This window comes from Periplaneta americana, chromosome 11 (genome assembly GCF_040183065.1).
Source record: "Periplaneta americana isolate PAMFEO1 chromosome 11, P.americana_PAMFEO1_priV1, whole genome shotgun sequence".
NCBI lineage: Eukaryota > Metazoa > Arthropoda > Insecta > Blattodea > Blattidae > Periplaneta > Periplaneta americana.
This window is the reverse complement of record NC_091127.1, coordinates 149,994,393-150,282,750: the sequence shown is the minus strand read 5'-3', so window position 1 is coordinate 150,282,750 and position 288,358 is coordinate 149,994,393. Positions and strand designations below refer to the sequence as shown.

General features: G+C 34.8%; 3 protein-coding genes across 7 annotated transcripts; 1 reads left to right on the top strand and 2 right to left on the bottom strand.

The window, feature by feature from the left end:
- Positions 1-64,654: 64,654 nt before the first annotated feature.
- On the top strand, positions 64,655-255,090 carry Rbcn-3A (rabconnectin-3 alpha). Of its 4 annotated transcripts, none has more exons than XM_069840224.1 (57): positions 64,655-65,195; positions 74,936-75,133; positions 78,865-79,024; positions 82,881-83,096; positions 83,315-83,462; positions 85,011-85,196; positions 103,332-103,525; positions 106,658-106,776; positions 108,427-108,523; positions 108,610-108,715; positions 110,482-110,643; positions 111,997-112,346; positions 114,463-114,833; positions 118,482-118,627; positions 118,843-118,987; positions 121,480-121,629; positions 125,061-125,325; positions 127,047-127,213; positions 131,165-131,310; positions 133,877-133,983; positions 136,662-136,811; positions 137,271-137,498; positions 137,991-138,151; positions 141,715-141,851; positions 141,939-142,081; positions 147,553-147,656; positions 147,739-147,838; positions 150,093-150,270; positions 150,473-150,588; positions 154,375-154,697; positions 159,066-159,267; positions 170,139-170,413; positions 173,603-173,866; positions 174,100-174,207; positions 175,861-176,053; positions 176,339-176,502; positions 176,800-176,953; positions 179,029-179,127; positions 197,482-197,676; positions 200,859-201,086; positions 202,982-203,149; positions 205,305-205,537; positions 206,221-206,396; positions 207,791-207,933; positions 208,826-209,076; positions 211,189-211,407; positions 212,714-212,975; positions 214,250-214,448; positions 216,599-216,854; positions 218,355-218,479; positions 219,800-219,959; positions 232,011-232,094; positions 237,624-237,684; positions 241,784-241,992; positions 246,750-246,894; positions 249,412-249,629; positions 254,677-255,090. In XM_069840224.1, exons 1-57 carry the CDS (start codon positions 65,109-65,111, stop codon positions 254,875-254,877), a joined length of 10,152 nt encoding a protein of 3,383 aa, XP_069696325.1. In that variant the 5' UTR covers positions 64,655-65,108; the 3' UTR covers positions 254,878-255,090. The 4 variants fall into 4 exon arrangements, with proteins under 4 accessions (XP_069696325.1, XP_069696328.1, XP_069696326.1 ...); XM_069840226.1 differs by having other exon boundaries at positions 64,962-65,195; positions 103,452-103,525; XM_069840227.1 differs by lacking the exon at positions 202,982-203,149.
- On the bottom strand, positions 181,045-183,102 carry LOC138709453 (glutamate receptor ionotropic, delta-2-like). Its single transcript, XM_069840228.1, has one exon. The coding sequence runs from the start codon at positions 182,981-182,983 to the stop codon at positions 181,172-181,174; it is 1,812 nt and encodes a 603-aa protein (XP_069696329.1). The 5' UTR covers positions 182,984-183,102; the 3' UTR covers positions 181,045-181,171.
- A 4,453-nt stretch (positions 255,091-259,543) lies between the features above and the next one.
- ninaG (neither inactivation nor afterpotential protein G) lies at positions 259,544-286,884 on the bottom strand. 2 transcript variants are annotated; one of them, XM_069840222.1, is made up of 11 exons: positions 286,785-286,884; positions 284,785-284,922; positions 281,497-281,699; positions 279,361-279,651; positions 275,366-275,599; positions 273,519-273,695; positions 269,278-269,428; positions 265,347-265,471; positions 262,672-262,855; positions 261,625-261,853; positions 259,544-259,788 (listed from the first exon to the last, which is right to left on the bottom strand). In XM_069840222.1, the coding sequence occupies exons 1-11, from the start codon at positions 286,819-286,821 to the stop codon at positions 259,662-259,664; spliced, it is 1,896 nt and encodes a 631-aa protein (XP_069696323.1). In that variant the 5' UTR covers positions 286,822-286,884; the 3' UTR covers positions 259,544-259,661. The 2 variants fall into 2 exon arrangements, with proteins under 2 accessions (XP_069696323.1, XP_069696324.1); XM_069840223.1 differs by having other exon boundaries at positions 284,785-284,907; positions 286,785-286,834.
- Between the last annotated feature and the right edge of the window lie 1,474 nt (positions 286,885-288,358).

Sequence of the window (288,358 nt, the reverse complement as noted above, 5' to 3'; positions counted from 1 at the left end):
AGCCGTTATAGCTGGTATTCGCAACCGGATTTCGCTACCTATCGTAGCTTCCCAAGTGCTGGGTGGGCACCGGTCCCATACACTGGCCGAAATTTCATGAGAAAATTTCTTCCCCCACGAGGACTCGAACCAGCGCGCATTCCGTAACGCGAGTCCTAGGCAGGATGCCTTAGACCGCGACGCCACGGCGCGGGACAGTTTGACTAGTGACAAGGAAAAAAAGTGGCAGGTATCAAACTGTCAGATTTGTATGTTTCCTAACACAGAAACAAACGACAAGAAACAAGTGACAAGCAAATTATGAATGAATTTTTTTTAGTCTGATTTGATTATAACTTTCAGGTTATGTCGACAAGTCCAAGACATATGGTTAAACGTAGTAATTCCATGAGAAATGAAATTGTAGTCAAGAAATGTAGCGAAATGATTCGGAAGAGGAAATTGTGATAGGCCTATAAAATCCTAAAAGGAAACGAATATACAAAAATAATAGTAATAATAATTGTTTAATGGAAAATGCACATAAATGTAATGATACATTCAGATTAAGTTAAAAAAAATAACAACGTAAGCGAAGGTGAATGTAGACGAAACAGTAGTGGAATTAATTCGAAATTTTCTCGGGCTTCCAGCCAGGTCATAAGTTGGTGATCCACCGACGTTTCGAGGATGTTCATCTTCCTCATCTTCAGGGTTAAATGAGGAAGATGAACATCCTCGAAACGTCGGTGGATCACCAACTTATGACCTGGCTGGAAGCCCGAGAAAATTTCGAATTATCACGTCGCCAGGAAAGCTTCAGTAGTAGTGGAATTGATGCTTTGTCACCCAACAGAACAACAGACCTGTTATAGGTGTTTCTTCTTTTGTTATGCTCATGAAGATGCGCCAAAAATAATATCCTGTTCTTTTCTAAGTTTGACCTAAGACATCCTGCGTAGGACTCGCGTTACGGAATGCGCGCTAGTTCCAGTCCTCATAGGGGATGAAATTTTTTCATCAAATTTCGGCCAATGTATGGGATCGGTGCCATCCAGCATTATGATGCACTTGGGGACCTACGATAGGTAGTGAAATCCGGTTGCGAAAGCCAGCTATAACAGCTGGGGGGATCATCGTGCTAACTACACGATACATCCATTCTGGTTGGATGATCGTCCATTTCAGATTCGATATGTGAACGTGAGGCCAGCAGCCGGATGGTCGGTCTGAGCCCTTCAATTGATGTGACGCCACGGATTATTATTATTATTATTATTATTATTATTATTATTATTATTATTATTATTATTATTATTACGTTAAATCTGGTAATTTAGACATAATGGAATCACTAAAATGTTATAAAACAACATAAATTAAAAATTATGAACAAAATATCCTAAATTTCATTTTTCTTGTTTAATATTGCTAGGAAACTTGAAAAAAAAACACTTCATTTCTACATTTATTCGTATGCCATTCAATAAAACTAGTAGGTGTAAGCATTAAATGTGTGTTTATTTTGTGAAAAGAAAGTCTCTTAAGTGGTGCAATGAAATGACTTCCTGTTGAAGTGCACCGACAAAGAGCAAAATTCCTAAAGCAGGTAATGAATCCGGGGATCAACCGCAGAGATGTATTGATTACCTGCGTAATGCATTCCACTTTCATAACCATTTTTATGTATGTCTTTCTGTTTTGTTTGTATCAGTTACACGCAATTTATATTATTAATATAATATAATAATATAGTATTTCTATTAATAATTTACGGTTTAATAATTAATTTTATACTCTCGAATGTTATATTACGGCGTTAAAATATGTTTTTAAAAATAATATAGCCTACCTCATTTGACATTTTTGAAATTCTTGTTCAAATTTTGAAGTTTTTTGTTCTTATATCCAAAAATTACAGGAAAACCTGGCGTGATATAGAAAATATTGTAACTTTTAATACAAAACAATAATGTAATTTTATTCTCACAACAACAATCACTTTCTACAATTTAATTTAAACACTCCCGTCAACAACGGGTTTCCACTCCACACAGCAACACAGTATTCGTTATTGCACTCCACAGACGACAATGACAATTCACTTGGATTATTGCGAACAACAATGTACTCCTAATCTCAACTAATGTTCACAAAGCACTATTTACAACACAAAACTGTCAGTTCTCAGTTCACAGTTCGTTTGCCTTGGCTAGTTCTTCTAGCTCAGTCACTCAAGTTCACAGTATCTCGAACCCAAGACCTTCAGAGACAGTCCACTGAACTTCGAACTCAGGTCCCCCCCAACTGCGGTCCACTGCACTCGAACTCAGGACTTCCGGCGACAGTCCACTGGCCAGGACGCTCACACAGCTGCGGACACACTCAAGTCGAACTCCGGTCTCGAAGCTGGCTTCACTGCTACACAAGACTGACTGGCTTGCTGTCCAAAAACTAGCAGCGACTGCCGTCAGCTCACTTGCGTCTCCTATTTATCACTAGACCATAGTTTCGGGAAAGTACGATGCTGGAAATTTCTACAGATGGCGCCTCTCGACTTCTCTGGATTTCTTCCCTCAGTCGCAGGCGCATTACTTCCCCCTCTCTGCCGCAGAACAGCGTGCCGCCTCCTCGCGCTCCCTCTCCTTTGCCGGACGCGCACGAAGTTCCCCGAAGCGCCGAGAATATTCGGCCTACCGTCACAATATGAATATAGATTCGGATTCAAAGCACTTCAATTAACTAGAATCGGTCATTTTTTCTCTTGTAGCGGAAAACATTTTTTGAAATGCATATCAGTGTAATGAATGAAGGACAATGATAATGTTAAAGAAGAAAATTATGATACTTACTTAATCTCAGTCTTCAAGCATGAGCAGTATTTTATCTTTGTAGTAGAGTCATATGCAACTCTGAGTTACGAGGTTGCCACTTGCACGGACACAAATATATCCAAGAATTCAGTAAAATGCTTCGCATTGAGCTTTTCCTGACGTTCCTCTTCTTTATGTATTTTTAGTGTGCTTTCATGTCGAGTGTCTGGTGAAATATGAAACTCTTGCTCTGTGTTGGAGAGTATATCACGATGCGGATTACCAAGACTGACACTTCTTCAAGGGACGATGAAATGAAGTGATTGATGGTTGAGGATTTGTTTAATGGTAGCAGGCTTTATACGCCTCATCACCATTTTCGTTCGCAATACATAAAGGTTTACTTCAAATCACAGAAGTTTACATAGGCCCGGTTGCAGAAACACCGATCAAAATATGATTGGCAATCAAGGAGAGTTTGATTGGCCATCAGTTCTATTTCTGTTGCAGAAAGAACAATCAGTGTTTGATCGGAGATCAGTCTTCCATCAGATTTGATCAACAGATTTTTGCTGGTTAAGTCACTGATCATCGATCAAGTAGGCTATTTATGTTGTTCTGTTTATAATGCAGTTACTGTAATGTATATAGTAAATAGTTATAGCGTAACAATATTGTTTTCGACATAATGGATTCTTCTGATGAAGAAATTTTAGAATGAAAAAAATATTATTAAGAAGAAGGCGTTTCCGTGATAGACATGAATTGTTTTATGTACGTATATAATGACAGAAAATTTGAGCAAAGATTTAGGTTAAGTAAGGATTCGTGTGTTTTGTTACTTTCAAAAATTGAAACAAATATATGCAGACAGACAAATCGAAACATTCCACTTTCTCCTATGAACCAAGTTCTAATAACGCTGAGATTTTATGCTGTTGGAATTTTTCAGGCGGTCTTGGGTTATCTTGTTAGGGTCCACAAATCAACTATTTCCCGAGTAGTTAGGAATGTTACGTATGAAATTGCTTTGTTATGGCAGGGTCTCATAAATCCTCAAACTTCAAACAAGGAACGATTTGAAATCCAGAGAGAATTTTCAGCCATATCAGGATTTCCAAGAGTAGCCTAATATTGGTTGTATAGACTGCTCACATCCCCATCCAATCACCTGGTTGAAATGATGCCGAACTTTATCGAAATAGAAAAGGTTTCTTTTCTGTGAATATACAGGCAATATGTAGTCTACACCATCATTGAAATTCTGGAATGTTGTAGCCCGTTGGCAGGGTTCTACGCATGACAACACAATATTTTTAAAGAGTAGGTTACGAGCTCCATTTGTAAACAGAGAGATGGGAAATGACATTATTTTGCATTATGGAGGCTATGCATATTCCAATTTCTTGTCGACTCCCCTAGCAAATCCCACAACAGAAGCCCCCTCACGTTTATTTTTGTTTCACTATATTGTAGTCTATATACAAATAGAATCCGCCTGTTTCCTTTCTACAAAAAGCAACAAAACAGCAAAACATTCACTTGAACATTCACTTGTTTTCCTAGTCACCGCCCACTTGATGCATTCGTTTCGCAACTTTTAAAGAGCATCAAATTGGCTATGGTTGCTAAATAGCGCTGTTGTCAAATGTATTTCTTTCTCAAATCAGTAATTAGTAAATTGAGACAAGTTGATTGGAGATTCACGTTCGTGCAACGCAATGAACAATCAAATAAATCAGACATCAACTGATTGGCGATCAGGGACTGATTTGATTTGCGTTTCTGCAACCGGGCCTTAAATTCGCAAAGTATTCAATAGGATACAATAGGTTAATAGGCTATTTGCTATAACTTTAATAGAACAATAGAAAGAAAATGGTAGGAAAATTAACATTTCACAATACTATAATATTGTACAACATATAAAATATGAACATTGCGATAGTTGTTTTCTTTACAGTCCGACACGGTTTAATAAATTAGTGTGAGAAATCAAGTTTTGCCAATTTAAGGGTTAAAATTCTATAAACGTTTTATTAATGTAACTTACTGCTAAAAACATGAAATGTAAATGAAGAAGCAAATTTTGAATTGAATTCTTACATGGCACAAAGATAAGTTCGAGGGCCCTGAACATGCATTCTACGTTAGAAAAATACTTCACAGCAAAATCATTGCACATAAAACAAAGAGAAAAGACACCAAAAAGCAAGTAAAGAACCGAGAGTTTCACTTTAGAGAAGATGATGATTGTGAAGAAGAAGAAGAAGAAGAAGAAGAAGAAGAAGAAGAAGAAGAAGAAGAAAATCAGATCGTGAAAAACGACTCGCACAAAAACATTTTAAAATGCATATTGTTAGAATCAACTATTATTATTATTATTATTATTATTATTATTATTATTATTATTATTATTATTATTACAAAATCCCATATATTGCATGGGAGTGGAATTGAAACAAAGTAGCTTACAAATGCAATTTCCAGATAGCTAAGTTGGTAAACATAGTGTCTTTCATTATTAACGGAAAAAATCCGCATCCTCTGATCTTGTCCAGCACAATCCAGTCGGCACCGGGTATCGTACCTGTATCCGCGAAATGGTGAACCCACTGAGCTACAAGATGGGTCACATATAGTCATAACCCAATCAGTTTTACTCTCTGCAATGTGTATAAATAAATGTATGGAAGTTATGTAGAAACTGAAACACGAGAAATTGCTCCCTAGATCAATAGTCTGCATTCGTATAGTCGCGACTACGTGAGATAGTTGCGCTTAGGGAAAATAAGCGTAGAGAATGACGTCATACTTTCCCACCCACACTGCTTCAATACGTAGTGACCAAGTATTGGCGGGTCAGATGTTGAACTTAAATATGTGTTTTTCTAAGACGTCAAAGCTTCACGAAAACGGGCGTTCCAAAAAGAACATAACGACAAAATAATTCTTTAGTTGTTTAGGCGGAAGTAGTGTAAGATTTTCCTGTTTAAGAAAATTCTATTCATGGTTTATGCGAACAGATCACAGAAGAATTACGTAGAAGAAAGGTTTCAAAATTATTACATAATTATAAGACTATTGACGAGCCCGTTACATAAGTACGTACTACATACATATATACATACATACATGCATACGTGCACACATTCACACACACATACATACATACATACATACATACATACATACATACATACATACTTCGTACACGCATGCATGGTTGCTTACATACATACATTCACACATACATACATACATACATACATACGTGCACACATTCACACATACATACATACACACATTCACACATACATACATACATACATACATACATACATAAATACATGCATACGTGCACACATTCACACATACATACATACACATATACATACATACATACATACATACATACATTCGTGTATGCATGCATACTTCGTACACGCATGCATTGTTGCTTACACACATACATACATGCATGCATACATACATACATTCGTGTATGCATGCATACTTCGTACACGCATGCATTGTTGCTTACACACATACATACATGCATACATACATACATTCGTGTATGCATGCATACTTCGTACACGCATGCATTGTTGCTTACACACATACATACATGCATACATACATACATTCGTGTATGCATGCATACTTCGTACACGCATGCATTGTTGCTTACATACATACATACATACATACATACATACATACATACATACATGCATGCATACTTCGTACACGCATGCATGGTTGCTTACATACATACATACATACATACATACATACATACATACATTCGTGCATGCATGCATGCATACTTCGTACACGCATGCATGGTTGCTTACATACATACATACATACATACATACATACATACATACATACATACATACATACATACATACGCTGGTCTTCTATGCCCAAGGTTGCGGGTTTGATCCCGGGCCAGGCTCATGTCTGTAGATTTACTGGCATCTGAAAGAACTCCTGCGGAACAAAATTCCGGCACATTCGGCGACGCTGATATAACCTCTGCAGTTGCGAGATTCGTTAAATAAAACAATACATACATACATACATACATACATACATACATACATACATACATGCATACATGCATACATGCACACTTGCACACATGCACACATGCTTACATACATACATACATACATACATACATACATACATACATACATACATACATACATACATACATACATACATACATACATACATACATACATACAAAAATTATAATGGTGTTCTTTTCGAAATTAGTGTTGAAATATTTCCCTATTGTTGCATTTGAGATTTTCTTAACCCTTTCTGACCTGAATTTATGGGTGCACAAGGTCATAGAGACACCATGGAGAGACAAAAAAACAAAGAATCCTCTTCCTAATAACAGCTGGCCAAGGAACTGATGGGTGCTGCACTCTATCGGTAAAGAACGAAACTATTTCTGAGGATACCAAATGGAATTTTCAGGCAAATCATGTGAGTCAGAGATTATAGAAATGGACTCATTCGAGCGGGAAGAGTTAATTTCAAGTTCTGTATTGGAATCCAAGTATTTTCAATCTGACACTTGTCAGTATATTATTTTTAGTGTTTATGCATATTATGCATTTATTTCCACCAAATTAGATTGTTTTTGTATTACAGTGAATACCTTTCCACTCTCGCATATGTGCAGCAGCGCTCTGCATTACCGCGTCCGCTCTAAATCAGCTAGTCTGGGAAGATAAATATTGTATTCATTCTTATACAGTACATATATGCATACGATTTTAATTATTGATTATCTTATACGAAATGTGTTACTGCTCTTTGGAAACCAACTTAGATTAATTGAAATAGCCTTATTTTAACGAATAGAATAGTCCTTAAAATTTCATTATTCATTTTAAACCCGTCCCAAAAAATGTCTGAGAATATTCAATACGCTCGTCAATAAAATGTCAAGTAAAGTGTGGGATAATGGACAACCCTGTTTTCCTACTTGATTTATGTAAATTTATTTGTTGTCTTTTTTCATTCCTTTGTTAATTCTGACATTTGTGTTTGTCCTACATATATGTGGACAAGATATGCGACGATTGTTTTGAGGTCGATGCAGAATACCACATTGGTCACCATCGGTTCCTCTTCTTCATAAGAGAACTTGATGGCTACTTATTATGTCTTGTTTCGGCAATTAACTTTGCAATTGAATTAACAACGAGCAGATGGTGTTCTACAATAATGATTCCTTAATTCGTAGTTGAGTGGCAAGCATACATAGCATGCATTGTCAGTTCATGGAATTGCGATCAATATTTCAATTCGCTTAGTAAACCCAATTTAATATGCTATGCAGATAGCGATTCCATCAGTGTAATGTGTTCCAGCAACCCATTTTTCCACCTTATTAAACCACCAGTCACGAACACCAATTTAGATGCATTCTGCTCGTTTTTTCAGTCCAATCAAAGAACTCAGTCACTATTGGACTGTTCTTCGATATTTGATATTAGTAATTTTAGAAAGGTTCATTCTAGGTTCAAATCTTGATAATGTCGAAGCGAAATTTGTGGCAAAGACTGTGTTGAAGCAGTTTTTCACCGGGCACTTTGACGATCTTTGCCAAAACTCTATATAATACCCTTCACCCCATTATTGTCATCGTCCTGTGAAAATATGCATAACCTTCCCGAACTTATCCAAACACACAATGACCTAGTGATTACTGTTTTCCTCATTGCGGGTTGAAACACCTTTAAGAGCGCTGAATCTTTAAACGGCATGATTTCCTTCAAAACGGAAGTAAGACCGGAGGTGACGTGTCTTAGATTTACATCACGCAGAAAAACTTTGGGTTACCCAGGCAAAATTATATATTACTAGGTTCAAAAAGTTCCCGGAATTTTACTACCATTTTTCGTATTAAATATATAACAAAGAATATTATACATTTGTTTTGTTGGTAACATTCATGATGTCATTTCCTTAAAGTTTGTTGATAATGGCGATTGTTGGTTTTGAGTTGTAGGCAATTGTTTGTCATATTGTTTTGTTTGTTCGTCGCATTTTGTAATTATGTCCAAGAGCAACGTACAAACATCAAGTTCTGTGTTTTGTTACACAAAACTCCTGCAGAGACATTAAGATTATTGCAAGAAGCATATGGCGAAGCAGCAATGAAAAAAACTGAAGTGTATGCCTGGCATAAACGCTTTTCTGGTGGCCGCGATAGCATCAAAGATGATGTACGCAGCGGCCGACCAACAACTGCAACAAATGAAGCAATCGCTCAGCGTGTGAGTAATGTTGTGAGGGACGACCGACGTAAAACCATAAAAGAGATAGCAGCAGAGGTCGGAATATCAGTCGGAAGTGTACACAATGTTCTTCACAAGCATCTCAACATGCATTACGTGTCTCAGAAGTTAGTTCCGAAAATGTTGTCGGCAGGACAGAAAGAAACAAGGATGACTCTTGCTGGGGACATGATCAGTATGGCTGATGAAGATGGTGATTTCTTAAACAAAATTATTGCTGGCGATGAAACTTGGTGCTACTTGTACGACCCAGTCCCTAAACGACAGTCATCTGAGTGGAAATCGAAAATATCTCCTCGGAAGCAAAAATTTCCTAGGGACACTTCCAAAGGCAAAGTTATGTTGGAAGTTTTCTTCGACTCTCAGGGTCTCATCCACCATGAGTTCATTCCAGAAGGTCGTACTGTAACGAAAGAATTGTACGTAGAAATCCTCCGTCGCCTCCGGGACGCAGTGAGAAGGAAACGTCCAGAAAAGTGGGTAGAAAACAACTGGTTCCTTATGCATGACAATGCAACTGCTCATCGCGCAATTATTGTAAAGAATTTTCTTGCCAGGCACAACATAACTGCTTTGGATCACCCATCATACTCTCCTGATCTCTCACCACCTGATTACTTTCTGTTTCCCCGTCTCAAAAGTCATCTGAAAGGACGGAGATTCAATGCTGAGGAGGTTATCGCAAACGCGACGAGAGCACTAAGACGGGTTTCACAAAATGGCTTCCAGGCCTGCTTCCAGGAACTCTACACGCGTTGGCAAAAGTGTGTTGTTGCGGAAGGCAACTATTTTGAAGGGAATGCTGTAGAATAGTGTTTAAGGTACGTTGTTTCTATGATACTAGCAAATTCCGGGAACTTTTTGAACCTAGTAGTATTTTGTAATTGAGGCGGTGAAATCAATAACCATTTAAGTCCGCTTTTAGCCATTCATTTTTTGCAAATTTTACATTAAATTTTGGATATTTCCACAAGTGTTACGACTTTAAAAGTTGGTATATTACTTTGTCTTGATCTCTAAAACAATCAGAAATATTACAGATAAACACAACATAATATTTGTTACTCAGTCAAATGACAAATCAATGTAAAATAATGACTTATATTATATGGTCATTAAGTTTTATATACATGAGCTACAAATTGCAAACGTTTTCGCCCATTCAGGCATCTTCAGGCACAATTATACAATATCTCAATATCAAACTATGTAGCTATTACATTGGTGGTAGATAAACTGTTTAAGATTAATGGTGTACAAAACATCTCCATAATTAAAATGTAATATTATCCCATGTAATGGGATTGGATAATTAAAAGTACTCACGTCGTTTGAACGTGGCAACTGTATAGATCACTATAAAACATCCTATGTTTGAAGCAGTTATCTGTAATAAAATAATAAATAAATCAAAATTTTGAATTCCAATTCCGATTACACTTTTACGTTGGATAATTTCCTATTTCTATTTCGTATTTATTTATATATTTCAGACATAATTCATCACTCATTGGACTCTACTGAACAAGAGTTCCACAGAATATTATTAAGTTTAATTACAACACTACGTGGTTTTTAACATTATTTTAATTTATGACTTTAATATTACATTTTAATTATGGAGATGTTTTGTACATCATTAATCTTAAACAGTTTATCTACCACCAATGTAATAGCTGCATAGTTTGATATTGAGATATTGTATAATTGTGCCTGAAGATGCCTGAATGGGCGAAAACGTTTGCAATTTGTAGCTCATGTATATAAAACTTAATGACCATATAATATAAGTCATTATTTTACATTTATTTGTCATTTGACTGAGTAACAAATATTATATTGTGTTTATCTATATTAATTGACAATCTGAATATTTCCAACATGCTTTCTAAGTTCAGAAATATTACGTCAAAAAAATAATAATTAAGTAAGAAATAAAAAAAAAAGTTTTTTTGCATTTTTCTCGAAACTTGTGTGTGTAAATGGACTTGAATGGTTATTGATCTCACCGCTTCAATTCGAGAAACACACTCGGTGAGGCGCTTGTCTGCCGATCCGAAGTTGCGTGAGTTTGATTCCCGTTTGGGTTGATTACCTAGTTGGATTTTTCCGAGGTTTCCCCAACCGGAAAGCGAATATCGGATAATCTATGGCGAATCGTCAGCCTCATCTCGTCAAATACCATCTCGCTATCACCCAGCCTATGAACGCTAGATAACCTAGTAATTGATGCAACGGTAATTAGGAGTCAGGTTTGAAAGATTCGGAATTTTTTATGTCTTTTGCCCGCATTCTCAATCTATTAGTAAATTCATCCGGAAATAATGTACGAATACATGGAGTACATTAACTTTTTCTGAAAGAGTAATGGTTCATTTGGAAAACATATTACAAAGGAGCAATTCACAAAATTATAATAGACTATTTTGCATTCAAATTTTTCTTTACATAAGATGAAATTATAAAGAAAACGGTGAAAGTATATTTCTCAAAATGCTTATGTCGAAAAATTAACTATTTACAGAACTTTGCCTCTGAAGAAAAACTTCTTCAAATATAAATTACAAAATTGAAAGATATTTGCTTTGAGTGTCTTAAATATTATGAAGTCAGATGAAGAAATGGCATATGTGATCGCATAAATTGGCTGTTTTATTCTTATATTGTAATTTCTTTGACTTTTCTTTTGGAAAATGGGAATTTTTAGACTTAAAAAACGAATTTTTTTAAATTTGACCATAGATAATTAGCAAAGACGTACTTAATGAATTGTACTGTGTAGTGATTACGGGTCAAAAATCCGATTTTTTATTTTGTGTTTTAAAAAGTACAAAACTTGTTCTTTAAAGCAATATATATCTTGTGGGGGGTATTTCTGCATATAAGTCCTTTAAATGACCTCCATAAATTTGGTGGCGCATGTAATTCATATATATTTTTAATTTTTAAATGTAGTTTTCCGTAAGTTAATATTTTTCAAACTCATTTTTCTCTGAAACTATCGAATCTATTTACATGGAATTTTTACAGTGTTTTTTGCAGCCTGTCTTCTATAAAGTATACATACGGCTTTATGAAATGTTAAATTTTATGTTTTATTTAACGACGCTCGCAACTGCCGAGGTTATACAGGCGTGGACAAATTATAGACTAAAACTTTTTCTTAAAAACATAATATAATTCGTCATATCAACTATCAGTGTAATTCACAGGGTCTCTATTGTTGTAAATATGATTGCTTACATCTTCTGGTATAGTTTTCCAATGGTTGAGTATATTTTTTCTGGCTATGTTGGTACTACTGGTGTTTTAATTATATACTGCAGAAGATATTCTCCCATGGCCTGCAAGAAGACCGGACATGAAGGAAATTGAAAATTTGTTAACTATACTGAAGAAGGAAGTGAACAAAAAGAGGCTTACAACAAAACATGGACTCATTTAAGCACTGTCTTATATCTGGCTAAATGATGCTGATATTCAAAGAAAGTGTCAAACTTTGGTTTCCAGCATCCCTGACAAAATCAACGTGTTAATAAAGAATAAGGGAATGTTCACAAAATATTAGTAACCTCCAGACTCAATTTTCTGTTCATTATATCTGTGCAAAATACATTTTTGTTCATTATTTCTACCGATAAATACAGCTTCGTTGCACATATAATTAATTTAGACTAATAATTTGTCTACGTCTGTATCACCGTCGCCGGATGTGCCGGAATTTTGTCCCGCAGGAGTTCTTTTACATGCCAGTAAATCTACTGACATGAGCCTGTCGCATTTAAGCACACTTAAATACCATCGACCTGACCCGGGATCGAACCCACAACTTCGGGCTTAGAAGGGCAGCGCTATACCAACTGCGCCAACCAGGCCGACGGGATTTATGAATATCATACACAGAACATGAAGAGGAAATTATATATTCATTTTAAAAATGGCAAAAATTGTTAATCGAAGTTTAATATTTTTTTTATGTTTCACCCTAGATCATATATACCCAGATTGCTCTGCGTTATAGGCTTTGACGGTAACAACTTTTGTCAGGTTTACTATGCTGCCATCTAGTTGTTATATAAGGAGTCACGTCATAACTCCATTTGAATTGCATTAGCGACTGTACTCCCATCTCGTGTTCGTTTACGGCGAACGGGTGACGATCCTGGCGGTTGTTCTCTTCAAAGTGCAACCGATTTTAACATAGGGATGAGCAATTATGTGATCTGGGGTTTCACTAAAGGTGAAATATTAACCTAAATTTTACTTTATAATTTACAATATACATTACTTCATAACTTTAAAGAAATACAAGGCATATGAGTGAAGACTGTAGCAAGTAATGTGAAGTTTGAGGGAGGAAACAGGTTATCATTTGGGCCTTTCTTTTGCAATTAGATATGAAACTAATTAGTTGTGTTTTATTCCACTGAATTCAGAACGATTGATTGTATAAGCATGTTAATTTTCGTTCCACTCTGAAAGCTAAAAGCCTAGAAATACAGTAGAACTTGGTTATAGCGACCTCGTTTTGTGCGACACCTCGTCTATGACGTCAAATATTCTGTGGTCCCAACTAATTCCCCATAAGACATATGCTTTCCTACCTTGCTTAATACGACAAACGCATATGCATCTACCTCGCATATAACGTCATTTTCAACCTCAGTTTGGAATAAGATTTTCTAAGAACCAAAGTATTTTAAGAAATATTTTGTAGAAATCTGACCCTGACAAATTCTTTACAGTCTCCTTCTGTCATAGACCTCTGGAATGCAGGCGGATTCCCCACCCCATTGTAACCTGCCCGAATTCATGCGGTATTAGATGAGTTTCGACAGGAAGTTTTCACTAAGTGCACGCATTTTAACGCAGTATGGGCACTAAAAGAAGTGAGTGACGCTTTATAAGTCATTAGAATTATGAACATGTTCTATGAAGCTAGGGAAGGGAGCAGTGAAATTGCAACTGAAATTATGAACATAGAACGTAATTTAGCCCTAGAAAGTGTGTATTGGGCAAGTAGAAGACAACAGAGTAAAATGACTGATTACTTCACTTCTAAGTAAAGTAGTTTGGTGAGTACTGAACAAACTGTTTTAATACAGAATACTGCTTTTTTAATTGTAGGCCTACGTGTATTTTATTGTGTTCATTGTAGGCTTGAAAGTCAATACATAAATCTAAAATAAGTCTAATTAAGTTTGTTATTTTTCATTTTCCACCTCACTAGATTGATAATGTGAATCTCGGTTACTACGACACTCGTTTATAACAACATAATGTTTAAGGTCCCTTGGATGTCGTTATAACCAAGGTCTACTGTACTGAACTAAACTTTTGTTTTGAAATTCTTCAATCGCACAGACATCACTATCCATTTCCCTTTAATTATTATTGATTTGTAAGACATATGAAGAGAAAGTGTTAAAATTTAATCCTCGTTCTTTTCAGTTCGTTTTCACTTTCCAAATAGTAAACTGTCACGAATTTTATTACACATTTTTTCCTGCTCAATTATTACAAAAGTGCCGTTACGTATGGTTGGAAATCGTTAAAGAACTCTTAAACACCTGTTATCCATAGTAAGAAGGGTCTCAATTCGAGACTTCAGTTTGTCATCAACTGCTGTAGTGTTATTTCATTGAACAAAATAATGTTATCAAGTTTATTCCGCGATTAACATTAACGCACAAGAAATTGACCGTAAGCCCTGTTATGTTTAACTACCCATAAATATCAGTTCCAAGCGTTACATGAAAGATCTCAGTCAACACACAGTACTCGTAATTGATGCTGTGAAGGTCTTCTCGACCAGAATAAATTAACGCTCTGCCTAGCTGAATATAACAGATTGCCGACGACAGCTGGACATCCTGTCAGCCCCCTCTTCCAGGGTATCTTCTCCGCCCACTGGTCCGCTCTACTACTCTGACCCGGTGTCATATCCTCTTTTGTACATATATTTTTCTATTGTAAGAAAAAACGTTTAATTGAAGGGACCTCTGTGCTCACCCTTCCATGTCAATAACATTTCGATGTAACTACATTTGTATAACATCTCCTGATTGAAACTAAAAGATATATGAATGAATAAAGTATTGTAATAGTGTGTGGCGTTTGAAAACCATCTGTGATGTAACCATGTATAAAAGAGTTGTAATTATAGTAGGGGTGTTCCGAGTATGTTTAAATCTTAGATGTTAATACCAATTTCTTACAGGAAAGGTGTTGTGAGAACTGCAAGATCCCTGCAGAGGTTATAGAAGAAAAATATTTATTTGTAGAGAGCAGTGTGCTATACAGAGTGGACGTGAACCTATTACATTAGTTCACAGAGGTAATAGATCAAGTCAATGCGAACAAGTTTTGTCAAATAAGTTTTTTGTTACGTCCAGTAGTTTTGTGAAACGAAATGCAAAGTGTTGCAATGCTGCAAAGAGTACTGTACTCCAACCACGAGAAAGTCTCCAGGGAATGAGAGGGAGCGGGGTGATGCTGTGAATGAATGTTAATGTCGTAAGATGTCATAAGGTCACAAACGTGAGTACTCGTATCTCTATTGGTTAGCTCTCACAGCACAAACAATAACACTGATACACATATTTTTATATTACCCTAGTTACAAAATTAGATCACGGTTTATCTCCTGGTCTTTTAATCCCTCCATACAGGAAATAACATATGCAGGAGAGCGTATGATTTTTAAACTGACGTTGCAACTCTAATATTATCTATCTACTTCACTCCAATAGATGACGCAATAGTAAGCACATTCCTTTCACGGTTTATCTCCTGGTTGGAGGAAAGTACCAGTGCTCCTTGAGGTTATAGAGCAGCGGTGGTGGGGGGTCGGGTAATTGTAACTGCGATCATCCATTCTACAACACTTGAGAAAGGAGAATGTAAACAAAAACGTCTCATCAGATACGTTTCCATCAAATTACTATACATACGTAACACTTAACACTGTACACTTAATTGATTTTCCAAATTTATTTTTAATTTCTTCAAAGATAATAACTTAAATGGAGACTGCGTTACAGAATGTGTATTCGTAACAATGTTAATTTGAGTTTACATAAAATCTAAAGGAATCTTTAATGGAAATAGTTTTGTTTTACAAGAATGTACATTCTTTACTGTTTTGTGTATGATGAGTATTGTACAGTCAGTGAACACAAATTTGTGCAATTGATAAAGTCAGTAATACACATAAAATAAACAACAGAGACATAAAAAAACAATAAAATTGTATCAAAAACACTCAACAACATTGACATTAAAGTCCACACCTGTCCACAACAGTCAGCGCGTCTGGCTGCGAAACCAGGTGCCCCGGGTTCGAATCCCAGTCGGGGCAAGTTACCTGGTTGAGGTTTTTTCCAAGGTTTTCCCTCAACCCAATATGAGCAAATGCTGGGTAACTTTCGGTGCTGGACCCCGGACTCATTTCACCGGCATTATCACCTTCATTTCATTCAGACGCTAAATAACCTAGATGTTGATACAGCGTCGTAAAATAACCCAATAAAATAAAATAAAAATTGGCATTAAAAACTCATTAATATCATAAAAGGGTTTTTTGATTAACCAACCAGAAACAAGTCTGTTAAAAGACTTCCTTTCCAGATTGAAAACATATGTCGGAAATTTATTTGCAATTTTTAAAGACATAACAAAATAATTATTCATTGTTTTGGTTAGCCTACATTTAGGTACATAAAAAAGGTCACGGTTTCTGGTATTGTATAGGTGAACATCATTCCTATGTGTCAACATTTGTGAATTATCTTTGACAAAATGATTTGTGATTACGTAAAAGCAAAGAAATCAACAGATACTGTGAATGTTAAATGAGTTTCATGCAATTAAAAACATAATAAATATGAGAAATATGAGAAGCTTTTGTCATCCAATCTGCTCTCAAAAAACCTCAAAGTTAGAATTTATAAAACAGTTAAATTACCGGTTGTCCTGTATGGTTCTGAAACTTGGACTCTCACTTTGAAAGAGGAACAAAGGTTAGGGTATTTGAGAATAAGGTGCTTAGGAAAATATTTGGAGCTAAGAGGGATGAAGTTACAGGAGAATGGAGAAAGTTACACAACACAGAACTGCATGAATTATATTCTTCACCTGACATATTTAGAAACCTTAAATCCAGACTTTGAGATGGACAGGGCATGTAGCACGTATGGGCGAATCCAGAAATGCATATAGAGTATTAGTTGAGAGGCTGGAGGGAAAAAGACCTTTGGGGAGGCCGAGACGTAGATAGGAGGATAATATAAAAATGAATTTGAAGGAGGTGGGATATGATGGTAGAGACTGGATTAATCTTGCTCAGAATAGGGACGATGGCGGGCTTATGTGAGAGCGGCAATGAACCTCCGGGCTCCTTAAAAGCTATAAGTAAGTAAGGTATTAAATTTATAGTTAAAGAGGTTATATTGTAGTGAAGAATATTAAAAGTCAAACAATTTGCGTAATTAATTTATTTAATACTTTATGTTTTTGATGTACAGTAAATTGTTCGAAACGTATATGATGAGGCGTTTTTGTTTACATTCTCCTCTCGCAAGTCTTGAGGAGTGGATGATTGGATTTACACTCACCCCCACTGCAGAGCAATGACCTCAGCGTTATAACATGTTACATTTCGTATTGTCAAAACTATTGAACGTATCAAAATAATTTATTTCACAGAAGTTGTTCGCATTGACTTGAATTAATGCAATAGGTTCTCTTCTACGCTGTATAACATAATGAGCTATAGTGACCGTCATTCACGAAGGTTGGACTATTTAGAACGCTTGTGTGCATATGCTGTCAGAAGATTTTTCTAGTTAAAAGTAGGCTACTTAAGCGCTGAAGAAACTATATAGATTGTATTCCGCCCTCAGGAAATTGTCACATTATTTCGCTACTTTGTCTGTAAAATAATGCAACACTTCCTACTTTTTCTTTGCAGTAAAATAATTACATTAAAAATCTATATTCTTTATTAAAATTTTATATATACAAATAAATAATCAGGCAGAATGTATTGATGTTACTGTATCATGGCTCAAAAGTTGAGTAAAGTTATTTTTTACGAGATCATTTAAATGCTTTTGCACAGAAGCACTATAAATTGCACCGCATTCTTTCATGGCGGTTACTATGTGCTATTACAGTGTATATGTGAAGAAGATTTTGGGTTTTACATCGGTGTGAGAAATATTTATGTCCAAGGTTTTGAAATTATTTACAGACTTAATCTTCAGAAGGATTGTATTGATCGGTGCTTGGAAGTCGACCTATTCTATTCCGTTACGCTTGACTACTCCATACAAAGTAAACAAAAGAGAATCGCGTCGAAAGTGCCGTCTATATACAGATAGTTTCTGTAACTCTGTGCCAAACTTCCAGGGCCGGTAAGGATTGTCACAAGGAGTAATTTGTGATAAAGGACTCGAGTCTAGTAACACCTAATTTAGAAGGTACTAGAGGACGTTCTATTTTTTTTTTTTCGTGAAAACATGTGGCTGCAGCATTACTGTGCCCCGGCACATTTCAAGCATGGAGTTCATGAATATTTCATTCAGTATTTCCTTGAGGGATGGATTGGAAGAGGAAGCCCTGTTGAACGGCCAGCGCGCTCCCCAGACTTAGAGCCACTGGATTTCTTCCATAAGGTATCATGTTAAAAGTCTTGTTTACAAGACACGAGTAGATCCTGAAGAAAACCTCCTGCATCCAAGTTGGAGGTCGCCATTTGAACTCTATCTTTACAAATACAGTATGTTGTTTATAACACTATGGATAAAACACTATAATAAATGATGTGTAAAAAAATCATTAAATAATAAAAGCTAAGAAATCTGAGTTACAAATTTTATAACACCAGCAATTTCGACCAAAATTACTCAAATATCATAATGTCCTGGTAACATGGTTAAAATTAACAACTAATATTAAGGCTCATAATTTATAAATTAAGTTTTATCTCAAATTACTCCTTATAACACTCTTTATCAGTTTCACTTTCATTTTTGAAGTTGCGTTCGGGCGCGGGTTCGATCCCCGCTTGGGCTGATTACCTGGTTGGGTTTTTTCCGAGGTTTTCCCCAACCGTAATGTGAATGCAAGGTAATCTATGGCGAATCCTCGGCCTCATCTCGCCAAATATCATCTCGCTATCACCAATCTCATCGACGCTAAATAACCTAGTAGTTGATACAGCGTCGTTAAATAACCAACTAAAATAAAATAAAACTTTCATTTTGTTGTGTGCCGATAAGCTGGTATTATGAACTATAACAATTTTGTTGGGCCACCTGTGCTTATCTTCTTAAATAGTTTCTATAACATTAACGTTTTCGATACTACTTATGTATCATCATCAGATGTTAGTGCATTATGTTGACAGTATGTAATGAAAACCTAGCCTCATGGTGTTTACTATTTGGTTTCATATTACTTTTCGTAATCTCTAAGCCTTGTGAGAGTTAACATAGTGGTAGTCCGTTGTGATTTCTTAACATAGCTCAGTGTTTCTAGTTCACAATAAAATACACTTAAAATACGATGTAAAATACAATTAAGATAAAGTTTAAACAATTTAAAAACACTACATAAAATATAACATGTAAAATTCTATGTGAGCTTGTTAGAATGGCTGTGTTGGTCAATCGTTTATGCCGTTAAATAGAACGGTTTCTGCTGGTCCTATTTCAAGAATCGTTGCCTGGAAAACGGAGCACTTTTTGAAGTCGCTGAATTTCTGTAGTTGTCTATGCTGTATGTTGTTATTAAGACCATACTGGGCTTTTCACTTATAACACGTATCACTCTAACTTAACTATTTAAAGTTCATTGATGTCTACTAATATGCAAGTATCGGTAATTAGACGTATGTAGTTACAAGCAGTTTAATGTCGAGCTCCGTGAGTCTAGCAAAGCCGTGCGTGTGACTTTGCTGTTTGTCTTTATCAGTCCTAGAATTTTGGTACAAAGTTATGTAAAGAAAACCTGTATAGTAGCCTATATCCAACCTGATAATGAAACACGACAGATATAACTGAGATAGTTGAACACCTAGCATAGGAGTAACAAATGAAAGGTGTTAAAATATATAATTTTGAAAACCAACCTGTTTTAATTACTAATACAATAGCTTTGTCTAATTATTTATTATACCTCATATAAACATCTATTATAAAATTAATATTGAAAGTGATAATAAATTACTGGCAACGCGAGTGAGAAATCTATATGTACGTTTACTCTGTAAAACTAAAATCTTTCAATTTTTAACAATCCAAATTGTCACGGACGCCTGAAATCTCAAATGTATCATTTATTTGCTTGGGCTCTTGAAGTATCATAAAACTTGTCTTGTCACTTGTTTTCCTTATATTGTTTTATTGAGATTTCGTTTCGTTTTGATTAATTTGACTGAAAGCAACTTTTTTTAGCAAATGGTGGTGTGTCGCATCTCAGAAGGTAGGCTACATAAAAAATACAGTTAGCTGCCTAAGAATACAGATTATTATATTAATTAACTTATATCTGTTTTATTTATAAATAATTTTACTTCACGTTCTTTACTCTAAGTACTGGTAGTGACATTTATATGGACTGAGTAATGATACACACTACCGTGCATATGATCAAATTTTGTGACGAGATGTGGTAGAATAAATAATTTGGTTGAAGAAGAGGAAGTTCGTCATATCCGCATATGCTGGAACGCTGTCGATAATTTTTGTCACTATACACAAGTTTTCATGCGAGTTGAACCTGTTAATATTAGTTTCTCACATAAATACTGAAGCTGAAAATTCAATTTCCTGATATAGTTTCCCAATTTACTGTAAAGGTATTTAGAAACCTGCTGTACAGTCCTGGTAAATAAATCGTACATAAACGACCAGCATACATTTAGAAGATAACAGACGCTTTGTAATAAGTCTGCAGCTTTTGTAATAAGTCTAGTGTGTGTTTTCTGTTATTTTGTAAATTCATTTCTTGTTTTTCTGAGCAACAGTTTTCTTCTTACCAATATCAGGAAAATATGATTTTCTGTTAAAATTTTGACTGTTTTACTTATTTTTAAAATTCGTTTATTATTCATGCCATGAAAAGAGACATTTACAGTATGACGGTGAAAATTATCCAAGAAGTAAAATGTTTAGAATGTCACACTACATTAACCACAGCAACAGCTTCAAGTTCCCGTTATGTGGAATGCAGAATCCAAAAGTTCGTGAGTAACAGGTAAGAATTACTGAATTATGAGTGGTAGAGTAAAATAATTTCATGGAATATGACTGCTGATAACACAGATGACATAGTTGTGGCACATCACACACTTTTATATTCAGAATTGGTACCGTAAACTGGGGTTACTTTGAACATTTTTTCAGAAAATCATATTTAGGTTTCTAGATGCTACACTTGTTAGATGGAGGTAAATTTGGTATGAGAATGATTTTTATGATAATTTACCTCCATCTAACAAGTGTAGCATCTAGAAACCTAAATATGATTTTCTGAAAAAATGTTCAAAGTTTCCTCTGTGTTCAAAGTAACCCCAGTTTACGGTACGATTTTTTTTTATATTTTCTGAAAAAAAAAAAAACTTCTTTCTTTGTGAAACGACCGACACGTGCATTTCAGCCGTGATGTGAAAACTTCCTGTATCGAACAGAAAACTGGAATAAATCACAATGAACTTATTAGCAGAGTGTGGAGCATACAGTATAACAGCACTATGGTGTTTGTTTTGCCTACCTTTTGACAAAAGTTGCTTGCTTTTCAAAAGTTGACATGAACTTGGTCTCCACTACTGTATTACTCATCATATCAACTGGCTTTGTTCACATAATAATCAGACACTTAGTCACAGCTCTGTACAATAAGATTATGTGTCATGTGTACTGTACAACGCATTCTGTGGATGCAGATCCATGAAATTATTTGCTCGACTAAGTTCATTTCTAGGAATCAAGACATGATTCAGAGTACAGAGACTACTACAGTGTGGAACATTAAACTTCTTGTTTTTCTTTAATTATATCAATGTAAGATCTGAACTTACTTACTTACTTACTCACTTACTTACTTACTCACTTACTCACTTACTTACTTACTTACTTACTCACTTACTTACTTACTTACTTACTTACTTACTTACTTACTTACTTACTGGCTTTTAAGTAACTCGGAGGTTCATTGCCGCCCTCACATAATCCCGCCATCGGTTCCTATCCTGTGCAAGATTAATCCATTCTCTATCAACATATCCCGCCTCCCTCAAATCCATTTTAATAGTATCTTCCCATCTACGTCTCGGCCTCCCTAGAGATCTTTTTCCCTCCGGCCTCCCAACTAACACTCTATATGCATTTCTGGATTCGCCTATACCTCATACATGCCCTGCCCATCTCAAACGTCTGGATTTAATGTTCCTAATTATGTCAGGTGAAGAATACAATGCGTGCAGTTGTGTGTTGTGTAACTTTCTCCATTCTCCTGTAACTTCATCCCTCTTAGCCCCAAAAATTTTCCTAAGAACCTTATTCTCAAACACCCTTAACCTATGTTGCTCTCTCAAAGTGAGAGTCAAGTTTCACAACCATAAAGAATAACCGGTAATATAACTGTTTTATAAATTCTAACTTTCAGAGTAAGATCTGAACAGTTATGAAAATTAGTACGAGAAGAATTTAATCTACAGGAACGTATCACCTTGTATGTGACCCAAAGAGAAATGAAAATACAGAAATAAATAAATAAAATCCATTTCCAGTGCAAGCAATTTTGTTTTTTAATTCCGTTTACGTTACACTTCATACGCATAAGTAGCAATGGTTTCAATAACACGATACGGGACAGTTCAAGGAAATAAACTACTACAAACAGTACCGTATTTTCTCGCATATATTAGGTCCCATTTTTTCTTCTTTTTCAGTAAAAAATCGTATAAGTGGCCTTGTATGCGCTCATGTTAAAAATCAGTTAGGAAATAAACTTTTAAAGTTAGGTACCAGTAGGGCAAAATATAGAAATTAGTTTTAAAATGTTAAAACATTTACTTCACGAATTCAATCACATTCAGTTTAAATGACAGAATAACTCGCTCGCTTGTTGCTCATTTTTATATTCTTATCTAAAACTGATTTCCTCTGAATGACTGACTTTGGAATTACGATATGCGACAACAGATACCATCAGTAGTAGAAGAAAGAAAATTTGTATCTCTGTGTTGAGACAATGGAAGAACTAGAACTAGAACGAGATAGAAAGTATAATAAGTGTTAGAGGAAAAATAGACAAAAAGAGAAGCTGTTCCTGTTGCTCAGCGCGGAGACAATTGGAGAATTAACGCGACAACGGGACAGAGGATAGTCTCAGAATTGGGTTACCTTGTAACTTTTCCATGAGCATTTGTGATTATAATGTTCACTACTGTGCAAAAGTCTTAGAACCTTGTATTGTACCCCTATATCGGAGCGGGTATAATATGCGAATATATACAGAATGTAAAGAGTATAAGTGCCGTCCTGTTCACAGTCGTCGGGGACGGTCTACAGGATCAAAAAATGTCCATACAACATAGGGTCAAAACTTGATAGTTTTCCAGAAAAAAAAAATATTTTTTTATCTCATTTTATTTGCGTTATACTGCTTATATCGTTAGTAAAATTACGAAAACAATTGTATCAGTAGGTATATCCAGCAAAGAGTTAATATTAGTTTAAATGCATATTTGTGTATTCTGTTACGTTTTCGTGAAATTAAACAAAATTGCATGCTTAAATTTGTTAATATTCTGGCGTGAGAGACGTGGCAACGTGTTCAGCAGGCAGTACTCTGCACGTACATGTCAGCTGAGTTCAAGGTCCCTGTCCATAGTTCTACTGCCGAGCGGATGACAGTTCAGTGCAGGGTATTCGATAAACAACTTACAATGTCATTCACAGTTCAGGAATATCATATGTCATTAATTTATGGAGAAAGTCGTCGTAATTCAAGTGAGGCAAGAAGATGTACCGTCAATGTTTTCCACAATGAAGGTTACCTAATCGGCGAACTTTTGTAGCGGTTTCTCAACGATTATTAGAAACTAGGAGTCTCTTACCTCGTTTCGAAAATCACACAAACAGAAATTTCTTTAAAGATGGTACTCCTTTATAGAAGCGGGAGAGATTAAAATGTTGCATTTAAAAAAAGATTCGTGTGATTTTGTGCAGTAAACCATTATTGTTTATTTTTTAGACGTACAATAAAAAAAACGGACCAATATTACCAATATTGTTAAATAAAATGGAAATTTTTCCATAAAGTTCTATTAATGAGATTGAAAGTTTGTATTTTCTATTCGTTTTATGTATACAACGGTCCGCTCCTGCATTAAAACAGAGCATCTGTTTTGTACCGGTATGTATGTATCCGCTTGAGCTGTACCGTGTACTTGTAAACTCCCTCCTCCCCATCTAGCAACGTTGCTAAACGTCTAATATTGTAAACTTTAATAATTAGTTAAATATTGCAATAAGAAAAAAAAATTGTGAGAACATTTTTTCTTCTTTATGACATGAACAATTATCAGTTAAAATAATGGCACTTATACCCCTTATAACCTGTATATTTTTTTTGCACGTTGCTCTTAACGTAGAGGGAGTCTTATATGTGAGGGGGGGTCTAATAAGCGAGTAAATACGGTAATTCATAACACGATAAAAGAACTAAATGGTTGCAATACGTGTGAAACTTATAATGGGTATACATTTATTTTTTATGTAACTGTCACAGTGATTCAGTGTTAGCTCTCTAGGCTTATAAATCAAGAGATTCGGGTTCAAAACCTCTCTACCCTCTCTACTTGGGTTGAACAAGCCCGTGGTTCAGGCAACTCAGGGTTTTTTGGGCACTCTGGTTCTCCAGTGACATCCAAACAATTCTCCATCATCATCCATTACGAATGCAATGTAGATCCATCGCTTGCAGTGCACTCTGGATTGTCTCTGACGAACTAAGTAGTCTACTCTCCTCGGCAATGGTGACATCTATGAACCAAGCTCGTAAAGTCGGACGAATAGCAGCAAGTTAAGGATCCTGCCATTTCACATGTGATTACATTTGCAATAGAATAATTAATATCTTCCTAACAACTACACCACTTCTCGGATATTTTTTTTTATTTTAAAAATAAATTAATGTAGTTGCCATACCGCAGAGCAGTGACCAACACTACAAATATCTCAACGTGGCCGGCATGTATCTTCGCTCAAGGAAAAGGTTGCACGGTAAGTTAATATCAGTGGTCTTAAGTACTGTCTTGATAAAACACAATTATTTTTGTAGATTAACTTATAAAAGTGTATGTTATGAGTATAAGACCGACCTGCAGAACTGTAGCTCTTGAGAGCGACTGCTTTCCTCCCCTTTCTTACCCCACCCACCTTTTCTACCTGTGCGGTCACGGCGTTCTAGTTACGTTCGGCTGCATCAACATTCATTCTCGTAGCGGAAGTCGATCATCCCCAATAGAAGTGGAGTGAGGCTGACGTCATATTTCTCCTACTTGCGAGTTCTGTAGGCCTGTTATAAGACAAACGAATAATGAAAGGAAATGAATCAGAGTATCAATGTCACTTTCTTAATTAATTGTGTAGTTTTTTTAAGGGTTTTTCTGTTTTCAGCTTCTCCACTGGCATTAAAACTGTGATGTGTAAATTTCGTAATTATCTACCGCGAAAAACTTCTAAGCGTAAGCCACATTTTAGAGAAAAATATTTTCAGTACATAAGAAATGAAGCTCTGCTAGGAAGAGCGGTTAAAGAAAGAATAATACTGAAAATGATCAGGAAGAGAAGAAGAACAGTGGCTGAAATGAAACTGCATATTGAAGGATGCACTTGAAGGGTTGGTGAACAGAAGAAAAGTTCAGAGCAGAAGATATCAGATGATAGACAATGTTAAGATGTATGGATCGTTTGAGGAGACGATGAGGAAGGAGGAAAATTGGTAAGTTTAGAGAATGCTGAGTTTGCAGTTAAAGACTTCTCTAGGGCAGAGAGTTATGAATGAATGAATATTATTGGGATCAGAATGATGTACCATCATACAAATTACATCACAAAAATAAATAATTTTCCTGATGTGTATAATCAAAATTGAATTCTTGAAAAATATAAACAAAGAAACAAAACGCCTAATAACTTCCTTGTTTATTTTGAGTCAACAATTCCTCACTGTAAACAAATATATAAGATGTCATTCACTCTATATATAATGCATATGTCCACATCATCATAATCATCATCTTTCAGACGAGTATTAGACCGTATGACCTGTTAGGCTTTTGCATAAAATTTTCATGCCAGCATTTTACAGGTCTTCCAACAGGTCTTTGACCTCTTGGCGTGTAGTTACAAACATCTTTGTGGATCCTACTTGACCTCATTCTTGCAAAATAATGTTTCCACTTTGATATTGATGGATGTATTTTAGAACTGACTTGGTTTCCAGTTCTTGCAAAATATCAATGTTCCTTTTTAGATCCCATTTAGTGTATCCGGGCGTTCTGCGCATGAATCGCATTTCACAAGCTGTTGCTCTGCTCTCATGATACAGGGATATCATTTTATTTTTACTAACATTTTTAATATTAACTTGCCTATACCTCTGGATCAACGCCGTTTGCTATCCCCTTCCACGACTGGAATTCGATGATACTGGCGTAATATACAAACAAATCACTTTACTAGGTATAGGGGGGAAGAAAAGTAGTTCATTTATGTAAACTAGGAAATATTGCGCTTTTGAGTTTGATCATTTTCATTATTTTTTGTTTAATCAAAATACAGTACAGTATTAACAATGAGTGTTTTTACTCACGAACTGAGCTGTCCATGTAGACGTATTCATTATGCAGTGTATATTATACTGTCTACAGCACATTAGCGTAAGATATAGAGAATGAAGTTAAATTGAAAAATAATCATAATGTAGATATTTAAACACACTTTTTAAAATGTGTGGCCGTGCATTTCGATACAGGCTTCAGTTCTAATGTGCATATTATCGCACTATAGACTATTGTACCTAATCCCATTTACCAGTTTCGTTCTTCGTACTAGTAACTCATGTTGAAATAATTCTGTACCTACTCTATAAAAGCGTACCTTACTTACTGTAAATTCAATCTTCACTTCTGCCCGATCCGAAAAGATAAAATTACTCAGACATCTACTGTCCGTCCAAGTGGTTATGTCGTAGGATCGTAGAAAGGGAGGAAATCACATGACAGTTAATTACTTAACGAGGCCCTTCTATTTAAGTTATTTTAAACAGTTGTATATTATAATATTACGTAGACGTCCAATTCCTAACATAAATTAATGTTCTCAGAAAAGAGCTAAGACAGCCCAGCCACTAACTGGCGAATAAAAGCTAGTGGGGGAAACCGGGATACGACTTAGGCAAATAGCCGACAGTACCTGTGCGAAAATGATTCAATATTGAAAGCTCTTTCGTCACTGGAAAACGCGAACATATTTTTGGAACGTACTGTTTATTATGACCGTAAGGCTACTATGACTGTATATGCAGTCTTGGATCTGTGTGAAGGACGGTTGAACTTCGTTAGTAGAAGGTGTGGGAGTGAAGTACATTTAAAAACTCAGGTACAATAAAAATTGAAGTAAAAATAAAATGATGTCCCTGTATTTATTCAATGTCGATGCTACGCTGTCATACCTTAATAAAGGTCATCCTAAGATAGGTTACTGTTGAAGACATTCTGGTATGCTTCTGTATGAAGGTTAGCTTCATAATTCTATTAATGATTCCAGGTGCATCTGTAAATTTCCTCTATTATGCATGTTTCTTCATGAAAAGAGAATTTATACTTAAAGTAACAAAAATATCTTTGTTCTCTGGAGTATCTTATTTATTATTATTATTATTATTATTATTATTATTATTATTATTATTATTATTATTATTATTTTAGAAGTATTTGAGATACAAATACCTTGTCGAACGAATTATGCAAAGGGCAATATACATCAAAACAAGAAATAAAAGTCCTACAAACGTGGATCCTAAAATTAATGTCTTCTGAGAAAGGAGCAAATGTTTACCATCATTTTAAGAGAGCAACATATCTTCCACTGTGAGCTCTTTGGCAAGAAACAAATGGAACAGAATGTAGCCGTTTGTCACTGTGTATTACATACCTTTGTGTTTATATCAAGAGCACGCTTAAGCAGACTACATTGCAGTAGTTAGGCCTTTTTACACTATCAAATTTTTGTTTCACAGAAGTTTGATAAAATATTTTGCAGTGTAATATAGCATCTTTGATCACATCTAGCTGTAACATAGTTCTGTGATAAAAGTTATGGTCATCATCATATATTTGATCAAATCTGTGGCTGAGAAAAAAATGGCGGACAATAAGTACGCATGGTCTGTGAAAACCACAAAACTTTTAATATCACATTATGAGTCACATAAAATGTTTCATCATCCATTATTAAATACTTAGTAAACTATATATAGGATTTCACATCTTAATACTGGAGTTCTCTCAGTAGAGTTTGACGGATTCCTTTTGTATCTTTTCTCCCTACCCCAATCTCTAACCCAAATCGTCGGCTTATAGTGTAAACCTGCTAACCAACAAAAAGGAAATTTTACAGGAGAAACAAAAAACTGAGTATAAATTATCTCTGAAACTTCACCAATTGTACTCTGGATTTGGTCCTAAAGTTTCAGTGTTAATTTATACTCAGTTTTTTTGTTTCTCCTGTAAAATTTTTCTTTTTGTTGGTTAGCAGGTTTACACTCTAAGCCGACAAATTCCATTTTTTCTTTGATTTCTTCTCTAGTATTAATGCAATAACCATTACTGCATATTTTACAGTTACAACAAGCATAGAACTATTGTGGATCCATTATTAGAACTGTGATGAAAGATACGATCAAAGTTTTGACTTACTGGTAGTGTAATATAGTTAAAATCTTACATTTGATCATATATATTTGACCAAAAACTTTATTATATTCTGTGACACAGAAATTTTATAGTGTAATATAGGCCTTAGAGTTCTTAGCGTACTACTGTAAGTAAATTGATTCCACACTGCAGTGGGGTATCTCTCGGATCGGAACATGTTTTGTTTCTTGCCAAAGAGGTCACAGTGGAAGATATCCTGCTTTTACAGTGATTGTAAACATTTGCTGATTTCTCATAAGATATTAATTTTAGGATCCATGTTTATAGGAATTTTATTTCTTTTTTTGATGCATACTACCTCCTCTCTAAATATTTGGACATTTTTCAGAACATCCTATATAATTAATAAATATCTATCCATTATAAAAGCAAAATGTCAGGGAGTGTATAAAAATCTTCAAATACATAGGATAGTTTTATCTGTAAGTAATCATGTTACTGTAATTCTTCTCTGAGGAATTTTCCCGAAGAATTTTTATGAAGTTAACTCTTCTCATGTCGGCTATTTTGAGCTGGGAATATCGAAGATCCTGTGTGAAGGGTGGCAAGCATTCAACAGGTATCTAACACTTTTATAGTGTCTCGTAAAATCTGTTGCATCCGTGTTTCACATTCTCTGAACAGCAAGACTGGAATCCTAGTAGCATCAACGGCTGCAATCAATAACTGAACGTATTGATTCAATACCACGGAATATAATTATTCCTCAACCTATCATTAAAGGGAATATATATCTACAGCACAGCGAGAGATTTGACGTTTATGAATATCTGCAATACATTATTTAATATTGGACGCGCCATATACTGACTGTTTTTCACTCTGAATATTCGAGTGAAAATCCCGGCGATTCCTAATGAAATCAGCAACGAACAAAAACAGAGAGATCTATCTGAGGAGTTGAGTTTCTTCTTGTATCGTAGACTAATAATTTTCCAATAATTCACAGTAGCCAACGCTTATTTCTTATTAGCGACGCAATAGCAACAGCATATTAGAACTATTAGGTTCCATTTTTGTAACTTTTTAAAATACAGGTACCGTTATGCAGGGACATCATTTTATTTTTAATAACATTTCTAATATTAACCTGGCTATACCTTTGGATTAACGGTTGAGAACCGAAAACACTGTTTGCTACTCCCTTCCACGACCGGAGTTCGATGATACTGGCGTAAAATACAAACAAATCACTTTACTAGGTATAGGAGGGAAGAAAAGTAGTTCATCCATTTACGTAAACTAGGAAATATCGCGATTTTGACTTTGATAATTTTTATTAGATTTTTGTTTGATCAAAATACAGTACAGTATTAACAGTAAGTGCTTTTACTCACGAACTGAGTTATCCATTCAGACGTATTCATTATGCAGTGTATAGTATACTGTCTACAGCACATTAGCGTACAATATAGAGAATTAAGTTAAATTGAAAAATAATCATAATATGATATTTAAACACATTTTTGAAAATGGTGGCCTTTCAGTTCGATACAGGCTTCAGTTCTTTTGTGCATATTATCGCACTATAGACTATTGTACCTAATTCCAATTACCAGTTTCGTCCTTCGTACTAGTAACTCTTATTGAAATAATTCTGTACGTACTCTATAAAAGAGTGCCTTATGTACTGTAAATTCAATCTTCACTTCTGCCCGACCTGAAAAGATAAAATTACTCAGACATGCTATCTACTGTCCGCAGGGTCGTAGAAAGAGCGGAAATCACGTGACAGTCAATTACTTAACGAGGCCCTTTTATTTAAGTTATTTTAAACAGCTGTATAATATTACGTAGACGTCCAATTCCTAACAGAAATTAATGTTTTCAGAAAAGAGCTAAGACAGCCAACCACTAGCCTTTACAGAGGGGCGAGCAGAAGCGGATGGGGGAAACCGGGATGCGACGTAGGCAAACGGACGACAGCACCTGTGCGAAAATATGATTCAATATTGAAAGCTCTTTCGTCACTGTAAAACGCAAACATATTTCTAGAACGTACTATACTCACTAACTCAGTAATGTTTACTATGACCGTAAGGCGACTTTGAATGCATTGGAAGTTTACTAGTAGAGGGGGTGGGAGTGAAGTAGTCTACATTCGAAAACTCAGGTACAATAAAAATTGAAGTAAAAATAAAATGATGTCCCTGTACTATTTTTCCATTGTTTTGGCACAATTTCTTATAATAACTTTGATATAAAGTAGGATCTATTTTCTTTATTAGGCTTTATCCTCCGTATTTAATCATCTTCTGAAGAAAAACCGGTTTTTAGAACTTCACACGGAACTCACAGTATCACATTAAATAAAATCAAGTCACGTTCTATTAATACATCAGGGAAATATATCGAAGATAGGCGTGTTCATTCGAAAGATTGCTTGCGCTCGTGAACATAGACGGAACACGCGACGCTGAATCACAGATTTATTATGCCCCCCACCAACGGTTAGGGGAGAATTCTCACTACAAAGACAAAGTAGGTATATTGAAGTTAGGTACCGCGATTCTATTGGGTTTCTCTAGTAAAGAGCAAATTACATAAACTAGAATTCTGTGTTATAGAGTTCCTTATTCACAATTATCCAAAAATATATCAACATATAATAATAATAATAATAATAATAATAATAATAGTAATAACAATAACAGGTAGTATAGTCCCGTCGCTCTAATTTCCGGCAGCCAATCGCGTTGCAGGTCGGCTACATTTAAACGTGTGCGTCTTGTGATTCGCTTATGAAGACGTTATTCATTTCTTAAGGCTCGATAAATACTTGATATAATCGCCCGCCATTTTGGCTCTTTCGTTGGCGTTCGCAGAAAGCACACGAAGACGTTATTTGCCGCCCAATTATTTGCTGAATTACAGTGCGTTTGATTTATTATCATAGGAGCTACGACATGATAATGTTTAACGGTGTGGCAAATAGATTCCTCGTATGGTAGCTCGGCAACGAAAGAACAAAAATGGCGAACGATACTACCTAGCTAGACTTTATAGAGACTTCACTTCCTAAGACGTAAGCAAAGAGGAGGAGTCACGCCGGGAATAAAAGCGTTCCGACTATAGTAGCAGTAGTATAATAGTGTAACTTTTAATTCAACAATAATGTTACTTTTATTTACAACAACAACCACACACCCGTCAACAATGGGTATTCCACTCAACACTGCAACACGGTAGTCGTTATTGCGCTCCTCAGAACGACAATGACTTTTCACGTGGATTATTGAGAACAACAACAATTTACTCCTAAATGCAGTAAATCTCAATGATAATTTTGAAGAAGAGATTATGGAATTCATCCAATATGTGGATACTAAGTACATTAATAGTAGGCCAGCAAGAGGAAGGAGGAGGGCTGTTCTCTCTGAGTTCCCACCTGAAATGGGGAATGTTTATGAATTAGTGTTAAATGGTCGCCAACGAACGAACAACGCTATGGAGGGATTCCACGCCTTTCGCTTTCCTCTTCCTTTTCAAAAGGTTCCTAGAAGGTAACGACTATGCATACGGGCGCTACAAAGATTAGTTATATCTCACCATCTAAATATATGGAGATTTATAGAACATTTAAAACAACAGCAGAATGAAACGGAAGTATTGGTGACACAATTATTAGGTGGACATGAAAATATTAAACACTCACTGAGCAGAAAATACCTTCACAATCAACAAGTGGAAAATCTTGTAACTAGATACCAGTAACTCAAAGACGAGAATGACATACCTCGCTACTTAAGGGCAATTTCTTTCCGCCTAAAATTACTTCCTGACCCACAACCTGACGATGTTGATCATCAAGGTGAACTTTAATGTATTTCGTCAGTGCCTTGTTATAACAATTCTGAATAAATTAACTGAATTAATTTAAATGCAGTTACCGAACACTTTTTTAATCGCTATTCATTAGTAATATACTTTCAGTAAGTCTGGACATTTTACACAACTTCTTTCCAAGTGGACATTTTAGGCATTGGATCATATTCAATTAAGAATTGGTCCTTTTCAGATCTGGTCCATGATCAGTTTGGACATTTTAATTTTGGACTTTATGTAATTGGACATTTTCTGAGCTTGGACATTTTACATAAATGAACGTTACCACATTGTGGACATTTTCGTAAAATGGACATTTCAGTATTGGACCATTTATCTGCTAATCGATATTCATCCATAGGGGTGAGGGAAAAACCCCGAAAAAACCTCACCCATGCAACTTGTCTTAAGGTATATGTACACCTACAAAACGCAAAAAATGATGAAAAATTAGAATTTTCGAAATATAACTATTTTAATAGAGATTTTTCTCCCCTTTAATTTGATATAAGAATTTTATATTTGTGCCTTATGGTTTTTTTTAGATAAGTCCCATTTTCCAAAATTCTGCGTCATCAGCCACGGTCACTTCTATGAAGATCACTCCAAAAATAATGCACAACATTTTTTTTAATTTATTTTTTATTCTAAACCTTTGCAATTTATGGAGGTCATAGATACATCCTTCCCCCTTGAATTCAAATTTAATTTAAGTCGTTCCCGTGAGTGGAGCTAGAGAGTAGCTCAGACGTGTTGGTTCAGACTTTTATCGTGCAGGTATACAGGCCCTCATTCCAAGGTGACGTAAGGCAGTTGAAAGGTCCGAGGATTATGTGGAAAAGTGACGTATTGTTACTGAAGGTTGTATCTACATTCTGTGAAAATAGCAAAGCTGTAGGCTGAAAATGTAATTTTTAAATAAATATTGTGGATAACTTTTGGAGTGATCCTCTTAGCAGTTTTTTTTCCCCCGTAATTTCCATTACCAGTTCAAATTATGTATATAGATAATGTTAATGCTTATCCTCCCTTCTTTAAAATACAATAATAACTCTGACATACGGTACATAGTCCTATGTCTTGTAAATTATAAAATTAATCCGACAGTGCTGTTTTTGTTAGATTTCGGGGTTACTTTGTACCACTACGCAGTCTGCATGATAACATTAATTCCATTATAAATATGTAAACATAATTAATTTGTTTATTAAATAATATGATAGAATTATGACAAAATTAATATGAAACGTAACTACTAGATCTACTAGACACTACGAGTGCTATGCATAGACGTGTCGCTAGCCCGCGCTACGAGCGTGCTAAACTAGCCCCTGCTATCGACTGATTACTTGTACAGGATTCATATCATATCATATCATATCGCTAACATTGGTTTATGAATACGAAAAACGTTAGTTCGCTGATCATCCACTTCATTCAATCACCTCATCCAGCATTGCTTGTAAAATAAACTTCTTTCAAGTCCCAAAATAGATGCATAGATATCAAGGCATGATCATTAGATTGAAAACACGTTTTTACATAATGAAGTAATTTATAATCTTTTACTGTTAGTCATAAAACTGTAAATTTGTGTGTCAGTGATTTTATATGTCATTTTAATAAGAGTCTAAAAGGAGAAATTAAAATTCTGAGGAGAATGAGCATAAACCCTGGAACAAGCACCATCGCAGGATTTGTTGCATCAATGGAAAATAAGGACAAAATGTCAAAAAAACATTCAACACCTGAAGTTAAAACAAGGAGGAGGTATTTGAGAGACAGAAAGAAGCTGAAACAGGACCGAAATGAAGCTGCTTAAGGGATGACATATGATGATGCAGTCTTCTAGGCTCTGAAAGTTTGTGCTTCATTTCCTGTAAATAGTAATTTTAGAATATTTAATTCTTTTAAACATGATATCTCAGTCAAATATGGCGATACCAAGAAGATATTGGTGTCATTTTGAAGCTTGAAATGTCCCCTAGTGCCTGACAATGAGTAAAATAACATTAATGTAGTTAATAATTATCTATGGATTTTTACATGATATATGCAACATAAAATATTAGTATAAGTTACATATATGGTAATATTTAATTAATGTAAATGAAAATAAAAAATAGCTCTATGTCAGGCACTAAAGAATAGTTTTAGCTATAAAACAGTGAAAAAAATGTGGCTCTATCTTAAAAACTGCATGAGCTATCATGTTTCAAGTTGTATGTCAAAATTATAAACAAGATAATTTTTATGAACAATTTAGACATAATTTCAAGGGATTTGTTCACTTCATTCTCTTTCTGGTACTATTCTCAATTGTATAAAAATTTTACAAGCAAAATTATGCAAAACAAAATTTTTTGTATGTAAAGGTATACATATACGTTAAGCGGTAAATCGAACCCCGGCCCGCTGGGTTCGGGAGCAAAGACGCAGCCACGAGACCACATATTTGTTACTTTCTTCCTGTTCCAATTTTTTCGATCACTCACATGAAATTAGTTATTTTTAATCATCTCAATGAGGAAGATATCTTCCCCTCTCCCTTTTTATTTGAAGATGTAGGCAGATTTAGTCATAAAAACTTTATGTTTCCGATGTTATAAGCACTGGAAGAAGTCCAAACAAAACATCCGTCGAATAATCCTCTATTATTTCCCTCCCTTAAAGCGATGCTATCATAATCGTGATAAGAGTTTCGCATTTCGTGATGGAAGAGATTAGCCTGAAGGCCCGATATTATGGTATTGACCCATTTTCGCCTGTATACGGCAGCACAAGCAAATAATACACGAACTGAATGTTAAAGTTGGTGACAAAATTCAATCAACACAACACACTCATTAATTCAAGAAGCTCGTGTATTGCGTGCCAACTAATTGCTTGCCTCACTGAGCAATTGCCTCTGGCATAAACCAATGTATAGTGCAGCTACCATCACAAAAAATCAGAATATCGCTAAAGTGTACTCATTAGCGATTCGTTTTACAGTTCATAGACGTCAAAAAGTACGTAATTAGTTCGGAGTATTCAGTTTCAAATTATGTAAACACGCCTAACAACACAAAAGCCATGAATAAACAAACAAGACTAGCTCAAATAGAAGTTGATCATTTATTCCAGCCGTTGACAGAAACATCAAATGCAAAGTCAACATAACTATTGGAAATATTAAACTACAAACCGTGCTTCTGGTGTTGTAACATGCAAATAAACGTACATTAATAGCGTGACCTTCTGACAGAGTGGATTTGAATAAACTTATGAGGATCCTCAGGAAAATTAGTGTGGATTGGAAAGAGAGGTGGCTATTCTGTAACATTTAGGCCTATATAAAACGATTCAAAGTCAGCCTATAAGAAGAACTGTCAAAGGGAAATGAAAAGGGAGAGGAGTACGACAAAGATGTCCTTTATCACCTACCCTGTTCAACATCTACTTGGAGAATTTAGTGAAGACCTGTTTTCAGAACATAGTAGGAGGAAGAAGAATATGTGTGTCTGTGTCTGTATGTGCGCGCATGCGTGCGAAAAGATAGTAATCGCTGGGAGCGAGATCAGGGTTGTAGGGTGGATGTTAAAACACCTCCCAGAGAAATTCCTGCAGAAGATCTGTTTTGCGCCGAACCTCACACCTCAAGAAATTTCTGTCCAGTCAGCATTTTACATGACAGAGGTGCAGATTGCTGTCACATACTGGTTTCGACCTTAGACGGCAGACTTCTACGATACAGGGATACTGAAGTTGGTTGGTTGGTTCCTGATTGAGTGGTAGAGAAGGCCGTATGGCTTTTACTCTGCCAGGTTAAATAAAAACCATTAGTATTATTATTATTATTATTATTATTATTATTATTATTATTATTATTATTATTATTAGAAGTTGATGACGTGAATATGTTAGGAGAAAATCCACAAACGATTAGGGAAAACACGGGAATTTTACTGGAAGCAAGTAAAGAGATAGGTTTGGAAGTAAATCCCGAAAAGACAAAGTATATGATTATGTCTCGTGACGAGAATATTGTACGAAATGGAAATATAAAAATTGGAGATTTATCTTTTGAAGAGGTGGAGAAGTTCAAATATCTGGGAGCAACAGTAACAAATATAAATGATACTCGGGAGGAAATTAAACACAGAATAACTATGGGAAATGCATGTTATTATTCAGTTGAGAAACTTTTATCATCCAGTCTGCTGTCAAAAAATTTGAAAGTTAGAATTTATAAAACAGTTATATTACCGGTTGTTCTTTATGGTTGTGAAACTTGGACTCTCACTTTGAGAGAGGAACATAGGTTAAGGGTGTTTGAGAATAAGGTGTTTAGAAAAATATTTGGGGTAAGAGGGATGAAGTTACAGGAGAATGGAGAAAGTTACACAACACAGAACTGCACGCATTGTATTCTTCACCTGACATAATTAGGAACATTAAATCCAAACGTTTGAGATGGGCAGGGTATGTAGCACGTATGGGCGAATCCAGAAATGCATATAGAGTGTTAGTTGGGAGACCGGAAGGAAAAAGACCTTTAGGGAGGCCGAGACGTAGGTAGGAGGATAATATTAAAATGGATTTGAGGGAGGTGGGATATGATGATAGAGAATGGATTAATCTTGCTCAGGATAGGGACCAATGGCGGGCTTATGTGAGGACGGCAATGAACCTCCGGGTTCCTTAAAAGCCAGTAAGTGAGTAAGTAAGTATTATTAGAAGTTGATCCCACGTTATGACAAATATCTCAATTCCGTTGGGGAATATTTTGCAAAATATAGTCCGACCATCGAATCTGTGCCCCCGTAAGATATGCGAACTGAACCTTAATTCCTTTTCAGCCTCGGCAATTCATTTCCCTCTCTGTATTCCTATTTCTCTCTTTTCTACCCCTCTCTCTTTCTCTCCCCCACTACTCACAATTTTGAGCCTTCTTGCGGGACAGTTTAATTGCACTTGCAGTCCAGTGTTGTCAACTCAACATGAATACTGTAGCACGGAGTGGTGAAAGAAATATTATTAAGCAAGTAATAGCATTTTGCATAAGTCAATCAGCGTCATTAGACCTACTTAAATTAAATTATGCCTAAGTAATAATTAACCTTACAGTATTATAAGCAATATTCAAGAGACATGACAATGTTTGACGGAAGTTTGGCAACATCCCTATTCGGCAAGGTTCGTGGCCTGCTTTTTGACGTAGTGGGAGAGAAACGGATGGAATGGGGTGAGTAGAGGCGTTAACTTTTCCAAGAACGACGACAGCGATGAAGGGGCAAAAATCCGATGGTCCGACAATAGCTCAACAGTTGCTGTATTTATTCCAATAAATATTTCCATGGAATTGTGTTTTCTTTCTCTGAACAGCCTCAGGGTAACTTACTTTCTGGACGCGCCTCATATGTATAATAGCAGCGGCATTATTAATAAATAGAATAATAATAGCAGTAATAATAATAATAATAATAATAATAATAATAATATTATTATTATTATTATTATTATTATAAATTATTATTATTTTTCATAGTAAGAAACTTTTCGCGAAACTTTGTGGTACTATTTTATTTACCACTACACTCCTGACGGGTTTTGAATAGTGACGTACCATTACACAACCTCCTTGTTATGCTACCACTCATTGCAAAGGTCAGTTATGACCCCGTCTAAAAATCACATTCTTTCATTACAGCCTTAATCAATTTCCCAACTGCTACAAATATCTCAAATATCATATTTTTAGAAAAAAACAGCACGTTTGTAATTAATACTTTAAAAATATATAACAAGTATAATTCCAAACAAGGAATTAATGTCGCGTTCTAGGCACCATAAAGAGGTTTTTTGTCTTGCAGCCAATAAGAAGGGCTTCAGATACGTGAATTTGTTTACATGCGGAGCCTTCTTGTATGGAATGAAGATTAGCCTGACGACTCACTCATATTTATATCTATGTCGAACGGCAGATCACCACCAGAGTTATGGTAGCCTATACGGATTAGACGAATGGAAAGGAATGCACAGTCCGCACGTACCTCAATTCATCACAGGTGCACAAAAGCTTCTTTAGGCTTCTCATAGGGGTGCTCCATCCCCACTCGATAAACACCTCTATATCTCTAGTCATATTCTGTGACAAAGATTGAGATTCGGTTCTCATTTCCTGATTGGATAATTGTAACATATTTATCTTGATTTTCCTCAATTTGTACACTAAAGTCTTGAATGTTACCTTAACATTCGCTACACTTTTTGTCTTGGAAATCTCTTTTCGCTCGTCCAGTCTCATTTCACTGACTCTGTGTCGCAACTAGTGAGCTAACGTACAGAATTAATCCTCGCTGTGCAGATGTGTGTAACACAGAATACTCTGTGTATAGTATGTTTTATTAGTTGCTACTGGCTGTGTTTACGCGTGTGTAACCGGAACCCTAACCTGCAACATTCCAGTTCAAACTTACACCAACCCTTAACAGCTTTTATCGCTCCAATGCGTGGACAGGCAGAGCTTTGTCCTGCTTTCCGTCAACACTTCACACGCGGTTGCACTGCGCAACTGCATAACGTTCCGGCGTAATACAATGCGAGCAATGACTCGGCATAGTAAAATATAATGTATAAAAACAGTAGGGTTAAACAGACGACAAACAACACTGAAATATCTGTGCGCCACAATTTAATATACGTTCGCCTATCAAACCATTTGCGGAGCACAAGGCTCGAGATATGTGAAAACTGACGTCACAAAATCCATTCTTACATAAGACAAAAGTTTATTTTGTGCGAGATCGTACGTATTTTCTTGTTTTCCGCACAGAACCAATACGCGGTAAGTGTGTAATACCACATTCAGTATTCCCAACGTAACACACATAACAATTTCCCTCTTCTTACCGCTTAAGCGCGACATTCATTTTACTGCTTTAGGCTTTTAACATATTATTTTTAGAGACGTTCAACATAGTAATAATTATAAATTGGAAACTTACCACTGCAATTTCACCTAAATTGCAATGTTAATTATTCTTTTTAAATATTTGCAAAAATTAAGTAAAGTCTACTACTCCACGAAACTTATTGCATTCCTGATACAAGTAACATTAAGAAAGCCGTGAAAAAATCAACAAGATTCCAGATGCCGATGTTATTACTGCAATATGTTATATAAATAATATTGTTAAAATATTAAAATGAAAAATAAATCATTACATAACCTTACCGTTTGCTTTAAGTTCGCATTTATAGACTGGGGGGGGGGGAAGACAGACGTATATCACGGCCTGCTGGAGTATAGTAAACACAGAAAACATTTATAGCAACAATGTTGAAGAAAGATATTTTGGTTTTCCGAAGTTGCCGTCATTAAACAGAAACCAACATGGAGATTTCATTGCAACTAATTAGAAATTCGTCTTTCAGGTATGTAATAAACGATCTTCGCACAAAATAATGTACGATACACGAGCGGTGACTAGGGTATCTGCTTTGAATATCTAGGATTTTTTTTGTTTGAAAAGATGTGATTGGGACACGATTCGTCGGGGTACTCTTATTACTCTTGACGTATCTCCATCAATTCTCTATAATCACCTCATTGTTGACACACTGAGAAACACCATGTCTTATTAGTAGAGTTCTGCGTTTGGTTACCTAAAGCCTCAGAAAGAAAGAAAGAAAGAAAAAGGAAGGAAAGAAAGAAGAGAAAAAGGAAGGAAGGAAAGAAAGAAAGAAGGAAGGAAAGGAAGAAAGGAAGATAGAAAAGAAGAAGAAAAGAAAGAAGGAAAGAAAGAAAGAAAGAAGGAAAAAGGAAGGAAAGAAAGAAAGAAGGAAGGAAACAAAGAAAGAAAGAAAAGAAGGAAAGAAAAAGGAGGAAATGAAGAATGAAGGAAAGAAAGGAGACAGGAAATAAAGAAAAGAAGGAAAAAAGGAAGGGAAGAAAGAAAGAAGGAAAGAAAGAAGAAAGAAAGGAAGAAAGAAAGAAAATGGAAGGAAAGAAAGAAAGAAAAAAGAAAGATGGAAAGAAGGAAAGAGAGAAAGAAAGAAGGAAGGAAAGAAAGAAAAGAAGGAAGGAAACAAACAAAAAAGAAAGGAAAGAAAATGGAAGGAAATAAAGAATGAAGGAAAGAAAGAAGAAAGGAAGAAAATGGAAGGAAAGAAAAAAGAAAGAAACAAGGAAAAAGAAAGGAAAGAAAGAAAAGAAGGAAAGAAAATAAAGAAGAAAGGAAAGAAAGAAGAAAGAAAGGAAAGAAAAAAGGAAAAAATTAAGGAAAGACAGAGGAAAGAAAGAAAGAGAGAGAGAAAGAAAGAAGGAAAGGAAGAGGAAAGAAAGAAAGAAGGAAATATGGAAAGAAATAAAGAAGGAATTAAAGAAAGAAGAAAGAAAGAAAGAAAGAAAATGGAAGGAAAGAAAGAAAGACAAAGAAAGATGGGAAGAAGGAAATAGAGAAAGAAAGAAGGAAGGAAAGAAAGAAAGGAAGGAAAAAACAAAAAGAAAAAAAGGAAAGAAAAAGGAAGGAAAGAAAGAAGGAATTACAGTAAGGAAGGAAAGAAAGAAATAAAATGGAAGGAAAGAGAGAAAAAAGGAAAGAAAGGAGAAAAGAAAAAAGAAAGAAGGAAAAAAGGAAAGAAAGAAAGAAACAAACAAACAAACAAAGAAAAAGGAAAATAGAAAGAAAGAAAAAATAAAGATTGAAAGAAGAAAAGAAAGAAAACAGGGGGAAAGTAAGAAAGAGAAAAGGAAGAAAGGAAGAAAAGAAGGAAATAAAGACAGAAATATTTGAGGTCTTTTGAAGGTAACTGTTACATTTTTCAATGTCCTTAACTTTCAAGCATAGGATATTTTATTTTATTTGAAATAGCAAAGAACGTGGTACGTAAAATGTAAGTTATTTCTAAATCCATCTGCAAAATATTGTCAATGTCTATTAAAAGTGATGATGAAAATGGACAGTCCTGTCTTATTTCTTCATTTATCATTGCATTTCATTTTGTCTTTATTTAAAGCCAGTGCCAATTACAAACATGTTGTCAACATACAAGCCTATGGCTATGTTTATATGTGCAGTACAAAAGGCTTCGTCGAATCGCCTTGATTGAATTTCGGTATATAAAAGGTATAGTCTGAAAGGATAGTTAAGACTTGCCATCCCGTCGGGAAATTAGAGTAATTGCGGTGTAAGTTACTGAGTTGCGTGATTTTATTTTTTAAATTTTTTTTCATCAAGTTTTATAAACAATTGAAATGTTAGTGTATTACTATGGAATTTTAGAACTGAGGAACGAAGTAGTTTTCTTGGGAAGCGGCGTCTAAATTTTGTAAAAGCAAATTCTTATTATTTAATCTGTTTGTAACTATACAGAATTAGGTACAAATGTTGTTAAAGAGTTTAATATTACAAACTCGTTTCAGTTGTGAGTACTATCTTAATGTTATAGAACAGGTATGCTCAAAATTATAAAAGCGCCGATTACACGGATGATGTTGCACTGCATAACATGCACAGTGTACGGGATGAGCTCCGCAACTACTATGCAGTACCGCACGTGTCAAAGCTCTCATACTCTAACAAATACGGATTATAAACTGAATTTGAAAAAGGAAGGAGTATACACTGTAATATTAAGTTATTACATTATTATTTTATTATGTTTAAAACAGTTATAATATTATTTGGCCTATATCATATGTAGTGTTATTTTCATATTCCACCATACCATACATTGCGGTCTGTTCAACATGTGCATTCTTTTCTTCAAGTAATCGGAAATCTATTTACAACGAATTTACTGCAATGTCCAGCTGACTCAAAAGATGCTCATCTGTTGATTGGGATCTACGAGTATGTTTGGATTTAGCAACCTTCATTCTCGAAAGTAATTGTTGATATTGTTCTGCGAATTCAATTTGAGTCGTTCCAGTACGGAGATATAATTAACTATATTTTATTCAGGCACTAATTGTTCGACTTTCTTCAATGTTTTACCTTTCATGAAGTGCTTTCAATTCTTGAAACTGTAGTGCACCCTTGAAAAAATTATTTTATCATAACATGTATTTCTTTTAGAATAAAATCAAACAATAATAGTAATAATAGTAACAATTACAATAGCAATAATAATAATAATAATAATAATAATAATAATAATAATAATAATAATAATAATAACGTTGGTAGATGAATACATATTACAGAAAACAGCTTCCCTGTTACTTCGACATGTTCTGGGTGACAGAGCGTATAATGTCGTTTTATATTGCTCACTAGTATTCCTGACAGTACCTTACAACATAGTAAATAGTTCACGTTTTCACCGAACGCACAACAAAAATAGTTTTCCTTCCACACTGTACGGAATGATCGTTTTCTTACAGAAGCTTTTGACTGTGCCATTGTCCTGCAATGTTCGTACGTTTATTAAGTACTTGAACTGCCTTCCGCAGTCATCCGTCGAGCTTCGAACGAGTTAACAGCACGCTCTACATTCGAAGGTTGTGATTACAGAACGTAATCGCGAGTCAGAGAATGAGCATACCTGTTATAGAATGTCAGTTTTTATCTTTTATCTTTAGACCCTATAACTCTCAATTCCAGTATTTAGGAACAAAAAGTTCGCGTTTTTAGTCTTGCCGCTGCAAACGTCGGCGTCGTCCAATAGCCACGCCAAGCGCACGCATATTATAGGGGACTGGGTGGGAATGAATGGCATTATCAGACTTTCGTTGGTGTACACCTGTCAACAAGCTGGATACCCTCGAAACCACATATTATTCCAGTAAATGTTATCAAGTCACTTCACGTACGGAGAGCTCAACATAAAATACGATTTGGACCAGTACTGTGAAGCTTCCACGCCCGTTTTAAGGTCAATGAAGGCTGAACGACCGCTGAATGGCTGCCTGCAGCTTTCTCTTCGCTCTTCTTACGCAACCAACTGACGCGTGCCACGAGCAACTCTGAACCGTAAACAAATAGTGTTATGTTTAGGGCTAAGAATTGTATGCTGTTACATTGCGATTCATGCGCCTCTGACTTTAGATACCATTACGTAATTCCTTTGGGGTGGAGGATTTCAGTGTGTTTGAGTTGTGCTAGATAAATTTGGTTATGATAGAAACAGGTTAAGCCAAGGAAGAACCATATTGGTGTGTGTCAATCGGACAGCTGAATTCACCACATGATGTTTAAATGAAAATAGAAAGATGCGATGCAAAAAATCAGTCTATACAAGTCTAGTTTTTCAGGTAAAGCTTCCTGTCAAGCAGACTTGAATAATTTCAAGGGAAAAATTGTTCCGAGGCCGGGTATCGATCCCGGCACCTCTGCTTGAGCTACCGCTACCCAGGAACTCCTCTCGTTACCGTCTCAATTTTTCCCCTTATATTCACACGACTCGAGTGGGCTGACAAGAGCCAGAGACCCACATCGAGTGCACATAAACTCTGTGTGACTGAAAAACTAGACTTGCATAATATATACGTTACTGTAGGTACGTTAACAGAAAACCACAATTCCAAGTCACACAGAGTTTGTGTGCACTCGATGTGGATCTCTGATGTCTTGTCAGCTCACTCGAGTTGTGTGGATATAAGTGAAAAAATTGAGACGGTGTCGGGTGTAGTTCCTGGGTAGCTCAGTTGATAGAGCATTGATATGTTCAATCAGAGGTCCGGCCCCGGAACAATTTTTCCCTCGAAATTATTCAAATAAGACTATAATTTCACGACAAATAAAGTGATGAAAGTTTTTCAATCTATATTTAGCCGATAAAATGTCATGCAGGCATGAAAGTAATCAATTTCTCCTCCCACGGTGTGAGAAAGCAACGTTGTAAAGCTTTTAAAGCGTAAGGATCGAATCCAGATCATCATGATGTCTGGGAAGAGGAGTTTATGTGATACTGCAAGTGATTTTAATCAACATATCTCCATATAGAGACCCTCTGTTGCAGGTGGCAGTTGCTAAAAAAATTTAAGGAGACGGGATGAGCCGTTAGTGATACATTTTATATATTTTGTTCTGCTTTCATCGTCTAGAGATCTCTATAATCTGAAAAGTCGTTTTCTTGAATAGACGTCTAAAAAATAGTCTACACAAACATCCCTCCGCAAAGCAGGGAACTTAATGAGGAGGGGAACAATTGAAGGATTCAGAACCATAGTGGGCCAAGCGCCACTTACTAAAACCGTAGAAAACAAGGATTAAAATGAAGTTATTACCATAATTCAATGGAAACATATAGAAAGTAATATAAATTAGCCTATACACAGTAAAACTAAATGATATGTCAACCTTCATTAAACTATGGTATTCGCTTAACTTTAACCCTTGCTTTCTCCTTTTTTAATAAATGGCGCTTGGCCCACTATAGCTCTGAACCCTTCAATTCTGTTGGTATTTTTATGCAGTCCTCTTTCTAAGGAATACGATCCTATATTATTTTCATCCCATACTCTTCAATACTCCCTACAATTGAGATTCTGGCTGATATATACATCTATTATTATCAGGCAGTATATCTCACTGACGATATGTGTCAGACGAAGAACAATTGCAAGAGCCAGGCAGCTCCAACTTTCTTCGAAATTGGGATTTTGTAATGTATTTAAAGGAAAAAATTAAGCGCACATTACTATCCAAGAACCATGTAGCTCCATTTATTTTATTTCGTGTTACAGACAAAATGGAGCTACATTGATGTAGAGTTCAATGTAATTTCAGTGCAACAAGGTTCCTGGAGCTATCTGATTATTGCATCAATTTAATTCACTTCTGTCCCGAACTTTTCTCCTGTCCACCATTTCTTCCAGTGACCAATCAGTAGGTAGTTTCTTCTCAGCCAGTGACCCAACCAATTCCTTTTTCTCTTCCTGATCAGTTTCAGTTAGTGAGGTTGTAGAGTCCAATTACATGGCATTCAAATTCTCCAGACTAGCACCACCCGATTTCTATGTTTGGGTTTTTAAACAACGATGTCTATGCGAAGCAACTCAAGGATAATGAAGATTCCAAAGAAAATATTATCTCTTATGCCCCGAACATTTCTCCTGTTCATCATTCCTTCTAGTGCATCCTTCAGTAGGCAGTTTCTTCTCAACCAGTGACCCAACCAATTCCCTTTCCTCTTCCTGATCAGTTTCAGCTAGAAAAGTCGTGGCGTCCAAATTCTACAAACTGGCGCCACTCGATTTCTATGTTTGGGTTTTTAAACAACGATGTCTATGTACAGAGACCAAGGGATAATAAAGATCTCAAAGCAATATTATCTCTCTCTTTTCTCCCGTCTACCATTTCTTCCAGTGCATCCTTCAGCAGGCAGTTTCTTCTCAACCAGTGACCCAACCAATTCCCTTTCCTCTTCCTGATCAGTTTCAGCTAGAAAAGTCGTGGCGTCCAAATTCTACAAACTGGCGCCACTCGATTTCTATGTTTGGGTTTTTAAACAACGATGTCTATGTACAGAGACCAAGGGATAATAAAGATCTCAACGCAATATTATCTCTCTTTTCTCCCGTCTACCATTTCTTCCAGTGCATCCTTCAGCAGGCAGTTTCTTCTCAACCAGTGACCCAACCAATTCCCTTTCCTCTTCCTGATCAGTTTCAGCTAGAAAAGTCGTGGCGTCCAAATTCTACAGACTGGCGCCACTCGATTTCTATGTTTGGGTTTTTAAACAACGATGTCTACATAGACCAAGGGATAATAAAGATCTCAAAGCAAATATTATCTCTCTCTTTTCTCCCGTCTGCCATTTCTTCCAGTGCATCCTTCAGTAGGCAGTTTCTTCTCAACCAGTGACTCAACCAATTCCTTTTTCTCTTCCTGATCAGTTTCAGCTAGAAAAGTCGTGGCGTCCAAATTCTCCAGACTGGCACCACTTGATTTCTGTGTTTGGGTTTTTAAACAACGATGTCTACGTACAGAGTCCCAGGGATAATAAAGATCTCAAAGCAAATATTATCTCTTCTGCCCCGACCTTTTCTCCTGTTCATAATTCCTTCCAGTGCATCCTTCAGCAGCCAGTTTCTTCTCAACCAGTGACCCAACCAATTCCCTTTCCTCTTCCTGGTCAGTTTCAGCTAGAAAAGTCGTGGCGTCCAAATTCTACAGACTGGTGCCACCCGATTTCTATGTTTGGGTTTTTAACAACGATGTCTACATAGACCAAGGGATAATAAAGATCTCAAAGTAAATATTATCTCTCTCTTTTCTCCCGTCTACCATTTCTTCCTGTGCATCCTTTAGCAGGCACTTACTTCTCAGCCAGTGACCCAACCAATTCATTTCTCTCTTCCTGATCAGTTTCAGCTAGTGAAGTCATGGCGTCCAAATTCTACAGACTTGCGCCACTCGATTTCTATGTTTGGGTTTTTAAACAACGATGTCTATGTACAGAGACCCAGAGATAATGAAGATCTCAAAGCAAATATTATCTCTTTTGCCCCGACCTTTTCTCCTGTTCATAATTTCTTCCAATGCATCTTTCAGCAGGCAGTCAGTGATCCAACCAATTCCTTTTTCTCTTCCTGATCAGTTCCAGCTAGTGAGGTCAAGGTCTCCAAATTATATAGACTGGCGCCACCCGATTTTAATGTTTAGGTTTTTAACAACGATGTCTATGTACAGACACCCAGCGATATTGAAGATCACAAAGCAAAGATTATCTCAGCTTCTGGAAAAACTAGGTATTCCCTGAGAAGTTGCGTCACTCATAGGAGAAATAAGCCTCAAGATATTGTGTTGTAGTAGCACGGTGATGTCTAATGTGGGAAATACTCCCATTTTACAAAATGTATTTACAGATTACTGAAAAGTAAATAGCAACAGTTCTCAAAAGGTTTTTATTTTATGTCTCCCCAAACGGATCACCCTGTATTTTATCCAGCCATTGAATATGCATGAGCGCCCTGTTATTCAAATAAAAACACTGTTATGCTCCTATACATGGTTAAACTAAACAACGCAGATGCAGGTACAATATGCCTGAAGAACAAAAGAGCGGGTTGATTTGTTCCTATCTGTTGACTTGTTGATGATCGAAACGATTAAAACGATTCGGTGTACTACATCGATCGAAAATGGTCTCTTTCATATACTGCTCTTTGAGGACGGAAACAATTGAATTAATTAAATACGTAACATTCAATTTATTTATATATTTTGTACAGCTCCGGTATACCTAAAGCTTTATTTCAGTTCGAAAAAAAATCGAAAAATCGATGGAGAATTGGGAGGAAAATTTAAAAGGTACGCAAAACGCGTCCTTGCAAGGGGTCGGGGGCTGTACAAAACTAAATATGTGAGCTCCAAGCCTGTTGGCCACTAGTCTCACTCCGGGTTACGCTGCTCCCCTGAGGGAGCTCTAGAAAATTTTGAAGGGGAAGCCGAAATTGGACGTAACCTCTTAGGTACCACATACGCGGGGGGGGGGGGACTGACTTTGATCAATTGATCACGGAACGGGGCGAGGAGGAGTTGGCTGGTGTTTGCCTTTAGAATAGCAAGACGCCGTCATCTGTTATTCGATGACAAAGCACGTGAAGGCCGTCGGAAGAAGCGCCGTGAAATCTAATCTGCAATTTGAGAGTTCCCTGTCCTTTCAATTTGCGACTTATTGAGTTACCTCGTATATTTAATAGACTATTTATATTATCCGAACTAGGGCATACATCGTTTATAATAAGAGTGGAATATATATGGGGAAGGGCATATAGGTCCGTGGCCCATTTCTTATAGGGCTCATCCCGACATTTGTCTTACGCCTGAGGAAAACCACGGAATACCTTAGGCGAGATGAGTTGTCTCATGTAGAAGAGACTAGCCAATTTGGCTATTATGTAGGAGGTGATTGCTGTCATGAGCCTTGTTGAATCGTCTCAATTTTGAGACAAGCCATTTGGCTATATGATGGCTCAATTACGAAGAGGGGGAGAGATGTAATTAGTTGATTAATTTAAAGTAATTAGGGAGATTAATGGGGATATGAGTGCAGGTCCGTGGCCCATTTCTTTTAGGGCTCATCCCGACATTTGTCTTAGCGCCTTAGGAAAACCACGGAAAAACCTTAGGCAGGTTATTTCAGTTGTTTAAACACTCCAATTTATCTTGTGTCACTAAATTCTGTAATTTACAAAGTTATGCTATATTTACGAAAATTGTGCTATTTTCTTATAATTTGGAATAAAGGAAGCCATATAAACATATTTGCAATATAATTCGAATTATAAGGAAATAACTCAAATAATGTTAATTACGATACAACAGACATATAACAGAAACAAACGCTAGCAAAAGTATATTTCATTAAGGGGAGTCTGTACACCGAATTTTTACAAATAAATAAATAAATAAATAAATTTTAGTTTTTTTGTTTTTTCTGTAGTTTAATATGTGTAGAATGGTAATATGATTTTATTTCGTCTAATTTTCAGCTATTTAGCCTATCTTAAGCAAAAATATAGTAGTAATTCTTAATGCAAAAATTGTTATCATTGAATATTTTTTGCCAACCCCTCAGTGGAATTTTAAATTTATTTAGCCGATTATATAAATAAAAGTATGTTACATATACCCTACTTTTTCTACATTTGTATCTTTTACCATTTCTGAGAAAAGTGCTCCCAAAATTGAGGAATTTAACATTTTAAGATATGGAAACTTTGACACCATTTTTCTTCACATTCTTATTTTTGTGAAAATAGTGCACTTTTCTCAGGAAATATTGTACCCAGAAGGCTAAAATTAATCTATAATATCAATGTGATGGCATTTTACACAGTAGGTTAAAAAATTAAGATTATTTCTATCTTCAGCAAAAATAAAAAATAATTTGTTGCAATTCTTAATGCAAAAAATGTTATCAATGATTTTTTTTTTTTGGCCAATCGCTCAGTGAAATTTAAAATTTATTTAACTAATTGTATACATAAAGGTATGTTATATGTCCTATTTTTTTTCTACATTTGTATATTTTATAACTTCTGAGAAAAGTGTACCCAAAATTGAGGAATTTAACATTGTAAGACATGGAAGTACAGTCTCCTCTTAAATCAGAAGTATTATATTATACCTATTATATTGATATATTTCTTATTTCTATCTATTCTATACATGTATTTTTCTGAAATTGTTGTCCGGGCCTGTTATGGCAAGCCGATGTATTAATAATAACTTACAATATGGAATACAGAATGCTTACTCTTGGAAGTTATACATGTTTGTGTCTCAAAGAATAAGTTTTGTAAATATTTTACTTCACAGATTATTATAAATAAATAATCAGTAGGCGTACTTCAATGAATAGTGTGCTTGTAATTGATGAACTGTTCTCTTGTCAAGCAACATTTTCATCAGACTTTTCAAATTTATTTTTCCTACAATTCATTGCCGTTGTAAAACAACTCAGAGCATCGAATCATCGTATTCCTAGGCCAAGTGAGTAAATTCGTGACAACCAACGGAAGTCCTTGATATTGGTGCCGACAATTCAAATTTCAAAATATTTAATTCTACGTTAGGCTACAGTCGTCCTCCTTGGTCCCGCTTGTTATCACGCTAGCCGGGGTCCACTGATTCAAATCCGGCCGAGAGAGATGTTTTTAAAGGACAACGAAGTCTTTAGCATGACTTATTCCTGGATGAAAGTAAAGTTGGGAGAAGCGTTTCGTAGATTTAAGTTAAAAAACTCCTGCCCTAAGGCAGGATTCCCGACAAAATTTCTTAGCCAATTCTCTTTCACGTTGAATTTTTATGCTAATAAATAATAATAATAATCTCTGTAGTTGGAAACTTCCTTCTTTCTTTCTTTCTTTATTTCTTTCTTTCTTTCATTCTTTCTTCCTTCCTTCCTTCCTCTCTTTTTTCTTTTTTCTTTCCCCCTTCATTTCCCTCTTCTTTCCCTTCTTCTTTTCTTTCTTACTTCTTCCTCCCTTCCCACCTTCATTTCCTTCTTTTTTTCTTCCATTCTTCCTTCCTTCCTTTCTTTCTTTCTTTCTTCCTACTCTCCTTTATTTTATTTTTCTTTCTTTCTTTCTTCCTCTCTTTTTTCCTTTCTTTCTTTTCCCTTCCATTCTTTCTTCTTTCCCTTATTTCCTTTCTTACTTCTTTCTTCCTTCCCTTCTTTATTTATTTATTTCTTTCTTTTATCTTTCTTTAATTCTTTCTTTCTTTCTTTCTTCCTTCCTTCCTCATTTTTCTTTCTTTCTTTTCCCCTTCCTTTCTTTCTTCTTTCCCTTCTTCTTTTCTTCCTTACTTCTTTCTTCCTTCCCTCCTTTATTTCTTTCTTTCTTCCTTCCCTCCTTTCTTTCTTTCTTCCTTCCCGCCTTTATTTCTTTATTTCTTTCCCCCTTCCTTTCTTTCTTCTTTTCCTTCTTCTTTTCTTTCTTACTTCTTTCTTCCTTCCCTCCTTTATTTCTTTCTTTCTTCCTTCCCTCCTTTATTTCTTTCTCTCTTCCTTCCCTCCTTTATTTCTTTCTTTCTTCCTTCCCTCCTTTATTTCTTTCTTTCTTTCCCCCTTCCTTTCTTTCTTCTTTCCCTTCTTCTTTTCTTTCTTACTTCTTTCTTCCTTCCCTCCTTTATTTCTTTTTTTCTTCCTTCCCTCCTTTATTTCTTTCTTTCCCCCTTCCTTTCTTTCTTCTTTTCCTTCTTACTTCTTTCTTCCTTCCCTTCTTTATTTCTTTCTTTCTTCCTATGTATCTTTCTTTTTTCTTTCTTTCTTTTCTCTTTCTTTCTTTCTTCCTTCCTCACTTTTTTCTTTCTTTCTTTCCCCCTTCCTTTCTTTCTCCTTTCCCTTCTTCTTTTCTTTCTTACTTCTTTCTTCCTTCCCTCCTTTATTTCTTTCTTTCTTTCTTCCTTCCATCCTTTCTTTCTTTCTTTCCTTCTACCCTCCTTTCTTTCTTTCTTTCTTTTTTCATTTCTTTCTTTCTTTTCTTCTTCCTTTCTTTCTTTCTTACATTCTTCCTTTCCTTCTTTCTTCCTTGCTTTCTTTCTTCCTTTCTTCCTTCCTTTCTTTCTTCCTTTCCTCCTTTCCTTATTCTTTTCTTTATTACTTTCTTTCTTTCTTAACTCCTTCCATTCTTTTTTCCTATCTTTCTTTCTTTCTTTCTGTCTTTCTTTCTTTCTTTTCTTCATTCTTTCTCCTTATTTCTCTCTTTCTTTGTCGGTTTAACCTCTCCCTTTTCCGTCTTACACGCCACTGCGGATAGGCAAGGGAGAATCACTAAATCACAAACTAAGCCTAGAATCTCAAGCAAAATAATGAAATGGTAAGCGAAGGAGGGGAATACCGAAAGAGAAGCGTATGTGTAGAGTGCAGCTGTGTATGCAGAACTGTGGTGTGATTGAAGAGGATTGTTATAATAGACAGCTGTAGATAGAGATGTAAAATTAATAGTCCTTTGTGAAGAAAAACCGTTGTACTGTGAAGAATTTCTAAATAAAAATTATTATTATTATTATTATTATTATTATTATTATTATTATTATTATTATTATTATTATTATTAATGTCTCTGTATCATTGAGATTATTGACAATAAATTAATATTCTCTTTCATAGTCCTAATCAACATCATAAATTCCCTTGGTACATTACGCTACTCCGTGGCGATGATAAAACAGAACATTGAAGCGTATTTGGATCCGGCAGATTTGTATTAGGAAACGCTATCAGTTGCAGTAGTACAACGGGGAACATGCTTGAGAAGTAATACAACAGTCTAGTATATACAGTTACTAAGCTCAATACGTAGTAAATATGCAGCCATAGATAGTTTGTAACCACTAGGATCGCTACTATCGCCTCATCACAGACAATGCTAAATAGTACCTGCACAGTCTATTGTTCCTAGCACCCTCATAAACTCAAGCTTCGTGATTGTGTATATTAGACTATGGTAATACTAGGTCAGATTTTCAATGTGACAACAATATCCTTTAAGTAAATTCTGAGGTGTGTAACAATTTTAGATCTTAAGTCAAATCAATTTTCTCTACAACGCGACGGTAATGTTTCAAACGGCGAATGTTTTATTACCGTGAGTCCTGTAACGCCGATGTGTTTGTTTTCACTCCATCATAATGTCTTGCTTAAGTTACCACTGCCGCGTCTCCTTGATTCATGTTTCGCACAACAGAGTGGAAGGACTGAACGCTAGTCGACACAAAATCAATGCCAAGTTCCCGCTCCCCAATTCTTTAACAGAACGCGGTCGATTTGCTAAGAAACTCTCAACCTTATCACGGAAGTACAGAGTAACCCTGCTGCATCAAAATATTTTCCATCTTCGTCTTGTATTCCAATTCAAGCAAGTCGTACATGTTGTTATTGTTATTAATCGGCAACGTTATTTATTTATTTATTTATTTATTTATTTATTTATTTATTTATTCTTAATATATACAGGGTGTCCCATTTATCTTGACCACCCAAAATGCCATTGTACGCAAGCAAGCCCCTACAGTCTCGGCTGCGCGAAACGAGGAAACCGGGGCAAATTGAACGCTGCGCTTGCCGCCATATTGTTGGAGAGCAGACAAATAATAGCAGTGCGTAAATCACGCAATTTAACGCTGTGATGATCTAAAATTGACATATTATGGCCATTTTCGACGTTTAACGTAAAATTAGGACGAAATAAACATATTCAAAGTTTCATTGATATGTGTTAGAACATTAAAGAAAAGAAAATACGTATGCAGCAATTTATAGAAAACATACTGTTACATCCATAAATAGGCCTACACAATACACATTATAGATTGTATAATTTTACGATAATCAGCAAATTGTTAGGTTTCAGAGAATCTAAAATTATATTAACATATTAACTCTTAGATCACAAGACATAAATATATGCACCTTGATTACACAAGTTCTTGTTATAATCAAATTCCTAAGTGAAATAAATATGCGATAATCAGTATAGACTTGTTGTTAAGTTTTAGAGAATCAAAAATAAATTATATTACCGGTACTTTTAGACCACAGGACATAGGTAATCTGGCAAAATATAATATGCGAAGGTAGCCAAATTACATTGAATTCATTCTTCAATTAATAAAGGGAATGCTATCAATTATAAAAAGTATCGGTACCTAATACACTGCAAACAATAGGTAACGTGAAGACCTAAAAACTAAACAATCACTTTATGCAAGATAAAAAAAACCACATACTTTTTATGTGTGGATTTTTTACATATTGTATTTTTATTTTAAATAAATAAAATAGATATATTATCATTGCTTGCGGAGTGATGGTACATAATTTTTATGCACATATACAATATCAATAAGATGCCATTCCTTGCTTTTGTTAATAAAATATATCCGGCAAAACGTAAAAGAGTTATTTATAGGTGAACTCTGAATCATAAATTCACAAAGGAGGCTTAGCTATTATAGCTATTTATTTATTTATTATCTGTATATTTATTTATCCATATATGGATCTTGAATGAAAGTTTATTATCTTGCAGATAAATTCATTTACATAATAAAAAGAAAAAGTTATCTTTCCACTAATGTTTTAACATCTGATGTGTAAGTTTAAATAATTCACTCAGTGGGATTTCTCTACAGTCTGATATACCTGTACTAACAAGTATTCTTTATTGTCGTAAACTACTGATTGATTTTTAATGATATTGATATTGTAACAACAGAGATAATATTATATCGTACCTTTTGCAAATAGCTTGGAAAATTAAACAGGGATGGTATTATCGCCGCGCTGTCATGGTTAACATTCGGCAGGTCTTTGAGCGGCCTCATGCGTTCGGCACGTCTTTGAAATTTAATTGTATTATTGTTTTCAATTTCTTGTGTCGCCGCTCCAATCACTCGCCTCAATTTCAATAATGCAACCAATAAGCTGCTTCAATTATTATTAAATGACACTTACTTGTCTAATCCACGTAAACTAAACCCGAGATTGCAATGTCTTGTGCTGAGGACGAACATTAAGGTATGTGATTAAAAATTATTATTATAGAGTTATTATTAAGAGTTAAGAAAGCCAACGTACTCGTATATGAAATAATAATAATAATAATAATAATAATAATAATAATAATAATAATAATAATAATAGCCATTTAACAATATAACAAACTAGTGCTTATTCTTATCGAGAAAGTAGACGTGACAACGTGACGCTTAGAGTGAAACCTACAGAGCAACAATCGGTCGGCAAAATTATTTTTTTAAACCACACCACACGTTATTGTATGTTGCCGACATGTTAACCATGAGTCCGCGGCGATAATATATCATCTTTCAAAATTATATTGCCATTACTTTCACACTATTCACTAAAAACACCCGAGACAAAACAAAGGACAAGTATGACAATCGTGTTTACCGCTCTATTTCTACCAGTAGCATGGCGGCGTAAACATGCGCAGACTGGTTTCAATTTTGGACAGCACACCAGCGCTCTGTGTGAGTCTAGTATACTATTATAACGTCTTTGTACGCAAGCACCAACTGAAAAAATTGTTTAATACAAAGGTGTACAACTGAAAGGGGTGAATAATACTGATGAAGTGGCGACCTTGCAGCGTTATTTAATTTATTTTTTATTGGGTTATTTTACGACGCTGTAACAACATCTAGGTTATTTAGCGTCTGAATGAAATTAAGGTGATAATGCCGGTGAGATGAGTCTGGGGTCCAGCACCGAAAATTACCCAGCATTTGCTCGTATTGGGTTGAGGGAAAACCCCGAAAAAACCTCAACCAGGTAACTTACTCCGACCGGGATTCGAACCCGGGCCACCTGGTTTCGCGGCCAGACGCGCTGACCGTTACTCCACAGGTGTGGACCGTTATTTATTAATGAGATACGAGTATTAATACTCTTTCCTTAAATGGCACTATGTATTTATTATTCAATATTTCAATTAAGCTCATCAAGACCTGTCAACCTTCACCGGGGTATCGTCTGCGATGTATTTGGTGCGAGAAAAGGGATGGTCTGCAGAAGAGTATAAAAAATTGCAGGACTGCTGTTCGCTTATCAAGTTCAGGATGGGCTACTTGTCTGACACAGTACTATCCTCTGATTGGTCATCTTTCACTGCGATGTATTTGGTGCGAGAAAAGGGTATAGTCTGGATAAGAGTATAAAAAATTGAATAAAAACCAGGGCTGCTGTTCGCTTATCAAGTTCAGGATTGGCTACTTGTCTGGCACAGTACTATCCTCTGATTGGTCATCATTCACTGGGATGTCATCTGCGATGTATTTGATGCGAGAAAAGGGTATGGTCTGGATAAGAGTATAAAAAATTATAGAACTACTGTTCGCTTATCAAGTTCAGGATTGGCTACTTGTCTCACACAGTACTCTCTTCTGACTGGTCATCCTTCACCTGGGTCTGCGATGTATTTGGTGAGAGAAAAGGGTATGGTCTGGATAAGAGTATAAAAAATTGTAGAACTACTGTTCGCTTATTAAGTTCAGGATTGGCTATTTGTCTGGCATAGTACTCTCTTCTGACTGGTCATCCTTCACCGTGGTGTCGTCTGCGATGTATTTGGTGAAAGAAAACGGAATGGTCTGCAGAAGAGTATAAAAAATTTCAGGACTACTGTTCGCTTGTCAAGTTCAGGATTGGCTACTTATCTGACACAGTACTCTCTTCTCACTGGTCATCCTTCACCGAGGTGTCGTCTGCGATGTATTTGGTGAAAGAAAAGGGAATGGTCTGCAGAAGAGTATAAAAAATTTCATGACTACTGTTCGCTTATCAAGTTCAGGATTGGCTACTTGTCTGACACAGTACTCTCTTCTCACTGGTCATCCTTCACCGAGGTGTCGTCTGCGATGTATTTGGTGCAAGAAAAGGGATGGTCTGCAGAAGAGTATAAAAAATGTGATAATTATTCATAATACACCAATAGTATTAAAACACGATTATTAGCAGATTATGCACCGAAATAAATTACTTTTATTTACTGTTGTTTGTAAAGTGAGTCATTGTTTAATGTATTTAAATTTCTTACACATTGCATTACATTTAATTAGAAAATTGCAGAGAAACAAGAAATATTGCTTTAAAATGACAAAAAAAAAAGTCATTTATTATTGTATTAGTAAGAAACATCTTAAAAAGGCAAAATAGATAAAATAAAAATTGACCCCATCACTTTTAAATGTTTAGTACGTGTAACGAAGAAAAAATGAATAAGAAAACATAGGACACATTATCACAACCTAAAATTAACTGTCTTCAGAATGTCTCTGCGACAAAGTTTCAAAATCAGGAATTATGTCACTTACTGCTAGTAGTAGTTGATCACGAAGGTATTTGTCTGTCAGTCGTGATCTAAATTTGGCTTTTACTATTTTCATTGTTGAAAATAATTTTTCACAAACGTTAAGTTGTAACGAACATGGCTTCAACAGAGCAAACGAAAGAACGAAGCTTCGGATATTTATTTTTTGGCAAATATTTAAAAAGCTCAACATTTGTCAAGTCCTTACATCTAGCTTTCATTTAACATCACATTGTAAATCTGTGAGTTTAAATTGAAGATCTAACCGCATTATTCGTACATCTGCTGCTGAAAAAGGATCGACATACAGAAGCGATGATGATGATGATGATGATGATGATGATTATGATGATGATGATGATACTTAACCTTTTAATGTTTCATGAGTGACATGTAGTATAATGCCCTTTTATGTTATACAACCGTTTTCTTCGTAATACTTGTGAACAAATCATACATTTAATATTCTCATCATATTGGCAGGAAAAAAATGCGTCCTCCCATCCTACTTGAAACTTTCGTTTTTGTAGAGGTGCATGGTTTCGAGAGAGACATTGCGACGATACACCACTCGCAGGTCAGAGACAAATACAAATGGGACGGAGTTTGACTCCAGTGAGTGAGAGGGTGGGGGTTGGGGTAAGTAGGAAGCAAGAGAAATGCATAGCTATCATTGCGAGCCACAATGTGCTCGCGAGTCACATTTTCGCCACGGCTGGAGTAGAGTAACGCCAAAAGTGGACATAAACGTTTGATTTTTTTTCCTAAATAATACTCGCATTGTTTTTACCGGGTTAAAAGGAATTGTTCGCTACTAACAGATATACTAAATTGAAAGTTGACTGCATGAAGAAGCATAGTGCAGGCCTAATCTGAAATTGTCCAGTAACGATGATTGTCATGGCAACCGCATAACCAATAGTGTAGAATATTTCATTCAGGTACGAGGAAAGCTGGCCATTATTATGTTTCACAATAACAGAGACGAAACAAATGCGGCTCGCGACAGGAACAGTTTGGCTGTGAGATGATAACTGCTCATGCGCGGACTTGGTTAATAAAAACAAAAACTAACCAAACCTAACTTTCGTATATGCAAGATGTATAGCCGGAGCACAAAGGGAACTTCTTGATTTGATCTGGAATGTGGACACGAAAATAAATCCAGGTACTGTCATCCTCTGAGGAGTTTAGTGCTGAGAGGAATGCGGTTCCGACTAGTCTAGCGCGGTACTGAAGTGGGAGGGAACAGTGACAACGCCAGTCTCCAAGGAAGTACACTCATACTGAAAACATTCGCCCAATTTACGAGAGCAGTGTGTCTATTAGTTTTCTAACTTATTTTTGGAGAGATAGAGATGCAACCATTCGTATTTACGTGTTCAGAGAAGGAAAGTGTAGAAAATGTTATTTATTTATTTATTATTTATTTATTTATTCTGGCGAAGTTAAGGCCATCACGCCACCAGAAATACAAATACAATAAAATAAATAAAAAGAAAAATCATAATACAACTACAATAATATAAATGAAAAGAAGAATCATACTATAAAATTTACTGATTAGTAGAACTGAATTAAATTTGTAAAGTAATCAATTTAAATAATACTGTACTGCTGAACTCACTTGAGAAGTATAACTATTTGATTTTGTAATTTAAGATATCACCAACAAATGATTTTCGCATGACATTATAGGAATCTGTTTTTCACGATATCAATCACACATATTCTAAAATTCCAATAGAATAAAACCAAAAACTTTTCCACAGCATGTTTCCTTAAAAATGACTTGTAACGGTGAAATATTTAATATGAGTAATTCATATAATAGGGTAAACTAGGGTCTGTTGGACAGTCGGGCATGTTGGACACTCTGTACTTTAACGTGTTACCACGCCACTTGTGGACACCACATTCTGCTAGAAGTCAATGACGGAAGTAGCCACGAGTGGCATTCTAGCAGAATGTGGTGCCCACAAGTGGCGAGGTAACACGTTAAAGTACGGAGTGTCCAACATGCCCGACTGTCCAACAGACCCTAGTTTACCCTATTAACATAGCTGACATGAGGGAGATATTTGAGCAAAAATTGCAACAATATATTTAATATATTAATAACAAAACCATGTAGGCCTAGGTAAACAATATGTATATGAAATATTCACACACTACTACAAACTGAAGACTGCATATTTTGGACGATTAATACTTCCCACTCCACTTGGCTCGGCTTGGCTGTAGCAACAAAAGAATCTACCTGCAACCCCCCCCCCCCGCACCGATGGCAAGAATACCTCAGGTCCCAGCGCTAAACTCGTCGGAGGAAGACAGTAAGGATCACGCTGGCACTGCGCATGCGCCACAGCCAAACTGTTCCTGTCTCGAACCCCTCCTGACGGAACATCACCTTGTGGATGACCTCATACTGAGAATGGTGGGTTGATTTATGTTCACACAGTTACCTGTTTCCACCTTTAATAAAACATTTTAAACGTTATAATGAATCAACTATGGAATGGAATGGAATTTCTGGACAGAGGCACTATGACCCAGCACCGCACGTTTCAAGATCTATTGCGCTAACCCTCAATGTAGGAGCATCCCCATACTTACACTGGCTGACTACACTACAGTTCGCTGTGTACCCAGGTTTCGAGCAGGCAACCCTACTCGTCCCTAGGCCGGCCATCTCCGTGCGTCGCCAGTCGGCGTTCGGGGAATGCTATGGAATGATGACGAAATGGATGCCTAATGATTATGGGGAAACGGGAGAATCTCGAGAAAAACTCGAACTACAACCTTGTCTGACACAAGTGTCACTTTGAATTTTTCAATAAAAAATCCCAAGTATGACGGGGATTCGAACTCGGATCGCCTACTTCACAAAAATATCTTCCGTCGGTTACTCTCCACAGCATGTCCATAATGGTGTTTTATTTTGTCCATACATTTAATAAAAAAAGAAATATAACAAAACTGTTTTATCTCGAGACTCTCATCTAAGTCACATAATAGGTCACGTAATCTACTTCAATATATTTGAGCAAATATATCTTGTAGCTAACAGTGGTGCTATCTCTCAGTAATGTTCAGAACGAAGGAGGTAGAGAGAGAAAAGAAACAAATTTCTCCCTCCAACGACGCCACACACCAACGTCGTGTTCTTACGTTGGCAAGATTGTGTATTTACTTAAATTTGGTGCTGAACGAAACGGCACGGTTCAAAGATACCGTGGGAATTCTCCAGTTTAGCGATAATTTTATTTCCTGATAAATTTACAGGACCTACTAGGTATACGTACAGTAACGTCGTCAGGCCGCTATCTTTTTTTTTTTCTTTTTTTACGGAGGAGGGACCTGAAGGCTTAAGGTAAGCGTTCACTACATCGTATCGCACTCCTCGTACGAATCGCACGCAACGGATATCTTAAGTGCAGTGCGTTCACCGTAACGGCTTCACCTCATCGCCTCATCGGATTCCCCTATCAGCTGTTTAAAACATGGCGTCGTACGATATTGACATTACTGAAAGCAGAGGAGTTGAGGTTAGGTCTATTAATTACGGCTGTTAGCGAATAAGAATTTGTAATTGCTTCATGCGTCTTAATTGAAGAGGAAGAAACGAAAGAAATATTGGTTACATAATATATTTGCAAGAAACGACTTGATTACTGTAATGGGAACGCCTCAAATTATATAATTCTTCGCAATTTTCTACACGCGAAATAAGTTTTCCGTCTGACATTTTGTCGCGACACTGAACATGGCACAACATAATAGTAACAGTTGACCAATTGAAATTGATTTATTAAAGAAGGCCATGATCGCACGCATCGGAAAAGTTTCCCATCCGAGAAACGTGGACGGATTTGCCGAGAGGCGATGCGTCCGATACGATGTAGTGAACGCGGTTACATAACAATTACAGCGAAGATAGTCTTTTTCCGATCCGTGCGATTCGTCCGATGCGTGCGATACGATGTAGTGAACGCTTACCTTTACACTGCAGCCTGAAGCTTATTGTGCTTATCACTCCTATTCTGTGAATGTTTGGGTAGCCGAACGGCCGCGCTCTTGTACAAGTACAGCACGCCGCACCTTGAACTTAACCCGGACTATTGTATCGATGATGATGATGATGATGATGATGATGATGATGATGATGATGATATGTGAATTAATTATGGCGAAAGGAGTCCGAGGTCCAACGCCGCAAGTTACCCAGCAATTCTGCTTCAATCGGTTGAGGGAAAACCCTGGAAAAAGCCCCAACCAGGATTTGAACTCGGTCCCGCTCGTTTCACTGCCACACACGCTGACCGTTACTCTACAGCGGTGGACTAGACCGCTATCTTGCATTTATATTGTACTGTTTGTCTCCTTTCACTAGCATCTAAACTGATACGTTTCAGGTCCTTTCATTTTACTTTATAAATATGAATCCTATAGATTTAAAATCCCCTATATCCACTTTCACAAATTAAAGGATTTTGTCAATAACTGATGGCAAATAGAGGGAATTTTCAACCTAACAGTGACTTTTAACGAAGCTTTTGCTTTAAATTTAGTGACTTTTTGAATTCAAACTAATAAATCATTAGAATTCATTCTTAGCAGGCTGTATATGTGGGCATAACTCTGTTCTAAACAAAATGGTCTTTAGAAGGTTTTGAATCTAGATTATTCATATACCGTATTGTATAATAAATGTTTGCCTCGTTTTAACCGTGACAACGCTTTTTAGTTCTTTTAAGTATTCTGGTTATTGTATTGTATTCGTGTTTAGTGAAAGATTTTAGATAAGGGCGCAAATAGCCACAGTAGCTGACGCGCCATTTTTTAAACCCCATTAACTAACTTTATAATAAATTATTTAAATTTATTATATCTTTACTTAATAAAATTAAATTCTTGTGTTGTATTGTAATGTGGATCTGAATTGGCGCCTGGTTTGTCAGGCAGATGTGAAAAATTATTATTAGACCTACTATCTTTCAAAGATCAATAAAATTAATGTTGTATTTTGATTCTCTGCTAGGGGCACTTCAATGTATAAGATGGCAGCATAATTAGGTCTATATTTTTCCTGTTCGGTTGTTACTTTTGCTCATATGACATGTGCATGTTTTTGACTTTAGGATTAAGGTCACGTGAGTTAATTTTATCCAAGGGCTACCCAGCCCTCTTGATTTTGCCCCATTTTTTACATTAGTGACATCCATAGTTGTATAAGGATGATCACATAATCGCTGCGGTCGGAAAAACAATGCGGGAGGCCTGTTGCTATGGTAACAACTGTTGAGTTGCCAAAGTTACAGTTCCCACGTAGTGAGTGCTAAATGCCTCTCTCGGCACCATTTGTTGTGCATACAATGTCAGCATTATGTTTCGTATTTAATTATCTGTTGATTCTTGTATTATTTTATTATCTTCGCGTCAGTTGTCAATGAATGTTTTAATGTTAGCTAACTAACGTGAACTACTAGCTAACATCAGCTGATCTCGTAGTCGTCCATTATTGGCAACATAGCGTTGTAGTTCCAAGCTCGGCCGCTTAACTGTCATGACCCATCGTTAAAAAACAGATATAATGCAACGTTTGAAAACAAATAACGTAAATCCATTTAATTTTTATTTCAGTGGAATTTCAAAAATATTATTTTCTTTGCATTAAACTGATCGTGCTTCAGTTGGAACATGATTTTGGAGATTTTTTAGGTACTTATACGTTTTTGTTTTGGTCTTTATACTAATTTTAAATGAGACGTAGATGGGAGGATAATATTAAAATTGATTTGGGGGAGGTGGGGTATGATGATAGAGACTGGATTAATCTTGCACAGGATAGGGACCGATGGCGGGCTTATGTGAGGGCGGCAATGAACCTTCGGGTTCCTTAAAAGCCATTTGTAAGTAAGTAAGTAAGTAAGATTATCCTTGTTGAGAGGTTTATACAACTATTACTCTCATTTGATTACCTATAAATGAAGGAATCAGTGTTGCCAACAGTTGTTCATATAATCTCGCTAGATGGCTTTCGAAAACCCGCGATTTTCTAACAAAAATCTCCAGATTTTAATGCGTATTTATTACTATTATTCAATTTTATAATATAATATAATATAATATAATATATAATAATAATAATAATGATAATAATAATAATAATAATAATAATAATAACCATAAGTCAAGGTAAAGCATCCATCCGCCAATGTAACGAATATTGCACATTTCTACCATTGCCAATATGGCGCTATAAAGCATTTTGAACGCTTATCACAGTCACAACACATTTCAATTCTTATTCCACTATAAGTTATATACATGGAATTATCACTACATCAACACATTAGTTATTTTACAAAACACACTGAACGAACTACGAGTAAATGTAATGAGTTCGATTCCCGATTGGGGCAAGTTACCTGGTTGAGGTTTTTCCGGAGTTTTCCCTCAACCCAATATGAACAAATGCTGGGTAAGTTTAGGTGCTGGACCCCGGACTCATTTCACCGGAATTATCATCTTCAACTCATTCAGACGCTAAATAACCTAAAATGTTGACAAAGCGTCGTAAAATAACCTACTTAAAAATAATTAGTCCTAAATGTAGTGATGAAAATTTCTCCCCGACATCACGATCAACTTCCACTAGGTGGCACCCGACACGGCAACTAGTAGGGATGGCAATGTATGCAAACGGAATGTTACTACAGGTGTGTAGTATTATGTGACAGGTTAGGTAAAGTTATATTAGATGTGTATTATGTTACAGATTAGGTTAGGTTAGGTGTGTAGTATTATATGAGAGGTTAGGTTAGGTTAGAGTAGGTGTGTAGTATTATTACTATGTTGGCGACACTGAAACCTCCTCCATTTTCTCCTTCAAATACGTCTAATTCACGAAATATGGCAGTGTTCTTCATTCACGCACATCGATTTTATTATATAAGTAAGGTATGTATTTTGGGCGAATTTGGGTGGACATAATTATGGCTCTCCCAGTAATCATATCTAATTTCCAGTACTCGATACTAAAAAATGGTATTTGCAAGGTATTTTAGGAATGTCTCGTTCGATTTTTTTTAACGTTTATTTACAATGTCGTCGCACTTACATTTTATTAGGCGAATGACCGGTATTAAACTTGCAAAAACAACAATAACGATAATATAAATTTCATTTCAGAAACTTTAAAGATTAAAAACCGCTAGTATTCACTCTAAGCGTTATAATATAATTTTACCTGCGAGACGGTTATCTAAAAAAGCTAGATTTAGCGGGAAAACCGCTGAGTTGGCGACACTGGACGATATGGCTTCATTAACAAAATTGTAGTCTATCCATGTAAAGGACTTCAGTGATTCTGTTTTCGAGGCGCTTTCCTTCTGCTGTGATTATAGGAACACATGACCACGCCCACCAATCTGCAGTGGAGCTGCATGACATTTCTGCAATATTCAGAAACTATAATATTTTGCTCTAGAAGACGTTACATGTGAAGTTAAGCTCTGATTATGGATATTTTCGCTCTACACTTTATTGATTTTGCTCTTATTAGTGAATGCATAGAGGATATGAACTTTGGACGTTTTCATTTGATATAGGATAGGCATTGTGGGATCACGGGATTCTTTGTTGAACCGTTCCGTGCGTCGCAGCGACTTCCTTGGTGTAATACATCCACTCCAAAGAAATATTGTCCAGGAGTCAAGAAAATGGCTTCTGATATAGTTGTGTTGGAAATGAGAAAAAGTATATTATGGTGATGTTTAATCACACTTTATTGCATCAAAGGACACATTAACACTTTCTCATCATTCCTATTAACATCAGTTTTCATATGCAATTGCTGAAAAATGAATTGTCATCAAATTCTAAGTGGTGCTTGTAACGCTGGCGATCGCTGCTTTGCTGTGGGAAGTGTTGAAGGCATACCATTTACGGTATGTTTAAAATTATTTTTCCTTTTCACTTATTACTTCAAATATATGTAACATTAAACTACAGGAATATGTGTGCGGATACTTAGGTTAGGCCTATGTATGGAAACATTATGCATGACATTTGTCATCCAGACTTGCGATCAGATTTCTTGACAGTTCTAAATGTTTATGTTTTTATTTTATTTTGAATAACGAGAGACTGATGAATAATTTTTAGAACAAAATCATTAAGTTTGCATTAATGGTGAAACCATTACAAGATGTTTAAATAATTTACACGGTGAATTTCAATATAAGTCAACATGTAAATTATTTTTACTATAGGCCTACTGTAAACTAATTAAGTTATACATTTTGCCTAGGAATTTAATTTGAGAATAGTGTAATATTAAATATGAACCACTATTACATTTTTGTAATTACTCTTAATTTCTTTAAGTGGAACCTTGTTGGTTTTAATATGTTCACAACATATGTGATTACAGTAGGCTGTATGCTATTTAAATATGTCATAGGCTAGATGCAAATATAGGCCTGTTTATACTGTATATATATAATAAGTTTATGTTTGTATAGGTATTATTTGAGCAATAGCGAAAGCGCATGCCAGGTTAAAACAATCCCTAACCTAATATGTTGTGTGGCCTGTCATATGAAAAATTTTGTTCAGATCACGAAATTGTATAAGTAACTATAGTATTACGGAGATGTATTTGAATTATTTTGATTCAATGAAGTCTATATCTTTTTTCTAAGTACACCAAGAGTTGTTCTAATTAGGCCTAATATGCTTCTTTTTGTCAGAATAACATAAAGAGGTACGTACCGTACTCTTTGTGATTAATAATATGGGGCTTCATTTCTTAAACTTCATATTTATTCTGCTGAAGTGTAGCGTGTTACAAAACTTCATTAACTATCGGATAGCTTTCACAAAGCTCATGTTATCATAGTAACATCATTAGTGTGTGCGTGCGTGTGCGCTTACAAATGGGTTTTAAGGAACCAGCAGGTTCATTGTCTCCCTACATAAGCCTGCCATCGGTCCCTATCCTGTGCAAGATTAATACAGTCTCTATCGTCATATCCCACCTCCCACAAATCCATTTTAATACTATCCTCCCATCTATTTCTCGGCCTCCCCAAAGGTCTTTCTCCCCTTCAGCCTCCCAGCTAACATTCTGTATGCATTTCTGGATTCGCCCATACATGCTACATGCGCTGCCCATCTCAAACGTTTGGATTTAATGTTCCTAATTATGTCAGGTGAAGAATACAATGCGTGCAGTTCTGCGTTGTGTAACTTTCTCCATTCTCGTCTAACTTCATCCCTCTTAGCCTCAAATATTTTCCTAAGAACCTTTTTCTCAAATACCCTTAATCTCTGTTCCTCTCTCAAAGTGAGAGTCCAAGTTTCACAACCTTACAGAACAACCGGTAATATAATTGTTTTATAAATTCTAACTTTCAGATTTTTTGACAGCAGACTAGATGACAAAAGGTTCACAACCGAATAATAACAGGCATTTCCCATATTTATTCTGTGTTTTTCCTCCCGAGTGTCACTTATATTTGTTACTGTTGCTCCAAGTTATTTGAATTTTTCCACCTCTTCGAAGAACAAATCTTCAATTTTTATGTTTCCATTTCGTACATTATTCTGGTCACGAGACATAATCATATACTTTGTCTTTTCGGGATTTACTTCCAAACCAATCACTTTACTTGCTTCAAGTAGAATTTCCGTGTTTTCTCAAATCGTTTGTGGATTTTCTCCTAACACATTCCCGTCATCCACATAGACAAGAAGCTGGTGTAACCCGTTCAATTCCAAACCCTATCTGTTACCCTGAACTTTCCTAATGGTATATTCCAGAGTGAAGTTAAAAAGTAAAGGTGATGGTGTATATATATATAAACCAAATTAAATCAAAATAAGTTAATGTAATTTATGTAATCTGAAGTAATCTCTGATAAGGAGATTATAGGCCTTCAGTGTTTAATACCCATAACTTGTAACCTTCTGACATATTTCTAAATCAAAGCTTATCCATCTTTTTACAAGCCTTCACTGATATAGCTTAGCAAAGAAGGTTAGTTATGATCGGATTAATTAAAAAATATACCGTAAGATATATAAGTAAGTTACTTCTGTGTCATTTAAAAATGGTTGCTCAGAATGAACTTAACATGGGAATCTATAACTGCATAACAATCAGTAGGCTGCCTAAAGAAATCGTTTTCCTTTATGAACTAGTGTGATTTAAGAATCGCAAATCGATTCTGTTTCGTTATTATTTATTCATAGAATATATGGATTTTTTACGACTTTATTCTTTAAGCTGTCACAATTATTACTGACATTTTGTCAGATGAGTTGATAATTGTTTTGAGTAGGTCTATGTTATTGTGTGTACTGTGGAGTACAATTTTGTACAGAGAACAAATAAGTAGACCTGTCTTAGCAGGAAGATGGGTTAGAGCTTATATTCCTGCTTAGCTTATTTTAGTGGGTGTATTTTTGCAGTTTAGTAGTACATATTCTAGCAGGGATTATATTAGACCTATATTATATGACAGGTAAGTGCTGACTACTTAGCTTGTCATTGTTACGGGCCTGGTACATTTTTGCACGGTATTATATAGGCCCTAACTCTTATAACCTCAGAAACAGGGATTTGGTTCCTAATTTGTTTGTTTATGAGCTACTCTGCAGTCGTGGAAACTGTCTTCCTGATTTCCCTCGTCTGTCTTTTCCCTTTATCCACTTCCTCTTCCCATGTTCTTCTTGGTTTTCATCCTCGTCTTCTTTGAGTGGGAAGGTACTCATTCCGGGATCTTCGCGATTGTCCCATCTTTCACATCTTCCTTATCACCCTAATCTTTAGCATTCGTCTTTGTTGTTCATTTAACAATATTTTCTTTAAGTCCGTCATAAACTTATAAGCTATAATAATGTGATATTTTTATTTCATTCTACTTGATGAACGTTTTCGGTTTTGTAAACCATCTCCAGATCACTATTACCTCTATTGAACTGTTATATGATGTGCAATGGATTACATTAACCATATTGTATTAAAATATAAAATATGAAACGTGAGATAAAACGTTAATGAATGTACACATTTAAAATGGTAATATATTAAATTAAATTAGTCTAAAATGAAGGTTGTTTTGCAGCGTATACAGCCCTTTCAGATATGAAACAATTATTTTCTTATGACCTTTTACATAATAGCTATCATGAAACTGCATTTACAAATAGTTATTGCGCAATTATGAATCGTTGAAATCCGGTGGAATAGATATGCAAAAAAAAAAAAATAGTTGTTCACTTTAACACTTGTATAAAAATATGAAACTTTCTTAAAATTAAAATATGTCGAAACGGGACCATCTGTCATTAAGGTGGGCCAACAATTTTTAAAGTTTTAATGTTAAGAAAGCTTTATATTTTTAATCTTTAGCATCTGTGATCTCTGTTATTTTAGTTTTCCATCTCGAATCTGTAGGCCTACTCTTTTTTTTAATACCAGTACCGGTACTCTGCTCTTATTATTCTGCAAAATCGATGACAAAAATCCATTTAGGCCTACATTGTAAGTCAATACCGTATTTCTATGAGCCTGCATTGGAAGAGCAAGAAAATACATACGGCATTTACAACTAGTATGGATATTTGCAGTGAAGGATCTTCTTGAAGTTTATGAAGGAAAAAATCTTACTGTATTTATAATCTTGTCCAACTTAGTAGTGTGAGTAAGCAAAGCACTTGCCCAATTTCATACTTCACTTATTGGACATATGCCTCTTCTGTGCAGTTCGTAACGATTTAGATTCTCCATGTTGAATCTTTCGTACACTACTTTTAACACTTGAATATAAATAATTGATTAAATGGCGACCTTACTCGTGTTAATTATGTAAGCATGTGCGGCTTACTGCTGTTTCGGTGCTACTTGACACCATCCCAAATGGTGATGCTTACGTAATTAACACGAGTAAGGTCGCCATTTAATCAATGATTTAGATTCATCCTGAAATAAATTGGGAAACATTTTGATGTATTCTCTTTAATTTTGGGACACACAAATAAAATTGTATTCGAACTACGAAACATTCTGGATTGTGTGACATCCAATATAGGCTAAAACACCAATGTTTTCACCATAATGACAATCCTGTATAGTACAAAATCTGTTATGGAGATGAAGCACAAAAGTTATAATGTGTACACATTATAACTTTGTAATATTTTGTAAGTAAAAGATTAAGTTGCGTTAGCCTATACCCATAAAAGCATATTCAGCTTTGCAATGTCAGTGCTATGCCATAAAAATGTAATAAATTAAGACTAAAGTAGGACTGGATTATATCCTCTTTATTAAATATAATTTAGAAAGTATCCAATTCTGACTTAAAAGAGAGAAAATTTAATGAAATTGTTCTATTTGCAGCTTCTCCTTTTTTGCAGTTGCTATTTCTTCCTTTCACTTCATACTTTACATGATTTGAAACTTCATTAGTACTCTGAAATGAATTTCGATTAATTTAATAATCCCAGTAAATTGTATCAACAATGTGTAACGATCTTAAATTGCTTAAGGTTTTCGTTATTTAACTTACTGCATTTAATTACCCACTGCAGAGGCTGTACAGCATTGGTAAAGCTGTGTATTGATTATATTTTGGCAAATAGCAATGGATTCGAAAGGAAGATGTCATGACCTATTTAATACCAGTGCCCTGGCTCTTGCATGTGTTTAGGCGTACTGAAGGAAGCCATATAGAATATCATGTTCCAAAGATCCGAACTTTTCGTTTGGGCTCTACTTCATCTAATGGAAGACAGTAATGCTACTGCAATTTTGCGTAGTTATATAGTAATACAATTTGGTGTTAACTATTACTCATCAATTGACCTAAATAAATGAAAGAAAATCAATGAAATATAATTTAAGCTATTATGAACACTAATTAATTATTGACTTAAAAAAATTTGCCCTGATTACATATATAACATTCAAAGTTGTAAATAAAGATTTAACTTGTTTTAAGTTTTATTTTATGATAGTACTTCTTTTCTCAGTTAGATTAGATTATAATTCCATATACTACTTGTTATGCAGCACAAATGTGTGGTAAATTGTCATAGATCTGTATGGCAGCTTGTAGGCCTATAGGCCTAAGTATGAAGTGTGTTACATATCTGACCATACAGTTAAATAGATCTACATCTTGTGTTGACAGTTATTGTGTGGCAATCATATGGTGCAATGTAGGTGCTGCAAGGATAGCTGCTTTGTCATTTACTTTGGTTTCAGAGTACTGGTAGACTTTTAACTTCGACCTCTAACAATGATTACAATTATTTACTTTTGTTTGTTTATTGTATTCATTATTTTACCAAATTTAATCAATTTCGAGAGGTACTAGAAATACATTTTCGTATAATGTAGTCCTATATATCTTGTACAGTGTCTGCGTACAATGTGATGATAAAAAATTGGTAAATTAAAAAAAAAAATATTGATACCCTCTAAAGCAGTGGTTCTCAACCTTTGAGAGACCATGACCAGCAAATTATTTTTCTATAAGATGAGGGCCCAACAAATTTACTCGTAAATACCATTCCAATCATTTTAAAGTTCATACATTTAACTAACAGAAATATTAATAATCATGTAGGCTCAATCTTAAGACTATTAGTTCACTTCGAAAATGGTGTGACATGTTGACAAATAATTTAATAAATTATCAGTTACTAGATTAATGAAATTTTGTAGCATGTTGTTGTTTCTTCAATCCAACATTATGAATTCATTTATACGAATTTTCATCTGACCACTAAAAACTTGACACAACAAATATTGATAACATTGATCACTGAATTACTAAATTGATTTTAATTATGTTTGTTTGAAAAAGGAAAGGTAATGAGAAGAATGATAGGCACAGTAACCCATCACAGGAGTTAAGGGGTTAGGTACAGCTTACAGCAGTAACATTTTGGAAATATTCAACATTTTTTTTCCTCCATTACAGTATTTTGTACAATAATGAAAATTAGTATGTGTAAAACACTGTCCTTCGATTATATGAAAAAAATATTTTTACGATTTAAAAAAATTATTTACATTTTTTTTTAAATTCAGTTCACTGTACAGTGATGATGTGTTTTCCACATAACTCAAAAACTTTCCAGCATTCTGTGATGAATTTTTTTGTGTGTATTTATGCATGCCATATCTACAATGTGATGCAAGATTACTTCTCTACCTTTGATAGATTCTCTGATAAAAAATAAATTCATTTAAAAAAATGATCAAATATCAGTATTTTCTATTACACAAAATAAAAAAAAAATATTATTTATTAAGGAATGTACCTAGTTGAAAGAGCATGATATTGTAAACATGAGTTTCAGCAATAAAATAAAAGAGAGAGAACATGAGAAAGTTAACAAGTTTTTGAGTTATGAGGGAAATGCTTCATCACTGCACAGTGAACTGCCAACATTTTGAATTTTGAAAAATAAAAGAAAATTTAAAAATAATTTTTTTTAATCGTAAAAATATATTTTTTTTCATATAGCAGAAGGACAGTGTTTTACACATACCAATTTTCATTATTGTACAAGATACAGTAATGGAGGAAAGAAATTTTTAATATTTTCAAGAATTTTACTGCTGTAAGCTGTACCTAACCCCTTAACTGAGCTGGAGAAGCAGGAGAAGGATGTCAGTATGTCGGAAAAACACTTATGACACAATATACATATGACAAATGTTTTATATGCAATGTATATAATTTTGTGTATAAAAATGTATGAATATCAGTTCTGAACATTAGTCCCAATACTAATAATATTATGAATTTAAAAACTCAGCACATTACCACAGCAATAATTATAAATTATTGAAAAAGTTAACCTTAATGCTTAGTTTATTTTATTGACATTATACCTGAGAATTTTTAAGGATTTAGCGAGGCTAGTGAGCCTCTTGTTCCTGTTTTCTATACGTTAGCTTCTTAATTCTTTGATGAATTGAAGTGATCTTAGCCAAATGGAGACAGAAAGTTGCAGGCGGTTCCTCTATTTCGTTTTAAGCATAGCCATGGCAGAAAATGCAGTTTTGCAAAGATACATGGTGTAAAAACAAAGAAGAAATCTGATTGCTCTGTCATGTAAGTTTGGATAGAGATGATCTGAATCTGCGCTTTTTGACACAACCATGAAAATTATTTTCCTAAGAATATTTCTGCCAAAAAATATTTGTTCGTGAAAAATGCTTAGAAAAGTAACATGACAAATTCCAGGAGAATATTTTGCGGCCCGGTATAATTGATGCCAGGGCCCGGCAGTTGAGAAACACTGCTCTAAAGAATAGATTAAGATATGTGAATACATTCTCAAAACTTGGAACGGATATGGAAAAATGGGAGGATGTTTGTGTTAGTGCCTAAAACTGTGCTTAAATTTGTGTACCATTTCTCATAGCCGTAATTATGCTTTCATATTGACTATACTATATACCAATTACTAGAGTGCCTATGCAGACCAGTTCCACTCCACATCCACATCTGTTGGTGGGCGGTAAGTGATCACACGCTGGCATATGGATAGGTCCATACACTCTTCCCACGTAGATCCATCACTCCTCCTCTATCACTTAGCTTCCTCAGGATGAGTGCTCCACGCTATGATCATATAAGCCAATGAAATGTAACTACCTGGTACCAGCCTGGATAGGAACACTCTGTATTTCACATGAACAGCACTTCAAAGAATTCATTCATAGGTCTACATAGTCTTTGATAATGCCAGGCAGAAGTAGGGGTGATTTGTACAAATTTAATTAACACTTAAAATATTTTAATATATTCATGCATCAACAAATGGCCCTGAATACCAGACTGTATTGTTTGAGAGGGCCACCCAGTATAGCTTTTCGTTTATTTGTGATATTATTCTCTCATTTACAAAATCTGTTAAGTGTTTAAAAATACAAGATATTAGTAATTTATAGTGAGATCCAGAGTATATTTTTCCCTTTCTTTTTAAGTAATTGGTCATATAGGGTGATTCAAAACCTCTGCGACAAACTCTGAGGAGTGATAGATCTAACAATAAGAAACCCTTTTTGTTAAACAACCTATGTCTTTTGATGCGTCGTTTCGAAGTTACTGTTGAAAATGTTTTTATGCAGGCATATGTCAATGTATGCAAATGTGTGCACCCCTGTTTCTTTGTTGAGATGTTTGTAAGAGACGAGAAGGGTTGTTGTTGTTGTTTGTTTACGTTTAATATTCAGTACCTTTTCCTTTCAGTTCAGTCTAATCATCAATTGAGAATGGATGTCTACGCTTTTCCCCAGTTAGCCGACATGGTAATGTGTTATGGGGAGGCTCGCGGAAATGGAAGAAGAGCTCTCCACATGTACCAACAACAGTTTCAAAACAGAAATCACCCTCACCACACAATGTTTCCTCGACTTTATCAGCGCCTCCGAGATGATGGGTCTCTTCGTCCCTGACGCATTGGTGGGAGACCGTGTAGACATCCATTCTCAATTGATAATTACATTGAACTGAAAAGAAAAGGTACTGAACATTAAATGTAAACAAACAACAACTCTTCACGTCTCTTACAAACATGTCAACAAACAGGGGTGTACACATTTGCATACATTGACGTACGTCAGCGCAAAAACATTTTTAACGGTAACTTTGAAACGACGCGTCAAAAAACATATGTTGTTTAACAAAAAGAGTTTCTTATTGTTAGATCTATCACCCCTCAGAATTTGTCACAGAGGTTTTGAATTACCCTATATAGTGCTGTAATCATTGAAGGACAAGTTCTAAAACTGATTGCTTCTGTGAACCTTCACCCACTGATAATATGGGGTGCTTAAAACTCGTAACCATTGATTCTTTGAGAAAAAGTGACTTCCTATTTATGGAAGTTAAAAATAACTGAAAAATTGTTAAGGAGAAGTAGAATAATCAGGAATATAGATGTCACCCTAGATCATATATGTATAGCTCATCTCCATGTTAAAATCAGCAGCACTTTGAAGAGAACAACTGCCAGGATCGCCACCTGTCCGCCGTAAATGAACAGGAGATGGCAGTACAGTCGCTAATGCAATTCAAATGGGAATTATGACGTGAATCCTTATGTAACAACTAGATGGCAGCATAGTAAACATGAAAAAAGTTGTTACCGTCAAAGCCTATAAGGCTGAGCTATCTGGGTACCGGTATATAATATGATCTAGGATGTCACTTATACTCGTAATATCACAGTAGTTAAAACTGATGAAAATAAATGAAAAGCCTATACCCAAGCTGTTGTAACTCTGCACTAGACACTTCTGCATAAATTTGGTAGTGAGAGATGCAATGTTGCCACAGTGACCACTACACGACAGCAAATGAGCTCTTCACATCAATTCGGACTCTTGACTATTTAATATTACACCTTTATGCAAACGTTTTTCAGTCTTTGAGTTATTTCCTGAATAGTGTCTTTTTAGCAGCATTTCCCAGCAGAGCTACAAATTATGTACAACATTCTTTAATTTTTTCATTGGAAGGGATGCCAACGCAAATTAACTGCCAAGTTTGTAGTTACAATTGGTTGGGTGTAATTGAAAAGTTCTATGTTTTATAATATTCTGTGGAATGTTAAATTACCTTTAGTGGCTTTGATTTAAAATTCACTGTTTCAGGCTTATGCTGCTGGCTGTAACATTGTTATTTTGGCAAGTACTTTTGAAAGAGTTCAAATTATACCAGGAGCTTGGCACAACTACATCAGAATCAGCTGTGTGGATTGTTCTACAGATACAGGAAAAATTGCTGCTGCATATGAAAATCAAGTCTGCATTTATGAACCTACACCACTTATACATAACAATAGTTCACATGTATGTATAGACCTACATTTTATATGCTTGTTTAAAACATTTTATTTGCTATTATTATTTTTTTTCTGATACTAAATTACATCTGTAGTTTAAAGACTTATAAATCAGCTTTATAACCTCGACAAGAAAATAGTACTAAAATGGATTCCAACTCATTGTGGAATAAATGGTGATGAAATAGAATATCAGTGCTCTAATAGAGATTGTACCTTAATGCAAAATCAAATTACTCAACTCAAAATCTAACTTTTTAACTAAATATTGAGCTGATGCAAAACTGCTCCTTGATGTATTTAATTTTGGCTTAAATAAGAAAAATAAATATAGAGATGTAGCAGCTGCGTTCAAACTTTCATGATTATCAACATTTTATAGCAACTACCTAGTCCACACCTGTGGAGTAATGGTCAGCGAAACCAGGTGGCCCAGGTTCGAATCCTGGTCAGGGTAAGTTATCTTGTTGAGTTTTTTTCCGGGGTTTTCCCTCAACCCAATACGAGCAAATGCTTAACTTACCGTGTTGGACCCCGGACTCATTTCACCAGCATTATCACTTTCATATCATTCAGAATCTAAATAACCTCAGATGTTGATACAGCGTCGTAAAATAACCCAATAAAAAAAACAGCTACCTAATTGTTAGGTTGAAAATTTGTTTCTTTTTTCTTCGTAGCTCTGCTGTATTGATCGCAAGTGTGTGTTTTAAACACGGACATTAATTGGCTATCATTGGCAAATAAATTACATTAGCCTTGATATGGGTGTTTCCATTATTTTAATTACTTAATGAAATAATTCACCTTGAAGCAATCAATATGGCTTTCGAGAAAATGCATTTTTACTCTCATTATAGCCACTAGCATAGCGCAGACAGTAGCACATTTGCCTGCTGATCCGAAGTTGCGCTTGGGCATGGATTTGATTCCTGCTTGGACTGATTACCTGGCTGATTTTTTTTTCCTAGGTTTTTCCCAACTGTAAGGCGAATATGAGGTAATCTGTGGCAAATCCTCGGGCTCATCTTACCATCACCAATTTCATCTACCCAAGATAATGTAGAAGTTGATGCAATGTCGTTAAATAACCTAATAAAAAACACTCATTCTGCATGCTAAGTTTTTTAAATTTTGTAATGTTTTCTCCTCAATTTCCTTTTAACACTGATTTCTTGTTGCCCAGAAAGTTTTCTATCACTTTCTTATATTCCAACCATGTTTCAATTTTCTGATAGAACACTGTGACAGGAAAATGGAAACAATCACTGTATATATTTAGACCATTTACAAATTACTTCATGATCAATATCTTTTTTTTTCTTTGGAAGAGGATCCTTAGCCTAAGGCTTATTATGCAATCTCCTTATATTATGGGATGTTTGTTGGCGTCCTTAGTACCATATTTCTGTGAGTACCGTACGTGCTTATCAATTCAGCTACAGCATCCAGTTCTGATGGAGTCTGCATAGGCAGAAACTCTCCTTCGTCTCCCTGTTGATGTTCTGCCACCTCCTCAGATCGATGGCATTTGTTTGTAGTTCACATACTACGTCCTGCTGCATCTTATATTGACCTGAAGGTTGCAGCACTGTACATAGTGTGACTCACCAAGGTGCCATCTGTCTGGGGGAGGGGGAGGAGAGAGGGAGAGAGAGAGAGATTTTTGTGGTTGTGTGGATGAGTGGGTGTTTGTGGGTGTGGAGGTGGGTGGGTGTGTATGGGGTGAGTAGGTGGTTGTGGGTGTGTGTGTGGAGGTGGGGGGGGGTTGTTTTTTTTTTAACTGCATGCCCCATTACATAGTAATACTACATGCTTTGTAATTTCAATTCATCAGTTTACAGTACCTAACATATTATAATATACACGTGTTTAGCTATAATCTTCATACATAATATGATATCGTATAATATAATATTTTAATTGCAATCTGTCATGATTAATTGGCATATTATTGTAGATCATTGAAGTTTATCAAGCTGAAGAAACTGACGAATGTTTGCAAATACTTGCCAACTAGTTTGTCATGGGTCATAGGCCAATCTCCGCCAATGTTTCTTATTCTTTTAATCATTTCGTTTCTTTCTTTATATAATTTTTTGCATTGGAATACGACGTGATCTGCAGTTTGTTCTTCTTCTAAAGTCTAAATCTGTGAAGGTATGCCCTCAGCTTTCCATGGCCAGTTACTATTGCTGTGAATTCTGGGAAGAAGGGAATTTTCTGTCGTAGTCTATTCTTCACTGAGTCTATTCTTCCTTGAGTCTGTCCATTGTTGCTGCCACATTTCGATTTCTTTTTCTTTTTCCTGTGTTATAATAACCTCTTTTGGTACTCTGTCGTAAACGATTTCGCGGTGTTCTGCTGCTGCTTGCTTTGCAAGTCTATCTGCTATTTCGTTCCCCTCTATTCCTGAATGTCCTTTAATCCAGCCGAAGTGTAATTTCCAATTCGAATGTGCCAAATTAATTATTTTTGTTTTAATAAGTTCTATTAATCGATTTCTTTTGTAGTTGTTTTTTAATAAATCTAAAGTAATTTTACTATCCGTATATAATGCAACAGATTTGTCGTTGTCTTCATTCTGAATTTCTTCTATTTTTTCCAGTATTTTTAATATTGCGATTTGTTCCGCTTGATTGTTGGAACACTGGCTATGGAGTTTGAATTTTAGTTCGCTTGTTAGAGTGCCATTTTCGTATATAATTCCTGCTGCACCAACGTTGTCTCCGGATTTACTGCCGTCTGTGTAAGCCTCAATTGTATACTTGATACCATTTTCCACTTCGCGAATTTCAGGAATTTCTGAAGGATGTCGCCAAAATGTTAATTCCAGGGGTGCATCGTATTTTCCATTGTGAACTTTCGTTGCAATGTATGTGTGTGTGTGTGTGTGTGTGTTTTTTAAGCACCTTTATTCTTTGTTATTATTTTGCGATTAACCCACTGCCTTATATTTTCATTCCGCCATTAGTTTTTAAATAAAGTAATACAAAGCAAATACTTTGAATACAGCTTGTCTCTTTCGGAAGATGGGGATTTTCTTTTATCAGTCATGCCTTTTCTCAACTTCTCTATTGAATATGAAGAAAAGAACATAGTGTATGCATAAATTTTATATCATTCAATACTGTGATATACAGAATGAACCATAAGTATTGTCACTAATTTCAGCGGGAGTATTCTTTGAGATATTTGAAACAAAAACGTTTAATACAATTTTGCTCATTTTGATTCCTTTTCGAGATAAAAAGTGTTTTATATGAAACATTTCAGATCTTGTTTTGGAAAAGCCATTGTTTTAATACCCAATATGCTTAGTCAATTTAAGAGAGGAGCGTAGTATGATAATAAATGATTGAAAGAATTTTAGTTTTGTTCTTTAAATCTGCAGAAATTTTAACCGAACGAATGTAACATTGTAAAGTTCTTTTTCAGAACCAAAAGTTACATTTGTTTGGATGAAATTTCTGTGCATTTAAAGGGCAAAATTAAAATTCTTTCAATCATTTATTATCACAATACACTGCTATCTTAAAATGACTAAGCATATTGGGAATTAAATCAGTGACTTTCCCAAAACCTGCTATGAAATGTTTCATATAAAACAATATTTATCACGAAAAGAAAGCAAAATTGTATTAAACTTTGTCTGAAAAATATCAAAGAAGAACTGCCTGAAATTAGTGACATTGCTTACGGTTTCCCTTGTGTAATTAATTTTAATTTATTATGCAGCAACTAGACTATCGATGGGTGCAAACTGGCAGCTTGCAGACAGAATCTCATATAAGCTCGCTGTCATGGAATCTAGAAGGAACTCGTCTGCTCACCGGCGGAGAAGTTCTACAACTTTGGCACCAACATGTCTCTGTGACAGAAGATGATTCAGAAACAGGTACTGCATTCTGTAGAAGAGTGGTATTCAATCTTTTTTGCCAGCGTACTTCCAAAATACATTTTTTTTTACCTTCGTACCCCCAAACTGCATTTCAATTAAATAAGAAATAACTAAACACTATGATTGATGTTGCGTGCAAAATGAATGGTGGTTTTATTATTATTATTATTATTATTATTATTATTATTATTATTATTATTATTATTATTATTATACATACAGTAGTTATTGTTACAATAATAGTAGTAATTAATTATCTAAAATGTTATTGAAGCAAGGAAAGATAAGAGTTGATTTTGTAAAAGAAAATATCTATACTACAATAATTATCAACAAATATAATCTGTAAAATAATTATGTCAGCATTTTTACATATCTAATCAGTGGGATGCGTACCCCTTGAGACAACCCTGCATATAGATTGAATGCCACTGCTGTAGAACATAATACATACTGCTAGTTTGTTTTATTTTGATAGTGCAATTATATAATGCTCCTCAGAAATTTACATTTTACTTACAAACATTTGAAATGTTATATTGAAACAATTGGATCAATTCATTAAGCCAGAACATCTTCTCTCTCATTTCAGTTCCAACCCTGAGCATATTCATGTCATAATAGAAGTACAGAGAGTAGTAACATATGATAACAGCAGGGCTAATTAAACAGATATGTTAAATGAGTGTGATATATTGGTAATGAAGGAATTCACACATAAGAAATACATAGTTTAAAAGTTAATTGTGTCCATGCAAAAGGACGTGTTATTTTCTCCGTCAATATAATAATTGAGGACATCACCCGAATAAGGGCGTATACAGCAAAATGTAGTTCTGATATAAACTAATTTCAATGTTTGCATGTTGTCAGGGTTCATCATAGTTGCGTCGAAAAAGTTTTTCATTACTATCAAATAGTTTCGAGGATATTTAAATAAAATTATTTAAACATAACAGCAAATAGTATGTTGCTATTAATAAATAAATATAATATGGAACTTTGTATATGCCCTTTTTCCGGCGACAATATGTTTTAGCACTGTTTTTAATTATTCTGATGTTCTAGGGGTTTAACTTTGCATGTAAATTAATTATTTATGGGAACATCTCGTACTTTATTAATAATTTTGTCTTAAAGAGTAAAATAAAATAAATTCAACAAAATAAAATATATATTTACCATAACATAAGTACTAAATAAAAATATTGAATAATTACACAAGTAGGCCTGCAAAATAACATTACATTTTTAGTTTATGGTTTTCTTGTCTTTATGACTTTTTCTTCTTTATACATCATCACTATTGTTGCTAGAGTTATCTTCACCATTGTGTGATGATGTCCCGGCTTTATTCAGCATTGAGTTCAGTCAACTTTGGCCATCTTCATCTAAAAACTCTAAGGGTACTATTCATAGACATTTCGTAGCACGCGCTACGAGCGTACTAAGCTAGCCCCCGGCTATCCACTGGTTATTAGTACAGAATTCAAATCATATCCTATTGCTAACACTGGTTTATGAATACGAAAAACGCTGATAATCCACCGGAAGCCCGCGCTAAAAATGTCTATGAATACGGCCCTAAGAGATCTCTTCAGTCCTCTGCCTTGGAGGGTTTCAAAGGCACTGGGTTCATTTGTGTTGGACTCAAAAAAGTTTCAGCCGCTACACTTCCATTCCTGTCTTCCAAATGTTGAAGGAAACAAATGATGCAGATTATGAGGTTCAAGCTGAAAATACCCCTGATGTAGTGTATTGCAGTTGTTTATGCTTTTGCATCATGATTGTATGAGGACGATTTAAGTGTGTACCCGTTTTATCATTGAGGATGTCACCTGAAACCAGTTTATTCTGAACTGTTGTTAATCGTTTCTCTGAAATTTGCAATAGACTAAATAGAAAGTTTTAACAACATCAATTTTTTTACCTCCATTACAGAAAACACTATCTTTCCAAACATTATCCCTATTCTTGAAAGACTGAAGCTTCTTAGTTTTTAGATTCACTCTTTCAAGGCAAGAAGTAATAAAATGATATTGTTCTAATTTCGAATTCATGTCCCAAAAGCGTTTAAAAATAGAGAGTTGATCGTCCTTTAAAATTTCATGTGTACACATTTTCATACATCTTTTTACAGGTGTAAATGACTTCTCTTCCATTTCCTTGCCTGTACAAGTTGTGTATGACTTGTCACTGTTTCTATTACATTTCTTTTCTTCTGTTTTCCATTTAGTTTTGCTCACAAGCTTCTTTTTTCCCATATTTTTGTCATGATTCACTGCTGCGTGTAACAACCTGAAGTAGGCCTAAACATCGAATATTAGCCTACTACAGTATGGCTTGCAACAGCACGTGACTGCCGCTGTAGTAGGTGTGTTCACTTGTTCAACGTAAACACGTAACATTGTGTCCTGTGTTACGTGTTGAAGCTAGACTTACAAAAATTTACTACAGTGTACTATACGCATTCAACTATCTAATCCTTTGATCGTCGGAAAACGGGAGTATAAGAGTATACGCCGTTATTCGGGTGAATTCCTCAATTATTTCATACTTTACTATAACAGCAGGGCTAGTTAAACAGATATGTTAAATGAGTGTGATATATTGGTAATGAAGGAATTCACACATAAGAAATAGATAGTTTAAAAGTTAATTGTGTCCATGCAAAAGGACGTGTTATTTTCTTCATTAATATAATAATTATTTCATACTTGGAACTTCCCATAAATGGAATATTCACAAACTTATTTCAAGTATTCTCAGCTACATTTCATTTCATATTACTAAGTAATATGTGGCATGACAGCCCATGAAGGGCATAAGCTGACCAGTCAACTGCTTTATGTCTACATGGTTCGGCAGAGGTGAACGATCATCCAACCAGTATGGGGGTAAAGTGTGATCACATGATTATCTCTTTCCCAGTCCCTGCCATTATATCTGGTTTTCGAAGCCGGATTTTTCTACCTATTGTAGATCCCCAAATTTGTTTCACACACTGACTGATGTTTAACGAGAAAATTCTTTCTCCATGAGAACTAAAACTCAATGCTCATTCCATAATGTGAGTCCAGGCATTATGCTATGACATTAGACACATTTCATTACAGTATTAATACAAGACATTTTTAAAGAAATCAATATTTTTAAATTGACGAAATTTTTTTTTTTATCCAATGCCACCAGGTTGTCTTTTCGACATTTCTGGTCTTCTCTCCTGGCTGTGGCTTAATTGTAACCCACTTCTGAGGTTGGGGCGCCTGGAAGGTGGAGTTACATTACCCCGATGATGTGATAGCATGATTATGATAATGTATTGCCAGGAGAGGTCTTAAATCTAAACTTAACCTAAATTCCAGACCATGGACGAACACAGGAATAATCCCCTTTAAGGAAAAATTCCTGTGCTCTTACCGGGAATCGAACTCGGGACCTCATGAACTATAGCCAGAACTAAGTAGAAATATCTTAAAAGAATGATTAACAATCCTATCCCAAAATTATTAATAAATTATAAACCTGTCTGAAGACAAAAATATTAGAAGTTTCAAGAAAAGATGGTTTAACAGTTATAACACTCACAGTTCATGAAACTGAAGCTGAAAAAAGGCACAGTCTTTATGGATGATAGTGTTAGCAGTGGTAGTTATAATTAATACGCATTATTGACACATGTCGACTTGAAATTCTGATTGATTGATTGATTGATTGACAGATATTGATTGATTGATGTAAAATTTCACACATTAAGCACATTAGTACGTACATTATAAAGTTAAAGAACAAATCTTAAGTTACCAATACCTATCATGATAAGACACTACTTCTTTTTTACTCTTTTTACTAGCTCAAGGTCCAGGTGTAACATTTGAAATTGGAGAAGAGACCCAGCAACAACAACAACAATCAGGTCAAGAAGAAGATGATAGAGGCTGGGAATGTGTGTGGAGTTGTCATACTGCAACCCCTGTCTTCCACATGTCATTTTCTCCAGATGGCACTCTCTTTGCAACAGCAGGCAAATCTGATCGTCTAGTTAAGATTTGGTTTGAAAACAAACAGTGTAAGTTTCTTGCTGTGAGAAAAATCTTTGCACTATATTTTAATTGTTTGTTGGCAGCATTAAAACTCATTTTTATTATTACATTAGTTTATTATTAGAATTAATTTGACATTAGTTTATTATTAGAATTAATTTCTATACCTAGAGACTAAGAGAGTCTATTTTTTATCTTCATAATTTTTTTTTATTTTTGTTAAAATACATGATTGACTTTTCAGTGCTGTTCCCGTCAAAGAGTATGGATCACACAATGTCATATGGTGGGCCATCAAGTGTGAATGAAGTCAACTATGGTTTTGTGTATATTGCACATCCAAGAGCAGTGACGAATTTATCATGGAGGAAAACTAGTAAATATATGCCAAAGTAAGCATCTTTGTAATCCGTTAGTGATAACAAAATTGGATGATATTCGAAGAAAGAAATCACCATTCAAAATGAACCAACCAGAAAATGTATTTTCTTTATTTTGGATTTTGATTCCACTTTTTTCGCAGAATTGTACAGATTTTGTGTTTGTATGGAAATTAGCTGCAAAGAATTTTTATTTTATTAAGATTAAAATTTAACTATTTTCTCAATTCCACATTGTGTCTTGACTCTCTTCTATAGAATATTGTTTTTTTGTATCACTTTAGCGTTCGCATAACTGTGAAGATTCAGTATATTGTTTGTCTTATTATAGAAACTCAGGTAAATAGTATGTATTGTGTTAACATAGTTTTATATGACAGTGCTCTTAACAACAAATGTCCATAAAATAGACGATCAATATAAATTTAAACAAACTATGCGTAAACATTGGAAGACAGTTTAAATAATTATTCAGTTCAAAATGTATTTTTTAAATTTTCCTAGAAAATTATAGATAGCTACATTTCAACTCTATATTAGAAGATTGAAATTTAAATTAGAGAAGATTACTCATTTTTCGAAATCGCTCATTATGGTAATATCCATTTGTAGCATTAATTGCCAGTAATGAAACTGGCTTAAAAGGACTGCAGTAGTGATGAAATAAAGAAAACTGTGAAAAGGAGAAAAAAATATGTTTTTTATTTTTATCATGTTTATCGTAATTGTGATGTTTTCATGCCTCAAGTTAACAACATTTGTTACCCTTTAATTGCTAGTCAATATAAAAAGTTCCTTGCATAACAATCTTAATCTGAGCTAAAATTTGGCACAAATACATGTCATATGTATACAAATAAAAAATAAAAATCACTCTTGGATTTAATATTGCATGCCCAGAAATTTTTTAACATTCATATTTCATTTATTTCTTAATTTAATTGTTGTAATTCAGCCCATCAAACTCTGTACTAAAAGTGGATGGACATGAAAACCCAGAATAAAGTTTAATTCTTATACTTACTACAGTGTTCTCAGAAATTTTCAACCTGATTTAGTTAAGTACTGTGTTGCAAGGAGCATTTTATATACAGCAAAATGCTGAAAAAATACAGAACTGAGAAAACAGTGACTGAAACATGTAAAGGATCTTCAAATATACCGTAATGCATATGCATTTTTAAAATGACTACTGAGGACTTAACAAAGAATGATACAGATAAAGTGCTATCGTTTTCTTATAGAGGAAGAAGTGGACTTTTTTGTATTGGAAGAAATAAATATAATTTCTTTTTGTCCAAATTCCTCAAATTTCATTCATGGATATCCTTTATGTGACTGTATAGGCAAGAGATAGAAAAAAAAAATGCTTGAATGAATGAATGACATTTGAAAATCATGTTGAAGTTATGAAATTACTTATAATAGTTTTATTATGCAAAAATTTAGTAAATACAAATCTTGATCATGGTCGCATTGTCTTCAAAGAAGAGTTGCTTTTATTACTTTTAAATTATTTATCTACTTTCTCTATAGTTGTGTATTAAATTTAAATTTCAGGGGCTCTGTTTCTAATATGTTGGTGACATCTTGTCGTGATAACATCTGCCGAGTATGGGTGGAGACTGTTCTTCCAGATGATGGCCTTGTCAACATGAATCAGTTTGATCCTCTTGCAACACAAAACCCTAAATTCCGTACACATCGTCACAAACATCGCTTCATGCAGCGACTGAAACATATGAAGTAAGCATGCTTTTGTTATATGTCATTTCTTCTTCATCTCATACATCCTGTAGGCTACATTTCGAAGACCTAGGCCTATTGTCTGTTCTAGGATGTCCCCTTTTTGTTTCATTTTACTTAAATATTTTATACCTATGTAATGAAAAGAAGAATATAAAACCATTTGTTTTAGCTGAAAGAAGTCCATACATATCAATTGAGCACATTCTAGTATTCATTCTTGTTTATGGACACACAGTTGCACAGAAATAAAATGTATAATGATTGGCTTAGATTATATCAAACATTTAGTGCCGCTTTGAGATTCAGTGAGGTCAAAGTGAAATTTGTAGGAACTTGATTATGATAGTCTAATGATGTAGACCATTTGCAAACATTAAAGGTCTCCAAAGTAATTTATTCATTGTGTTATAAATATTACTATGCAGCACCAGTGAAAATTAAAACTACAGATTAATTTTGTACATTACATTTTCAGAAGCAATAAGTTACAAGTACTTGCTTTAACAAGAATTCTTTAATTTTATTAACTTTTACTACAGTAGTGTTAAATTGTGCAAACATAAGAAACAAATACATAGAATGTATGTTAAGAAGAAGTAGATATTATAATACAGTAAATTCTATTCTGTTTTCTGAGAGAGGGATTTAATGAGAAAACACGTTTCTTGTAACAGTGTGGACAAAGTATTCATTTGAAAGGAATATGTTATAAGAGGCAGGGTTACCCCTTATGTTTGGTTAGAAAATTTTAAATACCGGTATCTTTTATTTTCTCATGTATGAGAATAAAGGTAAAATGCTGTTGAACAGAAATTATGAAGTAATACCAAAGGAACTTTAAAATTGTGAATAGTAACTCTTCAACACTCCAGTTAAATATACTGTTCACTGTAAACAGAGATATGATTGCATTTGTTCTAGAAGATAAGCACAAAATGCTAGTAGATAAGGAAATATATATATCAGTTGGATGAAAAATGGATATGCTTATGCACGTCAGTCTAATAATGTTTTATTGTAGGTATTTATTTTGTAATTAATTTTTCAAAGCATTGCAAAGTCTCTAAATTTTTATACTTTAGAATTATGCTTTTAAATATTCTTTTTCTTTTTGTCATCAAAATGAAATGTAGGAATCTGCTCTAATCGTCATTCTGTACTTTCTTTATATTCCCTTGCATTTCATAGGTATCCACAGTATAACACATTCTTTATCATAGCTTGATAAAACATATTGCATTATTAGTCTAGAATGTTATCTTTCATGTGTTTCCTAAAGTTTTTATTTACTTTTATTTCTTTTGAGATGTGGAAAACAGTATTTTGTAGTCAAACTGTGCTCAAATTATTTCGTGCGAGATCGTGCGTATTTGCTTGGTTTCCGCACAAAACCAATCTGCAGAAAGTCTAAAATTCCACATTCAGTATTCCCAACGTAACAATTTCCCTCTTCTTACCGCTTAAGTGACATATTGATTTTACTGCTTTAGGCTTTTAACATATTATTTTTAGAGACGTTCAATATAGTAATAATTATAAATTGGAAACTTACCACTGCAATTTCACCTAAATTGCACTGTTAATTATTGTTTTTAAATATTTGCAAAAATTAAGTAAACTCTACAACTCCACTAAAGTTACTGCATTTGTGATGCAAGTAACATTAAGGAAGCCGTGAAAAAATCAACAAGATTCCAGACTCATCATAGACTGGGGGGGGAAAAAAAGACAGACGTATATCACGGCTTTATGGAGTATAGTAAACACAGAAAACATTTTAAAGCAACAGTGTTGAAGATAGATATTTTTTTTTGCAAATTTGCCGTCATTGAACAGAAACCAAGATGGAGATTTCATTGCAACTAATTAGAAATTCCTCTTTCAGGTATGTAATAAACGATCTTCGCACAAAATAATGTACAATACATGAGCGGTATGTTTTCTTTCAATTCTCGGAAATTAAAAAAGCTCAACTATGTTTCGCTTTTTCAAACTTTTCCTCGAACATGAAAACTTCAACGCATATTACTATTATAGTTTTCAATTATTGATTTACTGTATTATATTTCATCTGCTTCTTATATGTTGAATAAGTGATAACATTAAAAGTACAACATTCATTGATGAGAAGTTTGAGATATGTTAAAAAACATGGGAGATATAACAATTTGAAAAAAAAGTCATAAACAATTAATTTAATGTACCAGTATCTTTATGTAAAACTAGTGTAATTAGATTTGTTGTTAAATGCATATTGATATATGGAAATTGTGTGCTATTTGCATGGCACCCTTCATTTATTTTAGTAATTTTTAAATTTACTTTTTACTCATCTACAAATGGATTATTTGAGTTATTGTTTTTATAATTTCTAGGTGTGTAATATATAATTTTTGTAATTTTACTGTTGTTTTGGAAATGGGCATCATGATGTCTCCCTAGAACTTCTTTGTTGACATTCCTTAGTTTCCCTGATTCATCTAGGTCCAGATACTATCTCCGTATTTCCCAAGGTCTGCCGCTTCAAGAGCATTGTATATCTTGTATTCAGACCATGTTGTTGTAAATGCTGACTGTACGTAAGTCGAGCATTGAACGTTACATGTTAGTGTACTGTCTGGGAACATAACAGTATGTGACCTGCATGCCATACATAGTAAATAATTTATGTTTATTTGGGTCTTAGTGTATTAACCTTTCATTGTTAGATGCAGTTGCATTCTTCTTCAGTACTGTACTCGTGTAGTCTTAATCTTGTAATTTAATGTAGTGTTTATTAACACTATGAGCTAATGTAGCCTATCATTGACTAGAAAAAAATTTAAATCCAAACATCTCATGCTGTAGATGTCCAACCGTTTGCAAATTCTAAATATAATTCAGTTCATATTTTCAAATAATGTTGGGCAAACTGCTACTATTCTCAAAGATTTATATTAAATAATTGAAAAGTTAATGATGATTAACTTGAAGTTTTACTTTACCACTGTACACATTACGAAATGATGTTAGGCCTTAGATGTAGAAACATTAAAATTTTAGTTAGAAAATGTTATGATTCACATCAAGATTTCAGGTATAACTCCCTGTAAAGTTGATTTTAATAATTTCGAAGGAAAAATTGTTCTGGGGTCGGGCATCGAACCCGGGACCTTTGGTTTAACGTACTGACGCTCTACCAACTGAGCTACCCGGGAACTCTACCCGACACCGATCCAACTTTTCCCTCTATATCCACAGACCTCAAAGTGGGCTGACAACCGTCAAACAACCAACTTCGAGTGCACACGAACTCCGTGTGACTTAAATTGTGGTTTTCTGTTGACAAACTGATGTGTATTATGCAAATCAAGATTTCAGGTATAACTCCCTGTAAAGTTGATTTGAATAATTTCGAGGGAAAAATTGTTTGGGGCCGGGCATCGAACCCGGCACCTTTGGTTTAACGTACCAACGCTGTATAATACACGCCACTGTTCGTTAACAGAAAACCACAATTTAACTCACACGGAGTTAGTGTACACTCGTTGGTTACTTGACGGTTGTCAGTCCACTTTGAGGTCTGTGGATATAGAGGGAAAAGTTCGATCGGTGTCGGGTAGAGTTCCTGGGTAGCTCAGTTGGTAGAGCATTGGTACGTTAAACCAAAGGTCCCAGGTTCGATGCCCGGCCCCGGAACAATTTTTCCTTCGAAATTATTCAAATGTTATGATGTTGAAAAAATTTATTTCGAGTTTTTTTATTCAACTATACTTTCTTAGCATCCTTCATACTGTTTTTTGGCATGCTTTCTGTTTGTCTGCCAACAATTATTCATTTGTCCGTCCATTTCATTCACCCATCCATGGACAAACTTTTCCCCTGAAAATCTATGTACAGGGTTGGGATCATACCAATATTTAATATCTACCAATCAGTTCATCCTAGAAGTGTTATGTACACCAAAATACAATTAATTTTTACTTCAGAATTATAAGATTATTTGAGGCCCAAAATTTTACGAAATGCTGATTTACTCAAAATAGATTTAGGTGATTTTCTCCTTGACTCTTTTTCATGTAAAATGTTTATAAAGTGAAACAGTCTAGATTTTCTGTCTCTGAAGACAATTTAAAAGTAATTTTTATTTGTATAATCATAACTCAGTCTAAAATTTCTTTAGAAGAAAGCTTTAAAGCTTGAAAAAGATCAATAAATTAACACAAAGTTGTCTGTTCAGGATAACTTTATGTCAGCTTTTGAATAAGTGCTGCAGATTAACTTTTGCCAACATATTTTCGCAGCATATACTGCAATGGAAATACCAGTAGCAACCACAGAACAGTTGAGAAGTTTCGAAAGTGTTCAGACTAATAATTTTCTACAAATTAACATGAAATTCAAGAGAAAAGTAACAAGTGGCTTAACTTTATCATTTTAAAACTTCTCTTGCCAGGGACCCATCTTGATGAACTTCAAAGCAGTGGGATCCACTAAACAGTAGAATGTATATTAAACTAATGTAAATTATCGTTTTCTGTATTACAAAGTTGTACTTCCAACACACATCAACAGTCAGGACTTACTGGTGCGTCATAATCCAAATTTGAAAAAAAAATTGTTGGCTTGAATGATTCCTGTTCAGTTAAGTCCAGTTTCATCCATAGCATTTTTTTTAGTTCTGTTTTTCTAACGAATTACGTTTAAAAGTTATCTCCCCCCTCCCCCCATCATGTATAAAATTCCCTTATAATTTTTATATTGGCTATCAGTCAATATAATCGATTTTGAGACTTTTTTTTTCTCGCAAATTCTGTTTTACTTTTCGATTTTTTGAAAGAAAATGGAAAGTAATCCACTAATTGGATGGTAAATCAACGCAAAAAATTTCAGCTATAAAATAGTAGATATTAATGTTTATATTAGACTTTATGTAATTTACATATTGATTGGCGTTAAATAAATACACGTTACAGTTTCTGTTGAATGTTGTATATGTGAAATAATTTAATAAACAACGCAATGTTCAAAATATAATTACAACTTGTTTCATTATAATAAATATCGTATTTAGGGATATTCTGGTTTAATGCAATTATAGAGTTAATCTCAAATTAAAACGAGCAGTTCAGGTCTGGATTCGGTTTCTGAACTATGTAGGTTGGTTTGGGATAAACATATTTCTCTTTATATTAAATGCTTGTCATAATTCATAAGAGATCAAGACATTTATTAATACAATTAAAAAAAATTTGAATTAATAAATCTTACATTAAATATAATATCATTATGATGTATACGCAAATAAAATAAGAATCAACAGTAATAAGAAGATAAAAATTTAATTAATGAATATGTGGTAGTGTATTCATTTTGAGAGAAAATAAAGGTGTAAGCTAGGGGTTCCTTTTCGTAGATTTATAGTGATACATAAACGAATTCTATTGTTGATTTGGAGAGGTTCAAATAAAATTACCTGCCACTTCAACTTCCATAGTTTACTTACAGGTCTTTGTGAAATGTTTGTCTTGAGAGGTCTTACGGTAATAGTGTATTCGGAACTGAATAAATGGACACTGGAATGTAGGTCTGAAATCTCTTAGAACTGGTTGAATGGAACTATTATTCGTTGTATTATTTCTGTGATGTAATTTCGCGAAATCTGGTTAGTTGAATTAAAAAAATATTGCGTTTCTTCCTTTCATATCTCCTTGTATTCTTAAAGTTTTGAAGAAATTATGCTTTCTTCTTCACTTTTCCCTTCATTTCGAAAAGTTGAAAGACATTCTGCTTTACATTCTCCTCATTGTAAAGGGTTCCGTTCTTCTTTAACTCTTCCTCACTATCTCACTCATTCCCTCAGTATAAGATTTAAGGAAATTTCGTTTATTTCTCATTACTTCCTTCATTCTGAAAGATAAGATATATTTGGTCCTACTTGGTCAGGTTTAAAATAAAACACAAACACCCATATAAGTTTCAAAATCCGACAGATTTTTTTTTAATCAAATGACAGTGATGTTTAATAGGGCGCATCAGCAGCTATGACTATTTATGCCATGTTTTAATCAATTTTGAAAAAAATGTTAGGAATATGTTTTTCTATAATTGAACACAAATTGTCAAATAATGAGCTTGAAGATTTCAAAATCGAACAGTTTCGTCAATAGTTTTTTTTTCTCCTCTTCCTCCTCCCAAAGAAATCATAACTGGAATTGTCTGGTTTTGAAAATACATGCCAAACACACAACATGAATATAAGGAATAGTTCTTTGTTGGGGGGGGGGGGGGGGAGGAAGTCTGAATATAAACCTCATTTTGGATTAGCAGTCGGGTTTCCTGCATGTTATATTGAATACTTACACGTAATATGTTGGAGTGTTCATGTAGTTAATGCATTGTAATTGTGATAGTTTTTTGGTAACATGGTGCCTTATACTAATATAGAAATTGATTCGTTATTATACCATGTGACAGAGAAGTCAGTTGACAAATGGGAAACATTACTCTAATTGGAAATACAATTGCATATAGTATGTTCACTACCGCAAATGTTCAAAATGTGCTCCATTTACTTGAAGACAGTGCCTCACTCGATTAAAAGTGTTGCAGGTGCTGGGTAACATGGGTGACCCTTTGTTTCAGGTCATCTATGTGTGAAAAATGTGTTATTTCAAAAATCTTCTTAGAAATAAATCAAAGTGTGTGAAGTCTGGTGATCATGGAGGCCATGACTGAGTTCCACCTCGTCCAACTCAGTGTATACTGAACATCTGATTTAGTTTCTAGCAAACTGTTAGAGCATGATGTGCCATGGCCTCATCTTGTTGAAACCACATTCTTATCTTATTGTTCAGTGACAAATCATACAGAGACTCCATTATAGTGCTGTCCAGCAATTCCACATGTGTGTGTTGGTTTACATTTCCATGTCCACACCTGTGGAGTAATGGTCAGCCCGTCTGGCCGCGAAACCAGGTGGCCCGGGTTCGAATCCCAGTCGGGACAAGTTACCTGGTTGAGGTTTTTTCCGGGGTTTTCCCTCAACCCAATACCAGCAAATGCTGGGTAACTTTCGGTGCTGGACTCCGGACTCATTTCACCGGCATTATCACCTTCATTTCATTCAGATGCTAAATAACCTAGATGTTGATACAGCGTCGTAAAATAACCCAATAAAATAAAATAAAATGTACATTTCCATCAAAGAAATATGGTCCCACAACCATATCACCTAGTATTCCACACCACACCAAAACTTTTGGAGCACCAGGGTTGTTAGCTTCACGCGTCCATCTTGGATTTTCTTTGAACCATATCATGCATTTTGTGTAGGAGCATGCCCATCCAGAAAGAATAAGCATTCGTCATTGAACAGAACATGCTGAAGAAAGGATCAATGCGTACGCAAACGCTGTGTGATCCAGTTGCTATATGTTTGCCTCTTGAGTGGATCCTCTTCTTGCATGGTGTATAAATGTGTAATTTATAGGGGTGAAAAGTGCCGATTTCAGTATTCTGCGAACAGATTCTCTACTGATACTACTTTCTCGAGCCACATAGCACACTGATCTTTTAGGGTTGGCTGTCATCTTCACAATCACGTCTATCGAATGCTGCTATCAGTAGCAGATTTAGCACGAAAGTTGGAGAATTCTAGCACTACAAAAGAGGAATATGTACTGCCAACCTAACAATAGAAATGTAAAAGGTCACTCAGATTACGGACATCTTGGAGGGAACACGTCTTTATGTTACTTTGTACAATAATTATTTTAGTTTTACAGTTAGTAATGTTTCTCATTTGTCAGCTGACTTCTGTATCACCAGTGTTTAGAACATATGTTAGAAACAAGCTTGTAATATTAATATTAAATCTTCAGTAATTTTGAGTAAGCTTCATTGTGAAGCATTCCATTGTATTTTATACCTCCAATACTTCAGTTCCTGCTCCTGACGTTCTGGGTCTGCCATGGGCTTTACTTGTTGCTGATACAGCATGTAGGGTGGAATTGCTTGATGAATCTCAATTTCTCTGTCTCAGGAAATGTAGTGAACATATTGGATAGGAACAATTTAGAATATGGACTTATGATTCTTATTTCGAAAAAACAAAACTGGTAATTGTAAGTGAATATATTATCTAGCATAAATCATTTATCAATTCTTAAATTGTGTGGTCTTATTTGATGATGACGATGACGATAATGATTATGATAATGGTGATGACTATCATGATTGTGATGATGATGATGATGATACTCTTGAGAAGGGAAACATAAATACAGAAGCTAAATCAAGGTTCACCATTGTCATATAAAACAGAATCATATACAATGAGTAACTATCCAAAATATATCTCAAAATAGTCAGTAAATAAGTGTGGCAACAACCATAGAGTCCATCACTAGAAGTTGTTCGATATTAACTGTTTTAAAATGGACGAATTGGCGTAATGACACATCAGAAATCATTTACAACTTGCAAGAAACAAAAAAAAAATATATATATATATTAAAAAAGTGTTCCTTACTATAGATATACATTGGATGAAGTACTTGATTATGGTTTGCATAAAATATATTAGAATAGTGAGATCTAAAGCAATATAACTGTTATAGGCAATAGACCGAACATTTTCTTCTACAATAAAAAAATAAGAAAACGTTTTTCCTGAAGTGACAGTGATTTTAACTTAGTAAACAGTCAACTTAAGCCAACTCGTAAAGTTAAACATGTGTGTAGAATGTCAATAGTATACATCATGATAGTTTGTCACATGTATCATTCCAGACTCTACTATCACTTGGGTGCTGTAACTACGGAATTGAAAACATTTGATTTCATTTCTTCAAAGATTCAAACTATCTGATGTCTATTTCAGTGCGAGAAATTTTGCACGTGATGACATAATATTATTACATAAGTCTATATAGAATACCATTATACAACATTGGGGCCAAGTATTTTTTTTATTTTAGTAGGTTATTTTACAACGCTTTATCAACAGCTTAGGTTATTTAGCATCTGAATGAGATGAAGGTGATAATGCCGATGAAATGAATCCGGGGTCCAGCACCGAAAGTTACCCAGCATTTGCTCATCTCGGGTTGAGGGAAAACCCTGGAAAAAACCTCAACCAGGTAACTTGCCCCGACCGGGAATCGAATCCGGGCCACCTGGTTTCGCAGCCAGACGCGCTGACCGTTACTCCACAGGTGTGGACTTGGGGCCAAGTAAAATAATAATAATAATAATAATAATAATAATAATAATAATAATAAAACATCCGACTTCTGCATTGTACAGTCTGATCAGTTTGGGAAGACAAAATCAAATCGCTATAAAAATTATATCAGGAATGATACAAAAGTTATTTTAGTTCCAATATGATATTAAAATACGGAAGTTTTAAGGGCTTGGGGCTGTGACTCTGGCTTCTGGCTCATCAGTAGATTAATGAACCTTACCTGCAGGGCCCATGAAGTTTGGTCTCCCTGTCAGCGTCGTATTCAAGAATGCCATTCGGACCATCTGTTGGGTTTAGACAATCAATGCATATAGGGTGTACAATGGACCTAAATGGCCCAAGTGCAAGAATCCTTCCTGGATCCAGCTCTCGTGAAAATCAATCAATCAAGGGTAGAGATAAGCGCAACAGTGTGTGCCCTGTGAAACAATCACGGCATCTGTTAAAAAATGTTGGCACTGGATTATTTGCAAGAACTAGTTCCTAAAAATCTTCATTATACATTGATAAGTCACAGTGTACATTTTTTTTTCTGCAGCCTTGTTATGATGTCCTGTTTCACAACACATAGGATGGAACCTTGTCAATCTGCATACTGAAGTATGGGCATTATCCATAATCATTACAGCTTGGGAAGTAAGATTAATTTCTCATTAACTCATTTCTCGAAATTGACATGGTTCATTTGACCCTGATAGTCACCAGTAGATGTACCTGCATTGGCTTTGCATTGGCTTGGCTTTGACGTGGACTGGACCCATTGGCCCATTGTCTGCCTTTATAAGTGACGATTATCCAAATCTGACAGATGGCATTCGTGAATGTGATGCTGACAGATGTACCATCGTGCTTCAAGCCCCTGGTAGAGCAAGGTCCTGCTTTGCAAACGAGTAACCTGATAAGCCCCAGGGGCCTGGAGTCCGAAGTCCTTCCTGATCAGCTGATGCTGACAGGTAGGCCATCCTGCCTTAGCCCCTGATAGAGCTAGGTCTCGTCTGCTTGCAAGCAGTCTGATGAGCCCCAGGTGCCTAGGGCCCCATTCACTTCCTATATCAGCATTGGAAACCCGTCCTATCTGCAAGACTTCACCCCAGCCTATTTTTACTATCGCAGATGATAGATGAAATGAGGGGAAAGTGGAGAGTGTTGGTGGAATGATATAGGGAAATGGGAATACCCTGAGAAAAATCCTCTGGAAAGTCCATCACGACCCGGACGGGGATCGAACCCAAGCTGCCTGGGTGGAAGTAACACTGTAACTGCAGATGCGGCATATAATTACATTCGATATTTTATGTGAAAGCATTGTTACTGCCCACATGAACGATTAATTATTATTAATCTGTTTTTGACATTTATGTCCATTTGAATACTGATATTAGTATCTTCTTGCCGACGTATTCTGAAAGTCAAAATACTGTCGATCCAGTGTTTGTCCAAGTAAACCAGCTCGCGACAAAATGCCCTTTAGTGCGGAATTTGTACTAAATATTTGTGTTGCCAACTCAAAATATCGAGTTTTCATAATAACACTTTCCATTGACTTCAACACATTTTCCAGAGCCACCAGCGTGGCTCAGTTGGTTAAAGTGCTTGCCTGCTGGTCTGAAGTTGCGCTCGGGCGCGGGTTTCGATCCCCGCTTGGGCTGATTACCTGGTTTGGTTTTTTCCGAGGTTTTTCCCAATAGTAAGGTGAATGCCAGGTAATCTGTGGCGAATTCTCGACCTTATCTCGCCAAATACCATCTAGCTATCACCAATCTCATCGACGCTAAATAACCTCGTAGTTGATACAGCGTCATTAAGTAACCAACTAAAAAAAAAAAACACACATTTTCCATTTAAATCCCAGCATCTTCATCAGAGTTTGGAGAGATAACCTACCCCATGGAAAGTGTATTTTCTGTCTCATAAGGAACTGACTACCCTACCCCATTATCTCCTGGCTTAGTTGCCTTATTGGTCTCACTTAAAAGATTCAAACCTGTCTTTGGACAGTTGACTGAACAAACAATGAGCAGCAGTTTTGGCACAGTTCGAACCTTCTTTTCTTGTAAGTAGATTTTGTGTATGGATAGTTCTGCAAATGAGGCATTGATCGAAGTCATGAACTTGCATTATATGACTTGGTCTAGTTTTGCATTTCTGTCCAGGAATGGACAGAGGTTCAGTTAGGAAAATTTGCTTCTCGTAATTTATTCTCTTTAGATATATTTTTATTGTAGATTGCGATTTATTGCAATATAGGTCTATGCTGCCTTTCTTGGTGTCTAATTTATCGGGAACCACCGGTGTGGCTCAGTCGGTTAAGGCACTTGCCTACTGATCTGAAGTTGCGCTGGGGCGTGGGTTCAATCCCCACTTGAGCTGATTACCTGGTTGGGTTTTTTCCGAGGTTTTCCCCAACCGTAAGGTGAATGCCAGGTAATCTAGTGAATCCTCAGCCCCATCTCGCTATCACCAATCTCATCGACGCTAAATAACCTAGTAGTTGACACAGCGTCGTTAAATAACCGACTAAAAAAATTATCGGAAATGAAAGAAGCCTTATTTCTAGCTTAATCGTTACAGTTCTTCAATCCGGAAATGTTAATTTCGTGGCCTTCTGAATGGATCACTTTATTCTTCTTTCTGGCGGCATTTTAACATAACACACTTTCAATATAGCATGCTATCTTTTTGTAACCAGTTAGTCACAATCGCAGTAAATATGAGAAGAAAACGGAGAAAATGTAAATACATTCACCATAATATATAGCACACTGGCTTCCTGGTTGAGGCAAGTGTTTTTCGCACAAATACTACAGTCACCCCTACTCCAGCTACCTGAACTGAGAACCTAACCTTCTCTTTCCTAGCTCTCAGAGCTGCTGGCTAGACAATACATGACTCCACCTGATTTCTTCGTTTGGTATTCATGATCTCAAGGCAAAGATTGTCTCAGCTTTTGGAAATACTGTCCCATAGATGTTAAACTACAGGCAGGACTTTCAGAACCTTTCTATACACAGAAGGGCCTTAGACAAGGTGACGCACTTGCATGTCTGTTGTTCAATATTGCTTTGGAAAAGGTTATCCGAAGCTCAGGAATTGAAAGGAGGGGTACAATATTCCACAAATCGGTGCAAATATTGGCTTATGCTGATGATATTGACATTGTTGGGAGATCAGAAAGAGCCATCAAAGATGTATTCATCAACCTAGATGCTGCAGCACAACAAATGGGCCTCAAAGTAAATGAGGGTAAAACCAAGTATATGGAGGTATCAATAAATCCCTCAGAAATGAAGTATCTTGAAGTAGGAGGATACAAGTTTGAAAAAAGTCACCGAATTTAAGTAGCTAGGTTCAATAGTCACCTCAGATAATAATGTGAGTGCAGAAATCCAACATAGACTCCTCACAGCAAACAGATGCTATTATGGACTCCAAAAACAGTTAAGATCACATGATATCAGCCTCAGCACTAAGAGCAAATTATATTATAAAACATTAATAAGACTAGTCTTGCTTTATGGATCTGAAACCTGGGCAGTTGGCAGTGCCGACAATTGTAGGCTGAGTATATTTGAGAGAAAGGTTCTGAGGACGATATGCGGACCAGTAAATGATGAAGGCAGTTGGAGGAAAAGATATAACTATGAATTATACAAACTTTTTAAAGAACCAGATGTTTGCAGAGAAATTAAAGCTAGGAGAGTCAGGTGGCTGGGCCATATCTGTAGGAAGGATGAAAATGATCCTTGCAAGAAATTGACTCTCACTATACCTTTTGGCACCAGAAAAGTAGGGAGACCTCAGCTAAGATGGCTAGATGAAGTGGAGAAAGATATAATAGCAGCAGGTGTTAGAGGATGGAAAACAAAGGTGTTAGATCGGACATGGAAAAGCATCGTTGGGGCGGTCAAGGCTGGAACCCGGCTGTAGAACCAAAGAAGAAGAAGTCCCATAGATGTTAAATCACACAATGGGAAGATAAGCCTAATGATATGACTTGTATTGTGTTCACAATGGCGGCACATTGAGATATAATATATGCAAAACTTCCATCTTTTTAGAGGTTATTTATAGGTTACTGAAAAATAAATAGCAATAGTTCTTATATTACAGCGTTTTTATTTTGTCTTCCCACATGGCTCACTCTGTAGATTAAGACTACAATATCTATATATATATAATTTGAACTGGTAATGGAAATTACGGGAAAACAGCTGAATGGATTTTAATAAATGACCTCTCATTCTGAAGCTTGGAACCCAAAGTTTTTCAGAAAAATAGTAGTTTTCAGTGAAATGTCAATTTTTCAACATAATTTTCCTATTTTCTAAAATCCCTCTGTCGTCACTAACTAATTGCATTTCAGAATAAGACAAAACACACACACAGTAAACAATATTACACGAAGGCCATGATCTGCAAGAATGTGGACATATTTAGACTTCAAATTAAATTAAATTAATAGCAGAATTTCAAATCTTACTAAAATTAATTTACAGGTCTGATTCTGCGGTGTGTAATTTTTTGAGTACAGCTGTATATTGGATATTAAAAACTACAAAACTTGACGTGGTTTGATGACATTACTACCATTAGAAATGAAATATTATTATAGTTAATGCCATGATGCGACTATTTTTCATTAATTGTACATAGGCCTATTAATGTATATTGATGATATGAAAGTGAAAGTTTCTGGAGTTATATAAGTAGCTGTAGAGAATATCTTAAATTAGATCTTAATTTCTATAATTTACTGGCCATTATTTATTTATATATATATATATATATATATATATATATATATATATATATATATATATATATATATATATATAACTACAAAACTTACGTAAGATAATAATATTATTGAAATCAAATATTTTTATAGTTATTAATCAAGTGAGGTTGGGTTTTTTCATATACTTAATGGCAGTGTGGTGTAGATATTTATATGCGTCATTCTCTTCAGTATTGGCTCGAGATAGCGCAAAAATTACAGTTCCTAAGGAAAGACCAAACGGCATTACTTACTGATAAAATAAGAGGCCCACAAAATTTTGAAGTCTCCCGATCATTTCAGCAAGATCTCTTAGCAGAATAAAATGATTTTACTCTCTATGACTTGAAATAGCTATTGCTTTACTCCCACATGAAAAACCCACTGATCGTCCTGACATTGTTACTTGCGTTTTCACGTTGAAACTCAAAAACTGAAGGTGGATGGATAGGTTCAAGAAAAAGTATTTGGCATAAAAAAACCATTCAGAGGGAGTATGTATTATTATTATGGAAGCAAATAACTTTCAGAATGTCTGGTATTCTTCATTGAAAATAAATCTGAAAAATTTTTATTTGAATGTCTAATGAACTTAGTTCCCGCATTTGCTGCACAAGCCACTAGTACAATATGAAATTAAATATTTATGATTATGATATTTGTTTCTCTTAACTACAATGAATTGGAATCACACAGAAATGAGTGAAATAACTTTAACTGAAAAACGTTTTCATTATTACTTACGTTTAAGAATTACATGCTCAGATTTTTCTGATAACACTATTTTAGATACATTTTTATAATATTGGAAGAAATGTTCAGTCTAATGTCTTGTATTCGTAAAGCATTGATGTCCTAACTTTTATAACATGTCTGAAGAAGCTGCTTAAATTGTTGTTCATTAACAAAAAAAAAAAAAAAAATTAACAATTGATTTTTTTCTAAAACGTAATAGCTATTAGATACGAATGTTTAATTTTTTCATGTAACAGTGAAAATAGAAGGATTATTAATTGAACACTGTCATACTAAATTATACAAACACCCAACAGCCTTCCATAGGTCTGTATATGTAATGCATTTAAGCAAACCATTGGTTCTTTTAGCTTAATTCTTTAGTTTCAGCAGAGAAAGTGTATTTTCTTTATAATGTGAGTCAAAGATACACCTTATTTTACATTGTTTGTTCGAATATTATTCATGTAATTTATAAAGAATGCACTTAACTGTAAATTGGTGATGTACATACAGAGTCATAAGTCAAGAACTGTTCAAATAACTATAAGAAAATTCATATTATTAATATTACAGTTATCATTTTGTAATAAGAAAATAGCATCACTGCTCCTTCAAAATCTGCTATGTGTTTTTAAATAGATTTTTCAGGCGAAAGAAAAAAGCATTATCACTTTTAATTCCCTTGATTTTGAAAGCTACTTTCGGTATAATTTCAATCATTAGAAGAAAAATGATGAAATTATACAGAAATGCAGTGCTTGATTTATTTTAAACTTGACTCTATAACTTCGTAAGAACGTGCTTCTGACTTATACAATATTTGCAGAACTTGTTTAATTTGAAGTTCTCTATAACTCCACAAAGCTTGTGAAGGTAAATTCATAGACACGTGTATACATTTTTTGAAGACTTCTGTTGCTTTTGAAAATTGACAGGATTTACAATTTAAATAATTCTACATGAAATTGCTCTTCAAACAGTTCATGACTGCATTGAAAGTTTTGCTTAATCTTGTAATTCTGTTAGCAGTTACAGGAGTTATATTTGCAACTGTTCCTTTATGTTTCCAACCAAAAGTAGAAAGTTATATTAAACTTCGTCTAGCTATTCACCAAGGTTTTTATAAGTTTTACTTTCTCATAATATGAGATATGAAGATGAAGTATTTTGAGGTTGCAAAAAATCAAATCCAAGATTTACACGGAAGTATAGTTTCCAGCATCCTGATGCTGAAAAATTTATTTCTGATATGCCATTTTCCTCTGCTCATTTGATTGTCTATCTCTTGATGGCATAGTTTATTATAATTATGTTTACGTTCACCAGAACTTTTTATATGTTATGTATTGATATTAATATGCAGGAATTAAAAAAAATAGTAAGAATTTTTGTATTACAGAACAGCAAAATGTTGAGGGAGGTCACATGTTTCGAAACCACACAGTATTCTTTGTTTTTAGTTTTTTTTTTTTTTTTAAGTGGGAAAGCATGACATTGCATGCTTTAATATGGGAATCAGAGAAAGTATAATTAAAATTGTAAGATTGGGTGGCATAGACCAAGTAATAGAGTATAGAATTTTTAACTAACAATATGCAACTAAATTCAGATGGTCAGGTTTTTCTGTACAATACCTTAAAATTCTCAGATCATTGAAATTGATTTTTGACATGCATTATGCAGTGTCTTCGCAATAAAAGCTTACTTGATTTCGTAATTTGTCTCATGTGTCCGTGTTAATTCAGTGCACTTGATTAGAACCAGGTACCCAGCTATGAGAGTCCACAGGGCCAAAGACTTCAATGCTGGATACCTGGTTCTAATCAAGTGCATTAGTACCATAATTAACATGGAGGCATGAGACAATTACTCTGTCTGCCATTATAATTTCACCTTGACAAATATCTACCCATTAAAAAACAGGATTACATAATATTTAATGCTTAAATGCTTTAGTTTAATTTTATGCAGTTTTATTTATTATACTGTAAAATGGTTATTCATATACTCACAGTGGCGGCTCGTGATAAAATATTATGTGTGTTCACAATTTTGTGTTCCAAAATTGAAGAGAATTTGAAATCGTACGTTTTTAGCCTAATATGAAATGTCATAATTCCAATGTTTCACTGTCGAAAAAACAGTATATAAATTCAAAACAACATATAATAATAATAATAATAATAATAATAATAATAATAATAATAATAATAATAATAATAATGAAACCTAGTCTTTTTATTTCCAATTTTTCCTGGAAAGCCAGTTTACCCAGTTCTTTACTCTTCAAAATTGCTTGAACAGAGTTCATTGTTTACGTCTGTTAAAAATTAATACATAAAACAATTTACAAAAGCGTGTGTTCAGTAATATACTGTATTTTGATTCACAACATACTGATACACTATAGCCTACGTATACCAGTACTGTAATCCCATTCGCATAGATTGATTACTATAAATACATGCCAGTAAATATTATTCTTAAATAATATACACCACCATACAGATATTTAAATTCATACCGCTATCACATTCAGCCAGCATGTCTTTGAAAGCCAAACTATGCTATATGCCGACACTGAAGTATAGTAATTCACAAACTATACTCTCGTAGCAGCACTGTACACACATCCACATAAAGTAAACATTCCGACAGTGAGATGCTGACACCTATAGGCTAGAATACAGACAGAATTTTCTTCTCGAGATATAGCACGTAAAGAATAGGCATCGATGCACCTGACATCTGTAGGATAGATTCACTGTTCACTTAATGCTTTGTGCTCTTGACGAGTCATAAGCAGCCAGCGAAAGACAATTTTCTCCCGCGCTTGCGTGAAATTTCTGTAACCTTTTTGAAAAGAGCACGGCTTGTACATGAACGGATGTTGCCAAGTTTACATAAGAAGTTTACGTAAGATCCGGGAAGTTTAAAATACTCGATCCTGATATTATACATTCCCACTACGCCAATACAGTATTAAATAATAAAACTAGTCGTGCATTAATGGAAACAAGGTGTTCACGTGCTCTTGTGCTCTTATTGACGCACCGCCACTGTATACTCAGTATGTAATTATTAAATAGCTTTTAATTTATCCGTCTTTGACAGAATATTCTGTATTTTGTCAGTAGCAAATTAACATATATATATATAGTTACGAGTTTTTAGTACATAATACTCTTTGACAGAATTGATTCCATCCATAGTTAAATTTCGTAGTGGTTGTCATTCTTCTGGACAAAGACTGTAGAAGGTTGTTGGATGTCTTTTTTTTTTTATTTGCATGTCATGACGGGTTGTTTGTTACATGATTAATACTTTGTTTCACCTCATCGTTTGTGTTTGTCCACTGTCTGCTAACTAAGTGTTGGGTGGATTCCAGAACGTGTTTCCACATCCGTCGCCACGCCAAACATCAGCAGAACCAAGGTAATAATCTCCTTGGGACTGGCTCTCCCATTCCTACTCTCCCTTCCACATACAGTGTCCATGATTTCCACAGTTATGGGTACCATGGAACGGGCGTCACACCTGGCCTGCACTTCCACCTGGCTGCAAGCATCAATGCTGAGACAGGTGAGTTTAGGTGAGATTACGATATGATAGCTGTAATAGTAGATGCTTAACTTAAGGCTACAAATTTCGCCATAGGGTAATTTCTATCAGCCTTTTTTTTTTTATATAATTCTTACATAACAAATAGTTTCAAACTTAATTATTTCATTATTGCTACTGCTACTATCATTACTACTGCTAATAGTTTATTTAAGGTACGGTCACACGTCGCTACTTTTGCAGCGCTGCAGTACAAAAAACTGCGCAACTCTCATACTGCGACGTGTGAACAACGGTGCAATTCAAAAAGTAGCGGCTCCGAACCTGCTGTTCGCTACTTTTCCATGCTGCGCGCAGCTTAAAAGTAGCGACATGTGAACAGGGTTCTCAGGGTTGCAGCCGCAGCATTTTTGATATCGGTTTTGTTGAAACTTATGCTGCGGTTGCAACCAGTGTTACCACCCAAATGTGCCAATGATACTTTTATTGTTTGGATATATTTTAATGTTAGATGTGATGAAAATAAATTATTTGTAACAGTTATTAAATACACAACACAGTCTGAGCATAATTGCTGACGATATAATTCATTTTTTAAATTTTCCGTAGCATAGTTCCAAACAGGAGGGTTGCCAACATTGATTACTTGAATATGCTGTTGGTTATCATTTAAGTATATAGGCATTATGAAGAAACTCAGTTGGTATGTCTTCGGCATTTATGCATCTTTCAAATAACTCTCTTAATTTTTCCCAAAGTTTATCTTTTCCATGGTTCACCAGTTCTGCAGTAATTTCTCCAATTCCACTAGCTTTTCTGTTTTTAAATTGGCTTACTGCTTGTTTCACCATTTCTAGTTCAATGCGAATGCTATTATCATTGTCATTATCCACAATCTGTTCATCATTTATATTAATTTCATATTCTGGTCTTTTTAAAATTATAGTCCCTTTTAAAAAATGATATAATAGTAATCTAATGTAGAGCATCAATCATTTATCAGTGTTCAACATCACACCATACATATAGTATATATCTACACAGAGTTCCTATGCAGACCGGTCCCATGTGAACCTCTACCTAACAAAATCTGTTGGCGGGAGGTGAGCAATCGTACACAGGCATATGGACATCCGTGTACACTTCCCTATGCAGACTAGTTCCACTCCGTCCCTTACCACTTAGCTTCCTTGGGATAGGTGCTCTGTACTACCATCATTAAGCTGTTGGAGCATTAGTACCTGGGACCGGTTTGCATAGGAACACTCTGTACTTTCAACCTATTATCTTGAAATTTGTGTAGAAAAGTGATACAGTTTTTAAATCAGAAGCAAATGAAGAGGAAAAATACAGCATTGTTAAAGTTGATAAAGAGATTATTTAATTAACTTTTTGATCTACGAAGACAATTTATATTCATATTTAGAACAGGTAGTTAATGAAATTAAAATAATTAAGTAATGGTGGAATATGAATATCGGGCGAAATTAAAACGTTTAAAGAAAATTTCTGTATCATATTTGACTACCATATATCTCAACATTTGCCAAGAATCAAATTTAAGGTTTCTTTAATTAGAAGCTGTCAGAAATGAGTGCAGAAATTGTATATGATCATAAATTTTATATAAATATTTTCAGTTTTATTGTACACACAAATATTAAGTGATATTATATGTAAAGTTTCGTGTGTGTAGAAAATATTTCCAGCTGTTGACAGACTTTTTAGTGAATCAGTGTAATTTTTCGGGTAAAGTCGGACATGCCATGAACATATAAGAAGGTTGGGCGTATTCAGTTCTTCAAATATACTGATAAATAATCTACCTAGTATAAATGAATTCAGAACACATCTGTATATGCAGGAGAGATATTTAGCAACAATACACTTGCTGTTTGATGTCCAACTTCACAGTTTAGGTTTAGGAATAGGTATTTGAAACCCAGTCTAGTGCTCCATTACACACGTGTCCAACTTCCCCCCCCCCACTAGTAAGGTAAATTCAAGCAAGATACATTACTAGCTGGACCATTAAATGAAGGATATAGGATGATGTATATGAAATCTCATACTACTATACCCAGAAATATATAGTATTTTTAATGAGAAACCTTATAAAATGTCCGACATTACCCCACTTTACTGTACTCCCAGAAGAACGTTTGGTAAAATACAGTATAACTTGGATATAGCGACCTCGCTTTGTGCGACACCTCGCCTATAACGTCAAATATTCTGTGGTCCCAACTAATTCCCCATAAGACATATGCTTTTCTACCTTCTTAATACAACAAACGTATATGCGTCTACCTCAGATATAACGTCATTTTAACCTCAGTTTGGAATAAGATTTTCTAAGAACCAAAGTATTTTAAGAAATATTTTTCTGAAATCTGGCAAATCCTTTACTGTTTTCTTCTATCATAGACCTCTGGAATGCAGGCAGATTCCCCATCCCATTGTAACCTGCCCGAATTCATGCAGTATTAATGATACCTGCATGCGGTCAGTTTCGACAGGAACTTTTCACTAAGTGCACGCATTTTAACGCAGTATGGCCACTAAAAGAAGTGAATGACGCTTTAGAAGCCATTAGGATTGTGAACATTTCTATGAAGCTAGAGGAGGGAGTATGAAACTAGGAGAGGGAGCAGTGAAATTGCAACTGAAATAATGAACATAGAATTTAATTTAGAAAGTGTATATTGGGCAAGTAGGAGACAACAGAGTAAAATGACTGATTATTTCACTCTTCAGTAAATAAGTTTGGTGAGTAATGAACAAACTGTTTTAATGCAGAATACTGTATTTATAATTGTACGTATATTTTATTGTGTTCATGGTATGCTTAAAAGTGAATACATAAATCTAAAATAAGCCTAATTATGTTTATTATTTTTCATTTTCCACCTCACTAGACTGATAATATGAATCTTGGTTACTACGACACTCGTTTATAACAACATAATTTTCAAGGTCCCTTGGATGTCGTTATAACCAAGTTCTACTGTATATATTTCACTTTCGGAATGCTTTAGGTTTTCCTCATTGAATTCGGTGCTAATTTATAACCTAAAGTTAATTTATCATTTTAAGCAAAGAATGTCGAAGATTCATTTAGTCAGTTTTATGACAACTTTTACTGATTTACAGACATTCCTCTTGTTCCGAGTCTGGTGACTGGGGATCCGGATCGAGAACCAAACTTCATCTTACATTGGCTAAATAACAAGGAAATGCATTTCTCACTTCAGGCTGAAAATATATTGCAGGTAACTTTGAAATTGGTCTGCACAGTTTTTATATGTATTTAACCTCTTCTAGTAATTGAAAGAATTGAAGATCACTGAAACATTCATCAATTGCCCTGTGGTTTATTTCATCTGACCATCTCTTAATTGGTTGTCTGACTGACCAACCGACCAACTGAGATTGGCAATTAAAGAGCCAGCAGAATTGTCTTGCTAGCTTAGGACAACAACGGCAAGGAAAATTCATGCATTGTTTCTTTTGCTGCTGTGTGCTTATTTGTAGGCAGATGTTTATGAAAGAGGAATCCTCTTGTTCCTAATTCAGTATTCATGAATCACTGTTTACCTCTGTCTTGCATATGGGCTATTACATATAAAATCGATCAGTAAAAAACCTCGCATTTTTTTAATACTCTAATTTTTTCCCGATTTATACAAGGTGCTGAAGAGAGTGCATTTTCAAAAATATACTATCGAAAGTCAAACGGTTTTCGTACTATTGAGCGACAAATTTAGCGTATTTTATGAAAACAAGCCTCTTTCAGCGATCAGAACTCTGGAACCGTTTACTGCAGAACATTGAACGGGAGCTCTTTTTGAAGCTGACATTTGGTAGGTTATGTTACGAAGTAATCCTTATTTTTATTGTATACAGAGAGACAGATAATCTGATTTTACTTACTTTTAGGCTTTTTGTCCATTTGTAAAAATGTAAAAAATATTGAGAAAAAAACCTTGCATTATTAAGAGGGATTCGGCATTGTTTGCTTAGTGGCTCGGCAGTAAGTTTCGAGGGTATTAAATAAATTATTTTCACACGCCTAGACTTGAACAGCGCAGTACTGCACGCATTGGCCAAGAGCTGAAAATAAGCGAGCGTTGGGCATCGTTTTACTCCAGTGTTTATGAAAACTTGTGATAAAGCTAGCCCAGCTATGTGCTGCTAGACGACACATCACGTGTTTATGTCTCCTGGCCTTGCTTGCTCGGCTAGTTCCCGCCTCACAGTCAGCTGGTTAGTTCATGCGTGTACTATCTATTTTCTTTATTTGATATTTTCAATACTTTCTTATCAACGGTGCACCAGTAAAAAATATGTGTTTATTTGTATTTTCAATGCGGAATCTAACCATAAATTTTTAAAATATTTTTTCGTGGGCAAAGGCATCTTAATGAAAAAAAAAATCTAAATTTCTCCATTTCCATAAAAAGTAAGAAAAACTGTTTACATGTCAATATAAACTTTAATTTCTCAGCATCAAAATAAATCATGACTTTGATCATTGGGTGAAAGGGTTTCAGAGCCACAACAGTTTAAAGTTGCTAATTTTACGAAAATACGATAAATTAAAATATTTTTAATTTAAACACTATGAAGTTCTGATGCCTCAAACTTTGCACAAAGCACTATATCATAGTTGTCAACGGACAGAAAAAGTTTCATTGTATTTAAAAATTGCAATGTCTATTTTCTCTATATTTCAGTCGATTTGAGATGGAATAGCCCATATACAATAAACTTCCATTGACTTCTCGCTGTGGAAGTTCTATTACTGCATGACATTTTTTTGATAAGGTATTCATAATTATTGGACCAGCGTAATAAATTCAGATGTTTATTTCTGTCATTCTTATTTATCGATAATATTTGTATGTATTTCTTAATTTTAGGAATTGACTAGGAAAGTTGTGGAAAAAGAGGAGAGTGGTGAGAACAACCGTGATAATGTGGAAACACATGAATCAGAACACGATGATCATTCACCACGTATGTAAATACTTCTTGCAGTTTGTTAGTGGCAGAGTCATTTTCTAAGATTAATGTTAATATGCACTTTGTTTTTGGCATTGCAGGAAAACGACCAGGTAAAATAGGAAAATCACAATCTCAAGATGAGAGCAGTGATGAACATCATGGAAGTTTCCCTTCTAGCAGTGCTCATAGTCATCAGTCTCTTAGGTATGCCGTTTATTATTTGCATGAGAAGTTCATGCCCATTTTTGTCCATTGTGGTTACATCTTGCCCCCCCCCCCCCTAATAAAAGATGTAGGTCATCCCATATTATTTGCAGATGACACAAGTATAGTAATTACAGCCAATAACTCCAACACATTCCAATCTTCAACAGAGGAAATTCTCTTCAAAATATCTGACTGGTTTTCATTCAATAAATTGGTATTAAATTGTAACAAAACTAACATAATTCAATTTAAATCCTGTCCAAATTCAACCTCGCAAATTTCTAGTGCAATAATTAACAATAGATCCCTTTTAGAAACAACAACAACCAAATTTCTTGGCTTAAAAATCGATAATGTGTTAAATTGGAAAAATCATATTAAAGAAATACCCCCAAACTAAATTCAGCATGTTTTGCTATTAGATCTATGCAAAAGATAGTAAATATCAATACCTTAAAAACAATATACTTTGCATACTTCCACTCGATAATGAGTTTTGGAATAATATTCTGGGGAAATTCCACAGATAGTAACAGTATATTTCTATTACAAAAAAGAGTAATTAGAATAATGGTAGGTGCCAAATCTAGGGAATCGTGTAGGGCTATTTAAAAAAAACTACAAATAATACCCATGGCTTGTCAGTATCTTTTCATTAATAATCTTCCTCGTATGTATTCGTGAAAACTTTGTAACTAATTCAACAGTTCATAGCATAAATACACGTAAAAAAAATGACTTTCATACTCAATCAGCAAGTTTATCATGCTATCAAAAAGGAGTGCGTTATATGGCAGTAAAAATTTTTAATAGCCTCCCTATCGATATAAAAAATGAAACTCAAAACGTAAGATTATTTAGGGCCAAATTACAGAAGTACCTAATTTCTCACGTCTTCTATTCTGTAGGTGAATTCATGACATTCAGTAACACTTCATGAAATTGATACTAAAACTTTGTGTTGTACTAGTAGACTATATTGTAAATCTCGTCTGTATATATTTCATCTAGACTGTGACTATAAATTAAGACTTTATAATAGTATTAAGTTTTTTGACTTTTTCCATATTCTAGCTGTAAGCAATGTATGAATACCATGGAATGTTAATAAATACAATACAGTACAATCTGTCGTTATAATGTGTGTATGAACTGCAGTTATATTTAATTTGTAGTCTAATTATAGCATAGCTTCAACATACTGTAGTTGCCAAATTGTTACTCGTACCTATACTGTGCAGTTCTGAATTCTAGGCCAATATAGAGGTGTAGATCGCGACCCCCCAGTGGGTTCGTGTAAATAGTTGCCTTATGAACATATACTTACTGTGTATTCAGAACATAAAACAACATTTAACAGAAAAAAGTTTCAGTAGTTACACACTAAAGTAAAACATAATTTCGGATCAAATTTCTGCACATTTAAAGGACAAAATTAAAATTCTTTCGGTCATTCATTATCATAATACACTGTTCTCTTAAATTGACTGAGTGTATTGGGAGTTAAATCAATATCTTTCCCAAAACACACTATGAAATATTTCATATAAAACAATTTTTTATCTCGAAAAGGAAGCAGAAACGAACAAAATTGTATTAAACGTTTTTGTTTGAAATATCTCAAAGAATAACCCCATAAATTAATGACTAATGACATTACAGTTCACTCTTTATATGGTATATACTGTACATTTTTAGATTTTTAGAACTATGATTTTAGTACTTTCGATGCCATGTAAAATAAACATTTAATTTTGTTTCAGTGCAACAACTTCCATTAATTCACTAGCAACAGATTCTGGGCCAGCAATGGGACAAGCTCCAGATTCACTTGATACAAAGATTGAGTGTCTGTTGCGAGATTGGCATCATAATCCTGACCTTCTATTCTCAATCCATCCTATTGATGGCAGTTTTCTAATTTGGTATGTCCTTTTCAAACGTTTTCAATTTTATGTAGTGATAATACAGTATGACTACCAAAGCAGTTATTTGCACAATAGGATTGTTGGGTAATTTGAATTTTGATTTGACGGATTCGAATAAGTTGCACACCCATATTTTTTACTTGTATATTTCAGAAAAAAAGTGCGCAGGTTATTCGAGAAAATATGGTATTTTTTTCAGAGTACATTTACAAAAGAGTACATTATGACTAGATTTGACTTTTGAAACAAGTAATTGTTATAATAGAGCCCGGATGTTAGGCAAAATGCCTTTTTCAAATTGAGTGTATGTATGAAAGACCTATTAGAGATAAACATATTTCCACACATTTGGGGACAATAGGCCCAATTTTTATTTTGCCTGTTTTGCCTATTTTAGCTCCCGTTGCGTATTTTAAGGTTAAATGCCTTTTTTAGCCTTTTTACGTCGTTATTGTACATTTTCTATATTTTTATTGCATTTAAAATAAACTGCACATAAATTATATCAAAAAAAAAAAAAAAAAGAACGGTTGTACAAATTAAAAATATATATTCACCTCACACAAATATTTGCTGAGAATCTTATTCTCCAGCAATACATATGTTTCCAAGAAGTCATAAACTTTTCTCCCCTACCGACTCCATCTTTTATGTCACTTAATAAAGATGTTTGAACAATATAACCCTCAATACTCAGGTCACTTTGGGGTTTACCAGCGAAAGAAAGGGGATGAGGGAAGTATTAAAAGCGAATCTCCAGGTCCCGTTACTGTTGTCGCTTGTACGCACAAGTCACGCGTACTTTGAAGTCTCTAATCCCTTCTAACATACCTCTTTTTGAGAAATACACAGTCGGTTTTTCCCGATCTCTGAAATAAAGTAGAAACAGTCCTTCTGAAATACGTTGTTTTAAGTTTGCTCCAATCACTTCAGTAGAAGTAGAAAGATCTTTTTCCACCATGAGAAACATTCTCTCTGACAGGCGGTTCACTATGACAGGTGTCAACTTAAAAAAGCATCTTGTTGTGATATGTAACCAAGGAAAGTGAGTACCGTATGAGATAGTTTATTAAGTATTTGTCTATTTTTTTTTGTCTGTTTCCATGAATAATAAATGCCTATTTCACTGCCTATTTTTACTATTTTTAATGCCTATATGCCTGCTTATTTTAACCAAAATAAATGCCTAAACATCCAGGCTCTACTTATAAGTTATAACATTAAATTATTCTGTTATTATTGTTTTGATAACTATTGCAGTTTAATAACTATAATCGAAATTTTACTATAATGTTATAATAAAGAAGGCACTTTCAGTAATATTGAAAACTTGCATTTTCTCATTGACAGGGTTGTCGAATGGTTGGATGAATACCACCCAGGATCATTTCGCCAAGCTCAAGTATCTTTCTCAACTCGCATTCCCAATGCATTCCCTTTGGGGGATGCAATGACAATGTCCACAAATGTGTGTCTTTACAATGCTTATGGTTGTCACCTCAACTATCGTGATGCCCTGAAACCTCCAGCAGCCAACAAAGGCCCAGTAAATGGACCTGGACTGACTGTTAATGATGTAGAACCTTCTACTCCATTGCCAAGTGTAATAGAAGAAGAGTCTGACATAAACTTAAATGGTCCTACAATGGAAACAACACAACAGGCACCAACTGCAAAAGTTTCCAGTCCTAAACATGGAGGTACTTTACTATTGGTGTTAGATTTTAAGAATTGACATCAGGAATTTATTTGATTTACTGTTAGGAAAAACACTAGCCTACTGTTTTGTCTGCAATTCTGAAATTTTGAAGGAAGATAATCTTACAGTTTCTATTAGAGTTTTTACTGTTCTTAACATAGGCAACTGACCTTATGCATTGAGTTTAAGTTTGACGAAGGAGATAATCTAGAAATATGACAGTGATTTTTAATCTTATTTAAATAATAATGAATATACCAGTATAATAATCATTCAGGAATTTGTAGTTGAAATTGTTACACATGTACAGTGAAACTTACCTTAACAAACACTTCCCAATAGCTGACTCCTCTAAATAGCGGACATTTTAAAATTCCCCTGCAAAATAACATTGCCCCTTATGATAAAATTCTTCCAAACAGCGGACATTCTCAGTAACGGACGCGGACACTGAAATATATCTCCCAACAACAATTAAAACTTCCAAATAACGGACAGCGTGAAAGAAAAAAAAAGAAAAACGACGGTTGTAAATTAAACGGAATTCTTTGCAACAATCATTATCGTGCATTTGAACGTTCTTGTACTTTATTGAAGGTAAGCAGCACAGTTGTTAGTTGTGATACTGTACGTGAGCAGTCCGTACTTTCTTAGTTTGTCAAGTTGAGTGTTCGCAAGTACAGTCACATTAAAAATGTCACAAAAACGTAAACGTTGCCGCTAAAAGAGAAAGTGGATGTTGTAAAGCATAGTGAGAAGGAGAAATTAAGTGTTCGTGAGCTGGCCACAAAGTTTAATGTGGGGGAAAAACTCCTCAGGTTAGTGATGTTTATTTCATTTACAAAACATTTACTAGTACGATTTCTCTCTGGATGAATACTGTAAACAATCTCACTGTCTATTGTAGTGTACTGTAAAATATAGTGTTGAATATGTATGAGAAATTTTAATGTACTGTGTACATACTAACGATTTTCTAAATAGCAGACACTTCTCAATAACGGACATTTAATTTTCCCTGGTGGTGTCAGCTATTGGGAAGTTTCACTGTATTATAATTAAGGTACGGTCACACGTCACTACTTTTGCAGCGCTGCAGTACAAAAAACTGCGCAACTCTTGTACTGCGACGTGTGAACAACGGTGCAACCCGAAAAGTAGTGGCTGCCGACCCTGCTGCCCGCTACTTTTCCATGCTGCGCGCAACTTAAAAGTAGCGACGTGTGAACAGGGTTCTCAGGGCTGCAGCCGCAGCATTTTTGATATTGGTTTTGTTGAAACTTTTGCTGCGGTTGCAACCATTGTTACCACCCAAATGTGCCAAAGATACTTTTATTGTTTGGATATATTTTAATGTTAGATGTGATGAAAATAAATTATTTGTAACAGTTATTAAATACACAACACAGTCTGAGCATAATTGGTGGTGATATAATTCATTTTTTAAATTTTCCGTAGCGTAGTTCCAAACAGGAGGGTTGCCAACATTGATTACGTGAATATACTGTTGGTTATCATTTAAGTATATAGGCGTTTTTAAAAGCTTTATAGTAAAAATAATGTCAATTTCTGAATACTAGATACGACAGAAAAGCAATTAATAGATAAGGAAGCTTTCGCATGAGTTTCTTAATAATGCGAACATAACTACAAAATGTATATTGAGAAGTCAACACGGAGATGGGAACCTGCAGCATGACTGCGGCTGCAAAAGTAGCGCCTTGCGTGTGAACAGACTCGCAGCCTCCAGTTGCAACTTTTGCAGCACTCGGGTTGCGCAGCATGAAAAGTAGCATGCAGCGCGCTACTTTTGGCTTACGTGTGAACACGACACGCAACTTTTGCAGCTGCAGTATAAAAGTACCACTGCAAAAGTAGCGATGTGTGAGCGTACCTTTAGTGTCAACCAAGTGTATCTGATAAATATGTTGATAAAAATTTATAGTTACTAAGTAACTTGCAGTAGGAGTCATAAAGCTTCTCAAAATATTGGATTAGAAAGCAATTGATATGCAGGAACTAATTTGTATTTGTATTTAATTAATGTGAAATTTAATTTTGAGTTAGATATAACTATATTACATCGTTAATATTTCCCTAAGCTTGTATGTTAACAGGGTCAGCCAGCTCAACAGGTGCAGACTCAGGAAATGGAGGCAATATGTCGGATGTGGTATCTGCTGATCCCTCTCCTGCCATCTCTATGGTAACGAAACATTCCAATGGAACATTGAATTTGTGGCAGCTTACGTTCGCAGATCACACGAAATTCTCACAGGTTCTGAGCATAGGACATTCATCCCGAGCATCGGGACACCGGTTCCGTGTAAATGACATCACATGCCACCCTGTTCTACCACTTCTTCTTACTACATCTCATCACAACATAGCAGATTTTCCCACATCGCCTCCATCGATACCGACAGTTAACATCACTACAGAAGAAACTAATTTCTTTATTAAGAACAAAGATGTTGCTGCACCGACGGTGAGTTGATATTAACTCTCTAATGATGTTTGTGGTTTTTATCTCATTTCATTGCATGAGTAAATTTGTATATATGTGCATGTACAAGTGGAATTCTATTGCATACACACATCATTCCCTTCCTTCTTTTTTCCCCTGCCCCCTCACACTTTTTTTGTTCTCTCTCCACCTTGTCTTCCCTGCCATTCACATTTTTTGTCTTGAATATTTTCTGCATATTCTCACAAAATACATATAAACAGCTGTATAGAATTATTTTTTCAATACATAAAGTACATTTTTTGTTGTTGTCCTTGTTAATGCTATTTTCTAGAGTTAATTATTTTTTTTAAATGAGATATTTAGAAAACTGGGAGTTGATAGAAAATTGACTGTGTTGTGTAACTGTATCATATATAGTTTAGTTTGAAAAACACCAACTGTTAAAATAATACCATATTTATCGTGTAATAGACGCACTTTTTTCCTATAATTTTTTTATTAAAAATGTAGATTGCGTATTATATGCGAGAAAAAAAAATAGGGCATTCCTCTACATATTACTGTTAAAAATTGGGGTGCGTAGTACATTATGCAATGGTGTCTATTACACGAGTGAATGTGGCACACCCATATTTGGCACAATAGTTCGAAGTATAATTAATTGCATATGGATCAGAAATTTGGAACTATAGTCGCGACGCTGTTATTTCCGGCGTGACTCCGCCTCTTTGCTTACGTCTTAGGAAGTGAAGGCTCTATAAAGTATAGGTAGGTAGTATTGTTCGCCATTTTTGTTCTTTCATTCCCGAGCTACCATACGAGGAATCTATTTGCCACACCATTAAACATTATCATGTCGTAGCTCCTATGATAATAAATCAAACGCACTGTAATTCAGCAAATAATTGAGCTGAAAATAACGTCTTCGTGTGCTTTCTGCGAACGCCAACGAAAGAGCCAAAATGGCGGGCGATTATATTAAGTATTTATCGAGCCTTAAGAAATGAATAACGTCTTCATAAGCGAATCACAAGACGCACATGTTTAAACGTAGCCGACCTGCAACGCGATTGGCTGCTGGAAATTAAATCGACGGGACTATAGAAGGCAGAAAGTCATGCGAAATTATTGACAACAGAGATGGATTTTTGGCAGAGGTCAGCGCTGATATAAAGAAGAGATAAAATATAAATACAGTTATTAAAAGAAATGGAAGTACAAAATTCGATAATATATTATATTCATCAAAAAGAACTTGAATTGTATGGACAAGTCAGGAGAATGCCAGAAGAAAAGTTGCCTAAGATAGAGTGGATACCATCGAAAAATTGAAGAAGGAAAGACCACGTCGTCCACACCTGTGGCGTAACAGCCAGCGTGTCTGGCCGCGAAACCAGGTGGCCTGGGTTCGATTCCCGGTCGGGGCAAGTTACCTGGTTGAGGTTTTTTCCGGGGTTTTCCCTCAACCCAATATGAGCAAATGCTGGGTAACTTTCGGTGTTGGACCCCGGACTCATTTCACCGGCATTATCACCATCTCATTCAGACGCTAAATAACCTTACATGTTGATAAAGCGTCGTAAAATAACCTACTAAAATAAAAAAAATAAGACCACATCTTAAGTAGATAATGTGACAGTCAACAAAGAATGAGAGAGATATAGGAAGGACAATGGAATGAAAGAAGTGGCGACAATGGATCAGAAATTGAGTTTTTGAGCACTGGAAGGTATTTGATACATTGTAAAACATGATACAAAGACTTTTTACATATTTTCATTTACAGTTTAATTTTCTTATCACAGAGTTCATATTGCATATTTTTTTGGGTGATCAGACGTCCTCTTTTTTGCGGACAGGCTCTCAGTTTTACATTTCTGTCCTCTTTCGGTGGACAAATTTTTAATTTTGCAAAATCTTCTTTTTGATCCCTGAACATAGCATCATTAATCATCAAAATATGTGCATGTATTCTGTATTGATGCCTTCACTAGTTTATTTATTTCGTCATTACTTCCATTAGACTGGCCCATATTTTTTCCCCAATCTCCTCTTTCTCCCATCCAATTGCCTCTTTTCCACGTCAGAGGATTGGTCTTCCTAATCTTTTTAGAGTGCTACTGCTTTCTTTCACTGTCAGAAAATTGAATATAGAAAATTTGTGCAACTAAAAGTTATATTTATAAATAAAAAAAAAAATCAGAACGAGGAAAGTGTTAAAATAATGTTTTGAGTTTTTGTGGAGCAATATCTGCCTGTAATACAAATAATTAGAAACACATTATGAGTAACACATGTTTCACCTGAAATATACTGGTTTTCACTGGAATTGAATGTTATATGATAAAGCATAGATTTTAAAATCAGAATATTCTATGCAAAGTCACTGTTATGTAGTATCAATTATTTTTCACTAAAGATGCCAATGTGAAAAATTGCACAGAATTTGTTCGATTGTTAAAAGAAGTTAAATTGAGACAATTTTCACTTATAGATGTAGATTCATTTTCCGGGCTGAGAGGCCGTGGTCTATTAGTTGGTTTTATACCAGACGTTTCGTCTGCAACTGCGGCAGACATCTTCAGTGGAGTGGTATCCGAGGTCGCAAGACTCTTCTCGGCGTACCTGAGGCAACTGATCCTGTGTCTGGTTGTGCGGGCGTATTTATAGTGCGGCTCGCGGGCCGAGGCCTGTTGTCGCTGCGGTCCGCGCCGCTTTGTTCGCTGCTCCCGTTCTGGGTTCCGTCCTTTTGTTGTAGTGGCTTCTTATCTGTTCTGTTTAGGACCGGGTACCAACACTTGTTTAGCTTTACGCCTTCTTCCTTGCGATTAAAGTTGTTGTTATGTTTATGTATTTCGATCGCTTCTCTATGTAGACGGGGGAAGAAGTGCGTCGTCGTGCTCAAGATGTCCGTGTCCTTGAATCTTATGTTGTGATCGCCCTCTTGATAGGCATGTGCTGCCACTGCCGATTTGTCGATCTGTCCTAGGCGGCAATTCCTATTATGTTCTACACAGCGAAGCGTCAGGACGAGACTGACAGAACATAATAGGAATTGCCGCCTAGGACAGATCGACAAATCGGCAGTGGCAGCACATGCCTATCAAGAGGGCGATCACAACATAAGATTCAAGGACACGGACATCTTGAGCACGACGACGCACTTCTTCCCCCGTCTACATAGAGAAGCGATCGAAATACATAAACATAACAACAACTTTAATCGCAAGGAAGAAGGCGTAAAGCTAAACAAGTGTTGGTACCCGGTCCTAAACAGAACAGATAAGAAGCCACTACAACAAAAGGACGGAACCCAGAACGGGAGCAGCGAACAAAGCGGCGCGGACCGCAGCGACAACAGGCCTCGGCCCGCGAGCCGCACTATAAATACGCCCGCACAACCAGACACAGGATCAGTTGCCTCAGGTACGCCGAGAAGAGTCTTGCGACCTCGGATACCACTCCACTGAAGATGTCTGCCGCAGTTGCAGACGAAACGTCTGGTATAAAACCAACTAATAGACCACGGCCTCTCAGCCCGGAAAATGAATCTACATCTATAGACTCCGGCCGTGAAAGCCTACACTGCAAGATTAATTTTCACTTAGGTCATTAATAAAGTTTCTTTCTCTCAAATTTGTTTACCTTGTGTCAAATTTTTTGCAGGGTTTTTGCAGTGAATTAATTCTGTGGCGAGTAGATGCTGTTGGTCCACTTTCCAAGTCTGGTGGTGTTTCTGAGCTGGCCAGGATAAATTCTCTTGAAATTTCAGCATTTTCCAATGTTGCATGGATACCAACATTACTTCCAAGGTAAGAAGATTTATTAAGTTTCTGTATGTAAGATGCAGAATTTTATTGTTACAAGACTAAGTACACCAGGATCATCATAGTTAAAGAGTGCAATGAAATAATTAGCTCCCTGTTAAGGTTAACTACGTAAAAAGAAAAGAAAAATATTATTCTCATGCAAGCCCCTATTAAATCTAGTGTATTATTTTTAGTTTTCTTTTTCCTTCTTTTCACAGCACAACTTTGGGTAACCTGTCAAATTCTCCAAGTGCATGCTTCGTTGCATCTGATGGCAAGAGTTTACGTGTGTATCAGGCTGTAATTGATGCTCGAACTCTTTTGGCTGAAGTGTCGAGCTCAGAACGCAGGAGTAGAATGATGGTAGAGTGTTTAGTGACTTTTTTATGTTATCAAATATGGATGTGAACACAGTTTTAAACATGTAGTCATCAATGAACTCTGTGTTCATAATTAAAAGTGTATAATTTTTATAAGACAGTAGGTAGTTAAATTCAGTTTTTAAGTGCCATATGGTATAATTTACTGCATATAAATTAAATATAATTTCAGTGTCTATGTTTCCTGTTACGGCTGATCCACAATAAACCAGGAACGAGAATGGAAATAATGTTAAAATAAATGTATTTAAATGTGAGCATTCACAATGTTAATTGTCGTCCTCGTTATTATTTCCATTCCCGGTTTATTGTGAACCAGCCTTTAGCCTCACTGACAACAGCTTTCCACATTGGAGACTTGAATTAAAATGCGTGGAATTTTTTATGAACAAAAAAAAATGTTGGGTTAGATTTTGTTGATGTGTTTCTGGTTTCCCTTCTAACATTTCTCCATAATTTGCATCCATCCTTATTACTTGATGATGCTTTGTTTATTTTTATATTTATTACCGTTTTCTTAAAAATTGATCATATTGTGTTAAGTGATACAAACAAATGAAGGGTTCAAAACCATAGTGGGCCAAGCACCATTTACTAAAACCGTAGAAAACAAGGGTTAAAATTAAGTTATTACCATAATTCAATGGAAACATATAGCAAATAATATAAAGTATACACAAGCAATTGGATACTTTAAAGTTGAAAGGTGCAAAGTGCCAAAATCATAGAAAACGAAATTATTATGCAGAAAAGTGCAATGTGCCTAGGAGGATGATGTATGAAAGAGGCTACATCCACTTGTGTTTCTTAAGCGAGATATTTAGATGTTACGTTCCCAGCACCATGCAGTTTCAGCCGGTAAACGCCCTCTTGAGCTGCATCATAGAATGCAATGGATCTTCAACAGGTCATGTTTGTGCCCAAACTTACACACAGCGAAATGTTTTACAGATGTCAGCTTTCGCGTTATAATTTTGGAGTTTGTGTATGGAATACAATGCAGTCTTATATGTGTATGTGGGATGAAAGCATCGAGGGCAGAGGTGCCAATGAGATTGCCTCGTGTGGACTAAAACTGATGAATATGGACATAACAAACAAGAAGAATCTGATAACTGTGCAGCTGAAAACAAAAATCGTGTAATGGTTTTCATGTGTCTCTTTTTAGTTGCCATTGGTTTATTTGAGCACATAGAACAAGCGGCCACAGTTTCTTGCAATGCGATTCTGATTTCGCTTTGATTGAAAAACGATAGAAAGTGACAAAAGCCTTCATTCCTAGTGACCTGCTTAAAATCGTACAAGACTCTAAAGTTGTAAAACCATTTCAAACCGTTTCAATGCTAGAGTCATATTTCCTTAATATGCAAGATGTTGCTGATCAACTAATTTCCATCAAGAACTTGAATATTTCTAAGGCATGTTGCATTCCATATGATGTTAGTAAAGCAGGTAGTGTTTCTGTGAAATAGTCCCATGATAATGAAGCAGTGCATACCATTAAAGTGCTTAAAAAGGGGGGGGGGGGAAACATGAAAGATGTGCAGTCAGCATTGTTTCAAGTTAAAGCATAAAATAGGGAAATTACTGAAGAAAAGAAGGGGGATCTACTAGCAATGACTCCCTATCTTCCAAATCAGGAGCATAGGCAGTTCTACAGGCAGATCTGTGAGTAAAAATTGCTCCAGAATAGGAAAAAAATAGGTATAGGACTTTGCACCATTCTACTGCAACTGTACCCATTACTAACCCTTTTCACACTCTGTGTTATATAATTAAATATGGATAAGTAATGTCTTTACATACCACTATTATTAATGAGTAAACACTATGCTATTGCTGTTTTCTATCAGTAAAAAAACATGACACAAATATGTATACAATTATTTTTATAGCTACATTTTTTTATCTTATCTCCAATGTTTCATTTTGGCACTTTGCACCCTTCTACTTTAAAGTATCCAATTGTATTCATTTAGAATTAGAGTCTGGCTGGGCGGAAGAGAAGGCGTTCTGGCCTTAGCTCTGCCAGATTAAATAAATAAATAATAATAATAATTCTTCTTATTATTATTATTATTAAAACTAAATGATATATCAATCTTCATTAAACTATGGTATTCACTTAACTTTAACCCTTGCTTTCTCCATTTTTAATAAATGGCACTTGGCCCACTATGACTCTGAATCTTTCAAATGTTATAAGTACTACAAGTTATGTCTATCTCTAACTTGTTTTGTAATATGAACAGTTCCTGAAGTGGAAGCTTTATTATTTATAAAGAGGTCTCATACTTTTTCAAAAAGATGTGTAAAATCTTATCTGGCAACTAGTAATTTAAATATCACATGTTGGACAAAATCAGGAACATATACTTCAGGGTGGTAATATGTCTAGTTCAGACATGTGTGACAAGGTTCCAAGATATTATTACTATAGCAACTGTAAGATCTTTATTTATGTTTAATTTGTAGGACTCTATGGTGAGTTTATCAACTGATACATCATCAGATGATGGACTGAAGCACTCTTCTCTTCATGATAAAATTAAGATAGTGTCGCAGCAGTCTACAGCAAGACCGGGCTGTGTTATTCAGTTGGATGCTATTTCAGATGCCACTCATGTAAGTCAGTTTTTTTTTTTTTTTAATTTGTTTCGTGGGAGTTAACTTTCATTCCACACAAGAAGACTCTGTATGTTACCAAACATAACACAGAATCTTTTTGCGCTCTGATAGCTTATTGTTCATGCTGGAAAATAAAGTGTACATCGACACATGTAGAGCAATGACAGATGATGTGATATGACATATACAGGTAGACCTAATTATTTTAAATTAACAACCTAACATAAAGCATCGAATGCATGTGGGATTTATGAAGCATCCATGTCAGGTAATGGACTACTTCTGAAGTGTTTCCCTTATGATTGTATTGTATTGTATTTATTAACATTCCATGGTATTCATACATTGCTTCACAGCTAGAATATGAAACAAGTCAAAAAACTTACCGATAATACTATTACAAAGTCTTAATTTATAGTCACAGTCTAGATGAAATATATACAGAAGAGATTTACAATATAGTCTACTAGTACAATTTCATGAATTGAATGTCATGAATTCACCTACAGAATAGAAGGCATGAGAAATTAGGTACTTCTTTAATTTGGCCCTAAATAATCTTATGTTTTGAGTTTCATTTTTTATATCGATAGGGAGGCTATTACAAATTTTTACTGCCATATAACACACTCCTTTTTGATAGCATGATAGACTTACCGATGGAGTATGAAAGTCATTTTTTTGACGTGTATTTATGCAATGAACTGTTGAATTAGTTACAAAGTTTTCACGATTATTTAAGAGGAAGATTATTAATGAAAAGATATACTGACAAGCCATGGGCATTATTTGTACTTTTTTTAAAATAGTCCTACAAGATTCCCTAGATTTGGCACCTACTATTATTCTAATTACTCTTTTTTGTAATAGGAATATACTGTTACTATCTATGGAATTTCCCTAGAATATTTATTCCAAAACTCATTACCGAGTGAAAGTATGCAAAGTATATTGTTTTTAAGTTATTGATATTTACTATCTTTTGCATAGATCTAATAGCAAAACATGCTGAATTTAGATTGGGGGTAATTTCTTTAATATGATATTTCCATTTTAACACGTTATCGATTTTTAAGCCAAGAAATTATGAAATTAAGAAATGAAGTTTGAGCCCTGAACTACCGGAAACTGACTCAACCATTGTAGCTTACACTAACCATCATGTATGTCAAAGCATGTTAACAATATCCAATTTTTAAACAGCACAGCACCGATACTGTATTCTGCACAGTAAAAGGAGCATACAGAGACTTGCTGATCAATCACCATTCCTATTTCCGTGTTTGGGTTATGTTTTCAATTGTTACACAGTTATATATAAATTAAATAACCTGCTTGTCATCTTATCACATCTTATTTCCAACAGTCCGTGCTCATCCCTGTCTTCGAATCACATTCCTTCTTAACAATATTTATTAGTTTTCCAAGCTTCATAGTTCCTTCTCATATTAGAAAAACAGCAAATTTTCTGTTAAGTGTTCGAAAATATAGAGAAGGTTGTGCTTTCAGACATGAAACTAATTGTCACATTCTAGGCACCATAAATAGGTTCTTTATTCTGCAGCCAATAGGATGGACTTCAGACAAATGCATTTTTTGACATGTGGTGTCTTCTTGTATGGAATGAGGATTATAATAAAATTATGTTTACAGTGGTATGTTCATACTTACTTACTGGCTTTTAAGAAACCCGGAGGTTCATTGCCGCCCTCACATAAGCCCGCCATCGGTCCCTATCCTGTGCAAGATTAATCCAGTCTCTATCATCATATCCCACCTCCCTCAAATCCATTTTAATATTATCCTCCCATCTACGTCTCGGCCTCCCTAAAGGTCTTTTTCCCTCTGGTCTCCCAACTAACACTCTATATGCATTTCTGGATTCGCCCTTACGTACTACATGCCCTGTCCATCTCAAACGTCTGGATTTAATGTTCCTAATTATGTCAGGTGAAGAATACAATGCATGCAGTTCTGCGTTGTGTAACTTTCTCCATTCTCCTGTAACTTCATCCCTCTTAGCCCCAAATATTTTCCTAAGCACCTTATTCTCAAACACCCTTAACCTGTTTTCCTCTCTCAAAGTGAGAGTCCAAGTTTCACAACCATAAAGAACAACTGGTAATATAACTGTTTTATAAATTCTAACTTTCAGAATTTTGGACAGCAGACTGGATGATAAAAAATTTTCAACCGAATAATAACATGCATTTCCCAAATTTATTCTGTGTTTAATTTCCTCCCGAGTATCATTTATATTTGTTACTGCTGCTCCAAGATATTTGAACTTCTCCACCTCTTCAGAACATAAATTTCCAATTTTTATATTTCCATTTCGTGCAATATTCTCGTCACGAGACATAATCATATACTTTGTCTTTTCGGGATTTACTTCCAAACCTATCTCTTTACTTGCTTCCAGTAAAATTTCCGTGTTTTCCCTAATCGTTTGTGGATTTTCTCCTAACATATTCATGTCATCCGCATAGACAAGCAGCTGATGTAACCCGTTCAATTCCAAACCCTCTCTGTTAACCTGGACTTTCCTAATGGCATACTCTAGAGCAAAGTTAAAAAGTAAAGGTGATAGTGCATCTCCTTGCTTTAGCCCACAGTGAATTGGAAACGCATCTGACAGAAACTGACCTATACGAACTCTGCTATATGTTTCTCTGAGACAATGTGGTATGTTCATACTAATATATATATTGTAAAGCTTAATTTGAGAAAACATAATATTAATTGAAATTGTGGGTGTAATTTAATCTTATTGCAAGAAGTTTTTACAGAATAGAAAATTTCCTAAGAAGTTTCTGTATTCAAGCAACAAGTATTGATTATCTGTGAAATTTCGACCAAGTCTTTTCTAAATAAAAAATCGGAAAAGAGTCTTGCCTTAACTGAGGAAAAGTTCGATGCAGTTGATGATTAGTTAGAGGCTAGTACTTCAAGGACATTGTCTATGTAGCACAATAATACAGTAGACAGGTATGTCGAATAGTGTGTTGAGTCATAAAACTGCTTAAATATTCTAATATTTTACATGATATATATAGATTCAAATCCTGGTTGGGACAAGGTACCTGGTAGAGGTTTTTTCCAGGCTCTCCCTCAACCCATTAAGAGCAAATGCTGGGTAGCTTTTGACACTGAACCCTGGACTCACTTTGCTGGCATTATCACCTTCATCTCATTCAGACACTATATAACCATAGCAGTTGAAAAGTGTCATAAAATAACAATAAATAAATGTATCTGCTATTGATAATAATAAATACAATTTTACTTTTTCAGCCATAAATGTGTCACAATTTATTGGCAGATGACTTGTCAATATGAGATTTTAAGTGTATGAGGTGGTAGACAGGAGTTTTTGAAGAATTTTCTGGTATTTCTTAGTAACAGAAAATACTGATTTAATATTCCAGGACTGGCAGAATACCCAATTTCTACACGTGTTTCAAGAACAGCTGATAACAGGTGAACGTGCAGAGGAAAAAAGCAGTGGTTTACATGAAATTGGTCGGGAAAGTGATCTCAGTTTAATGGAAACACAGCTGGGTGCAATGGTAGATCTACAGCAGTCTGCGGTGTTTGAAGAACCTTTCTATATAGTTGTATTGGAAAGAACAAACAAGGGAACCGTTGTTCATATGTGGAGACTCGTAATTGCCTCACAACCTGAACCTACAGGTAGATATTTCAAAGTAGTTCATTAGCAAATCGTGGCTATAAATGTCGATATTATTGTTTGTGAATTAGAAACATGAAATTTTGTACTGAATCTACAATTTGTCTACAAATTAATAATGAAGTTTGTATTATATTTTACAGTGTATTACAGAGACTCATGTTTTTCCTTTGTTACATTTAAATTTCTTATTGTGCACAGATGAGTCAGTAAGTAACAAATCGAAGTACAGTAGAATACCTCTTAACTAGCACCAAAGGGACCAGACTAATTCCGGATACGAGATTTTGCCGGATAATTGAATAAATACCGGTATATACAAAAAAAGTTCGTATTTCATGGTGCCAAATGTTGAAACTGCATCCATGTGAAGCTTATTTCTCTATCACTTGCTCATAACTGAATAAACATAAAAACTGTGTGGATTTTCCTTATTAAAACACATCACACAATACAAATAATACACTAATTTTAGGTTCGAACATTCATTGAAAATGGAAGTTCGTGCGAATTTATAATGTGGAAAACAGTCTGAACATAACTAAATAAACATAAAAACTGTACACTAATTTTAGATTCGAACATTCATTGAAAATGGAAGTTCGTGCGAATTTATAATGTGGCAATACTGATAGTCCGAACATAACTAAATAAACATAAAAACTGTGTGGATTTTCCTTATTAAAACACATCACACAATACAAATAATACACTAATTTTAGGTTCGAACATTCATTGAAAATGGAAGTTCGTGCGAATTTATAATGTGGCAATACTGACAGTCCGAACATAACTAAATAAACATAAAAACTGTGTGGATTTTCCTTATTAAAACACATCACACAACACAAATAATACACTAATGTTAGGTTCGAACATTCATTGAAAATGGAAGTTCGTGTGAATTTATAATGTGGCAATACTGACAGTCTGAACATAACTAAATAAACATAAAAACTGTGTGGATTTTCTCTATTAAAACACATCACACAACACAAATAATACACTAATTTTAGGTTCGAATATTCACTGAAAACGAAAGGTCGTGCGGAGTTCCTAACATGGCAGAATTGAAGACTCAGACTGTGTCAATGTGGCAGATTTGAACTTTTTTTTTGGTCAAGTCAAAACTGTCGTTGTTTTGGTATTGCAGGTTATTTGGGTGTAGCTAATCTACATTTTTGAAAGAGGTGCCTAAAGCTATCATTGTTAGATGGTAGTATTATATTTTAGGTGTCAAGGTGACCAATGTGCGAACAAGTCAGTCCCTGTCCTGAGTAAGATTAATCCAGTCCCTAGCATCATGTCGCACCTCACTCAAATCCACTTTAATATTATCCTCCCAAAGATCTTTTCCCTCAGGTCTTCCAACTAACACTCTATAAATATGCATTTCTGGACTCACCCATATGTGCTACATGCTGGACAACAAACCTTGCTGAAAGATGACTCAAGACTATAGAATCTAACGACCTTTAATTTGAAGATTAGATTAATTTTTTGTCACAACACATTCCAACTAAAATTTGCCCCAAAACCACATTACTTATGAGACAGTATCTGTATTTTGTTACTTCTACAACACAGTACACTTATTCAAAAGTTTTAATTTAAAAGTCTGTCTTGCAGTTATATGAGCTATAGAAAATTTAACTATTGTAAACAAGTCAATGTTGTAGTTTATTGCTTTTCTTCACATACTTTCAACCTACTTTGTTGACAGAAATGTCTGGCAGCATGATGTACGTTCCTGACAGCCATTTAGTTCAAGATGACGATGAGCCTGAACCCACTGGCAGATCAGCTAGCATAGCAGGTGCTGACCAGTTGGGTCATGATGAGAATCCTACACCCGTCCAAACATCTCATGTTGTTATAACTACAACTAAGGTAGGCTACTACTTATACAATTGAAAAGAAAGAAAAAGCACTGATTCAATATGAAAAACTTATCAGATTACCAGGAAACAATTGGCATTCATACAGTCCTCTCCGTAGATTAAAAACTCAAAAAAGTTTCATATCAATGGTTCAAGAATTAAAACAGAAAATCAACATCCCAAATTTAAAAGAAAACTTACAAATTAAACCAAACCCTTTAACTCTATTAAATATATATATATATATATATATATATATATATATATATATATATTTTTTATCCAATGCCACCAGGTTGTCTTTTCGACATTTCTGGTCTTCTCTCCTGGCCATGGCTTACTCTATTAAATATAGAGTATAATCTAAATTTAACACAAGAAATACTGAAATCGGAAGTAAACACTGAAATAATGAAACAATTGTCTTTAGAGACAATTAATATTAGGTACCCTCCACAAAATTGGCTTCATTTATACACCGATGGTTCCTTGATCTCCAGGGAACAAGGTGCAGGTGCAGGTGTTACGTGCTGTCTCTTCTCACTTAATAGATCTCTTGGATATGGAACAACAAGTTTTGGAGAAATCACTGCAATAAGTGAAAGTCTAAGGAATCTTCTATGCCACATCAATAAATTTAGGAATGCAGTTATATTGTCAGACTCCAAAGCAGCTATTCTATCAATCGTCTCTAGACACACACCTTCATCTCAAATAGCAGAAATAAATAAAATGCTCTCTCAACTAATAACACTCAATAAAAGAATTGTATTCCAATGGATGCCATCTCATTGTGGAATCCTGGGAAACGAGAATGCTGATGCTTTAGCAAAGAAGGGCAGCACTGCTACTTACAGACCTGTTACTAAATCTACGTATTAATCTGTAAAAAGATTTATTAAATCTACATACTTAGACTTCAACAAACAAAATTTGATAACACAATCTTAAGTTAAAAAGTGGAACTCTCTGCATCATAATCCACAGTTGATTCCCGATTTACCACACAAATCGTCTATAGCTGCATTTAGATTGGCAACAGGCCATGATTGTTTGGCCAAGCATCTGCATAGAATTGGAATATATCAGTCTCCTAACTGTCCATTGTGCAACTCAAATCAAGAAATGGATTCAGAACGTCTCAAAATCTGTGCATCAGTGGCTAACCATGACAATATCTTTGAAAAATATTGAAGTGCAAGAGGTCAAATGACTTTATTGTCAAATACCTGGCATTAGAAAACAACAACTTATACAGTTGTCGTTGTTCTCCAATGGCTGAATTTAGAAGCATTTGACTCATTCTTCTTGTCTCTGTACAGACCATTTAGGTTCTTTGATTTTTGGAACTCCTTTGGGACACTCTTGTAGGTGTTTATAGTCTATTCTTGATTCTTGTTATTTACAAAGGATATACTCATCTGGTTCATGCATTCCAATTTTGTGAAGGTGGGCCGTTATGCAATCATGTCCTGAGTTTAAATGAAATATAGTTGCAGCCTCTTTTCTAGGTCTAGGTGACAGTTGTTCCAGATTTTATCGATATTTGCCCAGGTCTTCCCTTGTGCTTGTTGACTAATTTGATTTTTTTTATTTTTGCTTCCACTTTAAAAGGAAAAAAGTCTTAACTTCTCAGTAGAAGCAGTTGCCCCTATTGACTCCCAACTGTGGGTGCACCTGACTTCACATACTTTGTTTGTTCCTTCTTACCATTGTGGTCCACACCTGTGGAGTAACGGTCAGCGCGTCTGGCCGCGAAACCAGGTTGCCTGGGTTCGATTCCCGGTCGGGGCAAGTTACCTGGTTGAGGTTTTTTCCGGGGTTTTCCCTCAACCCAATATGAGCAAATGCTGGGTAACTTTCGGTGCTGGACCCCGGACTCATTTCACCGTCATTATCACCTTCATCTCATTCAAATGCTAAATAACCTGAGATGTTGATACAGCGTCGTAAAATAACCTACTTACCATTGTGAATTAAAAGTTTCATTAAGAAGCAGGGTGTTCATATACTGTACTTCTCTCATTGTAATATTGTTATACAGTCAATTTCCTTTATAAGTGCTACATGGGAAAACATTCTGAAACAACCCGTCTGTTACAACTGTTCTTTATTTATATTTTAAGCAGCTAGTCTTATGATAATTTTTGTTTAATATATTACAATACATAGATACTTTCTTCCTTACCTACAAACTTTGTAGGACAAACAACGTTTATGGTATTACTTTTTGAGCAAGAAGAAAAAATAGTGAGACATTAACATTAATTTTGTGGCTTTCAGGGGCAGATATACAGTTAGATAAAAAAATACAAATAGGAAATTCAGTCATTGAGCAGGTATCTTACTTCCAATACTTTGGATATGATGTCACGTACCTAGAAAACATGATATGCACAACAAAACAGCAAAATTACAAGCAATGTGTTGAACTATACAAATAACCCTTGAGGAAAAAGACAAGAAAGGAAACACAATTAAAACTGTATAAGGCACTTGCTTTACCTACATGTACATATGGTAGCGAAACTTGGATAATTAAATCAAAAGATAAGAACAGATTGGAAACATCTGAAATGAAATTTTTGAATCAAAAGTCGAAGACATAATATCACATATAACTAGATACTGAAGTAATTGGTGTAAACATGTACTAAGAATGAAAAATGAAAAATTACCCAAGTAAATGGTGTGTGGATAAGCTTCAGGGCTTCTACCGCGTTGTCTTGGGGTGTTATTGGCTGACGTTTCGACCGCTGTGTTGTGGCTATCTTCAGAGCAGTTGTTGGATAAGGAAATAGTCTGCCAGCTATTATATATATAGTAGTCTCGATGGGGAGAGTACTTGCTGTGATAGGTCGTAGGTTCTCCTTCTGGCATCTGATTGGTCCTACGTTGTCCAATCCGGTTGAGGTCTGTATGAAGTGGAGTATTCATATTAAATACTGGCCCTCATAAGGTCCGAAAGAGTGACCTTGATACCGTGCCCGTTGTCCGGATGAAGGGGGGAGGGGGTGCCGCGTACATGCGGAGACCTGGTTTCTCGTTCCTAAGTATAGGTCGTAGGTTCTCCTTCTGGCATCTGCTTGGTACCGGATTGGACCACATAGGACCAAGCAGGTGCCAGAAGGAGAACCTACGACCTATCACAGCATGTACTCCCCCCATCGAGACTACTATATATATAATAGCTGGCAGACTATTTCCTTATCCAACAACTGCTCTGAAGATGGCCAAAACACAGCAGTCGAAACGTCAGCCAATAACACCAAGACAACGCGGTAGAAGCCCTGAAGCTTATCCACACACCATTTACACCAGCCGCGGAAGCCTACGCGAACAATTACCCAAGTAAGCCTGTCTGTACAATACAAAGAGGTTGGACTGCTGCTCTGATTTGGCCATAACAGGCTGGAAAGTCTAATATACATGCTGCTGCTGCTGCTGCTGATGATGATGATGGTGATGATGATGATGATGATGATGATGATGATGATGATGATGATGATGATGATGATGATGATGATGATTAATGCCACCAGCTTTTATCGAAAGATTCCTACACAAAAATTGTTATGCTGTGTCTGTATTTGTTTTTAGTATAGTTGTAATTTCTATCAGGATGCAGTAAATGCCATTCCTGACTTGATGGAAATGAGCATAAGATACAAACACTGTAATCATTTCTGACATTTTATGCAATGTCAAGACCACTTTTTTCCTGTTATTAGTCTAATAAATCCTAGTAATCTCAAAGATTAGTGAATGTTGTTTTGTTCATTTTATTATTAATCACAACTCACACTTTATTAATTTATTTACTTAATAATATTAGTGCTTTCTGTTTTACATTATTAATTCTCCTTCTTTGTGGTGGTTAACTCTTCAAAAAGGGTTTCTATTAATTATAACAGAAGTAGTCTGCCTGCAACCATCTGACTAACAACAATAAACATTATAGGTATGCACCCAAGACCTGCCCCTACCCGATGGAGTGGAAGTGGTACATGCATCTCCTGCTGCTGGACATCTCAGCTCTGCTTCAATCTACCCAGCCTGCTTTGCACCTTACATCATTGTTACTGCATGTTCGGATAGTACTGTTCGGTAAGCATGTTATTAACATATCTTTGGAAACAAATGCCAGAATTTGTAGGCTCGAATTTTACACTATTTTATTTATCTATTATTTTTTTTAACTTTGTCTTTGTTATGTGCACTTCATTCTGTAAATTGTTCCCATAATTCCAATTACTGCAGGAATATTCTTTATAAATGCTACTATAGTCATGTCGCTGTTATTTCCGGCGTGACTCCTGCTCTTTGCTTACGTCTTAGGAAGTGAAGGCTCTATAAAGTCTAGGCAGGTAGTATCATTCGCAATTTTTGTTCTTTTGCTGCCAAGCTACCAGACGAGGAATCTATTTTCCGCACCGTTAAACATTATCATGTCGTAGCTCCTATGATATAAATCAAACGCACTGTAATTGAGCAAATAATTGAGCGGCAAATAACGTCCTCGTATGCTTTGTGCGAACTCCAACAAAAGAGCCAAAATGACGAACGATTGTATTAAGTATTTATCGAGATTTAGGAATTGCATAACATCATCAGAAGCGAATGGCAAGACGCACACGTTTAAATGCAGCCGATCTGCAACGTGATTGGCTGCCGGAAATAAGAGCGATGGGACCATAGCTGCTATTCATTACACAGTCACTCTCCTATAGCGATGATCCATCTGCTGGTAAATGTAACCCACTTTCAGAATTAAAAATAAAAATGTTTATGAATCTGTGATTTGCAATAGACAATCTAGATATGATGACTGTCTCCCAGTTTTAAGTTCGTCTGTGAAATGAGGATTGTTTTCGTATACTTCGATTTTAAACTTCCACAATAGATAAAAATCATACAGATTCAAATCGAAATACCTTGAAGTCACAACTCGCAATGCAGTCACTAATGACTTTGTGAATTTCGATTCTTGAATAAATTGTAATATATGTTGTGTTGTGCTGCTGAAATTATGTTCAATTACCATATTTCATCACATAAACATCGCATTTTTAATGCTTTTTTTTGGCGTGAAAATGTACCGTGCAACCGTTATAATTAAATGAAAATGGTAACGATTGGTTGCGTCAACTTTCAGTGATCTGCTTCCATATAACAGAGGCATGTGTGAGCAAGCAGGGACAAGTTGTGTGATTCGTAGCAGAAGAGGAAGGAGGGAAACCAGTATTAGTGTGAAACGCTGGAATCTTCACGTGAATAATACCTTAAAAAATTAAAATTGCTGTGGTGTTAATGAATTCACGGTACTGTTGAATCACATGTATTGGTACATATGATACACTGAAGTCTGAATAAACCGATCCATGGGAAGGTGGTCTAGGCCTAAAAAAAATATTTTAACACTCGTAAACAACCATCACTCAGAACCTCAATATTGTACTGAACTGAAGGCATTTATGGCTGTTGATTTGGTGCTAACATCTCGCACCCCCATTCCATTCACTTTCGTCAGCTACAGTACTGTTTTTCGCACATTCGATCTTGAGCATAAAGGCATTTTTCGTTACAGTGGTGCTGTGTAATGTGTAAAAAATTCTAATGAGTTTGTGTATTAAAAAACTTAAGTCCAATAATCATATGAACACTGATTGCATATCAATTTCCTATATTAGAAACATGTAGAGAAACTTCCAACATCTTACCAGTATTTCTTATAGAATTTTTTATGGCACTTTCTACAAGAATATCACTTAATGAATTTCTCACAAATAAAAATTCATTGTTGAAGATTACATATCACTTTTCGCACATCACTTACATTGTTCGGTGTTCTGAATAGTAATAACCAGTGGCGAAGCTAAGATATTGGGTAACCATGCCTTTAGAGGCTTCTGCCACAAACCTGGCACTGAACTCTCCATACTGGAATGACTGCCAAAAGTGAACTTAATATATGGAAGAATCTGAGAGCAACCAAGTGTTATGATACATCATTATTATGAACTTATAGGCCTACTGTTACTAGGCACAACAACTCAAATTTTTTGGGTAGACTAAGCCTCAAAAGCCTCTTAAGAGCTTCGCCACTGGTAATAACATTTGTAGATCACAGCCTGTAAGAGTGAATTACTGGTAAAGAGAGAGAGAAGTCGCATAGAAACACATTTTCTCATATTCCATGGTCTTTTAGTTGAAAGATTTTCAGTCTTTTCATTTATGTTTTTATTAAGATCTTTAATTATTTTTAGAAGTAAGGTCAAAGTATGCTATAAAGGTATATATTTTAAAGATTTGTGCTTCCAAAAGTCATTTGGTACAGCAACTAAAATCTCCATTAGCATCGAAATTCAAAATAAAATGCAATGGAGAACCAGTACTTAGTACATGAGATTTACCTGATGGTTGTTTAATTTTCACACAACATATAATTCTGAAGTTCAGAATGCGTAGAGCTTTTTTAAGTTGAATCTTTTCTTCCATACTATTAAAATCACTTGAGTGAAGGTGTTCTAATGGTTGAACTTGTGCATAAGGCTATGGTTAAATGTTGAATTCTTCAGACATGAAAACACAGTTACATCATTTTCAAAGCACAATTTAAATCAAATATATGAACTACTAATCAATTAACATTTTTTTTTTTCTTCAAATATAGGTTTTGGAATTGCAAGGTTACCAAATCAAGTGAAAAGAAGAGAAGCTATGAGTGGTGTGAGTGGGAGATGATTAGAAAGGATCCTGAGTCAGCCATCGACATTTCAGGTTATTCTTCTTTACAGATTAATCTTTTGTATGTAGAAGGAAACTGTTAATGTGCTTATGTCAAAACATTCCTTCAAACTACGTGCATAATTAAATCTCCACAGCAGATAATTATAAAAAAAAAAAAAATAGCTGCCCATACTGACTGTAAGATTATGGAAATTTTCTTGGAATGCTGCAATAAGGAACATTGTTGCATATTTTGAAAGAGTGGTTGAGTTGCATGCTTCACGAATCCCTACTCTGTCACGTGCTAACGTCATCCAGCTGAGTGAGTTCTGCACACTTCGAAGCAAGAAGCATCTCAGTTTTTCAATAATCTTTTATTCTAGCTATAATTTCGCAACTGTACAATTATAGTCGCAACGCTGTTATTCCCAGTGTGACTCCTCCTCTTTGCTTACGTCTTAGGAAGTCAAGGATCTATAAAGTCTAGGTCGGTAGTATCGTTCGCCATTTTTGTTCTTCGTTGCCGAGCTACCAGACAAGGGATCTATTTGCCACACTGTTAAACATTATCATGTCGTAGCTCCTATGATAATAAATCAAACGCACTGTAATTCAGCAAATAATTGAGCAGCAAATAATGTCCTCATGTGCTTTCTGCGAACACCAACGAAAGAGCCAGAATGGCGGGCGATTATATATTAAGTATTTATCCAGCCTTAGGAAATGCTTTACATCTTAATCAGCGAATCACAAGATGCACACGTTTAAATGTAGCCGACCTGCAACATGATTGGCTGCCGGAAATTAGAGCGACGGGACTATAGTATGGGCAGCTAATTTTTTTATTTCTGTATATTGTAGATATCCATGTGCGCAATTTGGGGAGAGGTTTCGACATGAGTTCATTAACAAGTTCCTTAATGAAGTGAAACGAACATTCATCATTATTTGAGGAACGTAAACTTGGGAAATATGTACAGTAAAACTTTTTAAATTTGTTTCACACTTATGCATTTTTCACAAGCTATTCGATTTTTTCTGAGGTCCTGGCAGAATTCCTATATTTTCCAGGTTAATTTATTTCAGACATACAGTTCTGGTTTATTCATTTTTTACACTTATACAATAGTATTTTAAACCCCAGGAGATATGAAATGTCATTTATATGTTCTAAATTAATTTTGTTCGAAATTAGGTTTGGTGTGAAAATGTAAAAATGCGGAAATACAGTACGTATTCATTGTTAGGATGAGGTCCACTTCGAAAAAAGTGGAAATTCGAAGCTGCCCGTGTTTGCCTTACATCATTAATGATGTTGTTACGCTTTAAAAACAGTGAAACGTCTTGTAACAAACCATGATGTAACTGAACAAATTATGAAACAGTTTTCACAATTTGAGGATATGATATATTCCTTAGGAGCAAGCAGCCTAAAATAATTGTTTTGTAAAATAATCACATGTTATTAAACGGAGATCATACAGGAAGAACAAGGAAAGTCAATTTCGTAAAATTTTCTGGATTGTTTGAAATGTAATAAATTAGCCAGCATTGGTTCTAAATAGCTAAGATTTTCTACAAGTAATCTTACATTCTTCAAGAATATGGTTATAAATTTGAGTACTGTAGTATACACTCAAGAGGGCCTAACTATGAAGTTATAAATTTAATTTTTAAAAATTTTACTAAATTGACTTAACTCATTCTTCCCATATAGTCTTCAAATACGTTGGAACAGTAAATGAATATAAGAGAAAGATAGGAGAAAAGGTCAAGGAACAAATAGGGCAAATAATTCAATATGATAATTTACAGAGAATAAGTGAAATTGAAATTTTAGTGAATAGTAGTTAGAGGAAAAAGGGGGTTTGAAAGGCGTATATAATTTTAGATATATTACGATTAATGATCAAATAGAGAATAGCAAATGAAATGTAGGAGAAATACTGAAGGGGAGATTGAACAAGTAATAAAAAAGGTACATAGTGTAATTGGGAGTATTTGTGTAGATGTGTACTGCAAATATTGTGTTACTGTAATATGTTAATGGTGGCACCGGATACAGAAATGTGAGGTACACCATTATATGTAAAGAAGTGCTGTGACCAAATATATCATATCATATAGTCTTCAAATACTATTTCAGATGTTATTAAAATGTAATTTCTGCTATACTTTTTTTTTTTCATGTGCATTTTTTCAGACCCCAATAAAAACGTGTAAATGGTGCTTTATTGTACTATGAAAATATAGAACATCTATGAACACGTTAAAATCAAGAGTTCCACTGCATGTGTCTGCGAAATTTTTAACTCATTGTTACTCACTTCAAACATTGGACCTCTTTGGCTTATTCTATTCTCCCTATCTGATGATTTAGAATTATAAGAAATTCTCAAGTATCAGGACACCTTGGTCAAGTGTTACGAACATAAGACAAGAGAGAGACATCTAGTTGCTATAGAAAAGAGTTAATTTTTTTTCCTTTTGGAAATCGAGGTTCACTGGATTTGTAGTGATAATGTCTTTGAAAAATATTGGAGTGCAAGAGGTCAAATGACTTTATTGTCAAACGCCTGGCATTAGAAAACAACAACAACTGGATTTGTAGTCTGATATACCACCACCTGAGCCACAGTGGAGATCAATTAAAAAAACGAAAGTTTAAATATGTTTTTATATTCGCGTATAATTACATTTTCAGCATTTACAAATATTTTCTTTTACAGGTCAGCCTCTGAATATTAGTGCTGCATATAGTGGAAGAATAGCTTGTGCATATAAATATGGAAAATCTTTCACTAGGCCTTCAAAGAACGATCCAGATTCAAGATACGTCAATTTGTGTGTTGCTATTTACGAGTGTGAGAGCACTGGAGGTGAGGAAACTTGAAATAATGCAATGAAAATGTAGTTGTATTGAAATAATATTGAGAAATCCTGAAGAAATTCCACGAAAATTTGCCGTCGTTTTGTTTAGATTGATGACAGGCCATGACTGTTTATAAAGCCTCTACACAAAATAGGAGTATTCATTACATCTTCCTGATTTGAATTGAACACTAGCAAGTTAAGTTTTTTTTAACTTGAAATCAGTCTACAGGAATTATGAAAATTGCTGTGATATTATTATTTGTTTCACTTGTAGTGGATAGTATTAGGACATATAATTTATTTTGAATTAATTCAAATTGTCGATATAGTAGACTCTTGCTAATCAAGCTATTTCCTGCGCAGAGAGTGCCGGATTAACGAGAGTGCTTAAAAAGATAATTAAATTTAATGTTTTGGTATTATTTAGAACCAATAAAATTCTTGAATTTTCTTTTCTTTTATAGGTTCAGAATGGGTTCTAGAGGACACAATTCATCTGAAAAATATTCACTTACCACGAATTCAAGTGGATCCACATTTAGATTTAAGTTATTTATATGATAGTCGGTTCTTACAAAAAAAGCAACGTCTCAACCATATTATGCAGACCTTCTCTTCAGAAGATGTTCGAAGTCCACTGAAAAATGGAGAACAAAATGATCACCATACAAATCTCCATAAAACTACTGGTGGTACGTAATAAATTTTATTTACGAAATATTAATAGTAATACAGTATCACCATAAAAGAATAAAATGTTGTCCACAGTGATTGTTACAATACTTGCCATTAAATCCAAACCTGGCCAAGGCTAGTAAATTTTTACTGACAGTAGAATTCATAGCCAGCATGTGAACTGGGCGATAGATTTATGGCATGTAAATGTGAATGAATGGAGCTCTAGGAAAAATATCTTAATTTTCTTTATTTGTATAATTTTGTAACACATTATTAATACAATCTTGTATACAAATTATGAGTTAAAATTCCAAAAGGACTGATTTTCGAGATGATTCTTGTAGAATAATAATCAGCAGTTGACACAGTAATCATAGTAGTATGATGTGTTCTAATGAATAAGAGTTTCATTTGAAAAATGTGTTTATATTTTATATGAATGATGCCATGTAAGAAGAAATTACGTAAGTATTCTGTTTTTATTATACTGTGTTTATTTCTTCCAGGTTTGTTGGCAGTTCCTAGTTTTAGCACCTTGCAGTCACTCCGTAAATCTATAATAGAGTGTGGTAACACTTGTCCTTTGACTCAGAAACATCTTGTTCAACTTGACTGGGTATCAAAAGAAGATGGATCGCATATTCTTACTGTAGGAGTTGGCAGCAAGGTAAAAAAACTGGTTATTAAATTTTAGCTTAATGATATGCTTCTGGTATGTATGTAAAATATACAATAAAACTTAGGTTGATAATAATATGTTTGTGCAACATATGTAAAATCTTTACTTAGGAATATAGGCCTATAGTAGTTAGTTATAATAACTGCTTTCATATGTTAAAATAAGCTAAGTTGTAAATTACCTAGTTGACTAGAATAATTTGAAGGGGAAAAATATTATATGCTATGTAAGTAAAATAGTCAATAAAACTTAGCTTAATAATAGGTTTGTGCAACGTATGTAAAATCTTTACTTAGGCATATAGGCCTATAGTAGTTATAATAACCACTTTCATGTGTTAAAATAAGCTAAGTTGTAAATTACCTAGTTGACTAGAATAATTTGAAGGGGAAAAATATTATATGCTATGTATGTAAAATATTCAATAAAACTTAGCTTAATAATAGGTTTGTGCAACGTATGTAAAATCTTTACTTAGGCATATAGGCCTATAGTAGTTATAATAACCACTTTCATGTGTTAAAATAAGCTAAGTTGTAAATTACCTAGTTGACTTGAATAATTTGAAGGGGAAAAATATTATATGCTATGTATGTAAAATATTCTATAAAACTTAGCTTAATAATAGGTTTGTGCAACGTATGTAAAATCTTTACTTAGGAATATAGGCCTATAGTAGTTATAATAACCACTTTCATGTGTTAAAATAAGCTAAGTTGTAAATTACCTAGTTGACTAGAATAATTTGAAGGGGAAAAATATTATATGCTATGTAAGTAAAATATTCAATAAAACTTAGCTTAATAATAGGTTTGTGCAATGTATGTAAAATCTTTACTTAGGCATATAGATAGGCCTATAGTAGTTATAATAACCACTTTCATGTGTTAAAATAAGCTAAGTTGTAAATTACCTAGTTGACTAGAATAATTTGAAGGGGAAAAATATTATATGCTATGTAAGTAAAATATTCAATAAAACTTAGCTTAATAATAGGTTTGTGCAACGTATGTAAAATCTTTACTTAGGCATATAGATAGGCCTATAGTAGTTATAATAACCACTTTCATGTGTTAAAATAAGCTAAGTTGTAAATTACCTAGTTGACTAGAATAATTTGAAGGGGAAAAATATTATATGCTATGTAAGTAAAATATTCAATAAAACTTAGCTTAATAATAGGTTTGTGCAACGTATGTAAAATCTTTACTTAGGAATATAGGCCTATAGTAGTTATAATAACCACTTTCATGTGTTAAAAAAAGCTAAGTTGTAAATTACCTAGTTGACTAGAATAATTTGAAGGGGAAAAATATTATATGCTATGTAAGTAAAATATTCAATAAAACTTAGCTTAATAATAGGTTTGTGCAACGTATGTAAAATCTTTACTTAGGCATATAGATAGGCCTATAGTAGTTATAATAACCACTTTCATGTGTTAAAATAAGCTAAGTTGTAAATTACCTAGTTGACTAGAATAATTTGAAGGGGAAAAATATTATATGCTATGTATGTAAAATATTCAATAAAACTTAGCTTGTGCAACGTATGTAAAATCTTTACTTAGGCATATAGATAGGCCTATAGTAGTTATAATAACCACTTTCATGTGTTAAAATAAGCTAAGTTGTAAATTACCTAGTTGACTAGAATAATTTGAAGGGGAAAAATATTATATGCTATGTATGTAAAATATTCAATAAAACTTAGCTTGTGCAACGTATGTAAAATCTTTACTTAGGCATATAGATAGGCCTATAGTGGTTATAATAACCACTTTCATGTGTTAAAATAAGCTAAGTTGTAAATTACCTAGTTGACTAGAATAATTTGAAGGGGAAAAATATTATATGCTATGTATGTAAAATATTCAATAAAACTTAGCTTGTGCAACGTATGTAAAATCTTTACTTAGGCATATAGATAGGCCTATAGTAGTTATAATAACCACTTTCATGTGTTAAAATAAGCTACGTTGTAAATTACCTAGTTGACTAGAATAATTTGAAGGGGAAAAATATTATATGCTATGTATGTAAAATATTCAATAAAACTTAGCTTAATAATAGGTTTGTGCAACGTATGTAAAATCTTTACTTAGGCATATAGGCCTATAGTAGTTACAATAACCACTGTCATGTGTTAAAATAAGCTAAGTTGTAAATTACCTAGTTGACTAGAATAATTTGAAGGGGGAAAATATTATATGCTATGTAAGTAAAATATTCAATAAAACTTAGCTTAATAATAGGTTTGTGCAACGTATGTAAAATCTTTACTTAGGAATATAGGCCTATAATGATAATGATAATAATGATTTATTTTAGCTGGCAAAGTTAAGGCCGCAAGGCCTTCTCTTCCACTCAACCAGCAAAAAGTATACATACATGTGTATGAACTTACAAAGAATTCAACAATTTGATTTAGATAAGAGCTACATGTATACAATAGTTATTTACGAATTAAACAACAAAATACTATGAACTATTAATTTATTAAACACTGAAATGCAAACTATGTAGCAGAATTAAGCTAAAATACCGTATTTGCTCGCGTAATTTGCGCACTTTTTAATTAACTTTGGCCACTGAAAAATTGGGGTGCTTAAAATATGCGGATTTTTCAAATAAGAGGTCCTGTTCTGAGTTTATCTTAATTAGTATATGTATAGGTAAGTATTTACGGTAAGGCTAATTTTCTATACCGGTAACTTGTCTCTACCAAGGACAAGCATTGTTAAAGTAGTGGGACTTTGGGGTTTCTTTCTGAAGCAGGTACTTCAGTTGCTGGTGAATGACCTACGATGGACTGTGGGAAAGGAAAATCCCTACTACACTGAAAAAAATATGTACGTAATCCCTACTACACTGAAAAAAATATGTATGTAAAATGTGTGCGCAAAATACCACGGAGCAAAAATAAAGTTCAAAATAATCCCTTAAAAATTAGGGTGCGCAAAATACGCGGGGGCGCAAATTACGCGAGCAAATACGGAACATAGAATGTTAATATATTTCAAATAATGTTAGATAATAGAAAGAGATTATTATGAGACAATTTTGAAAATTCCTATAGTAGTTATAATAACCACTTTCATGCTAAGTTGCAAATTACCTAGTTGAATAGAATAATTTCAAGGGGAAAAATTATTCTAGGGCTGGGTATCAAACCCGGGACCCTTGGTTGAGCACGCCAATGCTCTACCAACTAAGCTATTTAAGAACTATACCAAACCCTGACTCAATTGTTTCCTTTTATCCACATACCTCAAGTGGGTTGACAAAATACCATAGCCCAGCATTGAGTGCATGCTTACTGTGTGACTTAAATTTGTGGTTTTCTGTTACCGAAACAGTAACACATATTATACAAAGAATTTCAGCTTGATACACAGTCATTTTTTTTAAACTGTGTGAAATTTATTTTTTCGCCATTTACATATTTAAATAATAACTTGTTTCGCGAATTACAACAGATTTATTTACTAAGTGATGTATTTTATTCAGCATTTTATGGTATCCTTAGTCATTACTCTTGTATCTTTCTAGGTGATGCTCTTCACACCTGTGTCAAGTGATTTAGCACAAGCCAACATGAAGGCCATGAAGGAGTCTCAATCTGCAAATCGTCCTATTCTCAGGAAAGCCTCATCTTTAGCAGCCCCACATTTTGTTGATGAAATCAGGTATTAATCATCTTGTAAAAGATTAATATTAGTTACGAGGGATCTTCCTACATAACTGTTTGTTCATTATTATTTTTCTGATAACAGATGGATGAAACTACGCAAAATTGACTTGGTCACTGCAGATGGTCTTCCCCCCCTGCCTATGCAGATTTCGTGGGTCCGTGATGGAATTCTTGTTGTAGGGATGGATAGTGAAATGCATGTCTATTCACAATGGAAGCCAGACTGTAAGTGTATAACATTTATGTCATAATATCGTAATATGAGAAAGAAATTAGCTCTATTACGTAAATACTTAATATGAAAATTAAATTGTGGAACAGTCTTCATGTTATAATGTGCAACTCAAACCTTTAACATAAAAGGTGCAATCAATATATTTCCGAACTGCACTTGAATTTGTTGTACCATTACACATAAATGCGCATGTCACTGAAGATCATTGCTTCCATGCCTGTTGAGTCAGTCCATCAAACAGCATCAGATTGTCTTTAAGAACTGATCTTCTACGTGTGATTTTTTCCATCGCTGTGGAGTAACAGTTAGCACGCCTGACCATGAAACAACCTGGGCCTAGGTTCAAATTCTGGTTGTGACAAGTTATCTGGTTGAGGTTTTTCCGGGGTTTTCCCTCAACTCAATAAGAATAGATGCTGCCTAACTTTCGGCATTGGACCCTGGACTCATTTTGCTGGCATTATCACCTTCATCTCATTAAGACGCAATATAACCATAGTACAGTGAAACCTGTTCAAATCGGAACCTGAATAATCCGGAATCCTGTCTATTTCGGAACAATTTATTGGTCCTGGCGAAATTCATATGTATTATGTGTAATTTTTCCTGAATAAAACACAGAAACGGAAACTGTCTGCTACTGTTCAAAACAGAAATAATACTTTGGACACACTACTTTAATGTAAACTATATTTTGAAACAGTATGTGCTTTCAAGAAATGTACGAAATACTAGTAGGTCACTAAGATAAAAACAAGTTTTCTTTGTAAAATTTTTTAGGGTGCGAGGGTGTGTTGGCCTGGTCATAAATTTTATTACCCTATTGACTAGGCAGACGAGTCCCTTCAAAGATGTTCAATGCTTCACTCCTGTATACTGTCGTAGCTGGGTAGGACGCAAGTGTATTAGTGATTTCGTGATAAAAAATAGTTGCATAAAAATGTTGCACTATCATTAAGTAAAAGTTATCGAGGAAAATGAGAAACGAAGAATATGAAAAATAATGTTGAAATTTATGAATGAAAAACTCAGGTGTAACTTAACACTTTCAAAAATAAAGGCCGTATCATGAATGAGTGGCTTGCGGTCAATAGTGGTTACATAAAAGGAAAGAGAAAACAACTGGTTACATAGAAATAAATGAACTGTTGTGGGAGTGGATTGTTCTCGCCCTTTCAAAGATCATGCAAATTTTTGGACCTATTCTGCAAAGAAAACCCATGAACTGGCAAAGAAATTAAATAATCCAGAATCCAAGGCTTCTAGGCTCCTAGTCCAATTAAATAATGTGCTGTGATATACAGTACAGTATTATATTATACTTAGATACTAAATTTAGTGTAATTAATAAACTTTATAGTGTTTAATGAGTGAGTTACGATACAAGTTATACACGAAATGAGATTTTCATCAAGATCATTCACCAATTAAATAAGTGACAGGAAGCTGATTTAATGTCAGTGGTGTTAAACAGAATATTTTGTAATTCCTACAATTTGTGGTGTGCCATTTTGTTTTTCATTTATGCAAATGATAAAATATTCCATTTTAACTTCACACCTGAATAACACGGAAACCTGTCCACAACGGAAAAAAAATTAGGACCATGTCACTTCCGTCTTGAACAGGTTTCACTGTAGTTGAAAAAAGCGTCGTAAAATAACCAATTAAAAAAAAATACATGCGATTTTTCCTGGAATCTCTCCATATATGCCTTACGGCTAGTCTTCTTCTCTGCCTTTCAAGTGATGCATTTAGTATAGATTCCAGACTTTTCCCTGGCTCTAGATAAATTCTCTGTTTTCTATGTCTTGTGTGTGGCCTACATTCAGGGCAGTCCGGAAACTTATTGATTGCCCCTTTTATGAGTAATTATATTATAATACATTCCAAGTCAAAAATATTTCATTTAATGGGAAAGATTTTCTGCCTTCGATTTACTCTTAGGAGTTTACAGAAGCATATTGTGCACATATTCATTAGAAAGAATTTTTCTTACATTATAAAATTTTGAGTATCATGCAGTTTTGAACTCAACATTTTATTGCGGCAGTTGGGAGCTCATTACATTTGGTCATCATCCTGCATGTAAGTGGTCTTATGTTTACATGGACAATTTTTGGTCATATGCAATTAAATACTTACTTGGTAGAGAGTAAAAAAAAAATAAGTACAAAAACAGTAATAACTTTATAACTACAGGGAAATTCTTTAAAAATGCCACAGGTTTTGAAAAAATATGTTACTAGGAAACATTTTTCTTTGTTTTCCATTACAATCATATCGACTTTAGCATCAGCAAATTTTAAGCACATTTCAATTGGAAGGCTGAAAACAATGCAGTCAGAACATACAGTAGAACCTCATTTTAACATTCCTGTTTTTAAGGAATTCCCATTTTTAAGGAATAATCTGTTAAGTCCCAGCCAAATTATCAACAGTAATCTCACTAGAGGTTTTGATTTATCTAGAGAAAATCAAAACTCGATTGGGATTTAATTGACTATTACACGATTAGAAGAAAGTATATAAAGAAAAGAAGAAATAAAGTACTCTAATACACCAATATATTAATTGACTTACTGAAATTCTATTTCATTAATGTTAGCTTCACCAAAACATTTGAACAGAGTCGCCATTTTCAGTTGACTGTCTATGCTGTAAACAAATGACGATGGCAAAGCATATTTTATAGTACCATAAAGAATTTGCAGTTTCAAATGTTGGCAAACAAAGAAACAAATGGTAGGAAGGTGATAATAACAGGAGAAAGTATATAAAGATTAGAAGAAATAAAGTACTCTAATACAATAAAATAGATATTGACTTACTAAAATTCTATTTCACTAATGTTACCTTCACTAAAATGATTGAATGGAACTGCCATTTTCAGACGACTATCTGTGAGGGAAACAAATTACGTTTGCTAAGCATGTTTTATAGTACCATAAAGAATTTGCAGTTTGAAATGTTGGCAAACAAAGAAACAAATGCTAGGGTAGTGATAAAAACAAACAAATGCTAGGGAAGCGATAAAATTAAACAAATGCTAGGGAAGCGATAAAATTGTGTGATAAGCAGCCATGATTGGTTGAAAGACGTCTTTTCATACTGTTTTATTGGTCAAAAGTAGTATGACATAGTAAAAGTGTAATAGTAGTAATAATAATAATAATAATAATAATGTAATATTAATTCCCATTTTAAGGAATATTTTTCAAGTGAATTTTGTGATAATGAAGCCCGAAATATCGAATCAACTGTCAATAATCAATAGTACTGACATATTCAATAGCAATCTCAACCAATAGTAATGCAGTGTCACACGGTGGTGTTATTCTTTATTGTTCCTTGTGGTCATGCTTTGCGTTGCTTTCACAGAGTGGTTGTTTTGCGTGTTTTGTTCTCATGAGTTGTGTGGATCCTGTTTCCAAGTTTTTTGTTTTTATGCATCGTTATAATGGCAACTAAATGGAAGAAATTAACTAACGGACAGAAAGTGAAAATAATAAGGGATGTCAAGGCTAATCACATATGACAAAAAAGCAGGGTTTGCCAAAGAAATTTTCAATGCCAAGTTTCAGTGTGGATTGGGTTCAACCAAATCAAAAGACATTCATGCCTCACCATTTGAAAAATTTGAAAATATTATAATGAAATGTATTGTGAATAATGTAGACCTATTAAATAATTATGTTGGTATATAATATACATTACAAGTTAGTACTATAGTTATTTTAACCTTTCTTTTTCATTTTATGTAAACCCCCTTTTAAGAAAAACCCCTATTTAAGGAAAAAAAAAAAGTAATCCCTCAGAGATTCGTTAAAAAGGGGTTCCATTGTAGATGTTTAATTGTATAAATGAGATACAGTCTTTAACATAGAATTTTTATTTGTGATGTATTCATCAGTAGTTTCAGTCTGCAGATTTCTGGCTGTTCAGATAGTTTAAAAACAAAATGTATGAAAATTAGCCTCATTCTCTAGAAGTACTTGAAAATATCACGATATAAATTCTTAATATTTCAACTGAAGAACTGTACCTCTTTTCAAGAAACATGTTCTAAATGTGTGAGGCATATGGAGGCAAATGGTAATCATTTCGAGAATCTGTTGAAAATAGCGGGCGTATACATTTACAGTTTTAATTGCGAGAGTGAGTTTCAATGTATGTATGTATGTATGTATGTATTTGTTTATTAACACTACAATTGGGTATACACCCGGTGGTAGTGATATATAATATACAATAATTACAAATACATTAAATAAAATAAAATAAACGTAAATGAAATAAAATAAAATAAACGTAAATCTATCAATAGTAGATGCAATAAACCTAGGACTATAAATAAAAACTATTCTATAATAACGCCTACGATAAGCAAAAGTAAATCTAACTTATGAGTACTTCTATTTCACCCAACTATTACCAATTTAAGTAATTACATATCACCTTAATTAATTACATACCAACTTGATTACATATCATCTTAATTAATTACATATCACCTTAATTTATTTACATATCAACTAAATTATATATCATCTTAATTAATTACATATCAACTCAATTAATTACATGACACAACTTAAATAATTACACTGCACCTCCAATTAAATTTTCAGTCTAATCTTCTCAACCTTTTCTTAAATGTATTGATTTTAAGAGGACCACCCTGAAAGATTGCCGCAGGTAAGCTGTTCCAGTCTATTATTGTGCGGTTAACAAAGGAAAATTTTGCCACGTCCGTTCTTTGTTTTCTACATTTAAACTTCCTAATATGATCAGTCCTTCCTAAGTATGATGGTGTTGCTAATCTAGCATTGAAATAGGTCCATACTTTGTGTCCCATTTGTGCCTTGAACAATGCGGTGAGTCTGGTTTTTCGTCGCCTTGACTTGAGAAGTTCCCACCCTACTGTACTGGAAGATTTAAGAGAAAAATCGTGCCAAAAGACAGCAATCAGTGGCATTTGTAAAAAACTTCCCTGGAGATCTTTAATAATTCTGTAGATGAGTTGTAGTAAATATCTGTGTATAGTTTTGTTCATGCTATCTAATCTATTGGTTCTTTCCATTGCATTGTCTCATAAGAAAGAATTAAAGTAAATAACAGTCATAATCAAATATTAAGTAATGTTGGCATTGGTTATAGGCAGAGAAACAAGTAGCACATACGTAAATGTGAGTGCTATTGTGGTTGGTTGTTATTGTACTTTTTCCAGTGTTTATTTACAAATTTCAATTAATTTAGTATTGAAAGTTGTATTCTAATTGCTGTTCTTATTGTTATAATGCTAGCATTCAGTTGGAGATTAAGATTTCATTCTTTAGAGTTAATGATTAATGTATAAACTCTTGATTTGTAAAACTGTATACATTAATCATTTTAGTATTGTCACATTTGATAATATTATCCTTCTATATCTACTGAAACTGTTAATAATATGTTATAGTTTCTGTTGAGTGTGAACGCAGTGGTGGTCTGCATCATCAGGAGTCTGAAGAACTTCAGGACACAAGAAATCTAAGAGATGAAGACTTACGAAACTTAGCTCAGGTACTACTGAATGTTCACTCAATAAATTTAACCGAAAAAGAGAAGTTTAGTTCGCCTATTATAATGAAATTGATATTTTCAGGAAACTTCACAACGCAGACTGGCAAATGTCAGTTCTATGCCACATCTATCACGTGTGAGCTCTATTAACCTCACCATGCTGGACAGTAAAAAGAAACGAGGTAAATGTAATTACAATTATGGCAATGCCAAGGGATATTCATATACTGTAAAACCTTGACTATGCACTCTAATGAAAGGGCTTGCATGAATATTTAATTAAAAAAGAGTAATCTGTACCACATTTGATTTTCGCATATGAAGTACACAATACAGTAATTCGAAGTTCTTGCAATAATTCAACCATTGATGTGTGCATATTACATGGGATTATGTTGGACAACTTTTACTACACTACATTATAAAAATATTGTGTAACATAAAAAATTAATAAAATGGAAATATCTAAGTTTATTTATACTATTTACACAACTTCACTATATATTGACCTCCCTACTTATGCTTTCAATCTCTCTTCTCTGCACCTATACTTCCCTTAGTTTTGTTTTTATGTTCATTGCCACTTACGCGATGGCAAGAATTTTTGGAAACAGAATGTTATTTGAAATTGAACTATGAACTGTTCCTAAGAGGAGGATTGGTAGTAGATTTACAAGTGATACATGTTATTGAAACAATATAGTACACTTATTTATGTTGGCATCTTAACTCTTTAGACTCACATATTGACAGTTGATACAAATAATTGTATTACAGTACATGTATGTATGTATTTATTCACACTGCAAATGGGTATATACCCGGTGGCAGTGGTAACTAATTACACTCAATAATGACAATTAATAATAAACACAATTAATAATGATAATAATAATAATAATTAATACTACTAGTAGTAATAATAGTATATAGTACGAAATAGAAGTATAAAAATTGGAGATTTATCCTTTGAAGAGGTGGAAAAATTCAAATATCTTGGAGCAACAGTAACAAACATAAATGACACTCGGGAGGAAATTAAATGCAGAATAAATATGGGAAATGCCTGTTATTATTCGGTTGAGAAGCTTTTGTCATCTAGTCTTCTGTCAAAAAATCTGAAAGTTAGAATTTATAAAACAGTTATATTACCAGTTGTTCTGTATGGTTATGAAACTTGGACTCTCGCTTTGAGAGAGGAACAGAGATTAAGGGTGTTTGAGAATAAGGTTCTTAGGAAAATATTTGGGGCTAAGAGGGATGAAGTTACAGGAGAATGGAGAAAGTTACACAACACAGAGCTGCACGCATTGTATACTTCACCTGACATAATTAGGACCATAAAATCCAGATGTTTGAGATGGGCAGGACATGTAGCACGTATGGGCGAATCCAGAAATGCATATAAAGTGTTAGTTGGGAGGCCGGAGGGCAAAAGACCTTTGGGGAGGCCGAGACGTAGATGGGAAGATAATATTAAAATGGATTTGAGGGAGGTAGGATATGATGGTAGAGACTGGATTAATCTTGCTCAGGATAGGGACCAATGGCGGGCTTATGTGAGGGCGGCAATGAACCTCCTGGTTCCTTAAAAGCCAGTAAGTAAGTAAGTAGTAGTAATAATAATAATAATAATAATAATAATAATAATAATAATAATACTAATAATAATAATAATAACAAGGAATATCCTAAATTAAATGAAGCACGATCGCTTAAAATAACATTTAAAGTAAATCTAATTTGTATCTTAACCCCAAGTTCGAACTAAAACCCGCGAGAATGATATATTCATACCTGCACAAGTACCTTTCAACACTACACTCATTTCACTGACAACTCACTCATTGCACTGGAACTACGACATATTTCACTGATTCTATCCTGATTTCACTAACACTTCAAAAATATTTCACTGTTCACTTTGCACTGCCACTATAAACTATAAAGCTTCTCTGACAGAAACACACTTCACTTACACAACACACTTCACTGACACAACGCACTTCTTCACTGATACAACACACTTCTTCACATATATAACACTTCAAATAACAAAATATCAATTACACCCTTTAAATAGTGTGTACAATATATACTACCGTATATTAGTAAAGTCCTTAAGCCTATTAGATAGATTATAAAACTTAATTATTCCAGTATTAGACAAAAACTAAAGTTGTAAACCGAAACATGTAAACAGAATAAAAAAAACTCTAACATATCGAAAACCAACATACAAAAAGAAATTAGAAAACTAGAAAGATCCATGAAACAACTTTTGGAAAACTGAAGCTGGAACAGGTGAACACGTTGTCTAACACCATGAAAATTACATGATGATTGTGGTGGTGATAATTATAGAAATGGGAAATTCATTGTTTAAATAACAGATGACATCTACATGCTGATTTGTTCAATTGTGTTTTTAAATAGGTGCAATAGTTCAGTCAGATCAAATGAACAGCGTAGACTACATGCCAGATTATGGATTGTTTGAAGCAAGTCGCATTGCTTGCCCTGTGTTGCCTCAGTATCATCCAAAGCAGCTCATGGAACTCCTCAATTCGGGCAAGATACGCTGGGTCAAGGCTATATTAGCCCATCTAGTCAGGTTAGCCTATAGCTTAAATAACAAGTTTATAACTACGTTTTGTTACTAGCAATTCTTTAACATTTTCAGCATTTTTATTCATGTTATATGAGGTAAAAGTCCAAGTTTAGCATTCATTTATTTTCACTGAAACTAATAATTGGTCTGAGTTATTTTTACTCTCTCACGGTATAATCTATTGTTATCTCCTTTCTTGTTTCAGGTGTATCTCTGGAACTTGTGCTATGCGTCAAGGAGGTAGTACAGATGAAGAGAATTTAGTGAGACAAAGAGGATGGTCTCGTTCACGAACACTGTCAGTGAGCTACATAGGCGCAGGTATGTATTTTACATATACCCATGAACCAAATGGCTTTATTATCAAATGCCTGGCATTAGAAAACAACAACATATACTCATGAGTAGGGGGCGGATGTTGATGAAAAGTCATCTTATTTTTCACATTAGGACGATGTCTATTATTATATAAATGAAGACATTATTACAGAAACAAGCCTTGTCAAAATTGCTATTTTTCAGGAGAACAATGAAAAATAAAAGAATAACACATGTCAGCTATTTCCGTTCAGCTGGTGTTTTATTCTTATGTCTATTGCACTTGACATGGGCCGTTTTTGGAGTCTATAAACATTTGAAATAGTAGCAAATGTGTCCTTAACTCAATTTCATTAAAAATGACTAGGGCTATTTTTGTAATAATGTCTTCAAATCCTTTGTATGTTAATATCAACGTAAAAAATTAATTTCTTGTATTGCATTTTTTCCATTTTTCGATGTTTTTGAACTAATAGGTCATTTTTATATTTTTTTCGGCATTTTTGGTCATTTTTAATACTTTGAAGAACATTTAGATCATTTGGAATCCATTTTACTTTCTTCTTTACCGATAGGTCTGTTAAATCTTTTTCTAAGCAAATAGGTCAGTAGTAATTACCTACTGAATAAGTGAATAACAGTGAAACTTAATTTTTATAGTTTGAAACAAACTATAAAGACCATCCCTCATTCAACTGAAGGCTTCACCTCACACAACGGAAGTAATATAAAATGCTTGACAACAGCTTAGTTTAAGTGAGGGCTTTGACTGCTACTGTTCTTTTGTCAGTACGCGGGTGTCTTTTAGAATTCATGTTTGGAAAGAGAGAAACTTTCACCGTGTCCTGGACAGGATGTTGATGTGTCCCCATGGAAGGGAAGGGACAGTATTTTTAACACAAAGATTGCAAGAATGCAAGCTGCACCCACAATTTGTTTTGTAATTCACACTCCCTTGTCTGGAAGATCTGGTAACAAAAGTGAAGAACGGAAGGAGAGGAGACGGAGACCACCACACTGACATGGACCACCACCTCATTAAAATCTATAGTTTTCCCTTAAAAACCTTCATTTTTTGCATGTCCTTTTCCTTTATCTTATCCAAATTCCAGGAAGTTGCTTCCTCTCTCTATGATTTGCAGGGCAGTTATTGAAAGAAGGTGATTAATTTTTAAGAAATTGTGGTGCGAGTACTTTGAATAATATTTAAATGTCATTTTCTTTTAATTTCATGTCATTTTTCCATTAGTTTAAGGGCATTTTAATGATCATTTTAAGTAGATTTTTAGGTCATCAACATCCGCCCCCTACTCATGAGTGCAAGTGAAAGAACATAAAAAAATGAAGATATTTACTTTTGATATGAAACATCTATGTTCGAGGTATAAAAGAGAAAAATTGTAATGTTTTGACATGAAAAGTTTACTCTGATGTTAATCATGATACCGCAGAAACAGAAATGTAAGTGGTTTTCCATGCATTTCATCTCCATTCTCTATTTTATGTGTTTGAAAGTTTTCCCCACAATAATCATGAACATATTGGGCATATGGGTTATGTATAGGCCTATACATGAATGTCAAACAATAGTTATTTATGGTGCTTGTGAGGTAAGTGCATCGTTATTGCTCGAGTGGAAAGATTTAAGCATGAGGCGTCAGCCGAGTGCTTAAATTACACAAGCGCAATAAAGATCACGTTCACAAGTACCATACGTAATTTTATCCATGACCATAACGAAAAATTATGTTTTATAAAAGAAAATATGTTGAAAATAAGTCCTCATATAATCACATATTATGGCCTGGATTTTAGAATCGATAAGTATACTAGGTAGGTCATGATGTAGGAGGCCATGATTAGTAAAAAATGGTATCTAAGGCGTTGGATAAATAAATTATAATTAATTATATAATTTTAATACATATATTTTTTCATTTTAAACGTGTATTTTCGTCTTTTTGAAGTTTCAGGGATTATTTAGAAGTGTTAACAGGACTAATGTGATTAAAATAATTTCACATTTTATTTCTGTAAACTTAAGAGGAATATTAAAACTTAATTAATCATCGTGTCTGTTTAGCTCAGTTGGCTAATGCGTGTTGTTTTAAAATCCCATAAACCCAACTTAGCAGGTTCAAGTCTCCTCGCATCCCAAAAGGTAAATTATTTCAAAATTTTAAAAAGATACATATTAGATATGGATGTAATGCACAAATTACGACGTAGTAGATAGAGAAAAGAGAAGGAGATTGAGTGTATGTATATTTAAGAAATGGTAATAAAGAAGTAGAGGTAGTGACATCTAGTAACTAATATATTAACTTCTTGAGTAATAGTTGAATGGAAAAGTATACGTGCGTACCCGGGTACTAGGAAAATACTAATGAACTGTGAGATAAAGTTCAAACTGTGAGGTAAAGTCTTTATCTCACTAGTGAAATAAAGTAATGTTGAATAAAAGCCTACTTTACAAACGCAAAAGTTTTTAGTAAAGGCATGTTTTTCGTTATGGTCATGGATAAAATACATTACTGTGTTGAAATAAATACATGTTGGATTTTATTACTTTATAGATGTTCCACGCAATCTTTGAAATTTCTTTAAATCCCTCTCAATTTTTGGTAAACAGTATGATGATTTGTAGGAATGTAGAGAAATATGTTTCTTATATTCTAATTAACAATTTTATTTTCTTTTAGTTTCATGTAAATCACGATCATCATAAGGAATAAAATTAGTATTGTTTAGAACAATAGTGTTGTTATAATAAGAGGAAATAATGCATGATTGATACCTAAACATTCAGATATTGCTCAGAAGAAATATTCCTGTTCATAAGTTTTTGCTAAATTGAATATGGTTATCTTATCTTAGCTGCTTTTATAATGAAATCACTCTAAAGGTACGGCCACATGTCGCTACTTTTGCAGCGATGCAGTACAAAAAACTGCGCAACTCTCGTACTGCGATATGTGAACAACGGTGCAATCCAAAAACGTAGCGGCTGCTGAACCTGCTGCCTGCTACTTTTCCATGCTGCGCGCAGCTTAAAAGTAGTGACGTGTCAACAGGGTTCTCAGGGTTGCAGTCACAGCATTTTTGATATCGGTTTTGTTGAAACTTTTGCTGCAGTTGCGATCAGTGTTGCCACCCAAATGTGTCAATGATACTTTTATTGTTTGGATGTATTTTAATGTTAGACATGATGAAAATAAATTATTTGTAACAGTTATTAAATGCACAACACAGTCTGAGCATATTTGTTGACGATATAATTCACTTTTTTAATTTTCTGTAGCGTAGTTTCAAACAGGAGGGTTGCCAACATGGATTACGTGAATATGCTGTTGGTTATCATTTAAGTATATAGGCGTTTTTAAAAGCTTTCTAGTAAAAATAATGCCAATTTCTGAATACTAGTTAGGACAGAAAAGCAAGTAATAGATAAGTAAGCTTTCGCATTAGTTTATTAATAATGCGAACATAACCACAAAATGTATATTGAGAAGTTAACACGGAGATGGAAACTGCAGTATGACTGCGGCTGCAAAAGTAACGCCTTGTGTGTGAACAGACTCGCAACCTCCAGTTGCAACTTTTGCTGCACTCGGGTTGCGCAGCACGAAAAGTAGCGTGCAGCGTGCTACTTTTAGCTTACATGTGAACACAACACGCAACTTTTCCAGCTGCAGTACAAAAGTTGCACAGCGAAAGTAGTGACGTGTGACCGTACCTTAAGGAAGCCATTTTTCTATAATAGACATGCTTTATTATGTTTGTTTTCAGGCACAACAAGTCCATTGGAACAACGAGGCTCTACAACAGCAATACCGGAAGAACTAACTCTGGATTATGCAGAAATCACTTCCATTCCCCCACTACCTCTCTGGACTCTGTTAGCTGCAGACAAGGAAACATCTACCATGAGTGCGCAAATGAGTGAAGATCAACAAGATTATAATGATCTATTTGATGGAAACTTAGCAGTTGCAGATGAATCTCTTGATGACTTGCTAGAAGAGGAACAGCCTGATTCACCCAGAAGACATGATCGCCGTCCATCTGTTAATCAAGAGCGTCAAGGACTTTCTCATTTTGGACCCAGACAAGTAAGTAATATAAATAAATATCACACTGAAGTGTCACGATAAAATTTCATAAAATAGTGCCAACAACATTCTAAACTTCATGTAATAAATTTTAAGTTTCATCATACAAGTTAAACGTAAATGCCATTAAAATATACTTAGAATACAGGAACGTACAGTTTTCACACTTAAAAGGTCAGCTGTAACAGAAGATAAGTAGATAACATCATACGCTAGCTTTTTTTTTACTTTCAGTGAAACAGCTATTCATACTCATATGAGATGTCAGGCTTTCAGAGTGGAAATGATTGTAAAGACTCCAATTTTTTTTGTCATATGCAGAATCAAAAGTCATTTTCATGATTTTGTGTACTCTTTTGTTAGGAGAACCTGATGATTATAGGAAAAGAAAACTGGCATTTGCAAAGATAAAGAGTTAGACAATTGGAGTAATAATAATAATAATAATAATAATAATAATAATAATAATAAATCTTCTTAATGTATCCAGTTGTTTGCTGGCAACATGAAGTGCACTGTAGTCTTTTCAGTTCTTCAGTCAATCTTCTTAATGTATCCAGCTGTTTGTTGACAACATAAAGGCCACTATAGTCCACTGTAGTCTATTCAGTTGTTGTTTGTTTTATTTATTTATTTATTTATTTATTTATTTATTTTTTTTTCATGAGAAATGAGGAGTTCATTATAGATGCCTGTTGCTATGCTCAAAAGTAATAGTATGATGTAGAATATTAGACAATATGATTGTGGGACTACGTGTTTTTTTTTTTTTTTTTTTTTTTTACTGAAATGTGAACTGGTACACATTTGGCGAATTGTTGAACAATATTGTATGTATGTATTTATTCACACTACAAATGGTGGCAGAGGTATACACAATATAAATTACAATACACAATATAATTATACAATACGCAATACAATTATGTACACAATACAATTACAGGGACATCATTTTATTTTTACTTCAATTTTTATTGTACCTGAGTTTTGGAATGTACTTCACTCCCACCCCTTCTACTAGTAAACTTCCAACCGTTCACGACACAGAGCTGAGGGTGTGTAAGCAGTACTGAGTTACTGAGTATAGTACGTTTCAGAAATATGTTCGCGTTTTCCAATGACGAAAGAGCTTTCAATATTGAATCATATTTTCGTACGGGTACTGTCGTCCGTTTCCCTATGTCGCATCCCGGTTTCCCCCACCCGCTTCTGTTCGCCCCTTTGTAAAGTCTAGTAGCTGGGCTATCTTAGCTCTTTTCTGAAAACATTAATTTCTGTTAGGAATTGGACGTCTACGTAATATTATTCAAGTGTTTAAAATAACTTAAATAAAAGGGCCTCCTTAAGTAATTAACTGTCACGTGATTCCCCCCCCCTTTCTACAACCCTGCGACAAAACCACTTGAATGGACAGTAGATAGCATTTCTGAGTGATTTTATCTTTTCGGATTGGGCAGAAGTGAAGATTGAATTTACAGTACGTAAGGTACTCTTTTATAGATTAGGTACAGAATTATTTCAACATGAGTTAACTCGTACGAAGGACGAAACTGGTAATTGGAATTAGGTACTATAGTCTATAGTGTGATAATATGGACAAAAGAACTGAAGCCTGTATCGAAATGAACGGCCACCATTTTCTAAAATGTGTTTAAATATCCATATTATAATTATTTTTCAATTTAACTTCATTCTCTATATAGTACGCTAATATGCTGTAACAGTACAATATACACTGCATAATTAATACTTCCGAATGGATAGCTCAATTCGTATGTAAAACACAAAGTGTTAATACAGTACTGTATTTTGATTAAACAAAAACCTAATGAAAATTATCAAACTCAAAATTGCGATATTTCTTAGTTTACATAAATGGATGAACTACTTTTCTTCCCTCCTATACCTAGTAAAGTGATTTTTATTTTACGCCAGTATCATCGAACTCCGTCGTGGAAAGGGTAGCAAACGGTGTTTCCTGTTTCAATCGTTAATAGAAAGGTATAGCCAGGTTAATATTAAAAATGTTAGTAAAAATAAAATGATTTCCCTGTAAATACACAATAATTACAATTAATAATAATACATAAAATAACCTAATTAATAAGTGAACCTAATTTTACATTACAACCTACATATGTATAGGCCCTACATAAATTTCACATTGGTAGTCACTATTCATAATAATCTTTCACTTTACTCTCATCTCACTCACTGTACTGGCACTATGGCACATTTCACTGACACTATGTAACACATTTCACTGACACTATAGAACACATGTCATTGACACTATAAATTATCACTGATCGGAACTATTCACTCCACTGTAAAACCATAACTTTACTGCCTCACCATGCTTCACTGATACAACAGTTCAAATAAGACAAACAATTACACCCTTATGCATACTTACAAATAGAATTAGATTTAAACTAAACATTTCTAGTCTAAGACCTTCTTACAAGCTATTTTTAAATAATTTACAATTCAAACCAAGGGAGTAGTTCGTCAGGCTAAGTTGATACATGTCACCTTAATTTTAATTTATACTTTATACACAACTTTTTAAGTTAGTCTTGAATCTCCTTAAGGAAGGACAGCCCTCAAAGACCACTGCAGATCATTTATAGTTCTATTTAAAAATGAGAATTTACCTACATTTGTTTTCTGTTTCCTATTATATTTGATTTTAAAATCCTGATCATTCCTACCATAGTTGACTGGCCTCTGTAACCGAGCCGTTATGTCTACCCATGCTTTTTGACCTAGATGTGCACTATACAACGATGTTGTAATGGACTTTACATGATTTACCACTGAATAAATGGGTGACTGTGTTATTTCAGGTAGAAAGAGCCAGAGCACATTATGTATGCTATGACAGTTCGTGAAAAATTAAATTACATGTTCAGGGTGTACTGGATTGGATAAGATGGAAAATAGAGGGTGGAGGGTGGGAGATTCTTCTTCAGAATAACACTCGCTCTTAATCTACCCATACTACTAACGAATTCATTGGACAACCAAACTAGTCTGGGAGATTCTGTCACATCCCCCTTACAGCGAAGATCTCATTCTATGAGACTACCATATGTTTTGCCCCATGAATGACTCCATTGGAGGAATCAAATTCGGTGATGATTAAGTGAAAATAAAATTGCAGGACTGACTACATCAGAATAAAGATTTTTTTTTTCCCTTTAGGAACTAGAAAAGTTATAGAACCATGGAACAGATCTTGTAAGGGTGAGAATGGAAGTATATTGAAGAGTGATCAAAGTTACAAGTTTCTAAAACAAAATACATATTGAACTTTTCCGAGTTGTCAGTTTTTACTTATTGGCTGACCTCATATAACAGTTCAGTTGTTGCTCCATAGCAGTGGCGGCTGGTGGTTTGAAAATATGGTGATGCACAATGGATATCGAAGAGGAGTTAAACATACTTTACTTTAAAGTTTAAAACCGTGTATACCTGAGGGCGTATACATATGAAGCTAATTTATATGCAATGAATAAGTAAAATGACTAAATACAAGCATACCTATTTATACAGAAAGTCCAAAATTGGACGGGATCGTGGATGGAGCTCTCTATATTGCGATTTACCCTCATGAAAAACATTTGAGCACAGAATCGTCATCAGAATGCTACCAAGTACCAAGTGCAACGTTTTCGTTCATAAAATTCAAATGCAGCTTTCGTGGGCTGTCGGGAGATAGCAGCACTTATTGCCAGAACGACAACTCTTAGAACTTTAAAGCAAAATACAAGCTCCTTTATGTATTGTGCCGTTTGTGTGCATGTAGGTTGACAAAATAATATGCGAAATATGCAACTGTTCCTTGCACAAGCCGAATGAATACATTTTTCGTGCTTATTACTTCGGACAAATGTCTAGTTGAAACAGATACTTTCCCAGTGAATTTAGTTTCTTCTGCACTGACGTTGGTGTCCATGTCAGGGAGTGCGACAAACAGTTCTCAATGAGGAAAGCAGTAGACCACATCTCTAAACCCCCTGTCCCCACATTAGCCGAACATACCTATAAACTACCTTCCCTAGGTTTTCAACCTCTTTGCAACCAAGAGGCTCGGAGGCTCCTGCAGACGTACAAAACAAGACGCCAGCTGCAGATAGTCATGAATGAAAATTGTAAAATAAAATTATATTTTTAATAGTAACAAAGCCGGGAGATTAGGAATATTACTGGGGGGTGTACAAACCTGCAACCCCCTTGAGAAGCCGCCACTGCTCCATAGGTAAAACATACGAGATTTGTACTGCAGTATTCCATCCCTTCTCCTGTATGGTAATGTATTTTGGTTTATGTTTCTTATATGCTTTTGTATTCGTCTAACAGGGTCGACTTCTGTCACGCTTACTTACACATACTCACCTTCCTGGCTTGTCAAGTCTGGACCAAATGCATCTTCTTGCTTTAGCAGATACAGTATCTACATGTAACACTGATTTTGCTGAGCGTTTTGCTATTGATGCTGCAAAGACTGCTATTGCTAAAGAAAATTTGTCAGGAGTGCCTGAAGGAGAAGACATATCTTCAGGTATGTATGTTTGAAGTACTTTTATGTGGGAGGTGACTCATAGGTCTTACTTAGTATGCACATTAGACAAGTTATTTACCTTCTGCATGGGTGTAAAGCTAATTTACTTTGCACTGAATTAATGAGAAATCTGTCTTACTACCATTACTGACTCTGATACTGCTGAACAAATTTCAAATATATTGAATATTGGGAAGTATGTCCCATGTGTGATTTTGTCTATATGAAGTAAATTAGCATATTTTCGTAGACAAATAGGTGTAACTTCGATTATTGTTGTTAATTCTTTGCTGAAAACATCAACTATTATCTAAATTCTTGTTATAGCAACAATTTGCTTGTTAATTTAGCCCTTGACGTATAAACATATTTTCTTATAGATTACAACCTTGAAAAGTTGATATTTTTTTTGGAAATACTATCTGTTATTACAATCACATTGATAAAATTAACGAGACTTTTTAATCCACTAAGTACATTTCTTGTATTACTTTCACACAAATTCTTACTTAATATGTATGATTATGTCTACAATTTGTTCAAATGCTTGAAATTACAGACATTAAATTAAATTTAAAACTACATACTTTCTATACAAATACGACAACTTTCATTGACAATTATGATTCATCTTCGTCTGTAGTTTCCCAGAGTCTATGCCTGGCTCTGGAAGTCATAACTAGATCTCGGATTTTAGGCTAACTGCCTATTTTTCTTTATAGATATAAACTAAAACTAGTTAATTAGCTTCACGTTTTATATAAAATACGATCGTTTGGAAGAGGTTTAATAGTGCCTGAAATGCCTATTTTGCTCATTGTGACCTATTTTAAAGTATTAGAGCCTAAAAAAGCCTATTTATGTTTAGTTAATATTAGTTTTTAATTTTTTCATGTAGGAATGAAAGAAAAAGCTTTGAATATCATGAGGTGGATTTGGTTCATAAACCTTGTAATAGTTTGGTTGTAGGAATGAAGAAATTCCTGGAAAGTGATTGGTTTTTTGAGCATATGAGGAGGCAGTAGGAATGTGATGAATGGGGAGGATGTAGTTCTCCTTAAAGAAATCAGCATGCCAAATGTTGCTAGATTTAAATATGCACCAATTACTTATGTATCATTCAGAAGATTTTTTTCCGCTTATAAAATGGTTGTCTAAGAAAAGACAAAGTTTCACAACAGGAAATTTACAGAAAAACCTTGGTATGTGTAGCAATGCCAATTATGAATAATGTGTTAATTGTAAATTCATTGTATATTAACACTTTTGTATCAGCAGTCATAGAGCAATGTGGCTGTTGAATTCATTAAAATGATTACCGGTATTCATAATTTAAGACGTAACAAAAACAAAGTTTCTAACCACAATATTTTTTACTGTTTTTGTCACTGTATACCGTAATGCTTAATACTCACCAATTAATTGAATTTTTATAGTTACTACAGTTTGAATGAATTAGAAACACATTTAAGGTGCATAAAATCATATTTTAACTGCTTGAAATTATATCTTCAGGTGCCTAAAACTGTGTTTTAGTGTTTATTTTTATAATTTTAGAGCCTGTTTTAGGTGTCTAAAAGTTGGTGTTTTCTAATGCCAGGCGTTTGACAATAAAGTCATTTGACCTCTTGCACTCCAATATTTTTCAAAGATATTATCATGGTCGGCCACTGAAGCACAGATTTTGAGGTGTTCCGAATCCATTTCTTGGTTTGAGTTGCACAATGGGCAGTTAGGGGACTGATATATTCCAATTATATGCAGGTGTTTGGCCAAACAATCATGGCCTGTTGCCAATCTAAATGTAACTAATAATAATAATAATAATAATAATAATAATAATAATAATAGTTTTATTTTCCCTGGAAGAGTTAAGGCCATCAGGCCTTTTCTTCCACTCAACCAGGATCAAATCACATACAGAAAAAATACATACCGGTATACAAATATGAACTTAAAAATAATAATAAACATAATTAAGTAGAAAAAAGAGATTGAATACATATATACAATCAGTATTAACTTTGAAATAACAATAATAAAAAATATATATGTAATAAAAAAAAAAAAAGAGACTGAATACATAATCACAAACAGAAAAATACATTCTAGTATATAACTACAGACGATTTTCGTGGTAAATCGGGAACTAACTGTGGATTATGATGCAGAGAGTTCCATTTTTTCCCTTGAGATTGTGTTATCAAATTTTGTTTGTTGAAAGTGTCTAAAAGTTGTTTTTTTTTTAAGGTCCTAAAAATCCGAGGTCTAGTCATAACATTACAGAACGTTGAGATATGAAACTGGTGTTTCTTGAGTTCATGTGATTGTTACTCATCAACAGAAATATTTTGATTATTGATCTAGTAAAAACTACAATTAGTAGAATTTCAATTGTAAGAAAATTTAATGATAATAAATAGTAGATGATGATTAGTAAATTTGATAGTCAAGGATGGGAAAAAATCGAAGTTTTACTGTACATTAAAATTACAGTTTCTCAAATTTGACTCTTAAAGTCTCTTGTTTAAATTTAATTTATTTACAGAGCAATGTGAAATTCAACAGATTTTGTTTTATGGTACCATAATAGAGTTTAGAAAGCAAAACGTAATTGTAATGAGTATTAAAAAAAAAAATAATAATAAAAAATACTTGTAAATTTGATTAATTAAATCACAAGTAGATGCACGTGGAACAAAATATGGAATGCTTTTTTTATATAATATATCTGCTAGAGTTTCTACTTGTGCAAAACAACAATCAGATCAGTTTTATTTATTATAACGTCACTTCCATTTCAGTGGTGCACTTTACTGCATGAGACATTCTGCTAATCTTGGCATGACTTTTCTTGTTGTGTGTAGTGACTTTCGAAACCTTCCATATTTGCACTTTTACCTGATACAAAAGTCCAACTTGGTTAGATTTTCGGAATTCTTTGGGCCACCACAACTAGTGTATTTCTTAAGGAAATATTCATTTAATCGAGTAACTGATACACAAGACTGAGACGCAGCTCCAGACTGTTGAAAATACAGTGATGTGTTGCCAATGGTATAACTTCCAAGAGTTGCGGAAATTCTTACGAAAATGCTAAATAAATGCTTTAATTTGATGATTGTCAAAAATAAACAGACCGATCAATGTATAGGTGGGAACATACTACAAATCTGTGCAGAACTAATGTTGAAAATTACTCTTCATAATGAAGGGAGGATTTTTTTTTTCGTACCATACATAAGATTATTTAACTTTGTCCCTACTGTGTGATAACAGGACGGTGACATTTAAGTGCTGGGCATGAAAAATGCAAAACTTTTGTAAAATGATAACTTCTGCATGAAGTAACATTTCTTTACCAAATGTTTTGCAAATAAACAACGTAATATGATTATGAAATTTACATTATGTCAAGATGTTGTATTAAGATAACAAATTTTCCATTTAGTATGTCTCTCTTTTATCACCCCCACCCCATTCTTTCTCATTAGGACTATGCTAACTTTCTATATACTATATATCAGACTAGCTGTCTAACACATAAAACTATTTACTGTTGTAGGATATTCATTTGCCTTGTGCACTCCAATAGTGTGGTGGTTCTTGAACTAAATTTCCTTGAAATAAGGAATAGATTCTTTTACCATAAGAATTTTTTTTCAAGCTCTACTTATCATGTAAACAAAATTTTAAACAAGACAGTTTGCATTTAATTGCATTATATAAAAAATATTTTTATGTCATAGTTACATGTATACCGTATTTCATCGTATAATCATCGCATTTTTAGTGACAGTATATGGTGCGACCATTATGTTAAGAATGAATTAAAATGGTAACAATTGGTCGCGTAAACTTTCCATATAACAGAGGTGTATGTGAGCAAGCAGGGTCAAGTTGCGTCATTCGTAGCGGAAGACAAAGGAGAGGGGAAGGAGGAGAATGGTATTAGTGTAGGACACTGAAACCTTAACGTGAATAATACCTAAAAAAATAAAAATTGCTGTAGTGTTATTGAATTAAAACACTTTTTTATTGATTAAAACATTCACGGCATTGTTGAATCACATGTACCAATACATATGATACAATGAAGTCAGTGTTATCTGACTGCTGATCAATCCACGGAAAGATAATGGTCTAGGCCTAAAAGTTTTTAAACGCTCATAAACAACAACCAAATTGTACTGAACTGAAGGCATTTATGGCCATTGGTTTTGTGCTAACATCTCGCTCCTCCACTCCATTTACTTTCGTCAGCGGCCACTACTGTTTCTCGCACATTCGATCTTTTTTTTTTTAAATAATTTATTGATCGATCAGCGGATTTAGCGCTATACAGATCATTTCTAAATAAAATATAAATACAATACATGACACTGAATTGGGGGCAGCCTAGATTGGGCTCCTGAATGAACAAAAATAATTGTTAATTGGTGTGATGATAAATTTTGATTATAATATGAGGTCCATTGGAAGTTGGCTCTTGATTCTGGTGGGAAATGTGGACTGCCTTCCGAGAAAGTAGTGGATGGCGCCTGGAACATTTTCTAAGTTGTTATAGAACTTCTTAGCTTGTGAATGAATAAACTGTTTGATTGTGTCAATACCAGTTTTTCTGTGTAGTTGGCTGTTACAGACAAACCAAGGAGAATTGAGTGAAATTCGTAGGACTTTATTTTGAAATGACTGGATGTGTTTAATTTCACTTATTGCAGCTCCTCCCCAGACAGGACAGGCATAAAGCAGTAGAGGTCGTAATAGAGATGTGTAAAGTAGCATGCAATTTTGTAGCTTTAGAGATGATTTCTTGTTGAGGAGCGGATGTAATTTAGTGAGTCTTGAGTAGGCCAATTTAAGTTTGTTGTTGATGTGATGTTTCCATGATAGATGGCAATCTAAGTGCACTCCAAGATATTTTACAGCTTCATCCTGTGGTTTCCACGGTATCACGTTGGTTGAAAGATTTATGCATGGAGGATTAGCAGGACGACACAAAGTAAATATCATTGCTTCGCATTTATTGTAGTTCAGTGCGATGCGCCAATTGCACATTCGATCTTGAGCATAAAGATACTTTGTGTTGCAGTGGTAGCATGTTATTTTAAAATAATTCATCGTGATGTACAGAAATATCCATGCAATGATTATGCGGTGAAGTTTTTAAAGTCCTGATCAGTTTGTCTTTAATAAGGATGCAACCATTATGCAATGGCAACGATAATGCGATGAAATACGGTATAAATAATTTAAATAAAAATTGTATTTGGCAGGTTTTAGAAGGAAACTTCTCGCATGTGATCTTTATATTGAAAGCAAATGTGTAATTAATAAGAGTGTGGTGATAAACAGTGTTTTGTATTGTTTGTATCACTACTGCTCCTAATCCTACTCCTGCTAATGCTTATGCTACTGCTAATGTTAATGTTACTTCTTCTGTTGGTGTTGCTATTGCTATCTCTTTTGCTACTGCTATTGCATTTGCTACTGCAACCACAGCTACAACTTCTACCACTGCTACTGCTGATGATGATGTTGATGATGATGTTGATGTTGGCGATAGTGATGACGATGATGATGCCGCCTCAACTAAATCTACCAGTTCTAGTAGTAGTAGTGAGTCATCATTCGACATGACAGGTATTATTTGATAGAACACATTGGAAGACTGGGTGTTTGGTGAAGGTATAAAGAGTATTTGGTGAAGGTGTAGGTTCATTTATAGAAATTCTCGCAAAAGTTTTACATTAGAATTTTATTACATTGATAAAATAATTGTAAATTAAAGCAAACTTAATACGACCTGACAAGCATATATCAGAGCTTTTATACGTTTTAGTAGAATTTTGTTTTACAATGTTGATAACAGTGATATTGATGGTCATTGACAAGTAGGGCTCGGAAGTTGATGAAATATCATCTTTTTTCTGAGACATCACAGACAATGCAGGATGCAATACAAACACATTTCACTTCAACAGGAACTACTATAGTCTACTTTTATTTTGCATTTTTCGTCTCCACTATTAAACTTTTAACAACAACATGTTAAATTGTTTACTGTTAACCTCTTCGGAGGTTTTCCCCAGCCGCGGGACTGAAGCCGGATGGTCTATGGCGAGTCCTTGGCATCAACCCCTTTGATTTGAGTACCCCCTTTGATTTGATTACCTGGTTGGGTTTTTCCGAGGTTTCCCCCACCGAAAAGGCAAATGCCAGGTAATATTTTGGCGAATCCTCGGACCTCATCTCATCTCACTACATCTCGCCAAAATGTAAAAAAAAAAAATGTAAAAAAATTGTACAAAATTGTAAAAATTGTAGAAAATTACTAAATTGTAAAACTATAAAAATTTGTAAAAATTGTAATTGTAATATTGTAAAATGTTGACATGTTCCACATCTTAAAGCTTCATTGCTCATGTAAGATCTATGGAATAAAATAAATGAATGAATGAATGAATGAATCCCAGCATGTTGATTGAACATGTTAATGCTAATTTCATTTAACACTTTGTTCACACTGTTAAACATGTTAAACTTGACTTTTTTTTTCATAGTGCACCATAAACAGTCTATGAAATATTAATGTAGGTAGTGTCTTATTTTCAAACCTTGGACAATGGACTCAGATGATGATTTGACTTTTGTAATTGCTTCTATTGCTTGTTACAAGGCCTTGAAAAGGAAGAAAATGAGAATGTGGGTGTGGCAGTATCTTAGTAAAAGACACTCTGCAGAAGATATTGTAAACGAGCTTAAAGTTGAAGATCGATTTGGATTCAAAAACTTGCTGAGAATGTCAAAACACGATTTTAATATAGTGCTGCAAAAATACCTCCTGTTACATCAAATAAAGACACAATTTAAGAGCAGCGATTTCATCTCAATTAAAAAAATTACAGCGCGATTGATTGACTATCATAGGATCTACGACATGATAGATGTTAAAGGAGCAGGTAATATGGTATAATTATTCTTTCCGAAGTTTTACGAACGTTAACATACATCACCAAATACGACCAATACTGACGTCAACATAGCATTAACATTTAGCGTACGATGAGAGTGTGAAAACTCTCTATTGTATTCTCGAGAACAGTTAAATAATAATTCCAGTTCTCTAAAACAGTCGGCCTTCTCTGTTTTGTCTCTGTATTCTTTTGCAGACACATCCCACAAACAAGACATTTCCATCAGTGCATTAATTTTATTCCAACGTATTTTCTTTCGTCCATTCCATTACTTTGAATAACTTACAGCCAACACCAAGGACCAATGATAGTATAAAAATGATCAAGATACACGCGACAAAATCAGAAGTTAGTTGTTGCTGTGGAAACTGTACGAACTTTGCCGAATGTACCGACTCTGCACAAATGAATTGACTTGACATGTTTTCCGTTGCTGCTGGAAAACACGCAAACATGTTAAAAGTGTTAACTTCAACATACTCAGTCAACATGTTAAGTCAATTGAGACTTGAAATATCCATATACATGTTAAATTCAACATGTTATATTTAACATGTTGTTGTTAAATGTTTAATAGTGGAGACGAGCCTTTATTGTCTATTGGTTATTTCTTAGGAAATGTTCTATTTTTCGTTGAATTTTTACCCTTTTCTTTTACGAATACGCATTTTTACAGTATACTCGTCTATATTCGAGAACCTACTGTAGATTGCTTATGCAATTCGATTTCGTCTTACAAGAATTTTCCTTTGCATCAGCCTTAGCTCCTGATCACGTGTGTTACGTGCTTCCCCCATTCAATGCAACAGAACAAACCACAGTGCCGCAGTCAGCATATTATATCACACAAGTGTAGACGTAAAAATGCCAAAAGAAAAAGAAAGCAGAAAAAGTTTTTTGCAACAGTTAGCGACTGAATTTGGTGAGAATGCATTTTCCACAGATGAAATTATACTATTATTTTGCTATAATTTTACTATTAAGATCATGGTCATTTTTTTTCTTAATTTTAATGTCATATTTTCAGAAATTTAAGGTCATTTTATAGGTAATTTTTCTGTGATTTTTAGATCATCAACTTCCAAGCCTTATTGATACGTAAGATCAAAACCATAATGATGAGAGTCTTTGGAAACCTATTCAAATCCATTTTATTTCCATTTACGAGTACTTTTAATGTTGATATAATATTTAGAATGGATATAATCCATATTATCTTTTTTTAAATATTTCTCACATTTATTTAAATAGATGTACATCATTTGCTTTAATATCAAAAGAAATATATATATATATATATATATATATATATATATATTTTTTCTGATTATATATGTCTACGTAATTTTTGTTTTACGTGATAGAAATGTCTATTTCGATAATAGTTATTTGTAGAACTATGTGCAAAAGTAATTGTATTTAATCTTATGACATTGATGATGATACGAAGATATTTGTGAAAACACTTGTATGTTTATCACGTCAACTTTTTTCATTTTATTTATTTATTTATTTATTTTTTTATTGGTAGAGAAATTATTGTGACATTGCAGAAACTGTAACTTTCCACTCAAACGTACATTTCAAGTACCATTGGTTTTGTTATAAAGTTAATGTTTTGTATGTCCACTGTACTATGCTTTGACTCAAATCTACTCGAGAGTTGTCATTTGACAGGCAGACAGACAGACAGACAGACAGACAGACCTGGCATGTTACTAACAAACAGTCCCGAAAATTACTTATGTTATTGTTGTTGTTTTCTAATGCCAGGCGTTTGACAATAAAGTCATTTGACCTCTTGCACTCCAATATTTTTCAAAGATATTATCATGGTCAGCCACTGAAGCACAGATTTTGAGGTGTTCCGAATTCATTTCTTGGTTTGAGTTGCACAATGGGCAGTTAGGGGACTGATATATTCCAATTCTATGGAGGTAAAATTACTCCAATATGAAATTACTTAATGTTCAATGATGGTTAAGTGAATATGATTGTAAAACTCTAATATTCTTTATACTCTCCACAGAACGAGTAGAATAAATTAATATGACCATTTGACGTAGTTCAATGGTACAGCTGCAAGATATAAGTTCAAATGCTGGTTACCAACAATGTCTGTTTGTATGGCCGTCACTATAACTATGTGCTAATAGACCGACTTATTAGCTTACATTTTCGAAATTGTTATACAGTTTCTGTTCGTTCTGCCTTGATTATTTTTATACCTACCCAAACAATGTACTATATTAGATCTACAAGAAGACAGACTATGACAAAAGTGTTCTGAAATCCATAGCACTGAAAACTATTCATAAACGATTCTCATTAAAAGAATAGTTACATATTGTCAGTTTACAAGCAAAACACATTAAGTAAGAAATATTACTTCCGAGAAAAAGGCGTATATAATGTACAGACCCAGAAACAAAATTTGGGCCACCTGAATTTTCCAAGTTCCTGTTATAACATACTGCGCATGCTCAGTAAGCACTGAGCCTGTACATAATGTATGTGTATAAACTTAGAATTTGAAAATTAAATACATATAAAGAGAAACAACTTACTAAAAATAATATTTTGAGGATTCTGTTTTGTTAAGAGCTTAAAAAAATCTAGATTTGCAATGTCTACTTGATGATATAGTTGAGTTTTGAAAGAGACGAAGACAAGAATGTGGTGTGCATCCAAAAACTTCTCTCATAGATAGCTACACAGTAATTAATAATTGATTAAATGGCGATCTTACTCATGTTAATTATGTAAGCATGTGCGGCTTACAGCTGTTTCGGTTCTATTCGACACCATCCTCAGAGCCTACTAGATCTCGGCACTATCTCAACTTCGCTGCCTGTTGTGTGGGTGCGTTTATGTGATGAAGATAGTCAAAAACCAAAAACTCAACACACTAGAACAATATGAATTATACAGACACACTAAAACACACCCCAGTCAAATTCTCAACACACAGATCAATTTCAGAACACACACACTATTTGACACAACTCTTCATCACACGAACGCACCCACACAACAGGCAGCGAAGTTGAGATAGCGCCGAGATCTAGTAGGCTCTGAGGATGGTGTCGAATAGCCCCGAAACAGCTGTAAGCCGCACATGCTTACATAATTAACATGAGTAAGATTGCCATTTAATCAATTATTTATATTCAAGTGTTAAAAGTAGTGTACGAAAGATTCAACATGGATACACAGTAATTGTTAAAAGCAGAATCATTATGCTACACTTAACAATATGACTAAATTGTCCTTTGTAGTTGAGTGGTAGCTATGCTTGTCATTAGACGTAAACTTCGCATATTCAGGTTTTACTGATTTTTAAAGACAATACAAATCCTTGGCATGGCTTCAGGAAGGAGGTCAAAGCCATCTGTCCCGTGTCATAAATTTACAGCACGTAAATTAATTTATCTCTGGATGGAAAGGCTCAAAGCTAAATTTTTCAACCATTCCTTTTGCGTATCGAAGTTCAGCTCTGCTAATCATCAATTCACTTAACATCCTATTATTCGGAGTTATTAATTCTGCCTTACAAGTGTCCTCAACTCAGAAATGTAATTCTTGATTGTGTACAACTTGAAAAATCTAGAAAGATATTAGTCATATGTCAGGGCATCAGCAAGCAAGCAACTGCCCAACCAACCAATCTTTTGACTATTAAAATAGAGACCTAAATGTAACATTGGCCAACCAATAGAAACTGGACATTGACATTGAGTTTTAGCATTGAAAGTGGATATAACAGACAGTTTCCAAATTGACCTTCTTTGTCATTTTTACAATATTTTCTCTAGTAACTATACCCAAGAAAGACTGTAACAATGCAACTTAAATACAAGATGCTGGGTGGGTTATTTTGTGATTTAATTTCAGATTCTCTTGATGATTGTGGACTTCGATTTCTTCTGGCAATGAAACATTACAATTATTTACTGCGATGCCTACCAATTGCTCAGAGAGCCCAGTTCCAGCGTCAGGGTGTTGGCACAAATAACTTGGTTTGGGCTTTCCATTCTGAGAGCGAAGAAGAGCTGCTAGGATTAATTCCATCCTATGCCAAAGGCAGTCCAAAATGGGGTATCCTGAAGGAACTCGGTGTAGGATGGTGGTTACGCAACCATACTCTACTCAAGACGTGCATAGAAAAGGTAAAACTTAACTGTCGATTATACATCTAATAGAATAACATGCTATCCAAAAACTTTGTAGTATACCAGTGAACTTTTCTTTTAGTTCAAATTTAGTAATTTTCTAAATCAGGATGAAGTATCCAAAAACTTTGCAGTATACCAGTGAACTTATGTTTTATTTCAAACATAATAATTTTCCTAAATCTGAATGGAATTTTCATGTTTTATTTATTACATATGTTAATCTGTTACAATGATTTATTGATTTCTGCCAATCAGACTATAACCTAACATAAATAACTGCCATATATCTTGTTGCAAAGATTAAAAATTAAACAGTCAAACTTCTCTCTAACCTAAAACCCAGCTGTAGCTCAGTAGACTGACAACTTTTCATCAAAAGAAAAAAAATTTAATTCCCAGTACATGTTGCAAGATCAGCATGGACAAAACTTCTGCAGATATTTCAGGTCTGTTTTTCATTTTCTGAAATGAAAAACATTCTGCTATACTTTTCCGAAAAATTTTCCTGATGAAACTGTTACTTTCTTCACTTCCTTATGTCCAGCCTCGAGTGATGCACATGTATTGTCTGTTCAGTATTCTCATGGCTACCAGCTTGTCAAATTAAGTTGCGAATCATCTAACCTTTGATGAGTGTCAAACTGACTTCAAAACAAGCGCCATTGTCACTTTTGCTTTACCATAACATTGATACTGATCAAGAAAGAAGTGCTGACTGATCTGTCAACAAAACTATTTCCTCCATGTGGAGATGATGTACACCCATTGTTTTAAAATAATTTTTGCTGAGGAAATCATTAACGTGGTGTGTGGTTCATGATTCTCTGCTTCCTTAGGTCTGTGAGCTCCTTTATTTATTTTCTGCAACACATTCACAGTTCCAGTGACCTAAAACAAATATGGAATTTTACGTTGTATTGTATATGGTCTGTAGTTGTCAGAGAAAATTTAGTGTGATTAATTTCCAGATGAAATTTATTTTTAAGTTCTGACCTTTTCAATTGTGCTGTACATTTTCATGTGATTGTGTAATAGAAAACGTGTGTTGTGTAAACAGTGGGAATTCAGCAGCAATTAGCTCATCTACTGATCAGGAAAAGAGATGAGTGATGATGATTGTATCAGTATAACTATAAAACTTGGGAAAGTCATTAAGCTTTAAAAAAACAAAAAGAAGAAAAAAAAACTTAACGGGAAAATTTTCATTTACTAATCTCACCCACTTTGAATAATTTAGTGGGTTGCTTTAACGCATTCGTAGAGTTGAAATTTTTATATTTTTATTTAATATTTTGCATATGTGCTTTGATATTTATTTTTTTCATGAGTGGTTGGATTTATAGTGAATATGAATTGTGATCTATATGAAAATTCTGCAGGTACAGAGTTGTTGACAGATAAAATTAGCTTTGGTTGAAGATAAATTATGTACTGTAGAAATTCTTCAGACAAAATGCTGTGCGTATGGCTGCACAGATAAAATATCCTTCAAAACTTAGAATATAATGTGCAGTGTGTTTTCGGTTTAAGAGACAATGTATTATTTAATTTGGTGCTTCTTGAATTTAAGGGTGACATTTTCGAATGTGTGTTTGTCGTTGAAGGTTACTTGCCTTTGACCACATCTCTTACTTGAAATTTGTCAGTTAGATTTTTCTGCACTGGTATGTAATTTTCTGTACTTCATCTCCAAACATTTCTATCGAAATAGCAAATTTCTTCTTTTATTTCCTCTTTTTCCCTAATTTTCGCATTTTTCTTTTTTTATTTTCTCTTTCCTTCTCCTTGGGAAACCTCCTTTTTCTTTTTGTTCTATTATCACAATGTATTGTTTATACTTATGTGTAGGGACATCCAATTTTCAGAAATTATTTTTGTTTACAAATTTCTGCTAATTGAGTCAGAGTTAAAATTTTTATGGGTATGAACGAGACTCGTTTTGTAGACACATTTTACGATCACAATTTGTTGCGAATTTTGCTTGTTCCCTCCCCCCTTTCTTTTGTATTAAATGCTATTTTTTTACGAATATCGCTGAAACATACATTAATCGGTCACGAAATTTAATTTTCAACAATGAAACATTCAAAATAAATATGAAAATGAGTTCTTTTTATTATTTTTTTTATCTTTTTTTTTTTTATTTTATCATGTGGGAAGCATGGTTGCTCAGCTGTGAAAAATGAAAATCTAATCTTAGAATGTAGGCTTTCACGGCCGGCGTTGATAGGATGCGTATTTTCTGGGCTAGAGAGTTGTGGTCTGTCGGTGTTACAACCAAATGTTTCGTCCACTACTCCGGTGGACATCTTCAGTGGCGTGGTACACGTGTGCGGAGAGATCTGCTGTGTGTATCAGGATATATACAGTTCAGGAACACACAGCAGATCTCTCCGCACACATGTACCACACCACTGAAGATGTCCACCGGAGTAGTGGACGAAACGTTTGGTTGTAACACTGACAGACCATGGTCCTCTAGCCCGGAAAATACGCATCCTATAAATGAAAATCTGTCTCTTGCACATGCAAAATGCTTATGGTCATTACACATTAACACAGTAAGAAGAAATGTGTAAAAGATATTTACCACATTTTCAGCAAGAGTACGCAACAGAGACTAAGGAATAATGCATTTTGATAATTCGGCAGTCAAGCAGCCTGTCATAGTATACAAATGAACATAGGCTTAATGTTTTTTATATTCATGGTAACACTTTTCTCCATGTAGTGTGTAACCAGTCTTATTAATACCAGGGAATTCTGTAAAGGAATGGGTGTTTTATAACCAATTTTTTAAAAGTGATTTCCATGTTTAAATTCAGTCTTTGCCTTCACGATATATATGTTTAAGTACCAACTTTTTTAATGATTTACGTATTTAAATAGCGACTTTCTTTTCACGATTTTAATTTTTAAATAACAGCTTTTTTCACGAATTACAATAGTTTTATTTACCGGCTTTGATGTATTTTATTCACCATTTTATGATGTCCTTGCTTATGTGTTAATCGAAGCATTAAAATGTATGATGAACGAAGAAAGTTTGACTCAGTATTTCACCAAAAGTTTCCCTTATTTTTGCAGATCTACTTTTTTTTAATTAATATCCTCTGAATTGTAAAACCTTGGTTTAAACAAGCAAATTAAATCTGAGACAAAATAAATACATTTTTTTTACAGGTTGCGAAAGCATCATACATGGCAAAACAAGATCCTTTGGATGCTGCCATCTTCTATTTAGCCATGAAAAAGAAGAGTTTAGTTTGGGGACTGTTCCGATCAAAGAGAGATGAGCGTATGACTCACTTCTTCTCAAACAACTTTTCAGAAGATCGATGGCGCAAGGCAGCTCTTAAAAATGCTTTTGCATTGCTTGGAAAGCAAAGGTTCGAGCATGCAGCTGCATTTTTCCTTTTGGCAGGAGCTCTGCGTGACGCAATTGAGGTATGTACAAAATAAAGGTAAACTTGTTATAAATTATAATAATCGAAATGAAGCAATGTTCAGGTTAATTATTGGAATATTAGGGAACTGTAGATTAGTCATCAGAATATATTAATATACTGATACTTGTCTGGAGAAAATAAAGAATTTTTTTACTTACACTGTGTATGTGTTTGTGTGTGTGCATGCGATACCACTCTTGGTACATATTTATTCATCTCTCTGGGTAACAGGTTTGTTTGAACAAGCTTGAAGACTTCCAACTGGCAATGGTGATTGCACGTCTTTACGAAGGGGAACTAGACTCCACTCCACCAAATTTACGGAGGCTTCTGTATGAAGTAAGTAAGAGACTTAATTTTATCACAGCTAACATATTAAGTACCACCACCATTTTCAGGCCGGGTAGCTCAGTTGGTAGAGCAGCTGGCTACGGACTGGAAGGTCCGGGGTTCGATCCCAGGTGGTGACAGGATTTTTTCTCGTTGCCAAACTTTCAGAACGGCCCCGAGGTTCACTCAGCCTCCTATAAAATTGAGTACCGGGTCTTTTCCGGGGGTAAAAGGCGGTCAGAGCGTGGTGCCGACCACACCACCTCATTCTAGTGCCGAGGTCATGGAAAGCATGGGGCTCTACCTCCATGCCCCCAAGTGCCTTCATGGCATGTTACGGGGATACCTTTACCTTTTACCTCATTGCTTTTACTGTTGATAGTGATGATGACTATAATAAGGTTATTGATAATGATACTTTCATCACTGACATCATCATCACCATCTTATTGTTAATTCTGATTGGTTTCGATCTGTAAAATCTTGTCCAATTGCCCTTCTCAGCATGTATTCAGTTTCCAGGACTCATTTTTGTATATCAGCTACTTTTTGCTGTCGTGATATGATCTATGTATTTTTGGAGTGCTTGGAATATGGGTTTCATCATCTGTTAATATTGGTATGACTGTTGTTTCTAGGCTGCACGCATTGTATTCTTCACCTGACATAATTAGGAACATTAAATCCAGACGTTTGAGATGGGCAGGGCATGTAGCACGTATGGGCGAATCCAGAAATGCATATAGAGTGTTAGTTGGGAGGCCGGAGGGAAAAAGACCTCTGGGGAGGCCGAGACGTAGATGGGAGGATAATATTAAAATGGATTTGAGGGAGGTGGGATATGATGATAGAGACTGGATTAATCTTGCTCAGGATAATGACCAATGGCGGGCTTATGTGAAGACGGCAATGAACCTCCGGTTCCTTAAAAGCCAGTAAGTAAGTTGTTTTTAGGTCTCACATACTTCGAATCTCCCTGTTGAAACTCTTAAGATCTGTATATTTCATTTTTGTTTTATCACGTTTCTGTCTCCAGGCACAGCTACCACCAGTACATTGATAATTGTAAATTTTTTTTTTTAATGATCACATTCCGTATGTTTGCTCTCTTTCTGTCAGTGATTCATTGTTATTGTATGAGAGAGTGTAATCTCTTTTCTGTTTTTAAATTAAGTGATTTTGTAATTTTATAATCAGTAAGTTTGTTAACAGTGTCATGTCACTTGGTATATATTCATGTTCAGCCAAAATTCAAAATTGGGTAGCCTCATGTAATGTATTCTATCTTTTTTATCATGCTCTTTAACTGTGAAGTTCTACCTGATGGATCCACCACAGAGAAATATTGGAGAGCAAGAACGCTAATGGCTTGTTGCCAAAGCCCGGCATTAGATAACAACAACAACATCATGCTCTTTAAAGAGTATGCTTGTTACATCTGTTGATTTTAGGATTGTGTTTTAAATATATTCATGCTAATGATTATTATTATTATTATTATTATTATTATTATTATTATTGTTATTATTATTATTATTATTATTATTATTATTATTATTACTATTATTATTACTCACTGCCATACAAACAGTTTTTCTTTGTTTGTGTATTAATTTTAAACACCACATTACAATGAATTTTAATTTTAATCTTGATTTTCAGGAAATTTTGGGATGTGATAGTGAAGGTGGAAATCAAAATTTAGCTCAGGCGCATCCAGACCCTTTTCTGAGGTCTATGGCACTTTGGATATTGAAGGATTACACAGGGAGTCTCAACACTTTGCTGCAAACTAATACTGGGTCCATGCATCCCCTGTACTCTGACAGTGATGATAAGTTTGAAGGTGCTTCAGGTATTGTGAATGTTACTATTTTTACATACTTACTATTTTTACATCAAACAGGATCAAATAATCCTACCGGATTAAATAGAAATATTGGTATACTGTAACCTACAGTATTCTTTTCGCACCTTAACACAAGACATAAACGTTATTGATGATGAAAATTGATTCTTTAATACCAATTATGATTAAAATATTATATTTTGTTTTTGTTATATAATATGCACGATGTTAAGTTCTTCTTAGAGTAGTTTTTTGCCAAAATATTAGTATCTCGACATTTTCTGTTAACAGCTAATCCAAATGTATTCAACTTCTATGTGTACCTGCGTACACATCCTTTGCTGATTCGTCAGTACATTGCGTCCACAGCTCAAGATAAGAGGAAAGCCCATGCTGTGGTTTTGTCCGGATTCAGTTATGGTTCTGATGCAAAACCAGGCAATCCAGACAAACAGGTAACCTGTGATAATCGAGTTGTACATAATAACCTCACGAAAACATCTGATATTATAATTAACTATTATGTTCATCATCTATATTTTACAAATGTATGAGGTTTGATTAAAAAGTTTTCTTCTGCTCCCTTTTGCTCTCTTTAGTTGCTGTCAGAAGTGTGATTATGACACATTACATTACCTTACATAACATTACAATACATTTCACTTATGGAAGATAATTGTAAGAGGTTTTGCTTCTTTTCAGAAATCAGCATAATAAAAACAGCACATATATAATAAGTATATTTTTTGCAGTTGTTGTTAGAGGATTCAATAACTCCTCTGGAACGTCAGTTATATTTCACCACAGCACATGCACACTTCAAAGCTGGGTGTCCAGCCCTTGCATTGGAAGTGCTCTCAAAGCTGCCCAGTAAAGTGATGGATGCAAATGGAGACGATTCTCCAAGTATGTTGATTTCATTGAAAAAATATGTATTTTATTCATAGGCTGTCTCTTAAGGGGTTAGGTACAGCTTAAAGGAATAAAATTTTGGAAATATTCAACATTTTTTTCCTTCATTACTGTATCTTGTACAATAATAAAAATGGGTATGTGTAAAACACTGTCCTTCTGCTATACGATAAAAATATTTTTACGATAAAAAAAATTATTTATATCTTTTTTTAATTCAAAATTCACTGTGCAGTGATGAAGCATTTCCCTCATAACTCAAAAAGTATTCAACATTCTGTGACGAAATTTTTTGTGTGTACTTATGCATGTCATATCTACAATGTGATGCAAAATCACTTCTCTACCTTCGATAGATTGTCTGGTAAAAAGAAATTCATTTTAAAAAATGGTCAAATACCAGTATTTTCTTCTAACACAAAATAAAAAAGATATTATTCATTAAGGAATGTAGTTGAAAAAGCATGATATTGTAAACCTGAATTTCAGCAAAGGAAACTAATTCTGGAGTCAGTTATGTCTTTCTATTATTAATTTCCATTTTCCTTTCCCTTCCCGTGTAGAAAAAGGATTTAGATTTCATATCATATTATATCATATCAAATCATATATATATAAATCCCACAAGGGTAGCTGCCCTACAGTAAGGGTTGCCAAAAGACACAGCATACTAAACAAATAAAATAAAAATAAACATTTGTGTTATCACTATTTACGATTTTTATTTTCAAATGGAAGCTACCCTTGGGAAAGTACTTTTATTCAGTAATTATTAGTAATCAAATAGAATATAAGGAAATTTAGGTGTACAGGTGGTTACGTAAAATCTGAACAGAATATCATATATCATATCATATCATATCATATATCATTCATCTTTCTCATCTCATTCAATAGACATATTCAGGTCAAGACGCATGTCTTCATCTGCTTATGGGAGGGGGCATCCTCTCCACAACCATTCCTGGGTTCCCAGCCTTCTGCAATATCTCTGGCAGGATTATTCCGTAAGAGAATTTCCAAGGTCACTTCAACACCTTGAAAGAGCCGTTGGAATGGATCCTGTGCTGCTTGGTCACCTTGGCGATATGAACTTAGAACTGGGGAGGGTAGGAAGCCCCCATTGGGTGAGCAGATGAGGGATCACATGCTGCCGGTGGGCTGGTAAACCCTCATTCTCATTCATCCCATACAATTCGGGGTGCACAATAGGCCTCAGTATGGTCGACGAGCAAAGGGTCGTCCTAACCTGCCTGTAGCCATCATGACCTAACATAACTCGACCTAAATTTTTTTCAAATTTTTTACAATCTTTAATTTAAGATTTCGTGTAAGAAGTTGAAAAATATTCCAAAATAAGATGTCCATTGAAATTCAAATGTATATTCAGTGGAATTTAAATGTTGTTCCCTCTGTTAAGACATCTCAATTTTACAATCATAAAGAAGAAAAAGGAAATGATTAAAAGAGGAAAATTACTATACCTTCAAATTATGTGAAATTTCATATAAATCCTACAAAACAAGAATACATTTCAATTAATGTTTCTGCACAAAATCGATTTCAACAATGTTATACTTTCTATTTTAATTCATGAACATCTGTACTGTGTATTAAACTTAAATGGCAATAATTTTGAACCAAAATTGATTTGGATAAGCACTACTTCACAAATGATACCAGTACATTAAGGTATCATTAATATTATTAATGTCATTGTGACAATATTAGAAAGAGTTTGATGGAAGGTTAGATAAGTGACAGAAGCCTCCAAGGTCTGTGAGTAGTAGTATTGAGGACTGTGACAAAGAATCCTGAAATTTGTGACAAGTAGTCTCAAGATCTGTAACAAGTAGCCCCAAGATCAATGACATGACCCTGAGGTCTCTGACAGGTAGCAGTGATTTCATGACATTTCTTGTGTGCTGCTGTGGTGCTTATCCTTATTGAAGTATCGTCCTAACTTTGTTGTATAAAAATGTATTTTTGTAAAATAACTATGATATTTAATTACATAAATTTGTTGCAGTAGCTTCAGATATGAGCTGATTGATATATTACGTTTTCAGGTTTGTTAAATAGCCCAAGTAAAGCTAGAGTTCAAGATTTCCAGATTGATACAGGAATTCTCAGTTGGGGAGAACCAACAGACTCACAAAGACATATAGGTAAGTAATGTTTCAAAGTAATGCTATTAAATTTATTTCAACTGAATAAAAAGGAAAAAGAGAGAGAGATTTTGTCATAGGACAAAAGAGGGAGAAAAAGAAGAAGAGAGGGAAGACATGGAGTATTATAGTTAATACTTACTTACTTACAAATGGCTTTTAAGGAACCCGAAGGTTCATTGCCGCCCTCACATAAGCCCGCCATCGGTCCCTATCCTGTGCAAGATTAATCCAGTCTCTATCATCATACCCCACCTCCCTCAAATCCATTTTAATATTATCCTCCCATCTACGTTGCGGCCTCCCTAAAGGTCTTTTTCCCTCCGGTCTCCCATCTAACACTCTATATGCATTTCTGGATTCGCCCATACGTGCTACATGCCCTGCCCATCTCAAACGTCTGGATTTTAAGTTCCTAATTGTGTCAGGTGAAGAATACAATGCGTGCAGTATTATAGTTAATACACTGTTTCAAATTTAAATTGTCAGAATATTGAGTTTATTTTCACCACATATACATCTATCACTGAATTCAGTTTTACCACAGTCTAGTATATACAGTCACGAAGCTTGGGATGATTTTTTTGCATTTCTCACGATAGTTGCTAGCGCTTGGAGCGCTGTGAGTACTAGGAACAATAGACTGTGCCACTGCCATCATGACCTAATACAGGTCGTAAGGCAGACCATGTGACTCACTTAACCTGATCATGAAGGGCGGCGTTTCAACCATATAAATTAGTTGGAATGCATAAAGAGTAACATATATTTCTCTAAAATGTAGTGTAATTGCATTAATAAAATTTAAAACGTTGATTATGAGACACTTCAGACATAATTCATTTGCGAGTTAAGGTGTAATATTATTTTTGGTGTGAAAATTACGTTGTTCGTATGTGTAATAGGCCTACCTGCCTTTATTTCGATTAAATATTGCGAAATTCGCTTAAACGAATACTTGTACATTCATTTATGCATGATTCAATAATTTTCAGTTGCACCGCACAGATATTTAGATATGTTGAAATTATAGGTTATGTTTACTGTACCAGTACTTCAATATTCGCATTTATACATTGTAATTAAGCATAATGTTATGTATGATACCCCGCACATTCAATTTGTCTGTATTTGAATACTACAATTGAGTATTGAATTATTGTATTTATCTACTACCTAAGAGACGAAGTAACACAATCGTATGTACACTAATTTCATAGGAGTGGTATGGTAAATTTTCTATCTACAATTAAGGAAGGTAGATGTGCTAAATTAAAATCACAGTATAAATTCTTTTTTATTAAACCTCAAAGTAGTTTCCATTCTAAACCTAAAATGTTGATGCGAACAAATTATGTTAACATGTAAAATCCTCTTCACATTAAAACAACACAGTTTTGTGATTATTTCTGCAACATATTATGCAACAAGAAGTAAACGGAACTTATGGACACATTACACTAAATAAAACTTAGCTATGATACGCAATAAAGTTATAATATAATATTTCACTGAGCTCCATACACTGAAATAGAAAACCCGAACAAACATTACGGCCTGGTCTAGATCGAAAAGGCATTGACTGTGTCGTATTTTGCATTGTTATGAAAAGTTGTGTAAACTGTGAAATGTTCGTTATCGGTTGTAATAACTGTAAATGGCTAAAATATAATAATTTGAATAATAATAATGTAGTACTATAAATTGTAAGAAAAAGAGGTCAGAATTATCCATCTTCCGAAAAATCCAGGAGGTGAGTTTATAATATATACTTCATGAAAATATATAAACCTTATGTATTTCATATTTCAATAGTGGAAGGAAGGTGTTAATTTTTTCAAAAGAACACAATATCGAAAGTATACATTTTATTGTCTGCTAGGGAAAGGTTCTGTGATGAGGCTTTAGTAGCGACCCTGGTGGTTAGCAACTAACTGTGGATGCATATTTATTAAGTATTGAGCTTCGTGACTGTATATACTAGACTGTGGTTTTATCATGCAAGTAAATTAATTACAAAAAGCCACTACACTTTTCACAAATATTAATTTTCATAATGGTCACAAACATCTCTGATTTTTCCATGCTTACCTCTCATATTATTTAATTTTACAAATTTTTGTGCTTTTGCGAATTCAACTACAAACAGAAGAGTACTTAGCAGTAATCCTACGGACAGAACATAGAATGCGAACTGCAAATCAGAAAGTGAGAACAGTTTTAGAGTTTTACGTTTTAAATCTGATCTGTTTTGTAATCTGATCTTGATGTCAATTGCATCCCAGTACCACTTCATAATAAGACCCGATTCCATTAGTTTGCGGAAAAATAAATTAAATTCTGGTAGGTATGGATCACCTTTCGGTAATATATAAGCCAAATAATAGTAGGCAGGACATTCTGCAACCATGTGCATTAGTTTTGTTCCATCTGGTGATACGTATTTTGTGACCAGAAACTTTATGCTGCTCTCTCGCTCAGTGATAGCTGCTTCAGCCCTTACTACGTGTTGCAGCATTTCTTGTTTTTGTCCTTTATACATTTTAAAATTTTTACTGATACTGTAGCCTCCATTCTTGAGCAAGTCCACTGTAAAAGCAGATCCTGTAAAGATAGGAAGATTTGACTGTTCAAGTTGGTCTAATGTGTTGATATCAGGATCGTAGCTTGGGGATGTTATGTTCGTAACCAGAAGTCCTTGAAATGTATTCATCAGTACCAGACTGAAAAGTAAGCATGACGCGAAAAGTAACCTTTGAAACATCACTGTGGGAGGGTGATGCACTGATGACAGCACAAAAATTTGAAATATTTCTAGAGCTGGCAAACAACCAGGAGACTTACTCCAATTGTGACACTTACGAAAAAAATAGAAACAAATTGCACATGCAATGTAAACTAGTAACACTGATAACCATACTTCTGTTGTGTAACATACGAGCATATTTTTCCATTTAGGAATTCGCTTGGCTTTTGGTGCAATAATACACATTTTATCAGTGGCAATAGGAATAGAAAAATCTATATCGTTTGTGCCATATGACATGACGAAGCGAGAATTAAATGAAACTTCAGTTCTTCTATACACTACATCACCAAGAGAACCCTCAATTGTACCATTCATTAAGACAGTCCCATAATAATTTTCACTTGAAGGTTTATGAATTATAGGCTTGAAATTGAAATGTTGAACTACTGTAGAAAGAACGTATCCATCCATTCCTTTGTACATTGTCGAATTTGTTTCTGAATTATACACAGGGATTGAAGTAGGGTATTGTTCAAACATGGAAACATGCAGAGGATATCCATAAACATTTGTTGTCCGTTTCTTAATATATTCATTAAGGAGAGAATGGCCATTTTCGAATTTATAAATATTTCCTCTTGTTTTGTTGTTTGCATTAAACTCAAAAGGATTATATATCCAAACTTTATCAATATTGCCCATATTATTGTTGTCACAGTTACAGTTCAATTGTCTTGTCACAATCAGAACATTCAGCACTCTTTTCCTTGTCCAAAATTCTTCAAAAATTGACTGAACAAGAGCGTTTTCTTTCATTTGGTCTCTGTATGTAAAATTCTGTGGTATTACAATAATTAATTGTGTGTTTGAATCCCAGTCAGAGAAAAAGTTTTCAGTCCTCTGAAGCAGATGTAAGAGTATTTCTTTACTTACACCCAGAAAAAGTATTAGTTTGCTTTTGGCAATAGAAAGTCTTTGGATACATTTATCTTTGATGATTAGAAGGCTTGTTACAGGTATAATCTCTTGCTTATGAATATCGTGTAATGTCACTGTTATGTATTGAGATATGGGATCTTCAGGTTGAATTGACTCCATAATGACCATTAAGTGATAAGATTGTCTCAGTATTTTCAAATAATTCCTAACCCACCATCTGTTAGATAGATTGCACCTGGAATCTTCTTGAATAGTATTGAAGATTTGTGAGCTGTGTAGTGTATGGATGCAGCATACCACTAGGAGTAATATATACTGATCTGCCTCCATTCTCTTCATGTAGCAGGTATTCATAATATGCCTGTAATAAAATGTATTTAAAATGTATAGTACACCCTGATTTGTCGAAAAATCTGAAAGTTAGAATTTATAAAACAGTTATATTACCGGTTGTTCTGTATGGTTGTGAAACTTGGACTCTCACTTTGTGAGAGGAACAGAGATTAAGGGTGTTTGAGAATAAGGTGCTTAGGAAAATATTTCGGGCTAAGAGGGATGAAGTTACAGGAGAATGGAGAAAGTTACACAACACAGAACTGCACGCATTGTATTCTTCACCTGACATAATTAGGAACATTAAATCCAGACCTTTGAGATGGGCAGGGCATGTAGCACGTATGGGCGAATCCAGAAATGCATATAGAGTGTTAGTTGGGAGACCGGAGGGAAAAAGACCTTTAGGGAGGCCGAAACGTAGGTGGGAAGATAATATTAAAATGGATTTGAGGGAGGTGGGATATGATGATAGAGAATGGATTAATCTTGCTCAGGATAGGGACCAATGGCGGGCTTATGTGAGGGTGGCAATGAACCTCCGGGTTCCTTAAAAGCCAGTAAGTAAGTAAGTACACCCTGATTATCTTAAGTCATTATTGGGGATATCATCTTTAGGTTTACATGGTTGTAAGTAACTGTTTTCATTTCGTACTCATTCATTGTTCCATGTTACTCTTTGCAATGATGCATTTGATGGTGTTTTACTGCAGCTCTAATTTTTCTCCATGAATTAGTTGTGCTACTTCCAATTTTTTAAAGTAGTGTTTACAGTGTTCATTAATGAAATGACAGCCAGGATTAATTACATCTGTAGGACAAATTATTAAAAAGGTAAAAATAAAAGTAGACGAGTTGTTTTTACATACATTGTACATGTGAGAATAATATACAGTATGCATATCAATGAAAAGAAGAGTAATACATTCAAACTAATCGCACCATAATCCACAATTAATTTCCGATTTACCACGAAAATCGTCTGTAGCTGTATTTAGATTGGCAACAGGCCATGATTGTTTGGCCAAATACCTGCATAGAATTGAAATATATCAGTCCCCTAACTGCCCATTGTGCAACTCAAACCAAGAAATGGATTCGGAACACCTCAAAATCTGTGCTTCAGTGGCTGGCCATGATAATATCTTTGAAAAGTATTGGAGTGCAAGAGGTCAAATGACTTTATTGTCAAACGCCTGGCATTAGAAAACAACAACAACATATAGTATTCCCTGATTATCTTAAGTCATTATTGGGGATATCATCTTTAGGCTTAGGCCTATATGGTTGTAAGTAGCTGCTTTCATTTCATACTCATTCTTTGTATACATGTTCCATGTTACTCTTTGCATTGATACATTTGGAGTATTTTACCGCAGCTCTAATTTTTCTCCATCAATTAGTTTTGCTACTTCCAGTTTTTTAAAGTGGTGTTTACAGTATTCATTAATGAAATGACAGCCAGGATTAATTACATCTGTAGGACAAATTATTAAAAAGGTAAAAATAAAAGTAGACGAGTTGTTTTTGTATACATTGCACATGTGAGAATAATATACAGTAGGCATATCAATGAAAAGAAGAGTGATACATTAAAACTAATCGCATCATAATCCACAGTTAATTCCCGATTTACCACGAAAATCGTCTGTAGCTGCATTTAGATTGGCAACCGGCCATGATTGTTTGGCCAAACACCTGCATAGAATTGGAATATATCTGTCCCCTAACTGCCCATTGTGCAACTCAAACCAAGAAATGGATTCGGAACACCTCAAAATCTGTGCTTCAGTGGCTGGCCATGATAATATCTTTGAAAAATATTGGAGTGCAAGAGGTCAAATGACTTTATTGTCAAATGCCTGGCATTAGAAAACAACAACATTAAAACTGAAATCACTTAACAAAAACTAATTGAAAGAAATTTATTAAATGATGAAGAATAGTCTGCCATTGAGGACAAAGATTTCATAATCAGCATGCTAAGAGAAAGAGAGCAGTTTTTTTTTTTAGTATGGATATTCCTAGTTGAATATGTATAAATGCAAGATAAATTGTATGTGAACAAATAAAAGATGAATTACAATTCGTAAGGACTTCAGATTTTACTCTTTTTGGTCATAAACGAAATCAAAAATGAATAGATATAATGAAAAGGAAATTATAAATCATCTCATTTTCAAAGCTCAGTGTTGGCAAACTTGGAAAGCCCATACAGCAAGAATGAATTCTTGAAGGATAACCTAGAAATTGTGGTGGACAAAGAAGGACTGAGGAGTTTTTCTCTGGGTTATGTATAAAATTATGTTAATTTACTATTATATTATGCACGCACACAGTACAGATACTTTCACGTCATGTTAAGAAGAAATAAAAACATTCATTATTTATATTATATTTTATTTTAAACTTTTGTTTTACAAAGTAGTAAGTTATATGAATAAATCGCAGTTTTAGTCTTACTTACCAAAAATTATGTTATATATTTTCGCCTAATTTTTTTGTTAGTTACATTTCTTTTCACACTTGCATTTTGTGTAATCATTAATATGACTGGATTAAAGTATTATGTGATGTTTGCAGTAATTTTCTCTGGAATATACATACAAAATTCGTAAGACTTTACTTACTTCAACAAAACGTGTAAATAAATTCTGCACTGATATCAAGATATGATTTCTACTGTCTAGTGTAAGACAAACTTAGCACATCATGAATGTACGAGTAATGTTATTAATTGGTACTAGTCATGCCAGAATTTTTTCAATTAGTAGACTAATGACAACATATTAATTATAATTAAATGATCCATCTTGCTTTATCTCACCTTCGTTGCTTTATCAGAAAATGATAAACAACACACTGTATTGATTATCAATAGTTCTTGTAATAATAGATGCTTGGTTTACTGTTGGAAATCTTTACTTGATACATCTTTTTCCCTGTTTGTCAGTCATCAGTCATTAATGTAATTTTGCCATAATGATCCCAAGGACTAGAATACTTTCACTTGAAGATGAAGGTATAGTCCACCTCCAAAATGTAGGTTTTTATATTCTTCAGCAGTAATGGAAGAAGTCTAAGTTACAATTCTTGTGGATAATTCACAACGTCCATAATTATTATAGTCTTCGAGTTTACGAAACAGGTCTTCACATCATCTTTAGAATTAATGGTAATTCTGTTCAGCACTGTGTCCAAAAACAGAAGTCCTACTTACCAAAAGTTGTTCTTTTTTACTTGATTATTTAATGACGCTGTATCAACTGCGAGGTTATTTAGCGTCGATGGGATTGATATTAGAGGAGAAAAATTCGCTTCAGCGCTGGGGATCGAACCCGAGTCCCTGGTTCTACGTACCAAATGCTCTAACCATTGAGCTATGCTGAAGTTCAATCTACAGTACCGGATTGAATCCCTCCCCTCCAGTGTTTTTCCCTTTGTGACCTGACTCCAAGTTCGACATGTATGTTGACATTTATATTACGTCAATTGATATTGTACAAGGAGTGCACTCAATTGAGTGACTTGATGGCTGGGATTTCACAGTAATATGCACTGTTGGGCGAAGAATCTATGTAAACATACCCCCCCCCCAGATATATTCTGTAGGACCAAAAATTAATCTTTACGTCGATGGGATTGGTGATAGCGAGATGAGGCTGAGGATTCGCCATAGATTACCTGATATTTGCCTTATGGTTGGGGAAAACCTCGGAAAAAACCCAACCAGGAAATCAGCCCAAGCGGGATCGAACCCATGCCCGAGAGCAACCTCCAGGTAGGCAGGCAAGTGCCTTAGCCGATTGAGGTACGCCGGTGGCTCCAAAAGTTGTTGCAGCACACTTTTCTGCCAAAGAAAATTTTCATGCCTACATTTAAAGAAACTTAATTTTTGGCTACACTATATCCCACCACGTGAGTGGATAACAGCTGTATGACAGTACCTGACCGAATGTAAGTCTGAAAACTGTTGAGTTGATCACAAAATTGGGATCTATACTTTAGTCACATTCACCTCACAGTTTTGACCCAGAACTGACAGATTACTTCCTATTTGGTGTACTCAAAAGACTACAATTATAGAATAAAATTTGAGGATAATGACACTTTTGTGGAGAGCCATTGGAAAAATGGCTTTGCATTGAAAGCATACATGCCTTTGTTCACAATGAAGAAGGCTATTAAGAGAGATGTAAATTGTAGAAAAATTATATTACACGTTTTATTCTTAAAGGATGTACAGCTTGTAATGCTGTGTCCATAATATAACTGCAGCATAGAAAGTGACTGAATCCCTCCACCCCCACCGCCTTTTGGAGTGATCTTCGTAATACCTATTTCACTATGAGGCATAAGGTACAACAATGGAATTACAATGGGAACAGGGAAGAAAAGAGAACAGGAGGACTTAGTTTATGTGTATAGAAGAGAACAAGGTAGTCTTTCTGTTCAGGTAACTTAATTGGAATAATGGAGACTATTATATTAAACAAAACATTAAAGAAAAGTTTATTTAACTCTTAATAAAATATTTATTCACTGGACGAAAATTAAAATCATTGAAAAATTAATGGTGAATGTAAAAACTTGAATATTTATAACAACTTATTATAACTACATTGGTATAAAGATACAACATTCAAGGTAAACACACTAAATAGTGTATAGTAATGAATAATAGGTGATCCATCATCAAGTTTTCAATCAGATAAGAATAGAATATGACATGTCATGTCACACAGTAATGGAAATATCGCGTGAGTAATCTCATACCATCATACCATGCATAACTATGTCGTGGTACTGTGTTAACCTCCGATATAACATCACAATAATAATTTTAATACTGTACTATGTCCACTGTTCTAGAATAAATTTGTTACATTAAGTGTACACATCAATGCTAAATTGTTTTATAATTGCATTTAGTTTGTCAGTTGTTTAACCTTATATTTAGCTACATTTTAATATGTGATTGACATTAAATGTTCGTTCTAAACATGTACATTTTGGTGACGATAAACATATTAAAAAAAGAAAAGGAAGATATGAAATTACAAATTCCAATAATGGAAAAGCACATGACTGGGGACTGTTATTTCGAAGCATTTTATTATGGGCAAATAATCTCTTTATAAATTCTAGAATTGTTTATAATCATATCATGTTGGGAAAGATAACCTGTTATCAGACTGTATTACATTTAACACTGACCTATCTGCCTACATACTATAATGTTCATGATGAGCAAAATGTACAGCAATTTAAAATGACACAATTCATTAGAGCTATATAATGGTCATCAATAAGATGTTTATTTTGAAATAAATATTTTTTTACATCCAGCATGAGAAATTCCATGTCGTACCCTTTTGAAATATTGTTTTGATTTCTTCTACATTTATTTCTCTAGTAGGTCCCTTAATATTTTCCACCTATTGCATTATTAAGAAAAACAACAGAAGATGTAAATTAATTCAAAGACAAATAAATAAACAGTACATTTATATTCATAATTGAATTACTACTGCAACTGTAGTAAACTGCATTGTATATATATATATATATATATATTATGAGGTGGTACTGGAAATTTTGCCCTCCAGTGTTTCTGCTCTGCTTCACATGCACCCTGGAAATCTTTTTGCATGTCAGGTGTCCTCTGAAATTTGGTCTCAATCACATAATATCATTTGAAAATGTCGCCCCTGGAACTAATTTCATTTTTTGAAACAAAAAGGAGTCACAAGTGGTTAAATTTTGCGAGTACAGAGGACAGGACAACCAGCATGTTGTTGGTTACCAAGAATAGTTGTGTTTTAGGGCAGTGTGAGGAGAAGCATTTGCCACTGTGAAGCAGCAGCTGGTTGCAATTCTGTCACAGTTCTGGTCTTTTGCATTGATTGTCCTCTCTGTCACCTTAAATATTGTTTCCTTCAAATGAATCTAAAATGAAAGTATTTTATAGCAGTTATCTCTTGTTTTAGCATTAAAATTTATTGATAAGTAATTCTGACGGTAATAAATCCATACATATTTAGAATTGTATTAAAATTTTAGTTATGTAGTAGACTTACTATTCTTGAAAGTATTGATGAATGATGATTTCTGATAGAAATATCAGTGTGCTGAATGTTAGGCCAGTGACGTATATATAAAAGGCCAGCTGTAAGTCTTTAAGAGAAAACACTCTGAGTGCTTCTTGCCTTGCGAATGTTTTTTCTTTAAAAAAGTCCACTAGGGAATTTACATCATTATGCCACTTGAAAGTGAGGCCTGCTTCGTTCATCCTTAGTATGAAGTTATTGATGAGAGGCAAATAGGGAGAGCCTCTTGGTACAATGTATGCTAAATGATAGTATGCAGGACATTCTTCTATGGTATGAATGAGTTGTGATCCATCATTTGCAACATACATAGTTTCAGTGTATGTTGAACTTGTCTGACGGATAATTACTGCCGCATCTGTCAAATTGGCAACGTGATTGAGTAGCTCAGATGGACTTCCATTGAATACGTTAAATTTGTGCAACAGATTTTCCATGACTTGTGTTCCCATATCTTTGAAGACATCTTTATTCTCTGGTGATCGACTCCATATAGGGAGTCCAGAATGATCTAGATCAGCAAGTGTGTGAATATCTTCTTCATATGTGGGATATGTTATGTTTGTTACTAGTAAACCTTGGAAAGCATTCATCACAACTAAACAAAATATTAGGCAGGATCCAAAGAAAAACCTTTGTGATGTCTTCCTTGGAGGTCGGTGTATGCTGTTAAGTAAGAACACTTGAAATGCTTCAAAAATTACAAAGTACTCAAATTTATTTGCATTATGACGTTTCAAAAAGTTCTGAAAAATGCCAACAAATAAAAATGTACAAAATAATATTAACCACAACTCTGAATTGAAGCTTAAAAGCATTTTTCTCCACCGAGGAATCAATTTGGCCTTTGGAACAATGATACATACTTTGTCACTCAGGATTGAATTAGAAAATTCTATATCATTGGTATTGTAATTCTTAATAAAGCGAGAATTGAAAGAAATGTCGACCTTCTTATAAAGAACTTCTCCAAGAGAATCGGTAAATGTGCCATTTGATAGTTGGAAGCCATATCCGCTACTACTGGTGAGATCAGGCGTAAAATTCATGAAGTGAGCCATAGCAAACAGCATTTGTCCATCCACACCCTTATACTTCTTCCAGTCAATATTGTTATAATCATTAAAAGATAACGACATTTGGGGTGTTGAATTTTTCTGGTGTAGTGCTGGTAAATAAGCTGTTGGAAAATGAGGGAACATTGATACACGCAAAGTCATACCATTCAAGTCCTGAAGACTTAATCTTTTATGGTCAGAGACTCTTTCATTATAGAGACGAGAAGTAAAAGGATTGTATGTCCAGCATTCTACTGAAACAATATCAGATAAGTTTGTAATTTTATGACTTGTACTTGCTTCTATAAACATCAGTGTAACGTAAAACATATTGTACTGTTGCCATAATCTTTTGAATATATGTAGAATATCATTTGTTTGAAAGGCTTCTGTAAGCAAAATAATAATCATTAACCGAATCCCCGGGTTCCAATATTGTGTATTAAAATTTGTGTTTTCTGTGAGTACCTTTCCCAAGGTATCGTAATATAAAATAATCAACATTTCATTTTCTGATGGATTGAAAGAATTAATTTTATAACTACTTATCAGTATTCCATTTACTGTTACTGCAACATGCAGTTGCTCTTGTATGTGTAGAATTACAGATGTAGATATGTCACGAATATTTGGCTGTGAGTTTTCGATCACCACAGAAACACACTCAGAATTCACAAAATAATTAATGTACTTATAGATAGCGTTGCTGTCTGTTTGCTGCACAGTGCAGTCTGTGTATTTTATTGCATTGTTAGCTGTAATTAAGACGAATAGACACTGTGTTACCATCTTCTTCATAGATCCCATCCTGATTCACCTAAGGACAAGAAATACATAATGTTACAATTAACCACAATAATTTAATTTAAAGGTCACTTTTATTATTATTTTACATTCAGATAAGTTGTTTAAATATTTGTAATATATTTTATTGTTATTTCAGTCATCAACTTATCAGATATACAGGGTGATTCACGAGAATTTACCGTCATTTACGGAGCTTATTTGCGAAGACATTCTGAGCAAAAAAGTCATATAAACATGTGTTCTAATCTCAATATTTTCAGTTACACTAATTCGAAGTTGTTAGTAAAATACCTTTCTTCTTTAATTTTAAGGGTAAAAATATATTACAAATAGAGAATGAACTATTCGGAAGTATCATTTATTTAATTGGTTGGTGTTTTGAAGCTAAATAAATGTGTTGTTAATTACTTTGTACAGATTTTATTTTTCAATTTTTAACTAAAAATTACATCATTCTTACGAACTTATCACAAAAATTGTTACAATTCATACGACTTAACTTGATTCTTTACAGTTTAATTATGCATCCTAATGTAGTCTTGAATAATTTACAAGAGCAGCGAGATTTGTAATAATTGTGATAAATGCGTAAAAAAAATGTAACTTAATTTTTGTAGTTAAAATTGGAAAAAAAAAAAAAAAAAATTGTACGGAGCAACTATGGAATTCACAACACATTTTTAGCTTCAGAATACTAGCTAATTAAAGAAATGATACTCTTGAATAGTTCATTCTTTATCTATAATATTCTTTTACCCTTAAGACTCAAGAATAATGTGTAACTCTGAAAATATTGAGATTAGACACATGTTTATATGACATTTTTTGCTCCGAATGTCTTCTGAAATAAGCTCCATGACAGTAAATCCTCGTGAATCACCCTGTATATGAAGGTTAACAACCTATCAATTCATGACACATGAACTAGTTTAAATTACAAATGTTTTCGACCATTTAATTGGTCATCTTCAGGTGACTGAGTACAATTAGGCCTAAATGGTCGAAAACATTTGTAATTTAAACTAGTTCATGTGTCATGAATTGATAGGTTGTTAACCTTCATATATATCTGGCGAGTTTTGTTCACCTTTCCTCCCCCAAATAAATGGAATTAACATGTTTTCAGGTAAAACTAATATGTTTCCAAATTATTCACAATAGGTAGTTTATACAAAATAATGTAATTTGAGAATACAACATATAATAAAATTTAATTTTTTTTCTTTCATATTTTCTGAAATCAATGAGTGAATATTTCGGAGCACATTAAACCAATATATATATCTAAATTTGGATTATATAAGAATTTATTCCAGTTTACATTTCATTTAGAAGCTAACAGAAATAATTTTTAATAGTAAATTTACTCACCAACTTAAACTTCACTGAGATCTCATGGAATGCTATAGCAAGACACAAAAATATGCAACAGATTACTTTCCAACGGAAGAAATTGTTAATTCTTAAAGTAGTTTTTAATGCAGACTAAACAGACTTGTGTGATCAAGTATGCCAAGAGCTCTACTTGGCACATTTATAAGCATTTTAGTATATAAATAAAATAAAATTATTTTCAAATTATGTCATTACAATTAAAACCCCAAGCCTATTATAGAGGAATAAAATCATTTTCAGGGTTAATAATGCGTGCATAAAATAATTGGAAGTCATTATAGAGTGGCCTCTTACAAGATGTGACGTTCATCTGTTGTCCTTTCTATTTTTTCTTTGTATAGCTCTTAATTTTGGAAAGTGGTTAGCTGTCCCCTTCTTCAAATGGCTAATGTATCATTATTTATAATTGCATTGCTTTCCTTTGAGTTACTCTCTCTTTCTGATAATCATTATCTATTGTAGAACACTTTCAAGTAGGACTTGACATTTGGGATAAATTATCTTATATAAAATACTTAATGACCACTATATGTAATATATAATTACTCAATTTATTATCAAGCACGCCAAATAATCTTTCTGCATTTATCAGGACTTCTGGATTTGCTTCGAACTAAAAGCGGGACAGAGACCAGAGTCTGTTCGCCCTTTCCCTTTCTGAAAATAACTTCATAATATCTAGAATAACGTAAATTTTACAATGGTATATGAAGTGACTATAACACTTTACTGCAGTCATTGTCTCCTCCTCTCACTAACTCATTATTTGAACTAAATACCGAAAATCTTTCCATTTTTTGCAAAATCGTAAATAAAATTAAGGAAAAAATTATTAATAATTAAGTTTATACAGTGATTGCAATATTTCTTAATTTAAAGAATTTTCTATTCCTGTTGTTCAGAACATCAATTTGGTGATTAATGTTTGAGGAGAAAATTTTCTCCGGCGCCGGGGATCAAAACCGGGTCCTTGGTTCTACATACCAAGCGCTCTGACCACTGAGCTATGCCGAATTCAATCCACAGCACCGGATCGAATCTTCCTCCTTCAATGTTTCCCTTTATGGCCTGACTCCAAGTTAGGCATATATGTTGACGTATATGTCTAGTGTCAACTGCCATTACACTAGGAGTGCACTCAGTTGAGTGACTTATTTGGCTGGGATTCCTCAAACATTAATTGTCAACATTACAGAGATTATTCTGTAGGGCAAATTAATAAATCCATAATATTCTCATAGCTAGCAGTGCATCACAACTGCGGAATTCAGGCCAAATAAGTCACTCAACTGAGTGCGCTCCTAGTATAATGGCAGTTGACACTAGACATATACGTCAACATATTATATGCCTAACTTGGAGTCAGGCCACAAAGGGAAACACTGAAGGAGGAAGATTCGATCTGGTGCTGTGGATTGAATTCGGCGTACCTCAGTGGTCAGAGCGCTTGGTATGTAGAACCAAGGACCCGGGTTCGATCCCCAGTGCTGGAGCGAATTTTTCTCCTCAAACATTAATTGTCAACATTACAGAGATTATTCCGTAGGACAAATTAATAAATCCATAATATCAATTTGGTGAATAATTCAATGTAATAAACACTGATTAGCAAATGAAGTAATTATTGTGACCTATGGACTTATGTTTATACACCAAGTATTGGCGTGAACTTTCAGTTACTCTTAACGATAGGATGTAATTTGAATTACATTCTTAATTTCATATGAAAACTTAACAAAATACACCGTGTTTCGTAAAGATTTGAGGGGTTATAAAACTTTATTGCAAGTAAACTTTTGAACTTACGTGAATGAAACCAGTCTAGAACGAACGAGGAACTTAGTTTTTTTTTTTTTTTTTACACAAGCACAGGATAGGGACCGATGGCGGGCTTATGTGAGGGTGGCAATGAACCTTCGGGTTCCTTAAAAGCCATTTGTAAGTAAGTAAGTAATGTTCAATGTGTGTTCCACGGTTGACACAGCACACATCCACACGATGGTCTAATTCTTGCCACTCGCATCAACATGAAGTTGTCGATAATGTTAACCGCTGCGATGATACGCTCCCTTAGATCTGCGATATCACGCAGCATCAGTGGGACGAGTTTCCTGTCTCTGATGTAACCCCATAAAAAGAAGTCCCACGGTGTGAAGTCTGGTGATCTTGTAGGTCACAGCATTAGGTATTAGTCATTTTCAGATGCACGTCCTGTCTAACACGTTAAAAGCACTGTGGGTTCTTTTCGAATTTTCTACGAAATTCATGTTGGCTAGGAATCACTGAGCTAGTAATGTGAAGTTCCAAAACGCAGAATGATTTCTTCACACGTGTAGTAGCCATTGTACAACAATGAGGAATGCGAGCTGCAGCTGAACAGAACAGTGTGAGCGACTGCCTAGCAGCAGAGGAATACGAGCTTCAGCTGCAGATTAACAAAATAATGGGAGTGACGGCCTAGCGGCAGGAAAGTGAACTCTCATCTTAACGAAACCTATACACACAAACTGTTTGAACTCTTCGTTCTGGACTAGTTTAATTAATGTAAGGTCAGTAGTTTACTTAGAATAAAGTTTCGTAACCCCTCAAATTATTATAAAACACAGTGAATAAACATTAGGGAAACTGATATGACAACTGCATAACATTGTAGAATTGGATGTAGGTCGTCATATCTGGGGATAGCATAGAACTTGTGACTAACAAAAATAAAAAATAGAAACTTCTTTTCTACATCCTTCATTGTCGTGCTGGACACAAAAACTTTTTTTAATGTTATTGTTGTTGTTTTCTAATGCCAGGCGTTTGACAATAAAGTCATTTGACCTCTTGCACTTCAATATTTTTCAAAGATATTATCATGGCCAGCCACTGAAGCACAGATTTTGAGGTGTTCCGAATCCATTTCTTGGTTTGAGTTGCACAATGGGCAGTTAGGGGACTGATATATTCCAATTCTATGCAGGTTTAATGTTACTGTGCATCTTGATTACACAACTTTTAACGCTGTATCACTGAAGAATATAAAGTATATACAGTTTATATGACTTTCTCGTGTTAATGAACTAGGTTTTAAGTTATCTTAGTTCATTAACACGAGAAAGTCAAATATATACACACCACACCACACAGAGGGTTATTGTGCATTTCTTATAACGTACTTTTTACCGGGATTTCTGTGATAAACAGTTTCTGGGACTTCAAAATAATTGAATAGCACTTTTAGAAAGGAACTAAGTCAAAATTTGTCATTTTTATTCTTACTAATAAAATGATTAATAATTCCAAGATGCATTAATTGGCAAAGAAAGGAACTTAGTCAAACTTTTCCCTATATTTCTAACATGAAGTTGATGTTTATAGTATGGCACTGGTACACTGGCATTTATTCATGAAAATAAGTTTTTTTTTGCTCTCTTGAAAAATAGCAAATTTTGACTTTGTTCCTTTCTAAAAAGTGCGATTCAATTGTGATAATGTATTACATCTTTAAAACAGATAAAGAATTTATATTCTAGAAATATAATCAAAGTATGTATTATAAACGCGATTTGAGCAAGTTGTAGCATAATCAGAAATGATAGTCACATTAAGAAATGTGTGTTAGAAGGAGAATTGATATTTTTGAAGTCATTCCAGCTGTAAAACATGGCACATTAATTATATTTAATAATTGCATGCATTTTGTGAGATTCTTTAGTTGTATATGCTACGAAAACGAAATATAGATGATGATGATGATGATGATGATGATTATTATTATTATTATTATTATTATTATTATTATTATTATTATTATTATTATTATTTGCTTCTGTTACTGCTGCTTCTCCTCTCTTCCCCTCCTCTTTTAATTTATACATGAATATTTAATATAACGTGGTTATTCATAAATCTTTCTTCTTCTTCTTTGGTTCTACAGCCAGGTTCCAGCCTTGACCGCCCCAACGATGCTTTTCCATGTCCTTCGATCTAACACCTTTGTTTTCCATCCTCTAACATCTGTTGCTATTATATCCTTCTCCACTTCATCCAGCCATCTTAACTGAGGTCTCCCTACTTTTCTGGTGCCAAAAGGTATAGTGAGAGTCAATTTCTTGCAAGGATCATTTTCATCCTTCCTACAGATATGGCCCAGCCACCTGACTCTCCTAGCTTTAATTTCTCTGCAAACATCTGGTTCTTTAAAAAGTTGGTATAATTCATAGTTATATCTTTTCCTCCAACTGCCCTCATCATTTACTGGTCCATATATCGTCCTCAGAACCTTTCTCTCAAATATACTCAGCCTACAATTGTCGGCACTGCCAACTGCCCAGGTTTCGGATCCATAAAGCAAGACTGGTCTTATTAATGTTTTATATAATTTGCTCTTAGTGCTGAGGCTGATATCGTGTGATCTTAACTGTTTTTGGAGTCCATAATAGCATCTGTTTGCTGTGAGGAGTCTATGTTGGATTTCTGCACTCACATTATTATCTGAGGTGACTATTGAACCTAGGTACTTAAATTCGGTGACTTTTTCAAACTTGTATCCTCCTACTTCAAGATACTCCATTTCTGAGGGATTTATTGATACCTCCATATACTTGATTTTACCCTCATTTACTTTGAGGCCCATTTGCTGTGCTGCAGCATCTAGGTTGATGAATACATCTTTGATGGCTCTTTCTGATCTCCCAACAATGTCAATATCATCAGCATAAGCCAATATTTGCACCGATTTGTGGAATATTGTACCCCTCATAAATCTTTATTGATCACTAATATGGCTGGTTAGTTCATTGCACTTTAAAATACCATCTTTACATAAATTTTGAGTGCTAAATGTCTGTGAAACAGATAATGACCTCTGCCTTTCTCTTTTGAAATGTTTATACTTTCTTGTGCATCATAATCTATAGAGTGCAGCATAAGAAGCTACCAAATTGTCTAAGAGAATATTTTTTTTACTTTGCTTCAGACTCTTCATCTAGTCTAGATATGACTACTCATATGTCCTCATCCCTGGATTGGTCGCAACCAGTTACTCGAGCTGAAGAATCACTCGAACTGAAGTGGGATGATGATGAAGACGAAGATGAGAGCGATGATCAGAGCCAAAAACCCCTTGAAATGAAGATTAATGCAACCAGTTCTGTGGAACAAGCTAATGATGGTAAGTATCAATTGCTACTGCTATTGAAGTTTTGGTTTCTTACATTTTCACAGGTTACTCACTGTGCGTCATCCAAGTCCTACCAAATTGTGTGTCACATTTGTTTGGGGTGTGAAATTTATATATGCTGGAAAATAAATCCTTCAGTACAGTTAAATTCTTTGCAAGTTTACATATGCTTTTGTTAGATCAGATTTAATTAAATTAATTGATTTGTATTCAGTGCTCTGGCGGTGAAAAATTGTTATTTAATAAAATGTAACTTATATGGCGATGAAATCATGAACAGTATATAATTATTCTTTTCTTCAGACTTTATTATAGGGAGTTTCTTTTCATTCATCATTATAAATATCATTTGATAGACTGATGGCGAAGTGCATCAACATTGATTAAAAACGCAGTAATCATAGATTACGAAACGATGGTTAAACAGTAGCCGTGGCTAAAATGTAATTTATGTGCACCATTCATAATCACCGATTACTAAAACTTGGCTAGCTGACACCTCATTTAACCAGAGTAAAGTCTATGATGGTACATTGTTTCTACAAAATGACTAAAGGAAAGCATCCATACCGCTGCAAAGATAATAGTCAACGTCTAAAAACGACTGCGCTCACTATGTTCTACATCGAAATGAACGTATCCTACATTTTCGCGTTGCATTTGTTTGCCTTTGGGCGCTGTTATATTTGTGAGTTCCATTTCTTTGTTTTTCAGTACTTTTAGGTTAAAATCGTACAAAATGGAAAATTGAATCCAAAAATGATTATATCCCAATGTTAGGTTGAAGTATCGATAGACTTAATTACTAGATTTAAATGTAGGCCTATTATATAAAAAAGATGGAATATCCATAAAGGAAAAGGATGCAGAAAATTGGTAGGAATGTGTGTACGATCTTGGACTACACCAGGGAATTGTGCATTATCCTAAGATCCATCCATAACCTCTCTTTGTTCAGCCAGTGACATAGAGAAATAGATACTGGTATTCGAGTATTCCCTCTTAAAATACAGAAAATAATAGTTACATAGAATCGTAATATAAGCAGCCGATCCGTAGGAGAAATGTGATTGTTCTTGTGTTATTTCAATTGATCCATTTGTAGATTTTGATAAACGAAATCCCTCCTGAAATTTTCTGTCACCTAATTGCTCGCAAGAATTCTCTCTTTCCACTAAAGAACCTTCACCCTCACGCTCTATCCAAGTAATTCAAGTACTGCACAATAATAATCGTCTTCGAAACAATCACCTGTGGTTATGGCCGCCATTTTGCTTTACTTGCTCTGCTAATCGCTGGTTATCTCCTTTAACCGCTCATATTTGGCCGGTTAGAGATTACTGTGGTTAACTTCCTATTTAAGTCGTAACCGAGGTCGATCCACCGTAAAAATGCTTAATCGGGGATTAGGTCACAATTTTAACCGATGGTTACACTAACCGACGTTGATGCACGTGGGCATGAGGCTACTGTGTACTGACTGATACACGTCATGAGAGTGTCCCTTTTTTACCCTACTATAGTCCCGTCGCTCTTATTTCCAGCAACCAATCACGCTGCAGGTCTGTTACATTTAAACGTGTGTGTCTTGTGATTCGCTGATGATGACGTTATGCATTTCCTAAGGCTCGATAAATACTTAATATAATCGCCCGCCATTTTAGCTCTTTTGTTGGCGTTCGCAGAAAGCACACAAGGACGTTATTTGCCGCTCAATTATTTGCTCAATTACAGTGCGTTTGATTTATTATCATAGGAGCTACGACATGATAATGTTTAACGGTGTGGGAAATAGATTCCTCGTCTAGTAGTTCGGCAACGAAAGAACAAAAATGGCGAACAATACTACCTACCTAGACTTTATAGAGCCTTGACTTCCTAAGACGTAAGCAAAGAGGAGGAGTCACGCTGGGAATAACAGCATCGCGACTATATAATAAAAATTTTAACAGACAATGACACGTTTATTTGAGAATGACATTCGTACACTGAAGCATAATATATTTTTTCTACGATAGTGCATGAAATGCAATTTCACGCACTGTTAGCAGTGTGTGAAGTGAACCTTTTCAACATCAGTGCATGAAGTGAGCATAGTGTGTATGAAGTAATAACACAACTGCATGAAATAAGCAAAGTGTGTGTGAAGTAATAATTTGAGGCTATCAAAGAAAAAACATTGTATGGTACACATTCGTGAAGTTGTATTTTGACAATCATGTATTTGAGAAACTCAGCAAGCCTTGTTTCTCAAACCCTAGATCATATATATATAACAGATTGCTCATCCCCATGTTAAAATCAGTAGCACTTTGAAGAGAACAGCCACCAGGATCGCCACCCATCCACCGTAAACGAACACGAGATGGCAGTACAGCTGCTAAGCAATTCAAATGGGAGTTATGACGTGACTCCTTATGTAACAACTAGATGGCAGCATAGTAAACCTGACAAAAGTTGTTACTGTCAAAGCCTATAAGGCCGAGCAATCTGGGTATATTTGATCTAGGCTCAAATCTACTAAATATTACCCACTTTACGAACTTGTATCATAAATTGAAGTGTCGGCTGGAACAACGTTATAAGTTACATTTGGTAAAATTTGCAATTGCAAAAATGTGTACACATACAACGTTGTTCTTATAGGGTAGCAAACTTTTGAGTGGACAAATTTCACGTGCTGCATTGATGGACAGTTGCAAGCCAAAGAGTATAGCAAGGTAACATGACATACAACATTATTACACGGAAACACGCCGAATGAAAATTTTGTAACTTACAATGTTGTTCCAGCCGACGCTTTAATTGTTATTTGGGATTGCGTTCGGGAGTGGGTTCGATTCCCGCTTGGGCTGATTATCTGGTTGGTTTTTTCCGAGGTTTTCCCCAACCATAAGGTGAATGTTTGGTAATCTATGGCAAATCCTCGGCCTCATCTCGCCAAACACCATTTCTCTAGCACCACTCCCATCGACGCTAAAATGACCTAGTAGTTGATACAGCGTCGTTAAATAACCAGCTAAAAAAATCCTTAGTTTCCATCTCTTTCGATCTTTCATTGCTGTTTTGAGACTCTGCGTAGCTCTTCTGATATCTATAGAAAGCACATGTTACTATGTATAATAATTTTCACATTAAAATCTAATTTAATTTCTGATATTTATTCTTAACAGTTGAAGATACAGCTGAGAATGGAGGTCAGTTGGACATCATGGCACAACAACTGAAATTCGTAGCATGTCTGAAGATCTTAATGGAGGAGCTGTCCACTTTAGCAACAGGATTCGAGGTGGACGGAGGTCAGTTACGTTACCACCTGTACGTGTGGCTGGAGAGAGAAGTGGAAGCACTCAGGCAGCTCTGCAACTACAGTTTTGGCGACATAGAGTCAGCAAGTGCTGGTATGTAGACAGGTGCATGTTACTAGAATGAATCATATCTGTAGGGAAGGAATACAGTTTTCCTAGAAATATCCAGCCATAAATTTATATTTTGGGTTACATTTAGAAATTGTTGCGTGGTTTGTAGCATGGTTTTAATTGCTTATGGGTAACGTTCGACTAATCATAGTGAAAAATGGCTTCAGTTGGGTTTGCACACATGAAAATGGGCTTAAAACGGCAGTTTTTAATATTATTATTTTTCTTTTGTTACATAGCAGTTATTTTATGTTACAAGACAAACAACTATACATCTGGCTTAGGTATTTAAAAAAATGCTAAATACAATTATGATAACATAATGTATGAGAACACTACACCTTTAAGTTGTTTGCCTGTAAGGAGTAATATAGACATGCATGCATAAACACAAACACACCGATTCTCATAATCTCTCTCACTCTTATACTTTCACACACACGAGGTGGCCCAAATAAAGTGTTACAAGTTCGTTTCTCTTAAATGGATTAATAAAACTAAATGCAAATTTTTACAAATCTTATTAGAGGAGGGGAGCCTTTCATATTGCACCGTGGATGGCATTCTGTTGGGTCACAGAGAGGTAGAAGGGACGCTCTGATATTTTAAATGGAATGATATTTTTTTTGGGGGGGGGGCTATTCTGGTTCTCGTCAACAAATCGGGCAATGTTTGTTTGGAACATACAGTGATAATATTTTTAAGATTTGCAATCACTTTCTCGTATAAAGAAAGAGATTTATGCTTAAGTTTTTCCGATGATATTGCAGTTTCACTTGCAATTGGTATTGTTTTGCCAATTTAGCTCTGAATATAAGAAAATCTAGTCTTCATCTGAACGTCCTACAGAGTTGACTGGCTCAATAGGGTCCAGGTTAGGAGGAGATGGAAGTGTTGGAAGTTATTTATTGCACTTTCGTAGAAATAAAAATGACACTTTGTGGGAATTTAAATCTTGCTTGGCATGAGTACAGTAATTTGTTTTTGTTTTTTCTGTGTCAAATTTTATTTTAGTGTACTCATTCAGATTAAATAATATCCGACTTAATGGGATTTTACTGTACTTCCTTATACATCATTAACTTCCATGTCATATAGTATCAGTACAGATTCCAAAAACGTGTTCTCATTTTGACCGTATTTACTTGAATAATATTAAATTCTTATTTTTATCTGGTTTTTATTGCCTAAAAAAGTGAAAAGGACCTTAAAAGGTAATGATCTAGAAATGAGTAGTGAAGTAAATCATTAAATGAACGATAATATTACAAATGGCTTGAAAATACTTACTACAGTTGTGTTTTTCATTGTACAATTTTAAGTATAAATGCTAAAGAAAATAAACATAACTAAATATATTGTCCTGAACCGGTCTCCATTGATGTCTCTGTGCTGTCTGAGGTCACACACCTGTGTGGGAGGTTGATGTGACGACGTAGAAAGGAAAGACGCTGGTTACAGATACAGATATTTATTTCATCAATTAGCTCCTCCACTGGGTCGTGGGCAGGGGAAACGGGAGTGCCATTGAGAAAATCTCGAGTATTGGAATTTTTGATCCTATGACTCTGATTGAAGCTAGTTGCTCTGATTGAAGCTAGTTGAAGATGTGACGAGCCTAGGACGGGAGATACAAGAAGTGAGGTGTAATGGGAGTGCCTAGAGAGAGGTGAAATGAAACTTGCTCGACAAAGGGGCAATTATAGCGGGTAGGAGAATTGTGAGGTGGGAAGCAGTACAAAGTACTAAATACCGAGACTGTTTGGTAAAACCAGGACGTCTGGTCACCCTGGGTTTATTGCTTATTACATTGGAGATAAATGTTATAACATACTAACTGGGTCATATGTTTTGTGCATGATGTGTGTATGCTATAGACGAAGGCATAATGGATGCAACACAGGAGTTACGTGATCACAACACAACACCAACCATGATGATGCGTCCTGGTGACAAACCCACCCTTCATGAGATTCTCATGGCTGAGAAGATGGATTTTGAAGCTAAAGTTCAGCGGGCAGCAAAGCGAAAGAAATGGCTAAAAGGTTTGTCATTGGTGTGCCAGTCTCAGAATCTTTGATTGTGAAATGTTTTATTGTTATATTGTACAGGTATTCAAGAGCATGTATTGTTACAACCAACAGGTTGTATACCAAATCATAGTTTCTAATTATACGAATTAAAGAGAAAGTATTGTGATTCTAAAAAAAAAAAAAAAAAAATGTATTTTGAGATTCTACAAAGGTAAAAGTTTCCAGTATTTCTGACATGAGAAGGAGATTTTGGTGTGCTCTGTGTCCATCCAAATCTTTTCTTCCGAGTCATTGGATAAATTTTGTTATTCTCAATCAAGGTCTGTGAGTAAATTTATCAAGTAAACAAGCACATGAAATTCGACTCCAATGCTGCTTCAAATTATTTGAAGTGTGTATGCCAACAGTCATTCATTGAATCAGGATAACAATTTTCTTTTGATTTTGATTAGTATTACACAAGAGCTAGTATCATATGAAATGTTATAGAAATAATAGGTCCCAAAATGTTTAGTTTACTCTAATTATAGATTGATTTACTTGCATATTTTTCTAAGTTTTCTGTTTCAGTGTATTTTTCCATACGTCATAATCTTGTATATCTTAACGGTCATTAGTAATAACATCCCGTGATCACCTTATGAGCATTGTGCAAAATAAATTGCTAGAAGGGCAGCTTTTCTGCCCTAGGCTGGTAGTGTGCTTTCATAAGGTTGTTGTCACCTGGACATAATGGGTGGAATGAATAAAAATTAAGTATATACTTCTAGTGTCAATCACTAGCACTAGCACTTACGTCCTGGTTAATACGTACAGGTAACAATATTTCGTAATTTTGTGTGAACAATCTTAATAGTCCATTATGCAACGAGCCTATAATGGGAGTAATTAAGACGTGAGTATGTTTGTTTATGAAATGAGCGCAAGCGAGTTTCATAATTTTCATACGAGCATCTTAATTACCATTATAGACGAGTTTCATACGACTTTTTATGCTCGACCATATTTCTAACTTGAAATTATTCAGAAGTATTCATGTTATGGTTATGTAAGTGAGGAGTGGAACTGACCTGAATTGTGAGATGTGCGCAGACGCGAAAGTATTGATTTTTTCCGAAACACGAATGTCATTGAACTTGATATAATCTAGAGAATAACATGAAGATTAGTCTTGATATAACCTGGAAATTGATTTAGAATTGAAAAACGAGATGACAAATTTAATTTATTTGAATATTATTTACAATTAACGCTAATTATTATAGTAACAGAACATAACCTTCTGCGACAGTATTGGATTTCCACCCTCCGTGACTTTTCGCTAATTGTCTTTCGATTGCATAACCGAGAATAATCGATACTTGCGGTTTTATAATAGTACAATCAGTACAAAGGTGATTTCTCATTGGCTGAACAACTGAATTATAGTGAATAGGTGTACTTTAATGAGGTGCATTAAAGGACTGCTACCAGGTGTATAATTACTACATTTCGGCATGGTCGAGCATAAAATTTCATTACACCCACTGCATTTTCAAGTAGGTAAATATAGTGTCTTCATTGGGTTCTTTGTATACTTTTAATACTTACATTATATCACTGATTAACTTTTCAACTTCTTTCTGTGTTAATTTTTAGGAAATTATCTGGCTGACTAGTTTCGAAGTGTTGTTCTTCATTGTCATGACAATTGGACAATGAAGAACAACACTTTGAAACTAGTCACCCAGGTAAATTCTAAAAATTAACACAGTAAAGAAGTTGAAAAATTAATCAGTAAATACAGTGTTTTGTCCAGTTATTTTTGACTTAGTACTAGTTAAACTAAGTACTCTTGATATCAGTTATTGCCGTCAGTTTTAGTATTTTATATTAAGTATCAATATATACCGAAAACTTTATTCACTTAAATGAATTTGTATAAAATTAGCAGTATTAGCCTTTATTATATTTTTATGCACTCCACCAATTTGTCTTCACTACGACTCTCAAGTTATTTATACCTTTGTGGGTTCCCTATCTCCTCTTTCCAATTAGCAAGTAGTAAACGTTGGATTTTCCTAACATGGACTTTTGCTTCTGTAACAAACTTTTTTGTGTGTGTGTGATTGTGGTTTGTGATCTTGTGTTCTTGCAGAAGCTAATCAGTGTTATTGTTTTACTGCAGCAAATGAGACACTGCTACGAACTCTCCTGAGCTACTGTAGTCTGCATGGTGCCAGTGGTGGTGGATTGGCATCAGTGCGCATGGAACTCGTACTTCTTCTTCAAGAACTGCAGCAAGAGAAGACGCAGCAGCAGTTACTCTCCCCACTTCCCTTTCCTACAACTTTACCTCTGTTATCTGCAAGTGTAGCTTGTAACAAGACTGTGGTAGCTGATCCTGTTAGACATCTTCAGGTATTTTATCATAAGTCATATTCAAAATTCTTTTAATACATTATGCCCATTGCTTTGCTCTTTGTCTTCTTTTTAACCAGATAGTTTTATCATTTAAGAAAACGATCTATGTAATGTGAAAGTCTTCAACATTATCTCAAACGAAAATATTACTTTGGTTACACTAATACTCGTATTAAAACTTTCAGTAGGCCTAGTGATATAAAGATGAATATGACAACTATTCTCCGCAGCAAACCTGCATATAGAGTTTACGAGTTAGTTTTTTTTTTTTTTAATATTCCAGCTGAGTCTTGAGTCCTTTGATGAAGCGAAAAGGTCGTTTAACTCACCGTAACTCGGAAACTAGTAAAGATTTTGAATAGCAATAACTTTTAAAAGTAATTTTCATTCTTTAGTGCAGCAGAAAACTGATTTCTCCCTCCCTCCCTCCCTCCCTCTAGCTCTGATATCACTGTCTCTCTCACACAAGTCATCTATATTACAATGCCGCAGCGATCTCCAATTGGTTCTCGTCATATGCAGGAGATTTGCTACAGAGAATAGTCACGAAATTTACTATCATTATCTTATGCAGTACATGTTAATTACTGTATTTTAGAGATTAATACTAACTTAATTATCATTGATACTGAAAATTTACATTTTTACAATATGCATATTTATGATAAAAATGTTTATAGGCTCAAGCCCATGACATGCTGCAGACTATTGTGGAATTGCGATCACCCCCAATGCCTTCACGGACACACTTCAGTGAGGTGTTTGTTCTGCGCGACCTTGCTGTTGCTCTGTCTGCCTGTATATACCAATCTCTCTGTGATTCAGATACATTCAGCGTGAAGCAGCAGACTGACAAGTAAGGATATAGGACTGTATTCATTGTTGAGCTGTTGGAATCCATTGGAGCAAGAATTTGTGACAAATATATTATCATATGTGAAAAAGAAAGTCATATTTCATAAAGAAGTGAACATTTTTCATCTTTTACATATTTCTTTTAAGTGGGGGACTATCTATTAGCTTCTTAATATTGCTTAAAAAAATCTTCATAGTTTCACCTTGTAGTAGAATTGTTTATTTACTAAGACGAGTGATCATTCAATTGAATTATTGTGAAATCGTATGAGATATTAGGTTAGGCCCATTACAGGAAGAGAAGTGTAGTGTCTTCCAAGGATGTGCTCATATACATATATAAACGTATTGGTGTTTGGCAATAAATTTGCAACATTTCCCCCCCCCCCCCCTAAAGTTTCGTCAGTCTCAATTAGTCATGGATATTGTATTTTAGTGATATTAATTCCTAATGTTATGTACAAAAATCGTGCACAAAACTTGTAACTAGTCATAAAAATAGCCTTTTATTAAATTAAGTAATTTAATATAAAATGTTTAAATGGCTTGGTGTTGAAGTAGGAACATACATGAAATCTGAAATTAAAACTTCAGTAGTGTATTAGTAGTATATCTTTGTTGGGTGAATGACTCAAAGTCAGATAGCTGCCATGTATAAAGAAATATATATGAGCCGTTCAGAGCAAAAGTGGTATAAGTCAAAATTGGGTAATGAGGTTTAAAGTAAAAATTGTGTAAAATACAGCTCAAAGTAGCAGTTAATATATCCGTTGTACTATCCACTGACTACTAATAGTTTAAATAAATTGAATATCAAGTGCTACTTTGCGCTGTATTTTACAGAATGTTTACTTTAAACCTCATTACCCATTTCTGACTTACATCACTTCTGCTCTGAATGGCTCATATCTTTGTTTTATAAAGAGGCATTGTGGAAAATGCATAACATTTTTGTACTACCACTGTATACTTACATGTTTTTCCATGGACCCTTTCATATGTTTCATATATATGTGCCGTTTGCAAATAAGAATGATAAAAAGATTCCATTTTTCGTGTTTATCGCATCGTATTTGGAGAAATATATCAAATTCGCGTTAAAAATATGACCTTAGATCACTTACAATTCAAATGGAACGTACAAAAAGCCTTGCCTCATCTGTGAATCACGTGATAACCATGTGGTGATTATTATAATGAGAATGCTGGTGTTGATGGTGGTGATTATGATCATCATAGGGATGACTTTATCAACAATAATAATTTCGTGTGATTATAACTACCATTAGGTATTTGCTATACAATAGTTTCGAACATTATTGTTATTGAATTAATTTCACCTTAATTTCTAAATTATTGTGAAATTTGTAGTAATATAATTCAAATTATTTTCAGTTTCCAGAGCTCTGGACTTGAATCCCTAGCTAGGTTGAATCTTGTTTGCCCAAGCAGTCATCTAATAGCAGGTCATACAAGACGACGACGTTATAGCAGTGACGAGCCATTGCAGGTTACAACTCATCCTGGAAAATGGCCAGGTGAGACATCTTGTAATTAAGAGGTTATCCAATTTTAAAATGTTGTTGTTGTTGTTTTCTAATGCCAGGTGTTTGACAATAAAGTCATTTGACCTCTTGCACTCCAATATTTTTCAAAGATATTATCATGGCCAGCCACTGAAGCACAGATTTTGAGGTGTTCCGAATCCATTTCTTGGTTTGAGTTGCACAATGGGCAGTTAGGGGACTGATATATTCCAATTCTATGCAGGTGTTTGGCCAAACAATCATGGCCTGTTGCCAATTTAAATGCAGCTACAGACGATTTTCGTGGTAAATCGGGAATTAACTGTGGATTATGATGCAGAGAGTTCCATTTTCCCCCTTGAGATTGTGTTATAAAATTTTGTTTGTTGAAGTCTAAGTATGTAGATTTAATCAATCTTTTCACAGAGTAATACGTAGATTTAGTAACAGGTCTGTAAGTAGCAGTGCTGCCCTTCTTTGCTAAAGATTTTAAAATGTTAACAGGTGTTAGGTTAACAAAAATGCAATCGAAGTTTGTAGTGTTTTAGAACTATTAAAATGATTTATCAACCAACTAAATTATTGAAGTGTATTAGAATCTTGTTAGAACAAGGGAATTTAAATTGTTGCAATATGGTTATCAAATCTTTTGAATATTTCCTCAGTATTGGCATAAAGTCGCATGGTAATAATCATTGTACTAACGTTTGCAGTCAGAAGGTGTGAAAACTACCTAGTTCTCATGATAGCCCACAGCCTGAAACTAGTCAACAAGGTAACCTAGTTAATTAACACGTGAAAGCACACACTTTATGTTCCGAAGTGATATAGTATTAAAAGTTGTGTAATTGCATTTATATTTATATTTTAACACACATTGAAAGTATCATGTATTATGTTTCAGGCGTAACAAATCTCCGTGCTCTCCTAGCAAGAGAAAAAGATGAAGATACACCTCGTCTTAGTGTTCTTCTATGTGAGGCATTTGTAGCAACATACATGAGCCTTGTTGTTTATGCTGTTACAACCTGTGATTCCCTCATCCTATACCGACTTGCAGGACAGAAATTCGCCAATCAAACATGGGCTATACTTTTTGGTGGTGGTGTCAAGAAACTTCTCAAAGTTGCTACAAGTAGCAATTCTACTACACAAGTGAGTTCTGTACAACACATTTCTCACATAGCCATGGAATTAATTTTAACAGGGCTTTATTCCGTGTTTGTACAACTGGACCTTAATGAAATGAACATAACACAAACGGTATTTCTTCTTATTTCTTGGTACATTTTCCAGTTATTATAAAAAATGATTACTTGTTACTGACAGAGGGATTTGTGGGATCGTGAATTCCATAGCATATGCATTAGATATTGCTGGAATTTTCACATCATTTCTACATTTTAAGTACCATACATGTTTCTGATCTAAACCTACTACACGAAATCTGTGATCACACACAGGACTGTGAAATCACAGCATTTATTTATTTATTTATTTATTTATTTATTTATTTATTTATTTATTTATTTATTTATTTATTTATTTATTTATTTATTTATTTATTTATTTACTTACTTACTTATTTATTTACTTATTTATTTATTTATTTATTTATTTAAATTTAAATTTAAATATATACAGAATAAAGAATATAATTACAAACAAGAGAAATAGAAATAAAATAATACAATCAATATAAAAAAGGAGATACAGTAGTATTAACAAAATTTGAGACCGAATGAGCAGCGCTCATGTTCGGTCGCAGTTCAGATATAATATTAATAGGCCTGTAAGAGAATATAAAATAAAATAAAATAAAACAGGAAATAAAATTAAAATTATGGTTACATAAATTATATAATGCAATATTAATATAAGAGAAATATAGAAAATAAAACAAAATAAATAAATAAAATGAAATAGGAACTAAAATTTAAATTTATGGAATGGAATTATATAATATAATATTAACACTAGAGAAGAATAATATCGCACGTGAAAAGTAGGACAATTTTATATATATATATATATATATATACTGTTGATTAGTATCGCATATGCGATACTAATTAATTTGTACTGTACGAATTTTCACTTCATTCCTACATTTACTGCTAGCTGATGCCAGAGACATCCAGATTCAAATGTTACAAACAGTGTGTGGGCAAAATGAAAGGACACCATTGTAATACATAATACATAGTTCTGCCAAATGGCATGTCTTTCACTTCAAACCCAGCATTCTCCAATCTTTCCTTTTTTCCACTTTACTCTTAGCCTCCGCATATGATCCATATATCTTGATGTCGTCTATCATTGATATCTTCTTCTGCCCCGAACTTTTCTCCTGTTTACCGTTCCTCCCAGTACATAATTTACGTCTGGGATCTTTTACCATGAAAAGATTCATCATGCCATGTTTGCAGTTTTTCTTGGAAAAGATAAATTCGGTAGCTTCCCATTGCTTTCTGCTCATCACACTCTCTTTCGCATCTTAAAAGATGCCAGGGGGCCCCAGCAGCATGGAGGTGAGGAGAGTGGATTTGACCTCTGAACTTTACCGAAATTCACTGCAAGGGTTAAATATCAGTTCTGTCAGGGTTTTTGATCCGATCAGAGACCAGAAAAGCCCATTGTAAATTCGATTAATGTGTTAGGATCTTTTACATACTGCAAATTAAGCAACATGGTACCCACAGCTTGATTTCCCTTCTAGAGAAAGGCATACTATAGATTTTCTTGCTCTCTACTGGATTTGAATTTGCGAACCTTGGATCCAAAAGGTAGTGTGATAACTGTTAGACCACAGATGACGACAAAAGAAGGAACTGTAAATAGATGATACAATTGGTCAGTTTCAGAATTAAAAAAAAAAAAAAAAAATGTGTAAGTATAATGTCGTAAGGTTCTTTTATATGCCACAAATAGTGTGACTGTACTACTCTGTCTTATTGTATGTACATGGGTACAGAGCTAAGCAGGAAACCACTAGATCACACATACTGACTAATATGAACATCAACAGTTGGAAATTGGAAAAAAAAGAAAGATTTTTTGAAGTAATTTGATTTGGACATTGATTGTTCACAAAACATTTGGCTCCTTATTTTTGATTGGGAAGTCTCTTAATTGATAGTTACGGGCACAGTAATCTATTAGTGTGATTTAGAGCTACAGAAACCTCGTTCCATTTGGTGTATGAAAAATTGTAATAGAATTCTTCACATTACATTGTAAATAATTTTATTTTCTCATTTCTTTTAGTCTCAAGGCAGCTTGGAAAGAGAACCAAGTGGTGGTAGTGAAGGTGGAGTATGGACTACAATGACAAGCCTTACAAAACAACGAGTTCGGTTGAATATGAAGCTTCTTGGACAGTTCACAAGTCAGCCAGGAACTCCTCTTATGAAGGAAGATAAACCCACATACCGAGAACAATTTGTATCACCTGAGATGTCAATGGTCTCCTATTTTCTCATTAAGGTGAGATTCACCACTACCTGTAATCAAATTGTCTATTACAGTCAATGTTGCATATAGTTTTGCTCTGCAATTATTGATTTTTCACTTATGTTAAATACTAAGGTTGGATAAAAAGTAATGGCAACAGTTCGATATTTCTGACATGGCTTTATTCACAGGGGTACAACATTTACGTACCTTCTATATAGTCGCCCCCCTTATTTATTACCTTTTGTCAAATGTTTGGAAGGCGTCATACACCATCAGCACGTCCATCTTTGTTGATGTTCCGTATTGACCGCCCTAAAGCACGGATAAGTTCATCTCTAGTATTGTACCGGGTCCCTCGCAGTGGTTCTTTCACTTTGGTGAAAAGATCGTAATCGCATGGATCATATCGGGTGAGTACGGTGGATGTTCCAGTAGTCCGCGTTTTCCGTCTGCCTTGGAGGTACAGCATGGTGCAGTATTACCCCATCAATGTCATACGCCACAATGAACATCACCTTCACAGCACTTTGTGTAGGGCGCACTTTCTTCGGACGAGAAGAACCTGGATGCTTCCATTCATTTGATTGACATTTCAAGTTTGGTTGGTTCGTATGAGCGAGCCCAGGTTTCGTCCATAGTGACGATTCGTCCAAGAAAGTCGTCATCTTTCCTTTGGTAGCGGTCCAACAAGGCCTCTGCGACTGAATATCGGTGCCATTGTTATACCTCGGTAACCCAAAATGTCTTGCAGAATGTGGAGCACAGTTTTGTGACATACTCAGACTTCCGCTGCCAACTCATGCGCAGTCCATTGACGATCAGCATCCAACAGGGAAGCAAGGAGTTGAACTGTGTTGTCCTCCATGTGGGGTCGTCCTGTACGGAGGTTGTCCTGAATGGCATCCCTGCCTTCGTGGAACGCTTTAACCCATCGTGCCACTGTGCGATATGGCAACGCTGCATCGGCATATGCTTCATGCAGTCCCTGAAAACATTCTTGTGCACTATGACCTCGTGTCACTTCAATTTTGATCCAGGAACGTTACTCTAGTTTTGTAAACGTGGTCTTAGGGCGCTCACACTATCCCTGTGAAAGTCAACGTTCTACACACTGCAGTAGATTGACAGAGTACTGTCGCCTCTGGCTGCACTAACTCATCTAACAGTCCTTGTTCATGTCCACACAGCTGGCAACTCTCGAACGCATCATCGTCACGTGACAGCAGTGTTGCCATAACTTTTTATCCATCTCTTGTAATTAAGTTTCATTTTTTGCTATAATAACTTAGGAAACTCGATTGTCTACTTTAATTAGTATACAAATTATATATTGCAGCCTCAGTTGCCTGCAGAAGCAGAGTGCGTAGACTATGATTCTGCTGATTCAGCTGTGAGTGATTTAGATGATGAAGAGGAGGAGGAAGATGTGTTTGAGGGAACCACTACCACCACTACAAATCCAAAAGTTCCTGACAGAGAGAACACAGAACACTCAAATCCTAGCAGCTATTCATGGTGTGTAATGAGGCTTGCCTTAATGAAGTTGGTACAACATCAACTCCAAGAGTTCCTTAATGTGGCTGGTATTGAAATACAAGGTAAGGAAATGTATCTTAGAATATATGTAAACGTAATTCAATGATGTTGTCGTGTGCTGATCTTCATTATCATTCCTCTGCTTGCAATAGTCAAGATGGAGGAAGGGGAAGTGGGAGTGACAACTCTGCTTACAGATATAGTGATTTATTTAAATATTTAGTTTTCTCCGCTGTGCTGAAGTGAAAATCTTATCAATACAGGATCTATGTTTCTGGACTCCACTTTGTTTTTCCTATAATAATGACTGCAATTTTATTCATTCTTTGTGCAATAATTTTTGCATCTTTCTGATAATTTTTTCCTGAGGTGAGGAGGCTAATTCCCCTATAGTTACTACAATTTATCTTATTGCCCTTCTTAAAGATTGACACAATTAATGCATCTTTCCATTCCCCTGGAACATGTACAAATTTCCAGCAGATATTAATAAAGTCCAGAAATCTCTGATAAAATGTAATTGAGGGCATATTAAATAATTCTATATCCAATCCACTTTCTGGGACTTTTTCTTTGCTTCTATTAAGACTTCTAATTCTTCCATCTGAATAGAGTTAATACACAAACAGCTATAATTATATCAGTTTTTATCATTATTATTCATTTTCCATAAATTTTGGAAGAACTGTCGTATTAGAGATTTATCTTTTTTTATCTTGATTTAGTTTTTTTCATTATTTTTTAGTCTTTAATCTGTCTAGCATTTACATTATATTTTGTGGTATAATTTTTATTAATTTCTCCCAACTCTGCTGTTTAAGTTTCTTGACTTCTCTTTTAACAACTTAAGAAAGCTTTTTTTTTTTTGTAATTAATATGGTTTATGACTGTTAGTTAAAAACAGTTACAAAATGCCTAGTGATATTTTCGTCAAGAGGTTTGAGATGCAATTGTAATAAAATTTTATTTTTTATTAAAAGTAAAATCATATTAATATCCCATTGGAATTTTCGAACGTTATTTATTTCACCTTCTTGAACATACTTTTGTGGACTGAAATTGGAAACTCAAGATATTAGGGATGATTAAATATCCATCCTGTTGTGGAAAATATTGACGATCATAAAATAAACTGCTTATAATGCATCCAAAGAATGCAAGCCATTCGCTTTTCAAAACAAAGAAGAGAATCAACTAACAGGTAATAGATATGTAGTGATAAGATGAATCTGCTTTGAAGCAGAAGCAGTACATAATGATGATTAAAAGTAAAGTTCATTGCTATCATTCTTACATGAATGTTAATATATTGTGTGCTTTATTTCCCTTATAACAGAACTTCCTGTATGCAGTCCATTGATACATGGTACTCTGCGTGTTGTGAGTCAGTGGCAGGACATGTTAAATGAAGAATTAGAAATGCGGAGACCACCACCTGCTGACTACATTCCAGGATGCTATGTGGAAACAACGGTTACAGGGCCAGCCATCCACAAATATCGCTCTCTCCTAGACAAGTGCAATACACCTTTTCAGTGAGTTTTTTTTAACATATGTTAGAATTCTAATAATTAGATAATTTCTCTGCAGTACAATTTATTCTGTCCCGCGCCGTGGCGTTGCGGTCTAAGGCATCCCGCCTAGGACTCGCGTTACGGAATGCGCGCTGGTTTGAGTCCTCATGGGGGAAGAAATTTTCTCATGAAATTTCGGCCAGTGTATGGGACTGGTGCCCACCCAGCATCGTGATGCACTTGGGGAGCTACGATAGATAGCGAAATCCGGTTGCGAATACTAGCTATAACGGCTGGGGGGGTCATCATGCTAACCACAAGATACCTCCATTCTGGTTGGATGATCGTCCACCTCTGCTTCGGAATGTGGCCGTGAGGCCAGCAGCCGGCTGGTCGGTCTAGGCCCTTCACGGGCTGTAGCACCATGGATTATTATTATTATTACAATTTATTCTTGTTTTCTAATGCTCAAGATAGTTTGTGTAAAATTTAAAAAATACGGTATTTTCTCAAATACCCTGCACACTTTTTTTCCGAAACATATATGTAAAAATACAGGTGTGTGGCTTATTTGAAATGAAGTTGGCAACATTATTCAATTTCCCTCCCACACAACTCCTAAGGTGGTAGTATATGCCATTATCTTCCCATGTAGGTATTTCAATTATTATTATTATTATTATTATTATTATTATTATTATTATTATTATTGTTGTTGTTGTTGTTGTTGTTAATGTTATTAAATGGCGTTTAGATTTGCAGTACATGTTTCAGAATCAAGTTCATGTGTGATGAGTGTATAGTTTGTGTGTCTTAAATTTTCAATTCTGGAAATGAGTATCACTAAAGGTATGAGATTGTGATTCTTTCACTTAAAATTATCAAAATTACAGAGGAACATGGAAATCGTGCTACAGCCCATAAATTTTATGTAAGTGAAAGTTGCATCAAAGACTCGAGAGAAAAAAAAAAAAAAAGGAACTGCTATTAATCAGCAAAAGAAACAGGAGAGTTTTTCGTGGTCAGAAAGCTAAATTTCCCAGTGTGAAACTTGGACTCTCACTTTGAGAGAGGAACATAGGTTAAGGGTGTTTGAGAATAAGGTGCTTAGGAAAGGTTGTTGTTGTTGTTGTTTTCTAATGCCAGGCGTTTGACAATAAAGTCATTTGACCTCTTGCACTCCAATATTTTTCAAAGATATTATCATGACCAGCCACTGAAGCTTAGGAAAGTATTTGGGGCTAAGAGGGATGAAGTTACAGAAGAATGGAGAAAGTTACACAACACAGAACTGCATGCATTGTATTCTTCACCTGACATAATTAGGAACATTAGATCCAGACGTTCGAGAGGGGCAGGGCATGTAGCACATATGGGCGAATCCAGAAATGCATATAGAGTGTTAGTTGGGAGGCCAGAGGGAAAAAGACCTTTGGGGAGGCCGAGACATAGATGGGAAGATAATATTAAAATGGATTTGAGGGAAGTGGGATATGATGATAGAGACTGGATTAATCTTGCTCAGGATAGGGACCAATGGCGGGCTTACGTGAGGGCGGCAGTGAACCTCCGGGTTCCTTGAAAGCCAGTAAGTAAGTAAGTAAGAGGCCAAGCTAATTGAATAAATAATGGAGGAACAGCTCTTGGCTACGTGGTTTCGACAGAAATAAGCAAACTAAAGGCCCTTCCCCTGTTCCAGGATAAAATTTATTGTTGACTTAAATGTATTTGTGTTTAATTGTTTTTAATTTGTCGTGAATACATTTGTTGAAAATTTTATTTTTGTAATTTGTGTTTATTTTTATTTATTTATTTTTGGCCATTCAAAAGTGGGGTGTGCAGCTTATTCGAGAAAATATAGTACATAGTGGAGTCAACATTACCAAGATTCATGTGGTGATTCTACAGATTACCTCATGAATCTTGGTACCGGTATAATGAATGATGGGTAATTTCATAAAGAGTGCCAAAAACATTTAGAAAACGAAACAAAGGAGTTTAAGCTATTTTCACTTTGTTACTAATAATGATATTATTTGTAACACGTTACTCCTAACTTTGAATAACACAAAGTAAAAATAATGAAAATTGAAGTTGTTTTGTGTATATTCAGTTTTTTTGTTTCTCAACTATGTATATGGCAATTAAAATACTTAAATTTAACTCCATAGCCCAAGACATGCTTCAGCTGCTCCAGTTCGTCGTCTGTGGAGTTTCTTAGTAAGACAAGAACAGGTGCAGGACATCTTTATCAGAGCTGTGTTTGGAAAACGACGATCTCTTTCTTCCATGATGGACACTCCCTCTATGACTGATGGAATGAAGATGCCTGAAGATAAAGGGTCAGATTCGGGAACCTCATTACCAGAACCTGTCAGAATCATTCACAAGGAGCAAGATTCTATCTCTGCATTCTGCCTAAACCAGGTTAATTTAATAGTTTTTTACTGTACATTTATAATAATTACTCATAACTATTTGCTTGCTCGTTTTCAGTTTCATATCTCTTATTTCTAAACAATTTGCTTTCTGTCATCTTAAGGCCCAGCCAAACAGAATGCGGACTGTCTGCACGGACTTGGCGGACCGTCCGCCGCGAACTCTGTCTTTCGTTAGAATGCATCATCCTAGTCAAACAGCGCCTGGCCCAATGCCGCGGTCTAGTCTGGTTCGTGGCGGACTGATAGGGAGTAGTGTTTTTCCATAGAGTCTGCGGCGGACATCTCGTAGAAAATGGCCGATGAAACGGAAATATTAATTGAATTTGTGCAAGAATATGCTCATTTATATGATACGCGGCATCCAGACTCCACCTCCATCGTCTCTTTTTTTTTTTTTTTCAACCAACTCATCGTGGTCAGATAATCCTAATTATATACATAATCCTTCCAATGAAATTAATTATACTGACTTGGAGGTAGCTACCTCACCTCCGATGTCATTAGGGTTTTTGCCACTATTGTTTCTTCTGCAAAAGATTTGTACGAAAATGTACTGCAGCTCGTAAATAAACCGCAAGAGAGAAATAACAGTACTTCTCAATAATAATTTTGTCTACAAAATAATACTGTTTTCTTAGTCGTGTTTTCTTTTCTATATTCATACTTATTTTTCAGTTGATTAGTAATAAATACAGTTTAAAATACAAACGAATATCTTTTATTTATTATTTACCTCAAGCAGATCGCTAGTCTTTCCTTCCTTCTAATCAGTCTCTTCCAGTTTGTTGTCACTTTCAATATTTTTGGTTCTATAAGGCTATGTAATTCCTCAAACTTTTGTTTAGACATTCGAAAATAGTCGTAAAAACGGTCTTCAAACGAATTCAATTCATTACACAGTCTGTGAAATTCGCCTAGTTCCTCTCTTTTTTCATTTATTTCATGCACCCACTTCCTTTTTCTTTTCCGCTTTGATGAACGGCTCAAAGCGAACAGAAGAAGCAATTCTTCTTCATCTGAGGAGCTGCTGGACATGTTAATTAATCCAGGAGAAAAAACGAAAGTAAAAGTACAATTTCAAACAAATTTAGAAACAAATCGAGAAAATACGATGATACTGCACTTGGCAACAATTGTTTCCACACTGGTTCGTCCTGCACTGTCCGCGTTCTGTTTGACTTCCTCAGTCCGTGGCGGACTGCGATCCTCCCATCCGTGCAGACAGTCCGCGTTCTGTTTGACTGGGCCTTAAATGTGATGCTGTGAGATCTCTTCAAGATATTTATCATTTAAAGAGCTGTAAAATCTGTGATTGCTATCCACTCTTTCCGAAATATTATTCTACCCCAAAGTTATTTGGACTTTTGTTTATTGTTTTGGATTTAACTATCAAATTTAATTTTTCATACAAAAAATTAGCAGGTTTATAGGAGTAAATTTGTATAAGAAATAAGGATACAAGAACTTCTTTCTGATGTATTTACAGGTAAATGCAGGATTGCTGGCTTTAGCTACACCAAGGGAAGTACAAGAGATGGATATTGCTCTGTTATTGGAGTTACCATCTTGGCTCGAAGATGAATGTGAATTTGACATCGTAAATCTTACAAGGTTTGTTGAATTTTGTATAGAGAACTTCAACAGTGATTCATTTCATGTTGATATGTATAGTCCTGTCGCTCTAATTTCCGGCAGCCAATCGCGTTGCAGGTTGGCTACATTTAAACATGTGCGTCTTGTGATCCGCTGATGAAGATGTTATTCATTTCTTAAGGCTCGATAAATACTTAATATAATCGCCCGCCATTTTGGCTCTCGTTGGCGTTCGCAGAAAGCACACGAAGACGTTATTTGCCGCTCAATTATTTGCTGAATTACAGTGCATTTGATTTATTGTCATAGGAGGTATGACATGATAATGTTTAATGATGTGGGGAAATAGATTTCTCGTCTGGTAGCTCGGCAACGAAATAACAAAAATGACTGATGATACTACCTACCTAGACTTTATAGAGCCTTCACTTCCTAAGACGTAAGCAAAGAGGAGGAGTCACGCCGGGAATAACAGCGTCGCAACTATAGCTCATAACTTTTTTGATCACATTATTGTGATGTACCGAAGCACGTATGTTATTTCTGTGCAGGAATTCTGCTCCACCCATTCACATAGGCGGAGCTAGAGAATTTCCTTAGAGGTTAACAAACATAAAGGGATCAAAAAAATTAAATATATTAACAATTTTAACATTGCAATATAACATACCGTATGATTGAAAATCATTACCATATCTACGAATTATACAAACCAAAATAGATAAACCCAACGTGCCCTCACAAACGGAAAATGTTAAAAAACTGTTCTAAAAAATAACTCATGATTAAAACCATTCAAGTAAATATATAATATTAAAAATAAAACCAAAACAATAAATTCCAAACTCTCCATGCACCGCAATTTTTGTGACGTGGAACTACAGTTGGGCTTCAGTGAAAAAGTCTTGTTTTCTTACATATTACAAAAACTTGCCCAGACATGTTCAAACATTTTTAATAAGAGCCAGAACAGGTCACATTGTCACTCAATTGTACCTACACCAATTTCACCTTTCTGACACTTCTACTTGTCTGTGGTGTAATAATCATGATGAAGATCTGGAACATATTCTTCTATACTGTCCATACATAAACCACAAAATAAGTCAATTAAAATCATGAGTACTAGTTCCAGAAGACACAGCCCTGCAGTATATATTGACTACACCCCAACTCTGGCTACTAGCAACAGGCATCTATAATGAACACTGATCAAAATACCTCTCATTTCTTATGAAAAACAACAACTGAAAAGACTGCAGTGGACTATAGTGGACCTGTCAGCAAACAGCTGTATACATTAAGAAGATTGATTGATAGAAGTGATTTATTTTGCAGAGAACCTGAGACTCTTCCAGCATCAAGTTTTCTCGTAATACAAACGGCAGCAGACAGACCAATGCTGGCACAGTCTTCGTCCACTGTACAAAACTATGCGAGCAATCCCTCCAGCCCTCAGCCTGGCTTGGGTGGTCAGACAGGAAGAGGAGCTTCTGTGGTAAGTTGGTGAATGCTTATTTTTTTACATTTCTCGTGTTATTTGTATAAGCTTAACTTAAAATAATTACACTGCTGATAACATTTCGACAGTAAGAGATTATCAGATAATGGAAGGACTCACAGGCTAAGAAATATCCAAATATTGGTCGCATGATAACATTTTGTCATGTAATATCAGTTATGCGTCCATAACATTTTCTTTATTAAGTTAAATACGTCTGAAAAGTAATTTAAATACCTATATGTGCATCAGACATTTTCCTAGTTTTACGTATAGTTTTACATCGTACTGTCTTCAACCCGTTTAAAATGTGAGATGCATAAAAAGTCTGTAATGAGACACAAAGTTTTTCTTTACTTTCTCATTAGACTTCGTTCGTGAATAAAAGCAAGATTTCTATGTCCAGGCATGTCATTACTCCATTTTTTACTCTTACTAACAGATATTACTATGATGACAATTATTATAGAGATCTCTCAGAGAAGTATGAAAACACGAAGTGGTAATTTCTTAATTTCATTAGTCCTTTGTCATTTATGAGTAGCAAACCTGCTAATATACTTATACAAGTATACAAATTTAAAAGACGTTTGAGATGGGCAGGGCATGTAGCACGTATGGGCAAATCCAGAAATGCGTATAGAGTGTTAGTTGGGAGGCCGGAGGGAAAAAGACCTTTGGGGAGGCCGAGACGTAGATGGGAAGATAATATTAAAATGGATTTGAGGGAGGTGGGATATGATGGTAGAGACTGGATTAATCTTGCTCAGGATGGGACCAATTGTGGGCTTATGTGAGGGCTGCAATGAATCTCCAGGTTCCTTAAAAGCCAGTAAGTAAGTACAAATTTAAAATCTTTATTAATTGGGCCAAGACACTTGAGAAGAATCAAGAACCTACTTTCAAGTGCTTGACGTTGTAAAACAATTACCAATCACTTTCCACTTATTCCTTAAATAGAGTATGAAGATGCTGCATAAAGATAATTCGAGAACTTAGTGTGAAACTAACGTACAGTAACTACAAAAATTGATGACTATGGTGGCACTGACAGACCAATTATGATAGTGATTATGACTGTCATAATGGCAATGGCAATGAAACTGATGACGATGATGATGACTTGGAAAAAATTAATCTAACCCAACTTTTAGTAGATAGTGCTTGTAGAACTTTTTATACTGTAGTGTATATTATTGTCTGTCATTTACTTTCATGTTAGTAGACAACGTTTTTTAAATCTCAGTGCACGGTTAACCAAATGGCTAGAGCATTTGCTTTTCATGCTTATAACCCAGGTTGGAATCCCAATTAATTGAAATGGAATTTGTGGTAGGCAAAGACAGTGCTTAGTGGTACGTTTTCGCAAGGTATTCCTGTTTCCACTATTGACATTCTACCATTGCTCCATTAATCACTATCATTATGCAGTGCTGTGTGTTGGGAAAGCCCGTGGTATAGACAACAGAGGGGTTTTACTCCTGGTACCCTGGTTCCACTGTGACATTCCAACAATTCTCCATCATCATCATTGTCGTCATAATCATTCATTACAAGTGTGATGTAGAGCCACTGCCTTTGGTGCACTCTGGATTGTCTCTGACAAATGAAGTGGTCTCAGGTTCACAGTACTAGCAAAATCTATGTGCTGCCATTGCACAATAAAAAAAAGTAAGTGTGGAAGAAATAAAAAAAAGACATTATTAGTGTTATAGGTTAATTTCCTTTAACATTACACATAATATCTACCCACGTAGCTTATTAGACATTCTCTCTCACTACTTTTATGAAATTAGACTCAAAATTTGCTTTTATTTTAATGCAAAAGAGGTGACAAGTACGTGTACTGTACTGGAAAATTGAACCTCCCTAGTTTTGTTGTAGACTGTCTCTCTTGCCATCAACTGGACTAAGAGGTATGGGGATAAAGTAGGGAGTAAATTCTAAATGGTTGGCGACTTTCATTTAAAATAGTTGGTTCGAATTTACAAAGATAGCAGGACCTAAACTGTTCGATAACTTTACATAATTTAATTGCCTCAAAGCTAGCATAGTCCAAGAAAAGGATTAGAAAGCAACCATTGTACTCGCCATTTGATAGTAGTTAGAATTACTGTATAAAATAAATAAAGAGGAAGTATATGTCATTTTACTGATGATACATATTTTCCATAAAGGTCTTATTTTTCCAACATTCAAGGGAAGCGTTAGGTCTCATGTATAGTCAAGAATACCAGCAAGTTGGAAATATTAATATACGTTACAAGAGCGGTATGTTGACGTTTTCATGTTCGAGGAAAAGATTGAAAAAGCGAAACGTAGTTGAGCTTTTTTAATATCCGAGAACATGAAAACAAACATACCGCTCGTGTATCGTACATTATTTTGTGCGAAGATCGTTTATTACATACCTGAAAGACGAATTTCTAATTAGTTGCAATGAAATCTCCATGTTGGTTTCTGTTTAATGACGGCAACTTCGGAAAACCAAAATATCTTTCTTCAACATTGTTGCTATAAAATGTTTTCTGTGTTTACTATACTCCAGCAGGCCGTGATATACGTCTGTCTTTTTTTTCCCCTAGTCTATAAATGCGAACTTAAAACAAACAGAAGGGTTATGTAATGATTTATTTTTCATTTTAATATTTTAACAATATCATTTATATAACATATTGCAGTAATAACATCGGCATCTGGAATCTTGTTGATTTTTTCACGGCTTCCTTAATGTTACTTGTATCAGGAATGCAATAAGTTTCGTGGAGTAGTAGACTTTACTTAATTTTTGCAAATATTTAAAAACAATAATTAACAGTGCAATTTAGGTGAAATTGCAGTGGTAAGTTTCCAATTTATAATTATTACTATGTTAAACGTCTCTAAAAATAATATGTTAAAAGCCTAAAGCAGTAAAATGAATGTCGCGCTTAAGCGGTAAGAAGAGGGAAATTGTTGTGTGTGTTACGTTGGGAATACTGAATGTGGTATTTCACACTTACCGCGTATTGGTTCTGTGCGGAAAACAAGCAAATACGCACGATCTCGCACAAAATTATTTACAAAACATTGAAGGTCACAGGTTCCTAGAATTAGCATTTTGTTATTCTCTAGGAGAAGTTAAGACAGTGGATGACTGAAGTATCAATAGAATGATAAAAAATATATAGAGATTCACAGAAACAGACTGCATGGTCTAACCCTAAATAGTTCATGATAATGGCAATGATTACGATGACGATCATCTTTGTGGTGATATTAATTAAGAAATGTGACTGTAGCGAATGTCTAATAATTTTTGCAAATCTTCAATTGAAATAATATGTGTTTTGAAGATTTTCTCCCCTTTATATGATTTTGGTGTGTCTGTCACCTTTATTTATTCTGTATTGTCTCAAGTTTTTATCTTATATCATACTGATACATTATTACTGTATATATATGCCTCATGTAGATAATTTAGTGATGTGAGAAAAAAATTTATCCTGGACACTATTACTTGCCTGTAAATGGCTGAAATAACCGAAAAGTATATTGCAAGTCAATTACGTTAAAAAATTTAGAATCTCATGCAGAGAACATTTTTGCACACACACATTCTTGTAGTTACAGACTGAAATGAAGAAATATGAATTGTTGATCTTGAGTCTACTTTCAAGTCGACTGTTCAATATTCATGTAGAAATTCGTTACAACTGGAATAAAATTATATTAAATCGAGTTAAGAAGTCGTAGACCTTGCAAATATAATAAAATTTATAGATTTAATTTTTGGAACCCTGGTATGAGTGTGTACATCAGTGAGAAATATTTTACGTATAAAATAGGTGTAAACATATTTGTATGTATGCGTAAATATGAATTTGAGTTAGATCCCAATTAAACACAAAGTTTAAAGTGACAAGAAATTTCGCTCGTCTTTTAAAGATAGATCTATATTTGACAGTATTGTAGAAATAAGTAGGGATTATCGTACGTCTGTGATGTCCTCGTGAAAATTTATTTCCTGGAATTTTCATTTCTTTATTTTAGAGGCAGAGAAACTTTCACATTATGTCACCTTTATGACAGTGTCATAAAAATAATTAAATTTCATGATATTGTTGCTTTATCTCATAAAATATTAGATATTATATATTATGTTTTCCTGCGCTGTTACATAAAATGGATATGATAACCTTGTGAATCCTTCATTGTAGCTGTATAGAAACACAATATTAAGTATGTAAAATGAAAAGAATATTTCTTAATTTCGATTTAGATTGTTATCAAGGAAAAGTGCATACATGTTTCCACATACCACTTCGCTTTTAATGGAGTATGTTTGTTACAGTAACATAGGTAAATTACATTTCCACTGCATTGTTTTGTTATTGCCACATGCTGCTTCCTATTAACAACTTCTCACACTGCATTTTTGCTGTTGCATAATAGCAAGATATTAATTACCGTACAGACTGTGACCAACAAACTGTGTACAAGAGTACAGAAATTATGCTCTTAAATTGAACAGTTCATTACAAAATCACTAAACTCTGAAATTGAATGAAATTGAAAATTCATAGTTTCCTATAGGCTAGTAGAATATTTCGAATTGGAGTATAAATTGAGGAGATGGGTGTGAATTAACAGACAGGAGTGAGAATGAGAAGCTTTTCTCCTTAGGAACCTTATCCCCCCTGCTTCCCATTTTGTATTACTAATAAATAAAGCACACAAGAGGTTGTCTCTTCCATTCAGAAAAATTCATTAGTGTACTATGTAGAAGTAACTCTAAAGAGTTTCATCCCCTCTTGTTTTTCCATTCCAGCACCAGTTGTACTGGGTTAATTGAAGGGCTCATAGCCAAAGGCGACTAACCCACAATTTCAAAATGAGTAAATAAGAGTTGATATTAAGAGGATCCTGACAAAAATGATTGGTTCTGAGCCCTTCAATTATATTATTATCAAATACTATATACGAGGGGGATCCAGGAAATAACGACCGTTTTGTTGTAATAATTAAAAAAAAATATTTATTTGAAAAAACAAAGTCTGTTACATAACTGAAGCTTCCTTTACTTCTCTACATAATCACTACCTACATTTAAACATTTGTCGTATCTGTTCACTAGCTTTAGAATTCCCGTGTTATACTCCTCTGCCGCCAGTTCATTAAGCCAGGTGTTCACTGTCTTCTTCAACTCTTCATCACTTCCAAAACGCGTACCACCCAGAAAGTCTTTCAGCTTAGTGAAAAGGTGAAAATCGCTAGGAGCAAGGTCTGGACTATAGGGCGGATGATCAAAGATTTCCCAACCGAATTGATCCAGCAATTCTCGAGTTGAAGCAACAGTGTGCGGGCAGGCACAGATTTTGTGGTAGCCAAGATGTTGCGACACAATTTCACCAAGCAAAGAACGAGAAATGTCAGGAAAGGCAATATGCAATTCGTCGAGTGATGTGCACCTGTCTTGCAAGATTCTGTCGTTCACTTTAGTCTTCAGGTCTTCTGTGATGAGTGATGGGCGTCCGGGTCGAGTTTCATCGTGGACATTTGTTCGCCCATTGTTGAACATTTTGCACCATTTTCTCACATTTCTTTCATTCATTACAGTATCACCATACACTTCTTTCAATAGCCGGTAAATTTCTGCAGGTTTCAAATGCCGGGCATTCAAAAATCGAGTCACATTCCTCACCTCACAGTTGGCAGGATTATCAATCACGTCGTTCATTTTGAAGTAACACAAAATGCACAATGGTGACTTGTTGCAACCAGTACTCACAACATTGTGAGAACACATGTGAAGGAAGCCAGTTGACCTTCAAACAAGGAAGGGGAGTCAGCTGCGCGGCAGGTATGCGCGAACGGTCGTTATTTCCTGGATCCCCCTCGTATAAAGAGTTATTCATGACATATGACTCATGCTTTAGAAATCAGTTCTACTGCGTGTTCAGTTCAAAGTGTGTTATGGCTCGCTGTATGTCGTCATATGGCTAGCTGATGAGCCTAGAGAATTCAATCTTACTACATTTCTGCAGAAGCGTATTACCTATGTGCCAGAAAAGTTGCCTGGCAAGTACGGCATTCATTCTGAAGAGTACTTACCGATACGTACCGTAACGCCGGTAGTGGCAGGAATGTGAACTGTTTGGAAACACATACTGAGGTGAGTTTTTTTTTTTACTGTCGGGATGTGGGGAGAGGGTTAAGACGATTACTTACGTACAGTATTTGTTGACATTAACTTCGACGGTCAACATGGACACGGAGCATTTGATTTGCGTTGTGGAATGTTGCCGTACGCAACCGATGATAACAAATACCCTGGGTACGACTTACCCGCGCAAAACACAGTTCGAAAGAGGTTATGGTCACACAGACCATATAGACCGCCATCTGTTGTACGACATTCAAGTTATACCGTACACGTTCTCAAGTTCAGATTGAACGCCTTGATTAATAGGCAACTTCTCTGACATAAAAGCTGAAGCTCACTTCAAATCGCTGACTCACCAACAGTGACGTCATGACACACTTCGAAATGAACACCCAGTAGTCCACCGCTGTGAAATAACAGTTAGCATGCCTGACCTTGAAATGAGTGGGCTCTGGTTCAAATCCTGATTGAGGTTGGTTTTTCCAGGGTTTTCCCTCAACCTATTAAGAGCAAATGCTGGGTAACTTTCGGTGCTGGACCCTGGACTCATTTTGCCATCATTATCACCTTTATATCATTCAGACGCTAGATAACCATAAACCACAACAGTTGATAAAGTGTCGTAAAATAACCCCTCCTCTCAAAAATAATTTTGAGCAAAAAGTGCCATATGAAACAAGGATCGTTAGTTTTTCACTTATTTGTAAAGCTCCATAATGTGAACCAGGCTTGTAACTTGTACTTGCGTCTTAATACAAACAATGGGATCTGTAGGGATGTGGAGTTCTGCTGGACATGAAATATGGGGAGAGGGAGAGGGAGAGGATAGATCAGGTCTGATGATATCAGCTGTCGATGAGTAGGTCTAACATCCACATTACACAATCTTACATTAGATGTCCCAGAGACCAGGTGACATGTATTATCATGATGATGCTTCATTCCTTACTTTTATCGCGTAATAACAGCTCATTTACATGAACATTTCCTTTTGTTGCCCTCGGTAGTGTAGTTGGTATAGCACTGGTCTTCTATGCTCGAGGTTGCGGGTTCGACCCCGGCCGAGGTCGATTGCATTTAAGTGTGTTTAAATGTAACAGGCTCATGTCAGTAGATTTACTGGCATATAAAAGAATTCCTGCGGGACAAAACCTATGCAATTGCGTCTTTAAATAAACCATAGTTTAATTTAATTTTAATTTAACATTTCCTTGGACAGTAATCCACGAAAATAGCCACTCAAATCACTAGATTTAATCCCTTTAGATTTTTCCATTGGGGATGGTTGAAAGACTTTGTGTACCAGATGAAAGTACAAACAGGAAAACAATTACTTGTTCATATTGTGAAAGTTGCTGCACTCATACCTGCACCAAGCTACAAAATGCTACTCACACGATTCACATCTGTGCAGGCAAGTGGATTGAAGTGGAAAGAGGAACATTTGAAAAAACATTTTCTTTCAAACTGAAGTATGCTTATTTTCAGCTTATTTTTCAATAATCTTTCTGTGTATTTTTGATTGATTCTCTTTAATTCTGCTCACAACTGCTTGTACTTTCTTAGAATTCGAACAGCTGTAGCTCCTTAAATATTGATTATCGGACCTATGTTCTTACGACATTTTTTTGCTCAAAATGACCTGTAAAACTGATTTTCAATGCATAGGCGATGCTTTATGAATCAGCCTGTATACAGGGTGAACTGGAAGTCAATTTCGTAAGGTTAATCTTTGAGATATGTCACACAGAAAAGTTAAATAAGTTTTTCTCGTTTTCCTTACATTTCGAGAAAAAATTCTCATATCTCCAGTGAAGAGAGTGACGAATTCTGATGCTAAATTATTTAACGAAATTTAGTTTTGTCCCTTAAATTTGTAGGAATTTGATCCGAACAAATGCAAATTTTCGTTCCTCAGGGCAATCTTAAATTGTACAGAATCATGACAAAACTGTAAGTGTTATTGTCTGGAGTCAACAGATACTTAATAAGCTTATGTGTACATTAGAGCAATGGTGCAGAGAACAAAAAATGTTCACAAATAATTGCGTTTAAAGACAACTCTTGAAACTTAATTAAGCCAGTTTACCAGTTAACTACTTTAAAGCCACTGGCATAGCTCGGTCGGCTAAGGCGCTTGCCTGCCGATCCGAAGTTGCGGGTTCGATTCCCGCTTGGGCTTATTACCTGGTTGGGTTTTTTCCGAGGTTTTCCCCAACCATAAGGCAAATGTCAGGTAATCTGTGGCGAATCCTCGGCCTCATCTCGCCAGATATCATCTCACTATCACCAATTCCATCGACGCTAAATAACCTCGTAGTTGATACAGCGTCGTTTAACAACCAAGTAAAAAAAAAAACTACTTTAAAAATTGAAGTGGGAAGCAACTACTTCTAATTAGTTGAAAAGCAAAATACTGCTTGCAAATTCTCTCTGCACGTTTAAAATATAAAAATTAAACAGTACATCATCTGTATTTTTTCTTACAACATTAAAAACAACTTTACATGGCAATGACCTTCCACTCCCCTATTCAAAACACGTCTGGTCATGGGGTGTTTACTGGGACATAACAGACTGTTGTCCAGTCATCTACTGATTATAACATTGCACAATGGCACAATTCAATTTTTTTAAATTGCACGTTTTTGTGGAAGACTGTCCAAAATAGCAAAATGGTACTGGACTGTTTTGTTGTTCTTTACTAAAGGAAGTATCCATTAAAATTAAGTACATAACTAACGGTTCACCCAGTATATTGAATTTACGTTTACAGTTGATGATTTGTGTGCACTTAAAAATGATCAGATATTTAGAATACCGTATCTCATAAGTTATTATAGTATACTTGAGTTTTGTGGTTCACAACAATGTGAAAAACATTTCATGGAGAAGTTATAGTTACTTGAATTACATTTTTAAATTGTTATTTTAAAAATGTAACTTGTTTTTCAACTAACATTTATTATATTTCTTTCTCAGTTATACACAGTGAAAAATTTGAAACGAGCATGCATCAGTGCATGCTTTGTATTAAATGAATCTAGCTAACAATATTTATTTGGATTTGGATCAAGTTTCTTTTTTATAATTACAGATAAATTATGTTCTTTTGTTGTTTCATACACTTATTGAAGTTGTTTTCCATTAGTAACATAGAACAAAGTTTCATATAATGTTTTATATTTTAATTATACGAAGTATCGAAGAAATATTGTGATGCTGTGCAATATATATTTCGATATTTTCACGAAAATACACGTTTTCAACCTTCCCAATACCGAAAATTATTTTTATGGCATGTGCTCTCTCTGTCTGTCTCAGTTTGTTTCCATCTCTTTCTCAGTGTACTGTCGTCTTTTATCCTAACCTGAGGGACGGATTTTGTTAAAATGTTATATTTAAATTCCTTGAACAAAAGTAACAAAATGACGATTTATTCGAAGTCATTGGTAATAATTTTCTTTTTGAATAAGGAAGAAGTGTTAAATGAAACATAATGTATTCCTGCTCCTCAGATGAAGTCAAAGTATTTGTTAATTGTAGGAATATTTGTAAAAAAATATATACATTTTTTAAAATAGTTTGAAGATTTAAAATCTGAATAAATTAAGACAAGTGACGGAAAGTTTGACTTTGGTACCAGTTAATATCTAATGTCTTGGATATTCTCATAAAGTTCAGAAATTTGAAAGATTATAGTATACAGTCTGTACGGTATACCCTGTGAATTCATTGCACTGACAGTGGTTTCTTCTTTATAATGTGAAATGAGTACTAACTAATATATCAAGTTAATTGCACAGTAGAATTTCTTGTTGATTTCAGATTCCACAAGCACAGTAAATCTATAATGCAGCATACTACTTACATTTACAATTTAATTAATATTATTGCTAGTGTGGTAATGGAGAATTGTTGGACAATTTAATTTGTTATGCAATTCTCAGTTTAATGCAATAATAAATTGTCGAAACTATGGCAAGGTATTGAGCATTATTTATAAACATTTTTAGCTCATAAAATAATTCGTAATGTTTGTGAATTAAGACTTAAATATTTGTTAAATCAGTAAGTTCTGAAGAATAATCTAATAATTTCAGTTTTCACCAGCATTTTATAATTATTAAATTTATTTCCGAAAGTATTTGTCATAATTCGATCTGTTTGTGTGTCTCACTAGCATACAGTAGCGTGCAAATTAATCCGAACAACGTAATTGCTTATGCAAAAACACTCAAACGGGATAAAAAAGGATCTAAGACAAACCTCAGTAATCTCTGTGGCCTCCCTTGTTCCTAATAACAGCTCTGAGACGATTTGGCATGGATTCCACTAATTTCCCACAAATATTCTTCATTTCTTCATTGCGAAACCATACACCAATGAGGACAGAAATCATCTTCTCCTTTGTAGAACAATCCATTTTTTGCATTCTTCTTTTGCAAATTGACCACAAGTTCTCAATGGGGTTGATGTCGGGTGAGTTGCCTGGCCAGGGGAGTACCTGAATATTCTTCTTGTTGAAGAATTCTATAGTTTTTCGAGACGTATGGCATGGTGCCAGGTCTTGTTGGAACATACCTCTGCCATCCGGAAATGATTTTTGCAGCTGGGGTACGATTCTGGTTTCCAATAAGTGAATATATTTGTCAGAATTCATCATTCCCTTGATAGGTATTAATGCTCCAGGCCCTTCATGCGTAAAACAACCCCAAAACATTACTTTAGGGGGGTATTTGAGTGCTTGTTGGAGATGAGCTGCTGTTACTTTTTTGGATCCTTTCTGTACGTAAGAAACACAGTGGCCATGGACCTCGAAATGAGACTCATCGGAAAAAAGTACATTCTTCCAGTCATTCACTGTCCAGTGTTGATGTAATTTTGCTCACATTAAGCGTTTTTTGTACATAACAGGGGTTAGCAGGTGCTTCTTAATAGGCTTACGAGCCCTTCGTCCAGCTTCCAAAAGCCTACGCCGTACTGTTGTGACGTGAATATTCGCCCCAGTGGTAGCCATTAACTCGCTGGTTAAGTCGACAGCAATTAGTCTAGGATTTAATTTACTTTTCCTGACAAACGATCATCTGCAGGTGAAGTCTTCCTTTTCTGGCCACAGTTTCCTTTTTTCTGGGGTGTGATGGATCCAGTCTTCCTGTATCGTTTTATGATCGAATTAACAGTAGCCAAACCGATGTGACATTCTGCAGCAATTTGCCTCTGTGTCATAGAAGAATGCTCTGCTAATGTTATAATTTTAGACCGTTTTCGTGGAATTGTATCCATGTGAAGACGACAGAATGTACACAGGATTGCAGTATTAAGTCTTCAACACAACTGAAATGCTTATAAGTACAAAACGACAGGCAAAATGTCACATATTATAAAAAAAATAATAACGACAGACCTTCAACAATGGAATTACACGTACTACAGATGTCAATTAAAGCGGTATGAGCAGCTGTGAGGCCAACAATGACAGAAAATGTAAAAATATGTCGTGTTCGGATTAATTTGCACGCTACTGTATTAATATAAATGTCATTTCTATTTTGTACAGTTTTTTAAATCAAAATTAATATAAGAAATGTGTAATTTACTTGACACAAAAATCTCTCATTCTACATGAGTTTTGTTTAAATCGCGCAGAGCTCATGCCACCATCATTGTTTAAACTAGATCGTTCCTGACACGATATTGAGATAGGGAATTAGGGTACTACAATTGTCAATATTGTGTACACACAGTACTTAAATTAAGATGTCGAGTCTCAGTGTTCTCTTACTGTGAAGTTTAGTTGTGTAGATCAATGAACATTATAAAGAAGTTCCATTGACTTCCATGGCGGATTGTGCTATGTTATTGTATGTGTCTCTCTTCTCTCTGTCATTTGCTCACATCAGATGAAAGGCCTCAACTTTCCTGGGTCGCACGACCCACGGTTCTGTCAGTTTGTCATTGACCGTAGCCGCCACTTATTAAAACCGGTGAGAGTCTTTTGTTGGTTAGTGTGGCTGTCTCCTCTATTTTTCTCTTTCTCTCTTTCACTTCTTTACCACAAATACTTGCATGACTGAAGTGTTTTCTGTTCATTTTACTGTTGACTGAATGGAAATTGCGCAGGTTGATGATTAAGCATGGTGCCTACAGTTGCAAATGACACAAATTGTTTAATAATTATTTTTAAAAAGCATTAAAAATTAATTCATAGAAGACACATTTTGTTATACAGGGTGTTTCAAAAGTGATGGTCAATAATTTACAGATGAAATGTACAAACTAACCTAAGCCAAGAAGCTCCAATAACACATTGGTCCGCATATTAATCGTTGTCGAGATAATGCACATTTTCTGTTGAGATTCCTCACAAACTAAGAACAGACGTGTAGACATCTCTAACTGAGCTCTACCTAGAGCAGGTGTTCAAAATGCTGTCCATGCATCTGAACGTAACGTTGTGCTCTTCTCTGTAGTGAGCTGCGAATCTCTCGAGCAGTTCTGAATCATTTCTTATTTTCTGAAAGGTATGTTCAATCCGAAACTGCAATTCCTGAAGTGTGTTGACAGAAGTGTAAACCAGGCTTTTTACATGATCCAAACACAGAAATCTAATCGGATTTAAATCCTGTGACCTAGGAGGCCATGGTACAGGCCCTCCTCTGACTGATGAAATATCGCATGAATGATTAATTTGCGGGCCAATGTTTATTGGAGCTTTTTTGCTTTTTTCGGTTTGTACTATACATGTGTAAAGTATTGACCATTACTTTTGAAACACTCTGTATGTAAAAATATAGAATAGATTTTACAATACTAAAAAATGCATCTGATTTTACAAATGGACAGTGCAACTTAGAAAATAAGAATGTGTTACAAGAAATTCGTAAGTTCAAAATAGCAATTTATTCATATTGTGTCCACATATTCCATTTTGAACAGAACTGTTCCATTTTCATTTGAAATTAATTAAAAATATAATTCAAACTAATAGTTAGTTAGTAGGGTTTAAAAAGGATGTGTCAGCTACTATGACTGTTTGCACCCTTTTCAAACTAGTATGTTTCTGTATCAAATTATTAAGAGAAACTAAAAACAATGCCTCAACTCCTAGTCTCTGCATATGAATGCAGAGAACATAGGAGCTACTTCATTAATTGTATAATACTTGTTGAATTGAGTAGAGTTCAGTTGAAGTGGTTACCAGAGATTTTGAAACATAGTACATGGAAATGAAAGATTAGTTAGATTATTAACGAAATATTGCACACGTCATATGAACAGGAACAACAAATATTTTATATTGAGAATTACATTTTTTTTCATTATTTCTTTTATTTACAGTTTTACAACAAAATAGAAATAAATTCAGTCTTTATTTCAAATAATGCGCCTGTGAGGAGATATGAAAGTGGCTGCACAGTTGTTATAGTGATGTCACTTGATATACTGATATAATATAAAAAATTACGACATACTGGATTTCATTAATTTATATTCAGAAAATGGAAAGAACAAACTGATTTGTGATATCAGACCCGTTTTTAGTTACAAGAAATTTGTAATGTTCTGATTTGGCTGAAAACATTATTGTCATCCTATTTTTCATAATTCAGTTCTGTATCTTTTAAATGTCATTTGAAAAAAAAATCGATTGATTACTGTACTTTGTACAAATTATGTCTTTCATATTTTATTTATTTTGGATTAAGTTTACCCTAAGGTGTGTTTAAAATCAGTTTTGCGTAAGTTGAGAATGTTACTTTATATTCCATACAAAGTTTTTTTAAGTTATTTCACATACATGTTAAAATGAAATCATATAGTATCTGCAGCTTTTTTTTGTGACACCATAATATCGGTATTACTGAAAACTAGAAAAATCTTTGTATATAGCAATAACGTATTTACTTTGCTTAAATGATAACAATTTCATTACTTTATGAAGTTCAATTTATCAATTTTTAATTCCTGAAATCTAACAGCATTGAAGAAATCGTCTCTGTCAGAATAATAAAACAGTTAAGTGATGAAATTCATGAATATGTCCTAATATACAGAAGTATTTGAACTTGATCATTAACCTGAGAAATTATACTTATTTATTGGAAAGTTTTAAATATTCTATATGCATGTAATGCATGCTAACATTCTTGATATTATTTTGTGAAAAGTATGTAGAATGTCATGTATGTATTCTTTTTAATGTCAGTACCTTATATTTCAGCATTCTTGACCTAATCATATATTGTTTATAAAAGTATTATAACCATAGAGCTGTCAGAATATATCACAATAAAGTCACTAAGTTTTGAAAATGAATTTGGGTTTTACAGCTGTGTTCGATTGGATTTCTCTGGCATTTTGTAATGATAGTTAGGCGAATCTTTCAGGTCTAAGTCTGTACAACGCTGAGCATGGAATTTGTAAATAGTTTTGAAATATCCGGGAAATTAAACCTCGTGCATTTGCAAAACCCAAAATCTTTTTCACAACCATTCACCGTGAAAATCTGCTATCTTAAACACTGGCTACTCTCCAGCTAAACTTATGTGTGATAGTGATATATCACATGATACATTTTAGTTACTCTTATATATTTAATACATCCTCAGATTTTGATTCCATGCACAACATTCTCATTAGAATACAGTTGTGATTGGCTCAATTCCTAAAGTAATACAGTGATAATAAAATCTCATCCATAAACTCTATTTTCCATGTTGTATGTTATATGGTCTGCTTTTACTTTAAGCAATACTTTTATGTATGTAATATGTGTACGTATATAGGCAGTAGATTATATTAGAATCTTTATGCTCGACCATGCCGAAATGTAGTAATTATACACCTGGTAGCAGCCCTTTAATGAACCTCATTAAAGTACACCTATTCATTAAGGTTCAGGTGTTCCACCAATCAGAAAATACCATTGTAGCAATATGAAAGCTCAAGTATCGATTATTCTCGGATATGCATTCGAAAGACAACTAGTTCTGTTACTATAATAATTAGCGTTAATTGTAAATAATATTCAAATAAATTCAATTTGTCATCTCGTTTTTCAATGTCTAATTCAATTTCAAGGTTATATCAAGATTAATGTTTATTTTACTCTCTAGATTATATCAAGGTCTTCTCAGAAAAAATCAATACTTTTGCGTCTCCACACATCTCACAATTTAAGAACTATGAACAAGGTCAGTTCCGCTCCTCAGTCAGATAATAATAACATGAATACTTATGAATAATTTCAAGTTAGAAATATGGTCGAGCATAAAAAGTCGTATGAAACTTGACTATAATGGTAATTAAGATGCTCATATGAAAATTATGAAACTCGCGCTCATTTCATAAACATACTCGCATCTTAATTACTACCATTATAGGCTCGTTGCATAATGTACTATTCCAAAATAAGACACAGACTCACGCAAACTTATTCGTATCTATTTCATTTGAAGCTCATAATTATTAAAACTGTGTAGTCCTTGAGAATTTAGGTAATAGGAGCAGTTCAAAAACAGTTTTAATTTTAATGAGCCTGAGCTACAGCATGCAGTTGTCGCATTTGTTATGTATTGGATGAACACATCTTTCTTTGAAGATTATTATTTATTACTTAAGTTTGTATGTCAGTAACATGTACTAGAAGTCATCTTCAGCAGTCTAATAGCTACTGCACTTCCCATTAGATTCAAAATTCACAGACACAAACCTGGCTAAGGTGATGGGCTTTAAAAGATGAAAAGAATGCATTTATATGGCTTCTTTGAGAAAATAAATCTGGTTAGAAGTCTTTTTTCGTAAATTTACATTGTAAAAGATCTATACTTGGAAAAAATTACCAGTCAGCTTTATGTAGCTCACGAAATAATCTTGAAGATGTGTCTGCAAATCAGCATCTCATTTGAGACTTCAGATTTCTCTACAGAACAGTGTTTTATGAGAACATAGAGACTTCTGTGGACAAAACAGAAACTTACAAAAAAGATGGAATGTGCTAGAGTTTTAAAGGTCGCAACTTTTAAAGAGCCCGATAAAATTATAATTTTAAGTAACTAGACGACTAGAAATGTAGACGTCCACACTTGTGGAGTAAAGGCTAGCTGTGAAACGAGGTGGTCCGGGTTCGATTCCCGGTTGGGGCAAGTTACCTGGTTGAGGTTTTTTCCGGGGTTTTCCCTCAACCCAATATGAGCAAATGCTGGGTAACTTTCGGTGCTGGACTCCGGACTCATTTCACCAGCATTATCACCTTCATCTCATTCAGACGCTAAATAACCTGAGATGTTGATAAAGCGTCGTAAAGTAACCTACTAAAATAAAAATAAAAAAAAACGGAAATGTAGACTTTGTAATTATGGTTTATTTACCTAAATTTAAAATTTGAAATGTCTCGCTGTTCATTGAACAGAGTGTACCATTATGTTCTAATTAAAATTCTTGATTATATTTTGTTACTTTCTTATAAGGGAGATCTGTTTCCTGAAGAAATTGACACGATAGAGAACAAAAACAAAGAGGTTAAGAAAGTGATGATGTCAGATTGGCTGTTAGAATATTTTATTATAATGTGACTTAGTTTAATTAGAATGATTTGTTTTATAATGCACTTGAGTAAAATCAAATCAAGTTCTCTTTAATTAAATTGAAAGAACGAAGAACATGAGATTAAAAAGCTATAAAATTCTTGTTATTTTTATAAAGAACCATTGCAAGTATTGTGTATTGGAAATCAATTTTGAATAGATAGCCTTAAAAATTCCGTTAGTTAACATTGATAATTATCAAGCATATTAAGCATTGTAAAGAAGCATTACAGTTCAGTTTCTTTTCGTTTACACTAAAGTACTACATTAAGAAATAACCCGAAAATAAGACACATTCATATCTTCTTTGCTCCACAATAAATCGAAGATTGTTCAAGCCATTACTTGAGAGGAGGAAGGAGAGAGAATTTTCTTTTAAGGGATTAGCACGACTTGAAACAGAAAGATAAAACGTGTTTTATCTTGCAGTTGTTGTATTCAACTTTTTTTATGTACTTTACACTTCACCACATACGCATTAGTTCACTAAAGTAGTTTTCTTATGTTGTCATTTGTAATTTATATTTAGAATATCATCTGCATGCCTTATGAATATTTGTAACTTATTTATGAACATTGATTTTGTTGGTTTCACTCCAGATATAAGTAGACGTTGAAGTAACACATACAATACATACCTAGTTCTAGAAGTAATTGTGAAATGCATGAAATTTAGATACACGCATTTATTTCTTTATTACATCTCTTAAGTTCCTTAAAAATTAAATACCTTATGTTTAATATCGACAGTACCACACTTTTGTCACTCCTGTCGTTCATATATACCTGGTAGAATGTTGCATGGATATGAGTTTCTTGGTGTAATATAACAGCAAAGAAATAAAACCATGCATAAATAAAGCAATTAATTACATTGCTTATGTGACTGTTGGAACTGTTTGATACTAAGTACTTTTTGTATGACAGGTGCTGAAACATCGAGTGGATGGAATAAGGAGAATTAGCTCACATCCTCTACTTCCACTGTGTAAGTTTGTAAAACGTATCAGTTAACATTTTCATGAATTTACTGTTGTTACTTCTTGTAAGTTTTACCTATTGACGCTTAAGACATGGGGATGTGTACATAATTATTGTTTATATTTTTGCTGACTTATTAATGTAATTTAATTATTTGTTACCACCTTTCATCAGATCTCCTCTTGTTACAAATATGGACCCTGTTTTGTAGTGAAATAGAAGTAGAATAAGCAGTCTGAGTTAACACAGCAGCATTTTGAACTGTCGGTGCTGCAACTAAATAAAAGCTGATGTATAAATATAACAAAACAAAGTACTATGACCAAAAACTCTTTTAAATGAAGATTACTTTCATTTCATTAATTCTGAATAAACCCAAAATGCATACACATGTTCAAACTAACCCCAAAGTGCATAGAGCTATTCCATCTCAAATCGACTGAAATATAGAGAAAATTGACCTTACAATTTCTAAATACAATGAAACTTTTTTTTTTGTACATAGAGAACTGTGGTACAATGCTTTGTGCAAAGTTTGAGGCATCAGAACTTCATAGTGTTTAAATTAAAAATATTTAAATTTATCATATTTTCATAAAATTAGCAACTTTAAACTGTTGTAGCTCCGAAACCCTTTCACCCAATGATCAAAATCATGGTTTATTTTGATGATGAGAAATTAAAGTTTATATTGACATATAAACAGATTTTCTTACTTTTTATGGAAATGGAGAAATTTTTATTTTTCCTCATTAAGATGCCTTTGGCTAGGAAAAATATTTTTAAAATATATAGTTAGATTCCGCATTGAAAGTACAAAGTACAAATAAACACATATTGATAAGAAAGTATTGAAAATATCAAATAAAGAAAATAAATAGTACGTGCGTGAACTAACTAGCCGAGACAAGCAAGGCCAGGAGACAAACACGTGATGTGTCGTCTAGCAGTCATGGCTGTGCTAGCTTTATCACAGGTTTTCTTAAACACAGGAGTAAAATGACGCCCAACGCTCACTTATCTTCAGCTCTTGGCCAGTGTGCAGTACTGCGCCGTTCAAGTCTAGGCATGTGAAAATAATCTATTTAATACCCTCGAAACTTATTGCCGTACCACTAAGCAAACAATGCCGAATCCCTCTTAATAATGCAAGGTTTTTTCTCAATATTTTTTTTACGTTTTTACAAATGGCCAAAAAACTTAAAAAGCAAGTAAAATCAGATTATCTGTCTCTCTATGTACAATAAAAATAAGGATTACTTCTTAAGATAACCTACCAAATGTCAGCTTCAAAATAAGCTCTCATTCAATGTTCTGCAGTAAATGGTTCCAGAGTTCTGAAAGAGGCTTGTTTTTATAAAATACGCTAAATTTGTCGCTCAATAATACGAAAACCGTTTGACTTTCGTTAGTATATTTTTGAAAATGCACTCCCCTCAGCACCTTGTATAAGTAGGGAAAAAATTAGAGTATAAAAAAATGCGAGGTTTTTTTACTGATTGATTTCACATAGAATAGCCCATATACATGTTCAAACTAACCCCAAATTACATACACATGTTCAAACTAACCCCAAAATACATACACATGTTCAAACTAACCCCAAAATGCATATACATGTTCAAACTAACCCCAAAATACATACACATGAAGGTTAGAGTAAATGCATATTTTGAATAGGAATGCAAACCTCTTTCACTTTCTACTTAAATTGGAAACTATAGTAGTTCAAGATATCTAATACCAAAATCTTCTAGTAATACCTTGAGCACCGACACTATACAATAATCACTCCCTGCATTAACTTAAATTGCTTGCTTACAGTGCCATACATTGACAGAGAAAAGTGTCCTTTAAAATATGATTCAGAACTGTGATTTTCTTCACATCCTTCATGATGTTTCCATCATTCTGGATCTTAAAGTTTTTCCATGGCAATAATTTTTATCTTCTTATTCCTTCCTTTATTGTCTCATAATGGAGTTCTTCAATGCAGCAGTAAAATAAATTTAAAGAGTCCTAGATTTCACCATTAAATTGCAATTTGGGTGCGTATTTTGTTAATTTAGTTGAAAATGTTCTGTTTCGCGTTGTAGACGAAATTTCACAATATTGTGCGGTTTCAACATGCTAAGAAATTTCATTTCTTCTACAGATATGCGCTAAATATATATAGACTCTCCAGTTACAATATCATAGAGGATCTGTAGTCAATTAAATGATAGCATTTTGAATAAGTTACATTACCATACGAAATTACCGTAATTTTATTAACTTTTACTGGGAAAAAAAGTATAAACCATATTCTTCCTGAGTTAAATCATAGGAACATGCAAATGAGAACATATAATTTTATCACAAGAATAATATACAGAATAAGTCAAAATGATTTTTCCAATTTCAGTAATTTATTATGTGAAATTTACTGAGTGTGTCTTGTGAAATGTGTGCTTTGAAAAGTAAAGCCTCAAAGTTTAATTTCCCCACGCTGATTCTCCACATTGATTCCACTGTCATCGACCAGGACAGGACAGCACTCGTAATGAGTGCACCTCTGTACATAGTGCATTGGACATTGTGCCACTGTCACATATTCTGTGACACAGTACATGAGGGTAGGCCACCAAAGGGAAAACTGAGAGGTAGAACTTAAACTAAGGGGATTCGTTTTGGCATTGGAACTGGAATGCGGTGTGACTTAGTGAGAGAAGAAAGACACTCTTTCAGCTTTCCCAATAACGGGACTGCCTCATTGGACAAAGCATAACACACAGTGAAAACAAAAACAGACCACAAAAGAGAAATGTGGGCAACGAACAAGAAAGGAAAAATTAAGTACAGGAAGGACAAGAGCATACATATAACAGGCCTAAACAGAATAAACAATTGGATTAGACGATCAAACAAAAGTTCTTCCTCTTTAGGAAACAAAGTACAGATGGTATTTTAAAATGGCAAGTGATCCTCTGATAGCAGTAAGGGAAACATCACGAATGAAGTCGTTGTTCAGCTGGAACTTCATGCAGAAACTGACAAAGAGGCGAGGTATTGTGCCCCTAGCACCAACCATTAGCCCAACTACTTCAGTGGAGGTGAGGTGATATTTCTCCAAATAGAATGGAACTGTGGGCTCATAACGGGCTATTGTTCCTGTGCCTCGAACCTGACGGTTGGGTCGATAATGTAGGTGGATGTAGAGCCTGGTGGAATAGCAAGCATGTCAATTCGCTGACAGGATCCTTCTTGAGAGATGCCATGGACTTCTTCGTGTACAGTGAGATCTTTCTTCCTCAAGGCTTCGGCAATCATGGACCTGATTCTGTGATGTCTAGAGTTCCGCAGTGTCCTGCTGAAAGGACAGGCACCCAAAACGTGGCCAAGAGTTTCAATCTCACTGCCGCAACGACGACAGTGGTTTCCGTCTCGGGACCTTCCTGGTATAGCATGCAGCGGACAAACATTAGCTGTCATTTTAAGAGCTAGTCTCCATTCACTGCTAGTGAGGCGATCAGGTTGTCAGATCCATTTATTGGCGGGAGTGAACTCCTTATAGAGGATGACGCCTTTCCCTTTCTGATTTAAAGAGCACGAAGATTAAAATGCTCACTCCTTGAGCTCTTATCTCAATTTTTCACTTGAAGTGAAGTGTCAGCATGTAGAGCTGAAAACCCAGGTTTAAGTCCTGGTGCCGAAGAGAATTTTTCTCTTCTATCCAGCCTTCATCAAATACTAATTGTGTTTACTTGCGTTATATTAAACTTGAGTAATGAATTATTGAAATTGGGAACATCATTTTGACGTACTCTGTAAATTTTGTTGAATAAATTGTACATAATTTAACTAAATATTGTATGAGTAAAATGACATAGAAATTGGAATATTTTATTTGACAGAAATACTTTCCTCTTTTCTGCACCCTTTTTCTTCTCTCCTCTCTCTCTACATTTCCTGTTTCGGTGAGAGTGAAATTGAAATTTCCTTGTAAGAAAATTCTTATACATATCACTCACCTTTACAAAACAGATACTATAATATTATCTTGCATGTAAATTGTTTCAAAACTGAAAAAGGAGGAGACTGCTTAAGTTGTAGGTTTTTTGTTGCAGACTTAACAGGTTCTCAAGATGGTTCTGTACAGATGTGGGAATGGGGTCATGTTCAGGCTGTTTCTGTACCCCGCCCACCTGGAACATTTGCGAAAGTGACGAGAGTGCGATTCAGTGAACATGGCAACAAGTTTGGCGTCGCAGACAGTGATGGAAATCTCAGTCTTTGGCAAGTTGGCTTAGCAAGCAACGCAAGTCGTCCTTTTTTCGTAAGTCATTTATAAATTTAATTTGTAGTTTTATTTCCCATCAACCACTTGCCTAGTTATTCCCTTCCTTTATGTTATAAAATTTATCTTTCCATGTACAGTAAAACCCCGATAAGACGCTGTTCAAGGGACCACATGTAAACCGCGTATTAACCAGGACCGCATATTAGACGGGTATACTAATTTTTTACTTATATACAGTATCTATTAGTATTTTTCTTTATTAAATACATGATTTATGGAAGGTAATACATTATTATTCCATTATGTAATTGAATCGTTCGTTGTTGAAAGGAACTAAGTCCACATTTTTGTCAATTTCATTTTTTTATCGATTTGTAATGTAGAAAGCAAGCTGCATCTGTTGGTGTTGGAACGAACTTATTACTCATATTCCTTGTGCTTTATTTGAGGTGGTCAATCTTGTCATTCGGTGTTGAAAGGAACTAACTCCTGTAGATAGTGCTTTTCAACACGGAACGACGAAGATTCCAGGTTGGCGGCCCTGTGCTAACAGTATATTCTGCCTCCAATATTTCGCGGGTTCTATGAGTCTGCAGAGACTGATTGTTGATTACTAGTTGTTTGTCGCATTAAATGTTCATATTTGATTATTCTGTACTTGATAACATTATCAGATAATGGAAGATGGAATACACAAGAAATTGTAATCTTATTAGCCTATTACAGAAAGTCTATCCTCAAGGACGAGTTCCAATCAAAACAAGCAAACTAGGAGTTGTGAGGAAAGTTTATCGTTATGTTACTACATCAGGAGATAGCAAAGATTTCTATGATTGAAATATTGCAATGGCCAACAGAACAAAAAGAAACCCTACTTTATTGAAAACAGTAATTTATTTGTACTGTTGTTCTGTATTTACCCAAGAATAATATTGGTTAATTCAATCAAATAGTAGGGTTAGTATGTTTTGTTTTCTGAGTTATTCTCATTACAAAGGTGTATGACTACTGTAAATATTCTTTGTATTTTGTGAAAATAATGTATGTAATACTGCACCATGCAAGTAACATGTTTCATAGTTGATTTTTTTCCTTAAGACATGCATTACAGGTGATTTAATAAATTTCCAATTTGTTCTTATAGGCCAAAATGTGTTTACATTTTTATAAATAGAGCATTTCCATGTTGAAAGGAACTAAGTCCAATGACGTGTTTCCTAGATTAGAAAGATTCTAATGACTGTGTGAATATTTTTATGAGTCTAAACTAATTCTGTATGCCTATATTTTAAGTGCACAATATATTTTGGTTTAATCTTCGATAGATTACTCACAAAACAGTTTTTTTCGATTATCTCAAAACTTTAAAAATTGGACTTTGTTCCTTTCAACAATAATCGATTCAATTACTGTACTGTATGTCAAAGACATTTACAATATGTACTGTACTTAATTCTTTCGAAAAAAGTCAACTTTAGTTGTTTGCAGTGTGCGTGTTCTCCAAGTCCTCGTGTTTATCACACTTCACTTTCCTCTGCTTACATCCTCCCAATGTTGCAGCTGCAGTGATTGAGTCGCGATGTTTTATTATCGTCCATAATGTCGATGATGGGATTCCTAACGAATCAAAGAGTTGTTTCTTATCAAGAGTACTGTTTTCATCGTACTTTCGTAAGATTTCCAATTTTTCCGACATGCTTTTCATTTAACACTCATTGTAATCACACTCACAGACACTTCAGTACATTAAAGGACAACAAACTGCCCAGCAAAAATTTCTAGAATTTTATTACGGCCAAGTGAGGAAAGTTGTTTGAGAAAGGGTTTGCAAGAGGGTGGGGTATTGTAACTGTATGTAGGCTTTAAGCGTGCAGATAAAGAGTCTAATAAGAGAGCGTAACAAGAGGGTGGGGTATTTGTAGAGTATGATGGTTTAAGTACGCAGGTAAAGGATCGAACACCAGTACTTCTCAGGTTAATGGTACCAGTGAGTTCAATAGTCAAAAAGTTTCATTACTCTTACAGTACATTGCCGAAAATTGCATCGAAAATATTCCACAAAAATAGCGTATTATGCAGGACTAGAGTGCAAAAAACAGGGTATTTTATAAAGGCGTTATATATGAAATGTGCAGGGACTGGACAGAAAAACATTCCATGGAGTAGCGTAATAAGCAGACATGTCTTATCGAGGTTTTACTGTATTAATATGCTTCTATTATAGTTCGTTGTTAGGGCACGAACTTTCATTCTGCGGCCATGGGTTCAATTTCCAGCATAAATTGAAATAAATAGTTGTAGTGAACAAGAAAAGAAAATGAGGGATTCTTCCAGAGTTCTCTTCTTTCATTTCACCAACACTACACATTTCATCTTATTTTTCTCTTAATTTCATACCATTTCATGTATTGTATTGTATTTGATTGCCAACACTTACATCCATGTAATATGGACCTCACAATTTTTGTATCCGGTGCCACAATTACGTTCATTACAGATATACCTTATATAGACACTCTTATAATTTGACTTTAGACCCCATTTAAATAGATCAGTATTTCCATCTCTAAAAAACCTAACAATTTGATTTAGATCATTCAAAAATTCACACCTTTAAAAACTTAACAACTTGATTTAGATCATTCTAAATTGCCACTTTTACGACTTTGTTCTTGATTTTCAGTACACTTGTATCGAACACATACTGTTTCTGATAATACTTGTTACTAAAACATACCACCCCATTGTCCAATAAGTTCATTATTATGTATGTTTGTTGTATGCATTTCCTTTTTCAGATCTCACTAATTTTCTACATATTATACTTACTATCCTAGCTAGCCTCCCCCGCCAGGCTCCTCACCTATTTTCAATTATCTCTCTCGTTATACTTAACTTCCTATTACACTTCTCTAATTCATTCAGACTTGACACTTTTATCACTCTGTTCTTGATTTTCAGATCACTTAGACTATATCGAACACACACTGTTTCTAATAATACTTGATACTAAAACTTATTACACCCTTGTCCAATATGCTCGTTATTATGTCTGTTTCTTGTGTACCTTTCATTTTCCGATCTCACTAATTTTCTACATATTATACTACGCCATCCTAGCTAGCCTCCTCCCCCATATTTCTTACCTATTTTATTAGACTATATCGAACACACACTGTTTCTAAAAATACTTGATACTAAAACATATTACACCATTGTCCAATATGCTCGTTATTATGTCTGTTTCATGTGTACCTTTCATTTTCCGATCTCACTAATTTTCTACATATTATACTACGCCATTCTAGCTAGCCTCCTCCCCCATATTCCTTACCTATTTTATTAGACTATATCGAACACACACTGTTTCTAAAAATACTTGATACTAAAACATATTACACCCTTGTCCAATATGCTCGTTATTATGTCTCTTTCATGTGTACCTTTCATTTTCCGATCTCATTAGTTTTCTACATATTATACTTCGCCATCCTAGCTAGCCTCCACCCCCATACTCCTTACCTATTTTATTACCTCTAAAAAATTGTTCATCATTAGCAGAATGTCGTCTTTTGTAGCCAGGTTACCTGATGACTCTTCTCCTGTTCTGGGTCCTGAATTAAACTCATCATTCTTATTCTTCACTTCACTTCTCACCATTTCAGCTCTTGCACTCACAGAAACACTTTCACTTCCCAAATCACTTGTATTTTTACTCGTGTCATTAACCTTCATTGCCTTCGCATATGTTTTCTTCTTCAGAATTCTTGATCTCAGCATTCCTTTGTTCTGTCTCGCTTCCTCCTGCGTGATCTGCAATTCAGCTAATTCTCCGTCGTCTACACATACCTGGTCAACGATCTTCTATACCATTTTATGTAATAATATGACACAAGGCGACACATGAGGTTCATTGACACCAAATTGAGTTAGTCACCCACATGTGCTACCCTCTCTATGAAACCATTATAAACATGAACCATTGCTATCAAGGGAGTTTAGGGTGATATTCACTTACTTCTCCAGATTTGATCTATACGTCTGGTGACTGTTAGGAAACTGCCTGATTCATTCTTGTGGTATATTCGAGATTGCAACTCTGTCCATTGAAGTTCTCTCATCCCACCTCTTCTACCCAGGGTCATAGTACGCACAACAGAATGTATGATCTCAGTGCCTTTGGATCTGTGTCCACCCCTCTGTGATAAAAAAAATGCATACCTAATAACTAATGGCGGCCGGGTAGCTCAGTTGGTAGAGCAGCTGGCTACGGACTGGAAGGTCCAGGGTTCGATCCCGAGTGGTGACGGGATTTTTTCTCATTGCCAAACTTTCTGAATGGCCCTGAGGTTCACTCAGCTTCCTATAAAATTGAGTACCGGGTCTTTCCCGGGGGTAAAAGGCAGTCAGAGTGTGGTGCTGACCACACCACCTCATTCTAGTGCCGAGGTCATGGAAAGCATGGGACTCTACATCCATGCCCCCCAAGTGCCTTCATGGCATGTGAGGGGATACCTTTACCTTTTACCTAATAACTAATAAGTGTTCACTAATTTACAAAAATAACTTATTTCGAAATACTGTCATAGAAAATTTGTAATCATTAACTAAAGTTTTGTTATTTTTTACATAAACATAAAGTGTTTGTTATTTCATAAATCTCTCTTGAAATTATAAATTATTTCGTAAATCTAAACGCTATTTTTAGTCATAAAGAATTGGTTCAAGATAATCATACCGATTTTTATAGAGAAGGTTATACATTTATATAATGAAACTAATTTTTGTTCCAGACTTACCAGTGTCACAACAAAGTAACCAGTGACTTCGTGTTTCTTGGTTCGTGCAGCATGCTTGCTACAGCTGGTCATAGTTCAGAAAGCAAGAATGTTGCATTATGGGATTCACTTTTGCCTCAGAAAAAAGCTCTTATTACTGGTAAGTTTTTCCTCTAGTTCTTACACTAAAGTGAAGTTATTGGATCAACTAGCATAGTCAGAGTCATAACATGCCACTGCACCATGTCCAAGTTGGAGTGAGATCTCATTCTTAAAACTGCTGATTCTCAGTGATCTTGAACTGCCGTTAACATAACTCTATGGGTTTATTCTGATTTTCGGAGAAGAAGACTGCAAGACAGTTCGAAGCTCTTACAGCTGTGGAATACAGTCAGAATTATACCCTTGACACATGTTAAAATCCTTGCTCCTTGTAGACATCATAATTTTTAATGATGCATTACTTCTTCATGGTAATAAGATGTAGGCGAGATTCACTATCTCTGACATTACAGAACCACTTGGAAGTTCTGTCATCAGAATCGTAAGTTCATAAAAAATATTGTTGAATGTGCAATAAATTTTTATAGAGAACATTGTCCATTATAGGGAGTATATTTAATGCTTGTTCTGTTTACAAACAAAGTTTTCTTTTGAAAATCTTATACACAAGTTTCTGAATACAATGATATTATTTTTTTGTGATTCATGTAGATAATCTTTCAGCATATTCACATAACGATAGAGAACAAATATGCAAATGCATGAACTTCCTTTCCCTACTGATAACTGTTCCTTAATCTTTCAATTATATCATGATGTGTTACGCTGAAGCAGTAACAGTATTTTAAGGGACACAAGATTGTTGGAGGCAAACATGGGCAGTGCAGCTTCGAATTTCCATGAATTTCAAAGTGGGTTGCATCTTAATAATAAATAAATACTGTATTACTGCGCTCCTACATTTTCATGGCAAACCCAGTTTCGAGCAAAACTGAATTAAACCTTGTAAGTGACATTCTGGAATTTAAAATACGATCTTGTAAAGTGTAAAAAACAAATAAATGAAAAACATAGGGCTATATCCGAAATAAATTAACATAGAAATTATAGGAATTTTGCCAGGACCTCAGAAAAAAAGGATGAATAAGTGTGAAAAATGTATAAGTGTGAAATGTATAATAAAAGCTTTACCGTATTTCTATGATTCTGGGTACAATTGTTGAGTTCATGCTAAATTTGTTATGTATAAATATAATGTTTGGAGGAGATTTTATTGGAATACTCCTGTTTCCCCTGCCAAATTTCACTTTTTTCTACATTCTACATGTCGTCATAAATGCCCATTGTTAAGAGAAAAGAGTTTGAACATTTAATAAAAATAAAAAGAAAAAAGAGAATAGGGTGTAAGAATGAATTAATGTGTGATTTCAATTACAATAAATACTGTCTTCTTTCTTCCTTCGCACACTGAATGAATGTGAAAAGAGAGAAATATAATAGAAAAACATGCAGTAGTGAGAAATATGGAGTGAATCTAATCCAAGTAACATATGAAAGTATAAGAAAATAGTACATTATGCAACGAGCCTATAATGGTAGTAATTAAGACGCGAATATGTTTATGAAACGAGCGTGAGTTTCATAATTTTCATACGAGTGTCTTAATTACCATTATAGTCAAGTTTCATACGACTTTTTATGCTCAACCATATTTCTAACTTGAAATAATTCATAAGTATTCATGTTATTCTTATTTGACTGAGGAGCGGAACTGACCTTGTGCAATACCTCGTAAATTGTGAGATGTGAGCAGACGCGAAAGTATTGATTTTTTCCGAGAAACAAATCTCTCGTGCTAGTTGTCTTTCGATTGCATATCCGAGAATAATCGATACTTGTGCTTTCATATTGCTACAATGGTGTTTTCTGATTGGTGGAACACCTGAACTTTAATGAATAGGTGTACTTTAATGAGGTCCATTAAAGGGCTGCTATAGTAGCCTCGTTTAATTATTAGGCAGCGGCATTCCTTTTAAGATTTGTAGGTCTTTATTGCATGCACCGATAATAAAATGAAAATGCGACGTTGTCACGTCTTGTTTGTTGCTGCTATATATTAATATAACATGGAACAAGACACACTGCTAAAATTTGCAACTCTGGTTTATATATACACTCCACGTGGAGTATTGTAGCGGCCTTCAAAAGACTTGACGACAATGGTCAGCGCGGCATAATTAAAATTATTGAAACTACAAAGCTTCCGTCCATACACTCCACGTGGAGTATTAGAGCGGCCTTCAAAAGACTTGACGACAATGGACAGCGCGACATAATTAAAATTATTGAAACTACAAAGCTTCCGTCCATACACTCCGCGTGGAGTATTAGAGCGGCCTTCAAAAGACTTGACGACAATGGACAGCGCGACATAATTAAAATTATTGAAACTACAAAGCTTCCGTCCTCTTTGACACCGCTAGCCTACTAATTGAACGTGGCTACTTTACCAGGTGTATAATTACTGCATTTCGGCGTGGTCGAGCATAAAATAAATTAAACGTGTATTAGCTTGGAAAGGTATTACATTCATTACATTTTCTTAACTTAGATATGTATAGTTTTTGATCGCTGAGTTGTAAAAGATCACTTAAAGTTGTTTAATATTTTGTAGCCTTTGCATGCCATGACCAAGGTGCATCAAGTCTGGTTTATGCACCTCAACATCAGTTGCTTATTTCTGCTGGCAAGAAGGGTGATGTGTGTATAGTTGATGTACGTCAGAGGCAACTACGTCATCGTTTCCAGGCACATGAGTCTCCCATAAAGTGCCTAGCCATTGACCCTGGTGAAGAGTTCTTTGTGACAGGTTCAGCAGATGGTGATATTAAGGTAAGAAAATATCTCAATATATTGAGTTGTCGCATTATGCTACATACTAGTACGGATATAGCATATTTTATGTAACAGTTTTCTTACAATAAAACATATTTTGCAGTAAAAATGTAAATATATCTGTAGTCATCTGATCAGAAGTGTGACAATTGAGAAAAAGTATGTGGTTAAGTGGTTAGTTGTGTTGGTAAATGCGAATAGGGCCAGATATCCTGAATAGTTGTTTTTCATGTTCTAAATTCTTGTTGCAGTTTATATCCATTCAGTTGATATTTAAGAAATTTATGCTTCAGTGTCAGGGAAGTTGAAGTGTAATTGTAACAAAATTTCAAATTCGGTTTTCAGTAACATTATTTACTTTTCTACATTGAAAATATTGGAGTAATTAAAAGTTTCAGTATGTTTATATTAGACTAAATAGCTCAGTAAACACTTCCTTCCAAGTCTGATGCATCCCTAATGGTGTTTATGCCAGTTTGTTAATTTCTTGATCTTCTCGTTCATTCTCTTTTCTTCCCAGTGCAGATATGTTTAGTCTCATAAACTTAATAGCTTTTTTTTTGTCAATGAGATGTACTGTACATAGAACCTCGAATATACATCATAATGAAAGAGAGAAGGAACAGTTAATTGAAAAGATGGGAGTCCCTACAGAAAATGATTTTCTCTCTCTAGCTTATAAAAAATCTGCACTTCAGCATCAGTGATATTTTTTCCTCAAATTCATTGTAATTTTTCTAAGGAGAAGAATATCCCAAAATGAATTATCATCCTCTTGTTCTAAAAACTGCATGAGTATCTTTCATGGTCTAGTTGTTTCCTCCGTGTTGATGACTGGAGGATGCTTTTTCTTCCCATTTATCACACTATCATTCCCATGTCCCTTCATTCTTTTTTCTGTTTCCATCCTTTTCTCTTCGCATATTAGCCATCATTGCGTGCTGAATGCCCATCACAATCATTTTCAGAATTTTACAAAACTTTTCCTCTTAAATAATTTCCACACCTTTACTAACACATTGCCACTGACATAATTAATATAACATATAATAATTAATGTTAAATACAACATATTATGGTCAGTAAGTATGCATGTAAGTTTTAATTGATGAAGCATCGTGAGTTTAAAGGCCTGGTTGCCAGTGGTCATTCAAGCACTGTGCCGCCCAGCAGCCGAAGAATTAACCAGTACTTATTGCTGGAACGCTCTGTAGAAACATTTCCTGTCACACAATAAAGATTTGATGCAGGAACTGCAAGTTTCAATCCCAACTATTTTCGTACGAGGGTGGATCAGAAAGTAACACACAATAATTTTTTTCTGCATTGGTATTGTGGCTGGGATGTTGACATTTCACCGAGGTATAGTTTGAAGTTTTCACTACAGACACAATTTGTTTTGCGTATGCAGCTCTAGCGAGAGAGGCATGAACTACTCAACAAAGATGGCGCGCATGTTACTGTCGTCAACTTGTGAAGAGCAGCGAAGTGTTGTGCGATTTTTGTGGGCTAAAGGACAGTGAAATTCAGAGGGATGTGTGGTGTGTACTGTAGCAACATCTCCAGGTGGTGTGCATTCTTCGCGATGGCCGTGAGAACCTTTGTGATTTGCCATATTCCGGACAGCTAGTAACAGCTGTAACCCAACGAAATGTCACAGGCATTGAGGTGGCAATTTTGAACGACCAGCAGATCCAACTGCGAACCTTATCTCAGCAATTCAACATTTCATACAGTGCAGTGTACGATATCGTGCATGACACATTGAAATTTCATAAACTTAGTGCTTGCTGGGTGCCTAAGAACCTGACAGACGACCACAAGGGCCAGCAAATGATCACATGCTTGGACCACTTAAGGCGTTACGCTGCAGAAGGGCATGACTTTCTGAAAGGAATTGTCATTGATGATGAGTCCTGGGTGTACCACTACATGCCTGAAACAAAGCAGGCCTCTATGGAGTGGAAACATGCTGCTTCCCCAGTAAAGAAAAAATTCAAAGTGACGCAATCTGCTAAGAAAGTGCTTGTGACAGTGTTCTGGGATATGCATGGTGTTTTGTTGGTGGACTTTGCTAAACATGGGACCACTGTGAATGCTGCAGCCTATATTCAAACGTTAGTAGAGTTGTGTTGTGCCCTTTGTGACAGACACCGTAACATTAATGCTGACGATGTTAAACTTCTTCGTGACAATGCTCGCCCCCGTGTTGCGGCTTCTGTTCGTGGGAAAATCAGCACATTTGGTTGGGAGGTGCTCCAATACCATCATACAGTTCAGACCTTGCACCATCAGAGTTATCTGTTCGGTACCATGAAGAAATTCCTGGCCGACCATCAGTTTGCGACTGATGCAGAAGTGCAGAAAACTGTCCACAGATGACTTATACTCCAACCGAATGGGCTTCCAAGAACAGGGTATACTGAAACTGGTACCACAATGGGAGAAATGTGTTGAGAAACTTGGCGCCTATGTAGAAAAGTAGCTAAAACATGAGTGTTCATTTATGTATTTCACTATACTGGAGAATTACCGTGGTAGCTTTGAACGGTGCTGTTACGTTTACCACCCAATTTAACTACATTCACAATGTTGCCAACATAACATGATTTTGGTCTGTGGTGTCGTTAGAAGGAGAAATTTATTTCTTTTTCTCTCTACCTCCTTCGTTCTGAACATTACTGAGAGATAGCACCTCTGTTACTCTCATCTATTGCAATAATTTTTCCCTGGACCATCAATTTGCTTGGACGACATTTCTACATAGAAGATTAAGACAGATCTTACAAGTGATCTCCAGTTACTAACAGTATGGTCATCAAAATTGTGTGTCCATTTTATCTCGAACTAAAATCTCTCTCGCATTTTCTTTTGTTTCATCACAACCAAATGGATTTATCTCTTCGGTATTGATGTTTCTAGTCAGTCGTGGCCTTTATGAGAGTTTTTGTTTCATAATATTGATAGACGGTAATATAATTAAAGCGGTGAATAATTTCATGGCCCCTAAAAGTTTTTTTTTTTTTTTTTTTTTTCTTCTTCTTCGTAAAAGGCTAGGTATTTTGTCTAGGTCACAAATAAAATTGCAACGCAGTCATAATTATGTACTTAATGCTTTGGTGAACATTAACCGGAAATTTACTTTCCGTTATTTAAATGATATTCTGTGAACCACACCTTTTTTCTCTTTATTTCGTTGTCATAACCTACTTTAAGGTCTCACTACATAAGCATTTTCTTTTAGTGCATTCAAAACATCGTCGTTGTACTGCATAAATCTTGCACTTGACTAATAGAGTGATTTATTTAAGAATATAGTCGCAAATTTTACTACCACCATTTCGATTGTCTTCTGTTTGACACGGCTCGGTATGGCCCAGTGACTAGTGGCCAACGAGTAACATCGACTTTCGACATTGCTCTGCTGTGGGTATTATCCAGTTATTTCATGTATTTTTTTTTATTTTTGTTTACCTATTAAACAGTTTTTTTATTTATATACTAGCCGTACCCGTGTGCTCTGCTGCACCCGTTAGAAATAAATATAAAGTAATTACATAATTAAAATAGGACATTTGATCCAGGGAACATTTGTGTTTGATAGAAGGATAAATCGTTTAATATGTTACTTAATTTAAATTGTATTTAAAATATTAAAATGCGATCATTTTGATCCAGAGACACTCATTTGGTGCAATGACAATTCCTTTAATATGTTTCTTAATTGTTATTACCAATTATTTTTGGAAAAGCGAAAATTAACAGAAAAATTTTGGCTACAGATTTATTATTATGTTTATATTATATTATACTATGAAAAAGTGTGTTGATAACGGATGTACTCGAACTAGAAAGTTTTTAATTTGTTGTGGAAGCTCTTGAATCTCAGGAGGAACAACTTTTACAACAGCGCAACATAATCTGCTTGGCTCATTACCCAATTTTTTTGCATTGCATTTATTGCATATGTATTTTATGTATTTTAACACGATTCAATTGAGCATAGTTAAAATTTGAATTATAAAATAATGGATTGCTAAGCTAACGTACTATTACTGCATACTAAATCAATACACTCTCGTTGTTCGTTAATTCTCTGAGATAAAAATGAATATGTTCATAAACATTATTTTCAGAAATACAGGAAATGAATATAGAGAATAACCTATCAAGTTTTCTGTGCATAAGAAGCTATTTTAATCTTACCTGTCCTCAATTCACTCAGAAGTTACTGTAATAACATTATAGCATTATGTCCATCCAGAGAAACTACACTTTCCAATGATGAAATAATAATTAATTATACAAATCGGTTAATTTAGCTTCTGATATTACTTCATACAAACACAGAAACATTGTCTGTAGGCTATGTTTCATAGCTTTCGATTGTTGTGTCCAAGGCCCCTTATAGACGAAGTCATTTGTTTTTTATTTCAATACACCGCCTTAGATGGCAATTATTTTAATTTTAAAACTGATTTATCTCATTAAATATCAGGCCTATCAAACTTTTTCAGAGGATAAAACTTATCAGAAATCATTTGTAAAGAAACTTTTGTTATGTAACATATTTCAGAAAAATCAATAATCGAGATATTTCGATTTATTTAATTCAGGCCCCCTTATAACCCCCCTTTTAAATAACGTATTTTGAATGCCATATAGCCTAAAATCTAAGTTACAACGAACTTAATTTATATTCCAATTTTCATCGAAATCAGTTCAGCCATTATCGCGTGAAAAAGTAACAAACATACAGACAGACAGACAGACAGACAGACATACAAACAAAAATTTCAAAAAAGCTATTTTCGGTTTCAGGGTGGTTAATTATATATGTTAGGACCAATTATTTTTGGAAAATCGAAAATTACCAGAAAAATTTCGGCTACAGATTTATTATTAGTATAGATTTAATTATTGTGTGCTACTTTCCGATCCACCCTTGTAGATAATTTTATCTCTGATACTTGAGATATTTATATGAATTTTGTGAATAATAACAGCCATGGAAGGTGCTTGGAAACATTCTTATTGTTGACAGGTTTGGGGACTGGCAGTACATACAGCATTATATTCATTTCCTGGAGAACACGCTCGTTCCAGTTTCTTCAAGAACATTGGTCAAGGTGTGACACAGTTGCATGTTGACTCATCTTCTCGGCTGTTTTCATGTGGTGCTGATGGCTCTATGAAAGTGCGGCAGCTGCCTGAAAGAGATTTAGCAGTGCAGACTTTATACTAAGTTATGGTGAAGGTGGTGGTTATTCAGTAGATGGCCATGCAGGTACTGGCACTTCGGTACCTGCGGTATTAAAAGTATTCAGACTCCCATTTCCAATGGTAGCCAGTCATTGTGAGATAACAGTTTCCAAAGCAAGTGTTTGTTATGCTGTATAGTAAATTATTTGCATGAGTTCTCAGATTCAGAGTGCTGTGTCGGTTGTCGGGCAGGTGATTAAGCGTCTTAAGTGTGAGTCATTGTGGCAGTGTTTCGAAAATTAAATGTTGCTCCCTGAGCTGCTTCAGAGACGTGATATATGTAACTACATGCCTTACAGGTGATTTGAAACCACCTTTAATCGGTCATCCATAGTTCGTACCTCATGTTGGAAGGAAAGTGTGTCAAAACTATTCTGAAGTAGAGTTCAGTTATTGCTCAGAGAAATTTTTTACTAAATCAAAACAACTGTATGGTGAACCTAGATAAGTTTACTTCTTTTTATTTTCTCGTAAATTATTTTGGTCTGTTGGTACTGAGAACATAATAGGAATGTAACATAGAACAATGATCGTTTAACACCAAAACCTTCATAATTAGTTGTAATCCAATTTATTTATAATGAAATAAAATATATAATACAAATGAAAAGGAAATTACAGAAGGTCGAAAGCTTATTGGCTTTTAATAGTTCGCAGTGTTAAGGAGATGTTAGAAATATTAATGAAATTTTGTTGTTTATCTACATTTTCAATTTGACTTGTTTATTTAAGTAAAAATGTTTATAATAATTATAACATTGAGGTATGGTGTCCTGTATGAGGATTAGATGTGTTGCTGAAAAAGTTCTTTAGCTATAATGTTAGAAAGGGCCTAGTCGACACGAAGAAGACGTTTGTAATATAGTTATTCAGTGTCATTAATACAATAAAATGCTAGAGGCGAATGAGCGCAGCAGATGTTAAAGTATTTGTGTGTGACCAGCATGTGCAGCTGAGTTGTTGTAGTGAATCTGATCGGGTCGTGTTATTGATATGTCAGTTAGTGATTGGAGCATATGTGTCAGTCACTTGTTTGCGAATAGCAATGGTCGTAATTCTATTGAAAACCCCGGAGACTGGACTTGCAGTCAGTTGAGAGATGTAAGCAGTGAATTAACCTCTGTCAGTGTGCTGTGACTATTCATATAAATTGTAGTGATCTTGAAGGTGCAGTGAGGTCTAGTCTTGTCATCTCGAGCAAACTCCTTATTATGTTGTTGATTATCTCTTAGCACGTTATATTACTGTAAATGTGAGCAGATTTACCTATGTATTATGAAGTGGGAGGCTACCTTCAATCGGGATTCTGTGTCCATCAATCTAATGTTGTTTGAGCCTTCCCCAGCTCTCGGCCTTAAGATAGGGATTCGGCTTAGCTTGTAAATTACAATAATGAACAGTCGACTGAAAACATTCCATTGTGAGCATGTGATAAGTATGTGGTAGTGGTGCCAAAGTCATGTTAAATATCACGTTGTGAATAAGATATTTTATTGATTTTCCTGTGGTCCATTTCTTGACGTACAGTCTGTTGCACGTTGTTTCCATGAGATATTTTAACCCTCGTCATCACAGAGCTGTCATTAATAATTTATTACCTGCAGTTATTGTTTTCATTATCAAAGATTTTTATTTAAGTATTTTACAGTATTTTTAACAACAATAAATCACGCTTGGTGTAAATTGTCAGTATATAATGTAAATTTGTACATAATTAGAATATTTCTTTATGTTCGAAGACAAATGAAATGCGAGGTGGCAGTTGTTTGACATATCCATTTGTTTTATAAAATTTTGTTGTTTTAGTAAGTGAAATTTAAGAACTCGTATGAAAGTGTTGAGCAAGTGCATGAATTTTTATTAACAATCATTGCTACGGAACCTTTGGCAACAGTATCACATGGAACTAAGTATCTGGTAACTTTGATAATTTATAAAAATATTTGGATCGATTTTACATTAATATAATTGGACCCTGTTTCTTGTGCAGTACTTGTATTTTTATACATTATCAATGTTATATAGACAGAGGGGCAATAGTGAGAGGCACTTCATCACATGTAGTTGAAAATAAATTGAAGTACTGAACAAATTGTTATACCATGTATATTATGGTACACTTCCTATAATTTGTTATTTGTGGTATATATTTGTACGACCAGGAAGACGTTAGATTTTGCAGTGCAAAGCCACAATAAGAACGGGTATGTAATGGTAATCTGCTTATCTAACTCTTTCTGATTTCAGTAGGGTGATTTTGGTCATATGTGGCATCAACTAGTGCATAAGAGATAAAATGCTAAGATTGAGTACTAAAATGTATGCCCGTGAAGTTCTACTGCATCTCTGCACAAAACGAATATGTTGATGCCTTGTATACCAACAAGCTGTATTCTTGCTGTTGAAAGATTGTAAATAATATCCTATAATAATCACACATAAACACACTACTTTAAGAAGACAATACAATGTTTGAAAATATTAATTACATGAAATCTGTATTACTCAATTATTGGTTAATATTTTCTGTGTCTTTTCAAATGTCAATTGCCCCTTCTTAGTGGTAAGTCTACTGATTCATCGAGTCCAACTTTTAAAAGTAATTAATATAGTCATAATTAAATGGAAATGTGCTATCTTGTCAGGACTTGACCTGATTGTTACTGTTAATGTTATCTAGATGATTACATGTTATCAGATACGGAAGAAGAAAAGTTGTGCCCGATGAAACTGAAGCTGCTGCCTTTATTGTTTTTTCCAACTGTGAAATAACATGCACGGTGCTCTTGATTGGTTCCCGTCTTGTTTGCTGTGTGTTTCTAATACTGTCTGTCCAGTGAAACGAAGACCTTGTGTCGAGCAAGGATACCTTATTTTTTTATAGTTAAGAACCGTTAATAGTTGGGTTCTGGCTCAGAAGTAATTAATGAAATGGTAATGGGAAGTATTCACGATTCTAGTTTAACGATATTCTGATTTAGTGTACAAAAGTTGTTCCTGATGCTCTGTGTTTTCCTCTATAGTTGTCCATATTCGAGAACCTTCCCACATTGACAAAAATAAATCTTCCATGTTCCTAATGTAGTGCACTCCTTCCCATCCTCAAAACCGGTAGCTCCCCTCTCCCACGTTCCCCCTCCATTTTGTCTGTGTGAAGATTATTATATAATTATATAAATATACACTGGATGTAAATATATACACAACACACCAAGAATGTATGATACTACAGCAATTAAATAAAGACCCACTATGTTATATGTGTTCTTTTACTACAGTGTGAGCAAATATAAATTTTTACTAGTAGTGTTAAAGGATTTCCTGTTAGCTGTAGCAATGTTGGAAAAGAAAGCTTGTAAGATTCAGTAAAAGGTACTGCAGTGGGTATGAAACTTTACCACATGTGCTTGGGAGTTGCCCACAGGGAGAAGTACTCAGAATAAAACATCACAACATCATACGTTCTATGATCGCAGATGCACTTCGATCCAAAAATCTAGACGTTCACGAGGAAGTTCATTGTATTGCTGATGGTGGAAGCAATCGTAGGATCGATATCATAGCTATAAATAGAAATAAACAGACAGCCGAAATAATTTGATCCTACCATCAGATTTGAAATCTCAGCCACTCAACCATCTGAAGTGAATGAAGAGAAAAAGAAAATCTACGAGCCCACGATTCAGTACCTATCGGCGAAATACAACATAGAAAAAAATCATAGTTACCTCACCACCATAATAAAATTTTCTGTAGCGATATTTCGTCAGCATCTTTATGGTGTACATACAATTTAAATTATACTTGGTTCTATTTTTTTTCTTAAGTCTTAATCAGTTTTGTCTGAAACCTGTTTATATAATGTTTCATTTTAAATTTTATTGTGAGCTATTCTGTGTCGCAGGGCAAACCCAAAATATTGGGTCGGACCAATAAAATAAATACGAAATAATTCTAGGGAGTAATTCTGAAATAATACAGTAAAATTCAGATAGAGTCAACAGATATATAAAAAAATAATCAGTCTTTAAACTATGTACGTATGGTATCTGATATACAGTGTCAGAGATTGTGCAATTAGGCAGTTTAGGAATCACGTTATCTACAGTAACACAAACTGTTCTCACAGACACAATATTGTCAAGCAACCAGGCAGCTATCATAGGAGTGGGAAATGGTTGATCTAATTTGTTGATGAGGCTACTGTGGGACTGAGAGCATAGTTATGTAAATAATTATCATCTTTGACACAGATACTTTTGAAAACGTACTGTCTTTACCATTTATTTTACCACACGATTTTATATAAGAAACTAAATCATGAAAGAAGAATCCTTAGAGTCAATTGTGAGTGAATCATAATTTTGTGATTATTTTTTTAGACAGTCACCCATTAATTATTTAGTAAAAATTATATTTCATCTGAATCATTCTCAGCTGAATTTATTCATAGATACTAAATACCAGCAAAATCTATTAAAATAATAATTTAGAAGAAATCGCTATATACCAACAGGTAGTATATCAGAAAACACTTTTTCAACATCGTAAATGCCTGACACTTATAGGCCTATTTCGTGAAAATTTCTAAATCTACTTTAGTACCATATCATGTTTTGTATAATCAGAAAGTGTAGGTATTATTAATGTTCTACATTTAATTTTTTTATGGTATTCTTGAATGTAATGAAACAAATTGTATATTAATTGTAAATGTGTTTATTTTACATACATATTTGTATCTTAATTTATGTTACTATACAGGCACTAATGTTTTAAGATGATATCTGCTGCTTTGTCAGCCATTGCAATGATAATGGAATTAGGATGACCTGTTATTGGTGTTGGCATTACACTGGCATCCATAACACGAAGACCACGCAGTCCTCGAACCCTGTAAAACAGTAGTGTTTTTATAAATCAATTGTAAGTATGGAAAGTCTCATATAAGTATTATCACATATTTTAATCTTTAATAATGCGAAGTAGTAATTTGACTGTAATGTTAACCATAACCTTAAGGTATATGTACACCCACAAAACGCAAAAAATGATGAAAAATTAGAATTTTCAAAATATAACTATTTTAATAGAGAATTTTATCCTCTTTAATTTGATATAAGAATTTTCGATCTATGCCTTATGAATGAATTTAAATACTATTATAGTCACAATCATGCCATGGTATGAAAGAAAAATTTCACAACCTCGAGCGGGAATCGAACCTGCGACTTCCTGTTCTCCGGTCAGGCGCTCTACCACTTAGCTATCGAGTTCGTCTCACGCCAAAGGCTTGGAATTATCCTTTCATACTGGCGACTCTGTTATAGAGTACTGTCCAAAGCGCCTGATCTAGTCAGCACTGCTTATGGCTTGAAAGAAACTTTACAATGTAATCTTCATCTTACGATGTTTGGTGACGTCACATCAACGGACGTGTATACGTCACCAAACATCGTAAGATGAAGATTACATTATGCCTTACGGTTTTTCAGATAAGTCCCATTTTCCAAAATGCTGCGTCATCAGCCACGGTCACTTACTTTTGGAGTGCATTACTTTTGGAGCGATCTTCATAGCAGTCAATCCCCTCGTCCAGCATTGCTTGTAAAATAAACTTCTTTCTAGTCCCGAAATAGATGCATATATATCTGGGCATGATCATTAGATTGAAAAAAACTTTTTTACATAATGAAGTAATTTATAATCTTTTACTGTTAGTCATAAAACTGTAAATTTGTGTGTCAATGATGTTGTACGTCATTTTAATAAGAGTCCCAAAAGTAGAAATTACAATTCTGAGGAGGATGGGCATAAACCCTGGGACAAACACCATCGCAGGATTTGTTGCATCAATGAAAATAGGGACAAAAATGCCAAAAAAAAAAAAAAAAAAAAACATTCAACACCTGAAGTTAAAACAAGGTGGAGGTATTTGAGAGGCAGAAAGAAGCTGAAACTGGACCGACATGAAGCTGCTTAAGGGATGACATATGATGATGAAGTCTTCTAGGCTCTGAAAGTTTGTGGCTCATTTCCTGTAACTAGTAATTTTAGAATATTTAATTCTTTCAAACATGATATCTCAGCCAAATATGGTGATACCAAGAAGATATTGGTGTCATTTTGAAGCTTGAAATGTCCCCCAGTGCCTGACAGTAAGTAAAATAACATTAATATAATTAATAATTATCTATAGATTTTTTACATGATTTATGCAACATAAAATATTATTGTAAATTACATATCGTCCCTCCTCTGGCAAACTAGCGAAAGTGACAAATTAGCTAATTTGTCACTTTCTCTAGTTTGCCAGAGGGGGGACGATATATAGTAATATTTAATTAATGTAAATAAAAAATAGCTCTATGACAGGCACTAAAGAATAGTTTTAGCTATAAAACAGTGAAAAAACTGTGGCTCTATCTTAAAAACTGCATGAGCTATCATGTTTCAAGTTGCATGTCAAAATTATAAACAAAATAATTTTTAAAAACAATTTAGACATAATTTCAAGGGATCTGTTCACTTCATTCTCTTTCTGGTACCATTCTCAATTGTATAAAAATTTCACAGAGCAAAATTATACGAAACAAAATTTTTTGTATGTAAAGGTGTACATATACCTTAATTGACTAATTATATCATTGTATTTTGGTAAAACTTTCAGGAAAGTGTTAGATTTGGCATGGTTTCGGTGTTATATTGTGTATAGTTATAAAAAACACACCTCAGGAGTGAATCCACTACTGTTGTCTCATCATGTGGACTTCCCATCTTGCATGTTCCACCAACATGGTAACCAGTTATGGCTGCAGTACGAATAAGACATTCTAAATAAGGCAGATTATTTGGATCCACTTCCAGATGCTGGCACTCATCTAACACAGGGAGATGTAGTTTAGCTCCAAGACGTTGGAATGGTTTGCTTGAAGATACTCTGATGACCATCTGTACAGCTGGAATAAATGTAAGTATGGTTAGTAATATAGTAATGTATCTGTATATTTAAATTATTTCAAATATTCATCAGCTGTAATATACATTATGTGCTCTCTCTCTCTCTCTCTCTCTCTGTGTGTGTGCGTGCGTGTGTTTTTTTTGTGTGCGCGCGTGCGCATGTATTTCCAACAGGAACAGAAATTGGGAGGATCACAAAATAGGAATAGTTTCAGAGTTATTATTTCTGTTCTTCAGAATTAAGTCATTTTAACTCCCGAGTAGATCAGGGTCCACTAGTCACATGATAGCAAATGTTTGAGTTGCTCAAAATGCTGTAAACATTCTGTGCTACGATTATGTACAGATACGGAGATAAAATTTGGAGCTCCCCGATTTTACAAGTTTCGCTTACAACACACTGCACATGTGCATTAAACGAGCCCCTGTATGTATGCTACTTGTGGACAGTCTTGTGAAATTGTTGCCTACGTACAGGTGGACTCCCATCAAGACTCGCTCCAAATTTTAATTCCATATCTGTACATATGTGAACAAAATGAATGTTTATTTAGAACCAGGAAATTCATTCTGAAAACTTCTTTACATCACAATGCATCCTTAATTGATTGCTGTGATTTAGAATAGAATAATTATATTGTGTTAACATCACTGTTTGAAGCATTTTTATTCACTGACTGAGAAGCTAGCAACATCCTGAATTACAGTAAATAACAATTTAATTGTTTTTTATTTTAGTCAACCAAAGAATTATTTGAAGAACATACATGTGCAAGTACATGAATATAATGTATATTGTTATTGATTATGTACTTACAACGAATCATGCAGGCAATATCATGTGGGTGTTGCAAATACTGTGGATCAATCACTGGATCACTGCATGGATCAACGTCACTAAGTGTGACAGTACCTCTACTAGATGGTAATAAACAAGAAGCTAGTAGCACCAAACCTTCCTGTGTGGTATTGTTACTAAATGGAAACAGAGCACGGAAAGTCTGCAATAGATTTAAAAATTAAAATTACATAAATGTATTTTTCTCTCTACTTCATAGAAAGGTTTTCTTTAGGCGAAACACTATTAATATTAACTCTTCTATGCAAGAAAAATTATAATGGAATGATGTTTCAATATCAGAAAAATTATTTTACTTTAGTAGAGGCCATGCCTCGTTGTCTCAAGATTAGAAAAAATCTGTACATATATGAGCAGTCTTAGACACAAAAAATGACCAGTCTCCTGTAGCGCGAATTTGTCTAAGTCTAACTTTGGATAGTGCCTTGTTCACACGAGAAAAAATCTGTCGCTTTTATAAGTATTAATTCATTAAAGAGAGGATATTTATGTTGCGTCTAATTTATCCCTTGTATATGTCTTTTTTATAAATTATTTATAACACTTAATCTATAAACAGAGATAAAACAAACAAGAAAAAAAAAAGTTGGGAAAACAGAGCTGAGTCTTGAACTCTTAACCTTTTGTTTACTATGTAGCCACGTTACCCTTAGACCAGTGGTCTGAAATGGGTAGAGTGCATGGAGTGTAACGAAATATGCTCCATTATGCAGAAGGGATAGGGAGACAGCATACCTGCAGCAGCCACTGATGCACACTAGTGCAATGTCTTGTCCGCAAGTAAGAGACGCTAGCCCGAGGGTGCAGTGCGCTGATGACCGCTGTCCTAGACCATGGGTTCGAGACAACAGTATCATTTATAACATTGACAAGAAATTATTGAAACTCTGCTGTTGTATAAGAAATACATTCATGCCATCATGTGTAAACCTAACCTGTCACAAAATCAACCAAAGTCTTCCGAAGGGGACTTTACATATGGCAGCTGGTCATTTTTTATGTCTAAGGTGATACTTTTTTTTTTGCATAATCACATTTTCATTGTTTGTTTTTATTCGTGGTAATGGGTAAGCAAAAAAAAAAAAAATAATAATAAAATTTCAGTTGATTTCTGATTCTGACAGACATGGCAGCTACTTCGATATAAACGGTAATCTTAATTATATTGTTAAACTTGTTAAATTGACCACTTTTACAACGGATATATTATTTTAGTGATTAGTTTTGGCAGGATTGTATGCCACTATCAGACTTATAGTCATTAATCTTACTTGATTTTCGAGTGAACAGTATTGGAAACTTCTTAAAGTTCTGATGATGTATTGACAAAAATTCAAATCAGTAACAAATAAAAAGTACAGGGGAATAACAATTAAAGTCACAATAATTCTCTTAAGAGTGATGTCATCTTCTAATTCAATATATTACTGCAAAATTTATTGCTTTTCCTAATGAAAAAGTAGGAAAGGATGACTATCCATGGTGATAATTCTCCTCTACCAGTTTTGATAAGAAAAACACTAAAGTTTGCAGTAATATACTGAATTAGATGATATTGTGACTTTGGTTGCTTTCCTCTGTACTCTTCAATTGTGATTACATCTTATTCCAGTATTCTAGTTAGTAGTCCGCATTTTAACTATATTACATTATTATTGTTCCTGCACTGAAATTTAAGTACAAGATTAATTGAGGAGCTAATTTTCAAAACGTCTCTTGTCCACCTAATAACGAAAATGAGATTCCTATGTCCATGCATTCGTCAAATATAACTCTACATACAACTGCCATGATTTGGCTTCAGAACGCCCTCTAAACCACTAAAATCTTCCGTTAAAAGTGACTTTTGGAATCATATTGACTCTTCTTAACAGCAGAATTTTCTGGCTGCGAAACCAGGTGGCCCAGGTTCGATTCCCGGTCGGGGCAAGTTACCTGGTTGAGGTTTTTTCCGGGGTTTTCCTTCAATCCAATATGAGCAAATGCTGGGTAACTTTCGGTGCTGGACCCTGGACTCATTTCACCGGCATTATCACCTTCATCTCATTCAGATGCTAAATAACCTAAGCTGTTGATAAAGCGTCATAAAATAACCTACTAAAATAAAAATAAAAAACAGCAGAATTTGTGACAAAATATTGGTTCCAACTTTGGAGTCAAAGAGTCTCATGCTCTCATTTGATTCTAAATGCACCCAACCTCTTTGGTTTCATAATGTCTCTCGCGTAGATGGTAAGAAATTTTAGACCTAAAAACGTTTTTCGTGATTTCGTACAAAGTTATGACAATGGACTAGTGTCGTTTTGAAAATAAGCTCCTCAATTCTGGTTCATATGTGTATGTATTCTTAATTTTAATTACTGGCATGGTATTCGATTTAATCAAAATTAAATTTAATACTACAGATTATTATGTATATATAATTTTAAAATTGTCTCTTAAAAATCGTCATAAATTTTCTTCATATAACATGAGTAGAAACTATATTATATTTCATGATATTTTTTATTTTAAAAGACATTAATGGATATATTCACTTATTAAAGTGAAGGCAGTAACTTGTATACATGTTTTCAAAGCATTGTTGAGCATATTTTGAACATATACAAACAGTTTATGTGTATGTTCTTCACCTCCTCTTTGTAGTTTGCAATATCTCTTAGAGTTCTCTCATCTGCTGAGCCCATACCAAAAAGCATGAGTCCAATATCAGATTCTGCCATCCCCACCCCAACAACAGCAGACGAGGCTAACAGCCCTGAAATTATACCATTTATAAATTCAGAAAATGTTAATGAACACAGCAGTATGCTATTCCTTCCTCATAAATAAGTATAGTCTATTCCTGATAATTCGCGGTAATGAATGCACGAACTTCCTTGAAATATCGAAAACCGCGAATTATCCGCATTTTTTTATTATTATTATTTAAAGTCCAGTAAACGTTTCTCTGACAGATTTAATTGCTAAAATACACTTCAAAATCAAGTGAAAAATGTGAAACATAATGTTATACAGTAGTTACTACAGTGGGATAGAATCTTAAAACAAGAAATACAAGTTTTACAAAACATCATAAGACACTTTAGTTCAACAAAAATAATGTCATCTTTTTCTTTTTCTTGGAGAATTATTCATTTTTTCTGATTTTAGATCGCAAATTTCTTAAGAGGTAGGGAGAAAGTGTAAATGAAGTAAAAATGGAAACGACATTACTTCGCCCCCCCCCCCCCAACCCCAAAAAAGGAATTCTAATTAACTGCACATGAATCATCGGGAGTCGACTGTGCTTGTAAAGAAAAGTATCGTGATAGTGTCAAAACGAAAGAAACTACGTTATATGTACAGCCTTAGACACAAAAAATGACCAATTTCCTGTAGCGTGAATTTATCTAAGTCCGCCGGCTTTGGGCAGCTCCTGGTTCACACTACTAGGGAAAATAATCTGCCCTCAAAGAGGATGACCATAAAGATCCAGAATAAAAGCACTACAGAATAATTTAGAAAGAAAAAATTATTAAATACAGGAATTAGTAAGTAAAAAAATCCAGAGAAATGCAAACCCAATAGAATCATTAATAGCTAAATATAAATGGTAGTGTAATATTTGGATTGAATCCTTAAGAATATTCAATAAAATTTTTTGAATTTCAAAAGCTCTCATGCAATCAACTGAAGTCTTTCGAAGGGGACTTAGCATATGGAAGCAGGTTTTTTTTTTGTCTAAGAATGTACATATTATAGTAACTAATTAAACAGTGATTTTATGTTAATTTGTGTTAAATGAATCGCTCAAAGTCATTAAATAATCTCTACAAATGAAAGGAATCAAGTCATAGAATTCTTATTTTTATTTGCTCTACTTCACTCTTAATCTGTTGCTTTTTCAGGCGAGATAAAAGACACAAGACTGAACTGTAGAAAGAAAATTTTTTTACACAGTCATTCTGTAGTCCTTTGATGATTAATGCAGCAGTTGTGCATTTTTTACTTTATCATAATAGGCACACAGTTAGCTGAACGGCTGCAGTGCCAGTCTAGAAGCCTAGATTCGAATCCTATTGAGTCCAAGTGGAATTTGTATTTTCGTGAGATGCTCTCGTTTACCCTGCTGGCATTCCACCATTGCGTCACTAGACATCACCATCTTGGTGCGATATAGATTCATCTCTCATGGTGCACCACAGGTAACTATAATAATAAAGATATCTATGGTTTGTTGAACTATTCTTACAGAAAGATGTGAGGAATCAGTGTTGAGTACTTCCATCACTTAAAACAAAGCACAGTTGAACTATTAGATTATTTAAATTAAATAAATAACGACTTCATGTGTTAACATTTTAAATCATGATGTTATTTTACTGATTGACTAGTTTTGATGTTATTTGCAAAGTCCTAGGATTCAGAAGATGATGCATATAACATCGAAACTAGTCAATCAGATAAAATAACACTATGATTTAAAATATTAACGCAGTGAAGTCGTTAAGTACTTACTTACAAATGGTTTTTGGGAAACCGTAAGGTTCATAAGCCCACCATCTGTCCCTATCCTGAGCAAGATTAAATCAGTCATATTCCATCTCCCGTAATTATTTAATTTAAATAACCTAAAAATTCAACAGTGATTATATAAGTATTAAAAGAGTGTATTAAAAAATGAATAAAAAATTTTTCTCACTACGGTATACAAAGTATACAGAAATTATTGTTTTTTTATTTGTCTTAATTGAACATGTTTGGAAATGTTCAGTTTACACATTTTATATCACATTATTTATTCTTTTAGTAGTGAAGGTCAGCAAGAAAGTATTTCGGAATATGTATTAGGCTATATGTCTTTCTTGTGTTAACCAGATACGATAGAACTTAACACGAGAAAGACATATAATACGTATTCCGAAGTGATATAGTGTTAAAAGTTGTGTAATCAAGATGTATAAGAAAGTATTGTTTAATTAAATTATAGATCAACAAAATAATATTTGATGCTGTTTTCATAGTAAGTATTATTTCCTTAAATGTACAAGGAAAGAAAAGTTTTCTTTATCCATTATTATCCTGCACTGAATCAATTTAAAAGTGCTCTATCACAATAGCATTATTGAGCGCTGTCCAATTGATCTTGATCTAACATTGCCAAATTTCTTTGGACTGTGAATGACTGCATTTCCCTCAATTTAGCTGTGAAGTAACCCTTGTAATACATTGTGTACACTGTATGCATAAACACCCTTACGTGTAAGTGTCTATTGTCACCTACTCATCTGTGAATGGATGATGGTGGATAATTGGTAGGATTGTAACAGGCATAGGCGGAGTTTCTTTTTGGGGGGGGGGGGGGCAAAGCAAAACCATAGAATCCCCATATAATGGGGTTATGGGGGACATCATTTACCTCCTTCCCGCCCCCCCTCCCCCCGTAACTTGACCGTGGTACAGTACAATATATCAGAATATGATCATTTAATAAAGGTATTTTCGGGGAGCATACTTCTTACAGTGTTATATCCATATTCACGATGTTTCGGTCCGAATTCTATAGGGCTTGAACTGTAGATCTACTACAAATTATAATAGGGAATAATTTAAAACAATCTCCCTCTTTTTCTCTCGTACAGAAACACATGCATACATTAGTAGAACTAAGTACCGGTAGCAGTGCTAATAGAAACTTTTTATAATAAGCTTTCCTGAAGATATCATAAGAAATGAGGGGCTTAGAACAAAAAGCAGGTAAGTGACATTATTAAAAAAATGAGTTAAGTGCGTGTTGTGATAGCCCAAAAGGATGTTTCTTTGGGATAAAATCAGGAAAGTGATCACACTGTGCAATGCTGCTATATGGGCATCATTTCACCAAACTAGTGTATAATATTCCATTGCATGTAGAACTTTAACTGTAATTTCCTCAAAACTAGGTTTCCGTCACTTACCTGCTTTTTGTTCTAATTATTTTATTTTATTTCGTCTTTAAGTTTACACTTTATACTGGGTTCACTTTTCTTCTTTCTGCATTGTTGTGCAGTATGTTATTCATACGTCTCCAAGTGGCAGCCTGAACACCTGCAGACTTGAGTGCAGGCTGTTACAAAAGAAACATTACAGTACTTCCATTCCTTAAATGAGGTATAGAAATTCTTATACATTCAGAAATTTAAAATAAACATAGTATTATAATCCAGATACATCATCTGAAGACATTAATTCGTCAATTTAAGCACAGAAAATTGATCATAAACAAAAGCAAAAAAAAATCCTTTGAATTCAATATTTTCTAAGGTTAATAAAAAAAGAAATGAGTTCAGACAAGTTTGGGGGGGCAGTGACCCCCCCCTTGCCCTCCCATAGCTCCGCCTGTTGTGGCAGGGAAATGAGAGTATTCCAAGAATACCCTCTCCCAGCGCCACCTTTGTCAACCACAAAATTCCACTAGGGCTCACCAGGACGAGATCTGAAGTCTCTAGCACAGTAAACCTATGTTCTTGCCATTTAGCTAACAGTGTGTCTTCTCTTTCAATATTTTGCTGCATGTAATGATTGACACTGAAGTTACATCACCTTTCCCGTGGATCATGTAATCCCAGAGTTGACGTAGACTTTGAACCTTGTCCAGGGTGACACTCACTGGACTGTCCAGACTTACATACAGTGGCAGGTTCAAATGGTCGTGAAGATTGTAGCCGACCTGAAGATCTGACACTAGTGGTATCTAAATCAAAATATTACCATTATACATTTTACAGCATAAAATCATAGATTAGTCATAAGACTTATCTCCAGCCTTAACAGGTGCTACATCATTAGTAGACATTAACATTTTAAGATTTATAATACTTTGTACATGACATGTCTTCTATGAGATGTTGGTTGGAATTCAAATTAATCAAAAGTGATGAAAGTGTAATGGAACGGAGAAAAATTCTCTCCGGCGCCGGGATTTGAACCTGGGTTTTCAGCTCTACGTGCTGATGCTTTATCCACTAAGCCACACCGGATACAACCCCGACGTCGGACAGAATTGTCTCTGATTGAGTTCCAACTCTTGGGTTCCCTCTAGTGGCCGCCCTCTGCACTACGTCATAGATGTCTATGAACATAGGACCGAAGTCCACACATGTGCTGAGGTGCACATATGTTATGCGTAAATCACGAAGTGATTTAAGACGGCGCTTATTCCGTCGGATCCCGGCCAACTAGTCACTCATAACGAGTGCACCTCAGCACATGTGTGGACTTCGGTCCTATGTTCATAGACATCTATGACGTAGTGCAGAGGGCGGCCACTAGAGGGAACCCAAGAGTTGGAACTCAATCAGAGACAATTCTGTCCGACGTCAGGGTTGTATCCGGTGTGGCTTAGTGGATAAAGCATCAGCATGTAGAGCTGAAAACCTGGGTTCAAATCCCGGCGCCGGAGAGAATTTTTCTCCGTTCCATTACTCTTTCATCGTATGATGACGCAGAATATCTGCATGGAAATATCATATGTACTTCGGTACATTGAATATATAATCAAAAGTGGCTATGAATCAAGTGAGAGGATAATAGAGGAAAGAAGAAGAAAGAGAGGGAGAGGAATCCAGAGTTAGGAATAATAGGAGAATCATCTAAGGTGCAAATGGAGAGTATAAGGAAAGGAGTCTTTGCGAGCGTAAGTTACAGAAGTCGAGAATATAACAGAGAACGAGAGCACAGATCATCCAAGTCCAGCAACCGTGGGAGATATTGATAGGTTACTAAAGATGTGCGAAAAACTAGAGGAAACTTGTATAAAAGTTCAGCGAGTTTTGTGATAGTTAAAGGAAGAATTAAGTGTAAACAAAGATGTTTGAAGTATAATAAGTGAACTAGAGGAGAAATCTGACTTAGTCTATGGTATTAGATGCGGTCACAAATGTGAGGATTAGATCTATTAGTGTAACTGAAGTCGATAAGATAGAGGAATAAGTAGTGAAGTGTTAATGAGAAGGTGGATAGAATAAATCAGTGAGAAGAAAAGTAATAAAGATAGTGAGGCTAATAAGTGTTAGAAATAGTACCGGTAAGTAAATAATATGCATATAATCGAGAGAGGAAGAATATGGGAAGTGAGGAGGTAGAAAGTGAGTACAAGTAGTGAGAGTGAACAGAAAAAATTATCCAATAAAGTGAAAAAGTGATAAGTGAATTGAACAAGTAATAGCAAGTAAGTATTACAAACATGAGAACATTGGAACAATAAATGAGACAAATAATATAATACGGTAATGTAGATGAGAAAGTAGAAAAATTAGTGAATACTAATCAGAGATAAAAAGGTTTTTAAGATAAACAGAAAATTAGAAATAATTGATGAACTAGTGGACTTACTCGTGTTAAATATGTAATATTTTTCCGGCTTACAGCTGTTTCAGTGCATCACGCACCATCATCAGAGCCTACTAGATCTCGGCGTCATCTCGAACTTCTCTGCCTGTTAGGAGATGATGTGTGAGGCTTTGATAGTCTTGATGTGCTCTGACCTGTATTTGCGTACTAGTTGACTCGTAGAAAGGTCTTGATAATCCATTTTGAATCTTGTGTACACCACTTTTAACACTTGAATATAAATAATTGATGAACTAGTGGACTTACTCGTGTTAAATATGTAATATTTTTCCGGCTTACAGCTGTTTCAGTGCATCACGCACCACGAGTAAGTCCACTAGTTCATCAATTATTTATATTCAAGTGTTAAAAGTGGTGTACGCAAGATTCAAAATGGAGAAAATTAGAGATAACAGTAATGAAAGATGACAATGATAGTAGTAGAGATGGATGAGTAGATGTAGACGAGAATGTTTGTATATGTAAGAGAAAGATAGACAGTATTGCATAGTATTCGGGAATGGGATTGAGGGAACATAAAGAAGGTGCAGAGTTGAAAATACTGTACATCTGAAAATATGGAGAAAGAAATAGACAGAAATAGGGTTTAACTTCATGTAATTGGAAGATATGGGGAGATATAGATGATAGGAGAAATATATTAGGATACGTGATTGAATGTAATAAAGGATAGTGATGGACCGTATGCAGAAATGTAAGGGAAACCACTACCTGAAAGCCGTATGATGATAATAAGTATGAAATATGAAATTATCAAAACACCTTTATCGATATATTACTGTTTGCCGATCAGATTTTTATCACTAAAACAGAAGATGATCTACAAAAAGCCGTTTATAATCTACAAATAATCGCTTCAGATTTCAATATGGAAATCTCAACAGAGAAAACAAAAATCATGACAGTTTCAGGATAAGATCCAGTTCCAAGTAAAATTAATGATAAATAATAAACTAATTGAACGTGTCCATTCATTTAACTATGTAGGATATAATTTATCTTATATTACTGATGAAGATATGGGAAGCAAAAATCTGAATTTATAAAAATCACTGGAGTAATCAACACCGTCTTCAAACACTCCCAAGTTCAAAAACATACGAAGCTAAAAGTCTGTAAAACACTAGCTCGAACAGTTCTGACTTGAGGCATGGACAATCAGCGAAGCTGATGAGAAAAGACTAACAGCAGCTGAAATGAGGTTTATGAGATGGACAGCGGGATGCTCATTGCTCGAACACCATAAAAATTAAGACATACTGAAAGAACTAAAAATAGATCCTTTAGTTCATTTTGTTCAACAGTATAGACTTCACTGGAAGAAACATGTCGAAAGGATGGATCACAATACATGGCCTAGACAGATTCTTATCTATGTTCCAAGAGGAAGGAGAAATTTGGGAAGAACACGAAAACGCTGGCATGAAATCGTAACACATCCACTAACACATGAAGAACATGATGGTGATGATGATTATTATTATTATTATTATTATTATTATTATTATAACTGTTATCTTAGTCCAGTGGTCGTCAGCACCCGCTGAAATGGGTAAAGGGTATTCAGTGCAACATAATATGCCCCATCGTGCAGCTGGCAGGAAGCATACCCACCAGCAACTACAAATACACCATAGTGCAGTCTCTTATCCACGGGTAAGAGACGCTAGCCCAAGGATGCTCTGTGCTGATGGCCATTGCCTTAGTCGTATCTTTAAAAGCACTTTCTATTTATTTTTTTTATGCTCGACCATGCCGAAATGTAGTAATTATACACCTGGTAGCAGCCCTTTAATGGACCTCATTAAAGTACACCTATTCATTAAAGTTCAGGTGTTCCACCAATCAGAAAACACCATTGTAGCAATATGAAAGTGCAAGTATCGATTATTCCCGGATATGCAATCGAAAGACAACTAGTGAAACGTCATGGAGGCTGGAAATCCAATACTGTCACAGAAGGTTATGTTCTGTTACTATAATAATTAGCGTTAATAGTAAATAATATTCAAATAAATTCAATTTGTCAACTCGTTTTTCAATGTCTAAATCAATTTCAAGGTTGTATTAAGATTAATGTTTATTTTACTCTCTGGATTATATCAAGGTCAATGAGATTTGTTTCTCGGAAAAAAATCAATACTTTCGCGTCTGCGCACATCTCACAATTTACGAGATATTGCACAAGGTCAGTTCCGCTCCCCAGTCAGATAAGAATAACATGAATACTTGCTTGCGCTCGTTTCATAAACAAACATACTCGCGTCTTAATTACTACCATTATAGGCTCGTTGCATAATGTACTATTATTTCGTCATGAGTAGATTTACTGCTATTTACAGTATGAACCATAACAACTGTACCAGTATTTCGAATTCTAAGATTTACATTCTCTTAGTAATATTTATACATTACCGACTTCTGAAGCATACCCCATGTTTTTGGAGTTGAGCTCGTGATCCTATTCCTGACTGAAGCAAGATGTGTGGTGTGTTAATGGCGCCAGCACTCAGCACTACTTCTCTGTTGCTTTTTATCAGTTTTGTAGTCGGTTCTTCTCCTACTTTAATTTCTACTCCTTGCACTGATCTCGTGTCATCAGTTACCACCTATTAAAAATTAATGGAATATTTACACATTAGAATGAATTGTTTTAGTGCTGATTATGTCACTTTATAAAGATTGAAGGTCTCTCTTTGTCTTCGGTTTGTTTTTTATTTTCTTTAAGTGATGTCTTTGTGTATGAATCTCGTTGTTTGTAAATGCCTAATATACGATCATTATCCTCGTAATAAAAAAATTAAAAAAAAAATGGATCCGAAAGACTAATCACTGAAAGTAGGCTACATTATGATGATTGTGACTGTGACAGTGATGGTAGTAAGGTAATAGTGATGATGCAATAATGATAATGAAAATATTGATGATAAATAGTTCAAACTGATTTTCTAAATTACCAGTACATAACATTTATGTATACAACATTCAGGCTTATGATTAAAGTGTTCATATGCTGTACTTTTGTTGTCTTTGAAATCCTCTGAAATGGGCCTCATCAAATTTTTAGGAAATGTCAGTGACTTTGAGAACTTAGAAGAGAACTATATAATGGTTAATCTTAACTTTTATTTCACCATAGTGTTTTTTTTTTTTTTACTTGGTTATTTAACGACAATGAGGTTATTTAGCGTTGATGGGATTGGTGATGGCTAGATGAGGCCGAGGATTCGTCATAGATTACCTGACATTTTGTCTTATGGTTGGGAAAAACCACTGAAAAAGTCCAGTCAGTCGAAGCGGAAATCGAACCCACGCCCAAGCGCAACTCCGGATTGGAAGACAAAGCGCCTTAGCCAACTGAGCTACGCCAGTGGCTAAGTGGGCATATAGGGACCAAGGGGTGTGTTTTTGTTTTGCCGAACGTCAAGACTGTGCTAACTCATTTAAAGTTTGTGTTACTGTAGCTTGTATATTATATTTTTGTTTGGTTTTACTTTATTTATAATTTAATTTTGTCTATTATTTTATTTGTATTTCTGGTCCTGTGAAAGAGAATGCCTGATGGCCGTAACTACACCAGAATAAATAAATAGTCGAAAAAAAATGTGTGTGTGTGTGCGTGCGTGTTTTTGTGTGTGTGTGTGTGTGTGTGTGTGTGTGTGTGTGTGTGTGTGTGACACGTGATGAAATGTTTTCTAAGGGAAAGTGTTCGCATTTTACTTTAAAGTTTATATAATTATAATAAGTAAATATAATTATAACTAAGTATAAAGAGAAAATACTGATACAGTAATGTAATGATATATTGCAAACAATTGACTAAGACATTTTCACGGAAATAATAGGTGCTTCTTTCCACACTTGTGGAGTAATGGATAGCGTGTCTGGCCGCAAAACCAAGTGGCCCGGGTTTGAATCCCAGTCGGGACAAGTTACCTGGTTGAGGTTTTTCAGGGGTTTTCCCTCAACCCAATATGAGCAAATGCTAAGTAACTATCAGTGCTGGACCCTGGACTCATTTCACCAGCATTATCACCTTCACCTCAGACACTAAATAACCTAAGATGTTGATGCAGCGTCGTAAAATAACCTACTAAAAAAATAGGTGCTTCTAATTTTTTATCATTGCTCTTTCACTAATTTTACTGAAATTTTAATTTATTGTATACCAGTGTAACTAAACTTTATGAGTGAAAATGAACAGGCGGAAAGGTTAATGTGGGGTTGTAGGGAGAATGCAATTTGTTTTTTCATGCATGATAAATTAAGTTTGTATTACCTTAGTAACCTTAGTGTTAAGCATTACATGCAGGTTGGAGCGACCTAACACAGGGCGTAGATACCCATCCAGACTGCTCCAACGTTGACCTTTGAATACTGTGCTCTGAGCTGTTGAGAAGGAAAGATCTTCATATTCCTCTGCCAGCTCTTTTCCAGCGTCTAGGAATGCTTGACCAAGTGCAGAATCACTAACATCCACTTCAGTTATATGTATCATTGGTCGAGCATTGTTCTGCAAATTGAAATAGTTTATATAATTTCTGCAAAATTCTTGAGTCTTGATATCGAGTAAGTGGAATTCCTAATTGTATTTATTATATTTAGATACAGTAAAACCCCAATAAGACGCTGTTCAAGGGACCGGGTGTAAACAGCGTATTAACCGGGACCGCATATTAGGCGGGTATACTAATTTTGACTTATATACAGTATCTATTAGCATTTTTCTTTATTGAAATACATGATTCATGAAAGGTAATACAGTATTACTCCATTATGTAATTACTGTACTGTACGTCAAAGACATTTACAATATGTACTGTACTTAATTCTTTCGAAAAAAAAAAAAGTCATTTATAGTTGTTTGCCATGTGCGTGTTCTCCAAGTCCTCATGTTTACCACACTTCAGTTTCCTGCGATTACATCCACGCGACAACATTGCAACTGTAGTGATTGAGTCGCGATTTTTTATTATCGTTCTTAATATCGATGACGGGATTCCTAATGAATCAGAGAGTAGTTTCTGAGTAAGAGTACTGTTCTCATCGTACTTTCGTAAGATTTCCAATTTTTCCGACACAGAAAGTGCTTTCCGTTTAACACTCATTGTAATCACATTCACAGACATTTCAATACACTAAAGGACAACAAACTTCCCTGCCCAGCAAAAATTTCCAGAATTTTATTACGGCCGAGTGAGGAATACTGTTTGAGAGAGAGGGTTAGCAAGAGGGTGAGGTATTGTAACTGCATGTAGGCTTTAAACGCGCAGGTAAAGAGTCGAATAAGAGAGCGTAACAAGAGGGTGGGGTATACTAAGGTATGAAGTATGAAGGTTTAAATGTGCAGGTAAAGGGTCGAATACCAATTCTTTTCAGGTTAATGGCACCAGTGAGTTCAATGACCAAGATGTTTCATTGCTGTTACAGTACATTGGTGAAAATTGCATCGAAAATATTCCACAAAAACAGCATATTATGCGGGACTTAAGCGCAACAAATGGGGTATTTTATAAAGGCGTTATATATGAAATGTGCAGGGACCGGACAAAAAAAGCGTATTACACGGGATAGCGTAAGAAGCAGGCGCGTCTTATCGAGGTTTTACTGTATTCCAATTCTGATCTCACTGATGCAAAATAAAGTATTAACAAATAATTATTTGCTGAAAAAGAATAAGTTGTGGATTTACTTACTTACTTACTGGCTTTTAAGGAACCCGGAGGTTCATTGCCGCCCTCACATAAGCCCGCCATTGGTCCCTATCCTGAGCAAGATTAATCCAGTCTCTACCATCATATCCTACCTCCCTCAAATCCATTTTAATATTATCTTCCCATCTACGTCTCGGCCTCCCCAAAGGTCTTTTTCCCTCCGGCCTCCCAACTAACACTCTATATGCATTTCTGGATTCGCCCATACGTGCTACATGTCCTGCCCATCTCAAACGTCTGGATTTTATGTTCCTAATTATGTCAGGTGAAGTATACAATGCGTGCAGCTCTGCGTTGTGTAACTTTCTCCATTCTCCTGTAACTTCATCCCTCTTAGCCCCAAATATTTTCCTAAGGACCTTATTCTCAAACACCCTTAATCTCTGTTCCTCTCTCAAAGTGAGAGTCCAAGTTTCACAACCATACAGAACAACCGGTAATATAACTGTTTTATAAATTCTAACTTTCAGACTTTTTGACAGAAGACTAGATGACAAAAGCTTCTCAACCGAATAATAACAGGCATTTCCCATATTTATTCTGCGTTTAATTTCCTCCCGAGTGTCATTTAGATTTGTTACTGTTGCTCCAAGATATTTGAATTTTTCCACTTCTTCGAAGGATAAATCTCCAATTTTTATAGTTCCATTTCGTACAATATTCTGGTCACGAGACATAATCATATACTTAGTCTTTTCGGGATTTACTTCCAACCCTATCACTCTACTTGCTTCAACAAGAATTTCCGCGTTTTCCCTAATTGTTTGTGGATTTTCTCCTAACATATTCACGTCATCCGCATAGACAAGAAGCTGATTTAACCCGTTCAATTCCAAACCCTCTATGTTATCCTGAATAAGTTGTGGACATTAGGCCAAAAATTCTGATTACATGAGTGTACGTGAAATCAAAATGTTCACGCAAATAAAAATTTACTATCCAAATGTATAGCAAGATCTTTGACACAATCAGTTCTATCGATTTTGTTTTGATTTGTGTATAGTTAAATTAAACAAATATTATATTAATAATTATCTTAGTGAATATTATATCATTTAACTATGCTATTCTCATCAGATCATCATATATTCATTTAGGTGATTAAAGAACTTTCTACCCTTTTCCCTGATAAAGATTTTAATGCAAACACTCATGATGCCCGACATCGATTACTGTGATATTCTGTTTACTGACTTAAGTATTACTTTGGCACAGAGACTGCAACGTGTATATAATATGTGCTTCCTTTTGTCTGCAATATTCACCGGGCTGATCATGTAACACCATCCCTCGTAATGATATCTTGGCTCTGTAAGACCATAGAAAAATCCATTGTCTTTCCCTCTTCCATATATTGCATTTCTCCACTCTTGTCTATCTCGTGTCCTGTTTTCAAAATTTATCCACCCATCATACTCTAGACACACGATCACAGCATTCCTCAGTATTATCCATTCCCTTCCACTGAACACCCTCATACTCATCTTCTCTCACTGTAGCTGTTACTCGATGTTGGAATTCCCTATCGAGTAATGTCAGAGACTGTCAGACATCAAACCAATTTAAGAAAGACTTAAGGAAATATTTTTCAAACAATTCTCGTTAATAATAATATTTGTTTCAATTTTCTCAAGTTTTAATGGTTATGTGTATAATAGGATAAATATTTAATTTACCTCATTATTATTATTATTATTATTATTATTATTATTATTATTATTACTATTACTATTATATTATTATATAATATAATCTGTCTCACTGAAATGATTGGCAGCCTGCCATATCTCTTGATTCTATTAAATATTTTTAAATCGTCAGAAAATAGTAATACCTGTAGTCACTTAGTAAAATAACATCATACATAATTTAAATATTAACACAGTGAACCGTTATTTAAATAACTTACGGAATATGTATTATATGTCTTTCTCGTGTTAATTTTACCATACCTGGTTAACATGTTTTGGCCTGCTATTGGCCTTCTTCAGAATTGAGTTCTGAAGAAGGTACACCTGTGAGTAATGGTCAGCGCATCTGGCCGCGAAACCAGGTGGCCCGGGTTCGAATCCCAGTCGGGGCAAGTTACCTGGTTGGGGGTTTTTCCGGGGTTTTCCCTCAACCCAATATGAGCAGATGCTGGGTAACTTTCGGTGCTGGACCCCGGACTCATTTCACCAGCATTATCACCTTCATTTCATTCAGACACTAAATAACTTAGATGTTGATACAGCGTCGTAAAACAACCCAATAAAATAAAAAAAAAGAAGGCCAATAGCAGGCCGAAACATGTAACCAGGTACAGTAAAATTTAACACGAGAAAGACATATAATACATATTCTGAAGTGATATAGTGTTAAAAGTTGTGTAATCAAGATGTATCGGTGTAAATAACTTAATAGTTCGTCAGTGATTATGATTATAAGTGTTAAAATAGTGTAATCAAAAATGAAGAATAATTTATACTAAATATTTAGTCGTGTGTTTGGAGATGTAAGGCTTTCACTATAGCATTGATACATCTTCTTTTCATATCATCCTACCTTCGGCTCTACATACCTTGACCATTTTGTAGTCTTTGTGACACTTATGCTGAATGTCTGATGTTTTTTGTGGTATTGCAGACATGAGAATGCTATGGTAATTGTTGAGGCAGTATGACGTGTGGGTCGTGTGTGTATGCTCCACTCCTAACATTCTTGAAATATAGGGCTCCAAATCACTTCTACTCCATCCAGTTGCACCACTTCTTTCCCAACGAGCAAAATCTTCTTTACTACCTGTATAATGTAGCAGATAATTCAATTGTCCACTTCCTCCTAGACCACGACCTCTAGGACATGCTGAACTCTGAAAGTATTGAAGTAAATTAAGTTACAAACCATTATTCATCACCGTAACAATCATCACCATAAACATCATCATCATCATCATCATCATCATCATCATCATCAGTCAAAGGCTATATTTTCTCCTCGCTTCTCTGATGATTATGGCATGACACGAGTCTATGTTACAGAAAGATAAATCTTCAATTCTTTGTGAGGAATTGAACCCACCAGGAGCGAATGCTAGTTACGAAAGTTAGGCTTGCTCTTTTATCCATAGGGGAAGATGGGAGGATATAATAATTCATAATTAATAAAAATAATCAGACCCACATAAATAATTTATTTTATAATTATGAAATCATTATGAGTCATGGATCATATTCGCTTATCAGATGTAGAAGTTCGATATAATATAACAAACATGGCCAACAAAACAGTTTATTTAGTTTTTTCGACCCTGCCAACCAATGCACGTTGTTGTATTGAGCTGCACTGAACGAGCACACATATTCTCTATAATGTCTGTCTTCTCTTGAATAGGCCTAGTCCTTCGAGAAAATGGATTTAATAATAAGGTTTCAATGACACACAATTCCGAACTCATTGCAAGAATTAATAATACATGCAGCAGCTAACATATGCATTCCACTCATACAATTACATTGCACTCGCAAATTACAGCACATTCCCGCTGCCAATACTGGTCTGTGTAACGTTAAATAGTCGCTGGTGTAGCTCTCGGACCAGAGCTTCAAACAACACATAACAGAAGCATGTGCGCCTAGGACGGACTAAGGAGGGAGGCACTTGCGCGCGCATCATATTCTCGCTATTTCTATGTCTTCCCTGTAGCTCCAAGAAACGAGCAAGCGTTGCAATACTTGCAGTATGTAACCTGCGGATGGTATTACGCCTATACAGTATTCCAAAAATCAAAATAAATTTTAATGTACATAACGCCATTTTGAGAAATACACATTCTACGAAAATATTGGGCTTGCACAGCAAGCATAGTAAAACCTGAGAAATCGCCCCTGGAACCCACATTCGCCAGATTTTAACGAGAAATGCTATTAATTGAAGCACTGGGCAAAAACTAATACCGGTATATGAATTGTGGGTGTGTTAGAGCATTCACCATTTCCCACATTCAGTTCACCTTATTTCTCTGTTTAGAATATCTTTCTCACTGCTGCTCATTGCTTCTTTCACCTCCTGTTCCGGTCTTGGTTTATTTCTACTCCATCTTTCAACAGATGTATAATTCCATATTCTTTGTGGCCGACTTGTTTCTTCCATTTTTCCAAGGTGACAATAACATAGCAACATTCTCTGCTCTATCCTATCTATGATAGATATCTTTCTCTACACTCATTTTTTTCTTTTATAAATGTATTGGGAATATGCGCCATTCTAGACACTCTGTAACTTCTTAATATCTTTTTCTTTTGTCTTTCATTTTCTTCCTAGACTTCAGAATTGTAAAGGACAATTCCTTATACTATGGTGTAATATATTCTTTTCTAAGTGTCGTTTCTCATTCTTTTACTCCACCATAAGCTATTCAACTGCTGAATTGCTTTCCTTTGGCTTATCTTAGTTTCTATGTCTTTCTCGCATCCAGGATTTTTATAAAAAAATTCCACCAAAATATGTAAATTATTTACAGATATTTATGCTGCTTCCCCGTAAGTCGAATTCTGCACCAGACATTCTGTTGTCCGCAGACTTATTATTATAATTATATAAAAACATTTAATTGAAATCATACCTGTAATTAACGTTTGGATGCAAATTTCTTGTAACATTTAGATTTAAATTGATTTACAATACATATCGGTAGGTTTCAGTTTGTCTTACTGACCTGATTATTGAGTCCCCAGGAAGAGTTAATTTGAGATTTGGTGCGATAGGCCCAATCATTAGAAGACCCTTGTAGAATCGGTGTTGCAAGAGGGATGGAAGAAAGCCAATTGAAGTGTCCACCTGCCTCAACGAGCAATACTGAATGGCGTGGATCAGCACTCAGTCTAGCAGCTAAAACACAGCCTGCAGTTCCGCCACCCACTGTAAGTTATGAGAGTTCCTGAATATGTAGAAAAGAGTGGCTGAAGAATGGGCGTACCCCCCTTCATTTCGCGAAGATTTATGTTGGTAACCTTGGTAACCATGCAGTGGGAGTAATAACCAGTACCGCACAATGAAAGAGTTACAAGCTGCTGTGGAAGACCTGGATTATCTCTGCAAAACATCTGCCAGGGTTGCCAGATTCTTTCATCAGAAATCCAGGACAGATGATGATTCTGTGTACCTTTACGTGTCTACACTTTGAATTAATTCCATTTGCAATAAAACTGATTTTGTTTTATGTATTTCAACTAATTATATAAGGCATGAACTTTTGTGTTGCATTTTTGCTAGATTATGAAATTTGCTGTGAATTATTTATAAAGTCTGGACAAGTGGTGTCATATTACAGCTTGATTTAAATCCTTTCAATAATAAATCAACTTCCAAGGAGAATAAAGAATAATGCCTAATACATACTATAGTATTATCGTTTTTATTTCAATATAACCCGATAGGAGATGCCAGTCGGAGTTAACAACGACGTTGAACATAGGTTGGACAGGGTCTTGGAAAAATGAGTACGGAATTTTAAAAATAATTTTATAGAAATGAGCAAAAAATAATTGTATTTTTCCAATTTTTTTTTTATATTCCGGGACAGACGTAACTTAATCCAGGGCACAGGACACACTATCAAAATCCAGAACAATTCAGGATGTCTGGCAACCCTGGCCAGAACATGTCGCAGAATTCAGCTGTGACAATGATAGTCTCCAACTGATGTTCTGGACTTGTAAACCATCATATCAAGCATTCAATCATAGCTATCATAGTGTCGAAAATGAAGGAGGATACACCCAGTTCTTGGTCATTCTGTATAGTCTATGAGGCCAGTTGGAATTATTGAAAAGATGCGAAGAAAATGGATTTGCTGTAAATAATAGATGTAGTTAGTGAGGTTTAAAAAGGGTGCATCAACTACTATAGCTGTTTGCGCTCTTATCTAAAGTTCTTTAAAAAAACACACACAAACAATACAATAAGCTGAATGCTAAAAGAACTAAAAAACGTTGTCACGGTAAAAACGAGATACACAAATGCAGTATCAACAAGGTGATTCATAAAAATCATAGAGAGCAGTTCTCAGACCCTAGATAGTATTCAAAACTAATAAAATAATAAAACAAAGGCCACCAGAGACAAACTATATAGCACATTTCAAAATTATAAAATTGTATAAAATATTCGGATGTAAAAGGTCCGAAATGTCAAGTGTACATTATATCATGTATCATGCAGTAAAATCGAAATTTGGACCTTTGTGAGAAAATTGACATGCCACGCAGAACTGAAGCCTTATATCTCGTCTCAATAGTTCAGATGGCTCAGACACCTGTGTGTCATGTGGAGGGGAGCGGGTTCGAGCTTCATTCCAATCATTTCTTTTTTTTTCCCTGAATAACGTTAAAATGGAGTTCTACAGAATCTTGGGACTGATGTTTCAGTTTGTTTAACAAAAAGTGTAATTACCGCGTAACTCCTAATCAGTTATTATTATGCTTGACCTGAACTATTAACAACTCGAACATAGTTTGTCTTCCTCAAAAAAAAAATAAATTATGGGAAGAAAAAAAAAACAAGCAAATATGTTCTCTAAAACTCCACTTTAACGTTATTCCATAATTTAACCTTACCAGACCTATTTAAAAATAATGTAAGTTAGTTTGTGTCTACTCATACTTGCTAATAAAGCCTTAACTTTTGGTCTCTTAGGGTGCTATGCATAGATATTATGCTAGCCCACGCTACGAGCATGCTAAACTAGCCCCGGCTATCGACTGATTACTTGTACAGGATTCATATCATATCATATCGCTAACACTGGTTTATGAATACGAAAAACGTTAGTTCACTGATCATCCAACGGAAGCCCGCGCTAAGAATGTCTATGAATACAGCCCTTAGATTTCATTGCTGTAAGAATGAGTGACTGTGAGGGACAGCAGATAGTGTATTGCTGTTGCCTACCATTTTATTTCACTGATATACCTATACATTATTATCATAAAGCCTCATAAACTATGAAAGCTCTTGGCTGCTGAATTTTTAATACAATACCACTGCACCCTGTCCTGACAAACAATTTCACAGTTCTCATGAATTTCTAAAATTTGTAGGTCCTTCAGATTGTCCAAATATCTAAGCCTAGATCTTCTCAGCAGTCTATTTGCTAAAGAAGTTTCTGTGAACATCCTTTCTACTCTTCTTTCTTCTAGAGCTCTTAGCACATGTCCAGTCCATTGCAGTCTTCTTGCTTTAATTCTGGCCACAATAACAGGTTCATTGTAAAACTCGTAATAGTACATTATGCAACGAGCCTATAATTGTAGTAATTAAGACGCGAGTATGTTTATGAAACGAGCGCAAGCGAGCTTCATAATTTTCATACGAGCGTCTTAATTACCATTATAGTCAAGTTTCATGCGACTTTTAATGCTCGACCATATTTCTAACTTGAAATTATTCATAAGTATTCATGATATTCTTATCTGACTGAGGAGCGGAACTGACCTTGTGCAATACCTCGTAAATTGTGAGATGTGCGCAGACGCGAAAGTATTGATTTTTTCCGAGAAACAAATGTCGACTTTGACCTTGATATAATCTAGAGAGTAAAATAAACATTAATCTTGGTATAACCTTGAAATTGAATTAGACATTGAAAAACGAGATGACAAATTTAATTTATTTGAATATTATTTACAATTAACGCTAATTATTAATCTAATCTCGCGCTAGTTGTCTTTTGATTGTATATCCGAGAATAATCGATACTTGCACTTTCATATGCTACAATGTATTTTCTGATTGGTGGAACACCTGAACTTTAATGAATAGGTGTGCTTTAATGAGGTCCATTATAGGACTGCTACCAGGTGTATAATTACTACATTTCGGCATGGTCGAGCATAAATTTCTTTATTGTGTAGTTTCCTCCATATAGTAATTTAAATTTTCCCAAGTTCAATTCACTTTAAAATGAACTCAATTGTATTAATTTTTCATCATTATCATATCTTACCTATGATATAGTCGTAGTAAGCGTTTGGTATCGTGATGATACCTCGTTGAGAGTTAATCCATGAAGACCAAGCAACAAGACCCACCATTGCTCCAATCATCAGAGACAGCATCATCATATACACTGAAATTACATAAACTTATACACATATGTGTTACTAAATTGAAATATACTTGCTCACTTTTGTAGTGTAGGGATGCCATTATCATTGATCTTTCTGTTTGATAAGTAACATTAAATTTGTAAAGTCTTTACTATTAGTTTGTAGATTGATATGTGACTTTTAAGGCCTCCCCAAACAGACGCGATACGGAATGCGTTACGATTTTGCGATAGGCTACATGTTTTCATTGCGTTCAATGCTTGTGTTCACACACACGCGATTATCGCAATATGCGTTATTATCGCAGCAAGTAGAACGCGACGATTTTGCGATCTATTCTCCCGGGGATGTAGATCGCTCGAACTCCACGCGTTTATTTTGATGCTGGGTTGAAGTGTGTCTGTCATGGATTCATCTTCAGGGGAGGAGGAGCTTCTGCTTCTAGTCGCTCTAGCTGAGGATGAGGAAGAGAATCGTCGCAGACGCAGGTAAGTCCATGGTAGTCATGTATGGTTAAGATAAACGATATAAAAAGTATAAAGTGATGATTTGAGCTTTTTTTTTTGCCAAGAACTTGAAAAAAATTAGTCCATTATAATTTTTTTTTTAATTTGCTCATTTCATTGCAGGAGGTTGTGTATTCACAACATAAATACCACAAGGGAAGAACAAGGCGAATTTTATACCTTAGTTCCACAATTAATTAGAGATGAAAAACGTTTTTATATGTACTTCCGGATGACAATTCAGTGCTTTGACGAGATTCTGGGTAAACTAAGGGGAGTCATAACGAAGCAGCATACCGATAATCATAAAGGCACGGATTTTCCTTTATGAAATCAATCAGAAGTTCCACGTTCATTTTCAAGCAAAAGAAATCAATCTGTAAGCACATGTGATGTACGTCTGCTAAAGATAACTGTTCTCTGCGGCTGTGGTTGGAAAAATCCGCGGATGTGTCACCCTCTATGGCAATCTGATTGGCTGGGACATTACGATATCGTATATCGCGGACGCGCCAGTTTGGGTACCTCTTCGCGATAGTGCGATATTGCGTTATCGCGAAATCGTAACGCTATCGTAACTCATTCCATATCGCGTCTGTTTGGGGGAGCCTTTAATTTAAAACAACAATGTGGTCTAGTGGCAAGGATACCTGGCTTTCACCCAGGAGGCCCGGGTTCGATTCCCGGCATGGGAACCAAAATGTGACTTTTAATTCAAAACAGCAATTTAATTTTTACTTCTAAACTTTAATAACACACCCGTCAACAATGGGTATTCCACTCCACACAGCAACACATTATTCGTTACTGCACTCCACAGACGACAATGACAATTCACGTGAACATTAGTTGAGATTAGGAGTACGTTAAGCAAAATATCCAAATATGCATATCACAATTGGAATGGGGAATAAATAAAAAGAATATATCTTATTAATATTCTTTGATATTCAAATACAGAAATAATGTTAATATTAAGTGCTGGGTGGGGCACTGCCCCAAGTGCCCTTATGGGCGAACTGCCACTGTAGGTATGACTGAATACCGTTGTTAAATTATTATAAATACAAAAATGGTGCATTTAATAATGTATGAGTAAAAAAGACAATTTATTTTAATTTGGCACTTTTGTTCATAGTATTGCAAAAAGTTACGAAATATTCAAAATAAGTCCTATTCGGTTTAATTTTTATCCATCTTGAATCTTGCGTACACTACTTTTAACACTTAAATATAAATGATTGCTTAATTATGTAATTTAACACGAGTAAGTTTGCCAATCAACCAATCATTTAATTTTTATAGTGATCAATAGTATTAAATTTGAATAATTATCCAATGCTTATATTAATCAATATAATGACATCCCTTTACAATGTTTTATTACTCACATGCTTGACCCGTCAAAAGAGAGAACAACCTGCTCATGATATCAGATTGATTTTCACTTTGAAACTGTCGTAACCATTCTAAATCCTTCAGCTAAGACACATATACGGCTTCAGATCAGTGGCGTGCTGTGCTTCTAAAGCATGGATAGACTGTGGTACAACTAATTGTATTTCTCCCTCCAGTTTTTATGTAAGCTAAGTATGGTACGTGTTTGGAATTTAGTTCGTCCATTTATTTGTAATATAATAGTGACATTAATCTGAGTATTTAATATTTCTTTACATGTACATAATATTAAATAAGTACACAGTATTATGAACATAGAATAAACCAATTTCTTTTATTAAATAAAATCGTTTCAGCCCTAGTCTATGGTTATATTACACAGTCTACTCACTTTGCTGGTCATCTCCAGTTAGGGTTTCCAGATTCTCTAGGCAGGAATCCAGGACAGATGATGATACTGCGTATCTTGTTGTGACTACACAAATTAATTTTATTTATATTAGAGGAAAAAAATTCGCTATGGCACCAGGGATCGAATCCGGATCCTTTGTGACCTGACTCCAAGTTCGACATGTATGTTGACATTTATATTAAGTAAACTCTGCTAATGGCTTCATTGCCAAATGCAAGGCACTAGACAACAACATATTAAGTAAACTGCCATTATACAAGGAGCACACTCAGTTGAGTGACTTGGTGGCCGGGATTCCACAGTAATATGCACTGTTGGGCGAAGAATCTATGTAAAGATTAATTTTTGGTCCTATAGAATATATCTGTTATGGTAACAATTGATGTTAGAGGAGAAAAATTCACTCCGGTGCCAGGGATCAAACCCAGGTCGTTGGTTCTATGTACCAAGCGCTCTAACCATTGAGCTACGCCGAAGTTCAATCCACAGCACGGGATCGAATCCCTCTCCTCCAGTGTTTTTCCTTTTGTGGCCTGACTCCAAGTTCGACATGTATGTTGACATTTTATATTGTCAACTGCCATTATACAGGGATTGCACTCAATTGAGTGATTTGGTGGCTGGGATTCAATAGTAATATGCACTGTTGGGCAAAGAATCTACGTAAAGATTAATTTTTGGTCCCACAATATATATCTGTTATGGTAACAATTGATACATGTCCATACACTGAGCAGCTGCCAAGGGCCACGCGACTACGAGTATTTGAAATTTGATTTTTCATTCAGATATCTACACTAGTCGTCTGGAATCTGAAAGCATAGCTGGCATTAGCTTCGTCTGTAAAACAGAGTGCGCATGCACGAACATATACTACCTGTACTGCTTCTACCCACTGTGTGATGTCACTCATGCTTGCAGATCCCAGACGGGAAGTGTACCTACATTCTTTACATATACGTGTTATTTCTTCTTCCTTTTCACATTCTTATTTATTTTCAGCCTTAATTTATATAATAACTAGTGGCTTGTGCAGCAAATGCTGCAAACTAACTTCATTAGATGTTCAAATAAAAATTTTCCAGATTTACAGTATTTTGAATGAAGAATACCAGACTTTTGAAAGTTATTTGCTTTCGTAATAATGAAACATAC

Coding starts and splice junctions, on each gene's coding strand:
- ninaG (XM_069840222.1), bottom strand. CDS start 286,821: ATGAGCAGGTTGTTCTCTCTTTTGACGGGTCAAGCAT. Junction 281,700..284,784: donor TTACTACGACTATATCATAG/GTAAGATATGAT, acceptor CATAACTTACAG/TGGGTGGCGGAACTGCAGGC. Junction 273,696..275,365: donor TTAACACTAAGGTTACTAAG/GTAATACAAACT, acceptor AATTTTTAATAG/GTGGTAACTGATGACACGAG.
- LOC138709453 (XM_069840228.1), bottom strand. CDS start 182,983: ATGGTCATTATGGAGTCAATTCAACCTGAAGATCCCATATCTCAATAC.
- Rbcn-3A (XM_069840224.1), top strand. CDS start 65,109: ATGAATTGTCATCAAATTCTAAGTGGTGCTTGTAACGCTGGCGATCGC. Junction 108,716..110,481: donor CATAGTCATCAGTCTCTTAG/GTATGCCGTTTA, acceptor ATTTTGTTTCAG/TGCAACAACTTCCATTAATT. Junction 232,095..237,623: donor GCCGCCACTTATTAAAACCG/GTGAGAGTCTTT, acceptor TTTGTATGACAG/GTGCTGAAACATCGAGTGGA.